The sequence below is a fragment of the Lynx rufus genome, unplaced genomic scaffold (assembly GCF_022079265.1).
Source record: "Lynx rufus isolate CCGP_SWC_20201006 ecotype Redwood Valley unplaced genomic scaffold, mLynRuf1.p SCAF_23, whole genome shotgun sequence".
Classification (NCBI taxonomy): Eukaryota; Metazoa; Chordata; class Mammalia; order Carnivora; family Felidae; genus Lynx; species Lynx rufus.
Genome location: NW_025814838.1, coordinates 21,064,664 through 21,339,239, shown reverse-complemented (window position 1 = coordinate 21,339,239; position 274,576 = coordinate 21,064,664). Strand labels below are relative to the sequence as shown.

The 274,576-nt window shown below is 51.2% G+C and overlaps 9 protein-coding genes and 1 non-coding gene across 22 annotated transcripts; 5 read left to right on the top strand and 5 right to left on the bottom strand.

The window, feature by feature from the left end:
• Positions 1–5,855: 5,855 nt before the first annotated feature.
• DNAJA3 (DnaJ heat shock protein family (Hsp40) member A3) lies at positions 5,856–36,342 on the top strand. 2 transcript variants are annotated; one of them, XM_047087688.1, is made up of 12 exons: positions 5,856–6,066; positions 12,152–12,285; positions 17,046–17,129; positions 17,864–18,058; positions 19,128–19,280; positions 22,145–22,292; positions 23,338–23,402; positions 25,357–25,485; positions 26,021–26,136; positions 27,835–27,932; positions 34,348–34,464; positions 35,121–36,342. In XM_047087688.1, exons 1-11 carry the CDS (start codon positions 5,856–5,858, stop codon positions 34,449–34,451), a joined length of 1,437 nt encoding a protein of 478 aa, XP_046943644.1. In that variant the 3' UTR covers positions 34,452–34,464; positions 35,121–36,342. The 2 variants fall into 2 exon arrangements, with proteins under 2 accessions (XP_046943644.1, XP_046943645.1); XM_047087689.1 differs by lacking the exon at positions 34,348–34,464.
• Positions 36,343–37,829: 1,487 nt separating this feature from the next.
• Positions 37,830–37,901, bottom strand: TRNAR-CCU (transfer RNA arginine (anticodon CCU)). Its single transcript has one exon. It is a non-coding gene; the product is annotated as a tRNA-Arg (tRNA).
• A 4,398-nt stretch (positions 37,902–42,299) lies between these two features.
• NMRAL1 (NmrA like redox sensor 1) lies at positions 42,300–51,775 on the bottom strand. 2 transcript variants are annotated; one of them, XM_047087740.1, is made up of 5 exons: positions 51,513–51,775; positions 48,131–48,369; positions 45,251–45,500; positions 44,012–44,202; positions 42,300–42,586 (listed from the first exon to the last, which is right to left on the bottom strand). In XM_047087740.1, exons 1-5 carry the CDS (start codon positions 51,550–51,552, stop codon positions 42,407–42,409), a joined length of 900 nt encoding a protein of 299 aa, XP_046943696.1. In that variant the 5' UTR covers positions 51,553–51,775; the 3' UTR covers positions 42,300–42,406. The 2 variants fall into 2 exon arrangements, with proteins under 2 accessions (XP_046943696.1, XP_046943697.1); XM_047087741.1 differs by lacking the exon at positions 51,513–51,775 and adding an exon at positions 48,489–48,592.
• Positions 51,776–56,396: 4,621 nt separating this feature from the next.
• On the top strand, positions 56,397–86,331 carry HMOX2 (heme oxygenase 2). The gene is made up of 6 exons (XM_047087570.1): positions 56,397–56,493; positions 82,158–82,284; positions 83,497–83,614; positions 84,029–84,520; positions 85,378–85,504; positions 85,595–86,331. Exons 2-6 carry the CDS (start codon positions 82,199–82,201, stop codon positions 85,720–85,722), a joined length of 951 nt encoding a protein of 316 aa, XP_046943526.1. The 5' UTR covers positions 56,397–56,493; positions 82,158–82,198; the 3' UTR covers positions 85,723–86,331.
• Positions 86,332–86,560: 229 nt separating this feature from the next.
• On the bottom strand, positions 86,561–112,403 carry CDIP1 (cell death inducing p53 target 1). 3 transcript variants are annotated; one of them, XM_047087572.1, is made up of 7 exons: positions 112,347–112,403; positions 90,555–90,632; positions 89,980–90,084; positions 89,723–89,878; positions 88,625–88,898; positions 88,379–88,515; positions 86,561–87,448 (listed from the first exon to the last, which is right to left on the bottom strand). In XM_047087572.1, the coding sequence occupies exons 3-6, from the start codon at positions 90,062–90,064 to the stop codon at positions 88,404–88,406; spliced, it is 627 nt and encodes a 208-aa protein (XP_046943528.1). In that variant the 5' UTR covers positions 90,065–90,084; positions 90,555–90,632; positions 112,347–112,403; the 3' UTR covers positions 86,561–87,448; positions 88,379–88,403. The 3 variants fall into 3 exon arrangements, with proteins under 3 accessions (XP_046943528.1, XP_046943529.1, XP_046943527.1); XM_047087573.1 differs by having other exon boundaries at positions 86,561–87,445; XM_047087571.1 differs by having other exon boundaries at positions 86,561–88,515.
• A 15,330-nt stretch (positions 112,404–127,733) lies between these two features.
• CUNH16orf96 (chromosome unknown C16orf96 homolog) lies at positions 127,734–166,811 on the top strand. The gene is made up of 18 exons (XM_047087823.1): positions 127,734–128,153; positions 138,936–139,040; positions 140,234–140,314; positions 140,476–140,562; positions 140,671–142,039; positions 144,465–144,550; positions 144,841–144,951; positions 148,368–148,442; positions 148,887–149,051; positions 152,520–152,638; positions 153,337–153,399; positions 155,249–155,341; positions 156,189–156,369; positions 156,495–156,597; positions 162,567–162,647; positions 163,419–163,620; positions 165,176–165,339; positions 166,657–166,811. Exons 1-18 carry the CDS (start codon positions 127,734–127,736, stop codon positions 166,809–166,811), a joined length of 3,660 nt encoding a protein of 1,219 aa, XP_046943779.1.
• A 210-nt stretch (positions 166,812–167,021) lies between these two features.
• On the bottom strand, positions 167,022–175,759 carry UBALD1 (UBA like domain containing 1). The gene is made up of 3 exons (XM_047087526.1): positions 175,495–175,759; positions 172,019–172,081; positions 167,022–171,714 (listed from the first exon to the last, which is right to left on the bottom strand). The coding sequence occupies exons 1-3, from the start codon at positions 175,612–175,614 to the stop codon at positions 171,361–171,363; spliced, it is 537 nt and encodes a 178-aa protein (XP_046943482.1). The 5' UTR covers positions 175,615–175,759; the 3' UTR covers positions 167,022–171,360.
• Positions 175,760–181,547: 5,788 nt separating this feature from the next.
• On the top strand, positions 181,548–234,473 carry MGRN1 (mahogunin ring finger 1). 5 transcript variants are annotated; one of them, XM_047087251.1, is made up of 18 exons: positions 181,549–181,768; positions 203,127–203,245; positions 205,128–205,216; positions 205,797–205,943; positions 207,922–208,039; positions 214,126–214,192; positions 214,845–214,894; positions 217,009–217,056; positions 217,656–217,724; positions 219,169–219,328; positions 221,296–221,405; positions 224,070–224,135; positions 225,712–225,938; positions 226,857–226,974; positions 227,242–227,287; positions 228,738–228,836; positions 230,920–230,964; positions 232,683–232,770. In XM_047087251.1, the coding sequence occupies exons 1-17, from the start codon at positions 181,681–181,683 to the stop codon at positions 230,958–230,960; spliced, it is 1,662 nt and encodes a 553-aa protein (XP_046943207.1). In that variant the 5' UTR covers positions 181,549–181,680; the 3' UTR covers positions 230,961–230,964; positions 232,683–232,770. The 5 variants fall into 5 exon arrangements, with proteins under 5 accessions (XP_046943210.1, XP_046943207.1, XP_046943208.1 ...); XM_047087252.1 differs by lacking the exon at positions 232,683–232,770 and adding an exon at positions 231,238–232,676; XM_047087254.1 differs by lacking the exon at positions 224,070–224,135 and having other exon boundaries at positions 181,548–181,768.
• A 2,495-nt stretch (positions 234,474–236,968) lies between these two features.
• Positions 236,969–239,776, top strand: NUDT16L1 (nudix hydrolase 16 like 1). Of its 3 annotated transcripts, none has more exons than XR_006963576.1 (4): positions 236,969–237,347; positions 237,424–237,754; positions 238,410–238,632; positions 239,489–239,776. XR_006963576.1 is itself a non-coding variant. In XM_047087451.1 (4 exons), the coding sequence occupies exons 1-3, from the start codon at positions 237,198–237,200 to the stop codon at positions 238,629–238,631; spliced, it is 633 nt and encodes a 210-aa protein (XP_046943407.1). In that variant the 5' UTR covers positions 236,974–237,197; the 3' UTR covers position 238,632; positions 239,489–239,776. The 3 variants fall into 3 exon arrangements, 2 of the variants coding, with proteins under 2 accessions (XP_046943408.1, XP_046943407.1); XM_047087451.1 differs by having other exon boundaries at positions 236,974–237,347; positions 237,424–237,684; XM_047087452.1 differs by lacking the exon at positions 237,424–237,754 and having other exon boundaries at positions 236,973–237,347.
• Positions 239,777–240,043: 267 nt separating this feature from the next.
• Positions 240,044–274,316, bottom strand: ANKS3 (ankyrin repeat and sterile alpha motif domain containing 3). Of its 3 annotated transcripts, XM_047087449.1 has the most exons (17): positions 274,177–274,316; positions 270,980–271,151; positions 268,358–268,556; positions 268,041–268,162; positions 265,913–265,994; positions 255,352–255,487; positions 249,607–249,765; positions 246,480–246,617; positions 245,819–245,928; positions 245,347–245,523; positions 243,065–243,189; positions 242,372–242,513; positions 241,735–241,907; positions 241,304–241,389; positions 240,754–240,837; positions 240,463–240,554; positions 240,044–240,390 (listed from the first exon to the last, which is right to left on the bottom strand). In XM_047087449.1, the coding sequence occupies exons 2-16, from the start codon at positions 271,147–271,149 to the stop codon at positions 240,475–240,477; spliced, it is 1,983 nt and encodes a 660-aa protein (XP_046943405.1). In that variant the 5' UTR covers positions 271,150–271,151; positions 274,177–274,316; the 3' UTR covers positions 240,044–240,390; positions 240,463–240,474. The 3 variants fall into 3 exon arrangements, with proteins under 3 accessions (XP_046943405.1, XP_046943404.1, XP_046943406.1); XM_047087448.1 differs by having other exon boundaries at positions 240,044–240,554; XM_047087450.1 differs by lacking the exons at positions 270,980–271,151; positions 274,177–274,316 and having other exon boundaries at positions 240,044–240,554; positions 268,041–268,236; positions 268,358–268,444.
• Between the last annotated feature and the right edge of the window lie 260 nt (positions 274,317–274,576).

The window sequence follows — 274,576 nt, the reverse complement described above, 5'->3', positions numbered from 1 at the left end:
AGACAGTGCAACCTGCATTATTATTTCGTTGTGTCTCAAATGGAGGTACACCCAGGTATTCTTGGAGCTCTGAAGTTTTACTATACCTAGTGATATGATTTTTTACAGTGACACGTGAAATATTTTGACAGACACAAAATTTGACTTTTGTGGTGATAATTTACAACCAAAGGGCGTTTTCATACAAAAGACTGTCATTTGCTAAGGTGATGTTTTTCACATTGGAGTCCACTGATTGCCAGAGGATTTTGGAGCTTTATTCTCCGTGTCTGTGATCTTTGTTTGTTTGTTTCCTTTAAAAGAGTCCCTTTCCGGGGGCGCCTGGGTGGCGCAGTAGGTTGAGCGTCCGACTTCAGCCAGGTCACGATCTCGCGGTCCGGGAGTTCGAGCCCCGCGTCAGGCTCTGGGCTGATGGCTCAGAGCCTGGAGCCTGTTTCCAATTCTGTGTCTCCCTCTCTCTCTGCCCCTCCCCCATTCATGCTCTGTCTCTCTCTGTCCCAAAAATAAAAATAAAAAACGTTGAAAAAAAAATAAAAAAATAAATGGGGCGCCTGGGTGGCGCAGTCGGTTAAGCGTCCGACTTCAGCCAGGTCACGATCTCGCGGTCCGGGAGTTCGAGCCCCGCGTCAGGCTCTGGGCTGATGGCTCAGAGCCTGGAGCCTGTTTCCAATTCTGTGTCTCTCTCTCTCTCTGCCCCTCCCCCATTCATGCTCTCTCTCTGTCCCAAAAATAAAAATAAAAAACGTTGAAAAAAAAAATAAAAAAATAAATGGGGCGCCTGGGTGGCGCAGTCGGTTAAGCGTCCGACTTCAGCCAGGTCACGATCTCGCGGTCCGTGAGTTCGAGCCCCGCGTCGGGCTCTGGGCTGATGGCTCAGAGCCTGGAGCCTGTTTCCGATTCTGTGTCTCCCTCTCTCTCTGCCCCTCCCCCGTTCATGCTCTGTTTCTCTCTGTCCCAAAAAAAAATAAATAAAAAAACGTTGAAAAAAAATTTAAAAAAAAAAAAATAAATAAATAAAAATAAAAGAGTCCCTTTCGGGAGCACTGAGGTGGCTCAGTCCATTAAGGAGCTGACTTCGGCTCACATCATGATCTCGTGGCTCCTGACTTCAAGCCCCACGACGGGCTCTGTGCTGACAGCTTAAGTGCCTGGAGTCTGCTTTGGATTCTGTGTCTCTGTCTCTTTCTGCCCCTCCCCTGCTCCCACTCTCTCTCTCTCTCAAAAATAAACAAACATTAAAAGGGCCCCTTTCACTTCTCAGGTTTATGAAACATTAAGTTTAAGCCTCATTTGGGCAGAATAATATTTAGCTGCGAGCCAGAGACACCTGTGGTTTATTTAAAAGGTCGTTTAGGAAATTATCAGCATGGAGGTCCCACTGGGGAACACCCAGGTGATCAAGGCGAGGACGCCCCATCCCCCATCCCAGTGTGACACACTGCACCTCGATTATTTTGTTGTCCCGTAAGGAAACTGCACCCATACGGATGTCATTCGTGCAGGGTTACACATTTGGGTTACACATTCCACACCTCCTTGGAATTGTCCTGTATCCTCTTGGAGAGGAAAGGAAATGCTACAACTAGAGAAACAGCTGCCTCTTGTTGCCTCCGAAGAGACTGGCTCAGGCCCTTCTGTCTTCCCTGGAAGGGACCCTCACTCACCAGGGGAGGAGAGCAGCCAGCTCATGGGGTAGCCATGGACTCTAGTCCCATTGTGGTTTGGATAGTCAGAGTCTGCAGGAAATCACCGACTAGACCATACTTCAAACTCCCTACCAGCTCTCACTGATCTCACTGCCTCAGGAGAGTGGCAAAGAGCCCAGTGGGACAGTGTAGCGACAAGTGCAGAGGGGGAGTGAGTCTTGTGCGCCTTTTGCAAGTAGCATTTGTTTCTCCTCAAAGCTACGGCTTTGGCTTTAGACTGGAGAAGGGGGGTGGGTGGGTGATGGACACATGACACACTCTGCCTGGGGGCCATGGGGAGGCGTGGCCCGCCCGTGTGCTCATTCTAGTTTTTGGCAACAAGCCTAGGATGGGTCATTTTGTGTCCTTTAACAGCTGAAGTCCTTGGAAGGCAGTGAAACATCCTGTAGGTGGGGTGGTAATAAATACTCGCCCTGCCCGCTTTTGTTGTGAGAAGCAGAGGAGATTCAGCATGAGGAAGTACATTGTAAACTAGTAAGGGCTTTTCTTTAAAAAAAAATTTTTTTTAACGTTTATTTATTTTTGAGACAGGGAGAGACAGAGCATGAACGGGGGAGGGTCAGAGAGAGAGGGAGACACAGAATCCGAAACAGACTCCAGGCTCCGAGCCGTCAGCACAGAGCCCGACGCGGGGCTCGAACTCACAGAGTGCGAGATCACGACCTGAGCCGAAGTCGGCCGCTCAACTGACTGAGCCAACCAGGCGTAGTAAGGGCTTTTCAACCAGAGTTATTGATCACAGTGACAAGAAGGTGCATTGTTTAAAGGGAAGAGCTCCGGGTTTTGTTAGGGGCCTGAGTGTAGATCTTGGCTCACCTATACACTGGCTCTGTGACCTTGGATGAGTTCCTCATCTTTCAGAGTTTGTTTTGTTGTGGATGTTTTTGTTTGGGCAGGGCTGGGGGGGCGGGGTTGCGCAGAGATGCGGGGGTGGGGCAGGAGTCCATATCTAAACATGGGAATATTAGTCTTTGCCTTACCTCAAAGGATTGTGATCAAAATAGAAAATATGACAAAGTTCTTTGTGAACTGAAAAGAGAATGTTCTTAAAAAAATTGTTTTTCAGGTTTATTCATTTTTTGAGAGACAGAGCATGAGTGGGTAGGGGCAGAGAGAGAGGGAGACACAGAATCCAAAGCAAGCTCCAGGCTCTGAACTAACAGCACAGAGCCCAACACGGGGCTCAAATTCACAAACTGTGGGATCACGACCTGAGCCGAAGTCAGACGCTTAACCGACTGAGCCACCCAGGCACCCCTGGAAAGAAGATGTTCTTAACACAGCTAAAGTTTTCAGATCTCTCCATAGCCACCAAGTACCTGAAATCGGTCCCACAGACATTTCAAACATGACACGTCCAAACAACAGTGACTCACCATCTTTCTCCCCAAACCAGCTCCTTTCCTGGGTTTTTCAGCTTAGCGGTGGGGGAACATAAAGACGCTTGCTTATTCACTGGCCCCCAACAACTATCAAATCAAGGTGATCCAGGTACCATGGACCAAGGACCTCTGTTGTGAAGATTTCCAGAGGCTTGTAACTTACCCATGTTTACTAACTGTATCATCTCCGGCTTCTCTATAGTGACTAGCAGTGAAGGGGACCTCGTACAGACCTAGGCTGCTCTCATCAGGGAGTCTTTCCGGAGGCCTCCCAAAAACCTGTCTTCCTCTCCTTGGGTAGCCACCAGCACCCACTCCATTTCCTTGGGGTTCTCCGCTTCCTGAGAGGGCATGTGGGTCCCCAGCAATCAGCCTTCCTGTGATCCCCTAAAATAAGAACGCACACCCCTTTTTAGTGTGGAATTTTACTGTTAATCACGATGCGGAAATAGATGGGGGGAAAACTAAAATACCAAAAATATGAGGAAGTTACAAAGCTGACAAAAGTTTTCATATTAGTGAGCTCTTCTCTGGTTCCTAACTCCCTCTGACGTGGTAAATGCAAGTCTCTTTGCCTCTTGCTGTCAGCATTTATTCCTGAAAGTTGTACTTCTCAACCAAAATCCTCCCCCACTCTTTCCCCCTAGGTTTTGGGCTCCCTGTTGGTAAGTAAAGTGCCTGAATCCTGCTTGGTATTCTCAGTGCTTACCACAGAGCCTAGTACATACAGCTAACATGTACTGAGTACTAACTATATGCCGAATACTGTATGAAGCCTTCACAAGGACTATCTCAACTCATTCCTCAGATGGTCCTTTGAGGTAGTTACCAATATGTCCCCATTTTACCGAAAGGCAACTGAGACACAGAGAGGTAAACTAAGTTGTCCAACGATACACAGCCAGTAAGTGGCAGGGCTGGGATTCAGTCCCTGGCAATCTGACTCCAGGGCCCATAATCTTTTTTTTTTTTTAATTTTAAAATTTAAGTTCATTTACTTATTTTGAGAGAGAGAGAAGAGAGCACATGAGCGAGTGCGTGCACACAAGGGAGGTAGGGGCAGAAAGGAGAGACAGAATCCCAAGAAGGCTCTGTACCATCAGCGCAGAGCCCAATGCAGAGCTTGAACTCATGAACTGTGAGATCATAACCTGAGACAAGACTGAGAGTCAGACGTTTAACCAACTGCACCACCCAGGCACCCCTCTTTTTTTTTTTTTTTTTAGAAGTTTATTTAAGCAAACTCTACACCCAATGTGTGGCTTGAACTCATGACCCAGAGATCAAGTGCCACATGCAGGGCACCCCCAAGGCCCATATTCTTAATCACTATGCTGAAAACATTTAAGTATCGATTGAATATATTCAATGAACTCATGACAAGCTTTGCCTTCTCTAAAAGGCCTCCCTGCTAGCTTCCCTAGCCCAAACTCTCAACTTCTCCTTATATTTTACAATAGCCTTGTAACTTTTTCACTACACAGGTGGTTTTTAAACCTTTTTGAATCTCAGAGCCTGTGGGGAATTTGATCAAGGAAAGCTATGGCTATCTATGCAGATTAACATCCACCTCCACAAAAATTTGGGTACAATGGGTAGAAGTGGCAAAGAGCACACTTCATCTTATACCCATCAGTGAATCCTCAGGTTTCCTTCTTATTGTTTGGGGTGGTGGTCGGGGGTGTGTAAGCTGAAACTCCTTAGTAACGCTTACTGGGCCAGATTCCCGCCTCATCTCCAGTCACACACCCTAAATTTAGGGTTTAGGCAAACAGGGAAACCACTTTCACACCTCTGAGGCATGCTTTTGAAGTGTCTGCTGCTTGGAATACTTCTCCCCTCCACCTCTATCTGACGCACTTTTCATCAAAGTCCAACTGGAATGTTACCTCTCAGATGTCTTCCCTGACACTCTAGTCTCCGCAACTTGTTCCAGAAACCCCTCACTTCCGTGTCTCTAACACGGTTTATATCTACAACAGCACCGATCACGTTATGTCAGTTGCTAAGGAGCCGGTCTCTCTCGATTCAGAGTTTGCTCCCCTGGAGCAGGGATGACATGTCATTCACCGTTGTATCCCCAGTACTCTACAACGTGCGTGAAACACAGTAGGTGCTCACCACGTTTATTAAATTCGTTTGTGCGGGGCTCGGCTCTCCCTTGGCGACTGGCAAGTTCATCACAGGTTTGCAGGAGCCTTAACACGCTCAGGACAGAGCCGAGTGATCAAAGTCAGCCCCGCGGAGAATCAGCTAGAGAGAAAGTGAGCTTGAGGCCAGGCTTCGGAAGTAGGGCAAAGGCCCCCACGAGCTCACGCTGACACAAAGTGAGCAACACTCACGCAACACTTACAGCATCAGGTCAGGGGAAAAAGACCGCGCACTGCATGCTGGGACTGCGCGGCTGACGGCAGCATTGCACGCCGGGACATGTAGTCCGGCCCTTCGCGGGGATCCTGAGACCAGTTATACCCGAACACACTCAACCACGTCTCTACATAGATAAGGTACAATATTGGCCATCCATCACAGAATGACGAGGTCCTTCACGGCACGCATACCTAGCTGCACTCCTCAGAGGAAGCCTCATTTCGGTGTTGGCAACCAGAAAGTCGCATTGGGTGCTGCTGCGCATGCGCAACGCTTGCGCTTGTGCGTGTGCGCGCGCACGGGCCCCGCCTCCGGAAGCGCCATCGCAGCGCCGGCGCGCTGTCTTCGCGACGGCTCCTTGAGCCGGGTGGCGCAGGCGCAGTGTCCCTGGGCCAAGATGGCGGCGCGGCGCCCCACACGCTGGTTGCTGGTGGCTGTAGGGTCCCCGCGGCTGCCGGCTACAGCGGGGAGAGGAGCCCGGCCGCCCAGGCGGGACGTGGTGGGGGCTTCACTGGGCCACAAGCTGAACGTCACTGCATTCTCGCCTTCCCTGAGAGCTCGAGGCTCCGGGGCGCTGCTGACATTGAGAACTGGTGTCAGCTTCAAAGGTGAGGGCAGGCTCCAGCGCCCGAGTAGGGGCTCTAAGGCCCAGAAGGGACTGACTCGATTCGGCTACGGGGGTAGCGGGGTGGACGGTATCTTCTGACCTGTATGCAGAATTGCTTGGAGAGACCGGCGAACAGGAGGCAGAGAGGCCCAAATGGCTACTGAGAAATGGTAAACCAGGGAGAGTTGCATGGAGCCCTCGGCGGCAGTAGTGAAATGTTCTGTAGGCCTACAGTCTTCTCTTCTTTATCAACATTTCTAGAAGCCTCTTTCCAGCCTGCCACTGCTCCCTTACCCTATTCCAATCCCGTCTCCTCCTTTCACCTTATAGCCGGAAGGGAGGAGGTAACTGCCATTCAGTGAGCACCTGTTATGGTGCTAGGTACTTTGTGCCCCATCTCACTTGGTGGTAACAACCCTGCCAGAATGGAGTCGTCATCCCCATTTTAAAGAACGAGAAACTGAGGTTCTAGCAAAAAGAATTGACCCGCCCAATGTCATAAAGCTAAAAGAGTAGAGTTGTCCTTTAATAGCTTACGCTCTTTCCGTCACGTGGTTCTAATTGAAGGATACACTTAGTAGTCTTTTATAAGTTCTTAAATTGGCAACTGTAATAAAAATACAAACTAACATTTATGGAGCGCTTTTCTGTGTACCCGGCATGGGTCATTTCCATGTGATAGATGCTATTACATTTTACAGACAAAGAAGCTTAAGCCTAGATATTAAACGACTTGTAGAAAGTGACAAAGTGAAAAGCTGGTAGAGCCCTCATTCAAAACCAGCTTTCTTAATTGATGGAGGCGATACAGAAGTGATATGTATTAAGCCTTTAGGTGCTTGTCTGTGATGGTTCTTCTGCTCTGTGTTGGATGACTTCTGTTAGGAGGAAGGAGGAAACACTGAATAACCAACCATGTGTCTGAATTGTCTTATTGGTTGTGTTCCCTACAATTTGTGCAAGTGATATTTATCTATATATTTACAAAGGTAATTAATTAACAGGCCCTGACAAGATAACCCACACAAGATAATTGCCTGTTGGGGTGCAATTTTGTAATGCTTGTGTAATAAGGGAGTCATTAAAGCATCAGTAATCGTTATTCTTTTGTAAAGTGAACAAACTCACCTCTACCAGTGTGTGTGTGTGTGTGTGTGGGGGGGGGGGATCTGGGTGAGTTATTTAATCTCTTTGAACCCCTGTTTCCTTAACTGTGAAAATTTGTTCATTGACTCAGGTATTTATTGAGAGTCTGCCATATGCTGGCCACTATTCTAGTTACTGGGGATACAGCAGAGAACAGAGAGATTGGATGAGGTTTTGGTCAAGTGATCCCATTTTTTAATTCTGCTCTTGCCACCAGTATTTCCTCACGGGTAGAGCAGTAGTCTGTTCAGGTTTCTTCAGGGTTATTCGGAGCGATGTCATGTTGTATTTCTCAGTATGAGCAAAAGTGGTAAGTTTCAAGTTTTGCTAACTTTTTCTAATGTCAGTGTTGTTTTAAATAGAATTTGGTTGCATCTTTGTGTTCATTTATTCCTTAGGTAATTATTAAGCTATTTCTGTTCATAGTACATTTGTACAAGTTTGGGGAGCATTTTTGTTGATTGTGTATATATGAGAGAGATAGGCAGGCACCGAGTACTGAGCCTTTGGGGGACACTTACTAAGGAACCGCAATCAGCACATAGCCCAGAATGGGCATGTTTTGTATCACATGATGAATATTTTTGAGAGATGACATCCTTCAAGACACACTCTTGTTATTACATCTAAAGTCATCAACTCAGCTCCCAAACATGGGTCTTTGATCTTCTCTCAAATCTAGTAATACAATTAGAGGGCATAAAACAACACTTTAATTACAACTTTTCTCCCAGGGCAGAAAAAAATGTAGTTATTTGACTCTGGGTTAGTCATTCTTGGAGTGACTTGGAGGCTGATCCTATTCTGGGTTCTAAAAAGGGCAAGACATTGTTCTTGGGGGAAAGTTTGTCCATTAAATGAACTTTATTTTTTTTTTAATTTTTTTTTTAAAAATTTTTTTTTCAACGTTTATTTATTTTTGGGACAGAGAGAGACAGAGCATGAACAGGGGAGGGGCAGAGAGAGAGGGAGACACAGAATCGGAAACAGGCTCCAGGCTCCGAGCCATCAGCCCAGAGCCTGACGCGGGGCTCGAACTCACGGACCGCGAGATCGTGACCTGGCTGAAGTCGGATGCTTAACCGACTGCGCCACCCAGGCGCCCCATATTTTTTTTTTTTTAATTTTTTAAATGTTTATTTATTTTTGAAAGAGAGAGAGACAGAGTGTGAGTGGGGTAGGGGCAGAGAGGGAGAGAGACACAGAATCCGAAGCAGGCTCCAGGCTCCAAGCTGTCAGCACAGAGCCCGACGCGGGGCTCGAACTCACAAACCGCGAGATCGTGACCTGAGCCGAAGTCGGCTGTTCAACCGACTGAGCCACCCAGGCGCCCCAAATGAACTTTAATTATTGTTAACCATTGGTGCTTTTTGGATAATGTCAGAAGTCATCAAATTTGTAATAGTTAAATGTGATTTGTCTTTCTTCGCATGCAGTTTTGCACGTTACGTTGTTACATCCGAGTGTTTCTTGAGTCCAAGGTCTCTGCTCACATTCTTGGAGCTGCCACTACCAGTCTCTTCCTGGATTGGAAGGAGCCTGGGGGTGGTGGGGGCTGACAGGACCAGGGCAGCCCCTCACGCCTGAGTGAAGAGGGACTGAGTATAGGAGCGCTAGGCCGCTAGCTCTGTTTCTCTCAAATCTGACCAAAGAAAGACCTCTGTGGTCGCCTAACTCCCACTGCTTCCACGCTGTCTGCTCCTTGCGTTCTGGGGGGTCTAGGGTGCGGGACAGGAAACAGTATGGGGATACTGAAGGTCGAGATTGACTTGCTGCTTCTGATTTCTCATCATTCTGACTCTTTCCTACTCGTCTTCCTGTCTGGTTACCTTGGCCCCCTTCCTGGATATCCCTCAACACTCCTGGTTGTGTTTTGTGCTCAGATTAATTTTAAGTAGTCTCCCAGTCCTCCAGTTGTGGGTTGTTTTTGAGAGCTCTTTCTCATGCAAAGGCGTTCCCTTCCCTGTTTAACACTTGCAGTGACTCCCTGTTGCCCTCAGGATAAAACCTTGACTCCTTAGGATAGCTCAAAGGCCCTTTGCCATATTCCTAGGCCTCATTAATCAGCATCATTATCTCTAACCACATCTCTACTTGTATAAAATGTATACAAGTTACATCATGCAGTTATTAGGTGCATGTGAACTTTCATGTGAACCAAAGATGATCTATGATTTAGCAGCCAAATGAGGCACTTTTGAAAATATAAGGGGAATCTGTTGCAAATGACATAAGGACTACAGGTGTAATTCTGGGCAGATTCAAACCTTTCCTTAGCCTAGCTAATTTCTACAGTTTAACAGCTGCCTTAAAAGGCCTTTCCTGAACTTCTTCAGTTGGGTTGTCAGTGCTTCTCAACTGGGGATGATTTTGCCCTGCAAAGGACATTTGGCAATGTCTGGAGACATTGAGTTGCTCTCTTGTGACAGGGGTAGAGGGGCAGTAGAGTGTACTACTTGTAAGTTGTTGGTGCTGCTGAACATCCTTTGACATATAAGTTGTTTAGTTTGCCAGGGATGCCATAAGAGAGAACCACATTTATCCTCACGTTTCTAGAGGCTAGAAGTCCAAGATCAATGTTTTGGCAGAGTTGTTACACATCCTACCTCCAGGGGCACCTGGCTGGCTCAGTCAGAAGAGCATGAGACTCTTGATCTCAGGATTGTGAGTTCTAGCCCCATGTTGGGTGTAGAGATTACTTAAATAAATGAAAACTTAAAATTAGGATCCTACCTCGAAATAACAGTCACATTCTGAGGCACTGGGGATTAGAGCCTCAACGTATGAATTAAGAGACATAGCCCATAACAATAGGAAAGCCCCTTCACCAAGAGGAATCCAATACCATCCTCAACATTGTGAGGTTGAGAAACCCTGGTTAGGTGACCCTATGTGTGTTCTCACTGTGCATGTCGTTGTGTACTGTTTGTTTGTACACTCTCTCCCACGCTCCCATGTGGACTGTAAGCTCCTTGAGGGCGCTGGCTTTGGTCTTGTCTTCACATTGTATCCTCCCTGCCACTACAGTATTAACATCTTGAATAATGTAAGCTCTAGGAAGGCAGTGTCTGAATGGTCTGCTGCCTATTCCCAGCACAGAACTCAGTGCCTGGCAAGTAGTACATGTTCAGTGAGTGTTTACTGAATGAATGAATGGTGCATCCAGAACCTTCTCTGTAGGCTGAAGTTCGACTTAGAAACCTGGAGCTGTCGTGATCTTCATGCTCTTTCTTACTTGGCTCCCTTCCGCTCCCAGCCCCGTGTCTTCAGTTGTCATGGAATGGGTTGGAGGTTAGGCAGGGCTCAAGTTGTGGGGCAGCTCCCCCTGCTTCACTTGGTGACAGACCAGTCCAAGTTAGTTCTCTGCTCTGTGCACAGAGGGCAGTTGAGTGGATGTGTCCGCCAGTGGACGTTCCTCCTACTGCTGATGCCAGAGGCATGAAGGGGGGCAGGGCATGTGGCTCTCTGCCTTGGGCTTTGACCCCAGTTAGCTGTTAGTTTCAGGCATAGGGCCTTTTAACCCCGTGTGTCTATTTAGGTGTATTTTTTTTTTTTTTTTTTTTAGGAGAGGGGCAGCACTTTTATCAGATTCTCTTAGATCTGTGACCTTAAACGCTGAGAACCATTTTTTTCTTCTTTTCTTTTTCTTTCTTTCTTTCTTTCTTTCTTTCTTTCTTTCTTTCTTTCTTTCTTTCTTTCAGAGAGAGAGTGCGAGTGGGGAAGAGGGGCAGAGGGAGAAAGAGAATCCCAAGCCGGCTCTACACTCATCACAGAGCCGATGTAGAGCTTGATCCCATGACCCTGGGATGATGACCCCAGCCAAAATAAAGAGTCAGCGTCTCAGGGCGTCTCAGTCAGTTAAGCGTCTGACTTCGGCTCAGGTCATGATCTCGTGGTTCGTGAGTTCGAGCCCCACATCAGGTTCTGTGCTGACAGCTCAGACCTGGATCCTGCTTCAGATTCTTTGTCTCCCTCTGTCTGCCCCTCCCCCATTCACACTCTGTCTCTCTTTCTCAAAAATAAATAAACGTTAAAAAAAAAAAATAGGGCACCTGGGTGGCTCAGGGGGTAAGCATCCAACTTCGGCTCAGGTCATGATCTTGTGGTTCGTAGGTCGAGCCCCGTGTCGGGCTCTGTGCTGACAGCTCAGAGCCTGGAGTCTGCTTCGGATTCTGTGTGTCCCTCTCTCTCTGCTCTTCCCCCACTCATGCTCTGTCTCAAAAATAAATAAACGTTGAAAGAAAAAAAAATGTTTTTAATTAAAAAAAAAAGTCGGCTGCTCAACCGACTGAGCCACCCAGCACCCTGAGTACCGTTTCTTTAGTTCTTTAGTTCTCAAATTGAGCATGTGGCAGAATTGCTGGAGGGCTTATTAAACACAGCCTGCTGGACCCCACCTCCAGAGTCTCTGATTCATGTCAGGGGTGGGGCCTGAAAATGGACATTTCCAACAAGCTGATGATGCTGCTGGTCCAGGGGCCACACTCTGAGAACCACCCCAGAACCACATCCCCAAGGTTGTATGGTGGAGGCAAAGAACCTGGAGAATTGTTTAGCATTAAGGAAGACAGCATATGAAGGTACGTGGCACATGGCAGGTGCTCAGGTAGTGTGACAGTGGGGCTAGGTCCCTTTCTAGTCATCCCCCCGGTGTAGCCCCCATCCAGGGTGCAGACATGAGGGTACGACCTCATTGTGTCGTGATCCAGCAGAATTAGCGCTGCCCAGTACTCTTCATTTTATGTTCATTGTACACAGTGGCCTTGGGCATCTTTGAAGTGCAGTGAGTTTGGTCTCCAGCGGGCTTGGGGGGAAAGCTGACCCTAAGCTGTGACGTCCGTTCCTTCACAGGTGTAACCTGGCTGGGTGTTTACTCACAGCTTCCTTTTGTTGAGCACATTCCCAGAGTGATTGTCTTTCCTTTTTTTTTTCTTTTTTAGGAGTAAAAAGTTACCCTTTTGTTCGTACTGCATCCTTCCACACGAGCTCCCCTTTGGCCAAAGAGGATTATTACCAGATACTAGGAGTGCCCCGAAATGCCAGCCAGAAGGAGATCAAGAAAGCGTATTACCAGGTCTGTATGGAAGCCAGATTTTAGGGACAAGACTGTAGAAGGGATGCTGTCAGTCTAGTCTGCTCACCAGTGCAGCGTGTATGCCCATACGTGTAGGTGACATGTGGCTCACAGTGTAGAATGAGGTGATGGGCTTTGCTGGACTGTCCCTCAGGTGCATAGTGTCCCGCTGGTTAACACTTCAGAAAAAGAGGCAGAACCCAAAATTTTTAAAAATCTTTTTCCAAAGCTGTTTTCGTATTTAAAATTATTCTGTGCCTTGTAACTTGTATGAAAATTCACTACAAGATTCTTGATTTTTTTTTTAATTTTGTTTTCCTTTGTGTGTGGGGGCGGGGGAGGACGGCAAAAACTTTGAACCTAATATTTGTGAACTGATACTGATCAAGACCAGACCTAACAGCCATGGCTTGGATAGCTAATCCCTTCTCTTATGTTTTTTCAAAGCGTACAATTCACTGGTTTTTAATGTATTCATAGAGGCTTTACAACCATCCCCACAATCAGTACATTTTCAACTGCTTAAAAAACCCCATACCATCAGCATTCACTCCCCAGTTTCCTCTTTCCTCTGCCTTTGCAATTACTAACCTGTTTTCTCTTTCTATGGATTTGCCTGTTCTGGGCATTTCATAGAAGTGAAGCTGTACATCGTGTGAACTTTTGTGATGGCCTCTTTCACTCTGGAAAGAAGCTTCATCAACGTTGTGGCATGTATCGGTTCTTCATTCCTTTCAGTGGTCGAGTAATGTGTGGATAGGCTACGTTTTTATTTATCCATTTGGACATTTGGATCGTTTCCACTTTTTTTTTTTTTTTTTTTTTTTTTGTGGCTGTTATGAGTAGTGCTGCTGTGAACCCCAGGTATAGGTTTTGAGTAGACTTATGTTGTAATGGAATGAGCAAAGGCACGGGGTTAGGAAACAGAGACCCTGGCTTGGGAACAGTGAATATCATGTCCCTCCTCTTTGAACTGGAAGGTAAGGTACCTGACGTAAGGGTGGGAGAGCAGTGAAAAGATGGAGGCCGGGACCACAAGGGAACACATGAGTCCCTCTGCAAGCACTAGAAACTTAATTTAAAAAAAAAAAATTTTTTTTTAACGTTTATTTATTTTTGAGACAGAGAGAGAGAGAGAGAGCATGAACAGGGGAGGGTCAGAGAGAGGGAGACACAGAATCCAAAACAGGCTCCAGGCTCTGAGCTGTCAGCACAGAGCCCGACGCGGGGCTTGAATCCACAAACTGCGAGATCGTGACCTGAGCTGAAGTCAGACACTTAGCTGACTGAGCCACCCAGGCGCCCCTAGAAACTTAATTTAAGAGAGTAGGGAGCCATTCAAGTTTTTAGGTGTGGAAGTAAAAAGATGAGGTAAAACTGTGCAATTTAAAACTGGACATTTTTTTTTTTTAATTTTTTTTTTTTTCAACGTTTATTCATTTTTGGGACAGAGAGATACAGAGCATGAACGGGGGAGGGGCAGAGAGAGGGAGACACAGAATCGGAAACAGGCTCCAGGCTCCGAGCCATCAGCCCAGAGCCTGACGCGGGGCTCGAACTCACGGACCGCGAGATCGTGACCTGGCTGAAGTCGGACGCTTAACCGACTGCGCCACCCAGGCGCCCCTAAAACTGGACATTTTTAAAGTAGTCTTTACAACGCAATTTCTGGGGTCAGGACTTGATGAAAGCTTTGTGTGTATTGCGTCATTTCATCCTCATGGCAGAGGCTTGGAGAGGTTGTGACCTACACCCAAGGCCCCATAAGTCACTATGTGTCACACATGAGACTAAAATACTGCAAAAAGGCCTCTCTTTTCCTTAAGCTAATCTCATGAGTACACCATTGTTTCTTGCCGTGGCTTTTGGGACCAGCCTTTGTGGCCCACCGTGATGTCCTGGCTGTGCCCTGAGACCCTGATCCGGGGCTTAGCACGCAGCCTCTGGTGTGCTCCCACGAGCTGCTGTGAGGACCAGCGTCTCCGGAAGCAGGACTGAGCTCAGAGATGCCAGTGGAGCCATACTCTGCCTTTCCACTGATGGCTCTTTTCATTCTGGATGGCTGGCGCTGCCTTCCTTCTGTCGGCCTGCCTTTGGGGAGTGGGTGGCTGTTTCTGGCCACCTGCCACCATCCTCATTCCTCCCGGAAACCAGAGTTGCATGGCACATGACCAATTCTTTCTTTGCAGGCTTGGTGACGCGTATTTCTTCTTTTGCTCCTGTGGAAGATTGAGAGCTGTTTGTCTGGCTCTTAGCATAAAGAAAGGACTCTCTGCGATCATGATATCCAGCCTCAGTTATTTTCTGGGCTGTTTTGTTGAAGAGGATTAAAGTTACCCATGTAACCAAAAGCAGGGGTGGTTAGGCTTATTCTGATGAAGAGCTTTCTAACAGTGAAGGCTGTCCATCATGATACAACCCACCTTGGGTAGAAGTGAGTTCCCCATCACAAAATAATCCCATCATGTTTCTCAGATGTGGGTAATGTCCTGACACCCCTCCTTTTTTTTTTTTCTTTCTTAATTGTGATGGATGTTTAAAAATTGTGTTAAGGGGCGCCTGGGTGGCGCAGTCGGTTAAGCGTCCGACTTCAGCCAGGTCACGATCTCGCGGTCCGTGAGTTCGAGCCCCGCGTCAGGCTCTGGGCTGATGGCTCGGAGCCTGGAGCCTGTTTCCGATTCTGTGTCTCCCTCTCTCTCTGCCCCTCCCCCGTTCATGCTCTGTCTCTCTCTGTCCCAAAAATAAATAAACGTTGAAAAAAAAAATTTTTTTTTTTTAAAAATTGTGTTAAAATATGCTCAACTCCCTTTCAAGCCATATTAATCTCATGTGATCATGTTTGTCTAAAATCCGACTGTTTCATGTTGTGGTCATTGTACTTGTTTCTCCAGCATGGGTCTTTGGGAGTCGGCCTGCCCCATACAGCCCTGTGATGTCTCCTTGTACTTTTCTGAATTTGAACTCCTATGCATCCTCGTTTGGCATTATGAGCCATGACACCGTTTCATCTTGTCTTGGCTCAAATGCACTATTTACATGTGACATCTCCTTTCTTTCTTTTCACCTAAGCCATGGACGTGGTATCTCGTGTGTAAGCTCTGAGGCTCTCTGCCTCAGTGCTGTATTTTCCGGTGGTCATCCTGGTGATTTGGGGTATACTGTTACTCAGTATCAGTGATTTTTTGGCTTGTCATTGAAAATTTGAAATTCCTGCCAGATGCCCCCACCTCCTGACTACATCCTCTGCTCCCTTCTGTGTCCTAATAATGGCTGATGTCGCCGTGGGCCGTGCTCTGTGTTCATTTTAGAATATGTGGTGTCTCATCTCATCCCTGCCACAACCCTGTGGAGTAGGTACCGTTATCGTCATTTGACAGACGAGGAAGTTGTGCTTAGTGACATTCTGTCTGGGGTCTCAGGGCTACAGACAGTGGATCCGGACTCTCTGACCCGGAGGCTGTGCACCTAACTTTCTGCACCTTAACCGCAGCCAGCTGCTGGTGGCGTGGTGTCCGAGCCACATGGCTTCTCCGGTCCGTGGTTGGATTCCATGTGCCTCCTTCCCTCACGTGAGGGACCTGTAGTGACCCAGACTTGGAAGGGGTCAGCAGCCGCAGCAAACAGTGAGCCAACAGTGAGCCACCTGCAAAGCACAGCACTGCTCAGAGTGCCCGGAGGGTAACCGTAGTTTTAGAGCGGCTCGGCTCAGCTGCGGACAGCCTAGTGAGATTTTACTCTTTTTTAATATTTAAACTAGTGTTTTGAAGAGGCAATACGTTTCCTTTGTTCAGAATTAAGCAAATACAAAAGAGTATATTCGGTAGAAAGTCTCCCTCCTGTTCTCTTACATCCCTCCTTTTGCAACCAATGTTACTAGCTTGCTATATGTTTTCCAAAATAACTTGTACAGCAGATACATCTACGTATCCAGTTATTTTCTTCTCTTTTTACATAGTTGATGGTATATCAGACACACTGTTTTCCACTGCTTTCACAAAGGTGCCCAAGTTCTAAAGCATTTGCTCTTTTTGGCAGAGATTTGTTGTGGTTAAAAAATGTGTATATGTGTCAGATTTGAAGAGATGCTTTATTTTATTTTACTTTTATTTACTTTATTTTTTAAAGACATTTTAAAAATATTTATTTATTTATTTTGACAGGGAGCAATCATGAGCGAATGTGGTTGGGGGGAGGGACAGAGAGAGAGGAGAGAGGATCCCAAGCACGTTCCATGCTGCCAACGCAGAGCCCGATGCAGGACTCGATCTCACAGAGCGTGAGATCATGACCTGAGCCGAAACCAAGAGTTGGTCAGACACTTAACTGACTGAGTAACCCAGTTGCTGCAAGAGATGGTTTATTTTAAAGTCTTAGGCCTTGTTTTAAGAATTGCTGTTGGTTGATGGGGCTCCTGGGTGGCTCAGTTGGTTAAGCGTCTGACTTTCGCTCAGGTCATGATCTCACAGTTCGTGAGTTCAAGCCCTACGTCAGGCTCTGTGCTGACAGCTCAGAGCCTCGAGCCTGCTTCAGATTCTGTGTCTCCCTCTCTCTCTGCCCTTCCCCACCCCACCCTTGCACTCTGTCTTTTTCTGTCTCTCAAAAAATAAACAAACAAACATACATTAAAAAAAAAATTGCTGTTGGTTGCAAAATCTCAAAACAGACCAATGCTGTAAGGGAGGTGAGATTATGACTGTTATTTGAGGTCCAGTGTTAGTAATCATCATGTGTCCATTGTAATTTATGGTTTTCTCCCTTAGCTGGCCAAGAAATACCACCCAGACACAAACAAGGATGATCCCAAAGCCAAGGAGAAGTTCTCCCAGCTGGCAGAAGCCTATGAGGTAATGTGACCTACCTGTGTGTGCAGTCACTGTCATTCAGCTGTGTGGGTACATCACAGTGTGCTGCCCAGGGTGACCTGACATGTCATAAGGTCCATTGTGAAGACTGTCCTCATACCAGATTACCTCCTTGAAGAAAAGATTCCCAGGTCTCCTGCTAGATCTCACTTGGAATCTCAGTAGGAAACGGTCTGATAATCTGTATTAACAGAGCTCCCAGGTAATCTGATTTATAGCCAGGTCTGGGAGCTCCTGGTTGGATTAATTAATTCCACACTTATTTGTTGACCCCCCTCCTTAGGGCATCTCTGTCTAGTGGGATGGTGCGTATTGTAAAAGTAGGAGGCCGCCCGTGAGGAACTTGAAATGTAGTCAGAGGGATGAAGCGCACACTGTGGCGGGCTGCTGAGCCGTTCCAGAGTGACCTTCCCAGACTTAGAGGGTCTGTAGGGACTCAGGATATGTAGAGTATCGTGTACCTGCTGTATGAGTGTGCACATCCCCCAGCCATCTGAGAGTACGTCACAGACGCCGTATCTCTTTATTCTTCAGTACTCGAGTGTGAATTTTCTAAGACCAAGAACATTCTTTTACGTTAACCACAGTACACTTGTCAAAAGCAGGAAATTTAATGCTGATCCAGCACCCTTACCTGTACACACGGTGTGAACTTGTGCCGTGTCCTGGGCCTCGGGAGACCTGGTGGCGCCTGACCGCCGGGCCTTTTCCGGTAGGTGCTGAGTGACGAAGTGAAGAGGAGACAGTATGACACCTACGGCTCTGCGGGCTCGGATGCCGGTGCCTCCGGACAGAGCTACTGGAAAGGGGGCCCCACTGTCGACCCTGAAGAGCTCTTCAGGAAGATCTTCGGGGAATTCTCATCCTCTTCTTTTGGGGATTTCCAGAGTGTATTCAGTCAGCCTCAGGAGGTAAGCTCCTTGTTTTAAAGAATCATTCACATTTTAGCCGCTCATTGTGAGGCAAACATTTTATGTTTCTTTTTCTCAAAAAAAAAAAAAAAACAACAACAGAAAAAACACAAAAAAACCCCAAAGCATCTTCAATGGAATGATCTGGAGGCAGCCATTTTGGTAGGAAATAATTCCCATATTTAAGAAAAACCAGGTAGGTAATCCTTTTTAGCTGTACAATTGCTTAATCAGGCAGCCTGAGGCGAAGGCTTTGAGGGTCCATGATTCGGGTGCATTTTGTCTGGAGCTTGCTGCATTATTGTAGAAGAGCTTGGTGCCGGAACGGAGACACAACACCAATTCTACCTCTTGCATATTTATGTCCTAATAAGACGTTATCAGAGCTGAGAGAGGGAGCATGTTTTATGACTTAAATTATGTTTGGGGATCATTCGAGCTGTCTATAAGGACTGTGTACAAATATTATCTGTGAACAGTTTGTTGAAAAGTACATTTTCACTTAAAACAAGCATTCCCTCTTGAAAATCCTGAGATGTAGGGGAGAGTCAGTCGAGTCCCATCCATTCCTACTTGGCAGAGGACAGGTGAGTTAAAAAATAAGTAGCTGGGTGAAGAGATGAACAGGTGGGGCATGGAGGATTTTTGGTGAAATTTCACATTTAGTGAAAGTCCTTTATGATTTTGTAACGACAGACAGATTTTGTAACGTGTCATACATTTGTTCGGGCCCTTAGGAAATACACCACCAAGGGTGGACCCTAAAGTGAAAGACGAGCTTTGGGGGACTCTGATGTGTCCATGTGGGTTCATCCTTGATAAAAAGTGGACGTCCCGGGGACAGATGCTGACCCTGGTGGGGGCTGTGCATGTGTGGGGGCAGGGGGAGATCCTGATACCTCCCTCTCAATTTTATAAACGTGTAAAACCATCGTAAAGAATAAAGCTCAGTTTAAAAGAAGAGGTAACGTGAATGAAAACCGCTGACCATTGCCCTCCTTTACTTTCAAAGTGGAGGATCACTTTGGTAATTAACCAAAGATGACAGGCTGCCCTCTGACTTCTTTAGTACATCATGGAGCTGACGTTTAATCAGGCTGCCAAGGGGGTCAACAAGGAGTTCACCGTGAACATCACTGACACCTGCGAGCGGTGTGACGGCAAGGGGAACGAGCCTGGCACCAAGATGCAGAACTGCCATTACTGCGGCGGCTCCGGCATGGTGAGAGTGTGGCAGAGCCCCCCACCCCCCCCCCCCCCCCGCCTGGGATCCCCCGCCTCTGGCCCCCCCACACCCCTTGCCGGCTCTTTTTCTACGCTCCTGTGGATAGCCTTGGAGAGTTATCTGGCAGTGCTTGGTGCTTTTGAGTGTCCGTGACTAGGTGGGACTGTTTTATCTAGATCTTTCTTTTCCCAAGAGTACTCTGTCTTGGTCAGTGATCCTGTGCTGTCTTCCCTGAAAATACACTTCCCTGAAAATTTTGGTAATTTGAAACCGTTGCTGGGGGGCGGGGGGTTTAAATTTTGCTTGAAGTGTAATCATTTTTTTCTTTTGGTAAGTTTTTATATAATACAAACATACAGAACAGTATAAAGAGCCACTCCCTTATTCCTTACCCAGATTCACCAGTTGTTAACATTCTGTCCCACTTGCACTGTCATATCTGTTGTGTATTTTCAAGGAACAAGAATGTTCTTTTATGCAACCACAACACAGTTGTCACTATCAGGAAATTTAATGTTGCTAGAATACCATTTTCTGTACTCATTCTCATGTGTTCACTTGTCCTTACAATGTCCTTTTTTTCCTGATCCAGGATCCATGCTGGGATTTTGCATAGTGTTTGGTTGTCATATCTTTTGTCTCCTTTAATCTGGGAACGGTTTCTCGGCCTTTCTTTTTCTTTATGACCTTGACATTTTTTAGGAGTACAGGCCAGCTGTTTTGTAGAATGCCCTTTATTTGGGGTTCATCTGATATTTTCTCATGACCAGATTCAGATCACACATTTTTGGTGAAACGCCACAGAGGGGTAGTGCCCTTGACAGTGGATCACGTCAGGAGTCGTGAGGTGTCAGTTTGTCCCATTAGTGATGACGTGACATTGGATCATGAGTAGTTAGTTAAGATAGTGCCCACCAGGTTTCTTCACTGTAAAGTTGTTAATTTTCCCTTTGAGGTTAATGAGGAAGTTGTGGTGAGGCACATACTGACTCCTGAACTCCAGATCACCGCGTTGATTGTAGGAGACTGAAAAATGGGGTGTACTGCCTCTCTATAAGCGTTCCTGAAACCTCTGGGAGCTGAGCAGTTACCTTTTAAAGAGAGTAGTGCCCCTCTGATTACAACAGCGATTGCTGAGAAAACAAAAGAGAAACCTGACCACCCAGAGCAGCTAGTCTGGTCCCTGAGGCCACTACTGCCCTGTTCTCACTGTACCTGAGGGCCATGTGGGAAGAAAGAGGGGGGCTGGGTCCTCCCTATCTTCCCCCGGCCCCCACCACTGGTGCCCCAGGAGCAAGGAGGCAGGCAGCCCCTGTTGCTGGCGTGGTCCTCATTCTGCCCCCCCCCCCCCCCCCCCGCCGAGTGTCCTCTCCCCCATCCTCCCTGCGCACCCCCATCCTTCAGGGGCCTCTTGGCCCCCAGCCCCTCCCACAGCTGGCGGGGCCTTGTGGTCTGTGGCCACTACCCCCAGCTCCTCACTGGGTAGAAAGTGGTTACTTTTTTTGTTTAACCTAACTTCTTTGCACTGTTTGTTCATTTTGTTTTGTTTTTTTTTAGAAAGCGGGAAAGGGGGAGAGAGGGCGGGAGAGTGCGTGCATGAGTGGGCAGATGGACAGAGGGAGAGAGAATCCCAAGCAGGCTCCATACTCAGCACAGAGCCCAACAAGGGCTCCATAGGACGACCCTGGGATCATGACCTGAGCCAAAATCAAGTCAGATATTCACTTGACTGAGCCACCTAGGCGTCCCCCTGCCTGTTTTGTAAATTATCGAAAAGTACTTGTTCTGACACAACAGTCGGAGGAATACATAAAGAAAACATCAGTAATCGCCCCTTGCCTGGACTCCCAAGTTCGTAACTTGAGGTGTTCTTTCCACAACTCAGTCTTTGTCTCCATACAAAAAAATTTCTTTTTAAAGCAAAAACTTTCTAATGAGAGTATATTACACATAGTCTTTGTTGTGCAACTTGCTTTGGTCTTTGATGGATCATGCCCATTCCTCCAGGCTGATGCATGCAGATCTCATTTTCCAACTTAATACTTAGGTTTCAGTGCTACAGGAAAACCCTCTACACATATGGCTTTCCATCTGATGCCTCTACTTTCTGTGACACAGACCTCCAAAGGTGGAATTGCTGGGACAAATAATCCTTACATTTAAAATGTCTCTAATTTAAAATTTATCATGTTTAAAAATGTACATGTTTGTATTTGCACACGGTACAGAATTCTGAAGGAAAAAACGAAAGTACAGTGAAAAGTTAAGTGTTCCTCCCCAAGCCCCACCCCCTAATTGTTCCAGGCATCCTCCTTAGAGGCACAGCTCTAGTGACCTTCTTGTGTATCCTGCTTTAGACGGACACGCACATTTCAAGCCATCTGTATGGAGGTTCCAGTAACCCAAGGTAGCACTCTGTACATGGTGCTGCAGCGTTTGCTTCGGTTTTTACAACTCTGATCTCAGAAAGCATTTCTCACCCATGTGCAGTGTTCTGTTAATGTGGTTACACCATGATTTTTCAGGCAGCTCGCTCCTGGTGGCCACCCAGGCTGCAAGGGACGTACGCTGTTGCACAAGTGTAGTCTGTAGGGCACAGCCCCACAGATGCACACACAGTTCTCATAGCTGCCAGAGTGTTTTCCACAAGTCTGTGACTGCATCATCTTGCATGACGTCTGCATCCTTTGGGAGAAAGGTCTGGGTCCCTGTGTTCTTAGGCAGTATGTTTTAGTGCGTGTTCACACAGAACACGAGTCTTTGATGAAACATTTCTCTGCCGTGCATTGTGTTCCCGGAGGCTTGGCCATTAGAGTTTACCTGTGTACTTAAGGGTTCCGTCTTTTTCTTCTCTTTATCAGGAAACCATAAATACAGGCCCCTTTGTGATGCGCTCCACGTGTCGGAGGTGTGGTGGCCGAGGCTCCATCATCACGACTCCCTGCGTCATATGCAGAGGAGCCGGACAGGCCAAGCAGAAGAAGAAAGTGGTGATCCCTGTGCCTGCCGGTGGGTCCTGGGCTCCTCCACGTACCGGGGCTGGGACAGCTGGGGCCTTTGTTTCCCTGTGATCGGGCTGTTGTAAAAGCTGTGGTGAAGGATCTGGAGCCCGGATTGGAGGGGGAACTGGAATCTCTTTGCGTTTTCCTCTCTGTACTAGTTGTCCTTAAAATCTACCCTTGCATGCCGCGTGGGCAGAAGGTACCTGACACACCCGCTCTACTCCCCTGTGGAGCTCCTCTACCTTTGTTCAACGAGGCCAGCATTGTCACTGTGGCCAGCCCTGTCTGCACCACTACCCCTTCCTCCTAGCCCCCAGGGGCCGCCTGTGACTGCTCTCGCCAGCTGGGTCTTGTTCCCAGGATGGACTTTCTGCAGGGCAGTCTGATCGTGTCACTTGTCCTGAAGCCTGTGCAGTGACTCCTGGGGTGAGAAATGCTACCTGTCTCAGCCCCTTCTGGCCTCTGCAGCCTCTCCTCTTGTTGTCTGCCCTGCGGCCTTCCTGATGTTCATGCCAGCTCTTCGAACGGGCCATAATGCCTCTAGACAGAGCCTTGCCATATGTCACTCCCTGTGTCTGAAGCTCACTTTCCACCTTCTTTTCTCAGCGGGTTAACTCTTCTCCCAGAGCTGCTAGCTTGAGTGTTGCCTCCCTAGAGCAGTTTCTGGAACTCTCCCTGTTCCTTAGATGTCCTTTGTCCTTGCTTCTACGAACACATTTCTGTTTGTAATGATGCACTTGTTAGTGTTGTTATTTGGGCGATAGCTGTCTCCCCTACTAAATTCTAAACTCACCGACATGCTACACAGACCTGGTAGGAGCAGGTGTCCAGGGAACTTGTATAAACGAATAGAAGGCGCTCTTGTTTGGGTATCACTTGCTGTACTTGCTCCTTTGAGAAGTTACACCCATTGGAGGTACTGTGGATAGTTGTGTTGTTCCTCATTAATAGGAACGGGTGAGGAAGTCAGTGGTTTGTAAATGGATTTAGGGCAGGAAACTCCATGGGAGGTCCCCAAATAAATGTTCCCTTTTGAACTTTTGTTCTTACAGGAGTCGAAGATGGCCAGACGGTGCGGATGCCTGTCGGAAAAAGAGAAATTTTCATCACATTCAGGGTGGGTGCTCTGCTCGCATAGCTTCTTGGGCCCTTGCCCTTTTGCAGGGAGGTGGGCGCTCATGGGGGCGTGTCTAAGGGAAACAGTGACCACCTCGGTGGGGTTATGAAACATGTATCACGTCAAGCCTTTGTGCTACGTTTGGACAGAACAGTTTCCTCAAGATTTTTATAAGTTGGAAAACATAGGACACATAAAAATATAGAATGCATCTCTTTGTGATTTTTTAAAACATTTACTTGTTTTGAGAGAGACAGAGACCACACAAGTGGGAGAGGGGCAGAGAGACAGGGAGAGAGAATCCCAAGCAGGCTTTGCACTGCCAGCACAGGGCGCCTGATGCGGGGCTTGATCCCACGAAGCCATGAGATCATGACCTGAGCCGAAACCAAGAGTTGGATGCTCAACTGACTGAGCCACCCAGACCCCCCTCCTTGTGATTTTGAATTTATGTATCAAATTGTTCGTGGGGGTGGTAAGGGCCAAAGGTGCAGATTTTCCTACTGTGTGCAGAGACAGACCTGGTGTCTGAGACAGGAGATGGTAAAGGAGATACAGTTCTTGTCCCCACATTTCTGCCGGGTGCCCCAGGAAAGCCATGTGAGCGCAGCAGGGGAAGGCACAGGCTGTGTGCAAGATACCCTCACTCATAATAGCAAGACACTGACGACAGTCTGCTGCCCTCGGACAAGAGAGTGAATGAGAGAACCGTGCTGTGGCCAGAGTGCCTCAGAGCAGCCACGGGAAGAAACCAGAGCCATACGTTCAGCACAGCTGAGACTTCTCAGTTACTTTGAGGGAAAGAAAGCAGATTGCGAGTGGATGCAGGGAGGGAGACTGTCTGTAAACACTTTTAAAGCACGTGAGAGGGTGCTACATATTATTTGGGGACACGTACATATGTGGGAATGAGAACTGCTACATTCAGCATGGGGCCACCCTGGAGGGGGAGGAGCCAGGGGCTTCACTGCATCGCGATGTTTTATTACCTCCACTGGGTTGTGGGTGTTCTGCGTGTGTGATGTAATTTACTTTGCCTGTTCAAAAATTTTTTTCTTAGTGTTTTATTTATTTTTGAGAGAGAGAGAGACAGAATACCAGTGGGGGAGGGGCAGAGAGAGGATGTGTCCATCGTGAGACACAGAATCCCAGGCAGGCTCCAGGCTCTGAGCTGTCAGCACAGAGCCTGACACGGGTCTCGAACCCATGAACTGCAAGATCATGACCTGAGCTAAAGTCTGACGCTTAACCTACTGAGCCATCTAGGCGCCCCTACTTTTCCTGTTCATGCGTGTGTGAAATATTTTGTAATTTAAAACACAGATAAAAATACTGCAAAGCGTGAAGTGCTAGACGAGGAATCAAAGACAAAGGCAGCCAGCTGTCAGCCAGGCTCTCCAGTGGGCTTGGTGGGGGTTTCAGACCCTGCTCCCACCTGATAATAGACAAGAACAGAGAGAGGGGAAATCACTGCAAGGCAAGAAGTGTCTTTGAGGCCCCAAAAGTAGTGCTTGTGCATCAGAATCATTCCACTGCTGCCTGTCTGTCTTGAAGGTGGTTTGTACCAGATGACTGTTTGGAAAATAAACTGTGCCTTTGTAGATGTACTAATCTCTGTTTCCTTATACCTGCCAGTGGAGTAAGCTTTTTTTTTTTTTTTTTTTTAATGTTTAATAAGCCAATTTTACTTTTTTTAATTTGCCCATTGGGACGGCTTGATCTGAGACGGACACTCTTGTGTCGCTATGTAGAAATGAATCTGACCTGTAACTCCCGGAGCCTGGGGTCATGTTCTGCTTTGGCGAAAGTACATCCTCTCCCTTGATACTGTGCTCTTCCGCAAAGAAGCAGCGTAGCGCACACCGGACCCTGTGCCGAGGCTGCTGAGATGGGCTGTTGTCCAGTCTCGAGAAGGACTTCACGCATAACCACATCTCTCCTGCTTGGACCATAGGTGCAGAAAAGCCCCGTGTTCCGGAGGGACGGTGCAGACATCCACTCCGACCTCTTTATTTCCATAGCTCAGGCTCTTCTTGGGGGGACAGCCAGAGCGCAAGGCCTGTACGAGACAATTAACGTGACGGTAAGAGGCCGAGAACGTGTTTGCCACTCTTGTCCTTCGTTGCTATTTTTTTTTTTTTTCCCTCTGTGAACCGGCTGAGAGGTGGCTAGAACCTGTGACCGAGCAGCCTGTTGGAGACTCAGTGATGGGGTCTGGGGGAAGTAGAGGAATGTTAGGCCATTCCTTGGGTGTGAATCACAGACTGTAGACCCTGATGAAGGAATCACCAGTGAAGGCAGGTCCTGGGTCACATCCACGCCTCTGCTGGCACCAGGGAGCAGCCCCAGCACTGTGCCCCTGTGTTGGCTTTGCCCCCTCCCAGGTCACACTCTCTGTGCTCCCTCACTCCTGCTGTGCGCTCAGCTTCCCGAACTGCTTGCCCCCACATGCTTGTTTTGGGCTCTGCTCCAGGTGGACGCCAGTTTAGCCAGCTTCCATGTGGATGTCTGGAAACCTGAATGGGAGTTCTTTCCAAGGAGTGAGTCTTAGTGTAGTGAAATGTTTCCATTTGAGCAACTGTAGACCAAGGAAAACCACAGATTTCTTTGCTTTATAGATTCCCCCTGGGATTCAGACAGACCAGAAGATTCGGATGAGTGGGAAAGGTATCCCCCGGATTAACAGCTACGGCTATGGAGATCACTACATTCACATCAAGATAAGAGTTCCAAAGTGCGTGCCCACGTAACCATGGTGAGGTCCGCCCAATCTCTGCATTTTCCCCACCCAGCAGGACCCGGTTTTGAGGGCTTTTTACCTGCCAGGCCTTATGCCGAGCCAGACCGCCCGGCCCGTTGTGGGTCCGCTGCCGTAAGCACTGAGACTTGTGCCAGTTATTTCTACCTTACAGTCAGATGTGTCCTGCCCAGGTTCTCCATCTGCAAAGTGGGCATAATAAGGCCAACCTCATTAGTTGCTGGAAAATTGAATAATACCTAAGGAACACTTAGCCATAGCTGCTGTTGTTGATTTTATCATTACTGCTCTGAGGGCACTGGGGGTCTCGTGGGAGACACTAATCTGTAACTGGATCATAGCACATGACGTCTCCGTTCTTTGGGAGAAAGGTTTGAGTCGAGTGCTGTGGCATCCAGGATAGGCATGGCTCACCCTGTTGGGGAGGGTGAGCGAAATTTCTGGCACTACTTTTTTTTTAATTAAAATTTTTTTTTAGGGGCGCCTGGGTGGCGCAGTCGGTTAAGCGTCCGACTTCAGCCAGGTCACGATCTCGCGGTCCGTGAGTTCGAGCCCCGCGTCGGGCTCTGGGCTGATGGCTCAGAGCCTGGAGCCTGTTTCCGATTCTTTGTCTCCCTCTCTCTCTGCCCCTCCCCCGTTCATGCTCTGTCTCTCTCTGTTGCAAAAATAAATAAACGTTGGAAAAAAAAAAAAAATTTTTTTTTATTTTGAGAGAGAGAGAGAATGAGCCGGGGAGTGGCAGAGAGAAGGGGACAGAGGATCTGAAGTGGGCTCGCGCAGACAGCAGAGAGTCCAACATGGGGCTCGAACCCGTGAACCATGAGATTATGACCTGAATGGAAGTCAGATGCTTAATCTACTGAACCACCTAGATGCCCCCTGGTGCTCCTTTTAATTAGTTAACTTTCTACATACGACACTTATAAGAGCCCCTCCCCCCTCAACTTAAGGTATTTTAGGAGATTTTTGTCTTTTGTTTTTTTTTTTTTTTTTTTCAACGTTTATTTATTTTTGGGACAGAGAGAGACAGAGCATGAACGGGGGAGGGGCAGAGAGAGAGGGAGACACAGAATCTGAAACAGGCTCCAGGCTCTGAGCCATCAGCCCAGAGCCTGACGCGGGGCTCGAACTCACGGACCGCGAGATCGTGACCTGGCTGAAGTCGGACGCTTAACCGACTGCGCCACCCAGGCGCCCCTGTTTTTTGTTTTTTTATCACGGTGCTTGGGTAGCTCAGTCGGTTAACCATCCAACTCTTGATTTTGACTCACGTCATGATCTCACAGTTCATGAGATCAAGGTCCTTGTCGGGGCTCTCTCTTTCCCTCTCTCTCTGTCCTTTTGTACATGCATGCACATGTGTGCTCTCTCTCAAACTAAATAAACAAAGAATTAAACATTTTTATTATCAAAGTATAATCGACTTACAGTGTTATATTAGTTTCAGGTGTACAACATAAAGATTCAACAGTTTGATATGTTATGCAGTGCTCACCATGATCAGTGTAATTCAGGTTTTCTTTATTGAAGCTTTGAGGGGGTGGCTCTTAGGTTCGGGGTGTGTGCCTCTGCCTTATTGTGTCCTCACATTTTCCACATGCTTACGTGGAAACCAGCCCAGCCCATCATTTAAAGGGTTGCCCAGAGGAAACACTCAATTTGTTTGCTCCACAGGAGACTCACAAGCCGGCAGCAGAGCCTGATCCTGAGCTACGCCGAGGACGAGACCGACGTGGAGGGGACGGTGAATGGTGTCACCAATACAAGCACGGGTAAGGTGGCAACACGTGGAAGGCCTCTCAGTCCTTGGAGGGTGCATGGTTCAGAAACACATTGGGATCTGCCCTTGCAGGGAGCATGACAGAGGGGTGCTGGGAGCCAGGAACAGCCTCCTGCCGGCCACTCTAACTTGCCCCTGTGTGCAGAGGTCAGAGAGTGTCAGCTCGCCTCCTGCCGGAGGGCAGCTGTGTGTCTGCGAGAGCTGTTCTGAGTTCTATCCGTGGTTCTGCCGCTCGCCCTGTGACCTTGGGCACATCCCCACATGAGATTCCTTGTAACAGCTTAAGGAGGAGACAGATTGGAAGGCTTTATGCAATCCTGACCCAGAACGCCTCCCTAAGATTTCAGAGTGTCTTGTAAGTGACAGCTACCAAACCCGTAAAAAAGCCAGTCGACGGAGCGCAAACCTGCCTGTGCACAGCACGTCTAACTTTGAGTTCGTCTGGCAGCAAACAAATGCTGCGTTTACCCTGAGCTCGGATGTCAGGATGTATCTATAGAGTGCTTTTAAATACTAGCTATTTGATACCAAAATGCTGGCAGGCACAGGCTGTGGTGATGGCCGCCTCTGTTGCAGCGCCTCTTCCCGTGGGAGGTGGGGGCCCTGCGGAGGAGATGATGGTCTTCCGCTGGTGGGGACTCGGCCTGGGATGGGGCGAGCTGCGTGGTGAACTGGCCTCAGCTGCACAGGTGTTCCCCCCTTATATCATTCTGCTTGTGTGGGTCCTGGATGCCCCTCCCTTGTCCTCAGAGCCTGAATGGCACTAGGGAGTGTGTGGTCACTCGGGGCAGGCGGTGGATGTCCCCCGTGTCCTCAGAGCCTGAACGGCACTGGAGAGTGTGTGGTCCCTCAGAGCAGGTGATGGCAGCCAGGGGTGGGTTTCCAGGGAGGGAGGGCTGGTCTTGGAGCCTAGGGCTGGAGGTCCCAGCAGCAACTGCCTTTGCATGGACTTGCTGGGCTTCTGTGGAGTCCAGGGGGCCAAGTCGTCTGTGACAAAGCAGCCACCAGGAAGCCTGTCGGGAGCCTGACCAAACATGGAAAGGTTTGGTACTTGGATTTCTTACACTCTTGTTACAGCCCTTGTACTGAAAAGTGGAAATAGCCGTTCCATGTAATTGTAGTTGTGCTTCCTGAATTGCAAATGTTCCCAGTCACCTGGCCGGGGAGATTTTCCTCCTCTCCCAACCACGGGAGAACTTGAGGTCGGCCCTGTGAGTCGTGACGTGGGCCTTGTTCACTAGATTAGAACATTGGTGTTTTTGTTAAACTCTTTTCTGGTAGTTTAACTTGAGAGTTGATCATACAGTCAGCTTATGAGTATCCTTTGAACCCTCGTGACTTCTGTGGTTCCTTGTCCTCATAGCTAGTTCCCCGCCCTCATTCAGCCTGGATTTATTGGGAACCTCTGGTGTGCCAGACACTTTGTCACTTCTTCCCTTTAAATTTTTATTGACATAGTTTTGTTGAGTATAGTTTAACTTTGATGCATGAATTGAGCGCATTTCTGAAAAGTTGTTGTAAAGTGACATAGTATGCCAAATTATTTTTTCCCTACTCACTTTCATTGTCATTTCAGAGCTGTGTTCTCATGGGAAATTTGGCTCCCAGACGTAATTTTTTTTTTAATGTTTATGAGAGAGAGAGAGAGAGGCCGAGTGTAGGTGGGGGAGGAGCAGAGAGAGGAGGAGACACAGAATCTGAAGCAGACTCTAGGCTCTAAGCTGTCAGCACAGAGCCCAACTCACAAACTGCAAGATCTCGAACTCACAAACTGCAAGATCATGACCTGAGCCGAAGTCAGACGCTTAACCCACTGAGCCGCCCAGGGGCCCTGGACATAATTTTTTAAATAGCATTTAAGAATCTTAGAATTGGCTTCAAAGAATGCTGCCCAGACATGGTTAAATTTCATTATACTGTGAAGACAGTTATTTTTGCAATCTGCATGTGAAAATACGACAGTACATATAATTCTCATTTCCTGACAACCTCACTAACAGTGGGTCATATTTATTTAAGTAGAGTCTGAATCTCTTATTTCAAGCATTTAACAAAACTTAAACTGAAGTTATGTTCAGGGGCGCCTGGGTGGCTCAGTCGGTTAAGCGGCCGGCTTCGGCTCAGGTCATGATCTCGCGGTTCGTGAGTTCGAGCCCCGTGTCGGGCTCTGTGCTGACAGCTCAGAGCCTGGAGCCTGCTTCAGATTCTGTGTCTCCCTCTCTCTGACCCTCCCCCGTTCGTGCTCTGTCTCTCTCTGTCTCAAAAATAAATAAACGTTAAAAAAAAAAATTTAAAAATAAAAAAAAAGAAACAGTTATGTTCAGGTATCATTGCTTCGTGGAATAAAGTGTTACTCAGATCACTTTTTTTTTTTTTTTTTTTTTTTTTTTTGAGACAGAGACAGACCATGAGCAGGGGAGGGGCAGACAGAGAGGGAGACACAGAATCTGAAGCAGGCTCCAGGCTCTGAGCTGTCAGCACAGAGCCCGATATGGGGCTCGAACTCACGGACCATGAGATCATGACCTGAGCCGAAGTCGGACGCTCACCGACTGAGCCACCCAGGAGCCCCTCAGATCACTTTTTTAGTAGCCTCCAAATACACGTGAGTCAGGGAGCCCTCAGAACCTGACAGGAGCTGTCAGGTACAAACTGATTTCTGGGCGTCTATACTTTCATTAGGGAAAAGGGCACCTGAAGGGCATTTGGAGTAAATATAATTACATAGGAAACCGACCCAAAAGGTTTGGGGGATTTAATATCCCTTGCTTATTTTTGGTCCCTAGTACAGCTGGTGAAAACCTTAACAGCTGACCCTTGCTTCTTCCCCATTCTGTGAATCAGAAAGTCCAGAAAGACACCGTGCACTCAGGGACTCTCAGTACTCAGGGCTGAGCATAGAAGACACAGGGAGTCGGCAAAGTCTATTATTGCGAGACTGAGTTAGAGACAGTGTGGCTCAGGGTTTGTGCTTCTGGGTCCTCATTAACTCTTGGTGACAGTACACATACATTTACCTGGAGATGTAGAAAGCAGTTCCAGAGCTCACTGTCTGGGAATCCCACCTGCTGTTTCTCCTCTCCGACAGAGTTGGCAGCGTTGACCTTCACAAAGGGTGCTGGCAGGAGGAAGATGAAGGAAAAGACAAAATTTTAGTAGAACGAGAGGTACTTTGCTGGCTCAGCCTGTGTGTGTAGTCGGCTCAGGGAGTCAGGCTGTGTGTATAGACTTGCACCTCCACCTGCAGGGCGGCCCCGGTCCCCAGAAGTCAGGTCCTGGAGTCCTCTCGGTCTCTGTTTCTTCAAACATACGTTCCTTTAGCATTTGTTACGTGCTAAGAGATGACACACAGAGAGACAGAGTCCGTGCCGTCATCCAGCTTATAGATAACGGGAGAAGACAGCAAGCATTGAGCCCCAGATACGTGCTGAACCCTTCTCTTAAGAGAAGCTTGTGCCGATGGAAAAAACATTTTGGCCCAAAAAGGTAGCCCATATTCCTGGGATGATTGTTACTCTTCCCCTGGGATCACAGTATAAACAGCTATCAGGCAGCTCTAACTTGGAATCCCTGCCTAATAAGTTGGTGTGTTTCTTCTTTGAATCCCCCAACACTTTCCATGGCACCTGGCACAGGGCTGGTTCACAGGAAATGTTGACTGAGTTTATTTGAATTCGTTTTTCTCATGTCGCTGGGAGATACGCTGAGAGATGGGAGTACAAGCTCTTCCCCAGGAGAGAAGAGACCTGTGGCCTCAGGCTGGACCTCTGTGTTGGCTGAGCAGCCCCTCTGGGTGTGGTCACCTTCCGAAGGTGTAGACTAGAAATGGTCATGTAGTGCCCATTCAGCTGGAGTGGGCATTTCCTCTTTATTCTAAAGGCACAAGTGACATGCTGGCTGTATTTAAAGAAGCTTTAGAAGCACAGTGCCTTTGTTTGTATCCTGTCCTGAGACCAGAAGGCATCTGAGTGTCCGCGACATCCGTAAGGACACATCCCTCCTCCTGTCCTAGGTTAGAAAAACAGTGTGTATGTAGACTTTGTCATCTATGTGTGTAGTTTATTCCTGACATTTGGTTCAGAATTTTAAATTTAGTGCTTATAGCCTTTGATGTCCCTGCCAGTAAACCTTATTCCTGAAGGAGTCCTTTTATCCAAATTTAGAATAGAGGTAAGACCTGAGTTCCTGGTGGTAGGGGGTGATCTGGCATGTTTGCGTTTTGTTGTTTTATTTTTGTTGTTGTGAATCATTAAGCTGTTAACTGGTTGCTTATTCCGGGGCCTTTGGCCACTGTGGCTCACATACCTGTAGCCATGGGGGCATCACCGTTTCCCACCTTCCGGATGATGATGACAGCAGAGTTGCGGGGAAGAGGGTGACGGCAGTCTGAGTTTCTGTGCCCTGTTGTGACTCGTAGTTAACAGCTTGGCAACGGACGAGGCAAGGCCCCACTCTGCCCTTATCATCTGTAAAGGCTTGGGCAAATTACTTCAGCTCTGCAGGCCTCAGCTTTACCATCTGTAAGTTGGAAATGATAGCAGCCTGTATTTCATAGGGTTCTTACGTGATTAAATGAGATCACGTAAGTAAAGCATTTGACACAGTACATGGCACACATTAAAAGCTCCGTCAGCTATAACTCATAGTGATGCATGTGCACGCACAAAGGTCTGCCATTCCCAGAGCAAGGGCACGATAAAATCAGTCCGTACTCTCCTCTCCTGTGTCCAGGGAGGCCCAGGAGTGACGGGAAATTTCTGGTTTGCGGGTTGCTTTGTGTGAGGAGGCTCTTTGTTACTTAAGCCATCACGTCAGAACGGGGGATGTGAGGGACTAAGGGAAGGCACACATGGCCTTGCAACCTGTGGCGGTGGGCACCTCTCACGGGGATCTGCTCTGGTGACTCTGCAGTGCCCGGGGTCCTCTGCTGGGGAACCCTGGGAGTCGGGGATCACTCAGCCACCTTGACTTTGGTGATAGCTCACACCTTGGTTAGCACATCCTTGTTTGGGGCTATTGCTCTCTCTCAAGACGTTTCTGAGCTCTGAGAGCATGCCAGGTCCACGAGACTGCCCAGGGTGCTGTACCCAGGGGCGACTCCACCCACCCCTACTTGGAGCCTGGTGCCCAGAGCTTTGGGCCTCTTACTGATGAAGGCATCTTTTTTCTTTTTTCAATTAAAAAAAAAAATGTTTATTTATTTTTGAGAGAGAGTGCGAGGGGGAGAGGAGCAGAGAGAGAGGGAGACACACAATCCCAAGCAGGTTCTAGGCTCTGAGCTGTCAGCACAGAGCCCGATGTGGGACTTGAATCCACGAACCGTGAGATCATGACTTGAGCTGAAGTTGGACGCTTAACTGACTGAGCCACCCAGGCGCCCCTCACTAATGATGGCATTTTAGACTGAGATCTTGGGAACCGTGATCCTTTTTTACTGCGCTATGCACCGTACTTGGCATATACAACCTAGCATGTTAGAAACGTGTCCTGTGCTGAGTACAGGAGCTCATGGCAGAAGCTTGTCCTGCCTGCCTAGTGGTTGGCAGATCTCGAAAAGGACAGATTTATGCAGCAGAGTTGATCTCCATAATCTCAGCTTGGGCTCTGAAAAAACAGCCAAGTAGCTTCCCTGTTTCTAGGGCATGTAGGGTCACATGCCCTTGACGGGGAGTTTGCCCAGGGACGCATAGGGTGCCCAACTGCTGTTGTTACAGGGAAGAAGTGCACGTGTCGTGGGGTTCCACAAGGCAGCGAGTCCCTTCCCTGGGTGTCCCAGAGACCCCAGGTGCACACGTACGGAGCGTGGAAGCTGGTCATTTGGTCTTGGTACGTGTTCTTCACCTGCTTGGAGTCAGTGACTTGGTTGTTAGGAGCTTGGGCTCTGGCCCTCGCTGCTTGTGTTTGAACTCCATTCTCCCCACCGCCTACCGGCTCTGAGACCTTGGGCAAACTATCTAATATAACTCTCTCTGTGCTTTTGTGGTTTCTGTTGTTGTTGTTTTGTTTTTTAATGTGTGAAATTTGTGTGTAAAGGATTGAGTGAGCTACTGTGGGATCTGCGTGGCCTGACCTGGAAGGCATGTGGCACTTGGCAGTTGTTACAGTTGTTCAGGTGGAGTTAGCTGGTCACTGTCCTCCTCTCTGTCTTGTTTCCCTGTTGTGGGTCAGTGACTCGAGGAGCAGTTGGGATACACTAAATAAAGCACTGAGCGGCCCTTCTGCTTCAGTCATCTAACAGGCGAGGCCGTGTTGGCTGACCTGGGAGCCGCCCCCTCCCCTCTCTGGGTGGTGCTTGGTGGCTTCTTGAGTGGCAAGCCCCTGGGTGGCCAGTGTGGGTAGGCGGACCAGGGATGGGACTCCTGGAGGTGGCTCCCTTGACCCCAGTTCTTTCTGCTGTTTGTGCCCAGGTGGCAGGACCATGGATAGCTCCGCAGGAGGCAAGGCTAGGCCTGAGGCTGGGGAGGACAAGGAGGGATTCCTTTCCAAACTTAAGAAAATGTTTACCTCCTGATATCCCAGCCGAGGTAGGAAAACCCTGAGGTTTCTTCCCCCTTTGTTTCCCTCTGTGAACTAACCCTGTTTTCCTTCACCTTAACCAGTATCATACCCCCGTCTCCCTGCTCCCAGGCTTGGAAGGGTTGCCAGTGTAAGTGTGGCGTATCTGGCTCCACTCAGAGCCAGGCCTCCCGGCCCGTGGAGAGGCCTGCATCAGGGCAGGGTGGTGGCGTTGGCCGGCGGTGCTGGGCGGAACCAGACTGCAGTGGCCGGCCTTCTGCCATGTCCACTTCTGCAGAGGTTGCACGGAGGGCTGCCTCACAGTCCTCCTTCCACCAGCTTCCAGGGGGGCCACGTCCCACACTGGTGGGAAACCAGGCTGCCCACAGTCACAGAGGGCGAGTCACAGCAGAGCCAGGCCTAGAACTCAGACCCCCCTCCCCCCCCCAACCTCCTGTGGAGTCATGTTCCCTGCCTGGGAGCCACAGGGCCGTGTAAACCTCAGGGGGCTGCCACGAGTCGTGCTTGCTCACTGTGGTGTCTCGGGACTCACTCTTCTCTTGTTCTGGTCCCTGGTGTCTGGGACTCCTCGTGCAGCTCCTTCCCAGGGATGACAGAAGCTCACCCGCAGGGCGCCTTCTTCCTGCAGTGCTAGTGAACCGTGACCATTTGTGTCTTGGCTCAGGAAAACGGTCCACTGGGAACTAGGCCGGGAGCAGCAGCCCCTCCGCGTGGCCAGGGCCCTGGAAGGATTCCGGAACAGCAACACTGCGCCCTTGCCTGCAGAGGCCCTGGACCACCTTGGCGACAGCAAAACCACGTGACAACACACCTCTCCACGGACTAGTCATAGGGGACAGCCCCTGGGCAGTAGGGCGTGGCACCCATAAGGGATGGTGGAAGTTTCCCGTCCATGGGTAGGTAACTTGGCCTCTTCTAGCTCAGGCAGAGTAAAACAACTGGACATTTCTTGCAGAGCTAAAACTCTAATTTGGAATCAAAAGTGGTGGAGATATTAGTTAAAGAATTAAAGGCCATGCTTACAGCTTAAAAATGAAGCCTTAAGCTGCACTGAGTCATGAAGTGATTAATTTCCCTCTCAGCAAACCTCCGGGAGCTTCTGGAATGAGTCTTTTCTGCCAGATTGTCTTTTTGAGGAACCTGGAGCTTGCACACCCCACAGTGTCCTCCACCCCTCAGCCAGGACACCCTGTGCTCTTGTCGGAGTTTATGTCCCAAAGATCCCAAACAGCTGGAACGTAGGCGCCTTGGGGCCTGGGGACGCATGTACCAAGGGGGTCCCCAAAGATGTCATTCCTGACCATATGGGCCGAGATCTTTATCAGGACGGATAGTCCTTCCTTCCGCCCTGTGTGGGGTGGCTTCTCGTCCCTGACTGTTGAGTTCTGTTGTCCTGGGGCAGGCGTTAAGGGGGACTCTTGCCCTTCTGCTCAACCCCAGCTGGTCACAGCTACAGCCCAGGGCCGACTAACAGCCTGTCACCCCAGAGGCCTGCCCCTCTGCCTGCCAGTGGCTTGGTTCTCACCACTCACATTGCTGACATCGGTTTTTAGAAGTGTGTGTAAACTCAGTGCTGAGAACTGCTGTCGTCTCTATAAATGTTTGTTGAGAAAAGGAAAGCACAGTCTGAGAGGTTGAAGGTTTCACCGTCCAGCCAGAGCAAAACACACTGTCCCCAGTCTCAGCTTGTAGGGTGTGCAGGCTCCACATGCTTCCAGATCCTCCCACTGGTAAGACAGGCTAATGGAGAAGGCTTACAAATAGTTTCCTTTTTGTTTTCCTTCATAATTTACAAAATAAAGCATCTATTACTGTGATCTAAGAATGTAAAATGATTCTGTATCCATGTAAATAAGATTACTGCAAAAAGTTATTTAAAGCCTAAATTGTGGTCATATTCTTCTTTGAAAGAGTTCAAACTGCTTTTCACAGGGGGCTCAGCAGTGGGGTTGCTGATGTTCGTCTACACATGGGGGCCATCCCGCGTCACCTCTGGCCTTCCTGGGGCCGCCCCCATCCACTGAGTCACTCCAGCTCAAGAGCACACGCGCCATGATGGCCACATGGTGCTCTGACAAATGCTGACCCTCCAAGATCCCAGTGCAGGGGGGCTTTCCATGAGACTATGCTTATTTGATTGAATGTTCTGGAATTCTCGGCGTGTAACTTTCTTTGGGGGCCACGAGAAGATGTGCAGTGTTGGCCTACTTGGGGCCCTGCATGTCACTGTCTTCCTCACTAGATTTTTTTTTTTCTCCTCCATTATTTTCAGAGGAATGTTGTTGTTTTTTTTTTTTTGCATTGAAGTTTTTGCTGATTGTAGTTTAACTGGTTTGGGCTCCCAGCAGAGGCTGTCCCACAGAAGCCCTGATGGCTGCACAGCTGCAGTGACCCTGAGCACATAGCTCAGATCCATCCCAGGGTTCCAGGCTGTGCACATGAGGTGTGAGAGCACTTGCTGGGCCGGGTAAAGACGTTGGGGAAGACCTTGTGGGCACAAAGAGGCTGCGCGGTGACTTCGTGCCAGCATCAGATGCTTCTCCCTTCACCAGAATGGGCCCGGCACGGTCCTAGATCCCAGGTCCAGCGGTGGGACCTGGGCAGTGCCTCATGACAGCTTAAGTTTTCTTCCTGGAGAAGTCCAGCCAAATCCCATTCATGTCCTGTCTTTTGAAAGCACAAGTCTGGAGGGAGACTTTGAAAGAGAAAGGTGGTTTTCTTGCTGGCCAGACACCATCCCTGCTGCACCAGGCCGTCCTTCCCCTGCTGGCCGGAAGGGGGCAGTGCAACACCTGCCCAATCAAGTCCCACTCAAGACTCAGATTGGGCTTCTTCCCACAGGAGGGTCTCGAGGCGTTGGTCTCCAGACTTTGCAGCCTCTGAGTTGAGGCTGGAACGTGAGACGAGGTCCTCAAAAATATGAAAAAGTAACTCCGCCCCTGAGCCTTTGGGGATTGAGAGGAGTGGAAAGGTAGGTGGGTAGGGAGGATGGGGGAAGGCACGGTCACGTGTGGGTGATGAAGACCTGGGCGCCGGACCTTGGCTCTATCACACCGGCGGGTCTCTGCTCTGATATGTTTCTGACCTGGGCCATTCTCCTGAGGCCTCTGGGTTTAGGTGGACTTGAACTCTGCCTTCCTTGTCATGAAGACCCCCCTCAAAGACGAGAATCCTCTCCAGTCCCACAAGCTTCTTGGCTACCGTGTGTCCAAGGATGGCCCTGCCCTCACTCTGCTTTCCTGCCACCCTGGGGCCTGTCCCCGAATTAAGTGAACACTCGCACCTCTTGCAGAAGGCGTGTTTTAGCACTGGGAAACCCGCACTTTGTATCTTGTAATTATTTATCTACAGAAAGATTTTTAAGTAATCTCTACACCCAACATGGGGCTCGAACCCACACCCTGAGATCAGGAGTCGCTTGCTCTACCGACTGAGCCAGCCAGGCACCCCAGATCTTTTAACCAAAAGTTGTATTTATTTGGCATGATCCTCATGAAGGGTCACAGATGAGCCAGCCGGCAACTTTACATAAAGCGAGTGGGCCCTGACGTGCTTCCCAGTTATGCAGAACCCAGGAGGCGGTGGGGGTGATGGACACTGGCTGCCCTGTCTCAAGGGGGTGGCTGTTCGGCTCCACCCGAGGGGGCCATGTGGGAATTCAGACCCTGTGCTACCAGATCGTCTGGTGCTCTGCAAGAGAAGCTGGGCATCCAGATTCTTCTGTGGAGATTTTAGTTACCGCATTTTTGGGGTTACCTATATTGTACAATTCACTCATTAAAGCATACAGTTTAGTGGATTTTAAGTCCAACGTTGTGCTTCCATCACCACAGTCCATTTTATTTTTTTATTTTATTAAGAATTTTTGGGGCACCCGGGTGGCTCAGTCGGTTAAGCGTCCGACTTCAGCTCAGGTCATGATCTCACACTCCATGAGTTCAAGCCCCGCGTCGGGCTCTGTGCTGACGGCTCAGAGCCTGGAGCCTGTTTCGGATTCTGTGTCTCCCTCTCTCTCTGCTGCTTCCCTGCTCATGCTCTGTCTCTCTGTGTCTCAAAAATAAATTAAAAGAATTTTTTAGTGTTTATTATTTTTGAGAGAGAGAGAGAGGGTGGGGGGGGGGCAGAGAGAAAGATACACACACACAGAATCCAAAGCAGGCTCCAGGCTCTGAGCTGTCAGCACAGAGCCTGAAGCAGGGCTCAAACCCAGGAGTTGCGAGATCATGACCTGAGCCGAAGTTGGGTACTTAACCAACTGAGCCACGCAGATGCCCCAGTTAATATTTTTTTAAAATGGGTTTCTTATAGACATTTGATTGGATCTTGTGTTTGTTTTGAGAGAGAGGCAGAGCAAGCAGGATAGGGGCAGAGAGGCGGGGCAGAGAATCCCAAGCAGGCTCCACACTGAGTGTGGAGCCTGACTCAGGGCTCGAACTCACAAACCATGAGATCGTGACCTGAGCCCAAACCAAGAGTTAGATGCTTAGCTGACTTAGCCACCCAGGTACCCCACCACAATCCATTTTAGAACATTTTCATCACCCTGAAGAGAAACCCCAATTCCATTAGCAGTCCCTCCCCATTTCCCCGGGTCCCTCAGACTCTGGCAGCCACAAACCCACTCCCCGTCTCTAGGATTCATCTACTCTGCACATTTCATGTGAATGGGATCATACAATATGTGGTGGCTTGTTTCCTTCTGGTTTCACTTAATACGATGTCTCAGGCTTCATCCATGTTGTGGCACGGATGGGTACTTGTTCCTTTTTACGGCTGAGTCAATTCCATTCTGTGGATAGGCCACTTTTGTTTTCCAGCCATTCACTGATAGACATTTGGGTTATTTCCAGCATTTGGCTATCATCAACAACGCTATGGAGTTGTCTCATTTTAAGATGTTGGCAGCGACTATTACATAAGGTACTTGGGAGTCATCAAGCTCATAGAGACAAAGTAGAGTGGTTCGTGCTGGGGGAGGGGGAACGGGAAGCTAGTGTTTAACGGAGACAGTGTCAGTTTGGGAAGATGAAAAAGTCCTGGAGAGGGATGCTGGTGAGGGCAGCACAATACTGTGAATGTAATTAATGCCACTGAATTATATGTACACTTAACAATGACTAAAATGGTAAATTTTCTGTATAGTTTACCAGTTAAGAAAATGAAAAATGTTGGCAGCGAACTAATGTATTTCAGGTACCAAATTTCAGAAAACCAGGCACACGTGGCATCCACCCAGCTGGGGACGCCTCCACCAGCAGATGTGGTGCTAGGAGTCATCCCCTCCCTGCGGTGCTGACCCAGACTCCCCAGGGCTCTGTGAGCTGTGATCCACACATGCTTCCTTCCTGTAGTGATGCACAGGCGGGGCAGGAGCACCCTGGGCCAGGCAGGCGCCTCGACTTGAGTATCCAGGGTATGGGAAGGGCCAGTTCCTCTCCAGCCCCATTTGGGGATCGAAGGGGGCCAAGGGAAGAGGATTGACATGAATGTCTATTACAGATCAGATGGTTTAAATACTAGGACTGTTGTCTTTTAACCCTCTGGCCCCACGTGCACAGCCCCCCCTCCTCCCGTACTATCAGCACCTCCACAAGAGTGGGACATTTGTTCCAACTGATGAACGTCATTTATCTCCGAAGTCACGTTTTCATTAGGGTTTGCTCTTGGTGGTGCATATCCTATGGGTGTGGACAAATCCATTGTGACGTGTGTCCATTGTAATATCCTACAGAATAGTTCTACCACCTAGGATCTGGTTTTTGTGTGCAGTGTGGACAGCTCATAGCACATGGAGTATCCTGACTGTTGTCTATTTATTTCACTGGATTTGGGCTGTTCCCACTGAGACCCACTGCTTTGGCCACACTTGGGATGGGGGCAGGGAACAGGATGAGGGCACTGGAGGCTAGCAGGGCTTGACCATGTGTCTCAGAAGGAGGGGGAGAGTGACCCGGGGATGTCAGACGCTGCTCTGCACGAATGATCTCATGGCATCCTCAGAACAGCCTGGCCAGCTAAGCGGACTGGCGAGGCTCAGCAATGTGCCCAGCTCCTATCCCTTTGGGCGAGGCGCGCCTGGAACCCGACGCAGGCTTGCTGGTTTGCTCTGCTTCTGGGCACAGTGGACTCCTCCCAGGCTCTGTACTGACCACAGGCCACTCCAGGATCTCATCACAGTGACTCAGCCCCAAGCTGGTGAGTTTCCCAACCTCGGGTATGGGAGACTTGGGCATCACATAGGGCTGGACGCAGATGGCCTCTCACATTCTATTGCTGATGCTGCTTGCCTTCCCGCCCCGTCTAGGGGCTTGCTGCCCTCCCCTTATACCTCAGTCTGTCCCTGTCCCCCAAAAGTAGGCCCCCTCCTCCCATTATTATTTGTGCTTATTTAAAAAAAATTTTTTTTCCAACGTTTATTTATTTATTTATTTATTTTGGGACAGAGAGAGACAGAGCATGAACGGGGGAGGGGCAGAGAGAGAGGGAGACACAGAATCGGAAACAGGCTCCAGGCTCTGAGCCATCAGCCCAGAGCCCGACGCGGGGCTCGAACTCACGGACCGTGAGATCGTGACCTGGCTGAAGTCGGACCCTTAACCGACTGCGCCACCCAGGCGCCCCCCAAAAAAATTTTTTTTAATGTTTATTTCTGAGAGAGAGAGAGAGAGAGAGAGAGAGAGAGAATAAGTGGGGGAGGGACAGAGAGAGAGACACACACACAGAATCCAAAGCAGGCTCCAGGCTCTGAAATGTCAGCACAGAGCCCAATGCAGGGCTTGAACTCACACACCACGAGATCATGACCTGAGCTGAAGTTGGATGCTCAACCGACTGAGCCACCCAGGTGCTCTCGTGCTTCCTATTTTCTGCAGCCCTATGTCAATCTATAACTATTTATGCATATCTGTATCTGGTTCTCCCACCAACCAAAGCTCTTCAAGGTAAAGACCATAACCTTTTTGATTAACATTGTGCACCTGGCACAGTGGTAAGCTGTCAGATGCTTTTTCAAGTCATCAATGAATGGATCAAATGAATTTGGTGGGACTGCTGTCAGTCTTCATGACTGCAGGTACCAAGGCTAAGGCAGGGTAGTAAAGAGCTGTGACAGACGATACGCAAATCCGTACAGGAAAAACATGCCTGCCGTGGAACCTCGGGCATTTGACCTGTGTTCTCTGGGTGTTCCTCCCTCTTCTGTAAAGTGAGCAGGAGAGGGGAGGTTGAACCACCCCTACCTTCCCGGTCCTATGTGGACACTACAGGCGAGGCAGTGCTTTCCCTTCCTTGGCTTTATTCCCCAGCCTTTGCTGTAAGCAGCGTGTTACTTTTTCTCAGTGGTGTGCAATTATGGTGACCTCTGGTCCGGTCTGTCACTGCCCTCCAGATGTTTTGCCTGGCCTGTTTTGAAGATGACCTACTTAGGGCTGCTGCCACTGGGGGGAGGAGAGACAAAGGGAGAAAGGGCCGGTCTTGCCGCCTTCAAGCTTCAAGAAAGAATGTGTGGTTGCCCTCACCAGCTCTCTGGAGATGAAGGCTGTATTTGCCTCGATGTCAAAAGGCGTTGCTTATGGTTGGTATGCGGAATCCCCTCTGTCCTCAAATGTAGTACAAACAGTGGTCAGAGCCGCTCCTCTGGGCTGTGGTCACAGCACGGTCTCCCACGTGCCGGACTAAACTTACAGTTGCATTTAAGTTGTGTGTCTTCAGCCCTCGAGTCCCCTGCAAAGGGAGGGGGCTGCGTCTCCACCACTTGATGCTTCCTGTTGGGATATTCATGCCTCAGCAGCTGCCACCCCAACCCCAGTCCCTGAAACAAAGCCCTTTTCTTTTGGAAGCCATCTGTGAAAACAATGGCCTTTATTTAAAAAAATAACTTTTTGCAACACGAGAACGGATCACTGTGACTGTATCTCCTGTGCCCCCAGACGGGGCTGAGAGATGGCAGGGTCAGAGCCCAGCAAAGTCCCCTTTGTGCTGCTCCAGCCATTGGTCCAGCGTCTTGGCCTTGGGGTTGAGTCTCAGGGTCAGTTCGATGTCACGGTCAGGTTTCAGGGCATAGAAACGGAACATGTTGGCAAGGTCTCGGGCGCCAGGGAAGTCATACTTCTCGTAGTCCTCTGGGGTCGTCTGGAAGCAGAGGGGAGTCTTTTGGGTCTGTCAGCATCACTAGCACCCCGGCTGTTGGCAACTCAGTACCAGCCCAGGTCCTTTACCAGTAAGTTCATGTGAAAACCCCTTTACTAAAAAGATTAAAGTTCTAGGGGCGCCTGGGTGGCTCAGTCAGTTAAGCATCTGACTTTGGCTCAGGTCATGATCTCACGGTTTGTGAGTTCAAGCCCCACATCAGGCTCTGTGCTGTCAGCACAGAGCCCATTTTGGATCCTGTCTCCCCCTCTCTCAAAATAAATAAATAAATGTAAAAAAAAAATATTAAAGCTAAAAAACCACTGTTCTAAGTCAACTTAAACCGTTCAAGGGGTGCCTGGCTGGTTCAGTCCAAAGAATGTGTGACTCTTGATCTCAGGGTTGTAAGTTCAAGCCCCACAGTGAGTGTAGAGATTACTTTAGAAAAATCATAAATGCTGTTCTTTTGAGATCAGAAGATGGAAACTTCTCAGCCCTTTCCAAACCAGAACTCTGCAAACATCACTTTCTTGCTCAAAAACCAAAGCTGTTCCCAGTTCCTGACCAAACTGAACCTGAACTCCTCAGCTCCTGAAATCCTCCATGGCTGCCTCAGACTTTTGTTTAGATGTAATGCATGGCCATTTAGGGCACGTTTTCTAGAGCACCTCATTGCGCTAAGGAAGTGCTTACCTCGATTATTCTGTTAAATTCTGACAACCAAGGAAGGGAATTCTATTCATCCACCCGTTTTACAGATGAGGCTACTGAGGCAGAGAGGGTCAGGGATTGTGCCCCGAGGCCCGCATGCTGGTGGGCTGTAAGGGCTGGGAGCAGGACCCCATTCTGGGGGTCTGACCCAACTGAGACATGCCCTGCCATGGCCTCCCCATCACTGCTCTGCTCGTGTCTTGGAACTCTATAGGTGGTTTCTGTCTTTTAATAACGTGGGAGTTTCTCAGACCTTAATAAGTCTTACTTCCATAATGGGAAGGACAAATAAGAAACAAGGCACCTAAGGGGAAGACGGAGGGTCAGCGGGGACACAGCCAGGCCAGGAGGAGGCAGGGATGGGGCCCATCTCTCTGGCCTCCTTCCCTGCCCAACACGCCCTGTGTGTTCACTCCTTGCCTTGGCCCCTAGTGTCCCCTCTTCCTAGAAACCTTTCTTGCCACTTAGTCAATTGCCTAAGCCAAAAACTTCTCTCAGTGGCCACCCGTGGCTCCCAAGAACAGCATGACAAATGCTCACAGTGACGAATTCAGATTGACTTTGCCCAGAGAGTGGGGCAGCCCTAGATGCCATACCACTTCCCTACCAACCATAGCTCCCTCTGGGGATCAGAACGACCAGACCCGGGCTGCCGGAGCACCCTGGTGGGAGCTGGGACATCACCCAGCCCGGGCCCGGGGGGCAGCAGGGGCCCACCTTGGCACTGCGCACGGCCTTGCCGGTGTGCTTGGAGAGCAGGGCGGCATACTCTTCCGCCGTGTGCCTGCAGGTACTGAGCCCGATGTTCCGGCCGATGTATTCTTCTGGCATCTTCAGCAGGCTTAGCACCACGGGACCCAGGTCGGTCACAGATATGCCGTCCATGGGCACATCACCCATGGGCAAGCCTGGGAGGGAAGTGGGGGGAAGAGGGATGTGCTGGGGTTGTGGCTGATGTTCCCACCAGCCCATCGCCCAGACACGTGCACACGGCAGCGCCCTCCGGTGTCTGTGGCGGCAGCGAGGCAGTGCAGCTCAGTAAGGAAACGGGATCCAATCCGAGCTCTGCCACCCTGACGGTCCCCTGTTGACACCCTGAGCCCTTGTTACTCCATTTATAGAGTGGAGGGAACCCGGGACCTACGACCCCCTCAGGGCTAAGACCAGAACAGGAAGGAAATGGAGGGGCTGCTCCCAAGGCGCTGGACCCAGGGCACCTGGTCACATCTGGAATTCCTGCCGTGGAAAACCAAGTCTGCTAACAGGAGTGCTAGAGAGTCAAGGCCAGGGCCTGGACCAGAGCAGCACGTGGCAGGTGCTCCATAAATGTGCTGAATTACTAGTGATTCCACCTGCCACGGTGGTCTGGTGGGGAGCAGGGCAATGTGTAGATTAGCGCCAGGAGCACGTGGGTCCTGCCACATTCCTCGCCCAGGCGAAGGGGCCACCGCAGCTGCCCGTTCAGGTCACCCAAAGACCTTGTAGGGACAGAGCTCCAACCAGAGACAGAACACAAGAGGGATCCCCGACCAGCTTTGCAAACTATAAAGGGCGGTGCCAGTGTGCCAACACTAGGACCAGACTGCTCACCCTCCCTGTTGGGCAGGACTCAAGCGAGGGTGAGCCTGTGTTCATGCAGAGGGTGAGGGGTGGTTGCGTCAGGACACCGACCTCACTGGACCTGATCTTCCCAACTCTCTTACTTCTGAAGGAAAAGTAACAAGTGCGCTCTGTAAAGCATCGCATTGCTGCCTCTTGGCAGATTTTCTCAACGCCCCTGCAAAGGTCAGTTATGCCCATTTCACAGAGCAGGAAGCAGAGGCCCAGTGTCACAGGCCTGACACTAGAGAACCAGGGCTTGGACCCGGAACCATCTGAGGACTAGCCAGCTTTCTCCAACACCCACTGCTCCCCTCGGTGACAGCGGATGCTCGAGAAGGGAGGAAGGGCACTCACTCAGCAAGTAGCTCTTTCCATCCGGAGCTTTCTGGGGCAGGAAGTAGGAGAGCAGGTTCTCAAAATAGCAGGCCAGCCGCACGCTGGTCATGGGAACTCCGATGTCCCGGAAATATTCCTCCACCTCCCCTTTGCCGTCAAAGTGGCCCGCTGCCAGCCTCCCGGCCGTTAGCTTCCTGATGTTCTCCAAGCCACTGTAGACCACGTAGCGAAGGCCCAGGCGCTTGGCCACATCGGCCAGCAGCTTTCCCTGGTGGGCAGGAAAGGAGAAATCACAGAGCTGAGAGGGAAGAAGTGTATCCCCAGCCACAGCCCTGGCTCTCCTGCCCTGGTTGCCACCATGCCTGATGCAAAGAGGCCAACACCACTTCACCCTTGTCCCTCTCCTGGAACGATGCTCACACGTGGTTCCACACGTGGACTGTGAGCCTTCTACCTTAGCGTCCCTTCTCTAGATCATCTGGGTTGTCCTACTTCTCAATATGCTCAACTGCGGCCCACATGTGTGCATTATGACAGGAGGGGTGGAAGGTCGGGAGAGGGCCACACAGAGGTCTCCCAGCTCGGCCTACTCCGTGTAAAGCCACCGTCGATGGAAGGCCCCAGCAGTCCGCTAGGGAGGTGGTACAGCTCAGCAATTAGGCACACAGACTGCTCAGGTGCTACCCGGGGCTGTGATGCACTTAACTGTCAGTTAAACAGGGAGAGCCACACCACCTACTGCATAAGGATGTGTTGGATGGTGGCCTCCAGAAAGATGTGTCCATGTCCTAACCTCCAGAACCTGTGAACGTGACCTTACTTGGGAAAAGAAATCTGCAGATAGAACTAAGGATGATTCCAGGTGGGTTCTCAATCTGATGACAAGCATCCCTACAAGAGACCGAAGAGAACACACAGAGGAGAAGGCCCTGCGTGAAGGCAGAGATTGGGGTGAAGTGGCCATGAGGAGAGCCAGCAGCCACCAAAAGCTGGAAGAGGCAAGGAGTGGAATCACCCTTAGAGTCTCCTTCTGGAGGTTCCTGGATTTTCGACTTCTGGCCCCCAGAATGAGAGTAAATTCCTGTCGTTTGAGCCAGCTGGCTGGTTATGGCAGCTACGGGACATGAACCCAGGCCATCAGGATAATGACCTAACATTCCCTCCAGCAACCAGAGAAGCTGTCCTTCTCTACTCTATGGGAAGGAGTACTCTATGTCCTACTCTACTCTATGTAAGTGGATTCAAAGAAAATGTCAAGGCTGAAAACAACTTTAAAGGCCAGTGGGCCCGTCCAGTCTCCCTTTATTTTACAAAGGCCTTTTTTTCCCCTAATAAAGCCCAGGGCAGGGAAGGTCCATGTCTAGAGCAGAGCTGCAGCTGGTCAGGGACAAGGGAGGGCTGAAAGATGAAGTGACAGACAGCCGGGGCCTCTCCTCTGCCACCAACAATACGTCCCACAGATACCTGAGTCTATGTGACAGGCTCTGTGCGAGTGTCCCCATCCTCAGAGCGAAAGATGGCTATGTCTCATGTTCTCCGTCCCATATCCCTCCCCCTGCCACCTGGGCTCCATAACTAGAGAGAATGTGGGTGGAAAACAATAAACAGAAACATACAACATACAAAGGGGACATGGGCTTTCTGGGATGATGGAAATGTATTTTGATTAGATTGGTAATATGTGGGTTTACTTAGGAGTGCTTGGGTGGCTCAGTCAGTTAAGCATCAGGCTCTTGATTTCAGCTCAGGTCATGATCTTGCTGTTCGTGAGACGGAGCCCCATGTTGAGCTCTGCAGTGACAGCACAGAGCCTGATTGGGATTCTCACTCTCTCTCTCCCCCTCTATACCCACCCCCCCAATAAATAACTAAGCTTAAAAAAATATATATGAGTATATTGACTTTCAAATTCCATCAAACTATACAATTAAAATGTGTGCATCTTATTTCCAGGAAATTATGGGTCAACAGAGTTGTTTTTCTAGAAAGTGTAAAAAGTCAATGGATGACAAAGTAGATTATTGGTTGCCTGGGGCTGGGGGGGGAAGGAAGAATGGGGAATAACTGCTAATAGATAAAGGTTTCTTTTTGTGGTGATGAAAACATTCTAGAATTAGGTAGGTAACAGTGATGGCTGCACAATATATACATATATATATATATGTATGTGTATATATATACACATATGTATACATACACATTGAATTATACACTTTGAAAAGGCATAGTGTATAGTACTTGAATGATATCTTAAAAAAAATCAGGGGGCCTGGGTGGCTCAGTTGATTGAGCACTCAACTCTTGGTTTGACTCAGGTCATGATCTCACAGATCATGAGTTCAAACCCCGCACTGGGCTCTGTGCTGACAGCGCAGAGCCTGCTTGGGATTCTCTCTCCCTCTCTCTCCGCTCACTCTCTCTCTTTCAAAATAAATAAATACACTTTTAAAATTAAGGGGCGCCTGGGTGGCGCAGTCGGTTAAGCGTCCGACTTCAGCCAGGTCACGATCTCGCGGTCCGTGAGTTCGAGCCCCGCGTCGGGCTCTGGGCTGATGGCTCAGAGCCTGGAGCCTGTTTCCGGTCCTGTGTCTCCCTCTCTCTCTGCCCCTCCCCCATTCATGCTCTGTCTCTCTCTGTCCCAAAAATAAATAAACGTTGAAAAAAAAAATAAATAAATAAAATTAAAATAAAAACCACCAGAAAAGAAAGCAGCTGCCTCCTATCCTCATTCAAGTCCAGGTGGACTGCATGGAAGAGGAGGGGAAAGGTCTGCAGTGGTCAGTGGGTCACAGGCAGGGTCAGTCCCTTTCTAACAAGTTGGAGCTGCCTCCCAGGGAGCTCCTAGTGAGATGCCCTGCTCCTAGCCCGGCCTCCCCACGCCCTCCCCCCTGCCCTCACCTGCTTGACCTCCTGCTCCTGGCTGCAGTTTTCCCAGTAGTTGGTCACGATGAAGGTAGCATGGGCCCCGGTCAGGGCCAGCTCCATGCTGGCCTCGTCATCCTGGTCTCCCCGCACCACTTCTGCACCCTGCAGCCTCAGCTCCCTTGCTGCCCTCTGCCTAGGGTCTCGAGTGACCACTCGGACCCTGAATGTCCCATCTTCCAGGAGCGTCCGGGCCACCGAGCCTCCCTGAGCACCTGCGAAGAGTCAGAAAGGCCTGCGGGGATGGGCCTGCCTGGGAGTCCGGCTGAGGGGAAGCCCCCCAAAGCCCCTCAGGGAAGGCTCCATTACAGCCAGACGCCCAGGCCCTTTCCACCTGTGATCCTCATGAAGTGCCTTACACCGTTAAAAAAAATAACAGCTTGGGGCGCCTGGGTGGCGCAGTCGGTTAAGCGTCCGACTTCAGCCAGGTCACGATCTCGCGGTCCGTGAGTTCGAGCCCCGCGTCGGGCTCTGGGCTGATGGCTCAGAGCCTGGAGCCTGCTTCCGATTCTGTGTCTCCCTCTCTCTCTGCGCCTCCCCCGTTCATGCTCTGTCTCTCTCTGTCCCAAAAATAAATAAACGTTGAAAAAAAAAATTAAAAAAAAAAAAATAACAGCTTTATTGAGATAGAATCCGCTCACCTATTACAGGGTATACGGTTTATATTTATTTAAAAAATATTTTGGCAAATCCACACTAGTGGGCTGATTTTAGCCAGAGTAAACAGATACCTCTATGAGGCAGCTGAGACTCGTGCTGCCGTCCACACACCAGACTGGCCTGGAATTTCACCGGTAAGACTCACTGCTTCAAGTTAAATAAATAAGGAAAGTGTACAGTGCAGTGGGTTTTTGTTTTTTTGTATATTCAGAGCGTGCAACCATCATCCCCGTCAATTTTAGAATATTTCGTGCCCCCTAAAAGAAAACCCACACCCATCAGCAGTCACTCTCCATTCCCCTCCCTCTCAGCCCTGGCAGACCACTCACGTACCTTCTGTCTGTATTGATCTGTCTCTACGGATCTGACTATTCTGGACATTTCACACAAATGGAATCATATAACATGTAGCTATTGTGTCTGGCTTCTTTCACTCAGCATACGGTTTCCAAAGTTCATCAATGTTTTAGCATCAAACCTTTTGTAAAATGTTTAAAATGGGCGCTTGGGTGGCTCAGTTGGTTAAGTGTCTGACTTCGGTTCAGGTCATGATCTTAGGGTTGTGAGTTCAAGCGCCGCAGTGGGCTCGCTGCTGACAATGCAGAGCCTGCTTGGGACTCTCTCTCTCCCTCTCTCTGCCCCTCCCCTGCTCACGCTCACTCTCTTTAAAATAAATAAACATTAAAAAAAAAGATAAAAAATAAAATGTATTACAAGGGCAGCTGACCGGCTTCGTAAATAAAGCATGCAACTCAAAGTCGGGGAGTTCAAGTCCCACTTTGGGAGCAGAGTTTACTTGTAAAAAAAATAAATCTATTATAAAATATTTAGCACATACACAAAGGCATGCCAACACCCATGTACCCACTGCTTAGCTTAAGAAATAAAGTATTACCTACATCTTTTCTCTAAAAGACTGAGGGGCGCCTGGCTGGTTCAGCTGGAAGAGCATGCAACTCTTGATCTCGGGGTAGTGAGTTTGAGCCCCATGTTGGGTACACAGATTACTTAAGAGAAAATTACAAAAAGTAAAATCATCAAAAGGAAGAAAATAAAAAATCATCCATAAATACATGTACGAGAAAAGTGAATGCAGTACTACGTGCAATAGTGGAAATGTGTAGAAACAAGATGTCCTTTGGTAAGAATCTGGTTAAGGAAGTGATCAATCCACGCCAAAGTAATCACTGGTAGATTGGCAGATCTGTGCGTATGACTTGGACAGGTGAACGTGACCTATCCTGGAGTGGAAAAGGGAAGCTGCAGAACCACAACAACCTTCACACAGTACTGGTGGGAATAGAAAATGGGGCAGTCACTTTCGAAAAGAGTCTGGAAGTTTCTCAAAAACATGTTCACACAAAAACCTGTGCATGAACGTTCACTATATTGTTCACAACAGCCAAGAGCTGGAAACAAGCCAAACATCCAGCAATGGAAGAGTAGATCAACACAATGCAGTCTACCCATAAAATGGAATATTATTCAGACATAAAAAAGGAATGGAGTACTGACACCTGCTACAAAATGGATGAACCTCAAAAACACGATGCCGAGTCAAGGAAGCCAGGCATAAAAGGCCACAGAGTGTATGATTTAATTTATATGAAATGTCCAGAATGGACAAATCTACAGATCGAGAGTAGACCGATGGCTGCCAAAGGCTGAGGAAAGTTTAAGAAACCGAGAGTAAAGTAACTGCTGGTGGGTGTGAGTTTCTTTTGGGAGTGATGAGATGACCTTGTTCTAAAACTGCCAAGGATGAGCATAAAGCTCTGTGAATATACCAGAAACCAGTGAATTGCACACTTTATTTTTAAGTTTATTTTGAGGGGCGCCTGGGTGGTTCAGTTGGTTCAGCCTCCAACTTCAGCTCAGGCCATGATCTCATGGGTGGTGGGTTCGAGCCCTGCAACCGGCTGTGTCAGCACAGAGCTCAGAGCCTGGTGCCTGCTTTGGATCTGTCTGTCTGTCTGTCTCTCTCTCTCGCTGCCCCTCCCCCACTCACGCTCTGTCTCTCCCTCTCTCAAAGGTAATAAACATTAAAAATTTTTTTTGAATAAGAATATTTATAAGTATTTATTTTGAGAGAGCAAGTGGGGGAGGGGCAGAGAGAGGGAGAACAAGAGAATCCTAAGCAGGTTCTGCACTGTCAGTGCAGAGCCCCAGGTGGGGCTGGAACTCACCGACCTGGGGATCATGACCTGAGCCAAAGTCGGAGGCTTAACCGACTGAGCCAACAAGGCTCCCAAAAACCAGCGAACTGCACACTTTAAATGGGTGAATTGTATATGTGATTTAGATCTTAAGCTGGTACACATATTTAAAAACATACAGTACAAAAAAGAACAAAACATGATGGCAAGACACTTTGCCATTAAAAAAAAATCTTTGTACATATCTAATCTGGTAGAATACTCAAGAAACGATGACAGAGATGGATGGGGTTGCTGAGACAGAAGTAGGAGGGAGATTTAATTTTGGTATTATGTGCAACTGTCACTTTTTCAAGAAGTTAAAGTAATTATTATTATTTTTTTAATTCAAACAGAATGTGCTCCCAGGTCCTGCTCCAGGGTCCCTGGCCGGGTCAAGGGTCCGAGCCACAGGACCCTCCTTCCAGCCCTGCCCCCCCCAACCCCCCCCCCCCCCCCCCCCGGTCTCCCAGGCTCTGCAGGGCGGCGCTGGGCTCGCTCACCTGTGGCTCCAAACACCACCACCAGTTTCTTGTCCGCCATGCGGGCCGGAGCGGGAAGTGCGGTCCCTGAAGCCTGGGAACCGCGGGACGCTCGGGTTGGCGAAGAGGACAGGGGTCCCCGCCTGGGACCACCCCGGGAGCGCACTGCGTGGGCCCGACGGGCGGCCAGCCCGGGAGAAGTCGGGGCCCCGCGACCCCCGGCCCGCTCCGCCCCCTCTCCGCGCCGGACACCCCGGCGCGGTGGCCCGGGCCTACGGTACCTCCTCGCCTCAGACCTGGCGGGAAACTAAGGAGGAGGGAACAAGGGCCCCGGAATTTGCAGCCGAGTCCACCGCCGCGGGTGGGGGGAGGAGGGGTGGAACCTGAGAAGGCGGGTCCCGCCCGCAGCTCCAGCCTCGTCCTGGAAAAGCCACGCCCTCTAGGCCTTCCTGCGTGAGGGGACCCCAGGCCGCGCGGCTTCTGAACTCCCACCGTCCCGGCGCTGTTGGCGCGCGGAGCTGACCCACCACCCCCTTGGCGGGCGCGGATGGTTCGTTCCACCCAGGCTAGAATTCTCGCCGCGAGCAGCCCCACGGGCGTGCAGAAACCGGATTTGCGGACCTCGGGGCTCTTTTGAGTTCACGTGTGGAGCGGGTTAGCGGGATGCTGGCGCTGAAGCCTGCGGAAGCCGAAAACCAAGACCAGAAACAGAAACGCACGTCTTTATCCTGCATGAACATCTGAACTTGCAGATATAGGTGTCACCTAAGGATAATTAAATCTGCATCTGGGACTCTCAACACCCAAGGCCTGAACTCATGTTTGAGGTTGCTTCTAGTTGTACGGATTTGAATTATTTTTTTTACAGAAAAAGTGAGATTTCTTTGTGTTCAACTAAAACACTCCTCTCCTGTCGCTCCTCACCTGAAAATTTATTAATGGATAAGAGCTTTCATTTTTTTTTTCTTTCATTCACTCACTCCTTCCAAAATGTATTGACCCGTCCAGGAATGTCATCTTCATAACATCAGGCACATCTCTGTATTCACTGCTAAATTTCCAGCACTTAGCAGAGCACCTGGCACGTAGACGCTCAGTAAATATTTGTTGATTGACCTGTTGTCTAAATACCCTGGCACTGGAGTTACCGGGAAACCCAACTAAATCTGCTGCTGTTTCCCCCAATCTACTGGTGGAGATAACTAACCCACAAGGTAATGTGCATTTTAGCCTTCCTTATGTTTTATCATTTTTAATTTTTTTTTTAATGTTTATTTTTGAGACAATGCAAGAGACAGAGTGCAAGCGGCCAAGGGACAGACAGAGGGAGACACAGAATCTGAAGCAGGCTCCAGGCTCTGAGCTGTCAGCTCAGAGCCCCACGCGGGGCATGAACTCACAAACCATGAGATCATGACCTGAGCCGAAGTCAGACGCTTAACCGACTGAGCCACTCAGGTGCCCCTGTTTTATCATTTTCAAATGTTTTTGTAATGTGTAATTTATATGTAAAATATCGGTCTTTATTTATTATAAAATGCATGTATAAAGGTTTGCCTGGCTGGCTCAGTCTGTAGAGCATGTAACTCTTTATTCCCAGGTCATGAGTTCGAGCCTCACGTTGGGCTTAGAGATTACTTTAAAAAAGGAAATAAATAAATAAAATTCAAATGAGATAATGTGGGGCTTAGCTTATGCCTGAAACACAGGGGAAGCTCAGAGAAGGATTCCCACTGTTATCATTATGAGCATGTCACTGGGCTGGGTGATTTGGCAAGAGCTTTGCAGGAAGTCTTCCTCAGATATAAAGTCCCACAGGAAGCACAGAGTCTCAGCTAAGAACACCAGTCGGTAGCCAAATCTTTCCCCTCAGGCCTCAAGAGACCACTTGGTTGTGGGCTGGGTGGGGCTTCAAGAGACAAAACTTTTGCCCAGGCTACCAATAATGCCCGCTCACTTCCAGACAGACCCCTGGCACCTGCACCACTGACCAGAAGCCCAGGGGCAGAGACACCATTCTCTGCCACTCTTTCCTGCTCTGATTTCCAAGCTGTAGATTCAGCAAGGCCAAAAGGCAGTGGAGTTCCTTGTGTCCTACTGTGGCCCTGTGCTACTTAATTAAACCTGGGCACTAAGGCTGGCTTCACGGGCTTGTAACCTGAGCAGTTGCACAGGATCCCACTCTGAGAAGGACACCCATGCTTGGTTTAAGGCTCTGCTATTGCTTTCTTGAAATTCTTGATAATTTTTAAACAAGGAACCCTGAGTTTTCATTTTGCACCAGGTCGTGCAAATTCTGTAGCTGGTCCTACTGCTTGTTTGGATTTCTTTTCTTTTTAATGTTTACTTATTTATTTTGATAGAGAGCACGAGTGGGGTAAGGTCAGAGAGAGAGAGGGAGTTAGAGAATCCCAAACAGGCTTTGCACTGTCAGCTTGGAGCTTGACCTGGGACTTGACCCGGGACTTGAACCCATGAACCATGAGATCATGACCAAGAGTCTGACACTTAACCAACTGAGCCACCCAGGTGGCCCTGGGTTTATTTTCTTAAAGAAAATCATCATCTATAGGGGCGCCTGGGTGGCTCAGTCAGTTAAGCATCCAACTTCAGCTCAGGTAATGATCTCATGGTTTGAGTTTGAGCCCTGCATCGAGCCCACATAGGATCCTCTGTCTCCCTCTCTCTTTGTCCCCCGATTTCTCTTTCTCTCTCAAAAATAAACATTAAAAAACCCTCATTTATTATCACAGTAATATGCACTTGGGTTCCATTTAATAAGTATTTATTGAGCTTCTAGTAAGTGCTGGGCATTGTGCCAGGAGAAGAGAGATACAGAGAAACAAGACGTAGGCCAGCTTTCAGGAAGCTCTCCTATTATGGTAGACAATTATACCAGTGGGATGGACATGAAAGTAGAATAGGAATAGTTAGCCTAGCTTAGGGATCAGGGAGGGCTTCCTGGAGGATGTGATGGTTATGTGGAGTCATAAGGAATGAGTAGGAGTTAGCCCTAATGTGGTGAGCCCTGTCCAGGCAAACTTTATAGTCTGAGCAGAGAGGCATAACATAACAGGGCATGGAAGAGACTGCAAGAGAGTTGTGCAAAATAAACACATAGATAAAAATCTTCATTTATAAATATAAACACGAGTGAAGTATATTAAAATAAATACATGCATTTTATTATTTTTTTTATATTTTTAAAGATTTTAAGTAATCTCTACAGCCAGTGTGGAGCTGGAACCCACAATCCCCAGATCAAAAGTCTCATGCTCGCTCTACTGACTGAGTCAGCTGGGTGCCCCTTATTTTTTTTAAGATTTTATTTTTGAGTACTCTCTACACCCAACAAGCGCTCCCCCCCCCATTATCTCATTTGAACCCTCAGAGCAAGCCCTCCTTCATTCAGTGCCACTTGGTTTAATTCCATTTTTTTGTGTATGTGTTTGAGGCAGGGGACAGTACAGTGTGTACTTCCAATTTTTACTTTCTTAAAATTCATTATTTTTAAATTTTGGTTGCTTTAAAAAAATTTTTTTTAATGTTTATTTTTGAGAGACAGAGACAGAGACAGAGCATGAGTGGGGCAGGGGCAGAGAGAGCCGGAGACACAGAATGCAAAGCAGGCTCCAGACTCCCAGCTGTCAGCACAGAGCCCGACATGGGCCACCCAGGTGTCCCTTAAATTGGGTTTTGATAGCTAAGGAATGTATAATGGGTTTATGCATCTCATAAAAAAATGCAAATGGTACAGATAAACCACAAGTGACCCTCGACCTCCCTCTGTCATTCTAGTGTGTAAATCTTCCTGGCTTTTGGATGCATTTATTTTATTATTTTTTTTTTTTGGATGCATTTAGATACCTAAACGTGAACGTGTGGAGAGATCATTTTGTAGTTAAAAAAAAAAAAAAAAAACTTAAAAGAGATCATTGGATATATTTGCCCCCAATTTTATTGTGAAAATATGTAGACATATAGAAAAGCTGAAATAACTGTATAATGAACACCCATACAAATACCACCCACATTCTACAATTCTAAGCATTTTGCTAATATTTATCCATAAGACACCTATTATCCATCAACTTTCTTATTTTTTTTGATATATTTCAAGTAGATTGCAGACATCAGTGCTCCTCACCCTTAAACAGTTCACATACACAATGTATTTTTTTAGGTTAAGTTTACACACTATCAAATGTTATTTTTGTATTTTCGTACATCTGGCTTTTCCTTTCTGCTGAACATCCTAAGGTGGTCTCTGCCCTTCCCTTTTTAACGGAGGCACATCTCCGTTGAACAGATGTCCCCCTGTCAATCCCCACCCCATCTTCCTTCAAACAACGTTAAGATGGTTTCCAGATTTTCACCCAAATGGCGCATGCATCCCTTTACATGGTGCAACGATCTTCGTTGTTGCGTCTCTTTGGGTTCTTGCACGCGTTGCTCTCCAATAGCTACCGAGAAGTGGAATTGTTTGAGCACAGAGAAGACCCATTCTAAACTCTAATAGATCTCAATAAATTGTCTCCCGTTCCCCAGTAACTCCCACGAACACCGCATATTGCGCACATCTTTGTCAACAGCTGACTGCACCGGTCATTTAATCTGCAGCCAGCCCGCAAGGTAAGGAAATGACGAGAAGCCAGTGTGACTGGAACAGAAACGGCAAGGTTGGAGTCCAGAGGGAGAGGAGCCTGGAAGGCGGTGACACCGGGCATGGAAAGCTTGTACCCCGGATCATCGTCATTAACACCTGCTCTTATCAATGAACTCTCTCGGGAGGGCCCCGGTACCCTAGCAGCCGCGGGCCCCGCGAGAAGGGACGCGTGTCCGCCGCAGGGGCGTGTCCTCTGCAGGGCCCGCCCCCTCTGCGTGCGCACGTCGGGCCGCACTCGCGCCGACCGCTGGGCTGCGGCGGCCGCGGCGCCTCGGGGAGTAGGTGACGGACGCGCGGACGCTGGGACCTACCGACGGCGGAGCGGACCCGCGGCGGGTGAGTGGCTGGCGCCCTTTCCGGCTTTTTTTCGGGCTCCTCAGCGAGTCTAGCCCGCCCGGGCTTTCGGGAGCTGGGCCAGGCCGAACGCGGCACTCCGCGTCCCCGGCGCAGTCCTGAGGGAGACCCAGTGGGCCGGGGCGGGGGGCGGCCGGAAGCGGGGGGAGAGGGGAGAGGGCTGGGCTGGGGGTCCCCGCTTCCTGCGCGTCGTTTGGGAGGGCCGAGGAGGCCGAACGGCCGGTCAGCGTTGGTCCCCGTTGGGCCCAGCCCCTCGCGGCGTCACGAGTGCGTTGGGCGAGGTGACCCCAGGGGCGCCGCGTGCGGACTGGGTGTCCCCGGCGGAGGTTGCAGCCTTCGTCCGCAGTGGGCCCGCCGGGACCCGGGCCTGGCCCGGCGCCGGAGATCCGTGTCCCGCGTGGCGGCTGCTGCGGGCTCTGCCCTTCCTCCTGACTCACCTCACTCGGAAGGGCGCATTGAGTCACTGTCATGACTTCATGGGTGACCCGCGGCCGCCAAGCGATCGGGAGGGATCCACGCCCGGGGCAGCCGGTTAGTCTGGGCAGGGAGTTTACCGGTCACCTCGTCGGCGCGGTGATGTAGGTGTATTGATTGCCTGCAGTTGCCAGGAACGCCTTGCACGGTCTTTTGCAGGAGGCTGTCTGCCCGTGTGTCATGCTATTTAAATGGATTCTGAGGAGGGGCGCCTGGGTGGCTCAGTCGTTTGAGCATCTGTCTCACTCTTGATTTTGGCTCAGGTCACGGTCTGGCGGTTTGTGGGTTCCAGCCCCGCATGGGGCTCTGTGCTGGTGGTGCAGAGCCTGCTTGGGCTGCTCTCTCACCCCCTGTCTCTTTCTCTCGGAATAAATGAATAGACTTGGGGAAAAAAAAAAAAAAGGATTCTGATGAACCTGTTGTTGTGGCCGGTGGCTGTTCTTGTTCATGGCTCTGTGAACCAGACAAGGCAGGATGGGATTGGGGGACAGCCCCGTATAAGGCTCTGCTGTTTACTGTCATCCCCTTCCAAAACCTTGCGAATTGATAGGTTTTTCACTTATAAAATGGAATTAATGATGAAACTGGTTAAGTGACTTCACTTGCACCGCACAACTGACACGATGCCACACATGGGCTTGATCCTGGTCGTCTTGCCTACAAGATCTGACGCTCTTTCCTAAATAGTGTTGTAGAGGTTGGGTTATGTCATTTAAACTCTCTTCCCTCTCCCTGTTAACTGTCATTCCAAGTAGAAGGAAAGAGGAGCTTAGTGGTTTTGTGTATTTGAGTTTCTGGTATGGTGTTACTGTGTTTTTTTTTTTGTTTGTTTGTTTTGTTTTGTTCTAATATTTATTTAGTTTTGAGAGAGAGAGAGCACACCTCGAGAAAGCGTGAGAGGAGGAAGGGCAGAGAGACAGGGGGACAGAAGATCCCAAGCAGGCTCAGCACTGACAGCAGTGAGCTCCACATGTGGGGCTTGTACTCCCCAATCGTGAGATCATGACCTGAATGGAAGTCAGACACTCAAGTGACTGAGCCACTCAGACGCCCCAACCAGTGTGTTTTGATTAAAATTTTAACTCCAGTAATAAAAATGTTAGTTTTTCTTTTGCAAGGAGTGGATTAAAGAATACACATTAGTAAATCTATGCTTTATTCTTTAAAAACATTTTTTTTTAAATTTTTTAAATTTGTTTTTGAGAGAGAGACAGAGCGAGTCAGAGAGGGGCAGAGAGAGAGGGAGAGGGAGAATCCCAAGCAGGCTCTGCACTGTCAGCACAGAGCCGGATGTGGGGCCTGAACCCATGAACCGTGAGACCATGACCTGAGCCGAAACCAAGAGTCAGACACTTAACCAACTGAGCCACCCAGGCGCCCCTAAAAAAATTTTTTTTTAACATTTATTCACTTCTGAGAGACACAGAGAGAGCGCTAATGGGGGAGGGGCAGAGAGAGAGGGAGACAGAGAATCCGAAGCAGGATCCAGGCTCTGAGCTGCCAGCACAGAGCGCAACGTGGGGCTCGAACCCAGGAACCATGAGATCACAACCCTAGCTGAAGTCGGACACTGAACCGACTAAGCCACCCAGGCGCCCCAATATATGCTTTATTTAGGATCTTTCTTTCTTTTATTTATTTTTTAATTTTTTTTAATGTTTACTCTTGAGAGAGAGAGCACGCACATGCGAGCGTGAGCGGGGGAGGGGCAGAGAGAGAGAGAGAGAGAGAGAGAGAGAGAGAGAATCCGAAGCAGGCTCCAGGCTCCAGGCTCTGAGCCATCAGCACAGAGCACGATGTGGGGCTCGAATCCACAAACTGTGAGATCATGACCTGAGCCGAAACCAGACGCTTAACTGACTGAGCCACCCAGGTGTGTGTGTGTGTGTGTGTGTGTGTGTGTGTGTGTGTGTGTGTGTGTGTGTGTGTGTGTGTGCGCGCGCGCGCATGTCCTTCTTTCCTTCCTTCCTTCCTTTCTTTCTTTCTTTCTTTCTTTCTTTCTTTCTTTCTTTCTTTCTTTCTCTTTCTTTCTCTCCCTCTCCCCCTCTCTCTCTCTCCTCTCTTTCTTTCTCTCTCTCTCTCTCCCTCAAAATCATCACAAGACAAAACATCACAAGCTTTCCAGAAGCTCATAGCTCATTTGGGCATTTAAAAGTTTACGTGGTGACATTGGAAAAACTTTCAAATACAGTACCTTAAGGCGAAACACTGGTGAGGGTGTGGAAATTAGAGGGGCCTTGGAAACACTAAATAACCCCATTTAACTGGGAATGTGAGGAGGAAAATCTGTGGTTCTCTTTTTGTCTTAGTTGCTTTGCGTTTTTCTATTGCTTGGGCCAGTAAGGTGAGATGCTGTGTCACCAGAGTCAGGAGTAGGAGCTACCCTAGAAATGACATTGCCTCGGGAGAAGATGGCATTCATTGCCCTTAGCTAGCCCCTTATTAAGTCTGTTGAAATGTATAACTGGACAGCTGGGGCCTTTGGGCTACCTTGATTTTTTTGGTTTCCCTTTTTTTTTTTTTTTTAATGTTTATTTATTTTGAGGAGAGTAGGAGCAGAGAGTGAGGGAGAGAGAGAATCCCAAGCTGGGCTCCACAACGTGGAGCTCATGACCTGAGCCAAAATCCAGAGTCAAACGCTTAACCGACGGAGCCACTCAGGTGCCCCTGGTTTCCTTTTATAGCTGACTCTCTTCATAGGACAGTTGAACTCTGCATCAGTATTGTACCAAAAACTAGAATATCACTCCTTCAGGAGAAAGATACTTTTGAAAATTGGAATTGTGGGGGCACCTGGGTGGCTCAGTCGGTTGGGCGTCCGACTTCGGCTCAGGTCACAATCTCGCGGTCCATGAGTTTGAGCCCCGTGTCGGGCTCTGAGCTGATGGCTCAGAGCCTGGAGCCTGCTTCCAATTCTGTGTCTCCCTCTCTCTCTGCCCCTCCCCCGTTCATGCTCTGTCTCTCTCTGTCTCAAAAATAAACGTTAAAAAAAAAAGAAAATTGGAATTGTGTATTTATAATAAGTTTAGAATTCAGCTTGTAACTCCTTGGAGAGAAAAGAGATGAAAAATTATAAATTACCTACTGGTATGTTATTGGCCACAGTTAACTAGAAAGTTATAAATAGACATTTAATGCAATTTTTTTTTTTTTTGGTAAAGATTTTATTTTTAAGTTATCTTTACACCCATTGTCGGGCTGGAACTCACAGCCCCGAGTTAAAGAGTGCTCGCTCTTGCAACTGAGCCAGCTGGATGCCCCCCAATATTTTTTTCTTACAGTAGTCAATGAGAGAATTAAGAGCTCTGGATCACATCTTCTTTTGTGTTCAACACAGTGTGAGTTATGTGCTTTTTAACTAAATGTATTGTATCTGTTAGGTTTGTGCAAAAACATAAGATGAAAGCTTTGTCTTTTGTAATCTGAATAATTTTTCAGGATATTTTTGCAGTATTAGTGATTAGTTTTTGGGAAGGAGGGAAAAGTAGGAAGGGAGAGATGGAGGAAGGAAGAGAGGGAGAGAGAGAGAGGAGGAGGAGGAGGAGGGAAAGGAGGAAGGGAGGGGGAATTTTTAATTGGAACAGTTAATTGCTTGTACCAATGTCTTTCCTTTTTTTTTTAAATGCTGGAAGATATTTCACTCTGGTGATCACTCAGGTGCCCTGTAATATTGTTCACCGTATGGTTTACTTTTTTTTTTAAATTTTTTTAATGTTTATTTATTTTTGAGAAAGTGAAACAGAGTGCGAGTGTAGGAGGGACAGAGAGAGGGAGACACAGAATCCAAAGCAGGCTCCAGGCTCTGAGCTATCAGCACAGAGCCTGACGCAGGGCCCAAAGTCGCGAACCCCGAGATCATGACCTGAGCCGAAATCAGACGCTTAACCCACTGAGCCACCCAGGCGTCCCTGGTTTACTTCTTTATATTGACTGAGTTTATTTACCATGAGATGTCTCCCATTGTATTACACATTTTAAAGCCAACTAACAAGGCAGCTAGGTCCCTCAGAAATTTCGTTTCTAAATTTCTAATAAATTTGACACACAGTGTTGAACTACAGCAGCCCATAGCTGATGATCTGGCCTAGGAACGTTATGTGTATTTATGAATATGCGGTTACATTTATTTATATATATTGCAGGAAATCTTTTCTGAATGACCATTGTCTTTCCATTTAAGAATGACACTGGTTATTGGAGTTCACTATAGATAATTTAAAGGTGTACACCTATTGTAAAGGGAATCCATTTACAAACATCAGAGAACTACATCCAAATTGCAATCATGGAGGACTGAAATGGAGCCAACAATGCTTTCTGAGTCGTCATATCAACGCATCTGTATTCAGACCTTGCAAGGCAATATTCTAAACTCTGAACTCAGCATTTCAAAATAGCAATTAAATTCATAAGGCTCTTATCAGTGAACAGGTTTTTTCTTATTGCTTTGATATAATTTTCAAAGGCTTTTTTATCAAACATGGCTTTGTCTTTGTGATAGATTTCTTTAAGCAGATATTGTAATAGTTATCCAAGAGTTGTCTAGTCCATTTGTGGAGTAGGATTTTCATCAGAGTGCATGTATTCTTGGTGTTTAATGATGTGATGTTGAGGAAGGTTCTTTTTCAAATGTGTGCTTGAATGCCTCACTCTATGAACATACACAGATAGACTGACTTTTTGTTTGTACTTCAGAGTGGTTGAATTGTTGGCGTGCCTGGCTGGCTCAGTCAGTAGAGCACACGATTCTTGATCTTGGGGTTGTGAGCTCCAGGCCCATGTTGGGCTTAGAGCTTACTTAAAGAAAAAAAAAAAAGTGATTGAATTGTTAAGCACAAAATTAAGCTAATCAATTGGTAACAATCTTTTTCACTCACAGCTGTTCAAAATTAGACAATTTTGTTTTGTATGTACATGTATATATCCAAATACATACATATTCATTTGTATTAGAGTGAAAAATAAATGGTTTGTTTCTCCCAAAAAAGGAATTTGTGATGATATATTTTTGACCATGAGAAAAACATTTAAATCATTTGAGCTGCAGTTTTTGTGTCTGTAAAATGGGGTTAATACCTAATGAAGTTAAGGTTAATATGTTAAAGTACCTTTTGTGCCTTGAATGCTGCTTATGGAATCTAGGGCAGGGGTTTTCACACTTTGCTATTTGGGTAAGTTTGGGGGCCCGGGAATCTGTGCTTTTTAAGGTTTTTCATGTGATTCTTGTTTAGGGCCACCTGTCACAAACACAGGCTGGACAGAAGTGGGAATGGACTGGCAAGAGGGTAGAGAAGTAAGTGAATGGGGTACATGAGGAAGGGGACAGCAGAAGAGGAAAGAAAGGGCTAATTGTTGCCTGGCGATAACTGCTGTCAGCTTGTATGCCAGAGGCCAAGCAAGTAGTCTCTTCTCTCTGCTTAGGGGAAAAATTAATTTTTGTCACACGAACAGATTTGTTTCTTTCCCAGGAGTATCATAGGCCTAATTATTGTCATAGTTCTCAGTAACTTTAAAAGGGCTTTGGAGAAGAATGGCATAACAGAGACAGGTGACTCGCACCCTGCGTGCCTGACTTTTTCTAAGGACTCCCAGTGTCCTGCCTTTCTCCTGATGAGCTTTCTCAGTCTCAGATGACTCAAGTTTCACGGTCTTGTTCTGTGGGTCAATGCCACAATTACCTGAGGGCTGTGGGAAGGCACTGGCATGATTTAAACAATCTGCCATTATGTTTTTGCTAACCTGATTGATTGGCCTGCCTCATCACTTGCTATGATGGGCAGATTTTTTATGCCAAACACTGGGACCCATAGTCTGACCATACAGGTGCACTAAGGTACTAAAGGAACTGATGAGACAGGATATTTGATTTGAAGCAGAACTGTCCTGGAAAATGTGGAACATAAGGTTCAGGTTTTTTGTTTTTTGTTTTTTTTTTTTGTTTTTTTTTTTTTTTTGAGAGAGAGAGCTCAAGTTGGGGAGGAGCAGAGAGAGGGAGGGAGGGATGGAGGGAGGGAGGGAGAGAGAGCGAATTCCAAGCAGACTCAGCACTGTCAGTGCAGAGCCCAATGCTGGGCTCTAATTCATGAACCGTGAGATCATGGCGTGAGCCGAAGTCAGACACTTGACAGACTTAGCCACCCTTAGGCTCCGCCTAAGGCTCAGTCTTTAGCACTGTTGTCTGCACTGTACAATTAATGTTTATACTGTGGTACACCTTGTGTTATCTTCTTTCTCTTTCTTGATTGAAAGGTACTTAAAGTTCAAAACAGGGCCTTAAGGCCTCTTAAGGTCTTAAGTCACAGAGCCCATGAGCATTATAAATGTTTGGTGATGATGCTGTGGTGTAACTTCCTTAGTTATTGGATCTGCTCTTCTCTATAGCAGCACCACTACACACTGCTGCACAGGAGCTGTTGTCACCTGGAATTATTTCCAGGACAGGCTGGAGGAGGGTGGGCAGGTGAAGGGAAAGAATTGGTGAGCAGAATTGTGTTTGGGTTGGGAGAGGAATCTAGGTAGTATTTGAAGGCAGTTGTAGTGAGTTGTCATTGACCTTCACTCCCTTGGTTTTCCACAGGAAGGCAAGGGGAGAGTCAGGCTTTCTCTTTGTTTAGTAATAGGTATCTCACTAATTAGGAAATAACTTTTAAACATTTTTTTAGATTTTTTTTTTTTATCTTCTGAGTAATCTCTACACCCAGTGTGGGTCTCAAACTCAAAACCCCGAGATCAAGAGTCACATGCTCCACCGACTGAGCCAGCCAGGAGCCCTTGGAAAGTAACTTTTAAAACACTCCATTCCTGTACCACACACTTGTGTTTTTGACAACTTCAGCAAAATTTACAGGTGTCTGTATTCAGTGTCATATTTGTCCTGCTTTTTGTGTTTGTGGAGTCATACTAGAGGACCTGAAAGGAGAAGAGGGGTTGATCAGGTTATTCTTTCTTGCTTTTATATTTGGCTTTTCCAGGGCATATGTCCGGTTTTAAAGAAGTTAACGTTCAGGTGCAAATGCCTAAGGTAGAAGGGCAAAGAAGCAGTGGCATCCGTCTCTTTGGCAGTATGTATTGCCTCTGTGGTGTACAGAGAATTGGCACTGAGGGGGTGTGCAAAACAGTAACAAACCCAGCATAGTCCTTGTTCACATGGAGTTGGCTGTCACCTTGGGGAGACTCAAAACTGTAAAATTGTAAGGTTTATGATAGTCCCTTGCACACAGTATTTTGGGAGGTCAGGGAAGTGAAGGGCTGAGAAAGAGAAAAGACAGGAGAACTTGAACTGAACCCATTGGGGTTAGGTAAAAGAATTCGAACAGAAAAGAAGGGAACTAAAGAGAGGGGAAACCCCGTTTTAATAACTATTCAGGGCTTCCTTAAAAACATTACTCACAAAGGGAATGTCTCTCATAAAGAGACTCTACTAGAGTAGGGATTCTTAACCTGAATTCTGGGTCCATGGGTAAACTTTAGGGGCTTGTGGTTGCTCTGGAATGGCATTGACCACATTTTTTATATGCATTTGTCCTGGAGGATTTGAAGCTGTCATCTGATTCTCAAAGGGATTTGCAACCAAAAAAGTTACTGATTTTTCTATTCTGGCAAATACCCTTCCTACCCATCTTTAGAAGTACATGTCTCTGAATTTCTGTCTTCAGATGAGGAAGTAGTTGGGTGGAAGATTAGAGACAGAAACCATAGGATTCCTTTGTAAACAAACAGACATTAACTAAATACCAACTGTCATGGGACTTGCAAGAGTGCACATGGAAAGGACAGTGAGTTCTCACTGGTTCCCAGGAACAGGGCAGCTAAGCACTCTCACTTTCTAGTGTGGTTGAGACTCCAAGTCTGGCCTCAGAGACCTTACAGTCAAGTGTAGCTGATACAGAGGTACAGTTAAGTAGGAGTATTGGGGATGGAGTGAATTGAAGACACAGAAGCCACAGGTTTTTGGGAAGGTCAAAATGTTTTCAAGAAGCTGCTGGACTGCTGGAAACAAGGTGTGAAAGAGTATACGGAGCCCTGGCCCAGCAGTCAGAAAGCCGTGGGCAGCTCTGAGAACAGTGGCTAATCCAGGGCCAGTTTCCTTCTGTTGCTTGGACACACACAACCTAAGAGACTGTCCAAGAGCCACTGTCACTTAGCACATGTAGCAGGAAATGGAAGCCGTCTGTTTCAAAGCAAGTGACCTAGTTGCCCTAGACCACAGCCGGCAAACTAGGCTGAGCTCAGAATTCCTAAGGGTGATGGAGGAGCTGAGCTCCTGAGTACCTGCCACCAAAGCCGCTACCAAGGCTTTATTTTTTATTTATTTAAATTAAGTAAGCTCTGCGCCCAACGTGGGCCTTGAACTCATGACCTGGAAATCCGGAGTTGCATGGCCTACCTACCGAGCCAGCCAGGCACCCTGCACCACCACTTTAACTGTGGATGCTCCATTCACTACACAGTACTTGCTTTCCATATTGGCCTTTTGTGTAGGGTTTGGTTTCGAAAAAGGGTTGAGATACCTCTCAGAGCCGAGGAGCACACAGTCCCTGCCTTTCTTGGCCTATAAGCTGTTGAACATTTGCCCTCCCTATCTTGCCTACCTCTTTAACCTTAAAGTTATTCATTCATTATTGCCTAATCATGTCCTTGGGCAACAGTGGATGTTCTGGGCTATTTGAATTTCTTTTTGATAATGATTGATAGAGACAGTGATGTTTGACCAGTTCTTGGGAACTCTTCAGAATTATAGGTACCTACTTCATGTATCTTTAACTCATGTAGTTTTGGGGGCTGCCTCATGGAAGAGGAACTTACTCAGTTTTATAGTGGCACACTGCTGCTCTTGTTTTTTCAGTAAGTTGTGATCCCTGTAGCATTTTGCTTTATGCCCTGGCAATAATGATAACCTAATTCCTTGGTGTATTTCCTCCAAAATGTGCTTAGAAACAGGATATGGGCTTATTAGGAGGTTGTACAGCTATTGCCTTCTTTAGGTTGGCCCCTTTGCTGGAGTAACAAACATGAAGAAAATGCTCCTGTGCATCCCTTCTGTCTAAAGCCAGCTGGAGGAATAAAGCGTTTTTATATGGAGGTAGACATCAGGAAGTTTCAGGTAGTTTGTGCTTGCCTGGGGTGGTGGAGTGCTGGCAAGTGTTTGTTACCTTGACTGTTAAAATTTTGCCTATCATTTCTTTAAAAAGAAGGTGGGGGAGGGGGTGGTGCGGTAAGGCCAAGTGCTCTGCTCCCAGTCAGGCTTTCACAGTCCTTAAAACAAAATCTAAAAGGTGTGTTCTCAGTATCTGTATCCGTGGCATGTAAGGAAGCCGCTTTGAAACCAGTGCAAACCCAACATTTCTCCTTCAAACGTGAAACTATTATTATTTTTTTAATTAAAAAAAATTTTTTTTATGTTTATTCATTTTCGAAAGACGGAGAGACACAGAGCACAAGCAGGGGTGGGGCAGAGAGAGAGGGGGACACAGAATCTGAAGCAGGCTCGAGGCTCTGAGCTGTCAGCACAGAGCCCGATGCGGGGCTCAAACTCAAGAACTGTGAGATCATGACCTGAGCCGAAGTCAGATGCTCAACCGACTGAGCCACCCAGGCACCCTGAAACTATTATTTGAGCACAAAGTATTATATGCTTGGTCTCCCCACATGGCCATTCTCATCTCTCACCATCAGTAGAAATTTCTCCAGTAAAAACACTGCTCAAAAATGCTTACTCACCAGCCATTTTTCTTATTTCCGGGCTTCATTTTTAACTGTCGTATTTGTCATCCGCTCTTTGAGAATAATCTTGATTTTGAGAATACCTCAAATTCTGGAAATCACTCATTGACTCAGCAAACCCTGATTGGGTGCCCTGTGTTGGGTAGTAGGAGGGAAAGATAAATGAACTATAATCTGGAATGGAAATAAATACTGTCATGGGATACAAGTGCTATGGTAGATTGTAAAAGGCTTGCTTAGGTCGCTGTTAATATAATATCAGGCCTCCAAGATGATCAAGTTCGTTGTTTTCTAGGCCTTATTTTTAGAAGTAGCACAACCCCATTTTGGGAGGAAGTATAGCAAGGAATAGGGGAGTTGCTCCAGCTGAAACAGATGGGGGAAGCCCACAGCTTTTCCTGCTATGGCTCATGTTAAATGCCATCCTCCCTGCAGCTTCCTGAGGAATGCCTCTCATTTTATAAATGAGGATGTTGGAGTTCTAGGGAAGTCATAAAATGTAGTTAGCCCAGTGTGGGCCTGGTCGTAGAACTTTAGTTCTCCTCGTTCCTAGCTTACTTGTCAGTCACACACCAGACCGCTAAACAGTCATTAGATTTCTTCCAGTTTTTTGTTCCATTCCACAAAGAAGTCAGTAAACACATTTCTTTCAGGGGCTTCACCTCTGCCTGGCTTTGTTACAGAGCTTTAAAGGTTTTGCCTCCTAGTGATCCAAATACAAATCAGTCCTATTCCCAGGAAGGTACTGTGACCCCTTTCATTGTGATCTGTGGACAGTGCCAAGTTGCCCCATTTGGTAACAGCCTCTTCTGTTTTCTGGTTGAAATTCAGTTTCCCCAGAAATCTCTGTAAAGGATATATGTGACAAACAGTGTGAAGCATAGTGCCAGAATCTCATATGTCTCTGTAAACTACTGAAGGGACAGGAAGAGTATTAGATGCATGTCCTTTCTTGAATGACCTTAGCACTGCTTCTGAGATTCAAGCAGAGTTCCTCAGCCTTGGTGCTGTTGACATTTTGGGCTGGATAACAGTTTGTAGTGGTGGTGGGTGTGTGAGTATGTGTACACACGTGTGCATGAATGTACTTGTGTTTATGCTTTCTGTGCATTGCAGGATGTTGAGCAGCATCCCTGGCCTCTGCCCACTTGATACCAGTTGAGTGGCCAAACCCCCTCCCCCTCCCACTTGTGATAATCAAACGTGTCTCCAGACATTTCCGGATAACCCCTGGGCAGGGCAGGCGGCGGCGGGGGGAAGGGGGGGGTGTTGCCAAAATGGTCCCCAAGCTGAGAACCATTGGGTTGGGGATTGAGTGTCATAAGATATAAGTGCAAATCAAATTGATTACAGAGTCAAGTAAATTTTTCAGTTATCTAAACCTTTATTTATAGTGATGAGCTACTCTAAAGAAATAAAACAATAACATGCCCTTGGCCTCCATCCTGACCCTCCACAGCATGAAGGGGCCTTTATCTAACTCATGTTCAGAGTGTCCCTGAAAGAGTTTGAACTTAGGTGATCATCTTCTTTTAGAGCCTTTGCAAAGTTTATTTTGCTAGAAATTCCAAGATTTTTGTGTTCCTTTCTTGGTATCTAGTGTTGTCAGAATGAAAACAGAGGTTCTTCACAGTGAGCCTTCAACTCAAAGTCTGTGACCCCAGTACAGATTTGACGTTGCCTGTAAGGGTTTTCACAGACAGGGGTATTTCCATTTCTTGTGTAAAAGTATATGGGAACATGTGTTAACTTTAAGTGGCCCTTTCTTCAGTTTGTTAATCAATGCTATATGATATGTCACAGTTCTATAAGTAACTTATCATTTAATTCTCATTACATACCTTGCATAGTTATTACTATCAGATAAAGAAACTGACCCTCTGAGAAGTTAAGTACCTGGTCCAAGGCCACCCAGCTGGTATATGGCAGAACCAGGGTTTGCTCTCAGTTGTGCCTGACTAGAACCTGTGCCATTTATTTATTTATTTATTTATTTATTTATTAATTATTTTTAACGCTTATTTATTTTAGAGAGACAGAGCATGAATGCGGTAGAGTCAGAGAGAGGGAGACACAGAATCCGAAGCAGGCTCCAGGCCCCAAGCTGGCAGCACAGAGCCTGATGCGGGGCTTGAACTCACGGACCACGAGATCATGACCTAAGCCAAAATCGGACGCTTAACTGAGTGAGCCACCCAGGCGCCCCTATTTTTTTTTTAATATTTTTTAAATGTTTATTTATTTTTGAGAGACAGAGTGCATGTGGGGAGGGACAGAGAGAGAGGGAGACACAGAATGTGAAGCAAGCTCCAGGCTCTGAGCTGTCATTATAGAGCCTGATGCGGGGCTCGAACCTGCGAACCATGAGATCATGATGTAAGCTGAAGTCTGATGCTTTAACCGATTGAGCCACCCAAGCGCCCTGAGCCTGTGCCTTAACCATATCCCTACTCTACCTTTTGGCTTGTGTGCCAGTGTATTTTTTCTTGGCTGAGCTCAGTTCAGGTTAACATTTGTTAGGTGCCTGCTACAGGTCAACTCTGGAGATCATGCAATTCAGCCATTGCCTCACCTCCTTCTATGTCATGTCAGCATATTAGCATTGTGCTGTGTAGAAAGGACTTGTATGGATATGTCTGCTATTAGATGTGTTGAACCCATCTTATAGAAACTTTCAGGTGGAGGCATTCAGTCTCCATGTCATAGGATGTATACTGAGATACAGATACTTAACATTTGTGTCTAAATTAATAGTGTCAACATGGATGGGCCCAGAGGGTGTTATACTAAGTGAAATAAATCAGGCAGAGAAAGACAACGTATGATTTCACTTATATGTAGAATCTGAAAAACAAAACTAATAAAACAGAAACAGGCTTGTAAATACAGAGAACAAACTAATGATTGTAAGAGGGAAGGAGGAGAGGGGATGGGTGAAATAGGTGAAGGGGATTAAGCAGTACCAATTTCCAGTTATAAAATAAGTAAGTCATAGGAATGTACAGTATAGTTTACGAATTATAGTCAGTAACATTGTAATAACTTTGTATGGTGACAGATGGTAACTACACTTAACAAGGTGATCATTTTGTAATGTATATAAATGTTGAATCCCTGTGTTGTACCTGAAACTAACACAGTATTGTATGTCAACTATACTTGAATAAAAAGAAAAGAATTAACAGGCACATATGGCATTTATGCAGACATTGAGTTATTGCCACAACTGTTGCATGGGGAGATCGTGTCCTGGGAACTTCGTACTAATGAGGAAAAGAAACCTCATGGTTGTAGAAATTTCACAGATAAGGCAGAGTAATTAATGCATGATGATCTGTTACTTTTTCCCCTCTATGCTAAAAGGCTTTGTTGAACAGCTGGAATATGTAGAGTTTAAGGGCATTTTGCTAAGTAACACCCTGTATCACTTTGATTTTTCTGCCTTTTAAAAAAGCATGGTTTTGGGGCGCCTGGGTGGTTCAGTCGGGTAAGCGTCCGATTTCGGCTCAGGTTGTGATCTCAAGGTTCATGGGTTTGAGCCCCGTGTTCAGTTCTGTGGTGACAGCTTAGAGCCTGGAGTCTGCTTCGGATTCTGTCTACCTCTCTCTCTGCCCCTCCCTTGCCTGTGCTTTCTCTCTCAAAGATGAATAATAAACATGTTAAAAACTAAAGAAAAATAAGAGCATGGTTTTGAGGTTACAGTAAAGTTTATGACTGTCTTGCCTTTTAAGGATTATCCCTGTAAATTGGCTCTTATTCTGAGAGATTTTTTAGGATAGAAGAGAGGGCCACTGTTAGAACTAACTGTGGTAATTTCACATTGCTTACAACATGTTTTCTCCATACTCTGGCCCCTGGCTACTCTTATGGGACTTAGTCATTCGTGTACAAATGAGGCTAGGTATACTGAGAGAGGAAAATAACTAGAGCCTCCATTCCAAGGAGCCCTTGTCACCTTGTTCACTAATACAGGGAGCCAGAGTAGGCAGCAGCAGGCTGACTGGTCTGTACCCCTTACCCTTCTACCAGTGGAGGTAGGGCCTGCTGGGAAAGCTGAACTCCTTACTGTGAGAAAGTCCTAGTAGCCACTGTTGCTGGTCCCCTGCTGCCATAGACCAAGCCTTTGTAGGATGGAACCAGCCTCTTGGAGTTAGCAATTCTGAGTCTGGGCTTGCTTCCTTGCCCCCCACTCCACCCACCCACCTCTTCCCCTGCTGTCAGAATCTAGACGGTCATTGTGAAAAAGCCTGGGAATAATATTTGACTCTGTAGGCCTGTGGAAACATGTTAAAATCCCTTATAGGTCCAAAGTGAGATTATAGGAGCCACCTTGTTAGATTGACCAATACCTTGGCCTATGGAGTTGCTAATCTTATATGAAGTTTATGTTGACACAGTTCTATCCATTGCACTACTTTTTCCAAGTAGACATATATTTTCAGTAGACAAAGATGGGACTGAATAGATTTTAAACACAACACATGGAGGACACACTTATAGATTCTTGAAACCAGATCTCCTGTTTTTCTGTAGTTACCATGGCGATGGGTGCTATAGAGATGTGCAGACCTTACTGTGACCTCTTCTTGGTGCAGGGATGCCTGGCTTCATTGTCCACCTGGGCCTGGCAAGTCTGGCTGGTTCCCTCCATGCCCTGAGGGGTGGAGGTGCCGTCTTCCCCTCTGGGACCAGCTGTCTCCAGTCTTGGCCTGCCCTGCTGGTCCATTAAAAGCAGGGCTCGCCAGGGAACAATCTTCTCGGGTTGCCTGTAATCTGAGTGAGCCAAGGTAAGTGTTGTAGGATGGGCAGCAGCAGCTTCTGAAGCTTCCAGTGGGAGCCTGGGCATTTACTTCTCAGAAATCAAAGGATTGAGCTAATGTTTCATACTAAAAACAAAAACAAAAACAAAAAACAAAAACCCAAATGACAATCAGTGGTTTAGAAAACCCCTCCACTGCACACATAAATGCAGTATAGTACAGCCTCATTTTCCATGATGTTAGTAGTCTGTGGTGACATCATACTGATTTCACATGCATGTTAGCTGGGACATAGGACGAATGACCTTGCATTCAGAAGGACTCCGGCTTGGTCCCAACTCCACTATTAACTTTCTAAATGACGTTGGACATAACACTTAAATCTCTCACTCTTCATTCCTTCATGGTCAATGGGACCCTGCTTGAAAGTGACTTAGCCTGGTGTGCCCAGGTGTGTTAGACTTCAGTCTGGTGCTTTGTCTGTATCACCTCCCAGGGTGAACTCAAGGACCTTCTGTGCTTTTTGAGGTTTTGAAGCACTCAGGGGGTGCTTTTGAGGTTCTGTTGAGTCTGTTTGTAGAGAGGGACACATCTGGAAGCTAGTAGCACTTCTAGGTTCTCCAAAAGGGGGATCCAGCAGAATGCACCCTATTGAGCCACTCTCTGCCTCCACCCCCAAATGCTGTTCACAGTCCTCATCCACGAGAGAAGCCGAAGCCACATGTGACAACTGTTGCACCTGAGTGAAAGGGAATATGATGACTCTACTTAAGCCACAGGACACATGCTTTCAAGATTGTTCCAAAGTTAGAATCATTTTCACTTGATAGTACCTAGGGGTGACCCATGGTCATGTCAGCATTTCCTCTGTTAACACCAGCCCTTGTGGGATGTCTGATGCCTGGGCTTTATTCTTACAAAATGTGGTCCTACCCATTTCAGAATTCAGTCAGGGCTTCTGATCCCACCCAGATGCCTCTCATGGGAAAGAGTCTTCGTCCTCTCAGCCCTGAGGTCTGGTCTCTCATATGAGGTGAGGAGACACTCAGAACAGGGCAAGTCTTAATTTGTTTCATTTGTAGTAGGGAGTCTCTTTACCAGGACTTTGGCAGCATCAACAGTAGACGCCTGGCCCGTACTCTGAGCTCTTTTCAGTGCTTCAGGTGTCCTCCCTGGTGTCTGCTTTGAATGCTTGCTCTCTTGTATTTGGACATGCTACAGATGAGCACATCCCTGTCCTCAGTAAAAAGAAAGCCTGCCAGAGCAGTCTTGAACTTCTGAGCGATGTCAGTTGTTGGGGTTACTAAGAGGCCGGTACTCTTGGACTAATTAGTAGTTGTATTGCATTCTGGCTGCTTATTGTCCAGATGTGCAAAAAATGTGTGTTTAATAAATCTGATGCAAGAATTTTGTGTCCCGAGAGTCTCTACTTTTCCAGGATTCTTTGTCTGAAACTGCTCTTTATCAAGAGGTTAATAGTCATCCAGTCAGTGAACTGTGGGATTGAATTCACCCAGTGATTAAAGTGAAGAGGATGAAGGTTGTGTGTTAAGATTTCCTGAGCAGTGGCAGCTCCAGGGTTCAGAGGAGACCTCAGGCCATGTATTGTATAAACTCAGAAGCTGTTGACCTAGACAACCTGGTTTCCTCAGAGTTTTGGGGAGGCCCCACTTGCATTCTAGCCTCCCTGAGGTCTGGGAGCAAAGCAGAGCCCGTTAAGTGGCTGTTGACCTGAGGCAGATAGCCCTTCTCTGCCTGTCCATTTCCTGAGTGGCATGCAAAACTGGTGCTTGGTGAGGGGCTGGATTTCAAACAGTATTAAGGAAAACAAATTCTCCACACCACATCCAGGAACAGGGCTTCTTCCCCCTGTTGAGAGTTTCCTGGTGTCCTGACAAGGTTTGAAAAGCTCGCTGGGAGTGTCTCCACGCAGACCAGCTGGTAAACAGTTCTGAGTCCGTTCTCAATTCCTTTTGTAAGGCTTGTTAGGAAGTGGTTTCACGGTCATTATCTTATTTGATCCTCCAAATAGTCTTGTGGTATGGGACACTGGGCTGTAGGTGAATAATGTAGAGCTAGATTTGGAGGCTCTGAAGAGATTTGCCTTCCTGCGCCCGGTTTCTGCCCTCCATAGTAGCTCTACGGTTCTTTGTTCCCAGATCACATATAGGGTTTGTAAGGATGTTAGAATTTACTCTATTTATGTAGCACGTATCCAGAAAATAATTCCCCCCCGCCCCGAAAAGAACTTTTGGGTAAACAACCAGTTGATTTATGTCTCCTGAGGCCTGATGGGACTATGTGGAGCCATTAAGAATTGACTTGGCCTGGGGAGCCTGGGTGGCTCAGTCGGTTAAGCGTCCCACTCTTGATTTCGGCTCTGGTCATTGATCTTACAGTTTGTAGGATTGAGCCTCTCAGGGCTCCACACTGACAACACGGAGCCTGCTTGGGATTCTCTCTCCCTCGCTCTTTGCCCCTCCCCCTCTCCCTCTCAAAAAAAAAAAAAGAAAGAAAAAGAAAAAAAAGAATTAACTTGGCCTGATTATGGTGTTGTTTTTTAAAATTTTTAAATGTTTATTTACTTTTGAGAGAGAGAGACAGGGTGAGCAGGATGGGGGGGGGGGGGGCGGGCAGGAATGGCAGGGGCAGGCAGAGAGAAGGAAACACAGAATCCGAAGCAGGCTCCAGGTTCTGAGCTGTTAGCACAGAGCCCAGCATGGGGCTCAAACTCACGAACCATGAGATCATAGCCTCAATTGAAGTCCGAGGCTTAACTGACTGAGCCACCCAGGCACCCTTGATTATGGTATTGTTAAATGGAAACAGGTATTCTCCAGGTGCCTGGGTGGCTCATTTGGTTAAGTGTCTGACTTCGGCTCAGATCATGATCTCCTAGCTCATGGGTTCGAGCCCAGCATTGGGCTCTGTGCCAACAGCTCAGAGCCTGGAGCCTGCTTCAAATTCTGTCTCCCTCTCTCTCTCTCTGCCCCTCCCCCACTTATTCTCTCTCTCTCTCTCTCTCTCCCCCTCTCCCTCCCTCCTTCAAAAATAAATAAACATTAAAAAGAAAAATTAAAAAAAAAACAGGTATTCTCTCAAAGGTGAAAAGCCTTTAGGGCATATAAAGAAGGAACAGATCTTATAATCCAGGAAAGAGAGTCTGGGATTCTTGTATTCTGTGTTTATCTAAAATCATTTATGGGGCACACAATGTACATGGTTTCTGTAAGAGGTAATACATTATTTTTGAACTGTGACCCTCCTAAATGTCAAAAGATGTAAGTGGGTGAGGTGGGATCATAGACGAAGATGTATATAATTGAAAGGTATTTATTGAAACCAAAGAGTGGAAGACACACACACACACACACACACACACACACACACACAGAAAACCATGGGCTGCAGAAAAGAAGCTGCACCAATGACCAGAGGTAGACCTTTGGACAAAAGAAACTAGAGTCCTCTTTACTTCCAATGCTGGCTAAGAAAAGTAACCAGAGTCCAATGTAGTGCCTGCCCTTAGAGGCACATGGGTGAGGAGCAGCCTCCCTGGGCAAGGAGAGGATGGATGTGGAAATGGGCCTGTTTGGAGGGGTTGGAGTGGGGCAGGGAGCCAGTGCCCAGCTCTGATGTGGAGACAGCAGCCGAGGGCAGGGACTACAGGGGAGACCTGTAGGGAGGGGAGCAGCAGAGAAAACATAACACAGCCAGATAAACGCAGAAGCTAATCTCACTGGGCCCTAAGGGGTGAGAATGGTCTTGGCCAGCCTGAGGCATGGGAAATACAAACAAATCCTTAGTTAGAAAATCTAGACCCTAAGAGAGAGAGGAAGGGAAAGAAGGAGGGCAATCTGAAGAAAGATAAAACTAAATTTCATACCAGTTAGAGGCATAATACCCAAATAAAAATTTTTTTCCTGGGGCGCCTGGGTGGCTCAGTCGGTTGAGCGTCCGACTTCGGCTCAGGTCATGATCTCGCAGTCTGTGAGTTCGAGCCCCGCGTCCGGCTCTGTGCTGACAGCTCAGAGCCTGGAGCCTGCTTCGGATTCTGTGTCTCCCTCTCTCTCTGCCCCTCCCCTGCTCATGCTCTGTCTCTCTCTGTCTCAAAAATAAATAAAAACGTTAAAAAAAATTAAAAAAAATTTTTTTTCCTAATTAAAATTTTTATTGTATTTGGTATTTTATCTATTTAATTTTTAAAAGTAATCTCTAAACCCAACATGGGGCTCAAACTCAGAGCCCTAAAGTCAGGAGTTGCATGCTCTTCCAACTGAGCCAGCCAGGTGCCCCTGGTATTTAAAAAAAGTTTTTTTAATGTTTATTTTTATTTTTGAGAGAGAGAGAGAGAGACAGAATGAGAGTGGGTTGGGGCAGAGAGAGAGGGAGGCCCAGAATCTGAAGCAGGCTCCAGGCTCTGAGCTGTCAGCACAGAGCCCGATGCGGGGCTGGAACTCACGAGCTGTGAGATCATGACTTGAGCCGAAGTCGGACGCCCAGCTGACTGAGCCACCCAGGCACTCCATGCCCCTGGTATTTTAGAATTTAACCAATATTTTCTTGTCCCACACCCATTTAAGTTAGCTTTCTCAGTAGGCATTCTGTTTCTGCATCTATAACAGTTGTAGTTCAGGTTGGAGACTCCCCAGGGTGGGTTCTAAGTGATTTGGAACGTGGCATTGGACTCTGAGAAACTGAGCCTACGGGAGTCTTGATGATCTGTCTTGTAGGAAGCTTCTGGTTTACCTGGGGAAACAAGATGACAGCACTTGTGAAAGCCAAAGAATCTCTTATTAATGTGATGCTAGTTCTATACAGGAGTAAACTGAGCTGGGAACAGCCTTCTGGTAAGCAGGCAGGGACTCCCGGTGCCCAACCACAAGCTGTTTAGTGGGGAGGGGTGGGAACTGTGGCAGAGCCATACAGATGTCTGAGCAGCCGCTTTCCTTTTCCCTGTGGCTGTTTCCTTCTCTGTGCATGGGAATAACAACACTAGCTCATGTTGTGGGCATCTGTAGCTGGTAGCTGGTCACTGTCAATTCCAGAGTCGGGTGGGAGAATTGTTCTAATTCCAGGGAGCTGGTTGCAGTGCGTTTTCTTCCCCCTTCCCCCACCTTGCTCTTTAGTGCTGGCTGAGCTCAGCAGTCTGCTCCCTTCTTCCTTGGCTTTCCAGGGCAAAGAAGAATCAAAATGAAAAAGAATTGTTATAGGTTAGGTCTTTTTTGTGCCTTTTTGAATCACCAAATGGGGAATGAGTGATAATGTAGTCTGTTCTGGTATCATTGCGCTGAGCTTTCTGACTTCTGAGGTTTGCAGGATGTGTGTCCGTGGAGGAGGATTTAACATCTTTGAACACATGAGTTCTTTCAAAAGCCCTAGTGCCTTGAGCCTGCAAATTACCAGGAGCAAAGGCTTTGAACTGAGTGTTCTGGAACTCCTGGGCAGGTCCACAGGAACGAACTTTGCTGGAAGGAACATTGGTGATAAGGGACATTGTTGCTGCTTCTATCAGACCTGATATGGGAGTGAAAACCTTTATCAGTCAGGTGAATAGGTAGTACAGGAGTTATGGAGGTACGGAGGTAGATTTTATAAATAGAGGGTCACAGTTTTCTGGAATTAAAACACAGAGGGCAGGTGGACCTTTCTGAAATTTGTAAGAGCAAAGTAATGGCCCAGGTGACTTCCTGTGGACTCGTGTAGTGCAGGATCTTACCTTAGCTGGTTTGCTTGGTCCATTTCCTCTCTCTTTCTCTCTCTCTGTCTCTCTCTCTCCTTCCCTCTCCCTCCCCCTCTTCCTCTCTCCCCTGCCTTTCTTCCCCCTTTTCAAGAGAATTTGGCCACTTTATATAAAAGAAATAGCCAGTTTGCCAAAAAGTCAAATAACAAAGTTTTATACTCTTTTGTTTTTATTGATTGATTGCTTGATTGGAACTGGTACGTTGAGCTTTATTTTTTTTTCTTTTTTCTTTAATATAATTTATTGTGTGTTTTATACTCTTAAATAGATTTCCTGTTACTGTCAGTATACTTCAGTACTTTTTCTTTTTTTTACTTACATACTTTTGTGCATGGTTGTAGTCAGCGTTTTGAGTCCTTTATTTAAAACAAGTTTATGTAGACTTTTCCATAGTGGTTGCAGCCTATCAACTTGTCCCAGCTGTGCCAGGATTCTATTGTTTGCTGTTGTTTGAGCAGTCCAACCCTGTATTGTTAGGCTGTGTGACTTTTTTCTAACGTCATATTATGGCTACTTATCATTTTGGTACAGATTACTGTTAATCTTTTGGGATATTTTCTGTTGTTGTTTTTCCTGGTGGAGTGAGGCAGCTTCTCGATAATGAGAAGTTGAAGTCTAGAAAGGTTCTACATTTATGATTTAACCTCTGATTTTCTAGGGATTCCAGGGGCTCCTGCAAAGAAAAAAGGATTCAGGCATAGAGGGCCAGTCAGACCAAATTTGGACACGTAGCTTTTCAGAAGTGAATTCTTTTTCTGACATTGCAAGGTGGCTTCTGAATGCTGTACTACCCAGCCACCCCCTTGAGGAACAGTGACCAGGCCACATGATGGACACAGGCCGCCCTGCCTGGACCCTGCTCGTATGGGTTGAATGTGCTAACTGAGCCTTTCTCAGAGCATTCTTCCCATCTGTGCAGATGGTGCTTTGAGTCCACATTAAGGACTCCGTATTCTTCCTTTTTAAAAATATATTTATTTATTTTTGAGAGAGCACAAGCAGGGGAGGGGCAGAGAGGGAGACACAGAATCCGAAGCAGGCTCCAAGCTGTCAGCACAGAGCCTGACGCGGGGCTCGAACTCAGAAACCATGAGATCATGACCTGAGTCAAAGTTGGACGCTTAACTGACTGAGCCACCCAGGTGCCCCATCTGTATTCTTCCTTCTGAGTGAAGTAGGCCAGTACCTATCTTTCCTTCAAAAACGAAATTGTTAAATCATGTTTTGAGTTTAGAAAACTATTGAAGTAGTCAACAGCAGAGTACTTTTTGTTGTCCACAGGTGCCACGTTGTTGACAGGATGCATGAGATCATTGCCTGCCTGCTTTCTTTCCTTTGGATTTTTTTAAAGTTTTTATTTATGTAAGTAATCTGTACACCCAGCATGGGGCTTGGATTTACGGTCCCGAGATGAAGAGTCGCATGCTCTTCGGCCTGAGCCAGCCAGGCACACCCCCCTTCCCCCACCTTTGGATTTTTAATTTAACAAGTGTTTGTTGAGAACTTGTTATTTCCCGGGCTCTGGAGCTCCAGCAATGAAACAGACACCTGTGGCCCTGCCCCTGGGGCCAGAGTTGGACCTCCCTTGAGTTGAGGGGATTAGGGGCTCTAGGGCAGGACTGAGGTTGAAGAAGGTGGGAGGAAGGTGTGCCTGAAGACTGGCACAAAGTGCTGATGAGGAGGCATCTGTGGCAGCCTGCTTTCCCTCCCCCTGTCATATTTGTAAGAGAAGCAAAAGGTCCTGTTGGTCGAGCAAGACTACACCCTCCCAGAGTGTGCAGTTATTATCAAACAAAACAATTAATGATCAGATTGAATTACATATATAATGACTGTTGTGCAGCATGATAATTAGGTGCAGAAAGTTTACCTAAGTTACTGCAGCTGGTAACCTAGGGCAGCCCGATTGCACACTTGTTCTTGTGTTTGCCTACTTTCAGTTTCACCTGCAGGCAGCATGGGAGGTGCAGTCCTCAGGTACCTGGGGTATGTCTTCAGCATGGCCATGTGGGCCTGCCACCTGTCTAGAGGCTCTGGGACCTTTTACTCTCCCCTCTTCCCTCTACTGGGTGGCCCATCCAGCACCTTCTCTTAGCAGCCTGAGGGCCGACTGGCCTGAGATAAATCTTGGCTCTGAGGGTCCTCATGGGCATAGAGCTCAGATGTTCTTTCTTAAGTCTGTAAAAGGAGGTCAGCATGGACAAGCTGGTGTGAGGCTTATTCTGCAGCCGACAAAGTCTGCCTTGGCCCCTTGGTAAAAGGACACAGGATGCATAGCTGGGCACCCTTAGGCCATCTCTATGGTCTGTCCCATTTTACTTTGTTTACATTCTTCCTTGATCCAGAGGCCCTTCCTCTCCTCCACCCTAAATCCTGTATGGTGTTGAGGGAGCTGGGTAAGCACCCCCCCTTCTCCAGGAAGCCTTTCTGAATAGCCTTCTCTCCATGTGATGACCACCTACTTTCACATCCTGGACTTAACGTTAATGAACCATAGCCTTCATCAGCATTATTAGAGATGAAAGTATATGTGATTTGGGAGTCAAGGGAAGGTCCCATTTTCTATATATTCTGTTTTTCTTTTTCCAGCTTTATTGAGGTATAGTTGACAAGTAAAATTATAATATATTTCGTGGTGCCTGGGTGGCTCAGTTGGTTAAGCATCCGACTTCAGCTCAGGTCATGATCTTGTGGTTTGTGGGTTCAAGCCCTGTGTCAGGCTCTGTGCTGACAGCTTCAGAGCCTGGAGCCTGCTTTGGATTTTGTGTCTCCCCCTCTCTTTCTGCCCCTCCCCTGCTGGCATTCTGTCTCTCTTCCTCTCTCTCTCAAAAATAAATAAGCATTAAAAAATTTTTTTGTTGAGGGTGACTAAGTGGCTCTGTCGGTTAAACATCCATCTTTGGTCAGGTCATAATTTCACGGTTTGTGAGTTTGAGCCCAGCATCCTGCTCTGTGCTGACAGCTCAGAGCCTGGAGCCTGCTTCAGATTCTGTCTCCCTCTCTCTGCCCTTCCCCAGATCACGCTCTCTTTCTCTCTCTCAAAATTAAATAAACATGAAAATTTTTATTTAAAAAATTGAATTATAATATGTTTAAAGTATACAATGTGATTTATAATTATGGATTCTCATAATTGAATGAACATCTATCACCTCAAATATTTTTCTGTGACAACGCTTAAAAGCTACATTTCTTACCAATTTCAGTTATGCAGTAAAGTATTATTAACTCTAGTCACCATGCTGTTCACAGATCCTCAGGTCTTATTCATCTTATAACTGAAAATTTGTACCCTTTTACCAACATCTCCCTATTGCTCCCACCCTTATCCCCTGGCAACTACCATTCTACCCTCTGTTTTTATGACTTAAGCCTCTTTTTTTAGATTCCACATACAAATGATACCCTGCATGTCTTTGTCTGGCTTATTTCACTTTCTGCTATTTATTTTCTAAGCATTCTAGGACAACAGCAGTTAAGCCTCAGTCAAAATACAAAGGCAATCATATCTACTATTTAGTGAGTGCTTACCATGTGGTAGGCACTGTGCTAAAAGCCTTATCTTCCCTGTTCTCACTTAATCCTGTCAATCCCACTGTATAAATCCTAAATATAAAGGTTCAGAAAGAGCATGCTGAGCAAACCATGTATTATAATATCCCAAAAGATAAGATGTAATTACATGTCTGGAGAAAACTCAGGATACGTACTAACGTTAACAGTGGGTGTATCTGTGGAGTGAGTTAGAGGTTGATTTTTATTTTCTTCTTTAAACCTTCAAAGGACCATTACTTACACTTTTTTTGTCCCCCTTGACACCTATTTCTGGGTAGAGCATGTAGAAAATGCTCAGTAAATAGATACTGGTTGAGGTAGGAAAATAAAGACCTCTTCTTTCCTTGGCTTGATTGGGTAGTTCTGGTTTTGTGAGTTACATTAGTAACTGGTGAACTGTGCTGCTGTTCATCTGGAAAGTTTCCCAGATGGGCTGCTCTTTTGTGCTCCAGAGCAGAGGCCTCCAGGGGTGGAGGGTTAGCTTGTCTTGTGGGACCGTATCCCTGGTTTAGGAAGGTACGGAAGGTTCAGCAGCAAAGGGAGAGCGGCTGGCTTGTCTTTCTTCCTTCAGCCCCTCAAAGTCTGGAGCAGGCTGGGGACAGTCCACTTGCTTGGTGACTCTGAATACCTGATGCAGCTCGTCGAGTGCCTTTCCAGCTGCTCTTCTTAGCGTCTTCAAACGGCCTGGCTCACTGTTCCAGTTAACTGCCCTGCCCCGCGGCTCTGTGCACAAGGCCGCCCTGCCCGTGACAGCTGGGACGGGTTGCTGCCCAACTCAGAGCCGCTCCGCTCGCTGCACCACTGCTTTTGGTTTTAAGCTTTATCTATGATGTTATTTGTTATTTTGTGTTTTAGGTTAACTTCTGATTTTGATATAATTTCAAACATACAGAAAAGCTGCAAGAATGATACAAGTAACTCTTGTGTACCTTTTATCCAAATTCACTGCCAGTGTTTTGTTTCATTTGCTTTGACTTGAGTGTTCCCTCCCTCCCTCCCTCTCCCTAACAGGTATGTGCACGCACGCACACTTTCTGAACCATTTTACGTTAACTTGCAGAAGTGTGGCCTTTAATTTTGAATACTTCAGGATGTATTTCCTAAAACAAAGACATTCTCTTATATACTCACAGTACAATTATAAAAAAAAAAAAAAAAAGCAAGTTCAGTATCAGTTTGACGCTATTACCTCATCTCCTGTCCATATTCAAATTTTGTCCATATCCGGATAATGGTCCCAGTAATGGCAGAGTTTTATTTTTAAAGAAAACACTCCTGAGGCGCGTGGGTGACTCCTCCGTTATGTTGGCTCAGAGGAGAGCAGAACCAGCGGGTGTCTGGGGGAAGTGATGCTGTGGGCGCCACATCACCAGCTCCTTGTGTCTCTACAGGACCAGAAGAGTGAGAGCAGCAAGAATCTCACTCGGCAACCATGTCAGTGGAACTGGAGACCTCAGAGGGGGTGGATGAGTCGGAGAAAAAGAGCTTCGGGGCCTCAGAAAAAGAAAACCACACCAGGTGAGTGGTGGTGGCTGGCTGTGTTGATTCATGTGCCCGGGGCCTTGTACGTGGGAGGCACCAGGGTGTGGGGAGTGTCGCTGCTGTTTCCCCCGGGACCCCTGGTTGGGATTGCAGAGAGAAGTGGCATGCAGCACCCTGGGCTGCTCAGCTTTCTCCCCATTCGTTCCCGAGGAAGCAGGACAGGCACCGCTAGGAGTGCTGAGGAATAGAATTTGATGGTTTCCCTGATCCTTGTTTCTTTTGTGGTGAAAAAGGGTAATCAGGCAAAACTGGCACCTTTTCCAGTGTTTTCCACCCCTTAGGATGTGGGAGCAGCTCTGACTCCAGGGATTTTTCTTACTGGGTAGAGACACTTCATGAATTCCCAGAGCCTGTTCTTCATTGTTCTTATCTTACTGAGCCCTGTCATTGACAAAGTGCTTTTTTATATCTTGAAATAATTGCTAGTAAGAAATGATTCTCAGCATGTAGGTGATAGGAGCCCAATCTCCTAAAGAAGCCAGCAGAGGGTGGGCTGTATGGGGCCGCGTTTTTATCTCTTTGGTGGATGGACCCTGTGGACCACACGGGCTACTGCGCAGCGCCTCCCGTCTTCAGGGTCATGGGTTCTTTGTTTCCCTCGCTGGTTGCTGCCTGTGGCACCTGTCAGCACAGCTCCATCCTGTATAATTTTGTTAAGCGGTACAAGCCCAGGTACTGGCTCCAACTTCCTCAGCCTTTGTCTCCTTCTCCTCCTGCCCCTGGGCCAAGCCACATGCAGTCCTGAAGAGGCTGTGGGTCCCAGGTGGGAGGAGGGCAGCAAGGCTGCCCCGGGACATCCACAGTCAGTCCATCACAGCAGTGTGGATTCCATGAGACACGTTCCCAAAGGCTCGCTGTTCCTGCAGAAGCCAGCACACGCTGTGCTGGGATTAGAGGTGGGCTTTTTATCAGGCGCTAGGTGGTCACAGAGGCAAAGCATTGTTCATTCAGGTGGTTCAGACATGGACACTGTTAGGAAGTAGGCCACAGTCCTCCACATGTCATCCAAGTCCTGGGGGCCGACTCACATCTGCCTGTTCCGTGCTCCCTAGCAAGACCCTGTATTCAGGCTGGGGTTGAGTTTCTCAGAAGCTCCTGCGTCCATCTCAGCGAGGGGACACCCTGAAACTAGGAAGGGCTAATTCACACATGCACACGTGCGTGTGCGCACACCTTGCATCTCCACAGGATGGCTGACCTCTCCGAGCTCCTGAAGGAAGGGACCAAGGAAGCACATGACCGGGCAGAAAACACCCAATTTGTCAAGGACTTCTTGAAAGGCAACATCAGGAAGGAGCTGTTTAAGGTTTGTGCCCTTGGTCATGGATAGGGTCAGGTCGGGGGCCTCGGTCGTGTCAGGAACATCCCCTTGGAACAGTTCTTCAGTGGAAGCTGGGCCTTTTGCCACCTGCTCTCCATTCTTTTGACAGCAGACTGTGGTTTTCAGGTAGCTTAAATAGAATAACATAGTGATGATGTGAAGCAGAAGTATCCACGTTCCGTGTCATTCCTTTAAGAAACATAAAAAGTTGCCTGGGTGTGTGAAATAATCCACTGTATCAAAATGGGCCTGCGGGAATTAGAGGGGGCATGCGACTGGATGGAGCCTTCCTCTATGGCTGCTCAGACGCAAGGGCATTGGGCTCGGGAGGGGTGTTTGCTGGTCAAGGGCTGCCAGGACTGCAGCCCTCCCCGTGGTCTCCCCTGTCACCCTCAACAGCTGGCCACTACTGCACTTTACTTCACATATTCAGCCCTGGAGGAGGAGATGGAACGCAACAAGGACCACCCAGCCTTTGCCCCCTTGTACTTCCCCACGGAGCTGCACCGGAAGGAGGCACTGACCAAGGACATGGAGTATTTCTTTGGCGAGAACTGGGAGGAGCAGGTGCAGTGCTCCCAGGCTGCCCAAAAGTACGTGGAGCGGATCCACTATGTGGGGCAGAATGAGCCGGAGCTGCTGGTGGCCCATGCATACACCCGCTACATGGGGGACCTTTCAGGGGGCCAGGTGCTGAAGAAGGTGGCCCAGCGGGCCCTGAAACTCCCCAGCACGGGAGAAGGGACCCAGTTCTATAAGTTTGAGAACGTGGACAATGCTCAACAGTTCAAGCAGCTCTACCGGGCCAGGATGAATGCCTTGGACCTGAACCTGAAGACCAAAGAGAAGATCGTGGAGGAGGCCAACAAGGCCTTTGAGTACAACATGCAGGTACTGCTGAGGTCAGGCAGAAGGGGGCCCCTGACTGTGGGGGCTGATCCGGAGCTGCCGTAACAGGCACCAGTGCTTTAGGCCCGATACGGGGCAGCCTTCCAGGGAGAAAATCGTAGGACCAAATAGGCCACAGAGGGCATGAGCCCATGATGGCTTCGCTTTGATGGACAGCTTTTGTGTTTTTGTTCCGAGGAGGGCAAGGCCCTAGCACGTAGAGGGAGGTCACTCCCTCTCACCACAGGATTCTGGTCTTGAGTGGATTTCCTCCTTTTTAGCAAGGGCTGCCCCATTTGATCAGTTCAAGGAGAGAACCAAGCAGGGTGAGAACTCAGCTGACAAGTTTTTTTTAAATGGGGCTAAGCCTGGGGAGGCAGATTCTGTCCTGGAGTCCAGGTTGGCCCTCGGCACCGGGAGGGTGGCCGAGGCGGGGAAAGGAAGCACCAGCCCCGACACAGGCCCATCAGATCAGTCCCACATCAGTGAGCCTCCGTGGGCCACTTAGGATGGGTCAGCCCTGCTGGGGCCTCAGTTCTCCCACGTTCCTCTCCGTCATTCTTGCTGAAAATACCTAGCAACGGCGAATGGGGAAGGACCAATGTTAACGTGGTATTTGGGGGCAGCGCTTTTGTTCTCTCCTGTTTCTGCCCTGGTAGCTCCAGCTGTGGGCTGTGTGTCTGGTCAGTGCCCAGGGAGGAGCTCCCACAGTCAGCGGCACAGGTGTGGCCCCACCTCTGAGCTTGTGCCAGGGAGCAGCGTTGGGTCCGTGTGGCTGCCCCCGCTGCAGATTCGGGCTGCTCCTTGACTGGTTTGCACTTTGGAGTCCACTGAAAGCTGTTCATCCCCTGCTCCTGCAGATTTTCGATGAACTGGACCAGGCTGGCTTCTTGTTGGCCAAAGAGACCCTGGAGGATGGGCTCCCCATGCACGATGGGAAAGGAGATGTGCGTAAATGCCCCTACTACGCTGCTAAACAAGATGGAGGTAGGTCTTGCCTGTCCAAAACTCTCCTCCAGGGTGGGCGTGTCAGCGTTCTCCACTGATGCCCTGTCCCCTGTTGGTGCCGCCACACAGGTGCCCTGGAGGGCAGCAGCTGCCCCTTCCGAACAGCCCTGGCTGTGCTGAGTAAGCCTAGCCTCCAGTTCATTCTGGCCGCTGGTGCGGCCCTTGTTGCCGGCTTCTTGGCCTGGTACTACGTGTGAAGGACCCATCATACCGCCTTGGCGCCATCCTCCCGATTGACCACTGGCCCATCCCCACCTGTGACTAAACTACCACCTCAGGTGACTTTTTTTTTTTTAAATGCTGGGTTTGAGAAAACAAGCAACCAATAAAAGCCAGACGCTAAAGCCTCTACCTGTAGCGTCCTCTGTGTGGGCTAGATGCCGAGCAGGGTGCAGGCCCTCCATTCCTGCAGCCGTTGGGCCATGGTACCGGGAGCAGCCAGTGCAGCTCAGCAGGCCAGTCTGAGTCTCTGGAACCAGCTCTGCTCCCAGGGCACCCACAGCGCTTATCCTGAGGCTCCTTCCCTTCATCATTCCTTGTGCTGGCATTTAGGTGGGTATTTTTCCCCTAGTGGGAACAGAGCATCCAGCAAGCCCAGGTTGCTGTAGCTCTGTGGGAGGAAGGAGGCCTGTCTTTGGGGGGGGGGGGGCTTGCATCCTGTCTCCGAGGCCCCGGGAGCTCCATCCTGAGTAGCCAGTCCTCTTCCTGCTCAAGCAGAAACCCGAGAGGGGGTCTGTTTAGCCATGGCGCATCCCCTCCTTTGACCTGTGTAAATGCTACAGCACTCAATAAAGTGGACTCTGACAGCTGCCTCCCTCTTTCCTGGCACCAACATTATCCTTCGCAGCCAGTCTTGGCCTTGTGCTCTCAACACTCCTGGTCACCTCACAGCCCTCTGCCCAGAGCCAAATCTATCATCTGGTCTTGTGATTTTCTCTCAGAAGTGCTTTGAAGGTTTCCTACATTTTGAGATAGTTTGTTTATAAATAAGGATCAAGAGCATTATGTAACAATTCATGGTCTAAAATACAAATGTGAATTTAAATACTTTTATTGATAGGAATCTGTTTCCTGTTTTATATTTTGAGGATCTGCAAAACTTTTATTCAAAAAAGGATTAAATGGTGGGGAAAACTTGTCTTCAACTCGTGACCAAGCCAACCCACTTCACAGTTAAGATGAGGGGTAGGGAAGGAGCTGGCTCAACCTGGGGGCCGATTGCCTACCTCCCATTAGCCTTCAGACCAGAAGCCTCAGCCCCAGTGGCTTGCTGTCTTGCTTAAGGGAGCGAGGGTATTTGCCTGCAGGGTGGGATGACCCTGAGCTCAAGCCAGGGGGCTCCAGCCTGCAGACCGTGTGGGCAGATGCCATGGTGTGGAGACGGGTGAGACCGGGATCAGAGACAGTAAGGTGACCCTACAGTGCAGTGAAGTGGACTCCTATCCCAGCCAGGTCACAGCTAGCATCCCAGGGCTCGTCCACCTCCACACTGGATTCCCAAGTGGCTTACTGTCTTCTCTGGGCAGTCAGTGGGTCATAAGCGCTAAGACCCTGAGGACTCAAGCCCCTGCCCTTTGACCACTTCTAGCCCCACCCTCTTTCCCTTGAAGAAGGAAGCCAGGCAAGAGAGCAGAGGCCCAGGGCAGGGGAGTGAAAGGGCCAATTTAATGAGAAACTACAAACTGAGAGCAGCCATGATTCACAGTGACAGGAGGCCATGCAGTGGCAGTGCGAGACGAGGAGAGGGGCGGCGGGTACAGCGGTCCACGTGATCGAGTTCACAGACAAACCAGGAAATACAGTGTGGGCTCAGGCCCAGGGCAGGTGTCCACCAGGGCACTTCCGCCACGTGTGGCTGCTCCTTCCTCATCCCCAGCCTGTCCTAGTCCAGTGCCACAGCTCCTCCTGCTGCAGTACCTGCTGCTGAAACAAGCACAGTGACAGCAAGTCAGCCAGGAGGAGGGGCCCAGCGTTTACCGAGAAGAGGATCCATGAACGCACTGCAAATCTGAGCGTGTTTGCGAAGCGGTCCCTGTCCCCTCCAGTCCTGGCCGGGCTACGCCAGCCCCTGGGCAGAGGTCTTGCCCACACACAGCAAGGATGTGGTATAGGCAGACGAGCTAGGCTCCTGGGCGTTCCTTCTGGCACTAGCAAAGATGGGTTTGTGGAGGGGTGGCCAGAAAGGGAGCTGGGCAGGGGCCAGAGGCAAGTCCCTTCTTGGCAAGCGGGAGCCTTAACTGCTTACCCCGTTACTTGCAGGTGTGCTAACCTCTCTACCTTACCCCAGGTGACTCCTGGGCACTTGGAAAAGGTGTTGAGTTTCTGAGTTCTGAGGGCCAGAGTCATTCCTTCTAATGCTCATGCCCACCTCTGGCACCCCAAAACAGAGCCAGGCCTTATGTCCCTGTCCTGCTTGGGTCCACTCCCCCACTCTCAGCCCAGCAGATCAGAAATAACCGTGGCTACAGATACAGCCCCAGTGCAGGCCCCAGTTCTGCTCTGGCTGCTTTTGGTCCCAGGGAGAGTCGGGACCAAATCTATACTTTGTACAGAAGAGGAATGAGAGAGACCCCAGCAGGGAGACTGCGCGAGGAGACCCTTCCCACTTTATCTTCCTCATCACAAACACCAAGCAAACCAGCAACATGCGGCTCAGTGCCATCCCCCTGCCACTCGCTGACCCTTGGCCTTAAATCCAACAGAATTTTTGCCGAAGAGTCAGATGCTCAGGGAAGGGCAAGCCAAAAAGGACAGGACTTCCAGGGGACCGGTGGAACGGCTTCCATCCCCAAATGGGAGCGGGGAAGCGAGCCACTGAGCAAGGGGAGCAGAAGCACAGGGGGCCAGACTGACAGCAGGGAGTCCAGTCCCGGCTCCGTTAGCACAGGCGCTTGTACGTGTAGATGTAGGCTTTGCAGCTGGGGCACGTGTGCGTCACGTCCTTGAAATCGTTGATGAGGCAAGGGATCAAGCAGCAGCCCAGATCACACCTGAATCAGAGACCGGGAAGGCAGGGAGGTCAGAGGAGAAGGCACTGAGGGCACCCAGGGCACCCAAGCTTACTCCAGCCCCTACCCTCTAGGTGCCCACACCACCTACCCCATGAAGCAGCAGAAGAAGCCAAGCACGAAGTTCATCAGGCCAATCTCATAGGAGATCTTGGTGGTGATGGCCTGCTGGCAGTGGGGACATACCGTCTGTACAGGCGCACCTTCAAAGATCTCTCCCTGCAGCACCGTCACCGTGGTGGCGGCCCCTGAAGGAACTAGGACTGTGGCAGTGTGGCCCCCAGGGCCAGGATAGGGCCCTGGCGGATAGGGCCCTGGTGGATAGTAGCCCATGGGTGGGTGGGGGCCTGGAGGAGGGTAGAAACCTGAAATGGCACAGAAAACAGAACAAAGACGTGGCTGGCTTGCCACCTGCCCCACGTGAGAGGTAAGCACAAGGCCCCAAGGACCCCAGGACACAAAATGAGGCCTCAGGGACCAGGTCCTGGGCCAAGGTGACCATGACAGTCTCCCAGCCCTTCCTGGTCCCGACCCTGTGAGCACCAGGACAGAGCAGCTACTTGGTCCAGCCAGACGTGGCAGAGCTGGGAGAAGGCCTCATCTCTCCTTGGTCTCCACCTCATGTGTGTGCTCCCTGCCTCTGGCACAAAGGGGACGGGGCGCAGTGTCCCACAGGAGGGAAAGCCTCGCCGCACACCAGCCCAAGCCCCTCTCACGCACACAGGGCTCTCCTTCCCACCAGCGTCAGATCCTGCACTCAAATACCTGGGGCCGCCTGTGCAAGAGCCCTGGGACTTTCTCCAGCCTGAGGACTCCTTCTGGAGAACTGCTGGGTGAGCAGGAGCCCACACCTCCACCAGACTCCACGCCCTGGCAGGGAGAGGCCCCTGCAGCACCCATGAGTCAGTACCTCTCACAGGCCTGAGGAGCCTTCCCAGGAGCTAACCCTACCCCCCGCAGGGCCCAGGGCTCACATGGTTTGCCCACAATACCTGCACAGCAGCGCCTTGCTCTAGGACACTTGTGCCCCACCCCTCAACCGTCCACACTGAGAGGCAGCCCCCCCCCCCCCTTACTAGAGAACACACGGCAGGCAGACCACCTGCCTACACCAAAGGGTGGATGGCAGCCCAGATGACACACTGGGTGCTGGGCAGGGCAGACCCTGTGCTCCCCCTATCCTACTTACCTGGAGGCATGTACGTGCCGTCTGCATTCATGTGCGGGGGGATGAAGCCGGGCTGAGGCATCGCGTGACCTGGTGGCTCATAGGGTGGGGGACCGATGTCTGCGGGGGGCATCGACATGCCTGGTGGGGGCTGCATCACAGCTGGGGAGGTGCGGCCTGGACAGAGAAGGGCAGGAAGAGGGAGCTCAGAGGGCAGTGGCTGCAGAGTCAGGCACCAGCTTCTAGGAGCTGGGACCATCAGGGGCACTGAGCCCTACCTGGGGTAGGTGGGGCTCCACTCTTCTCCTCCAGAAGGGGGGCCGTGGGGCCTCCAGGATAAGGAGGGGGTGGCTCGTTGGACATCTCTGCTGCTTCTCCTGGGCCTGGAACAAAAACCCAGACGTGAACCAAGCTCCCAGCCTCTGCATGCTGGTCAGGCATCGGCCTGTGACCGTCCTCGGAGCCCAAGCACACAGCCTCCCGTGAGTGCTCCCACAGGTGTGCCCTGCCCTTGCAGCTCGAGTCTATTTTACTCCTCCACGTAAATCTCCGTGCTCTGGGTGGGGACAGGGCTTATGGACTAGGACTGATTGCTTCAGGAAAGGGGTTTGGAGTCAGTGGGCTCCCTCTAGGCCCTGGAGATGCCCCACCATTGCCAAGGATATGCCAGGCCCAAAGCCACCATCCTGCACCATCACCCATGCCCCTGCATCCGAGCCAGAGGGCAAGGGTGCCCTGTGAGGGCAGAACATGGTAAGGCAGACCCTCCCTCCCTCCCTCACGGCAGCAAGCTGCCTCCGTGCCGGAGCACTGCGTGGCTTGCCTGTGGGAGAGGATCTGGGAGACTTGTTACCTCGAATCCCAGGCAGTCAGAAGGGGAAGCAGGAGAGGCTCCTTCCACTGCCACGCAGACAGGCAGGCCTCTGGGGAGCTGTTGGGGGGTGGGCGGGGGAGAAGAGGCAGGCCTCAGCCACACTCCCTCCCCCATTCGGGGCTGGTTCCGCCCCTCCCGGCACAGCACCCTCCCACTTGCCGACCCACTCTGGTCCCCTTCCTCTCCGCTGCTGGTCCCAAGTCCCTCCCCAGCAGGCTCAGACTGGCCCCCACAGACCCGCAGCCACTGCAGGAAGAAATGAGAACAGGCGTCTCCCTACTCCCCAGCTCTCACAGCCCCTGTGCATGCGGCACAGAGGCCCTTGTGCTTGTTGAGGATGGGTAGGAAACAAGATGCAGAGTGAAACATTTCCCTTACTTCTTTCCCTCCCAAGGCTCCCTGAGCACCTGCTGCTGGGCCCTGGGGAGAAACGGGAAACCTGGGGCCTTCCCGCCCTGGGTTGGCATCCTGTCTCCTTCAGCAAGGCCCCTCCTTTTCACTGTGCCCAGCATAGAAGGCTAGAAATTAGCATTTTGAAGTAGGGCTTCATGTTTTTTTAAGTGAAATAAAATAATAGGAACTAACTCTAAACAGGACAGAGAGACACGCAGTGAAACCATCTCTGTCCTAGAGGCCCACGAGTGAAGTTCAGAGCCACATGGGGATGAAGGGCCCCAGACGACCCTACGGGGGGCAGAGGGAGCCTGGAGCCTCGTTAAATTTCACACATCAGTGGCAGGGCCTGAGAGACCAAGTCCAAGCAGCAAAAGAAATGGATATCCGTAAAATTAAAAGCTTGGGTTTCAAGAGCACCACCAAGAAAGTGGAGAGACTGCACACGGCACAGATTTTTACACATCCTCTACCTGCTAGAGAACTTGTATTTACAATATCTATATAAAGAGCTCTAACTCATTAACAAAAAAACCCAATTAAAAAATGGCAAAGGATCTGAATACACATTTCTCCAAAGATAAAAACAAATGTTCAATGAATACATGAGAAGCTGAACACCTAGCCAAAAGGAAATGCAAGTCAAAACCACAATGAGGTACCATTTCTTGTTACCACAACGAGAAAGTAACAAGTATTATGTAGACAAACTGGAACCCCCACACTGCTGGGGGTGGGGCACACGAAAGCACAGCACCTTTACACTGCCTGGTGGTTCTTCAAAAGGTTAATACAGTTAATTACCACATGACCCAGGTGATTCCCCTCCCAGGTGTGTATACAGGAGAACGGGGAAAACACACAGAAACTTGTACACAAATGTTCACAGCAACATTCTTCATAGTAGCCAAAAAACGTACGCAACTGACAGCATCCAACCACTGATAGGTCGATAGCCCAACTGTACATGTGCTGATGTGTGCCCACAGTGGAATGCTACAACCTGGATGAACCTGGAAAACAGGCCGCTCAGTGAAAGAGACCAGACACAAAAGGCTACATACGGTGTGATTCCTTACATCCAGAACCGGCCAATCCAGACACAAGAATCATATTCATGGGTGTCAGGGCTTAGGAGGTGGGGGTGGGCAGAGAGTGATGAATATGGAGTTTCCTTTTGGTTTCCTTGCCAACACTGGTAGTAATGATGGTTGCAAAATATATTAAAAACCAGTGAATTGGGGCGCCTGGGTAGCTCAGTCGGTTAAGCCTCTGACTCTGGATTTCAGCTCAGATCATGATCTCACAGTTCTAGAGTTCAAGCCCCTATCAGGCTCCACACTGACAATGCAGAGCCTGCTTAGGGTTATTTCTCTCTCCCTGTCTCTACCCCTCCCCAGCTCAAGCTTGTGCTCTCTCAAAATAAAGAAAATTTTAAAAATACAAGAGTGGGGGCGCCTGGGTGGCGCAGTCGGTTAAGCGTCCGACTTCAGCCAGGTCACGATCTCGCGGTCCGTGAGTTCGAGCCCCGCGTCAGGCTCTGGGCTGATGGCTCAGAGCCTGGAGCCTGCTTCCGATTCTGTGTCTCCCTCTCTCTCTGCCCCTCCCCGTTCATGCTCTGTCTCTCTCTGTCCCAAAATAAATAAAAAACGTTGAAAAAAAAAATTAAAAAAAAAATACAAGAGTGAACCGCACACATTAAATGGGGAAATCATATGATATTTGATTATGTCCATAAAACGTTAAAAAAAATTGCCCGATCTCACGCAGCCAGTCTCTCTGTATATCCCTGCCTGTCTTATGCATAGTCACCCATATTTTTATATAGTTGCTGGTGTGACGGTTTTAATATGTATCACGTGTATTTTCTCCATCTTACAAGACACCACGACCATCAATTTTAATATTCCCTAAAATGGGCCCATCACGGTTTACCAACCCTTATTAAGGCATTTAGAAGGCTTCTTGTTACTTCCAGGAAAAAAAAAAAAAAAAAAGAGCGAGACAGAAAACCTTTGGCTAACACTCTTTCATTTTCTTGGGTTATTTCCTTTGGTCAAACCTGCCAGAAGTGAAATTATTAGGTCCAAGGGTATGGCCACTTTGTGCTTTTTGGGAAGGATGATGGCAACTTACAGTACAAACTTTGGATACTACTGTTAATTGCTAATGTGTAATGTTAAAATGACAACTTGGTTACTTACTTCTTTGCCCACTATGAAGCAGAACATCTCCCAAGAGTTTATATATTATGACCTGTTCTTTTGAGTTGCTACTTCTAATAATCCTTTAAAGACATGGAAACCAAGAAAAGATGGGGACTTATCCAAGGTCATGTGGCATATAAGAAGAGGAGGAGACTTATCTGAGGTCACATGGCATATGAGAGGTAGAGTCGAGTCTAGGACCCTGGCACGACTCTCCCACCAACCAACCCTGCCTGCAGGAGAATTTCAATAGTGCACGGTCAAGAAAGGGAGGCCACAGAGTCTCTAAAGGGCATCACACGAGGTCTGCTTAGGCAGGACTGGAATGTGTGTGCTGGGCCTGGGGATCCTTACCAGCCCACCAGGCGCCCTCCCGACGGCAGGAAAAGGCAGCTTTCCTTAAGAGACTTGACTTGCGTCGGCGGAACACTCTGTATTACGCTAAGTCTCTCTGATATGGGCCAATACCTGCCTTAAACTCCTATCCTACAACCATCTGGGATGCCCCTGAGGTGGCACCACCGTCTATCTCCAGGTCCCAGCTCACCAGGGACCCGGCCAGGAAGAAGAGCTTCTCGGGTGCTGGGAGAGAGGAACCAGCCTGGGTCTTCCAGGCACCCCCGCGTCCCGGGGCCACATGCGCACTTGTGCCACCTCTGAAGACACAAGAGTGGCCTGCCTTTTCACCATCATCACTAGATCTAATTCCATGGTTTCTGAGAGCACGAGATTCTGCTTCTGGAATTCCACCGTCATAATGATGGCACGAGCCCGCCACACAGGGCAAGGCCCTCCCCGGTACCCACCCAACTGAGTCGACCGCTGTTCCTAGAGCAGGCACAGCTGCCAGCTACATGGACACCTGCAGTGTGCACAGGGACACTGCCACTCAGGCCACAGACCGTACCACCACCTGCCTCCATGCCTCCCTTGCACAGCAGGGCTCTATTGCTCCCGTCTCACTGCCTTACCCCTACTCCCTCCCCTCCCCTCTACATCCAAACCGAACCATCTTCCAGCTGCCTTCTGGAACTGTGACCTGTGGCAGAGACTGGGGTAGGCCCCTTCGGTATGGAAAAAGGTTTCTGAAAAACGGATCATCAACTTTTCTGGAATTCAATCTCCACCCCCCAGCACCTCCCAATATAAAACCAATGTGCATGCCACAAAACTGCATCATGTGAGGTGTAATAAAAACTGTAAAACTGCTATGATCTTAAAAAAAAAAAAAACAACCCAACCCACATGTCCAAAAGCACAAGTTTTCCAATAAAAATGCACACTGCTCAAATTAAGCTACAAATGCAAACGTGTAATCTGAGATCACACCCTGGTCGGACGGAGCATGTATCACCAGAGGCTAGGGAAGGCCATCAGACCCCGTCCCCATCGGTTTGCAGTTCCCAACAGAAGAGGGGGGTCTGGGGGCCAGGGGTCCTGGGAGCTCAGCGAAGTCAACATGCAGTCCCGGAAACCCAAGACTGGCCTCTCAGTCTCCCAGTCCGGTCCCCAGCAGCACACGGGTGTGAGGGCAGAGAGATGGGGCACCCAGGACACCAGGACTCCATACAGGAGCAGAGGTGCCCTCCGTGAGCCGAAGCACATCACACAAGAAGGATGATTCTTTTTGTTGTTAAGTTTGTTTATCTGAGAGACAGACTGAGTGAGCAGGGGAGAGGCAGAGAGGGAGAGAGAGGATCCCAAGCAGGCTCTGTGCTGTCAGCACGGAGCCAGATGCGGAGCTCAATCTCACAAACCGTGAGATCATGACCTGAGCTGAAACCAAGAGTCAGACGCTTAACCAACTGAGCCACCCAGGTGCCCCCCAAAAAGGACAACTCTTTTTTTTTTTCAACGTTTATTTATTTTTGGGACAGAGAGAGACAGAGCATGAATGGGGGAGGGGCAGAGAGAGAGGGAGACACAGAATCGGAAACAGGCTCCAGGCTCTGAGCCATCAGCCCAGAGCCTGACGCGGGGCTCGAACTCACGGACCGCGAGATCGTGACCTGGCTGAAGTCGGACGCTTAACCGACTGCGCCACCCAGGCGCCCCAAAAAAGGACAACTCTTAAACGAAGTGGTCATGTCACAGAGTCACAGTGCAGGCACCCCAGTCAGGGGCACGCCCCATGCAGGCTTCAAGGGCAGTGTACTCCAGGAACACAGACCCCCCACACCTTGCACAACCTCAGAAGTCCAAGAGATGTTCCTGAGTGAGGACCTGGTGAGGCAGTCTCTGGACACTCCCGGGGTGCTTGCTATGGGTGCTAACCTGTCCCCCTCAGTCCCACGGGGCAGCCCTCCTACCACCCCCACCTTGAGAAAGTAAGCACGCTCCTGTCACACCTAGGGTCACACATCCTTACAATCACAGTGTCAGGTGTTTTCAATGGCTTCTCTTTACCCTTCAGTTCCTGTTTCCCTGTTTTCCAGTGAAGGTCTAGGGACACTGAGGGATTTCCCACTTAGTCCTGGATGAAAGTGATGCCCCAGCCCCAACAGCTCCTACTTTACAAGCCAATGACCCTTGGGAAACAGAGCTGCTTTCCAGAGGCTGAAACTAAGCAGGATCTGGAAATGTGTGCAGGGTGGAGGTTAGGTTACTGGTTGGCACCTGGTCACAGGAGCCTCGAGTCAAAATGACAGAGGACATCAGTGTCCCCTTGACTCCATTTTCAGGATTGAGGCTGCCCTGGAAGTAACAGTCCTGACCTTTGCTGGGGGAGGGAGGCGGCTTGGGCCAGGTGGCTCATGAATTAGAAGGCTCAAGACTCCTGAGAAGGTGCTGTGGACTGTGAGATACACCCTGTGCCTGCAGCACCCCCCGCGCTGTCCACTGTGATTCTTTGCACACTCATTTCCTTGAGATCGGCAAGAAAACCCTTAGAATGGAAAGGGCCATGGCCTGCCACAGGACAGTAAGGCCCTGGGGAGCTGAGGACAGATTCAGGAGAGCCCCAAAGGACGGGGGCAGTATGCCCAGGAGAGAGGTCCCGAGTGGTCGCCGGCAAGAGATGCATGGGCAGGCCTGCACATGCTTCTTGGCCCACTGAGAGACAGGATGGGGCCACCTGAGGCCCAGCCTGGCCCCCACACCCACAATCAACATAGGCTAGGACCCACTGTGCGTCCACGTAGAATGGAATTACTCAAGTCACCCTAAACTGAGATGAAAGCCACCTCCACGTCTGTCTGTCTGTGGACCTACGGCTGGCCTGTCTCTGCCGTGATCTCACTTTCCCAAGGGCAGCAGGTGCTAAGGCTTCTGGGGGGACGGCATGGATCTCCCGGGCACAGAGCCAGGCCCCTTCTGCAAAGCTGCCCACAGCTTCCCTCAGCCCCGTGGAGTCCTGAGTGCCACCTGCTGGACCAGCAGCCACTGGAGCCTGGCCCCACTTGGCACTCGGCGCAAGCCCACTGCAGAATACAAACTTCTGCCCTGCACCCCAAGGTGGGTTCCACCCTAAGCCGTACCACAGAGAATAATCAGGCCTAATGCCCATGGACAGGTTCTTGCTTCTCCTCTGATGAGCCGGAGGGGCCAAGTGAGGCTTCCCCAGGTGTGAGGAAAGAAATGATATCCTGAGGTGCCTGCTAGGGGCTTTAGGCTGTGGGGCCATGAAACCAAGCAAAACTGTCTTACTGCCTCACCACCCCTACTCCCACCCCACCAATCCCAGGCCCTGTCTGCATCCAACACAATACTTTAAGCAGATGAGGAACGGGATAGCTCCAAGGACAGGACACGGTTCCAATGTGGGGGCAGGAAGGCAAGAACCCAAGACCCCACCCCCTTCTCCCATTCACAGCACGGCAAGGATCTGCCTCATGTCAGTCACCGGTTAACGGGAAAACAGGGCATACGTGGAGAGTGTGGAGGTCTGGAGTCAGCCCTGGCCTTGAAGCCGGTGGCCCTGAGCGAGTCACAGACCCTCTGTGAGCTTCGGTCTTCCTGGGACTAGAACCCCTGCCTCCTGACCAGGCTGCATGAACAGTGATAATGACACGTGCCTGGAAGACTCACTGTGCAGGGAAGCAGAGCCCTTTAGGGTCAAAACACACGTCTGCTGGGGGGAACAGTAAGGCTCTGGAATCAGACAGTGGTGAAGGTGGCAGAGCTCTTTCAACATACTAAAGCCACTGAACTGGGCACTTTATCTTTATTTTAGAGAGAGCCTGCAATCGGGGGAGAGTGGCAGAGGGAGAGACAGCATCTTAAGCAGACCCCACGCTCAGCATGGAGCCTGACTTGAGGCGTGATCCCACGATCCTGGGATCATGACCTGAGCTGAAATCAAGAGCTGGACATTCAACCAACTGAGCCATCCAGGCACCCCAGACTGTTTACTTTAAAAGGGTGGATTGGATGGCATGTGAATTACAATTACATCCCTCAAAAGCAAAACCCACCCAGGTGTAGCTATCTGTCTCTGTGTGTGCACCGTTATAAACCAAAGAGACAGAGAAGAAACACCCAGACCAAGATCATCGTCTCTGGGGTTGAAGTCTGGCAGTCACGGTCAAGAGAGGTGAGACTTCTTTCATTACACACATGCACAAGCACACACACATCTATTAAACAAAGAGGTATCTGTATTATTTGCTTGACTAAAATCTTGAAAAGAATACACTTTTAGGATAGAGCAGCAATGGGCAGCTTTGGTCCCTGGTGACACAGAGGAGGCATTCACATCCTGGTGCACCGATTTCAGCTGCTTTCCTCTGTCCCCTCACATCACAGGGAGGAGTTACAAGCACAAGACCTCGGGGCCCTGGGAAATGCCTCTGAGCTCCACTGTGCTCCCAACTGTTCACCCTTTGCTGCAGAAGGTGCTGCTGATCCAAGGCGGGCTTCCCACGGGAGCTGGGTCGACCGGGGCCCAGGCCCACAGGACACACTCCTGCAGACCTGAACCGTCCCCCGCACACCGCCAAGAGCTACCCAGCCCTGCCCCCACAGGACCCCAGACCCAGGGCAGGGACAGAATGCCTGGTGCAAAGACCCATCTCTGCATGAGAGGGCTCTCCTGGAGGACGGAGGAGGGGCACAGGCGGAGGACAGTGCCCAGAAGGAGGAATTTGTGACCTCAGTCTCCCCAGGGGCCTGCAAGAGCAGTTCTCTAGTGTTCTGAGTCTCCGGACTCCCTCACACTCAATTACTGAGGACTCCAAAAAGGTTTTGTTTTTGTGGTCTACCAATACTTGCCATACTAGAAATGAAAAATGAGGACTTTTTACAAGTATTTATTAATTCATTAAAAAACAATAAATGCATTACATGTCAACATAAATAGTTAAAATAACTACCTTCCCAAACAACTACCTTCCTAAACAACTGTAATGAGACAAGGGGCATTGTTTTACATGTTTGGAATCCTTTTTAATTTCTGACCTACGAGAAGTCTGCTGGGTTCTCTTGTCTGCCTCTCCCTCCAGTCGGCTGTGCTATGTTGTTTTGGTTGAAGTACTAAAGAACATCCAGCTTCCCACAGATAAGTATCTGGAATAGTCCTTTCAGATCCGTCATTGTGGACATTCTTCCATACCACAGCCAAACCTGACAAGTGGTACCTTCTCAAAGGTTAGCTACAATATGGAATCTGAATCCTTAGTGAATTTTTCCTATGCCTGGTAACAATGCATTCTTCTACTCTGCATTTCGAATGGCTCTTTTACACATGCATGGCTTCTAACGGCACGCGTGGCTCATCTGGAAAACACGGAGCCCCAACTACGTAGAGCTAACAGCGCTGACACACCTTACGATACGTAGCATTCCCCACACTCAAATCACACCGTGACACCTGCAATCTCATCAGAAGAGTCTGTAACTAATGGGAAACTGTCAAGCTCACAGTGGCAGATACAAGTTTCCCATAATTCTAACTTCCCCTTGAAAGTTCATTTTATCATTGGCCACAAATAGAAGAACAAATTTATCACTGGCGACAATTCTAAAAACAGAGGGCAATTGTTTTCCTTGAAGTAGTGGGCTCACTGTTCATTTTGAAGAAAATGCCCACTAAATCTCCAAGCCTAGGTAACCATGGTTTGTATATCAGTCGTTCTTTTAAGGAAACGTGGAGCACCACGAAAAAGCTAGTTCAGCTCACAAGTCAAATGACTATACATGTGCTTCTTCCTGGGGCATCCATCGTACTTGGTGTGTGCATTGATCTGTCACATGTTTCATCGTGTAGAATGTTAAAAAGATGTGTACTCGAGGGTCAGGATTATTTAGTAATATTAATCATTTTTACCGCTTTCTCTCGTAGGAGTCATGGGTGTGGTGAACAGAATCCCAACAGCAGTTTGGTGCCCTCGCTGCTTTTGCACCACAAAAGCAAAGCCAGCATGCTGAGAAGGGCGATACCACGTCTTAGCGTCACTGGATTTGTGACCGTCAGACTCCCGGAAGCCTCCAGGAGACCGCACACATCACCGCCTGAGTACTGCTGGGCTAGGGGAGCCCGCAGACTGGAAGGGGCTCCACGGCCAGGGAGAGCTGGGAGAGCCAGAGTGGCCCAGCCGGTGAGCCCGCCCCGCCCAGGGACGTGGGCTTTCCAGGAAGCATCTGACCAGCTCACACCAGCTGACCACTTTCCAGCTGTGTGACCTCACCGTGTCTCAGATTCCAGAGTTTGTAAATAGAGGAAAGCATGCCTACCTCGGGGGGTTGGAGCAAGGTTTAAGGTCAATGGTGTGTGCAGTAGCTCAGGACCTAGCACAGAACACCGAATAATGGCACCTGCTATTATCATCGTTCACTCTGAACAACCTGCAACAGGAAAGAAAAGGAAACAGGCACCAAGGCCTCTGCCACGCAGCTCCTGCCCCTACAACTGCGGGGGTCCCGGTGTGTGCTCCCCACAGGATCCTGGGGTGTCTCAGAATCAAACCCCCTCTGAGTAGCTCAGCCCCGCAGAGTTCCTTGGTGACAGAGCCAAGTTGAGGCCACTTGCTCCGTAGGACTCCTGAAGAGATGCTATGTACGAGGTGCTAGACGGCTGCTCCCAAAGGGCCCAACTTCACAGGCAGTGACACCCCTGGAAAGGGTGCTCAGCCCGGACACTCTGGGCATCTGCCCGAAAGCCTGGGGCAAGGTGGCTGGGCGGCAGCAGCTGCGGGACCTTTCTGAAGGCGGGCTGGCCTGAGCACTGCCCCCCTCTGGAGGAACCACCTTCCTGGCAGCAGTGGCACTAGGAAGCCAGCTGGCCCCAGAGGGGCTCCTCTGTCCCCAGGATGCATGTTCCAGGTACCTGGCTTGGAGCAGGACTTTGGGATTTGTTGGGGAAGCTCAGCTTTCCACGTTGCCTGCAGCCTCCCACGTGCTGGACAGACAGGCACCCGCTGCCCAGGAAGGTTAGAGGCCCGGGGTACACAAGCCAAACACCCTCTTGGTGTCCAAGAGCCACCCAGAAAAGAGGGAAGGAGAGCCCGCATTGCCCACACGTGAGTGCATCATCCCAACCTTACCTGCCCTCCCTGGAGGCTGTGTGAGAACTGAGACGTGGATGTGGAGAAGCCACGGAAGGACCAGGCCAACGGGAGGTGTCAATGACTGGGGGACTTACTTGCCAGGGACGGTCACAGACTTCCGGGGCAACACTATGCACCGTTCTGTTATCCCAAGCCCCCCGGGCTGGGCTTAACAGTCTGTGTGATCGCCACTTCACAGAGGTCCTTGCAGGGTGGGACGGTGCTTCTTCTGGGAGTAACCAACTGTTGGTTCACAACAGTAGTTGTGTAGCATGCAGGAAGTGACAGCACAGTCCCTGCCTTCCAGAAGCTCACAATCAACCGGGGGAAGACAGGCATTAAATAACCACACCAAACGCCAAACCTAATTACAAAGTGTGCAGTGTAGTCTAGGGGACTTTGAAAGCACAGAAAAACTGGACACATTCTGGGGGTCAGGGAATGGCTCTCCGAGCAAGCCAGGAGGAGGTGGAGTTAATGAGACCAGCAGGCCAAGGAGGGGATGGGAGCAGCGGCTGGACCGGGAGTGACAGGTGAAGGACAGAGGCCGCACCGCTGTGGGTGGCCAGGTCCCAGCCTGGAGCCCCTGTTCAAGCTGCACGGCCACAGGGGGCTGCTCTGCCGGAGCACACAGACGGTGGACCCCCATGGGGGAGCTGCACCAACAGGCAGGGTCAAGGGCCGGGAAGCCCACAGCACCTCCACAGCAGCGCCCTGGCCTCTTCTTTCCTGGCCTGTGATCCTAAATGGTGCCCCGCATCCCCAACCACTCAGTCTTCAGGAATAAAGATGTCAACTTTCTTTCTCAACCAACAATAAAGTTTTGAGAGCACAGGGTTCAATGGCATCCTGCCCACTATGACAGACTGTAGGACCTTGGACAAGTTACTGAATCTCTCTGAGCCTCAGTTTCCTTACGTGGACCACCACACTCCATTTTTATTCAGGGCAACAACGTCTTAGCTAAGATACTCCCAAGCCTTTTGTCCAGTCACCTGTGACCACACGACTACACTCTGGCCAGTGAGTCATAGAGTAGTGATGTAAGGACTGGCAGGAAGGTGCTAGAGGGGAGCTACCTTTCGTCCTCCTGCCCTCCTGTCCGCTGCCTGGAATATGGATGCAGCAGCTCCCAGAGCCATGCTTGCCCACGAGGTGACCCTGGGCATGGAAGCCACACCAAAGACACGTGACGGTGCCCAGGCCGTGGAAGACCAGAGACACCATGCAGGCACTGAGATTACCACTTCCCGTCTCTTCTGTGTGAGAAAGAAACAAACTTGCTTTAACTTGGTTTCTTTGGGTTTCCTCGTAAATGCAGCCAGACCTAATTCCAGTAATCAAAGAGAAACAGAAGTGCCAGTTTTCCAGCAATTCTCATACTACAGTCGGAAATTACTTGTGACTGGTAAATTTCAAGTTGATTATTCTCAAGGAAGGAATACGAGTGTCATTAAAAGTATACATGGGGCGCCTGGGTGGCTCAGTCGGTTAAGCGTCCGACTTCAGCCAGGTCACGATCTCGCGGTCCGTGAGTTCGAGCCCCGCGTCAGGCTCTGGGCTGATGGCTCGGAGCCTGGAGCCTGTTTCCAATTCTGTGTCTCCCTCTCTCTCTGCCCCTCCCCCGTTCATGCTCTGTATCTCTCTGTCCCAAAAATAAATAAACGTTGAAAAAAAAAAATTAAAAAAAAAAAAAAAGTATACAGTGCTGGGGTGCCTGGGTGGCTCAGTCGGTTGAGCATCCGACTTTGGCTCAGGTCATGATCTTACAGTTGATGGGTTCAAGCCCCGTGTCAGGCTCTGTGCTGACAGCTTGGAGCCTGCTTCGGATTCTGTGTCTCTCTCCCTCTCTGCCCCTCCCCTGCTCATGCTCTGTCTCTCTCTGTCTCTCAAAAATAAATAAATGTTAAAAAAATTAAAAAAAAAAGTGTACAGTGCTAGGGGCACCTGGGTGGCTCTGTCAGTTAACCATCTGACTTGGGGTCAGGTCATGATGTCACGGTTCGTGGGTTCAAGCCCCCGTCGGGCTCTGCGCTGACAGCTCAGAGCCTGGAGCCCGCTTCAGACTCTGTGTCTCCCTCTCTCTCTGCCCCTCCCTGGCTCATGCGTGCGCTCGCTCTCTCTCTCTCTCAAAAAATAAACATTAAAAATGCTTTAAAAGAAGGTACAGTGCTAGTTAGGCTGAGGTATGTCGACAAGTGGTCCATAGCTGAAAAGCTCCTATCGTGGACTTCCCATGGACTTGGCTTTCTCTAGCCTCTGCACAGGTTCACCAAGCAGGCCCTTGAGCTGCCAAGTTCTAGCCCCAGAGGGCCTGGGAAATCCTGCCTGTGGCCCATTTCCATTGTTCTTACCGATGGAGGCGCGGGATGAGAGACAATCCTTCCCTCAGATAGCATCGCTGGTGGCTGCGAACGACGTATTTTTACACGTGAATAGGGGCTTATCTGATGCCAGGGGAATTCTAAATATTCAAAACAAGCTAAAGACACGGAAAGGACCAGAAAGCAGATCTGGTTTTCCCATCTGCCTCTCTCATCCCACCCAGCCTGCACGCTCCTCCCTGATCATGATCACCGCGCCAAACAGCTAGTACATCAGCCCAAGCCAATGGCCCCACGAGCCATCACCGGTGCCCTTTCACAGGGAGGCCTGCGCCCTCAAGTCCCAGGTCGAGCTGAAAGAACAGAATCCTGACCCGATGCCCGGGCGCCAGACCCCACACCAGCCGTCTGGTCCCCCAGCTTTCTCATGTGTAACATGGCAGCAGCAGCCCCTGCCCCCGCAGACGTGTGCAGAGGCATAAATGAGGCTGGGAGGAGCACACAGCTCAGAGCCTGTCACACAGTGCTCAACGCAAATTCTTGCTCACGTCACTTGTATTTATGGAGCCGCAAGCAGAGCGTGAGAAGTCCACAATTAAAAGAGAGAAAATACACTGGTTGCTCTTAGAAGCAAAATCAAAAGGCAGACAGACAGGACTCAAAGAATGGGTCTAAACTAAAAAGCAGTAAGATCTCCAGGAGCTGTGACGATGACAACGGTAATCACTGTACAATTTACATCATGCTGAATTCTTGTCAAAGCCTCAGCAAACCACTCTGAGTCCCCGAGTGTCAGGAGCACGCGGGCCACAGCAGAGCAGGTTAGCAGGGCTTGTCTGGAGGACAATTTTGCTACCTCTTCATTCTATTTGACTAATTCCATTTCAAGGCACTTGTCCTAGAGATAAGTGAACACGTGAGCAAAGAGTCACATGCAAAGTGTCTGTATGTATCAACATCTTGTGTTCCACCAAAGGGACTGGTTACCCACGTGGTTTATCCATACAGCATAATATTTTTCGCCCCAGAATGTGATACAGACCCATTTCAGAGGTGGAAAGGTTGTCTTTTTTTTTTTTTTTTAAGTTTTTAATGTTTATTTTTGAGAGAAAGAGAAAGGGAGACAGAGTATGAGCGGGGGAGGAGCAGAGAGAGGGAGACACAGAATCCAATGCGGGCTCCAGACTCTGAGCTGTCAGCACAGAGCAGAGCTCGAACCAAGAACTGTGAGATCATGACCTGAGCCGAAGTCGGATGCTTAACCAACTGAGCCATCCAGGCTCCCTGTGATTCTACTTTAAAGATACATGTTTACATACAAATTACACACCAAATGTGAAGAATTGTTTTCTCTAGGTAATAAGATTTTGGATCACTTGTTTATATACAAACACACATACTGAAAGTTTTACCTGTAGTTTCTAATTTTTCTAGGATGAGCGGCTCCTTTGACTGGTTCCTTCCCAAAAAGGCTCATAAATGTAGGCATATTCCTCCTCAATCCTGAAAGATACCTCCAATTGTAATCGAATTTTGCCTACAGGAAAAGCAATAGTCCAAGAAGCACCCCCGAGGACTGTCGATTTCCCAGCTCTCCTCTCAGAAGCGGTGTGACGGTCTTCACGCTGGTCCCATAAGAGTCTGCTAGCAGGAGCCGGTTCTCTGGACCAGGGCACCTTGCGTCCTCCAGTAAAACTGAGGGTCCGGACCCGTAAGCTGGAACATAAAGGCTATCCAAGGGAGTTCTAACCTCAGAGACCCTGCCTGGGGAGCCAGCAGGCCACGTGGCAGAGGAGGGCAGGAAGAAGAGCCCAATGGACGCATGTAAAACCGAGACGGACAAGGTTACTGGGCTCGCCTGAGGCCAGCAGCTGGGGCAGGCGCTGGTAGTGCAGGCCAGGCCTCTGACCTGTGGTCCAGCATCTCCTCCGCCTTCGAAGGTGCCCCCCGGCAGGATGGGCCTCCGGAGCCTGACAGAGGAGGAGGAGGAAACACAGACCAGAGGAGGAGGAGGATGGAACGAGGGTGGAAAACAGAGCCGCAGCCCCCAATGAATAAACAAGTCATCTGCACCTGTCCGACAGGCAGGGCTTGTGAACTAAAGGGCCAGCTAATTTTAGAAGCAGGAAGAATCTACAGAACCATCACTTAGACAACCATGAAGCCCTGAAAAGAAAGAATCCTAACCTCTGCCTGCACTGAACTGACACAAAGCAGTCTTTGCATTGACTCCATTTTAATCAGTTATCTCAGATCAAGACATACCATTCTGATCCGTGTAAAAGCACGAGGCCCTACGTGCAACCAAGCCACATGGCCACGACAGTCACGGCCACCCGGCTGGAAGAATCTTACTTCAGACACAAATGACTACAGCGTCGTTGCTGGCCCAGCAGGGGAGCTTAACCAGACCTTATCCAGGTCTCCCTGCCCAGAGCAGTGAGGAAGTATTTGTACATCATTTACATCCTTCCTGTTCCAGGGCATTCTCCCAATTATCTTAAACAAAGCACAGCTGGGTGCAGAACAGGAGTTGCAACAACCTCACCAGTGCCAGCGTGACATGCTGCTAGAGGTCGTCTGGATGGCACCAAGTGAAAAAAGCCAAAACCAGTCTACATGTCGCAGATGAGTAATTCTTCCTGGAGACCACTGCAATGGTTGGATGTTGTCAGAGACAAGCATCTGAGGAACACACAGTAAGAAGCTATGTTGCAGGATCAATGGAAAAAGCTGAGAAACCAGAACAGTCCAGGGATACGCTCTCCAGTTGAAACGTGCCAGTCAGGCGGGGCTGGCGTCCACGACGACATGATGTCCACAAAGGTGAAAGGGAAGAGTGGGAACAAAAGTGCTCCGCACGTGAGTGAGGAATACACCTAACCCGTATTTTGAATTACCTTACAAGAAATAGTATATGGAAGGTTAACGAAATTCCTATCACTGTCAACGGACATCTGGCCCAAAGAGTTTACTCATGCCACTTGGGACAGAAGAACTATTTCCGATCTTCTCCTTGGGAAAATGGGAGCTCACACTATATCTGGAGTTGCCTTATTTATGGCCATGTGCATACTTCTCTATGAGTCACACATCTAGAGACCACCTTTCAGGCGAGAAATATCATCAGAGATCACAAAGTCCAGAGTCTCAGCTGACATTCGTTACTCTTCAAACATCGCCTAACACCCACCAGAGGCAGGGGGCAGTGCCGCAGCCAGTGACGGGCAAGGACAGGCAGCGCCCACCTCCCCCCCCCCGGCTGCTTTTGGACTGCGAGCCGGCCCAGCTTCTCGTAGAGGGGTCCGGCCTCGTGCCCGATGTGCATTCGACGCACCGGTCTCGGCCCGGTCTCTTTTCTCACACGTACTCGAAAGTATGCTCCAGCGGATCCCACACTCCCACAGAGGGCTGCGCACACGGGAATGCCACCATGAGTTTACAGGGATTTCACTTACCCAGAACTGAAGGAGAAAACGACTCAAGTGGGCTGACCAGTCCCCCTGCTTTTCCCTCAGTGAAGGCTGGGCTGGGGAGCACCAGAACGTGGGAGCACACGCGGCCTCGTCAGGAGCCCAGTTCCTGCAAGCCTCTGAGCTCACAGACAACTCAAGGCCTCTCCAGGGCAGGTGGACCATGAGGTGTCTGCTCCACCAGCTGACTTTAGAACCCAGCCACTGAATGTTCAGTTGGGAATTCAACCCGGTATTCAACAATGTATTACCTGTACTTCACAGAGCACCAGGGCACACGCAGACCATGGTCCCTACACCTCAGGACTTTACCAGCCCTTACAAAGACGGGACAGCTGAAATGCAGACACACTATGCAACTTTCTTCAATACATAAACACCCAGCACACCTATAAGCCAGGCACTACCTACGCCCTGAAGATGGGGAAAGACATGTCTAACAGACCTTACATTTGGGGGGAGATAGAACACAGAAACAGGTAAAGATTACAGTTGTCAGACAGCGATGCATGCCACGGAGGCACACAGAGCAGGGAAGGAAGTGCTACAGGGATGCAATTTTAAACAGGGAGGGTTTCTCAGAGTGGGCAGCCCTCAGGCCAAAGATGGGACAGGCCACGTGCACAGCTGTGCAAAGAAGGTCCAAGCAAAGAGGGTTAAGTGCAGAGACCTGCGGTGTGCCCACACCACGCTGGGGGCTGGGGAGCGTGGGTGCTAGGAGAGTGGGAGGAGCTGAGGGCAGAGAGACCGGCCCTCGGCAGGCCAGGTCCTCAGGCAGCTAGAGGAAATCCACTTTTATTCCAAGTGAGATGGAGGGCTTGGAAAATCAGGTTGTCCGTTTGTCCCACGGCTCTCTACTTCCTGCACGATGCCTGGTGTACTAATGTGGGTCCCCAAAGTCCTGACATCAACAGGGGGGTGCTAGAGGTTGGGAACCCTTAGCACTCAGCCCCCACCTGTAGGAGGCATGCCTTCTTTTTGGCCAGTTTGAGTGGGGCCACAGAGAAATGGGACAGGCAAAGCAGGTAAATGCACACAGAAATACACATAACCACAGCTTGTCTATACAGGACAGAAACCGAGGCCTGAGCCTCAGACAGCAGAGAATGCCCCAAGAGTCCAAGAGGTGAGAAGGGGTCCGAGGGGGCCTTCCAGCCTGGAGCAGTGCGGAACTCTCCCAGGACCGGCAAGGGCCAGCGTTACCAGCACAGCTGTCACTATCTAAGTCTGTCTTTTCTTTCTTTCAAGGGACTTAGATTCTTCACTCCTTAATTCAGCCAACATTTCATGGGCCCCTCCATGGAGGTCACTCATCTTGTGGTCCCCGCCCTCAGGGAGCTGCACATCCTGCGACCAAGCCAGCTCACACTCAGGAAGAATTTGCAAAAGATACTGAGCGAAACCCAGATGAGAACCCAGGACAGCAGGTGCTCCAGGTGAGAAGGGGCTTCTGTGGGTCAGGGCACTGGAGAGGCTTCAGGCCATGTGGGCCCTGCAGGAAGGAGGGTAGGGATTCCAGGCCTGGGACACCAGAGTCACCATGAGCAGAGGGGAAACAGAACACTAGGGTCAAGGGCTCAGCTTCCCCAGCAGAACCAGCAGCTCCCGGATAGCACGGACAGGGTCTGGGGCCAGTATCTCCACAGCTCTGGGAAGCACGTCAAATACTGGCTGACTCAGTGGATAAGTAATGCAGCCTGGCTGGTACTCTGGGCAGGGGCTCTTCCCCGTCCCATAGGCCCTATGCCATTAGCAGTGCCCCCGTCCCCAAGACGGATGTCTGAGAGGTGTTCCAGACTCTTTTCTGGCCCTGCTCTGGCAAGCCCTGCCAATGTCATGGTTCAGAAAGGTCTGAGATCCACTTTGTCACCTACTGGTCAAGGTCTAAGGGGGAAGAGTCTAGACCTGGCCCCATGTTCCCTGTCTCTCCACTGCACTCTACTGCAGCCACCCAGATTGCAATGCGCTCTTCTCCAAACAAAGCAAACCCCACCCCTACGGAAGGACCTTACCCAGAACCCTCCCTCAACCTCCACACACCTCCCCGGACCCCTTGCATTCCCTGTGACTCCCTTCACACTTTACTCACCTCCCAACCAGAGCAACTGGGGGGGCTCTCCCACTTGGGTCCCCACAGGCCTTGCCCAGCCCCTGGCATGGGTATACAAAATAAGCGAGTCCGTGAGGGTTGAGGTCAGCCTAATCAGGTTTCCTGTGCTATTCCTGGCCCAAATGCCCACCACCCACAGCCACGGGGCCAGAACACAGCCATAGCAGAGATAGAGTCCCTGATTTCCTGATGAAAGTGCCTTTGTTTATGGTCAAAAATCCAAAAGACCCCTTTTCTAGAGTCACAGGCAACGCTCTGGAGCACTTTTCACTAGGAGGCCAGGACAGCCCATGTTCCCCTCAGCATCACCCCCTTCAGCCCTGCTGTGCCACTATCTGGCCATCTTCCGAATCATTCCTCAGCTGTGAGACGCAACACAGGTGAGGACACTGCCAGGTGGGCCCAAAGCAGGTACAGAGAGAACTCCCTGCAAACACAGCTGCATTCGCTGCTGCCTCCCCAGCCTCTAAGACCTTTACCCTTAATACTGATTAGGACTGTGACAAGTTTCACTTCCTCCCGGAGGAACAGAGGGTTCGAATTCTCCCCAGACCCCACCCCGGACACACCTTCAGCCCTCTCTACCTCCTCTGCCTTCCCTGGCCTCTATTTCTCCTTCAAGGGAAAACAAAGACATTGGAAAAGATATGAATTCAGACTGAATCAACACTTATTGGACACATCATGTATCCAGCACATCCCGTTTTTACTGGACCTTCATGAGAACTGGTGGTAAGAATCAATGGTGCTGGGGCTCCCAGTGGCCAGACCACAAAGGGGACACGAAGGGGCTCATAGTACCCATGGATAAGGAGCACCAAAATGACGATGACAAACGCTTTCTGGAAAATTGATCCGACATTCCCAAAAAACATCACAACCACTTTTATGGAAGCAATCAGGTCACTGGACTTCCTGACCCTGCACTGCATGGTTCTGTGCTGGTTTTAGTTCGTCTGACATGAGGGGACACTAATCTTTTAGTGAGAACAGACACAGGACTATCTCACCTGGGTGTTGCTTTTCACCTATCACAGATGTAGCAAGTGAGGTTCTGGGAGGGCAAATGCCCGGTCACACAGCTTGGAAGCGACAGAAGTGCCCCCAGCACGGTCTGCCGAGTCTCGACAGTACTGGCCCCAGAACCCCACCATTGTCACCAGAACCTGATGACTCACAGAGCAGGAGAGGTGCTTGGTCTGCAGGCTCAAGGGCAACCAGACCTGCCTCTCCCTGGGTGGGCTGCCCTCTCCGGGGAGACGCTTTGCACAGGCCCAGGCCCAGCACCCCTCTCCTCTGCAGCACTAAATTGCAATGCAGTATTCCCATCTCCTGGGGAGACGTGCCTGGGAGAGTCCCGACTGCAAGGATGAGAAGCCGGAAGCCGTCTGTGGGGTTCTAGAAACTGGCACGCTCCCCCTCTGTACACTCCATTTCCAAGTCCCTTTGTGGAGGCATAATAAACCTCACGCCACCCCTGTGAGCCTGGCTCTCCTCTCTCCTCCCCACTGAGGGCCAACATTAGCTGCTGAGCTCCCCCTGCATGCTGCCTTCCCACCAGCGTGACCGCTTCCATTCATGTAAGGACACAGACATCAATATAAGGTGCCGTGACTCTAACCGCCACAGTCCCCTGTGTCCTACATGGATAAAAAGATGTGCATGCCCTTTGAATGGTGTTTCTGAAACTGGAGACAAATTTCCACAGGACTGGTCACTTCTCCCCCTCTCAGACAACCAGAAAGGATTAAGGGTTGGTGTTTGTGGCTACAGAACAAAGTACTCAGCCCAGGGGACTCAAAGCTTGTCAACTGGGCTATGCAGCGCTGTTCCCTTGGAGCTTTAGAAAATACACCAAACAGGCAGGCTCAAACCAAGCAAGCTTACTCTGTGAAGAGCAGAGACAGACTATTCAGGCTGACAACCTATCACTATGGCTGGCATGATATGCCGGAACAATCTATTAGGATACATTTCATTCGTGGCCCCTCAAAACAGTTTTAGTCCCTGACATATTACTCTACGTCCCACACTCCCTGTTTCTGCTCTTAGTGATTTTGGAGCCATGGGCCGCTGTTTTCCAAGTCTTTGTAAGAGCACGTGTAAAGTTCTTTCCTGGTTCCACGGGCCTATCCTATGGAAAAACCTCGAAACTCCTTCAGCTCCACAGGGGTGGGAGACAGAGAGATAAACCTTCAACACCCAGGGCTTCTGTTAGTTAAAAAACAACATGCAAGATTCTATGACTCTGTTATATACGTGTTTAACTATTTGGGAGGGACACAGACTGATGTCCACACTGACTTTGACATACATAAACAAACAAGGTGGCCTGTTGCTTAGATTTGTGATAAAATCCAATAAAATATTCTAAATTTTAGGTGGTGGCCTATGGGCATTCAGCGTAAAGTTCTCTCAACTTTTAGGTATCTTTCAAAATCTTCGTAATTAAATGTGGGAATTGAGGGCAAGGCAGAGCTGGCACACCTCCTCCCACCCAACTCCTAAGTCAGCCCGGAGATAAGAAACCAAGTGCCAAGGAGAGAGGTCACACTTATCCTGGCACTGCCCGCCTTGCAGGAGGGACCAGGTTACATACAAACCTGGTATAAATGCTCTGCCCCAGGATCTCCGTCCTTCACTTTGATAAAGCTTCTCAACCCCAAATGTGACTGAGAATTAGCCGGGGAGCTTATTAAACAGTCCTGGGCACATCCCATAACTGCTGAATCAGAACCCGGGGGAGGGGGGGGCTGCCCCCAGGAACCAACCCTTTTAACAAAGGCCCTGCCCTGGTGATTCTGAGGCAAAGGATCTCAAACCCACACAGGAGAAACTCAGAGTCGCTAGCTCCTTACCTGACACCTGTTGAGAAGCCTCCTGGGAACATTTAGAGGAAAACAGAAACGCACACCCACGAACAAGTGCCCAAAGCCGGGCTAGAAAAAGCTGTGAGAGTTCAACTACACCGAGGTCCTCGACGGCACGAAGCCGGGCTCAAAGCCAGGCCAGGTCACTGCCTCCGGCCGGGCGCGGACGCGGAGACCTACAGACGTCGGCGAGCGGGGACGGGCGGGGGAGGGAGAGGCGCGCGGGCCCCTCGGGCCTGCCAAGGTCACCGAGGAGCTCAGCAGGGGCTTCCGTCACAAGGACCCTGCCCCCGACCCCCTTTCCTCGAGGACACAGCCGCCGCGTAAAGCTGGAGACGGTATTTCCCCGACATTCCCTACTGGGGATGTGCGAGAGGTGATGAGCGAGCAGGACCCCGAAGAGCGGGCCGGCAGCCCCCAGGGCACCGGGCCCCGGCGCCCGCCCGGGCCTGGCGAAGCTGGAACCACAGCCCCACGGGGAGCCGGCCAACCCAGCGACGGTGCGACGTCAAAACCCCGAGGGCCGCTCTGGATCGCATCAGCTCCCGCTGCGCCGCCCCCGGGGACCCTTTACCTCGGGAGGCCGGGCGCCCGAGGCCGAGCGAACGCCAAAACAGGCCGGGGTCCAGGCGCTGGGAGGACGAGACCCTCAGCCCCGCGGGGCTTTGCGCGCACGCCGCCCCCCGCCCGCCCAAAGGTCTCTGGGAGATGTAGTCCGTCTGTGCGCCTGAGGCGCGCTCCGCGGGCCGGGGAGACCACAGTGCCCGACATGCACCGCGCAGGCGCCGCAGGCGGGGGCTGGGGGCTCCGCGGTCCGAGGTCATCCCCCCTCCCCCCGGGGGCCGCAAACGCCCAGCCCTGCTCCTGGGGGAGGCTCCCTGGGAAGCTGTCTCCAGTAGCCGAGGCGACTCACCGACCCCGCGGCACCCGCTGCGGCCGCAGCAGCAGGAACGGCCACCTCCGCAGCTCGCCGTCGCGCGTCTGTCAGAAGGAGGCGGGTAGGCTTTGGAGCAGGGCGTCACGGTGAGAGGCGGAGCCATGAGGTCAGCGCGGGGGCGGGGCTTCTGGCAACACGTGACGATCCCTGGTGAAGTCAGGGTGAGCAGAGGCGCTTCGGCGAAGGCTGGACACGTGGGAGGGCCGGGATAGATGTGTCCAGCGAAAGAGGAGCCGGAAGCTAAGGGAAGGACCCAATTAGCGCTCCCTCCCACCTTCCGGGCACCAGGGCATCCGTCCAAGCAAGGTGCACCTTCCTTCCATTATTTAGTCAACAAATGCTTATTGAGAGGAGGTGCTGTGAGTTCTGCGAATGTGCGCAGAATGGGAGAAGCTTTAGATTCCTGGTGTGGAGGGGCCAAGCTGAGGTCAGTTAAGGCAACATTCTGCCCTATTTTAGCTCTCATACCGTGAAGTCGTGTCTTTGTGTATGGTTAGTACCACGTCTTTTGCCTTCTTGCGCTTTTTGTTGATTTTCCTGTTTAAAATGGTGTCTGAGCATAGCCCCAAAGCACTGTCCAGTGTTCCTAAGCACAGAAAGGCTGTGATGTGCCTTCAGGAGAAAATACCTGTGTTAGAAAAACTGTTACGGTTATAAGTTATAGTGGTGTTGGCTGTTAGTTCAGTGTTACTGAATCAGCAGCATAGAGTAAATAAGATGTCTTTAGATAGAAACATTCATAAAACATGGTTATGTACTGATTGGTTAATGCAAATGTGACCGGATGCTGGCAGGAACCCTACCCTGTATTTCTCCTAGGAGTGGTAGTTCACTACTCGCTAATCCAGTGTTTACAGTGACTTCATACAATATAACTACCACTAATAACGAGACTCCACTGTTTATGATCAGTTGACATTTTAAGGAATCATTATGATTGCCATGTGGAAGATGGTTTATACCAAAAGAAGCTGAGAAACAAGCACATATGTAATTCTAAAAGTTCTAACCACATTTAAAAAAAAAGTAGAAAGTGGGGTGCCTGGGTGGCTCAGTCAGTTAAGCATCTTACTCTTGGTTTCAGCTCAGGTTGTGACCTCACAGTTTCATGGGTTCGAACCCCATGTCGGCCTGTGCTCTGACAGTGTGGACAGAGCCTGCTTGGGATTCTCTCTCTCCCTCTCTCTCTCTGTCCCTCCCCTACTCACTCTGTCTCTGACTCTCTCAAAATAAATAAATCAACTTTTTTTAAAAGTGGAAAGAAACAGGTGGTGTTAATTTTACTAATATATTTCATTTAAGCCAATATGCGTGCAAAATATTATTTTTCAGTAGTCAGTATAAAAAATTATCCATGAGATATTTTATGGGTTTTTTTCCAACCCTAAGTATTGGAAATCCAGTGTGTTTTTAGACTTGAAACAGATCTCATTTGGGATCAGCTAGATTCCCAGGGCTCAGTAGCCACATGTAGCTTGTAGATGCCATATTGAACAGTGCAGATATGGAACATTTATTCATTTGCTTGTTCAACCGTGCAAAGTTTTGGTCTCTGCCTGGAAATATACAGAATGGAATAAAGCCCAATATCCGTTCTCAAAGTGCACATAGTCCAGCTAGGGAGACGAATATAATAGTCTGTGTTGAAGACATCGAAGACATCAAAACAAGGTGCTCTGAGAGGTCAGGGAGGGAGCAATCAGATGAGGAAAGCTTCAGAGAGGAGATAGACATTTAAGATAGGACTTGAAGGATGTGTAAGAATTCCCCAGGTAAAAGAAGTTAGGAGAAGGACACTCCTAGCAGTGAGAGTTGCTTATGCAAAGTCCCAGAGAAATGACATATGGAGGTGTTTCTGGGGAAATGCAAGCAATTCTTTATGGCTGGATTGTAGGGTGTGAAAAGGGAGAGTAGTGGGTGGGAAAAGATGAGGAGGGTCTTATAGACGAGTCTATGGAAAACAGAACTTTATCCACTTCCGTAGTAATGGGGGATGTGAAGCATTGTATCTTGAGTGATATGACCAGACCTGCATTTTCTACAAATCATCTGGCAATGTGCAAGGGGTGGAAATTGTGGGCAGGAAGAGCCATTAGGAAGAGAAGGGGCTGTAGGCAGGACCCGGAGGAAAATCCAGGGACACTAAGAGGACGATCAGAGAGAAAGGAGGGCAAAGGGTGGTCCAGAGTATCCTGTGTGATACAGGTCAAGTAGAAGATGGCAGGTAAACCTCACTATGCTAGAGGCTCAGGAGAGATGCTCTGACCCTCCAGAGTCCACCCAATAGCAGAGGGGGCCAGTGAGAGCCTAAAATTGAGTAAGATCAAACTGGAGTCAAGTCTTGGACCACACCACTGCATGGCCTTGTTGAGAACACTTAATCTTCTGACCGGGAAGTGGGGATAAACATAATAGTAGCCCCCTAGGACTCTCATAAGGATGGAATGGCTTACTGTAGCTAGGTCCCTTTGCACAGTGCTTGGCACAGGCTGGCACTTGACCCAGATGGTAGCTATTATTATTTGCTCTCCTTAGAGTGCCCTGGGCCCCAGTTCCCCTGCTTACAAAATTGGAACTTCCATCTCCAACTTGCTGTTAAAGGAATCAAAGAATAAAAGAGATTATTGAACTGTATTTTTTTATGTTACTTTTTATTTTTTAAAATTTACATCCAAATTAGCATACAGTACAACAATGATTTCAGGAGTAGATTCCTTAGTGCCCCTTACCCATTTAGCCCATCCCCCCCCCCACAGCCCCTCCAGTAACCCTGTTTGTTCTCCATATTTATGAGTCTCTTCTGTTTTGTCCCCCTCCCTGTTTTTATATTATTTTTGCTTCCCTTTCCTTATGTTCATCTGTTTTGTCTCTTAAAGGCCTCATATGAGTGAAATCCTTGATATTTGTCTTTCTCTGACTAATTTCACTTAGCATAATACCCTCCAATTCCATCCACGTAGTTGCAAATGGCAACATTTCATTCTTTTTGATTGCCGAGTAATACTCCATCATAAATATATACCCCATCTTCTTTATCCATTCATCCATTGATGGACATTTGGGCTCTTTCCATACTTTGGTTGTTGATAGTGCTGCCATAAACATGGGGGTGCATGTGTCCCTTCGAAACAGCACACCTGTATCCCATGGATAAATGCCTCGTAGTGCCATTGCTGGGTCATAGGGTTGTTCTGTGTTTAGTGTTTTGTGGAACCTCCATACTGTTTTCCAGAGTGGCTGCACCAGCTTGCATTCCCATGAACTGTATTTGCACTTAAAACTAAAGGCAGGGGCACCTGGCTGGCACAGGGGGTAGAATGTGTGAGTCTTGATCTCGGGGTGTGAGTTTGAGCCTAACGTTGGGTGCAGAGTTTACATTTAAAAAAAAAACAAAAACTAAAGGTGGGGTGCCCAGGTGGCTCATTCGGTTAAGCATCGAACTTCGGCTCAGCTCATGATCTCATGGTTCATGAGTTCAAAGCCCCACATCGGGCTCTGTGCCAGCAGCTCAGAGCCTGGAGCCTGTTTCAGATTCTATGTCTCCCTCTGTCTCTGAACCTCCCCAGTTTACACTGTGTCGCTGTCTCTGTCTCTTTCTCTCTCTCTCTCTCTCAAAAATAAATACATACAAAAAAACCCCAAAAACTAAAGGCAAATATTCCTCAGAAGATTAAACTGAACCACTAACAATTCTACTCCTAGGAATATGGCCAAGAAAACATGAAAATATATGGCCACACACAAACCTGTATACAAACGTCCATAGCATTTGTTCATATGCATAGCACGAATGTTCACATTCACTAGAGCCAAAAAAGTGGGAACAACCCACCAACAAATAAATACACCGTGGCTTATCCATACAGTAGAGTATTAGTCAGCCATAAAAAGGAATGTAGTGTTGGGGTACCCGGGTGGCACAGTTGGTTAAGTGTCCAACTCTTGATTTTGGCTCAGGTCACAATATCACAGTTCGTGGGTTTAAGGCCCACTGTCAGTACAGAGCCTGCTTGGGATTCTCTGTCTCCCTCTCCCTCTGCCCCTCCACTGCTCACACGCACATGCATGCACACACACACACACACACACACACTCTCTCTCTCTCTCTCTCTCTCTCTCTCTCTCTCTCTCAAAATGCATGAATAAATTTTTTTAAAAAAAGGAATGATGTGATGACACAGGCTACACCGTGGATGAACCCTGAGAACATCATGCATAAGTGAAAGAAACCAGACAATAAGACCACGCATATTGTATGATTCCATTTGTATGAAATGTTCAGAACAGTCAGTAGAGATGGGAAGATCAGTGGTTGCCTAGGGCTGGGGGAGTGCAGGGAAAACGGCAGGGGGTGATGGCTAATGGGTGCGGATTTTCTTTTTGGGGTGATGAAAATGTTCTAAGATTGACTGTCATGATGGTTGTTGCATAACGTAGTGAAGGTACTAAAGCCACTGAGTTGTACATTTAAATGGATGAATGTGGATTATATCTTAAAGCAGTTACCAAAACAAACAAACAAACAACCAGGGAGAGACTCTACCCAAAGCAACTCAGGAAGAATCAGACACATCATAAGACACACCTCTGTGGAGAGTGATGTTATCCGCGTTATTTGCTCTCGAATCCTCATGGGGCGCATCTGAGACCAGAATCCCAGGACTGTCCCAGGAAGCGTCAGGAGCTGTCACTTGTGGCCTTGCAGCGTAACTGGTGATCTCACCTTTTCCCAGGAGTGTTTGCTTTCTGCTGACACCTGCCTTTCTCACAGATGCACACACGAGGCTGCTTCTACATCGCCTACTGCCCCCTCCTCCAGCCCCTGAGCCTCACACCTGTTCTCACACCTGTACTGCAAAGCCAGCAGCACTTTATTTTTAGTCCAGATTATACCCTAACTGGGTCAGCCGGAGCGCATAGCTTCAGTGGTCCTTCTGCTGGCCCTTGCCTCCAGATGGACACCCGTCGGCTTTCAACTGGACTGTCCTCCCCCCCCCACCCACCCAGCCCGCCGCGGCTTCCCACGTTTTACAGAATCAGCCCAAAGGTGGGGAAAGTGGGAGCTCCTCCATCCTCTCTACAACCACTGCCATCTGCTGGCCAAATGGTGGTGCAGGGGACATGGTGTCTCCTCTGCTTGCCTTTCCTTCCCGGACTTGGAGCCTGCGTTACAGACTCCTGGAGGTAATGTTCATCCTTCATAGTTCTCTTAGATCAGAGTTTAAGCCAGACCTCATTCTCACATCGAGACGCAGAAAAGTGCCCGTGTCTTACGTGTTGAGGCTGATGCGTTTTCGTGAACCTCACTCTTAGTGCAGCAGACACCAAGTGAAGACACAGAGAGTGACCATCCCCAGCAAGCTCCTCTGTGCCCCCTCCCACCACTCACTGTCCGCCCACAACGAAGTCACCAGCCCGACTCCTAAGAGTAGATTCGTTTGCATGCATTTGTATCTTCATTGCAAGTTGGAGCCGGTTGGAGCATGCAGTGTGCAGTTTTTGTCATGCAGCAAACACTCCAAGTGACCAAGGGCATTTTCAGTGCAGTTCTCTCCAATGGAGCAAAACCCAGGCATCACCAAGGGTACCTCCCTGCCCTCCTGCCACAACCCTCTGCCTCCTCCTTCACCCTCTCTCCCATCATTGGCTCAAAAGCCTCAAACAAAATCATGTGATCGTTTTGGGAGACTCAACCAACAATCACTGAGCACTTACTTGGCGCCAAGTACTGTGCTAAGCACTCTGCACGCACACCTCTCTTGACCCCACAAAGAGCCTGCACACACTTACCTAAACCTAAGTAGAGAGTTGCAACGCCGGTGGCTGGCAGACGTGACTCTAGACCGGTGGTCTCCTTACCACCCAAGCTGCTCTCCAGAGACAGCATGAGCCAGGAAACTGTCACATTTGTAAAAACCTGCCTTTATACTCAGCACAGGAAGGGAAGGGAGCGTGCCACCCCCGTGGAACCCACCTTGTGAGGTCAGTGATTTGTCTGAATGGTGGCGGCTTCTCAGACCTTTGATACAGAAAAGCGCTCTCATCGCAAGTGCACGGCACGGTGCATTTTCAGGAACGGAACACGTTGGCGTGCGTGTTTCCCAGCAGCCCGCCTCACCCTCCCTGGGTGTGAGGTCACCCCAGGGTCACCACGCTGCTGACTTCTAACAGAAAAGACCATTCCACCACGCTCCATTTTTGTGCTTTTTATAGAAAAGGATTCATACGGTATAAGCACCTTTCTATAAGGCTTCTTGTGCTCAGTTTTCTATCAGTGAGTCATCCCTGCCGGTGCACAAGGCTGCCAGTGTTCATTGTCATTGCCATATGATGGTCCATTGTGTGAATATAGCATGGTTCATCTGTTGTGCTGTTCCTGGGTATCTGGGTAATTCCAGGATGGGAATTCTTAGGGATTGTGAGATTGCTGTCACAGACATTATAGTGCATGCTATGAGTCTCTTACTTTTGGCTGCCCACTGTGGGGTAGAACGTCTGGGTCATAGGGTCTACCCGTGTCCAGCCCTGCATACCCTGTCACAGACTTTCCCAAAGTCCTTCTCCCAATCTACACTCCACCAGAGGGTGGGAGTTCTGCTCATCATAGGCTCACCAACACCTGGCATTTCCAGACCCTCCACCCAACCCTCCAACGTAAATGCTAAATAATTCTAAATTTTTTCTAATGTTTATTTATTTTTGAGAGAAAGAAAGAGACAGAGCATGGGCAGGGGAAGGGCAGAGAAAGAGGGAGACACAGAGTCCACAGTGGGTTCCAGGCTCTGAGATGTCAGCACAAAGCCCGATGCGGGGCTCGAACCCACGAACTGCAAGATCATGACCTGAGCCGAAGTCAGACGTCTGATCGACTGAGCCACCCAGGCGCCCCTAAATGCTAAATGATTCTAAATGGAAACATGAATGATTTCAGTGTTAGCTTCTGTTTTGTAATATTTCTGTCGTTGACACAGCCTGTGAGAGTGGACCGCTCCTTTGGAGCTGTCATCCACTTAGCAAACATTTACTGAGCCCCTCCTGGGTGCGGGGCTCTGTGTTCTGGTGCTAGAGAGACAGACAAAAGGAAGAAAGGTCTCTGTCCTGAAGGAACGCCAGGGACATCCTGTCTTCAGCTCAGATGTCTCTCCCGAGGCCTCCCTGAGCACCTGCCCGCGTCACCTCATGGCCCGTTTGTTGACATGTTTGCTGCTCTTGTGAGGGCAAGAATCTTGTCTGCTGGGGGTTCTCTGTCCTGGAGGGTAGTTTCTGGCCCGTAGTCAACATTCAGTAAATATTTATTGGGTGAATGAATGATTGAATACGTAAGTGATAGGTGGAGTGAGACCTGAGATCTTAGATTCAGATCCTGGCTCTGCCCCTCATTAGCTGTGTGAGGCTGTCAGTAAATTATTTAAGTTTCTGATCCTCATTCCTCATCTATAAAACAAGGGTGGTTGAACTGGCAAAAGAAAGAACAAGTGAGCTTGAAGCTAAATTGGTAGAAATTATATAATCTGAAAAACAGAGAAAATAGAATAAGGAAACATGAACAGAGCCTCAGAGAAATGTGGGACACCATGAAGTGCACCAACACATGTGTAATGGGAGTAACCAAAGGAAAGAAGAGGGAGAGAAAGGAGCAGAAAAAATAGTAAAAAAAAATTTTAAACATTTATTCATTTTTGAGAGACAGAGTGCCAGTAGGAGAGGGGCAGAGAGAGAGGGAGACACAGAATCCGAAGCGGGCTCCGGGCTCCAAGCTGTCAGCACAGAGCCTGAAACCGGGCTCAAACCCACACATCATGCGATCATGACCTAGCCAAAGTCGGACGCTTAACCGACTGAGCCACCCAGGTGCCCCAGCAGAAGAAATATTTAAAGAAATAATGCCTGAAAACTCCACAATGTAATAGAAGAAAACAAAAAGAAGAAAGAACAAACCCACATTAATCTACACATCCAAGCATCTCAGCAAACTCCCAAGTAGGAGCACTGTAAAGAAAGCCATGCCCGGATACATCATAGTTAAAAGACGAGACAAGGGAAACAAATTTTGAAAAGAGCAAGAGAAAAATGACTCATCGCCTACAAGGGAACCCAAATAAGATCAGCAGCTAACTTATCCTCGGAAACAACAGAGGCTGCAAGGCAGAGGGATGATATATCCAAAGTGCTAATAATAATAATAATAATAATAATAATAACAAAAAAAAACAAGGGTGATCTTTGTCTTGTAGTATTATTGTTTCAAGTAAAGGAACTGAAAATTCAGTGTCTGATCACAGCGGTTTCCTGAACACATTATTAAGGATCATACAATGTCGTTTCTGATTGCCTCTTTTGTGTTATTTAATCCACCCTGTGTGAGCGACAGGAGGAGTTCCCTGTGGTTGTGGCAGAAGGTAGAAATCAGCCCTTCTATACCCGTCTGGAGGTTCAGCCAAAGGAAGCAAATGCCTCCTTTGTGGTCCTTCCTCAGAAAAAGGCTTTCTGCAAATGACTCTGTTTTATTCATTCAGTCAGCAAGTATTTATGAAGTATCAACTGTGTACTTGCTAGAAGCCATCTCCCATTAGAACTCACATCTGCCTCCAGGAACTCAGAGTGATGAGGGAGAATGGCACTAACCAGATAGCCACACAAATGACCGTGGCCAACATGTGAAGGAAAGACATGGGAAGTACTAAGATCCCAGAGTATGGAATGTTTATTCCAATCAAGGAGGTAGGGAAGGCTTCCCTTGGAAAGTAATGGCTGAGCTGAAGTCTGAATGATGAGTAGGACTTTCGTTTCTCTCATAAATAGGGGCAGGAAAAATGTTTCAGCCACGTGCCAAGGACAGGGGAGGGGCTAAGGAGCCTCCAGGTGTTCGGGTCCTTTTCATGGGTCAATTGGAGGTCACATCTTTTTGATCACGTTCCTCAACAAGGACTAAAAGAAAGTTAATTGGAAAATTGTATGTCTGATAAGGGGTTAATATCTAGAATATATAAAGAACTCCTACAACTCAACAACAAAATTTTAAATGGGTAAAGGACTGGAATAAACATTTCTCCCGAGATATACGAATGGCCAGTTAGCACGTGAAACGATGCTCAGCATCACAGTGACCAGGGAAACGCAAATGAAAACCACGAGTTCTCGCCTCACACCCACTGGGGCAGCTGTTATCAGAAAATAGCAAGTTCTGGTGAGCACGTGGAGAAACTGGAGCCTGGTAGGAATGGTGCAGCCACCCCAGAAACCAGCGTGTCAGGTCCCCAGACACGCTGAATTCTACATACGGTAGAATTGCTGTATGACTCAGCAATTCCACCTGTGGGTTCAAGAACTTACAGCAGGGACTGGAACAGGCGTTTATACCGTCATGTTCACCGGCAGCATTATTCACAGGAGCCGAAATATGAACACAACCCAAAGGTCCATTGCCCATCAGCGGATGAAGGGATAAGCAAAATGTGTATATACGTGCAATGGAATATTATTCAGCCTCAAAAAGGAGGGAAACTGACACAGGCTACACCATGGATGAACCTTGAGGACACTATGTTAAGTGTGATAAGCCAGGCACAGAAGGACAAATAGTGCATGATTCCACTTATATGAGGTCCCAAGAGTAGTCAAAAACCATAGAGATGGAAAGCAGAACAGTGGTTGCCTGGGGGTGGGGGGGAAGGAGGTAGGGGGGGTTAGAGTAGAAGGAGCTGCTGGAATTAAAGCCAAAGAGGGGAGAGGTGGGTCCAGCCATGCAGCCTACAGACCACACCATGTGGTTTGGTCTTTGTCCTAGGCAAAGGATTTCAGGGCTGCTGGTGGACAAGGAAGGGTGAGTGACATTGGTCGTTATTTAGGAAGAAAACAGGGCTCAGTGAAGGGTGTGATGTGAGTGACTGGGAGAGGAAGACCCCCACCCCCACCCCGAGATCCTTGGTCATTTCCCAAGAGGTTCTGGAAACCTCTGGTCTGAGGCCTCATTAAGGAGCAATACTCTGTCCAGGTCCCTGTGCAAATGTAAACCTACATTTTATGCCCCCTGCAAGAAGAAACGTGGGCACCCACAGCCTGCACTCCCACCTGGACACACCCTCCTGGCTGGGTGGGCATCGTTCAGGCTCGGATTGGCTGTGTCCTCCCTAGACGCACGTCCCCCTGACCTTCACTGAGTTCCATTTGTGGTTTCTCACCATTTGCCAGCCTCACAAGTGAGCGCTTTGGATCAGTCGGGGCAACAGAACCTGAGTCTGGTTTCCTGAACAGAAAAGGGCTCAAATGGAAGGTCTGACTGCTCACAGAATTATGTTCCTGGCTGGGGAACAGAGCTCACGTGGGAACCAGGAAGCTGGGGCTGGTCATGAAGCCAACCCAGGACAGCCTGCCTGGAATCCCAGAGTGCACCCAGCCACTGGCCCCTCAACCCCACCGGGGCCGTCCTGAAAGCTTCCTTCCCTTTCCATCTGCTCTTTACCCTAGTGAGATTAGAGCCATTAACTTTAGACACAAGAAAGCTGAGGCCCAGGGAGGTAAGAGGCCTTCGTTAGATCAGGTGTCTTGCCTAATGTGGCAGGTGGCTGAGTCCCCCGACCCCACACGCCACCCCCACGGCCCCCCAGCTTCCAGCAGACCAGTCCACAGGTGATTTGCACTTGAAAATATTGGTCCTGAATTTCAGAACCAGGAGCAGCAGTTGCTTTGTTGATTTTTCACACCTAACCACAAATGAGACAGAGGCGAGTGGGGTGGCAGAGATCTGACTGGACAGACAGTCTCTGAGCAGGGGGCAGGTTGCCTGCACCTGTCATGAGATCCCCCCCAACCCCTAACCCTCACCCCAAGTTGGAGAATGTCCAGATACCAGGCAGCCAGAAATGGCACGCGTTGACTAACCACAAACTCCGAGCCTTCACCAGCAGTACTCGCCCTGGCGTCCAGTTCTTCCTGGAGCTTGGGAGGAAAAGGCACCTGGTTATCCTTCTTAGCCATCTATGCAGCATGAAAAATGGCTGGTCTGGGAAAAATGTATGAACGGCATTTTACAAAACAGATTTAATCATTGATGTTAACTTATTAGGGAGGGAAAAAACGCTAATGGTCATTTCCAACCATGTTAATTGGCTTCTGGCTCCGACCAGCCGCTCAGAGAATGTCCAGTGACAACTTTGTCCTGAAATTGTCTGAGCGACGGTTCTGCCGTCAGAACTCAGCGTTGCCAAATGACTGGTGATGACCGGTGACCCAAGGGCAGGGTCGCTTCCTGGGGACAGCAAATCCTCCAGGAAGCAGGGAACACCCTGTGGAGCAGCATTGTGACCTCTTCCACTCAGGCAGTCTGGTCTTTAGGTCTTTTGATTTTGTAACAAGTGTTCTATTTCCAGACCTAAAATGACATGATTTTTAAAGTTTTTGGATCTTCTCTAACACGTTGGCTTTTTTCTTTTCCTGCATTTGATCACAACTGTTTTGATTCAGCGGCATCAAATCACCTGCAACATACACAGCTTTCTCAAATCTTGCCATTCTGTGATGTGAAGTGAGTGGATGCATGTGTGTCCATAGATGCAGACTGGGAGTAAACATTCATACGTTGCATCCAGGATACACTGGGGCAGATATACAGGGTTGTTGCTGCAGTGTGGGCGGGGCCACAGAAGGGGGTCTTTGCCAGGGGAGATCTTGGGGGGGGGCGTCTTAGAGGCTGGCTACCCCACCAGCCCGCTTAAATTAGTGCCCCTCCCACACTCTCATTTTGTCCCGTCTTATTATGTTTCTAACTCCTATCCCTCCCTGACCTTAGTCTATTTCTTTCCTGTAAAATAAATGTCTCCCCCGCTAGCCAGCAAGCTCTGTGAGATCAGAGACCGCCCCCCAGACCTGCTCACTGTGGTCTCCTCCATAATTAAGCGCAGCATGTGGCGGGGTGCCCAGTAAATACTGGTTGAAGAAAAGAATGAAGAGTCATTGCCAGGCCCAGTGCTTGGTGCTGGGAAATACATCCGTGTCTCTGCAGTCGGCTTGCAGCCCTATCTTGAAGGCCTGAGACCAGACTGGGTTCTTTGAGATGAGTTTCCACCTCTCTGAACTGTTGCAACCCAGGCTCATTTACTAGCCTCACGTTCTTAGACCCCAGAGGAACATACCCCTCGGGCCCCAGAGCTGCCAAAGCCAAGCACGGGGTCATGCCCTCGCTTCAAAGCGAGCCAGGGAACCTGTGAGCTGTGGTCGCCTCCAACCAGGATTCCTAAAGTGGAGGCTTCGCCAGCCAGTACGCGGGTGGTTCCAGATGCCGGGCATCCCCTGCAAATGACAAAGCACCCTCACACCCACTTGCCCACCCTGGCCCCCCAGTGACCGAGAATTGCTTCCAATTCTGTCACTCACATTTCTTTGTAAGGCCCATGGGGAACCCCTGGTCTGGCCCCGTGCTGACCTGTCCCGTCTTGTTTCTGTGCTAACCTGCCTGTTTCCTCTTATTTTCCCTTGCCTGTTGAGGAAAGCCTTGCCCGTGGTTCCGTAATAATACAGCTCCTCAGCCCCTTGCCTGCGGTTCCCAAAGCCACGAAACTCTGCCCACTGAAAGGTTTTCCGTTAAGTTCGCAGAATGAACCCCTCCAGCCAAGAAGCCACTGTGTTAAGCAAAGTTGGTCTTGTTGACTTGTGACAAGAGAGAACCCACACAGTCCGTGTCCTGATTACCTCCCATTCACCCCTTTGGTGGGGCAGGGGGAGACATGTGCCCTCAATAGTACAACCCCCAGGGCTGGCCAGGACAGCAGTTATCAGCCACACACGCTCACTGGTGGGGGAAAAAGAACACCGCCCGCCACATGGGGCCACTCGGGGTTGCAGTCAGGAACACAGTGAACCAGCACGGAGCTCTGGGCTGCTCTTTCTAATGAGGGGGTGGGGTGCCTGCAGGAGGATGTGATTGGCTTGCAGGCTGGCAGGGAACTGAAGCCCTGCATGCTGAGAACAGGGAGGAGTGTGGCCGGTGTGGCCACTGGGGGACTGGCTGGGGGGAGCCTTGCCCGACAATGGGGGCGCACATCTGGACGAGGGCGGGGGGCTGTGTGTCTGGAAGGTTTCAGGGCGGCACTTGAATTTTTGGGTCTTGTAGCACAAGGGGGAACCCACAGGACTCTCTGGGAGGGTTAAGTTGAAGGGTTTACAGGACTTGGGTCCATGTTAGGTGACGGGGGAATGTCTTGGATCGGGTGCTGCAGTGCAGAGCCCCCACGTGGGGCTCCATTTCGTGAGCAGCGAGATCACGACCTGAGCCAAAATCAAGAGTTAGACTCTCAACCGACTGGGCCTCACATGCGCGCCAGGGACCATGGTGCCAGGCCAGGTCCCGATGTCAGGGGCCGCTTTTCTCTTCCTCCATCTCTACCCCCACGTAGCCAAAAGCACACACAGTCAGTCCTCAGAAACCTGGCCCACAGAGTCCCAAGCTTCGCTGTCCCAAGTGTTGCTGGTCAGGAGGTTGTTCAGAGAAAGCCATCGCAGCTGGGCTGTGGTTACCACCCTCCCACTGTCCTGCACAGTGAACCGTCCTGTCCCCTCATAGGACTGCCGCTGCACCGACTGCCCAGAATTCGTCAGCCACCCGCCACACAGTTCATTATCAGAAGCAAACCTGTGTCCTGGTTTGCTCTGGTACCAGGTCCTGAACTGGAGCCTTGATTGCCAACCCCAGGCTGTGAATACGTGCCCCAGACTCCAGCTGGTCTTTCCCTAGAGAGCCAGGGGGCTTTTTTTTCTTTTTCTTTTTCTTTTTCTTTTTTTTTTAGAGAGGGAGAGAGAGAGAGGATGAGAGCAGGGGTTGGGGGGAGAAGAGCGACAGAAGGAGAGAGAGAGTCAAGCAGGCTCCGCACTGGGTGTGGAGGCTTGATCTCATGGCCCCAAGACCATGACCTGAGCTGAAATCAAGAGTCAGACGCTTAACCAACTGAGCCACCCAGGCATCCCGGTGGCTTTTTCTTTTTCTTTTTCTTTTTTTTAAGAGAGAGAGGGAGGGGCAGAGAGAGAGGAAGACAGAGGATCTGAAGCAGGGTTGGTGCTGACAGCAGAGAACCGACACGGGACTCGAACTCATGAATTGTAATCATGACCTGAGTGGAAGTTGGATGCTCACCTGACTGAGCCATGATCATTGACTGGCAAGAGTGGAATATCAGGTCAGTTCTGAGGGAAAGGAATTCTTTTGAGTCATAGTGGCTGGTACTTCATATGGGTTATTGCTGCACGCGTGCACACACACACACATACACACTGCCCCTCCCCTCGACAACCTCACGTGGAAGGTTTTGTTTCCAATTAGGCGGCAGGGAAGCGGAGACTCAGAGCGGTTAAGTCATTTGCACAAGGTCCCACAGCTGTTGAGAAAGAGACATGCACACATCTCCGTGAACCCAGAGTGGACAGGTGCTCCACCCTTTGTGGGGAAGCTGGGGGAGACCGCCCCTCAGCCAACTATACCCCTGAGCAGGGCTCATGCCGTGCACTGTGCAGAAGCAGCGTGCGTTGTGGTGCCAGAGATGTGCCAGGAGTGGGGCTCCTGGGGTTAAGCCAAGGACCTTCCCTGCAGACTTCCCCAGGAGACCAGGATGAGCATTCTTGTCCAAGAATTGACACAAGCAGGGCCTGACCACATAGGAGCCCAAGTGGCAGCTGGCTCACAGCCGTGTCCTCGGGGCATGGGGGCTTCTGGAGCCCTGGCTCTAGCGGGGAGCAGAGCAAGGTTTGGCAAGGGTGTCCTCACCCTGGTGGGGATGTCCTCACCGGGGTGGGCGGGGCCATGCAGAGTTCAGACCTGTGGAAAGCCAGCTGCCTCTTGCCCTTCCCACCCCCATCCCCACTCCCCACCAGAAGCCTGAACATCTGTGGGGCCTTTGGCTCATGTCTGGAGACCAGCTTAGCTCTTCAGACTCCTTTCTACGTCCTCTTTTCTCCCAACTCCAAGAACTGTTTTCCTGTCCTAATTCTAAAGGCTTCCGAAGAGCAAGCTTCCTCCCCATCACCTTCACTGCATGCTTCTTAGAAGGGGTCATGGGTCTTACATAACTGAAGGGCTTGACATGAAAGGCTGACCGTCCTTCTGTTCACTCATCAAGTTTTCATTGAACGCCCACCCTGCCCCACTCCAGGCCCCCCGGAAGCACGCCGACCTGCCCACGTTCTTTGGTGTCCTAGCAACCAGAAGCTCTCACCTGAGCTCCGGCCAGCACAGAGGCCATTTTCTCTCTGACCGCCATGACCTGCAGCCTCCCTGGGCCTCTGAGGACCTGTCTGCACAGCTCGTGTGTCCCCTGAAAGCCACCACTTGTCCCCGTGGACACCCAGAAGCCCAGCCCAGCCTCCCCTCCTTGCAGAATGAGCTTCTCGCTCACATTCTCTGAGCTGGTCAACATCGCCATCCCGCAGTGCGGGGTGGTGAACTTCAAGGCCCTGCACCTCCTGCTCCAGGGCATCCTGGAGCACATCCACCTGGCTGAGCTCAAGAAGGTCCTCTCGGGAGACGAGGACTTTCTCCAAACCCCGCTGGCCGCGTTCATGCCCCGGGAAGCAGACGCCCAGCCCGTCCTGCACCCCATGAAGAGGCTCAGCAACGTCTTTGACCACGTGGTGAGCCGCATCGACAAGATGGAGAGCCAGCTGGCCATGCTACAGGACCTGCCATCCACTTCCCAGCTGCTGGAGGGCAGCCGGGGCAAGGGCCAGCCCGCCCAGGATCTGTGGCACCTGATAAAGCTCCGGAAGATGGTGGAAAGCAATGAAGAAGCCATCGCAAAGGTAAACCGCCTGGTCCGGAAGCTTCCTGCCCTTCCTGCTCTCCACCCAGGCGCCTTCTCCCTCTCCCTTTGTGCCCCTTGTGATGGGCTCTCCCCCACCAAACGGGGGGGGGGGGGGATGGGGCTTTGGAGTCAGGCAGAACCAAAGCGCCAAGCTTGCACCCTTTGTCAAGCATTGAGGAAAGAAGCCAGACACAGAAGGCCACCTGTGGTGTGAAACAGGCAGATCCATAGAGAAAGGAAGCCAACAGGTGGTTGGCAGGGGCTGGGGGAAGGGGGAAAGGGGAAAGATAGCCCAGTGGCTATGGGGTCTCCTTTTCGGGTGATGAAGAGAGTTCAGAAACACAGACCAGATTCTGCCATTCCCTCATCTCCTCACTGTCCCCTTTGCCCTTGAGGCTCTGTTTGGCTCCCTGCCCAGGGAAGGGAAGTTTGGCTCCCTCCCAGTAGAAGGAGCACTCCCCGGCTCCGGGTGAGTTAGAGGCTTACGTCTGTTAACCCCTTTCATTTTCTTTTTTTTTTTTTTTTTTTAATTTTTATTTTCAACGTTTATTTATTTTTGGGACAGAGAGAGACAGAGCATGAACGGGCGAGGGGCAGAGAGAGAGGGAGACACAGAATCGGAAACAGGCTCCAGGCTCTGAGCCATCAGCCCAGAGCCTGACGCGGGGCTCGAACTCACGGAACGCGAGATTGTGACCTGGCTGAAGTCGGACGCTTAACCGACTGCGCCACCCAGGCGCCCCAACCCCTTTCATTTTCATAGCACCCACAGGAGACAGGTGCAATGATCACCCCCAGCTTAGGTGAGGCATTGAGGCATTGAGAAGTTTAACCCACTTGGGGCCACACAGTGTTAGCAAATGTCCTCATTTGCCGGCGCAAACCTGAGCTGGGAGGGGCAGGTGAGGGGCATAAGAATGTGGGGGTGCTCAGCATGGTGCTGCTTACCCACTGGACCAGGGGGTGGGGGATGATCATGGTTTCCTCCTCCCAGGATTGCCTCAAGATTGGTACGAGACAAGGTAATGCGTCGGAAGTGCTTAGACAGAGCTCGAGGTATTCTGGGCGGCTAGGCAGCAGTCACTAGGAGCGTTATCCAGAGACTTGAACTGAGCAGGGAAACTGGGGTCACCGTGAGCTCAGCGAAGTCAGGCACCGGGAGCCCTGAGGGACAGGGAGAGGGTGAAGTCTGGCCAAGGTGGGCTGAGAGGCAAGGCAATGCGGACCAATGTGAAATCCCATGCTAAGTAAAGCAGCCAGATGCAAAGACCACGTAGTGCATGATTCTGTGTCTCTTTTCTTCCATCTTTTCTTTTCTTTTCTCTTTTTTCTTCTTTCTTTCTTTCTTTCTTTCTTTCTTTCTTTCTTTCTTTCTTTCTTTCTTTCTTTCTTTCTTTCTTTCTTTCTTTCTTTCTTTCCTTTCTTATCCAGGTTAGTTAACATATAGTGTAGTGTTGGTTGCAGGAGTAGAATTTAGTGATTCATCACTTACATATGACACCCAGTGCTCATTCCAACAAGTGGCCTCCTTAATGCCCATCACCCATTTAGCCCCTCCCCCTCCCCACCTCCCCTCCAGCAACCCTCAGTTTGTTCTCTGTATTTAAGAGTCTCTTACGGTTTGCCTCCCTGTTACTTTTCCCTTCTCTTCTCCTACGTTCATCTGTTTTGTTTCTCTAAAAAAATTTTTTTTAATGTTTATTTTTGAGAGAGAGACAGACAGACAGACAGAATGTGAGGGAGCGGGGCAGAGAGAGAGGTAGACACAGAATCTGAAGCAAGCTCCAGGCTCTGATCTCTCAGCACAGAGCCTGCTGGTGCGGGGCTCAAACTTGGGAATGGCGAGATCATGACCTGAGCTGAAGTTAGATACTTAACCGACTGAACCACCCAGGTGCCCCCATCTGTTTTGTTTCTTAAATTCCACCTATGAGTGAAACCATGAAACATCCAGAAAAGGCAAGTCCGTAGAGACAGAAAGTAGATTAGTGGTTGCCAGGGGCTGGGAGGTGGTGGTGACTATGGGAAGCGACTGCTGATGGGTATTGGGTTTCTCTTCCGGGTGCTGAAAATGTTCTAGAAGTAGGTCATGGTGACAGTTGCCAACCTTGTGAATGTACCAAATGCCCCATTGAATTAATTTTGTTTCAGTATCCTGTGCATTTTACCACACACACACACACACACACACACACAGCAGAGGTTGGCAGAATCACTTAAAAGAAAAAAGGCGTGATCTAACTATGCCCTGTCTACAGGAGACACATTTTAGATTCCAAGACAAATAGGTTGAAAATAAAAGTTTGGAAAAAGGTACTCCATGCAAGCAGTTATCAGAAGAGCTAGAGTGGTCACACTGCTCCTATCAGACAAGACAGACTTTAAGATGAGAATTGTTGCCAGAGACAAAGAAGGCTGAATGGGTGCCCCAGTGTAGATTACAGAGGCCTCGGAGGCTGGAGAGGTGGACACAGTGTCCAAGCAGCCTGTCCCTGACTTGCCCTAGTGGGTGGAGGTTTCTAGAATGCACAGTACCCAGAGTGACCCAGCCAGCACATGAAGGGCGCTGCTGGACAGGCTCCAGCATGGCTTCAGAGGACTATTTGTGCATCTAGGATTAGAGAACGTGCCCCTGGCCTGGCCTTGGCTGAGGTTGCTTGGGGTTACCGCAGCGACGGTCCCCACCCTACTCCCTCAAGGGGGTTGCTATGGTAACTGGTTCTGGGATGGTGCAAGCTGCTTACCTAAGTATCTGCAGCACCAGCCAGTCAGGCCCGCAGACCAAACACCATGTGGATGTCCAGGTCACGTCCCCTGCCCCTGCCTCCCCCCCACCCCTTTCTCTGGGGCTGGCCGGATTGGTGTCCTGTGCTGTCCTCTACGAGCGCCTGTCAAGGTGCAAAGGCCCAAAGTGTGGAAAGAGAAGCCTGCCGGACCTGGCACCCACCCCGGACAGAGTGAATGGTGCCCAGAAAACTAGGGTCGGCACCAAGGAGGCTTCTTGAGAGAAGGTTTGCGGGGCTCTGCAGGCATGGTTAGCGCACGCCAGATTTGGGGCTCGGGCACTGCAGGCTGAGATTGCAGCGGCCGTCACCCTCACAGATAATTCTTCCTCGTGAGGGTCAGCCTGTGCGCTGTGGGATGTTAAGCAGCGTCCTCTGGCTTCCACCCTCCAGGTGCCAGAGGTGCCCCCTCGTGGTGACAACCAAAACTGCCTGCAGACTCTGCCAAATGCCCGCTGGGAGCCAGCTCGCTCCCCGCCCCGCTCCTCCCGCCCCGCACCTTGAGGACTGCCGAGTTAGGAAAACTGTGCTCCCCATGCTCGCCCTGCGTATTGTCCCCGCAGCCCCCCGGGGAGGCTCTGACCCGGGGCCTCCTGCGCCTGCGGGAGCGCCAGCCCCACCTGCGGAGCTTTCCCAGAATTGCAGGCTCCAAGGCCCTGCGCGCATCTCCCCGGCCGCCGGCCCTGAACGTGAGTTTTAGAAAGTGTATGCTGGAATGAGCCAATGAGCCCAGCCAGATTCTAGAAAGCTGAGTCTGGAGGTCCTTGACTGTGTCCTTGAGATCTCGGTTGTCACAGTTGTGATGATAACCCCTGGCCATTAGCCTCACAGGAGAGAAGGAGAGACCGCATCAACTGTTTGTTTAGACTATTCTGGGGGCGCATGGCTGCCTCCAGTCAGTAGAGCAGGCTACTCTGGATCTCTTGGGTCATGACTTCAAGCCCCATGTTGCAGGTGGAGCCTACTGAAAAACAACAACAACCACAACAACGACGACAAAATACCGTTCTGGCTGACCCTGTTTCCATAAATAAAGTCGAGGTCCCTGTGGGGATTGCTACAACCTGTTGTTGCTTTTTCTGATTTCAAAACTCCCTTCCCATTTGACTCGCTGAAAAACTCCTGATGCAGATCCCACAAATTGAAATGATTTTAAATTTATTTATTTTTAAAAATAAAGTTGATTTATTTATTTTGAGAGAGGCAGAGACAGCGCCAGTGGGGGAGAGGCCGAGAGAGAAAGAATCCCAAGCAGGCTCCGCACAGCCAGCGCAGAGCCTGATGCAGGGCTCAAACTCACAACACTGTGACATCATGATCTGAGCCAAAACCAAGAGTCGGATGCTTAGCCCATTGAGCCAGCCAGGTGCCCCTAAAATGATTTTAAATTTAAGTTAATGTTTGAAAATTTCATAATAGGGGCGCCTGGGTGGCTCAGTCGGTTGGGCGGCCGACTTCGGCTCAGGTCATGATCTCGTGGTCCGTGAGTTCGAGCCCTGCGTCGGGCTCTGTGCTGACAGCCCAGAGCCTGGAGCCTGTTTCAGATTCTGTGTCTCCCTCTCTCTGACCCTCCCTCGTTCATGCTCTGTCTCTCTCTGTCTCAAAAAAATAAACGTTAAAAAAAAAAAAGAAAATTTCTTAATGTTTGAAAATTTCATAACAAAGCTGAAAGGTGTGAAAACACTCTGGGGTTTTAGAGAAGAGGGTCAAGGTTACTGCAATAACAGTAATGAACTTTCTATGTGGCCAGCACCTCTTCAGGGTGCTGGCAAGTACCTTTGTATTGCTGTTCCCTGGGAAGGAAAGGCAGGGAAGGAAAGGCAGGGAAGGCAGGTGTTAGCCTGCCTTCCCATTTCCCAAAGCTCTGGGGTTTGCCACCTTTTCTGGGTTTGCCCTGGACTACGTGTGTGTGTGTGTGTGTGTGTGTGTGTGTGTGTGTGTGTGTGATGGGGGTTGGGGGGGGTGACTCCTGCTCAGGTAACTTATAACTTAGGCCCCTGGTTGCCTCCAGGGAGACGGGGAGAGGGAAGCATTCCTGCACTGGTCTAAGATCTAGACTTCAGAGATTTCCCTGAAAAATGTTTTCCATCTACAGCAGATAAAGACTTGTGAAACCCTTCCTATAATACCATTACCACTCCTGACAAAATTAACAACTCCCAAATACCATCCAATAGACTGTATTGAAATTTCCCCCAGTTTTTTCTAAAACAAAAATGCTATTTTTTGCATTTTTATTGAGATATACATATGTTCATGTGCATACCAAAATATTCATCCATTTAGAGTGTATGGTTCATGGAGTGCCTGGCTGGCTCAGTTGGTAGAGCATGTGACTCTGGATCTCGGGGTTGCGAGTTTGAGCCCCATGTTGGGATCACTTAAAAATAAAAATCTTTAAAAAGTAAAGTGTACAGTTCAGGGATTTTAGTATGCTCACAGTGTTCTGCAACAATTACAATCAATTTTAGGACATTTTCTACAACCTCCCCCCAAAACCCCCTTAACCATTAGCTATCATTCTTCTTCCTGCTCCTTTTTGAGCCCCACTCTTGCACTTACCATGATGTCTTCAAGGTTGATCCATGCTGTCACATGTATCAGTACTTTATTTTTTTTTATTGCCGAATGATATTCCACTGGGTGGATAGACCACACTTTTTTCTCAATTGGTGGACATTTGGTTTTTTCCACCTGTAGGTTGTTAGGAGTAGTGGTCACTATGAACGATGGTGTATACATTGTCCTGTGAATATGTTTTCATTTGGGCATATACCTTGTGGTTTTGATTTGCATTTTTCTGGTGACTGTGCTGAGCATCTTTTTCAGGTGTCTAGCGGCCATTTATAACTCCTCCTGGGAGAAATGCCTATTCAGATTACTTGACCAATTTTAATTGGATTGTCTTTTTATTGTTGAGTTGTAAGAGTTCTTTATATATTCTGCATATATGATGCCATGTGTGTGATTTATAAATGTTGTCTATCATTCTGTGAGTTGTCTTCACTTTCTTGACAGTGTCCTTTGCTAGGCAAAGTTTTAAATTTTTCTGGAGTACAATTTATGTATCTCTTTTGTCACGCTTTTTGATGGATTGTCGCTTATGCTTTTGGTGGCATATCTAAGAAACCATGGCCTGGCCAAGGTCTTGAAGATTTAGTGCTATGTTTCCTTCTACAACATGGGAGTAAATGGTCTATAGTTTATCTCTTAAATTGAGACATAGGAGCCATTTTCAGTTAATGTTTGTATACAGTGTGAGGTAAGAGTCGTTCATTCTTTTGTATGTGGATATCCATCTGTTTAGTACTGTTTGTTGAAGACAGCTCTTCCCCTATTGATTTGTTTTGGCATTCTTATTGTAAACGTGACTATTTCTGGACTGTCATTTCTCTTCTACTGACCTATGTATCTTTTCTTATGCCAATACCACACTGTCTTGATTACTGTAGCTTTACAGAAGGTTTTGAAATCAGGAAGTGTGAGTCTTCCAGCTTTGCTCTTTTTTTTTTTTTTTTTCGAGATTGTTTGGCTATTCTGAGTCCCTTGCATTAACATAAGAATTTTAGGGGGGCGCCTGGGTGGCTCAGTTGGTTGAGTGTCCAACTTCGGCTCAGGTCATGATCTCACGGTTCGTGGGTTCGAGCCCCGCATCAGGCTTTGTGCTGACAGCTCAGAGCCTGGAGCCTGCTTCAGATTCTGTGTCTCCCTCTCTCTCTGCCCCTCCCCCACTCACGCTCTGTCTCCCTCTGTCTCAAAAATAAATAAACATTAAAAAATTAAAAAAAAAAAGAATTTTAGGATCCAGCTGTCAGTTTCTATGAAAGAGAACAAACTGGCATTTTTATAAGAATTAAGCTTAATCTGTAGATCAATTTGGGAATTAAGCCTTCTAATCCAAGAACATGGGGTGCTATTTATTTATCAGTCAGCTTTATTGTGATAAAATTCACATACCAGGGGCGCCTGGGTGGCTCAGTCAGTTAAGCGTCCCACTCTTGGTTTCAGCTCAGGTCATGATCTCATGGTTCATGAGTCGAGCCCTGCATCGGGCTCTGTGCTGCCAGTGCAGAGGCTGCTTGGGACTCTCTCTGTCTCCCTCTCTCTGCCTCTCCCTCCCTCTCTCTCTCTCTCTCTCTCAAAATAAATAAATAAACTTAAAAAAAAATCACGTACCCTTTAAGAGTGTACAATTCACGTACCCTTTAAGAGCGTACAAAATCACATACCCTTTAAAAGTGTACAATTCAGTGGTTCTAGTCTATTCATAGAATTGTACACCCATCACCACAGTCAATTTTAGAATATTTTCATCCCCCTAAAAGAAACCCTGTACGCTTTGTCACCAATCTATCCCCTCAGGCTCCACTGCAAACCACCCCACCCCCCAACCCTAAGCAACCACTAATCTGCTTTCTGTCTTGCAAATTTTTCTATTCTATATGCTTCATATAAACGGAATCATGCAATGTGCTGTCTTTTGTGTTTGGATTATTTTAGTTAGCGTCATGTTTCTGAGGTTCATTTTCCTTGGAATCAGTACTAGGTTCCTTTTTATGACTGAATGATATTCCATATTGTGAATATATCATGTTTTGTGTATCTGCCAGTTGATTGACATTTGGATTGTTTCTACTTGGAGCTGTTATGAATAATGCTGCTATAAACATTCATATACAGGTTTTCATTTCTCTTAGATATATACCTAGGAGTAGACCTGCTGGGTCATTTGGTAACTCTGTGTTCTATCTTATGAGGAACTGCCACACTGTTTCCTAAAGTGGCTGCACCGTATCACATTCCCACCAACAGTATGTGAAGGTTCCAGTTTTTGTACATCCTCACCAACGCTTACTATAGCTGACTTTTGATTGTAACCATCCTAGTGGGTATGAAGTGGTAACTCATTGTGGTTTTGATTTGTTTTTCCCTGATGACTGATGATGTTGAACATCTTTCCTCATGTGCTTAGTGGCCATTTGTATATCATCTTTGGAGAAATGCCTATTGAGATTTTTGAATAATATTGGCCTCATAGAATAAGTCTGGAATTCTTTGACTTTTTTGGAAAAGACTATAAAGAATTGGTATTAATTCTCCTTTAAATGTTTGATAGAAGTGAGTGGTGAAGCCGTCTCAGCCTGGGTCTCTTTTTTTTTTAAGTTTTTTTTTTTTTTTTTTTTGAGAGAGAGAGAGAGAGAGAGCACAGGAGGGTCAGAGAGAAGGAGAGAGAGAGAGAGAAAATCTCAAGCAGACTTTGCACTGCCAATGCAGAACCTGATGAGGGTCTCGAACTCATAAACTGTGAGATCATGACCTGAGCTGAAACCAAGAGCCGATGCTTAACTGACCGAGCCACCTAGGCATCTCTCTCTCTCTTTTTTTTAAATCACTGTTTCAAGTCTCTTCACTTGTCTTAGATCTATTCAAATTTTCTCTTCTTTCTTTCTTTCTTTCTTTTTTTTTTTATTGAGAGAGAGAGGGCTCAACTGAGTAAGGGCAGAAAAGAGAGAGGGAGAGAGAGAGAGAATCCCACGAGGGGCAGGGAGGGGGAGAGAGAGAGAGAGAGAGAGAGAGAGAGAGAGAGAAATGGGACTCACCTGAAGCAGGGCTCATGTTCCCTTGAAGTAGGGCTTGAGCTCACCTGATGTGGGACTTGAACTCATGAACCATGAGATCACGACCTGAGCCAAAGTCAACTGAGCCACCCAGGTAACTAACTTGTAGGCCTACAGTTGTTCACAGTAGTCCTTCATAATTCTTTTTATTTCTTTTAAGTTTACTTATTTATTTTGAGAGAGAAAGAGAAAGCATGAGCAAAGGAGGGGTAGAGAGAGAGGAATGCGAGAGAATCCCAAGCAGTGGGATTCTGCACTGTCTGTGTGGAGCCTGACACGGGGCTCAAACTCAAGAACCACGAGACCACGACCTGAGCTGAAATCAAGAGTCAGATGCTTAACTGAGTGAGCCACCCAGGTGCCTCTCTTTTTATTTCTGTAGGGTAATGTTCCCTCCTGCATTTCTGATTTCTTCTCCTTTTTTCTTGGTCAGTCTCGCTTAAGATCTGCTAACTTTGTTGATGTTTTCAAAGAACCAGCTTTTAGTTTCATTGATTTCCTCTCTTATTTTTCTATTCTCTATCTCATTAGTTCCCACTTTACTCTTTATTGCTTCACTTTTTCTACTTGCTTCAGGTTTTTTTGCGTTGCTTTTTTCCAGTGTCTGAAGGCTAGTTTCAGCTGCATCCCATAAGTTCTAGTGTGTTCTGTTTGTTTTAATTCATCTCAAACTGGATTTTGATTTCCCTGGTGATCTCTTCTTTGACCCATTGCTTATTCAGAAGAGTGTTGTTTGGTTTCCATTTATTGGCAAGTTTCTAATACTTTCTTCTATTATTGATGTATTTGAATCCATTGCAGTCAGAGTACACATTTTGCATGATTTCAGTCCTTTAAAAAATGTGTTGACACTTGTGTTATGGACTAGCATATGGTCTCTCCTATAGAATGTTCTGTGTATGCTTGGGAAGAATGTGTATTCTGCCATTGTTGACTGGAGTGCCCTATAGATGTCTGTTATGTCTAGTTGGTTTATAGTGTTGTGCAAATCTAATTCCTTGCTGATCCTCTTTAGTTTTATTCATTATTGAAAATGGGGTATTGAAAGCTCAACTATTCTTTTTTTATGTTTATTTATTTATTTTTGAGAGAGAGAGAGAGGGAGGGAGAGAGAGAGGGAGAGAGAGAGGTGGTGAGCAGGGGAGAGGCAGAGAGAGAGAAGGAGAGAGAGAATTCCAAGCAGGCTCCACACTGTCAGCACAGATTCTGATGCAGGCTTGAATTCACAAAGCATGAGATCATGACCTGAGTAGAAATCAAGAGTGTTCAACCAATCACTTCAACCAATCAGTTCAACCAATTGAACTGCCCAAGTGCCCCTATTTGTTTTTTCAAGTTTATTCATTTATTTTGAGAGAGAGAATCCCAAGCAGGTTTCTCTCTGTTAGTGCAGAGCCTAACATGGGGCTCATCCCACTACCATGAGATGCTGAGCTGATACCAAGAGTCAGCACTTAAGCAACTAAGCCACCCAGATGCCCCTAATGTCTGCCTTTAATTTTTTTTAATGTTTTATTTTGTTTTTTTGAGAGACAGAGTGCGAACAGGAAAGGGGCAGAGAGAGAGGGAGACACAGAATCCAAAGCAGACTCCAGGCTCTGAGCTGTCAGCACAGAGCCCGATGCAGGCCTTGAACCCACAAACGTGAGGTCATGACCTGAGCCAAAGTTGGACCCTCAACTGACTGAGCCACCCAGGTGCCCCTAATATCTGCCTTTTAAATGGGAGTTTAATCCATTTACATTTAATGTAATTACTGATAAGAAGGATTTCTGCCATTTTGCTGTTTGTTATTTTTGTTAGCTGAATGCCTAACTATGCACTGGGCTCTTTAAATACATCATCACATTTTTGTTTCACCATCACATTTTTTATATTCATTTTATGATTGAGGATCCTAAAACCTGGAAGGATGCAATAACAGCCCCAATGAGTGATGGAGCTGAGCTATGATCCCAGCACTCACTGTTCCCATCAGCTCTTGCCTGGAAGTTTCCTCACTGGTCCTGTGGCTTTCTCCCTTACCTCCGGGAGCCAATCTACACATGCAGCCAGAGGGACCCTTTTAAAATGTATATCCAATCATAACTCCCTTGCTGATGTCCCACCAAAGGGCATGAGATGCTTCCTAATGAGGGACTCCTGGTTACTGAATACATTGAAATATAGAGTTGCCTCCTTCCCACCCGGACCACCTGGGAGCTCAGCACTGTTGACTTTGGTGTCATATGCTAGCCTCTGAGTATGTTCCGGCCTGGGCCTTGGTAGAGCCAAGAGGACTTCTTAGACCATGGGCATCACCAAAGAGCTTCTGCACTTTACATACCTTTCCCCCCAGCCACACCCAACTTCACATTTTCCCCTCTTCTTCCCCTTCAGTCCATGAAGATTCTGCAGGATTTGCTCACTGACATTTATGCACTCAAAGTCTCCACTGAAACTCTCAGAAAGGATATGGACAAACTGAAGGACATACTTGAAAAGGTAGACCCTCTCTAGCATCCTCCATGCTGTCTGGCCATGCTGCTTGGACCTCAGATGGTTGGGGGGGACAAGGTAAATCTAGGGAGCCTGTTCTTAGTCAAAGAACACAGCCCTGAGAGCGGGAGAAGGGGTTTGACATTGACCAGCCACTTAGCCCATCCCACTAAACTCTTCATGGCTCCCACCTAGCCCGTGCCACTAAACTGTCCGTGGCTCCCACCACGCTCCTCGCTCTGCTGTGTTAGGAGACCGTTTGTAAGTTACAGAAACCTAGTTCATCCTGGCTTAGGCAAAATAAGAGAATGTAGTGTCTCATTTACTAAAATGTCCAGAGTTGCCTTCAGGTACAACCAGATCTAGGTGCTCATGCCACATCAACATCTGTCACTGATGCTCTCCTCTGGACTGGCTTCATTCTCAGACAGGTACTCCCTAAGTCTTAGTAACTCCAGGCTTATATTCCACCAACTTAGCAGGAAGATTACAGCTTTCCCTATTCTATAAAGCTCTGTCCACGCTGCAAAGTGGAATAAACCTAGCATAGGCATACAGTCTATCTCCCCTTGGAGTCACAAGGACATCAATCCAGGTGTATACTAACTCCTTACCATGATGTGGAAGGACACAGCATCCCTGAAGCATGAGGTCACAGCTGGTGAGTCAGAGCTGGGCTCAGAGGCCAGGTCTCCACTCCTGCAGGCTGGTATTGTGACTGAGGTTTTACGACTTGCCCCCAGATAGCATGGTTTAGTGTATTATTCCCAACTCACAGGTCACTGTACACATTTGATTGTTATGGCACCTGTGAAAACTCAGTCTGAGTAGCTCCCATCTGAGAAGAAAGGGCATCACGAAGCGCTAAAAAGGTTTCTTTGACCAATCTATGGAGAAAAATAAATGCCTCCTCAGCCTACCTCTTGGAGATTCTTAATGTACTTTTGCCCATTAAAGGCTCTGAGAAGTTCTGCAGTACAGAAACCCATTGAATCCTTTTAAGCCCAGCATTTTCCAAACTTACTTTCCCAGGGAACCCTCTTCTACCCCTTTCCCACTCCCCGGGAAGCACTTGCTTTGGGATCTGTTCTTCCTTCTCCAATTCTGTCACCTAGAGCTAAGTCCTTGTCTTTGAGCTGTGGGAGAAGCAGGGCCAGGACCAGAACCTGCAGGCCCACAGAACTTGGCTCATTTGACAGATGCACCCAGAAAGAATGGATACTTTCTTGGAGGATCTGAGAGGACAGACCCAGAAGATAAGTGTGCTGCAGCGGAAAGTGGTGAGGGCCTCGGTGCTGTCCTCCCTCCTGAGTCCCCTGACCTCCAGGCCCAGGGGGCTGGGGGGGGGAGGGGTAAGGAGGAGAACACAATCAGGAAAGGCAAGTATGGACCAAGGAGCCACCTGAGGGCCTCGCCCATCATTCCCAACCCTGTCCCCCAGGTTTCTCTCCAGAGCAAGATCCTCACCATCCCCAAAGCTGAGGACATGGTGCTCTGGAGCAGCCTCCATGAAGCCATGTTCAGCCCCGTGAGTGAAGGGGGAAACGGAGGGGCAGCAGCTGAGGGTGCAGGAGCGGGCAGGGGGACCCCTGAGCTGGCCTGGAGCAGCCCTGGCCAGCCTCACCCCTGTCCACAGGGAACTTTAACACAAGGAACCAGTTCACTACGGTTTGATGATTCGGAGCTGTTGCAGATTGTGGATCAGCCCCCAAAGACAGATCATCCCCAGACCACGGAGTACCCTGAAGCTGTTCGTCGTGTCCCGGTCTCAGGGGTCACCGAGCGCCCCAGGTTACCGGAGTCTGCCTGGCATTACGAAATCCTGGAGGAGCTACAGGAGGAGGAATCTGCCCAAGCTGTTCTACTCGCCGGGGCCCAGGGGCCGGGGCAGCCTCAAGTGCCCGAGCCTGGGTCTGCGCCCGAGCCTGAGCCTGGGCCCGAGCCTGGGTCTGCGCCCGAGCCTGAGCCTGGGCCCGAGCCTGGGTCTGCACCTGATCCTGGGCCTGGGCCTGGGCCCATACGGAGGCCACAGCCTAAGCCCACTCCTGCACCAGGGCCTGTGGTGGGGCCTAGTCTGACACCTGGATTCCCACTAGCACCTGGGCCTGCCCTCAGACCTGGGGCCGCCCTTGCCCCTGAGGCTGTCTCTGGGCCTGCACCTGCCCCAGGGTTTCAGCCCACACCACCAGCAGGCTGGCGTCTTCCCAGAGGCTGGTCCAGAGCTAGCAGTTGGCCTTCCGGGGTCTCGGGCTCCTTGCAGCTTGGCCCAGACCCATCAGGCCTCCTGCCTGCACAGTCCCAGGGATTCAGGGCCCCCCCACCAGCCACGGAGTTTGGCTCCGCTTGGCCCTGTCCTCTGTGGTCACAGTCCAGCCACGCACAGGTACATCTGCTGCCGGCTGTCTCAGAAAATCAAGAAGAATATTTATCCCACGACATGCCAGCTCCTCAGGCCAGGACCCCCAGGGCTGAGGACCCCAAAGCAGCACCCCCCAAGGCTCCCCCATCTGCCCTTCAGCGGTTGAAGACCACCGCCACCATTGCGGCTGCCGCCGCCGCCTCCTACGCAAAGGCTGCCACATTGGCAGCCCGGCAAGCTGAGGCCGCCACCAAGGCCATCAAAAATGCCCCGGCCACCAAGTTGGCCACCATAGCAACATCCGTGGCTGCATCTGGGCCCCTAGGGGTTTTCGCAGACATCCTGGGCGCGGGATCTTCCCGTGGGGCCTTGGCCTCTGTGTCCTTGGCTGAGGACACCAAGGCAGAAGACTTGCAGGGGTACAGCAAAGACTTCTATCCCCCATACTCTGCTGCCAGCATCTCCCCCGGTAGGGCCTTGTCCCAGGCCATGCTGGCTGCCCAGAATGCCGTGACCACCGAGGACAAGAAGGAGGCTGTCAGGTACTCCATGGGCCACATAGCCCAGATGCCCATTAGACACGACTCCCTGAAAGAAGATTTTGTACAGCTGTCGTCCAGCCTTCAGCAGCGCTTGACTTCTCTAGGTAGGCTCTGCCTGGCTCCGGGGGACGTGGCAGGGGCTCAGGCCCTCCCAGCGGCCTCCGAGAAGTCCCTCATCGCCTTCATTTAGCTCCCCCAGCAAAATCCGTATTAACCGTTAGCCATTCTTTCCTTTGGCTTCAGCATTAGCCTCTTATTGGTCTATTCTTTTACCATGAATGTACAGTGAGGTCTTATCATAGGGGAGAGGGGTGGTTAGGGTCTAAAGTTGGCCCCGAAGAAGGAGAATCCCACATCACAATTACTCTGGAAAACTTCCTTTCGACAGCCCATGTGATACAGCACTACTGTATGATGTGTTGATAAGTCTGGATCAGACAGAATGTCCGAGAGCACAGAACAGGCCCCGGATGAAGCGGTCGGTTTGAGGTTAGGAGCCACTGCCAGGCAAACAAATGTGTCCTTAAAGACCACGGAAGCTTTGTGGGTGGCAGTGGTACCTGTAGATTTGTGCTCCCATTTTACGCCCATGCTGGACAGAGGCTCACTGAGGGGACTGGAGGGCAGGGTAGCCTCATTTACTGCTTCTCAACCTTGTGGTTCCCTCAGCATCCCCAGGAGACTTGTTAAAGCACAGACTGCTGGGCCCCACCCCTGGGGTTTCTGACTCAGTGGTCTGAGCAGGGCCCAAGAATTTGCATTTCTGACCCATTCCAGCAGCTGATTTTTTTTTTTAATGTTTATTTGTTTTTGAGCGAGCGAGAGAGAAAGAGCACTTGTGTGCACAGCACAAGAAGCAGGGGAGGGGCAGAGAAAGGGAGGGGACTGAGGGTCCGAAGTGGGCTCTGCTCTGAGAGCAGAGAGCCCCTTATGGAATTGTGAGATCATGACCCAAGCCCAAGTTGGATGCTTAACCGACTGAGCCACCCAGGTGCCCCCCAGCATCTGATTCTGATGCTGCTGGCTCAGAGGACCCACTATGAGGCCTGTTGCCCTATCCTATTTGAAGATTTTTTTAAAAGTAATCTCTGGGGTGCCTGGGTGGCTCAGTCGGTTGAGCGTCTGACTTCGGCTCAGGTCATGATCTCACGGTTTGTGAGTTCGAGCCTCGCGTCGGGCTTTGTACTGATAGCTCAGTGTCTGTGTCTGCTTCTGTGTCTCCCTCTGCCTCCCTCTCTATCTACCCCTCAGCCACTTGCAGTCTGTCTCTGTCTCTCTCAAAAATAAATTAAAAATTTTTTTAAATTAAAAAAAAAAAAGAAGTAATCTCTATACCCAATGTGGGGCTCAAATTCATAACCCTGAGATCAAGAGTCTGACTTGATCCGCTGACTGAGCTAGCCAGGCATCCCAGCTCAGGGCCTTTTCTGAGACTGGAATAAACTCCAGAAAGGCCTCCCTAGGCCTGTGCTGTCTAATATAATACCAGGAGGCACTTGTGGCTGTTGGACACTTGAGATGGGGCAAGTTCAAGTGCAGGTGTACTCCAAGTGTGAAGTGCATGTCAGATATTGAAACCTTGATGAAAATAGGAATGTAAAACATCTCAATAATTTTGTATCATATATTCAAATGATACTTTTATATCATATATATTGAGTTAAATGTAATATCAAAATTAATTTTATCTGCTCCTTTTAATATTTTTTTTTAATGTGTTTAGGGGCACCTGGGTGACTCAGTCAGTTAAGCATCCAACTTCGGCTCAGGTCATAATCTTCAGGTTCGTGAGTTTGAGCCCCATGTTGGGCTCTGTGCTGACAATTCAGAGCCTGCTTTGGATTCTGTCTCCCTCTCTCTGCCCCTCCCCTGCTCATGCTCTGTCTCTCTCTCTCTCTCAAAAATAAACATTAAAAAAATTTTTTTTAAATACAGTTTATTTATGTTGAGAAAGAGAGAGTGGACGAGGGACAGAGAGAGGGAGAAGAGAGAGTCAGAGTCCCGAGCAGGCTCTACACTATCAGCACAGAGCCCAATTCAGGGCTCAAACTCCCAAACCATGAGATCATGACCTGAGCCTAAGTCAGACGCTTAACTGACTGAACCACCCAGGTGCCCCATTTTAAGATTTTTTTTAAAAGACTGTAGCTACTCGGGGCGCCTGGGTGGCTCAGTCGGTTAAGCATCTGACTTCGGCTCAAGTTATGATCTCATGGTTCATGAGTTCAAGCCCCACATCAGGCTTTGCACTGACAGTACAGAGCCTGCTTGGGATTCTCTCCCTCTCTCTCTCTGCCCCTCCCCCACTTGTTCATGCTCTCTCTCTCTCCCTCCCAATGAATAAACTTAAAAAGAAAAGAAAAGAATGACTACTAGAAAAGGTAAATGACCTGGAAGGCCCCAGGCTCACAGTATCTTTCTGGTAGCCAGTGCCACCTCGGACGTCTCCTGGCAGAAGCAAGTGGAGCCCTAGATGAAGGGTCTTTCCCCATCTCTGCCCCTAACAGCCACCCCCTCCTTTGCCCTCAGCTAATCTGGGAGCCTCTTCTAAGCTCGGCACGACAGTGGACGTACTGCAGGAAAAGATTGGGAACCTCCAGAGATCCAGGATGAAGGTCAGTGCCCCGGGGCAGAAAGACACTAGGGGATGGTGGCTTGAGGCAGGCTGACAGCTGAGTTGCTGACCCAGGACCAGAATTTGTTGTATAGCTAAAAGGCGGCCTGGGGGAGTGAGTGGGGCAAAGGAGACAGACCTGGCAGGTGCAGGAGTCCCAGTGGGTCGTGGCTATGTGGTCCCCCACCAATGAGGGTTCTCGGCACTGGCCTGGTACACTCTTCAAGCCCCTTCCCTGCCATGGTGACCTTCAATGCCGAGGGCTTCATGTCTGTGTCTCCCCCCTTTTAGGAGGAGGAACTTGAAAGAATTTGGGGCCACCAAATAGAGATAATAAAGGATCACCACCTCGTGCTGGACAGGGCAGTGGAAAAGCTCCAGACTCGCCTGGGTGACTTGAAGGTCTGTTTGGTTTTCTTAAATATTTTATTTTTTATTTTTGAGACAGAGAAAGAGCATGCACACAAGAGATGGGGAGGGGCAGGGAGAGAGGGGAACTGAGGATCCGAAGCAGGCTCTGCACTGACAGCAAAGAACCCGACGCAGGGCTGGAACTCATGGACTGTGAGATCATAACCTGAGCCAAAGTCAGATTCTCAACTGACTGAGCCACCCAGGCATCCCAAGTCTGGGGATTTGGGTGGGCAGGTAGGGGGAGGATTCCATACTAGGACGTTTGGACCCTCCTTTCAAGGGTTCACAGCTACACCCAAGGCAGGGGAACCAGGGACCCTGCACTGGCATTTCATCTTGCATTAATTATACTTCAATTGAAACCAACAAATCTGGGCCCCCCCCACCTCCGCCCCCAAACATATAAGCAAGAGGGCTTGGGAAACATCTGTGTTGTTGACCACTGGGTCACCCGCCCCCGGAAAGGTGCCTGGAGCACAGCCAACACTCAACATGTGCTGAAGGCATCAGCGAATGAGTGAGGGGATTTCTTGCACCAACTGTTAGGTTCATAACATTTCCCCTAACTCAGCTCAGCACCGGTGGGTCTTCCCAGAATGGCAGGTTTACTGACATGACAATTGTGCACACAGACACCAAGCACCTAGTGGGGGCCCCCTTGGACACCCTCTCCCACAGGCCTGGAGGGTCTGACTCAACTGGCCTGATGACCCTGGCCCCAAGGTCCTCAGGGCCAGTCCCATCCGTGCCTTGTCTCCAAGGTGTCCCCAGGCTTTGGAGGAGGGCCCGAAGTCCTTCCCAGCAGGAAGACAGGACCTTCCCCCAGAATGAAAGAGACAAAACCCCAAACAGAACCACCCAATATATTTTCCATGGGGGCTTCTGATCCAAGTCAGGGGGCTATTGGTGGGGTGCACTAGGATGTAGGGGGTGCAAGAAAAAGGCACATCTCCCCCCCCCACCCCCCGCCCCCATGCAGGTACCAGGCTAGGACACACACAGGGCAACTTGGTGGGGAAAAGAACTTCTGGAAAGGGAGCCAGTTCCCAGCCCGGGTGAGGGCGGTGGGTATCTGGGGTTGCAGGCTCAGACCTTTGTGAATACCGAGGTCAGGAACGACTTCATCTCCTGCCAACTCTGGACCCTTACTTATCACTGCCCTCCGGAGAGGCTGGGCCGCCACGCCCTGCGGACAAATCGATGGAGACCAGAGCCCGTCCGTTCGGCACGTCTGCTGAGTGGCCAGCACCCTGCCCTGCCCTGTGCACAGTGTCTGCCTCCAAGTAGCTGTCACTTGAGGGAAACTCCAGAGGACAAGGCCTGACCAAACGGTGCCAAATGGAACAAGGCAGCCTTTGTCCTTCCTGCCCCTGTGCCAACAGGAATTAGTTACTTATAAAAGTTAACCCTGGAAAGACCTGGAGCAGACTTAGTATACAACACATGCTTCGCTAAATATTTCCTTTTTTTTCAAGTTGTTATTTATTTATTTGCTTGTTTATTTAGGGAGAGTGAGCACGAATGGCGGAGGTGGCAGAGAGGGGGAGAGAGAATCCCAAGCGGGCTCCACACCACTGGTGCAGAGCCCCATGTGGGGCTTGAACTCCTGAACCAGGAGATCATGGCTTGAGCCGAAGTGGGACGCTTAACCGACTGAGCCACCCGGGCACCCCAAAATGCCCATGTCTTAAGTCTAAGAGCTCAGTCCACGTCTGCCTGTTCATGCAGCCACACCGCCACCACGCAAGCAGGAGGGAGATGTTTCCATCCCCTTGCTGTGCGTCTTTCCGAGAGTTTTCCCCTGAGAACCAAGCGAGAACATATGTGGGGGCAGAACTCTTTCTCACGGGCTTTGTAGAAAACGTGATTTGCCTTTTGCAAGTGGATGAGTGTCTTTTATAAGCCAGAGGCTGCATTCCAGAACCCCTCCTGGAAGAGACCCATCATATTCTGAGTTGTGGCTCGGTGCAGGAGGAGACCGAAAAGACGGCCAGTGAGTATACCACTTACTGGGTGTATTCGTTTTCTGTGGCTGCTGTAACAAATGATCGCAAACTGGGTAGCTTGAAACGCTAGGTACGTATTCTGTCACAGCCCTGGAGGCCAAAAGCCAGAACGCAAGGTGTTGGCAGGGCCTTGCTCAGACTGAGGATCCTTGCCTCGACCAGTTTCTGGTGGCTCCAGGGATTCCTTGTCTTGTAGCCACATCACTCCAGTCTCTGCCTCTGTTGTCACATGGCCTCTTCCCTCTATGTGTCTGTCTTCACGTCACGTCTTTATAAGGACACCAGTCAATGGATTTAGGGCCTGCCGTGATCCAGTATCATCTCATCTTTTTTTTTTTTTTTTATGTTTTATTATTTTATCTTTGAGAGAGAAAGAGAGACAGAGTGTGAGCACGGGAGGGGCCGAGAGGGAGGGAGACACAGAATCTGAAGCAGGCTCCAGGTTCTCAGCTGTCAGCACAGAGCCTGATGGGGGCTTGAACTCACAAGCAGTGAGATCATGACCTGAGCTGAAGTCGGACACTCAACCATCAGAGCCACCCAGGCACCCCAGGTATCACCTCATCTTAACCAATTACATCTGCAAAGACCCTATTTCCAAACAAGGCCACGTTCAGGGGTTCTGGGCAGGCACGAATTTTGGGGAGGACATTAATCAACTCAGTACACAGGTGATCCTAGCAGTAGAAGTTAGAAGGTCCCAGCTAATCACTCCTCTTTATTCCCAGATTTTAATTAGAAAGAGCCAAGTGGAGATCTAAATATTAACATCAGGCCTGATGACTCCAGAAGGTCAGGGATCCCTGCTGATGTGGGGTTAGAGGAAGCAATGACTTGAGGCCGAAACAGGACCTTCCTTCCACACCTGCATTTCCCATTCTAGACTTTGGGACCCATCTTTGGGGAAGGTGGACATGGTGGAACTTGGCATTTATTAGAATTAGGTTCAGGGTTGGGGCGCCTGGGTGGCGCAGTCGGTTAAGCGTCCGACTTCAGCCAGGTCACGATCTCGCGGTCCGTGAGTTCGAGCCCCGCGTCGGGCTCTGGGCTGATGGCTCAGAGCCTGGAGCCTGTTTCCGATTCTGTGTCTCCCTCTCTCTCTGCCCTCCCCCGTTCATGCTCTGTCTCTCTCTGTCCCAAAAATAAATAAACGTTGAAAAAAAAAAAAAAGAATTAGGTTCAGGGCACCCCGATAGCTCAGTTGGTTAAGCATCCAACTTTGGCTCAGGTCAAGATCTCACAGTTCATGAGTTTGAGCCCCATGTCAGGCTCTGTGCGGACGGCTCAGAGCCTGGAGCCTGCTTTGATTCTGTGTCTCCTTCTCTCTCTGCCCCTCCCCCACTGTGCTCTGTCTCTTTCTCTCAAAAATAAATAAATGTAAAAAAAAATTTTTTTTAGATTGTCCATGCTCAAATTAAAAACCTCGAAATGCACAAGGTGGACAAAAGCGTGATGGAGCAGGAGCTGAAAGAGGTGAGTGAGCAGAGACTCCTCTCCCCTCCCGCCCCTGCATCCTGAACCCAGCTCTCCCACCCAGGGCAATGGAGTCATCTAGACAAGACGAGACCAGGCAGAGAGCTTCCCAGGTTCCTTCCACCTGTATCGTATAGAAGGGCTGGGGAAGCTTCCCCAAAGTTGTCCCATCAACTCCTATTTTCAGTGACTCAGGGTGAATGACGGTTTGTTACTTGCACTTAAAAATCAGGCAGCAGCTTCTCCATCACGGGAAAACATTGGCTTACACCTGATAGCTGTGTCTGAGCCAATTAGACCCCGAGGTTGAATTTCAGCCAAGGCCAGGCGTTCAGGGTCCCAAACTCGAAAACACGGACCAGAGTGGTCTGATCCCGCCCCCCTCCAGCTTTCTTCTTCTGCCACCCCAGCATCGCTGCCGCTCTGAGTCCCCTCTGTCCCCAGAAAGCCGACAGGAGCACCCTGGCAGGCAAGGCGAGCCGAGCTGACCTGGAGACGGTGGCGATGGAGCTGAATGAGATGATTCAGAGCATGCTTTTCAGGGTCGTGACCCACGAGAATGACTGGAAGAAGACTGCGGAACAGCTGAGCAAGGACCTGAGCACCAAGGTGAGTACCCCTTAGCAGTCGTCTCCTGCTGTGTAACAAGTGACCCTGAAACGTGACAGCTTGAAACGACAAACGCTCTACAGTTGCCGAGGGTCAGGAATTGGGGAGCGGCTTAACTGAGTGACTCGGGCTCTCCCATGAGGCTGCAGTCGAGATGCTGTTGGCGAGACACCTCACTCCCTCACCACACGGACTTCTCACAGAGTGGCAGCCAACGTCCCCAGGGCGGGTGGCCCAGGAGAGCGCAATGGAAGCTCTGTCAGCTTCTATGACTTAGCCACGGCGCATCATCTCTGTAGTGGCCTCGTTCCACAGGCCAGCCCTACCCCTTGTGAAAGGGTGTGAGCAGGGACGATCTTGGAGACTGACTGCCATACTCTCATGCCTGGGCAAGCAAGAGGGCAGGGTGGGATGGGGTGGGGTGTCTGCTGATAATTTATTTATCCATGCATCCTTTACTGACCACCTGTGATAAATGTTGCTAACGAGTCACAGCCCCTGCCTTGATTTGTACCATCCAGTGGAGAGACAGGCACAGTCAGACCAACAGTTATACTTCTGTGTGGTTCCTGCAGCAGGGGCTCAGAATCAGGCAGCCCCTCTGAGCAGCAGTGTGCCCCGAGTGCTACGACCTCACTGAGCCTCAGATTTCTCATCTACAAAACAAGGATTTGTTCATTCATCAGCTATGCGCTGGGCACGTATGACGCTCGTCACTGGGGATATAACAACAATCAAAACAGATATGGGATGTGTTTCTCATGGAGATGCCCTTGTCTTTCTTTGTTTTCCAAATGTTTATTTATTTGTTTTTGAGAGAGAGAGAGAGCGCGAGCAGGGCAGTGGCAGAGAGAGAGAGAGAGAGAGAGAGAGAGAGAGAGAGAGAGACAGACATAGAATCCGAAGCAGGCTCCGGGTTCCAGGCTGACAGCACAGAGCCTGATACAGGGCTCGAACTCACGGACCGTGAGATCATGACCAGAGCCAAAGTCGGATGCTTAACCGACTGAGCCACCCAGGCGCCCCTGGAAACACATTTGTCTTAAAAATCACACAAATCAATGCAGAATTGCAGCCGGAGGAACTATGGTCATCTACAGAACAACTGACCTATTTTTCTTCAGTAATTCAATGATAGGGTGGGAAAAAAAGTGGAGACAGAGAGACTGTTCTAGATGAAAAGTGTCTCCAGAGACAAAACAACCCAGTGCAGTCCATGAGGAGTCCTGGCTTGTGTCCTGGTTCAATTGAGCCAAGTCTACAAAAGGGCTGGGAATGAGAACAGTCAGGAATTACTGTTCATGCATTGGGTATCACGTAGGAAAATGTCCTCACGAGTACGGCAGTATTCATGAGTGAGGTGTCATGGTCTTTGTAAGTTTTCAAAAGATACCCCATCAAAAGAATAAGGCAGATGTAGCAATCTGTTAAGAATGATGAACTCCGGATGGTGGGTGTATGGGGGTTAATGATTCTGGTCTTTTCACTTTTCTGGGTGTTTCGATTTCTTCCTAATAGAACGCTTTGTAAATTTTTGTTTTAAGTGCTTTTTCTTTTCTTCCTGTATTTTTAATTGTGGCAGAACTCACACAACCTAAAATTAACCATTTGAAGTGACTAAATCCGTGGCATTCAGTACATTTATAGTGTTGTGCAAACACCTCCCCTATTTCAGATATTTCCATCCCCCACAAAGAAGCCTGTGCCCATTTATACAGACACTTTCCAGCCCGCCCTGCCCCCAGTCCCTGCCAACCCCTGGGCTACTTTCTGTCTCTGTGGCTTTGCCTATTCTGGACATTTCATGTAAGTGGAATCATACATCCTGTGACCTTTTGTGACTGGCTTCTTGACCTCAGCATCATGGTTTCAAGGTTCATTTATGGATCAGACTCCCCATTCTTTATCATGGTTGAACAATATTCCATCAGCCGGATAGACCACATTCTATTTATTCATTCATCTGTTGATGGACACTCGGGTTGTCTCTACCTTTGACTATTATGAATAATGCTTCTGTGAACATACACGTACAAGTTTTTAAATCTTTTTTCAGAAAGTTTATTTATTTTGAGAGAGAGAGAGTGTGTGAGCATGTGAGCAGGGAAGAGGCAGAGAGAGAGAGAGAGAGAGAGAGAGAGAGAGAGAGAGAGAAAGGATCCCAAGTGGTTTCACACTGTCAATGCAGAGCCTGATGTGGGGCTAGAACTCAAACTGTGAGATCATGACCTGAGCTGAAATCAAGGGTTGGACACTCTACTGACTGAGCCAGCCAGTCAGCTGCCCCTGGAACGAACACCTTAAAAATTCAAAAGTCCCCCTATGGAAAGCAGTCTGGCAATTTCTCAGAAAGTTAGATATAGAGTCCTATACAACCCAGCACTTCCTACCCCTGTTGCCAACAGAAATGAAAACAGGTCCACGCAAAAGCTCGTACAGAAATGTTCAAAGAAGCATTACTCATAATAGCCAGCGGGTGAATGGATAAACAAATTGTGGTCTCTCTGTACAGTGGGCACAATGAGATATTATTCAGCCATAAAAAGAAATGAAGCCCTGATTCATGGTATAACCCATGAACCTTGAAAACATGGTGCTGAGTGAAAGCCAAACACCAAAGGCAACAGAGGATGTGACTCCATTTATACGAAGTATCCTAAACAGGCAAATCCACAGACATGAACGGGATCAGTGGTTGCCTACACCTGAGGGTTTGGGGGAAACAAGGGGCCATCGCTAATGGGTACAGGGTTTCTTTGGGGAGTAATTAGGATGTTCCAGAACTGGTCGCACTCATGGTCACACAACTCTGTAGATACACTAAAAGCCGTTGTAAGTATACTTCATACTCAGTGAATATGTGTCGCATGTGTGAATCTCAGGTCTGGGGACCGCTGGGAGAAATGTGTCTTGGGCCTGAGGGCCTCAGTTGAGCAGTAGTGCTGATTTTATCTTTTGGAGGCAGTAACTGGCAATATTTCTTTGCCTTGGCTACTGGGGAGCTCACTTTGCAGCTCCATTCCGGCAACGGTGTGCGTTAGGGGTATGAACCGTAACCTAAGCTTGATCGTGTCCCCTTTGCTTGACCCCCTCGCTTTTGCTGTTCACTTATTTATTATTTTTTTTTTATTAAATTTTTTTTAACATTTTATTTATTTTTGAGACAGGGAGAGACAGAGCACGAACAGGGGAGGGTCAGAGAGAGGGAGACATAGAATCCGAAACAGGCTCCAGGCCCTGAGCTGTCAGCACAGAGCCCGACGCGGGGCTCGAACTCACAGACCACGAGATCATGACCTGAGCCGAAGTCGGCCACTTAACCGACTGAGCCACCCAGGCGCCCCTCGCTTTTGCTGTTTAATCTTGTTACCCAACATTGGGTAACTTTGCTGCAGATCCTTTTCTTGAGCAAGGTGGGGTGTGAATTAGTTGACTAAACCCTCTTTTCTTCCCTTTGGCCGTGTGCAGCTGGCCCACAGTGATTTGGATGACCTGAAGAAAGACGTGGATGAGGTCTGGAAAATAGTCAGGAAGCTGCTGACTGAAGGCCTCCGATTTGATCCTGACAGTGCTGCTGGCTTTAGGAAGTGAGCTCCTCCTGGGTGGGGGTGCACCTCCCAGAGGCTGGGGACAATACTCTCTCTCCAGAGAGGAAATGAGATGGGTATCCCAGAGGATTCTGGAAGGAAGGATTCCAGACCTGTGGACCCAGGGAGAAGGAGTGGGGCTTCCCAGCTTGGGGGTTGAGGGTGGGATGGGGCTGAGGGCACCCCCGAGGGGGGCATCTCTGGTCTTGGCTGGCAGAGGGGCTCCAGGAATGTATCTGCTCCAAAGCCCTTTTGCTGTGAATGAGGAAACTGAAGCTCACGGACGGTAGGGGCCATGCAGGGCCTCACAGGGAGCCTGGGTGGATCTGGGACTGGAGCCTGTCACTATTTCCCCCACCCCATCTAGAGAGAGTCCTAAGCAGAGGAAATCAATGTTGGGGGGGGGGTCTCCTGTCCTAAGATGACCCCTCATCCTTCCAAATATCCCCTGTGAAGGGCAGCTTTCCAGAAGGACCCTGGTTTTAAAGACCTCCATTATGTTTGGGCCAGACACATAAGCTGCACACACTTTGTCCCCCACTGCTGCAGGTGGCCACAGGTGGGGATCCACAGGGGCCAGCAGGGCAGACTTGAGCTGGGCCAGGCCAGCGGGAGTGGGTTGTGGAGGGAAGTCCTGACCCTGTGGTACAGACAGGCCTTCCCCACGGGGCAGCAGCTGATAGCCGGCTGTCTTCCAGGAAACTGTTTGAGCGGGTGAAATGCATCTCCTGCGACCGGCCCGTGGAGATGATGACCGGCCCGTGAGTACCGCCACCAGGGGGCGTCTGTGCCCAACCCCTCTCTTCTGGATTCCCCAGAATCGCCCAGCCCTACCTGCTCTGGGGGGGTGGTAGGTACATGATTTAGATGTTCATCTGGCCCTATACACCATTCTGTACACATCATGTCCTTTGCTCCCTGTCCTGGGCAGGAGCACCGGCATCCCCTCCTTTGCCAGCCCTGCCTGGTGTCCCGTGTGTGCCAGGGTCAAGGTCAGCTCCAAAAGCAAAAGGATGGAAGGAAAGTGGGGAAAAGCTGAACTTTGTGGGACTTCGTTGCATGTATTTTTAGAGTCTAAAACTTTTGTTTATTGAGGTGAGATTCACATAACATAAACCATCTTCAAGTGAACAATTCAGGGGGTGTCTGGATGACTCAGTTGGCTAAGCATCCAACTTTGGCTCAGGTCATGATCTCATGGTTTGTGGGATCAAGCCCTGTGTTGGGCTGACAGTGTGGAGCCTGCTTGGAATTCTCTCTCTCCCTCTCTGTTTCTCTCTGCCCCTCCCCCTCTCCCATTCTCTCTCTATTTAAATAAATAAACATTTCTTTAAAAAGATACCTTAGGGGGCGCCTGGGTGGCTCAGTTGGTTGGGCGGCCGACTTTGGCTCAGGTCATGATCTCGCAGTCCATGAGTTCGAGCCCCGCATCGGGCTCTGTGCTGACAGCTCAGAGCCTGGAGCCTGTTTCAGATTCTGTGTCTCCCTCTCTCTCTGACCCTCCCCCGTTCATGCTCTGTCTCTCTCTGTCTCAAAAATAAATAAACGTAAAAAATAAAAAATAAAAATAATAAAAATTAAAAAAAAATAAAAAGATACCTTAGGGGCACCTGGGTGGCTCAGTTGGTTAGGCATCCGACTTCGGCTCGGGTCATGATCTCACAGTCCGTGAGTTCGAGCCCTGCGTCGGGCTCTGTGCTGACAGCTCAGAACCTGGAGCCTGCTTCGGTTTCTGTGTCCCTCTCTCTCTGCCCCTCCCCCACTCGCCTCTGTCTCTCTCTCTCTCTCTCTCTCTATCTCTCAAAAATAAAACATTAAAAAAAATTTTTTTTAAGATTTTTTTTTAAAAGATACCTTATAAAATATAAGATGTTATTGTGGCTTAAATAATATGGTAAAGTATATGAATGGTTTCGGTGCAACCTGGTGAATTTGTATGTGTGTATACACCTTTATAACCACCTCTCAGATCAAAGTGTACAACAGTTCCCACTGCCCAGAAAGCTGATATTTTACTTTGTTTTCATTTTTGTTGTTGTTTAGGTAAAATACACATAGCGCAAATCAATCATTTTAGAGAGAACAGGCCAGTGGCATTTAGTGCATTGACAATATTGTGTAACCACCACTCCGGTGGGCATTTCCACCAACTTCTCTGTTTCAAGGATTTACCTATTCTGGTTTTTAGTTTTATAATCAGAACGGTTGTTCTTTATGACATTTCAAAGATCACTGGGGCTCTTCAGAGCCCTTGTGCAGTGGCCCCATGCTGCAGATGTCTCTAGAAAGTAGGCTGGGTTTGAGGTGCCTGGGTGGCTCAGGGTGGTAAAGCATCCGGCTCTTGGTCTCAGCTCAGGTCACGATCTCACAGTTTGTAGGTTCAAGCCCTGCGTCAGGCTCTGCGTTGACATCATGGAGCCTGCGTGAGATCCTCTGTCTCCCTCACTGCCCCTCCCCTGTTTATACATGCTCACGCTCTCTCTCTCTCTCTCTCTCAAAGTCAATAAATAAACTTGATGGCTGGGTTTAAGGGAGGGCTTCCTGGAGGAGGGAGCCCGGGGCCATCTGCTGGCCACTTGCACCTCCCACTTAACTCTTGTCCCCCAACAGGCAACTCATCACCATCCGCAAAGCCCACCTCCTCTCGCGGCTGCGCCCCGCCAGTGCCAACAGCTATGAGTACCTGCAGCGGCAACGGATGAGGTGAGTGGGCTGGGGGTCTGTCCCATAGAGGGGGTCCTCAGGGGCCCGGGAGCCCTGCAGACACGTCAGCTCCAGTCCCGGGATCCAAAGGCGGTCCCAGGGCATTGTCAGCCATCTGCAAGGGAGCCGTTTTGGGACAGCCGTGGCTGGGGCAGCAGATGGCCTGGGAGAGAATCGCAGAGAGGGATGGGCTTATTTACTGGGCATCTATTATGGGCCGAGACGACTGGGGAAGGGTTCTCATTTAAGTGTCATGACTCTTATGAGCTAGGATTGAGGTGCCTGCTTCCAGCTGGAGGAAATAAGCGAGGACCGTGGCCTCAGGCTTGGTGTGGCCAGGCGGGCACTGCGCTGAGCGCTTGGGCATACCTGACCTCAGTGAATCCTCAAGCCTTCCCTTTGAGGTGTATTCTGTCATCACCCCACTTCATAGTTGAAGAAACTGAGGCTCAGATAACTTAGCCACCTGCCCAGGTGGGGAAATGATGGCTGAACAACTATCATAGCCACGTAAAGGGGAGGGCCATGGGGGGGCCTGTGCCTGACACCCCCCACCTTCCCGTGCCTGATTCCTTCTTGAGATCAAAGGTTCAAAGCCTTCCATTGGCAGGCCAGACTGGGGTCCCAGGGGTAGGTGGGGTCTGGGGGAGCACAGGACTCGATTTTTCCCCTCTGCCCCAACTGTGCCTGTCCATATCCACTCGCCAGCCCATAGTGGCCCCTCAAACTCAAGCTGGAAGAAATTCCAATCTTGTCTTGCTATTGGTCAGGCCCTTGGGCCCACCCTGCTGCTCCTCTGGGCCAGAGGGGTCTCCCAGCAGCTGCTGTCCTACCTGTCCTACCCCAGGGAACACCAGCAGCTACAGCAGCTTCAGGATCTTGAAGACCAGGACAGGAGTCTGGATGTGTTGGGACCCCAGCAGGACTGGGGCGACGGCCCCGGCCATGATGCTAACCTCAAGTTCAAGTCCTATGACTTGTCAACATTCTACCCCTACGGGGACCCTGAGGTGTTGGACTATGACACAGTGAGTGCGGTAGAAGCCCGGGGCATGGGCGACCCCCGGGGGAGGCTGTGCTCTGCCTGGCCTCTGTGTGTCCTGGAGAGGCAGGCAAGGACTCTCCCTGACCTGGGGCCCGGGCCATCTAACAGGCCGAGGTGGACATTCTGGGAGTGGACGGGATCCTGTACAAGGGCCGAATGATCAACCAGGATGGGGCACGGCCTTCGACGGGCATGGAGAAGGAGCTGGCAGGTGAGGGGTATCAGGCCTTCCGGGGAGCCCCCACCCTCAATGTCCTGGCTTTGCTGGGCAGCATGAGGAGGTGCAGGTGGGGCTCAGAGCTGGCCCCATCCCTGACTTGGGGATCTTCAAGTGGCAGGAGGCCTTCACACGGCTACTTGAAAAAACGGAGCCCTACTATATGCCAGGTGCTGCACCGGGCACCGGAGAGGCAGTGGGGAGCAAAGAAAGATGGGCTGCCCGGGGTCTCCACATGAGTGGGAGAAACAGAATGTAAGCAAATAACCTGAAGGGGAGGATCCATTGTTAGCCATAGCAATGAATAGCTGACCAGAGGGGAGCGCCCTGGTGACGAAGGATGCTGGCCTAGGGAGGGGTGCCAGATGGCCTCCCCAAGAAGGATGCTGGGCTGGGGATGGGAGGGTTGTAAGGAGAATGCCAGTCCAAGGAGAGGCATCTGATGAGGGAATAGGGTAAGCTGGATGAAGGGGTCGGGTGGGAAGAAAGTGGTCCAGGTGGGGGGGAATAGCAGGTGCAAAGGCCCGCGGTGGGGAGAAGCCAGGCACAATTGGAGTCAGGAAGGTGAGTCTCCCTGCGGTATGGAGACTGGGAAGGGGTTGGGTATGATGAAGAGATACGCATAGACCCTGGAGGCCTGTGTCCTAACGTCCCAGGTAGGTGAGGATTGGGTTAGGTGGGGACACATGGATCAGTCACTCTGATTGCTGCAGCATCAAAGCCCCTGCTCCAGCTGGCTCCTACCCGGGACTCCAGGCCTCAGCTCCAGCCATGGGCCGGCAGTGCTAGAAGGGGTACCTCCTCTGCACCACTCTTCAGGGTTTTCTCCTTCCGGAAGAGCCATACACTTCTCCATTGTAGAGGGACCCTGGAGTCCCAAAGTGGCTGGAGGGTTAAATTCTGCCCATGGTTTTCTTCCTCACCCCGCTTTGTCCCCATTGACTTGAGGACTAAATACCAGGTATGCAAGAAAAGGAAATGGGACTGTTTTATTGGGAATGCTGGGCAAAGAAGAGCCCGCATTAGTGTCCTGGGACACATGCAACAGATGGCCGCAAACTGGGGGGCTTAAGACAAAAGAAGTTCTCAGAGTTCAGGAGCCTGGAAGTCCAAAATCAAGCTGTCACAGTGCTGTGTTCACAACCAGGGCTCCGGGACAGGCTTCTACCTGCGTCTTCCAGCTCCTAGTGGCTCCACACGTAACTTCGCTCATGGCCGTGTCCCTCCAGCGTCTGCCTCCGTCTTCTTGTAGCCTAATCCCTGTGTTTTCTCCTTTTCTCCTGGAAGGACATTTGTCATCGGGTTTAGGGCCCACCTTAACCTGGGATGAGCTCATGTCGAGATCCTTAATTACATCCGCGAAGACCCTTTCTCCGAATAAGGTTACATTCCTAGGTTCTGGGGAGCGTATCTCTTTGGGGACCACCATTCAACACACTACAGGTCCCTGCGCTGGCCCAGGAGGTCAGGACACCATCTGAGCCCTGCATTCCCCCGGCATGGGTCCGGCTCCCCCTGGACAAGCCTCAACCCCCCAGCAGTGGCTGCTGTTGGGAGGGGACTCAGGCTAAGCTTCAGGGGTCACCGGGCAGGGTAATAACCATGGTGGCTAATATTTAATGAGCCCCGAGTTCTTGCCAGGCCTGCACCGTCTCCTTTCAGCCGGCAACAACCCAGTGAGGCATTGCACCAACGAGCAGGTGAGGGCCGCTTGCTGGAAGGTGGGGGAGCCCTTATCTCCACTCAGGCACTAGACAGGGCCCCTCTCCACCTACCTCCCCTGGGCTGTCACCCAGAGGGTAGGGCTTCTCTCCCCATGGCTCAGTCATTCTTGAGACCCACGCAGCAAAGTAGGACTGAATCAAAGGACACCTCAACTGCTTTGTTCTGCTTGGGGACAACAAAGTCTAACTACTTTTAGAAGCTGGTTCGAAACCCGCCTGTGGCCAGATCTTTTGACCAGATTGCTCTTATCACTCATTTATTTACTCAAAAGAACATTCTAATCCAAAACGGACTCAGTATCTAAACCTAAATGAGCCAGTGTGAGCCCTGCCCAGGCCCAGCCTGGCCCCAGATGCATTAGTCTGTTCATATCACTGTCCAGCGTGCCCTGCCATTTACTCAGTTCTTTGCCAGCTGGGGGCCACTGAAGGGCATCTGGCCGGCCTGTGCCCTCCAGGTGCTTGCACTGAGTCAGGAGCTCAGGCCGGGGCAGAGGAACACCCAGTCAGTCCCCAGTGAGCCGTGTCCCCATAGGAGGGTGGTGGACGTGCCGAGGCTAGTGGTTCTCAGGCTTGACTTTTGAAGAAGTGCCCTGGAAGGAAGGCTAAGTTCAGGCAGGACTCAGGACGTAGGAGGAGGCAGGCAGGGGGGCGTCACCAGCCTCAGCCCTCCTCACCAGCTTTGGGTGAACTGCCTAAAACACACACAGTGACCGGGCCCCTCCCCAGCTCAGAACCTGTTGGTAGGAGTTTCCTATGGATGCTGTAACAAATTACCCCAACCGAGTGGCTTAAAACAACCCACATTTATTTTATCTTAGTTCAGGAGATCAGCAATCTGAAATGAGTATCACAGGGCTAAAATCAAGGGATCAGCAGGTCTAGTTCCTTCTGAGGCTCTAGGGGAGACCATTTCCTTACCGTTTCCACCTCATTCCTTGTCTTGTAGCCCCTTCCTCCAGCTCAAAATGTGTCTCTCCGTCCTTACCTCCCCTTCTCTGAGTCTGACCCTCCAGCCTTCCTCTTTAGAACCTCGTGATTCCATTGGGTCACCTGGATCATTCAGAACACTCTCTGTCTTGAGATCCTTAACTTGATCACATCTGCCAAGTCCCCCTCTGCCAAGTCAGGTGACAGTCACAGGTTTTGGGGATTGGAACAGGGACATCTCAGGGGCATTGCCCCCAGAGTCAGGCTCCTTGGCTGATCTGTGTGTGTGTGGGGGGGCTTGTCCCCTGTATGCCCCTCCCTTCAGCATCTCAGAACTGTTTGCTTGTCTCTCAGTGAGCCCAGCTGTCTCCCACCTCTGCCCAGGCTGTGCATCTGCCTCCAAGCCCTGGAGAAATCTGTCTCATCTGCCAGAGCTCAGGGTCCCCTCCTGTTGAGAGCCTCATGGCTCCTCAGCTTCTGGCTTATGCAGAGGTGGAAAAGCCACAGAAGAGGGCCCAGAAGGAGCAGGTGTTGGGGTCAGATGGCGAGTTTGAATTCTGACCTACAGAATCCAGGGCATCAGTAAGACCTCAGGGAGAGTGCTGGGTCAGAACCCTGTTTCCAAGCCTCGCTGAGTCTCGATTTCGAACCTGTGCCCTGGGCCCACGTCCCTCACCTTGGAGGGAAGCAATATGACAGTCTCACTGGTTGGCTGGTTGGCTGGTCCAGCCTGAGACCTGGGGATGGATCCAGGTGCCACCAGGTGATCAGAACGGGGGCCTGAGAGCGCCCCTTGATTGGGCATCTGCTTTTATGCAGAACCCACAAAACACATTGGAGTTAGTTCTTAGTACAGGCTCAAGGAACAGTAGATACAGACCTTAAGACATAGTTAGGAATGCAAGAGGTTTGGGGGTGGGGTGGTTAACAAAGAGGAGGGAGGAAAGGGAGGAGGCAAGCAGAGACCCCCAGTGGCCAGGCCCTGTGCTCCCGTCTTTGGCCTGAGGTGCTAACAGCCCCTGAGGTGCTAACAGCTGGAGGCTCTTGGCTCCCTGTACCCCTGCAGCTGAACAGTGAGTTGTTTTTTTTTCCTTCCTTCCTTCCTTCCTTCCTTCCTTCCTTCCTTCCTTCCTTGTCTGTCTGTCTTTCTTTCCTTCCTTCCTTCCTTCCTTCCTTCCTTCCTTCCTTCCTTCCTTCTCTCTCTCTCTCTTCCTTCCTTCTTTCATATAATTTATCGTCAAGTTGGCTAACATACAGTGTGTATAGCATGCTCTTGGTTTCCAGAGTAGGTTCCCATGATTCATTGCTTTACGTACAATACCCAGTGTTCATCCCAACAAGTGCCCTCCTCAATGCCCATCACCCATTTTCCCCTTTCTCCTGCCACCCCCTCCCATCAACTCTCAGTTTGTTCTCTGTATTTAAGAGTCTCTTATGAGTTTGCCTCCCTCCCTGTTTGAAACTATTTTTCCCCTTCCCTTCCCCCATGGTTTTCTGGTAAGTTTCTCAGGTTCCACATATGAGTAAAAACGTATGGTATCTGTCTTTCTCTGACTGACTTAATTTCACTCAGCATAAGACCCTCCAGTTCCATCCACATTGCTGCAAATGGAAGGATTTCATTCTTTCTCATTGCCAAGTAGTATTCCATTGTATAGAAAAACCACATCTTCTTTACCAATTCATCAGTTGATGGACATTTGGGCTCTTTCCATGGTTTGGCTGTTGTTGAAAGCCTGCTATAAAGTGAGTCCTTTCTTTTCTTTTCTTTTCTTTTCTTTTCTTTTCTTTTCTTTTCTTTTCTTTTCTTTTCTTTTCTTTTCTTTTCTTTTTTTTGACCTGGGTTATTTCTTATTTATTTATTTATTTTAATAATAAATTTATTGTCAAATTGTTTTCATACAACACCCAGTGCTCATCCCAGCAGGTGCCCTCCTCAATGCCCATCACCCACTTTCCCCTCCCTCCCACCCCCCCATCAGCCCTCAGTTTATTCTCAGTTTTTAAGAGTCTCTTATGGTTTGCCTCCTTCCCTCTCTGTAACTTTTTTCTTCCCTTCCCCTCCCCCATGGTCTTCTGTTAAGTTTCTCAGGATCCACATAAGAGTGAAAACATGTGGTATAAAGTGAATTCTTTCTGAAAAGGGAGGTCCACAGAGCACATCCTGCTGCCACACGGCCCTGGTCATTCATTTGGTCATTCCTGCATCCTTCTTGGTGTCAGGCATATTTTAGATACCACTGGGGAGACCCAATGTGGTCAAAATACAGTTACTGCCCCCTTAGAGTTCTTACCCCATGAAGGACCATAGGATATAAATAAATAAAAAGTTCACTGAGTAAGATGAAACACGGAAGTTGGGGAGAGAATGGCCAGGGAGGAGTCCCTGGTGAGCTCACGAAGCAGGAATTGTCAGGACAGCCAGGAAGGACCCAGGTGTCCAGGCAGAAGGAACAATCTGGTGTCCATTGTGGGAAGGAGCTTGGTGCCTGTAACTCGTCCTGAGAGCCAGGCCCGGGCCCTCCCCTCACCCGCATCCTCACCCTGAGGGTCCCTCTTCTTGTGCAGCCTTTGGTCTGGGTGGCCAGTCATGGGGATTCTTGGCTGGATAGGGAGAAGGAGATGTGTTGGGTTCAAAGGTGAAGGACGGAGCCAGATCCTAGAGGCCAAATGTTGTACAATCCCTGGTCTGTGAAAGGTCCAGAACAGGAATATCCCAGAGACAAGAAGTGGATTCGTGCCTGCCAGCGGTTGGGGGAGGGAGGAAGGGAAATGAATATTTCATGGGCACAGGGTTTCCTTCTGGTGGGATGAAATGTTCTGGAACTAGCTAGAGGTGGTTGTCGCACACCATTGTGAATGAGCGTTAATGTCACTGAAGTGTTGGCTTTAAATGGTTAATTTTGTGGGACGCCTGGCTGGCTCAGTCAGTGGAGCGTGTGACTCTTGATCTCGGGGTTGTGATTTTGAGCTCCACATTGGGCACAGAGGTTACTTACTGTGTGTTGTGTGAATTTTATCTCGAAAAAAAAAAAATTCACACACACAAGGTGAGGGATGAGAGGGTGGGGGTGGGGGCATGATGGCCGTGGTCTGGCCCCAGGGAGAACATCTACGCCTCGAGAAACTCTGGGTGGGAGGAGGGATCTTCCACGAAAGAGAGGCTGAGGGGCAGGTGTGTGCAGAAGGCGGGCAGGTCTGGGAAACGGTGAAAGGGCCTTTGCAGGACAAGTGGGGAGTCTGGGGTCAGGCGGAACTCTGCAAGAGTCCTCACCCATTCCTCTGTCTTCTCCTTTCTTTTCCTCTAAGCTGTGAAGGTTCCGCATCCCCCAACTCGAAGCCTGTATGATCGTGAACGCCCGAGTGCCTTGTTTGGTGCCATCTACCCCCGTGAGTACCTGCCCTCCGAACACCCTGGCCCAGCTGGGGTCCTGGCAGGGTCTCTGGGGCCCACCCGTCCCAGCCTGGGGTGCTCCTGACCCACCTCATCCGTCTCTCACCTGCTCTGTGTATGCCAGGTCCAAGAAGTCCCCTCAGGTGTCCCTTCCCCCTGCCAAGCACCCCGCTCCCTGGCCATGGCTTCAAGCCATCCTGGGCTCCTGGTTTACCCTTCAGCAGGGCTTCCTGGCGAAGCACCATCCAGGGGGCCGAGACCAGGTGTCTATCCCCTAGCTGCAGGGGTGGGATGAGGGGCCCATTCACCATCCTGGGCCTCTCTGCCTGGGGCCCCATGAGCTGGGCTGGGGGAATTCCTCTGATTGCCATCACCACGTACCAGGTACCTGCGGATGCTTTACAGCCGGTGCTGCGCACTCTCCCTTCTCATCCACGCCGTCCTCGGCCCAGTTGGGTGGGTGTGCACTACTCTCCCAGCTCACAGTGCGGAGCTGAGGCACCGCAACCCTGACCCTGGATTCCACGTTCATGGGCACTTGAGCATCTGACTGTGGCGTCATTTATCCGGAGTCATCCCCGTGGGAACTTTAGGGTGTGTCTGGGACGGGGTGAGCCATGGGAAAGCACTTCCGGTCTTGTCTACTTAATGGGTATGACCCATCAGGCCAGCCGCCCCCCTCCCCACCCCATCCCCCCACCCCCCCACCCCCCGCCTGCCCCATGATTGTTGCTGGGACACAGCATCGTCTCTCCTGCCTCTCTCAGGCCTGCACCCCCGCAAGAGTGTGTGCTCAGCCACCTCGGGCTCCCAGCCTCCGATGCCAGCTCGGCCTCCATCGCTGCCGCCCCTGCCCCTGCTGCCACCACTGATGCCATCCCAGGGGGACCCCCAGCAGGTCCCGCGGCCTGCCCGGCACACACGACCTCTGCGCCTCAAGTCCCGAGCCAGCACGCAGCCTGCCAACCCGTGAGCCCTGCGTCCCTCAACCCTCCCTTCATCCCTTCTCTCCCCCTGCTGGCAGAGACTGGGCCCTGAGCTCAGCCTGAGGAGGGTGCAGGGGACCTGGACATGGGTGAAAGGCCTCCATAAGGGACTGATTTTGACTCAGTGGCTGTTTTTGTTTGTGTTTTTTTTTAAGTTTATTTATTTGAGAGAGAGACAGAGAGTGAGCGAGGAAGCGGGGCAGAGAGAGAGAATCCCAAGCAGGCTCCACGGTCAGCTCAGAGCCTGACGCGGGACTTGATCTCATGACCGCGAGATCATGACCTGAGCTGAAATCAAGACTCGGACGCCCCTTAACTTTATACATACACACACAACACAATCCTTTTTTATCCTGCACTTCGTGGAGAACACAGCTCTCTAGATTGAATTTTCCACTGAGCCAACATAATTCCTTGACCAGTCTTCAATACAACAGCTAACATGCTTTTAAAAACAATCACTTTCCTTTTTTATTTTGCTGAAATGATTCTATCAGAATCAGTTCCTAGTACAGCTACTGCCGACGTATGTTTTCTTTGGGGGCCGTTATTTCTGACCAGACCACTTTTCTCATGGGAGCCAAATATTACTGTGTGCCTCCTTTTGTATTTCATGCTGATCCTTCCCACCAGTCATTGTAGTCATGCATTGGATATTTTTAAAACCTGATTGTTGATGTTTACGTTTTGGCCAGTCCTCGAGGAATTGGGAGCAGAGGCCCCTGGAACGCCCTGGGCTGCCCTTTCCCCAGGGCCAGAATCCCGCTCGCCTGTTTGACGTCCTTCTGTTTCTTCCGGGGGGTGACTGCCCATACTCTTGGTGGAGCGAGGAGCAGACTGGGAGGTCATGATGACCTGATCTGGCAATTTAGTGGGCAGCCCAGGACCGCAGAGGGCGCATACCTGCCTTCCGGCATTGTACACGCCCGGCTTGCTTGCCCTCCTTGCCTCTCCCCTTCTCTTCCTCTCCCTGTCCACTCCATGGCTCTGGCTAGTTGTGCCCACTATGCTTTTCATACTTCTGACACGTCTTCCACATTTCACAATCTCTCCCTGTATGGTTTTGGGGCATGACTCCCCCACCCCACCCCACCATGCACTGGAGGCCCTGGGGAGGGCGGCTGAGTGGGCAAGGGAGTGGGGGGAGGGAGCTGCCCAGGGGTCTGCTGTGGGGGAGCCAGAGTGCTGGCATGGAGTGGGAGCCCTGGACCTGGAGGCCATCAGAGTCTGGGAATGCTGCCTGCCTACCCCCTTCGTGACGGTCTCCCGGCCGTGTCCCCAGCTCCTCACCTGTGACCACTCCCAGCCCCTGACTTCTCTTTTCTTTCTCCAAGGACTGTGTCTAAATGAGGCCAAGCTTTTCCTGACCCGGGTGACTTACCTGTCCCAGACACCTTGGGGGGCACCGGCTGGTGCAGTCCTGGACCCTGCACCCACCCCCGTATCACAGATGAGTATTTTTGGCACGTCCTCCCCATAATAAAATCTTTCACTTTTTTGACCGTGGATGAGGGTGACTGGCCTGGCACCCCCTGCAGAGGGGGCCTTGTCTGCCCCACGTGGGTGGGTGGACCTGCTGGTCCCTACTCAGGCCCCCACCCCAAGGTCAACCTCCCAGAGCCGCTGGCCAGAACCACCCTGGCTGAGTCCCAGCAGAGAATCAACAGCAAAGCTTCTCGCCTCTGCCACATTTCCCACCACGGCAAAGTGTCCTGAGCCTGCCCTAGCCCTGTGTTCTGGGAAGATCGGAGGTCTGGGGGCAGGGGTAGTGATGTGATTGGCCCGGGTTTGCTCAGGGAGGCCTCAGCTCTCCAGCGCCCGGCCAGGAGCTGTCCTCTTTGGGTGTTGCTCACGGGTAGGAGGTCCCCAACTTCCATCACCTCCCACGTCAGGAAAGAGAGGTGCAGCCCGGACTCAGGCAAAGCGTCCCATGCCAGGCTTGTCCCCTGCAGCCCTGACCCTCAGGCACCCACACAGGCAGGATTCTCAGACCCTCCTCTCCATCCCCGCTGGCCCCCGCAAGGCTGTCTTCCCAGCCATTTCTCAGATTTACAGAGGGAATCGTGCCTGAGTTGGTTCCTGTAGCTCAGGCATTGAGGAGTGAGGCCCAAGGAGGTCACGGTGTACCCATTTGCCCCCGACAGGCTCCTTGGTGTTTTGGAAGGTGGGGATACCCAACAGCAGCCAGCCGGGAGCGATGCCAGAGGATGACAGTCCTGTCCCCCATAGGGGTTGTGGGGGAACAAGCCAGCTTTTGGTCTGGTCCCAGATGGGAGCTGCAGGCAGAATCCTTGCCCCTCCCCTCTTCCAACCCCAGAGGGTGGGGCCTGCAGGGAACTGGGAGGGAGGTGCTCAGGAAGTAGCCACCCCAGGCCAGCAGGGAAAGGTGCCTGGGGAGCAGACAGAACCAAGATGGGGGTCAGCAGAGTGGGAATCTCAGGAGGTCCTGGGTTTAGCCTCCTCCTCTGCCAGGGGGACATGGTTCCTGGCCTGGGATGCAGCGGCCGTGCCGGGCTGGACCAGGAGGAAGGGAACCAACCGTGCCAGTCATGCGGGCTGGCCTGGTGTGGGGCTGCAAAATGAGTTGGGCAGGAGGGGGAGAGAGAGGCCTCTTGCCAAGCGGAGGGTCCTGCTTTGAGGGGCTGCTGGAAAGGAGATGCTGACTGACGACCACCCTGCACCCCCAACACGGCCCACAGCCCACCGCTGCAGGTGAAAGGGTCACTGAACATTTCTACCTTCCAAAGACGACGAACTCCGTAACTCTAAGGTATAAACAACCAACGAGAGCCGGTTCCCAAGGCAAGTCGCCAACAGCGGAGAGCTGAGGTGCTGGAAGGGCAGGCCTTCTGTGCCGGGACCTCCTCCACTAAAATCAGCGCACACTGGTGTCCCTGGCTTGACCCCCGACTCGCTGCGGTTCTAGGGGCTGTAGGCAGAGAACCACCAAACCAACACACAACCGCCAGAGAAAGGCTTCTTTTCGCAGTCCCCCTCATCTTGCTCGTGGCTTCCCCAGGATCCACGGAAAACGACCCCACCAACACGTGCAGCTCTTATCCCCCAGAAGAGGAGAAACGGCCCCCGAGAGCAGAGCAGATCGCTGCCATCGGGTTCCCAGCACCTCGTGCTGTGCCCCTGACACGCCCTCGGCCAGCCTGGGAGTGGGTCTGAGAGGACCCAGCGCCCCCCTCCCCTAAAGGAGCTGAGTTCTCCTAAGGCTCCTATGAAACACATATCGCCCAAACATAAGCTGTGGCTAAGCAACCAGAGACCTTCCCAAAGGCAGGAATTGCAAAGAACCTCGCGTCAAGAGATCTCCTTTTGTCCGGCACAGGCGGCCTCCCCAGCACTGGCCCCGGGAAGTAACCAGCCTCAAAGCACTCATCTGTCCTCAGAGGAGTCCTGACGTAAAAGCCCCTCAGAGACCTCCAGGGCCGTGGCAGCCCTGCCCACTGCCGGGCTCGGGGGCCGGCCTTGGGGACAGCATGCTTTCCTGCGGCCGGCCACGTGTTCTTAGAGAACCCCGGGAAGACCCCGGGAACATCCCTTTCATCCGAGAGAATCCGAAGAACAAGCCCCTTTTTTCAGCTGTCTCAAGGAGGAGCCCTGCCTGCCCACAGAAAGCGTTTTAGCGTCTCCATCTACCAGGTGCCCCCCTCCGTCCCCGCGGAGCAGGGCTTTTACTTCTGAAGCTCTTCCTGGTGAAAAACAAGATCCCCTCCAGATCCCGATTTGGAGACAGGAACTGGACACACGTCTGTGGCCAGTGGAGGGGGCTGACTGATGACAGGCAGGCTGGCTGGGTCCCCCCTGATGGTCAGCTTCAGCCCGTTGTGACCTCGCGGGAACCCGGGCCAGCTGTTTATTTCCAAGATCGGCCAGAAGTGGGACTTTTTGTGCAGACTCCAGTGATTAAATGTCGGCAGGCCATCCTGAGAGAGATGGAGCATCGTTTGAGCCAAGCTGCACATGTCAGGGGACTATGGGTTTGCAAAGCCCCAAATTAGCACGCCCAGGCGCTTTAACGGCAGACCGGAAAGATGCACCCACTGCTCATCACCTGGGGAGGCTAGACCATCCCACGTGCTGCCACGTCCACTCTTCAGGAATGAGATACTCGGAGCTCAAGTTGTCCTTTCAAGCAACTTCAAGGATGCAGACAGGGTTTTTTAGAGCAGAACTTTGGAAACAGTCATTTGAGCTCAAGTCTGGCAGGCAGGTAGGGGGTGACCATGCCCAGAAGACGCTGGGCTTTTAGGTGACAAGGCCAGGTCCAAGGAGGTGCCAAGGTGGACAGCCAAGGATGGCCGTGTCTGTTCCCTTCCACTCATGCACCCAGTACCTTTGCTTTTCAGCCAACTTACACTTTGAACATGTTAACAGACGGTTACGGACTCGTTCGACTTTGCTTCTGAGCTTCCAGGCTTGGGAAAGTTGAAGAAGGTTCCAGGTTCTCTGTTCCCACCTCTGGCTTCCCTTTGAGTTTGGCCCACTTTTACAGCCTTTCCCTTGCCCGGGGGGATGTTCAGACCAGGGGATCCTGGCACACCTGGCAGGGCCTCTGCATTGCTGGAAAGTACTAGAGCCCCCGGCCCTAGCTCCAACCCTGCTCTCTGCCCCCTCCTGTCCAGGTACCCACCTTGGCTGAGGCACTTAGGGAGAATCAAATTCCTGGGATCTCCTCCAGAACAGTTGTCTCAAGCACCCAGGGGACCTTCACGCCCCACAAACTTGGGGGTCACAAGGCTGGTGGCTCCCAGTTGCTGTGAGGGGGGGGGGGGGGCGCGCTGAGGCTCCGCATCCCAATCACCTGAGAGCTGTTTTAGTAACAGCTGTGACGCTCTGTTAAGTTCACCCTTTCAACATGTACGATTAAGTAATTTTTATTCCCAAGCCGATCAACCAATAGCCTGGGGAACGTTTAAAATTATACCGTCGAGCCTTCCCCCCCGAGACTCTGATGCCGTGGGGTCTGGGAGTCTATGGTTTGTCTTTTTACGGAGCTCCCAGGAGGCTCTACTGTGCAGCCAACCATGGGAACCACAGGTCTAGGAGACATTCTGCCATGTCTACAGACGTTTTTGGTTGTCACAACTGGGAGATGCTGCTGGCGTCTAGCGGGTAGAGGCCAAAATGCTGGTCAATATCCCACAGGGCACAAGACACCCCCAGCAGACAGTGAGCCAGCCCCAAATGTCCACAGTGCCCAGGTTGGAAAGCCACGGCCTACAGGAACTCCCAGTCCTTTCTGGCCTGAGGTGACCACCTGCGACCTCCAGGCACAGCCCATGGCAGTCCCCCAGGAACAGAAAAATGCACCTCACCTCCAATAGATCAGCACTGAGTAGAGATGTCGTGGAGGAACATTTCTCAACGTGGAGCTCGAGGTCCTGCACCTCTAACAATCTCCCAGGTGGTGCTGCTGGTCTGGGGACCAGACTGTGTAGCCGCCCAGGGTAGAGCCTCCTATGTCTCCAGGAGTGCGAATTCTAGATGGAGCCCTGGCTCTCTGGTGCCTCTGACACAGTCATCATTCCCTGGGGCAGCCCAGGCGCACTCACCCCTCCGCAGCAGGTAACCCACAAACACATACTTGTCTCTGCATTTCTCCCACCACTTGAGGGGGGTGTGGCAGTTATCTGAGAATTTTCCCTCATCAAAAAGAACGGAGCAGCAGCGGTAGCGAAGATTCAGGAGGGCCCAAGATGTCCTCACTCTTATCCATCCTGCCCCTCCCTACCCTCCCCACACGCACCCCAGAAACAGCTGTGCCCCCGCCTCTGGACTTCAAGAGGAAGGCCCTTAGAAGGGTGGGTTTCAAGATGAGGACACAACTCCAAGACCTAAGCAACAGCTTGGGCGGGGGCCCAGTGGTCAGTCTTCAGTGACACCCAGAGGGTACAGTCAACCAGGAGCCTGTCCAGGGTCCAGCAGGGTGGAGACAAAGCTGGGGAGGCCAGGGAGCAGCAGTGGCGACACCAGCACAGGAGCATCCTCGTCCCTGGGCGCAAGGGCAGGACTGCGGTGAGGAGTGCAGAGACATCAAACAGGAGACCTTCTGCAACAGAAGACACTCTCCAACCCAGTCATCATCCGCAGAAGGGGGCACCTGAGGGGCTGGGCGCCAGGTGGGCCATCCTAGGTTAGGGAGTGAGATCTGCCTCTACTGAGGATTGGGCAGAGACCGTGGCCTCCCTCCTTCCCCAAAGCCCAGTCCCTCACAAGGGGTGCGAGGCTGAGGCTGCCCTGGGAACCGTATCCCCCAGCGTGGGCAGCTGTGGGGGGAGGGGGAGGGGACAGAGTGGGGCATCCCTGGCTTCTCCCTTGGGGTGAGAGCAGGTGTCTGTCCCAGCCCAGCTCAGGAGCAGCCCGGGATCCCATCTGCTCTCCCTGGTTTGTCGGTCTCCTTAGTGACAAAAGGTCTGAGTTGCAGGTTGGACTCTGCCCTGGGCTTGTCCTGTTCCTGTCACGAGCCCCCACTGGCTCTGCGCAGAAGCCTGCTATCTGACCACGGGCGCTGTGGTCTGCGGCTCCCCAGGGGAGGGCCCTGCCCTACCAGGCATGTTTGCTGGAGGTTGGGCTTGGAGTGTCCAGCCTGCAGCCTGCAGCCAGCCATTGGGGCCCTAAAGACACACAAAAAAAGGTCCTTATGTGAAACCCAAGCAGACTGGAAGGAGTTGTTAGCCCTGGAGGTCAGGATCAGTCCAGCCGGACAGGGGAAGGATGGGCAGGAGGGCTGGGATTCTGGGAACACTGGCCAGAAATGAACTTCCTGGGAAGAACCTTGGATGGGCAGGAAGATTCCAGAGCCACGTTATGGTTGAAAAGACAGCAAGAGACAGCAGCAGTGTGGAGCCAGGCAGGACTGGGGGGGGGGGTGGGGGTGGGGTCTGGGCTCTGTCAGTGCCCTGCCTCTCCACACGGAGCCAGCTGGCAGCAAAGCTTAGGATACGAGGCAAGACCACAAAGCCTGGTGGTAGTTTGAACTCTTTTCTTCTCTTTTGTTAAAAGGGGGAAGGGAAAGGGTGTGAGGAACCCCCGGGCTCTGGGGGAGGCATGCAGGCAGCCCCAGCAGGCAAGCGCTGGGGAATGGGTGGGAAGAGTCCTGGAGTTTCCCACAATTCTTTTCTCTGCAGGGAACAGCAAGGCTGGCTGACAAGGGGGTGGCAGAGAGGGGCGGGGCCCTGGGGAGAGGGGTGGCGGGCAAGGGGTTTGGGGGCTCACTCTAACATGCAAAGTCCAGCTGCCCCGTAAACTAGGTTGCGTCTTGAGGAGCGACATACATATAAATACATACACAGCTACACACACACATGCGGAGAAGGCTCTGCATTCCCGAGGGTGGGGATCTAGGCCTGCTGGCCCCCAAGGAGCTCCAAGGCAGGAGCCAGCCAAGTCTCCGCTGCTGTGGCGATTCTCCGCAGCCCCCTGGGGTGGGGCAGGGCGAGCGAGTCCTCTGGGGAAGGCTGCTTGTTCTCTGAAGTTCCGTCCACCAGCACCAAGACGACTCTGAACCACATCCATGCAAGCTGGGTGCCGCGGGCCTGCGCCTCCGTGTTCGCGCGCGGGCGGCCTGTGTGCTGGCACCAGGGTCCGGTCTCTCCCCTCCAGGGCTCCGGGGAACGGGGGTGCAGACAGAGGAGGGTGAAGGGGGCCCGCGGAGACATCCTCTCCCCCGCCCCACAGGGTCCTGGCCTCCGGGAGGGGGGAGGGGCCTCCCTTATCTCTCGGCCTCCATGGCGGGGTGGGCCCTCGGTTCTGAGGCGGCCTGTTGGGGGGCCAAGGGCGGCCAGTCTGACGCTGGGGAAGGGGGTGCCGGAGTCCACAGGGGCGGCTGCTGTGGCTGGTGGTGCTGTGGCCCCCCTGGGGGCGAGGCCGCGGTCGGCCAGCTGGGTGCCGCGAAGCTGCCGGTGGCGGCGTGGGGGAAGTGCGGCGGGGGGGACGTGGCCGTGGCGGCCATTGGGCTGCCACTGCCGCCACCGTGGAAACTCTCGGAAGCCTTGAGACGGGAGAACATGGTGAGGGCATCGGGGAAGTTGGGGGGCGTGGCGGGGGTGTTGGCAGGAGTGCACATCTGTTGGGGGGAAGAACAGAGTGGGGGGTGAGCACCCCTTTCCAGGAGCCCCCGGCCTCCCACTGCCTCCTGGGGCAGACACACACCCAGCCACCGTTGGGAGCTTCTGTGCCTCTTCCCTGGATGCATCTGGCTCCGTAGGACAGGCCCCTAGCTGGGGGCTCCAGACCCACGGGCCATGTCCCCGGAGGACCCTCTCGTGTGATCCAGCGGCCTCTCCACGGCGGAGAGCCACGGCGGCTTCCTTCCCCTGCCCCGTACCAGGAGCACCCCCTAGCACCCCGGGGACTGGAGGGACACTTACCATCTGGTGGTGGTGGTGGCTATAGGGGATGTTGGTCTCCTGGAAAAAGGCGCTGAGGGCCGTCTGTGGGAAGAAAGGGCCCAAGCTTAATTACCCTCCGGCCCCCCACCCCCACCCCCTCCATGGACCTGCGCCGCCCTCGTTCCCAGGATCTCTGGGGCTTGGAGTGGCCCTGAGCCTGGCTACCGACGGAGAGAAGTGAGTGTAAGCAGTGTGTCTGTCACAACTCAACGCCTGCCACCTCCCAAGGAGGCGCCACAGGCTCCCAGGCAGGTCTGGCAGGCGGTGAAGACCCTCACACGGCCTGCCTCCCTCCAGCTTGCACTGTGACCTCGGGAGGGGAGCAGGCAGCACGCCTTCCTGGTGTCACAGGGAAAGGCCTTTAGCAGAGATCAGCTGTTGATTTGGGAGATTCGAGCCAGACACTCACCAACTCCATGGGTGGCAGCTCCCTAATCTGAGCCTCAATCTCCTCATCTAGGAGCCAGGGAACAGCAAAAGTTCCCAGATGTTAAGTCTGTGACCCACCTGTCCCTCTCCTCGGCTGGCCACAGGAGCCTGCCATGACCTGGGCCTCAGTGTTTCCAACTGCACCCCAAGGAGACCTGACCAGGTGGCTTCCACATTCCCGTCCCTTGCCGCAGTAACCTCTTAAGACCCCAGTTCCAGCTGAGAGAGCCAGAATTAAGTAGGATGGCCTGGGTTTTGCACTCGCTGGCCCCCTCACCCAAGCCTCTCTCAGAATGTTCTGAAGGTGTCAGAGCAAGGGGATGGCAGACATGCGGTCGGGCACCTGGGGTGGTGCGAAGGGCAGAGTGTCAGACAAAGGCCCGGGGAGAGGGGGCTCCAGGAGCCCTGAGGGAGGTGCTGCATTTGGTCTGTCCTGGCTGGGGCCCTGCAGGAGGGGCACTGAGGAGAATAAGGGAACCAGCTGCTCTTGCGAAAGTGCTGGGTGAGGGAGTGTGTGAAGGGTCTGCCGGGCCCTGCCCAGGCCCAGGCCCAGCCCCAGCTGCCCTCCATCACCAGCCCCCCCCCCCCCTCCCGGCTCACCACCCTCCCCAGCCCAGCCCGGACCCAATCCCTTCCCCCGCCTCCAACACAGCCAGAAACCCAAGCTGGCTCCCGGGGCTTGCCCTGGGGTTTTGTTATTTTTTTACATTCAAATGAATTTTTCTGGGAATTTCCTGCTGTAGATGCCCTACCCCAGTGTCCCCAGACAGGGTGTGGGAACAGGCTGGGGTGGGTGCTGGTCTCTAAGCGCCTCCTCAGGACTCCTTCCCACCCAGGAGCCCCAGGGGACACACCCCAACTACTCCTTCCCAACAGCAAATCCAAAGGCCATTTGAGTGAGGATTCCAGCACCGCTGCAGCCTTAAAGCACCACCACTTAAACACACAGGTCCCCTCCCCCAGCAGCCTCCTGTCCTCATTAACACCTGAATCACTGAGATGTGACCCAAAAACACTGTGAGCCTGCGGGGGAGGGTGCAGAAAGAGTAGCCCCGGGGAGCCCCTCACTCACTCTCACGCAAGGACCTAAGGTTTGGGGGTTCACAACCCATTTTCACCTTAAGTAAACCTCCCTAGTATCCATATCCCCCACTTTACAGATGTGAAACGGAAACTCCGCGAGCCCGAAGCATATGGCTCCTACCTCAGGAGGCCACCAAATCTGCAGGCAGCTCCGGCCCCTCTTGGGGACAGGGTCTCCCCCAGGCATCTCAATCCTCAAAGCAACACTTTTAATTCGTGTGGTGGAGCGACACCAACCCGTGCTGAGTGACAGCCCAGCTGGTGCCAGGCTCCCTGCGCTGGGCTGAGAGTCCAGACAGGCCAGGCCCTTCCACCACACACCTGCCCGCCCAGCCCCAAGCAGGGAGGGAGCCATGTGTGCAGATGTGGGACTCAAGCAAACTGCCGTGAATGTGGTTTTGCAAGTTTTGCCACATCTAGCCCTTGAGACAAACAGGCTGTTTAGGGAGCTTCCTGCAGGGTGGGGCTGCAGGCCCTGGGGGCGGTGGGCACAAGGGAGTGGCCACTGGCTCTAGAGATCAACTCCCACGCTGGAGGTAGGGAGGAAACTGAGGCCAGAGGAGGAAAGGGAATTGCCCAGAAAGAGCAACCTCCCACATCGTGTGAAGACCACACAGGGTCGGCGGTCCCTGCTGAGAGCGCGGGTAGAAAGGTGTGAGCAAAGATTCCCCCGGCTGGATCGGCCACTGCTTCCCCAGGCTGTCCAAACCTTTGGGCTGGAATTCTGATCCCCCATCCCATTCTTAAGAAGCTGAGTCCTAGAGTCCTCAGTGTATCCCCTGCAGGCCCGAACACCTTTCCTGGGATGGCTCCCCATCAGGAAACCAGGCTCCCGGCAGGCAGGGCACAGACACCGTCTGAGCTGTGACCTTACACCTGTGAGGGGTGGAGCTCAAGGACTCTGGCCTCTTCCCTAGATACCACCCTGGGTTATTTCTGGGGCAGTTGAGCTAGGCAAAGCCAGGTGGCCTCTTGGCAGCACAAGCTGTGGGCACTAGTGTTCTGTGGGTCAGGGAGGCCTGGTGGGTGGGGTCCTGACTGGGGCAGCCCCACCTCCTACCCAGCTGACCGAAAAGCCACCGAACCGTGTAAACCACGCCGTGCACTGTGCAGGTAAATTCATCTGCCAGCACAGAGGAGGCCACCCGAACACGCCTCTAGGGCGGGGTGCACAGAGGCACACTCGTAGCTGTAGTGTGGGGCTCCCAGCACAGCACCCGTACACTCGTGTGTGTACACGCGTGGGCACCATCTGCAAAACGGCGACGTGTGTGTACACGGAGCACACAGCCCGCACCCGCGCGCCGGGTGGACTGCGTGTTTACACACACGCCGACATGCCCACACGTAGCGTGGCGCGTGCGTAAATACAAATGCACATGTACGTGGACACACGCGCCGCCGAGCTGCCCACTGGGCACGCAGACCCTCAAACCCACTCGTGCGGGGCGGCTCTGCCCACGGGCCCCAGAGCTCCCCGTCCCACCAGGCGGCTCCCGAGGTGGGGGCGGCGCGCGCCCAACTCGGCCCCAGCCCGGGGCGTCCTCCTTCCGGCCGCCCGCCGACTGTCCGTCCGGGCCGCGGCGACGCCCCGCCCTGGCCGTTACCCGAACAAAAGAGGGGGGACCCCGCATCCCGACCGCCGGGGGACTCGGGGGGGCGGGGATCTCGGGGCCCGGTGGGGGCGGGCCGCCCCTCCCGCCCACCCCGCGCGGGCGGCGTTTCCGGGGACCGCGTAGACGCGGCCGCACCGCCCGGCCGGACCCGCACGCCGCGTGTGCGCGCTGCGGCCCGGCCAACGGGGCGCGCGGACGCCAGGACACCGGGCCGAGTGCGCGGCCCCGGCCCGGGCGGAGCGCGCACCAGCACGTGTCCACACCGACCCAAACACGCGTGGCTGGCGGGACGGACCCCCGGCCCCCGGTCCCGGCCCGGCCGCGCACCTCGAACTGCCAGTGGGCCGCCTGCAGCAGCTGCTTCGCCTGGTCGGCCGCGCAGCCCGCCGTCAGCACGAACTGGTTGATCATGACCTGGTGCTTGAGCTCGTCCATGTTCACGGACATGGCGCCGCCGCCGTGCTGCCCGCTGCCTCCCGCCGCCGCTCTCCTCCGCCTCACGCGTCCACCATTAGCGAGCCGGCTCCGGCTAATACAAATATTTACTGTGCGGCTGTGACTCACCGAGCCTCGCCTGGCTCGGGGCCGCGGGGGCATGCTGGGAGATGTAGTCCCGCGCCGCCTGGCCGGCCGGGGGGCGCGAAGAGGTGTGTCTGGACTCTGCCCCTGCTGTGTGCGGAAGCAGGCGGCCGTGTCTGCGGGCCGTCACGCTCTCAGGGGTCCAGCAGGCGGGCCCGCTGGCGTCTTTGCCCGGTATGCCTGGCATCCCTCTGTTGAGTGGGCGCACACTTGGGGGTGGGGGTCCCCTAGCAATTTTGGCACAAATCGGCAGCTCTAGGACACACAGACCCGAAAGCCTGGCACACAATAGGCGCCAAAAAATACTCCTTCCTTGGATGAATGAATCTGCCCTTAAGGGCTCTGCAGAAAGTCACCGCCTCCAGGAAGCCTTCCAGTCCCCCACCCCAACACCCAGAGCAACAAGTTCACGTCGCCCACTCCTGATGCGGGTCCCTCCCCGGCTTGGCGCTCAGCCACACACACACTACGTCTGGGGATGGGATGGCGCGGACAAAACACGAGGTGGACAGACCCTGGTGCCTCCGGGTTCCCTCCCCGCGGGGCTCCCACTTTCCCACGCAAAATCTCGTGCGCTCTGCCGGAAATCTCGGCTTTGGAAAGCGGGCGCAAGGACCCGGCGGAGCCAGTTCCGGGGCGGCCCCGAACTTCTATTCCCAGAATGCCCCGGTTTATTTGCATCGTTTTGTCCCGAATGACGTCAAGTGAGTGAGGCCGCGCCTTGGCCAATGGGCGGCCTCAGAGTGTTAGGACCTGGCCATATAAGGTAAACAAAGCTGGCCACCCAATGAGGCTGCAGCGGGGGCGGGCGCTGGGCCGGGGCCGGCGGGGGCGCGTCACGTGGCGGGCGGGGGCGGGACTGGAGCGAGCGGGAGAAGGGGGGAGTTGCGGGTAGTGTTTACAGTTCCGCACGCGCCGCTTCCGGGTGACGTCTAGGATCGGGCGTGTGGGACCAGGGCGTGCTCGCAAAGGGATCCCGGGCGGGGAGGCGAGGAGGAGTCTGGCGCGGTTACCCCCCGCTCTGACTGACCTTGGCCCGGTTCCTAGAGCTTCCTGGGCTCCAATTTCATCCGTTGGGCAACCGTTGTTTGGGCCCTTACTCTGCCCTGCCCTGAGCCAGCCGGGGTTACAGTGGAGACCAAACCCGAGAAGGGTCTCCTGGTGGCGAGGGTGGGTTGCGGCTGTGTGTCAAAAATCCCAAGGAACGGATGTACAATTGTGGAAATGTAGAAGTGTGAAAAGTGCCTTCTGGAAGCTGATACAGGCCCTGGGGTGTTAGGGTTGAAAGTCATTGAGAGGTTTTACTAGATCTGATCAGTTGTCCAGTTTAGGCTCAGTGTGGCGTCCAGATGGTGGCCGAAGGGTCCAGTCTGGATCAGGAAATGTTTTGGATGCGTCTGGTTCTAAGGGAGCACCCCGCCCTCCCTACCCAGCGCTTCACTGTTAGAATTGCACTGGATGGAGGGAGCTATCCCACACCGGAGGGGTGGGGGGAACCCCTTCCTGGATCCTTTCATCTTTCCAGAGGTTCTGTCTTTAGCTGGTGGGAGGAGGATAATGGGAGCCTGGTGGACAGGGCCTGAAGGGATCCAGGGTTGTGGGGGCCTGGGGAGTGCTGGGGCACCAGGATAGCTCCAGGGAGACCTGCACAATGAGAGTGCTAAGCGGCCTCCAAGGGCTCGGTTCCCTGGCCTAGCCTACAGGCAGGGGGTGGACTCTCAGTGTCCTCTGCCAGGTGAGCACCTCAGCCTGGTAGAGGTATCCTGTCCTCATGGGAAATCAGATTTTGGTGTCTCTTCTGCTACGTGGGGATCACTCCGGCTCTGCCATCTTTTGCAAACCCTGATAGTGCCAGGAGATTCCTGGTCTTGTTAAGAATGGCCCCTCACCTTAACAAAGCATCATAAGCATGAATTAACGTGGGTAAAGCGCTCAGCAGAAGGTAGTGGGCTTTGGATGTGGTTTCTGCCATCACTATTCCACTGAGACAGAGCGTGATGGACGGTGAGATGGTTCTGGAGCCAGATAGATCTGGTTGTCAGTCTTGACTCCACTGCTTAGTGACTGATGTTGGATACAAGTAGCGCAGCCCTGAGCTTCATTTCATTTGTGGAACCCAAGGTAGGAGTGTGGAGCTCTCCCAGGACTGCTGAAGGTAGATTAATAGCTGTGAAGTGCTCAGCACTATTTCTGGTACTCACCTCTTTGCCTCCATCTGGACCACTCTAGGGAGCCCAAGCCTCATTTTACAGATGAGGAAACTTTTAAGGCTGGAATCCAAACCTCCTTACACTCTTGCCTGTGTTCAGAGCCAGTGGAGAAGAATAGGCACCCATTAGCCCACAAGGGTGTATGTCTGGCAAGTGAGAACGGGCAGTGTCCTGGCAGGGCCTGCTAGGGGATTTTCTTGTTCAAGGAAACGGGAAGTACCTTCACCTTTCCCCCTACCCTTATCCAGCAACACTCAGTTACCTGCCCAGGCTTGTCCAGCTCAGAAGGAGCTGTTCTGGCTGGGGTGGGGCAGATGAGGCTAGCAGGAGCAAAGGTCACTCTTTTGGTCCCCATGGCCCCGCTAGCTTGCTAGTTTTCCCAAGGGCAGCAGGGGAGGAAAAAACAACCTTGTTTTCAGCCAGGATCAGCCTGGCTAAAGAATGGACTTTGGATTTCTTAGCAGGCGCCTGACAGCTGGGACCAGTAGATGGGGGCAGGGGAATAAAAGGTATTTCTAGCAGTACCATCTTACCTGAAGTTCAGGGAATTGGAGGCTCTGCCAGAGCCTCCCCAGCATGCCCTGGCCTCCTCCTTCCCACCTCCATTTTTTATTTTTTCAAGATTTAATATTTAAGCAATCTCCACACCCAATGTGGGGTTTGAACCTACAACCCTGTAATCAAGAGTCATATGCTCTGCTGACTGAGCCAGCTGCTTCTATTCTTTCAAACACTCCATAGATCATTGGGTGCCTGACTCTGGGAGCACAGGAATGAATAGACAAGGATCCTGCCCCCTCAGAAGGCTCAGAAAGCTAGACTCAAGGGACTCACCGCAGGTGCCCATAAACGGTGCCCAGTGTCTTTCAAAAGACCCAATGCTATCGCTTTTAGGTCATTTGGCTAAAATGAAGTGTAAAAGACCCAATATCTTTTTGGGACTCAAGTCCCAAAGAGGGGACTTGAGATCTGGCCACTGACTCACTCTTGACGTCTGTTCTTATACTCTACCCCCCACCTTGATTTTAGCTACGCTGGCCTTTGAGCTCCTGGATCATACTCAGCTCCTTATAGCCTCAGGGCCTTTGCACCTGGTGTTTTCTCTGCTTGGAACCTGGATTGGCTTACTTCCTCAGAATTGCCCCCCCACCTTTGCTCTTACTTGTATTTCAAGTCCTGGCTTAAATGTCACCTCTTCAGAGAAGCCTTCCCTGACACCCCTATCAATAAGTAGGTGTCTCTTATTATCTTTTTAACTTTATTTATTTTGAGAAAGAGCGCACACATGAGCAAGTGGGGGAGGGGTAGAGAGAGAGGGAGGGAGAGAATGAGAATCCCAGGCAGGCTCCACATGATCAGTGCAGAACCTGATGCAGGGCTCGAACTCACCAACTCACGAGATCATGACGTGAGCCGAAGTCAGATGCTTAACCAAATGAGCCACCCAGGCGCCCCTCTCTTATCATTTATTTGCACCTCTATTCTCCTATAGCACCCACCACATTTTGTTGACCTTTTTAGTGTCTTTCTACGCTAGCCTGTGTGGTCCACATCTAGCATTCTCGCAGTTGATCCCTGTTGCCTGTCTCATAATCTGGCTCATTGCCCATCACGTAGTACCTGAGTAATAAATATTTGTTGAATAAATAAATGAATCAGCACAGATGTTGACAGGAGAACCAATAACAAATCAAAAAAAGGCCTGTCTCCCAGCGGGGCATGGATAAGCACAGAACAAGTCCAAAGCTCTATTAAGAAGGATGTTTAATCAAACATCCAGCCCATGGAAATGGCTGTCCTGGCCCAGGATGTATAGGAAGGACATGCTCCTAGGATTGTTTTTCAATGAGAACGTCAGGGTCTATGCTATACCCCCAACAGGAAGGCCAGTAAATTGAATTCAGTTTTGGTGTATGTGTGTGTGTATACACACAAGCGTTATGTGATTTAACAGAAGGAAAGATAGGGGAAGAAAGATCACAAAGAGTGGAGGCGTCTTCAGGCCCATCCGGTGGCAAGAGCCATGAAACATCGTACATCTGAATGTTCCTGCCTCTGGAGTAGTAGGGGAGTGTGGCAGTAAAAGGAGAGGCTTTGTTCAAGTTCCAGCTTTATTACCATGTATCTACAATGAAGCCTGAGTTGGGTACCTCACGTCTCCCAGCTTCACTCTCCTCTTCTGTGAATTGGGAATTAAAAGCCACATCAGAGGGGCACCTGGGCGGCTCAGTCGGTTAAGTGTCCAATTTGGGCTCAGGTCATGATCTCACGGTTTGTGAGTTTGAGCCCCAGCGTTGGGCTCTGTGTTGACAGCTCAGAGCCTGGAGCCTGCTTCAGATTCTGTGTCTTCCTCTGTCTCTGCCCCTCCCCCACTCATCTTCTCCCTCTCTCTCTCTCTTAACAATAAACATTTAAAAAATAAAATAAAAGCTACATCAGAAAATTCAATGACTCTGTATAAAGTCCTCAACGTGATGCCTGGCACACAGTAGGTGTTCGGTAAATGGGGATCTTGATTGTGAAGCACAGATTTTATCCGGCTCTTCCAAGATCTGGAACTCTACTCATAATCACATAAGTCTTTCACCTCTTCTATTAACTTTGGCTTCCCAGGTTCCCTGACAATAGAAGGTTGTATTCTGGACTCTAGCCACCGGAAATGTGTAGGACGCACTTTAACGTGGAATGTGGTGCATTTACCATTTGAGACCCTTCAGCAGCTGCTGCTCTCCCAGCTTTCTTGATACAGCAGACTTGACTTAGAAAGTCACTTTCTTCTTGAAACCCATTTCTCAACGGAAAAGTAGGCCAAACAGACCTCCACTTGGCCTGCTTACAGAATTTTATGTGACTCAAAAGCCAGGAAAGTACATTGCAATCGGCAAGCCTTGAATCCTGACCGGTTTTTTAAACTTGCCTTCCACACCTCATATGCAGCCGTCTCTTCTCTATATGTAAAATGAGAAGAGGTCTACTGCCTCGGTGTGGGGCTGTAAAATTATGTTTTCAGAGTGATTGTTCTGGACGTGGAGCCAAAGAGAAGCTTTGAGTTTTGGAAAGGGGCTGAAGGAAGCCCTTGGCTTCGCCAGGGAGCCCCACTCCTGACGGCCTTGGGTTCCACCCCAGCTATTGCCGGGCGGCAGGTAGAGGTATGCCCTCTTCTGGCCGGGGCCGGAGATAAACCCTGGGAAGTGGGGAGAACCATGGTGGCTCAGGGAGATATTTCAGACAGGGGGTAAATGGAAGGCGCTGGATTCCTATGAGGATCTGTATATGAACAGATGATTAGGAGGCTAAAGAGTTACGATGCTAGTACCGTGCTTGGAATGTAGAGGGAAGGTCAGTTTGCCGTGATGAATCCTCCCCTCTGGATTCAGGTCCATTTGGTTTGTTCCTGAACGCTGGTCAACAGCTTCACGATGCCGTGGCGAAGGGCATCCTGGGACATGTAGTTCTTAGGCAGGGTGCCCGTGCCGCAGCCCGTCGCCCTGGGCGGCGAAGGGAAGTGAAGGGACTCCATTTCCCGAAGTGCCTCATGCCCGGGGGGCGGAGGGCCGCCGTGGCGTCGGGCCCCCAGCGGAGCTGAGGGTTGGGGCTCGGAGGCCGAGGCGCCCGCGGCCGTGGGCTAGTGTCCGTGTGGCCTGGTCCGGGCCATGTCCGCTTGAGGACGCCGCCGCCGCCCGCGTCCCGGCCCCGGCCGGCCCGGCCCGGCTCGCCGTGCACCATGGGCTCCATCCTGAGCCGCCGCATCGCGGGCGTGGAGGACATCGACATCCAGGCGAACTCGGCCTATCGCTACCCCCCGAAGTCCGGTGAGCGGCCGCTGGGCTCCGGGAGCGGAGGGCGAGACCTGGGCCGGAACCCGGGTGGGCAGGGCGCGCCCGCGCGAGGCTCTCCGCAGAGGGTGCGGTGGGGGCTCTGCCCGGCCCGCTGCCCTCCCTGCGCCTCCCGGCCCGGGGCTCCGCGCGACCTCCACTCGGGCCGTGGGTGGGGCCCCGGGCTGCCTGCCCCGTCCCGGCTGGGTGACCTTGGGTCAGTCACTTCGCCTCTGGGCGCCTCACTTTTCTCGTCTGCACACAGGGGAGACTCAGCGGAAAGCCTTAGGGCTGGGATGAGGTTCGGGGCGCGATGCTGGTGAGGGGTTAGCACGGTGTTCGGCGCTTAGCTTGCGCTTACAAAGTGGTCATTGTCAAAGGGATTGACATCACACCATCGTCAGTTTGGGCTTTCTTTGGTGGCTTGGTGTGAAGACTGGGCCAGTAGTTCTGAACACTGCCCATGCCATCTGGACAGAGGCTTAGCTCTCCTGTGTGTACGTGAATGGGGGGTGGGTGGGAGGAGAGGGGCTGGGCCCAAGGAGATTATTTGATGGGGTAAGGCTTGGAGCCCTTGCTGGAGAACAGGAGACTGGTTGGAGGAGACCTGTCTGGTTCTCTGGTCTCCTTTTCCGTGGCAGGGAGACCTGAGCCTGCAGCAAGGAAGTGACTTTCCCAAGGTCTTAGACCTGGGTGGAAGCACATCTAGGCACAGGACCACAAATCCGACCACTGTGGACTTGTTTACACTCTGTTCTGCTGCCTCTAAAGAGTGTGGACTGACCCAGGACTTTAGCTTGGGTTCTTTCCTCTCCATCTCCTCGTGGGGTCATTTGCCTTGGAAAGAAGAAAAGGAACAGAGAATTTGGACCTCAGGGGGTCTTTCGGTTGGATCACCTGATCCTGGCTTCTGAAGAATCTGATCTGCTATCGGGGTCTTGTAGGCCTCACAGGTGGCCTTCACGCACCCACCAGGCCAGGTTTCCTTTGAGTGTAGCCGCGGACCACCCACTCCCACTGGTAGGGAAGCTTGTTAAGCATGCATTTCCCAGGCCCTGCCTCAGACCTGCTGGGGCCTAGCAACCTGCGTTTAAACTCATTTGTCAAATGAGTCTGATGTCCACTCAGATTTAAGAACTGCTCTGTGCTGATTTTGGAAGCCCCAAAAGGGGGAGTGTCTGGGAGAATAGAGGGGTGGAGACTAGCACAGCGTTTTGGGGCAGTCAGAAGGGGATGAGGCCGAAGTGGGCAGAAGCCACTGTTGCCTGCTTGTGTCCCAGGCATAAGTGCAGGGCAGCCCAGCTTGGTGTGGGGATCCCTGGAGGCCTGCGGGCTGACATCCCCACATCTCATGAAGCAGTTGTTTGAATTCATTCTCTTTCATCTCCGATGTTCTTCCAGCCTGTCTTTGGCTGAGTGATTGGAGGCAAGTTGCGTAGCCCCCTGGGTCACAGTTTCCTCATCTGTAAAATGGGTTGAGCCCTGTACAGTGTTTAGAACAGTGACTGGCACTGAAAGTGCTCCTAAAACGTTAATTGCTGTAAAGGTTTAGAGAGGAAATTAGGTGGACATTTCAGACCCTAATAGCAGTTAGCAGTAGCATGGCAGAGATATCAGAGTTTAATGTGGCATTTCCTATGTTAATCCAGGACGAGGGCCACATACTTGATGTTCCTTCATTTGGGTGTTTGGACGAAACCACAAGTACAAGGCCTTTATAACACAACTTTCAGATTCTGTGTGGTAGACCTGGCTAATCATTCAGGACACTCTTTGTCACCAAGCCTGGACTTGGTTTCAGAAGCCATTAATGAACACGCCAGTCGGCCACAACTAATCGAATGTCATGGGCTACCTTAGAGCACCATAGCAGTGCTTGCCTGGACCTGTCCAGTCCAAAACCTGTCCCCTGGGCTTCCTTGTCCCTCGGGCCACCTTGCTCAGGGAGGGTCAGTCTGAGGCAGAAATGACCTTAGCAGGACCTTAGTATGTTTCTCCAAGGGTGGACAAGGTCCCCAGGGGTATTTCAGATGATTTTTAGGGGTTGGCCCTGAGGACCATTCAATCGCTTTATGAGAAAGTTATCTTCTCAGGTCTCTGTTAATTTCATCGATAATATTGAGGAGAGAAAAATTGGATGCTAATATATTTTTTTTAAATTTTAACGTTTATTTATTTTTGAGACAGAGAGACAGAGCATGAACGGGGGAGGGTCAGAGAGAGGGAGACACAGAATCTGAAACAGGCTCCAGGCTCTGAGCTGTCAGCACAGAGCCCGACGTGGGGCTCGAACTCACGGACCGTGAGATCATGACCTGAGACGAAGTCGGCCGCTTAACCGACTGAGCCACCCAGGCGCCCCTGGATGCTAATATTTTTTAACATATCTGTAGCACTGATCCCTCCCAGCTTTATTGAGACTTAATTGACATATAACATTATGTAAGTGTAAGATGTGCAGTCTAATGATTTCATACATGTACATGTCAGGAAATAAGGTGAGTTAGCATCCTCATCACTTTTTTTTTTTTTTTTTTGTGGTGAGAACTTTTAACATCTGTCCAATTTTCTTTTGTTTGTGGAACTTTCAGCATGTACTCCAACAGTACCTAGCTGAAATTTCATTACATTTGCTTTGTTTTCGTTGTATTTATTTATTCATTTTACTTTTTAAGCAACTTTATCGAGTTGTATGTCGTATGACTCATCCATTGTAAACGTGTGATTTGTTGACTTCCAGTAAATTTATACAACTGTGCAAATCAGTTTTAGACATTTCCATCACCTTCCAGAGTTTCATTGTGCCTGTTTGCAGTCCATCTCTGTTTCCACCTGATCTGGCTTCTGTCTTTAAAATATGCCCTCTCTGGACACTTCATATAAAAGGAATCATACAGGAGCACTTGGTGGCTCAGTTGGTTAAATGTCTGACTCTTGGTTTCGGCTCAAGTCACTATCTCATGGCTTTGTGAGTTCGAGCCCCGTGTTGGGCTCTGCGCTGACAGTGCGGAGCATTCTTGGAATTCTCTCTCTCCCCCCTCTCCCTCGCTCTCCCTCTCTCTTTGTCCCTCCCCTCCTCATGCCTGCTTGGGATTCTTTCTCTGCCTCTCTCTCCCCCTCTCTCTCTGTCCCTTCCCTGCTCATGTGCACATGTGTGCACTCCCTTTCAAAGATAAAAAAGAAAAGGAATCATACAACTTGTAGTTTCTTTTTTTTTAATTAAAACAAATTTATTTCAATGTTTATTTATTTTTGAGAGACAGAGAGAGACAGAGTGTGAGTAGGGAAGGGCAGAGAGACAGGGAGACACAGAATTCAAAGCAGGCTCCAGGCTCCGAGCTGTCAGCACAGAGCCTGACGCGGGGCTCGAACCCACACAGGGTGAGATCATGACCTGAGCCGAAGTCAAATGCCCAACTGACTGAGCCACCCAGGTGCCCCTTAAGTTTTTTATTTTTTTAACATTTTATTTATTCTTGAGAGAGAGAGAGACAGAGCACGAGCAGGGGACGGGCCGAGCGAGAGAGGGACACAGAATCGGAAGCACGCTCTAGACTCTGAGCTGTCAGCACAGAGGCTGATGCGGGGCTCGAACTCACAAGCTTGTGAGATCATGACCTGAGCCGAAGTAGGACCCTTCACCGACTGAGCCACCCAGGTGCCCCACAACATGTAGTTTCGTGTGTGGCTTTTTGCACTTAAAACAAGGTCTTTGGAGTTCTGCCACGTGGTAACAGGTGTCTGTACCTTTGTGTACAGATATAGTACATGTTGTTTATCTACCAGTTAACATTTGGGTTGTTTCCGGTTTTTGGCTATTATGAATAACGCTGCTATGAACACTGAACATTTGTGTGGCCCTTTTTAATTGTCTATAGTATACACGTTGGAGTGGAATTGCTGGGTCACATGGTGATTCTGTGTTTAACCTTCTGATGAAGTGCCAGACTGTTTTCCACAGCAGCTGCTTCATTTTATATTCCCGCCAGCGGTGTGTGAAGGTTCCAATTCTCCACATCCTTGCTAACACTTATTATTATCTACCTTTTTTTTTTAAACTGGGCTCTTCGCCCACAGGTAGGTTCTCTGCCCATCTTGGAGCTGAGCTTCAACTCCAGACCCTGAGATCAAGAGTCACATGCTCTACAGACTGAGCCAGCCAGGCACCCTGTTGGCCTACCTTTTTAATTGTAGCCATCCTTGTGGGCATGAAGTGGTATCCCATTGTGGTTTTGATTTACATCTCCCCGATGACTGAAGACGTGGAGCATCTTTTCATGTGCTTATTAGCCATTTGTATACTCTGTGTGTGTGTGTGTGTGAGAGACAGAGAGAGGCGCACATGGCAGAAGTCTGTTTTTGTCCTTTGTTCATTTTTTAAATTATTATTTTTGAAAATTTTTAATGTTTATTTTTGAGAGAGAGATACAGCGATCGTGAGCAGGGGGAGGGGCAGAGAGAGAGAGAGAGAAGGAGGCACAGAATCAGAAGCAGGCTTCAGGCTCTGAGCTGTGAGCACAGAGCCCAACGCGGGGAACGAACCCACGAACCATGAGATCATGACCTGAGCCAGAGTCCCAACACTCAACCGACTGAGTCACCCAGGCGCCCCTGTTCATTTTTTTAAAAAAGTGGATTGTTAATCTTACTGAGTAGTAGTTCCATTATTCTGGATACAGTAATACAGTTCGTTTATCAGCTCTGTGATTTAAAGTTTATTTATTTATTTTGAGAGGGAAGGAGTGAGAGAGAGCACATGCGCGAGTAGGAGAGGGATAGAGAGGGAGAAAGAAAATCCCATGCAGGCTCCGAACTGTCAGCAAAGAGTTGGAACTCACAAACCATGGGATCATGACCCAGGCTGAAACCAAGAAGTCAGATGCTTAACCAACTTAACCCAGGTGCCCCAATTTATCGATTTTTTTTTTAATGGTTAATATTTTTGGAGTTATAGCTGGGAGATCTTTACCTTGTTCAAGGTTACAAAGATTTTCTGTTTTTTCCATACAAGTTTTAGAAAAGTTTCAGCTCATGCATTTAGGTCTATGATCCATTTTGAGTTAATGTTTTCTTGTGTGTATGGTCTCAGGTAAAACTACGAGGTCTTTTCTTTGCATGTGGGATTCAGTTATTTAATTATCATTTGTTGAGAAGACTGTCCTTTTTCCATCAGGCCGCCTTTGCACTTTTACAAAAAGTCAGCTCCGTAACTGTGAGGGTTTGTGTCTGGCCTCCCTTGCCGTGACCACACAGCCGGCCGGTCTCCAGTTGCGGGTCAGAGCAGGACTTAGGACACCACGGCAAACTCCTAAAGAGAAGGTGCGGACATGCGGAAGCGAGCGCAGGCTGCGGCCACAGAGGACGTGGCCGTGGGCAGCTGCTGCCGCGGTCTGTCCTCCCGCTGTTCTCATTACTGTTAATTGTGTGTCTCAGAGCGCTGCTGGCTGCCCTGCCCTGGTGTCTGAGGGAGGTCGTGCTGGGACCAGGTCACCCATGAGAAGGGTCAGAAGGAGGGACGATCAGACATGTGACCTACCAGCCCAGGCGGGGGGGGGGGGGGAGATATGCCCGAGATGTAAACCTTTTGTTTGTGCGTGTGCTCTCACAGTGTTTTCACCTCCTTTATCTTGCCGGAACCTTGCCATGTCCTGTGACCCTAGACTTTTGTCCTCTAGTGGAGGAACTGGAAATCAGCCTGGCATCTGAGTCTCGTCACCCAGCATCTGAGTCTCGTGTACAGTAGGCGTTTGACAGATGCTCGTGCAACAGGCCTTGAAAGAAACGAACCTCACCTCCTCGGTGTACGGACTGCTCACAGCGGGCTTCCTCATATCCCTTGGGGTGTCTGGCAGGGGTCTGAGGACTCCTGGGTCTGCTGCCAGGTGGTGGAGGGGCCCAGGGCATGTGCAAGACGTTTGCTGTGAGCCTAGGTCTTGCTGGCAGTGTAGAAACATCCCGAACACTCGTGTCAGGGTCTCCCATTTCCAGGGTGGGGCCTTGCTGACTGATTTATTTGGCAACTGAAGAAACGAACTGAGGCCGAAGTTTGAGATGAAGGCGGACGTTCTCTATCATTAGGGGCAGTCTGGGTCCCTGGGCCATCATGTCCCAAGGGAGTGAGCTGGTGCTCTGAGCCCCGTGTGTCCGTGACGGTAGGATAGTGGATGGGGAGAAGGAGACTCTACCTGTCCAGGGCCAGGTTCACCTTCTTGCTCAGAGACCTTGCACCATCGTCACCAGCGTCGTGTGGTTCAGCTGGATTCAGATTCATCTTCCCCGTGTCACCTGTGCCGTGCTCATAAGAGAACTAGTTCTGTGTTTCTTCTGCTCATGTGAACTTGGTTTGGGTTTTATCGTTGTAAGAGCTGCATAAACAGGCTGTATTTTCTGAGCTTCCGTTATGCTTTAGGTAAAAAACAGTAAAAAAACCAACAGCAACAGGAAACAATTTGAACGGGCCATGGTGGGTGGGCATCTGAGCACCCGTTTCCCTGCAGCAGCGACCCTGGGATACTGGGGTTCAGGAGCCGGCCACTGGGGCCCGGGAGCTGAGGTGTGGTGGGTCCCCCGGTGGGAGTGCCGCCTGCCCTCAGGGTTCTGAGAGGCTTGGAGCTCTGTGTTTGTTTCTGAGGTCCCTGCATCGTGTATTCAGTTCAGGGCATGCGTCAGGGCACAATGACTCTGGGGACTTGTCATAGTTTCTCTGGGAATTGTTAACACACCATCACTTTTTGTTGACTTGAAAATAACAAGACCGTCAGCTCCTGCTAACCTCGTTGCCAGCCTCGCCGCCCTGGGCTTCGTTGGACTCTCACGTCCGTGAGCCGGCTCCACGTGCCCGTGCAGCCTGGCACTCGGGGAAGAAAACCCAGGCCTGTGCCGGTCTGGCCGCTCGGCCACTGGGCTTTTGATCCTATGCCAGGGAGGTGGCTGCTGCCATTCCAGTCAGCCGTGGCACTGAGGGCCCAGTAGCCCAAGATAAAAGGGGTGTGGGTTTGTACTGGTTGGTGTGTGAGCGCATGCGTGTGTTTTCTTCCTCACAGTTGGGGCGGCCTCTATTGTGTTTGTAACACACCCATCCGCAAACACGGAAAGTCACGGAAGATCAGTTTAGCACATGAGATCGAGCCTGTGTGGTGGGAGGAGCACTGGATTCAGAGTCCTGAGGCCTGAGTCTGTCCTCGATCTGTGGCCTTGAGCCAGGCGCTTGCTCTCTGGCCCCATTTCCCTGACTCACTGGGGTTAACCTCTGGTTCCCCAGGCCTCTTCCAGTTCTGACTCTGAGAGTCCACGTGAGCTGGCAGGGTGGGACCGTACCCTGCCCTGCTGAACTTTTGTTTTTCAGCGGGCCCAGAAGTTTCCTGGAGGCCGGCCTCCACTTCCTGGATGGCCCCCGTGGACAGTGACCACTGCCGCCTGCCTCGCTTCCCAAGCCTAGTGCTGTCCGGACCAGTCGTTCTCATGGGGTCGTGTTCCATTTGGCATTTCCTGTGTGCGTTTCTGTGTGGCTGTGTACAGTCACTCACCCTCAGGATTCTGTGTCGCTCCATAAAATGGTGTCCCATAAAAGGGCAGATGGTGTCACATGCACCACCCATGCGGCGCCTGATTCGGCCTCCGTAAATAACAGGGGAATTGTTCAGTTCCGCTCACTGCCCCTGCGTGTGCCCAGCTCCTCAGAGATGGGAGAAGCAGGCTCAGCCCCTGCCCGTGCCTTAGGGGGTGGCCGCCCCTCCAGGATGGGAGTGGGAAGGAGGAAGAGTGAGGCCCACACCCTCTGCTGTTTGCAGAAAAGCTGATGGCATGGAACCGCGTGGGAGAGGGGCCCTCGCTGCCTAACACGAGACCAGTTGGTTTGCTTAGTCATGGAGCCAGGTGAGGAGGCGCAAGCCTCGAGGAATGACTGATGGAACGTCTCCCCACCTCTGTGTCTAAAAGAAGTCCCGGAGCCACTTTCCCTGCCCTTTCATCCTGCCTGATCCTGAGTCGTGCCCTCTCGCTTGGTCCTGGGTGCCCGACCCCCGCAAGTGGGCAGACCGCTGTGCTGGCTCCCTCCAGGCGGCCCTGGCATCCACCGTTGTGACAACTGCAGCCTTCTGTGATCCACACCTGACCCACAGGACATCCCTGAGTGACCAGACTCCCTGGGGGCCTTTCGGGGTTGTGTTCGGTTGGGCATTGTTTAAAAAATGTGTGCGTATATCCACAATACACAGATCTTCCTCAACTTATGATGGGGTTGTGTCCCCATCGAAAATGCATTGAATACATCGAACCTGCCGAACCTAGCCTCATCTCCCTTAAATGCGCTCAGAGCACTTTCGTGAGCCTACGGGTGGGCACAATCACCAACACGAAGCTGGTTTGGTGATAGTGTTTGACGTCTCATGTTTGTTGAATACCATACTTACAGCGAAAACCAAAATGGTTCTCTGGGCTCAGAATGGTCGCAAGCATGAGTGCTGACCTTGTGACCGCATGGCTGCCTGGACCTGGGGCTCCTGCCCTGCCCAGCATCCCCAGGGGAGGGTCCTACCTCAGATCGTTATCTGGGGAAAAGATACACATTCACAATTTGAAATGTGGGTTCTGATGAACACATATTGCTTTTGCACCATTGTAAAGTCTAAAACTCATAAGACAAACCATTAAGTGCGGGACTGTCTGCATGTGTTTGTTTAACATCAAAGTAAATAACTTAAAAAAAGTGAAGAGTAACATGCATTTAGAAAACGTGTAAATCGTAAGTTTGATGAATGATGACACAGTGAACATGTTGAAGAAATGGAACAGTAGCAGCCCCCAAACCCCCTTGGTGCCCCCTCCCAATCTTTGCCTCCCTCCTCCCTGGGAAACTCCCTTCCGAGTCCACCAGAGGTGATTTTGCCTGTTTTGAGTGTGACAGATGGAACTGGCCGCTCTTTGCTCCTCTGCAGTGATGAGGCCCTCATTCCGTTCATGGGGACAGTAGTCAGCTTGGCCTCTGCTGTGTTAGAGTCCAGTGTCTGTGGATGCCACCACATCTTCATCCATGGGGAGGGGCGTTGGGGGAATTTCCAGTTTGAGCCCTTATGAAAAGCGCTGCTGTGCACACTTCTGTGGCTGCATTGGTGCCTGTGATCAGATTTCTTTGGGTCCATTTTTTCCCTAATTGTGGTAAAGTACACATAACAGTGCCCATCTTTTTTTTTTTTTAATTTTTTTTTAATGTTTATTTATTTTTGAGACATAGAGAGACAGAGCATGAACGGGGGAGGGTCAGAGTGAGAGGGAGACACACAGGATCCAAAACAGGCTCCAGGCTCCGAGCAGTCAGCACAGAGCCAGACGCGGGGCTCGAACCCACATACCGCGAGATCGTGACGTGAGCCGAAGTCGGACGCTTACCGACTGAGCTACCCAGGCGCCCCGAGATTTTTGTTTAATATGGTCCAGCTGTGGTAAGGCTTTCATGCTTGGGAGGGGGGTGGGAGGGGCTGGGAATAGAATGTTTCTCAGATGCCTTTTCACATGTGCATTATTGGCTCCTTTGCATTATTGGCTCCTTTTATCCTGAGGACATCCTGAGCTGTCCTCATCAGTCTGCTCCCAGTGTTTTTTACTGAGGCCTGCATGTTACTGATGGGGACACAGGCCAGGCCACACTAGGTCACCTAGGCTGCATGTGGCCAGCAGAGAAGCGCTCTTGTCTGTACGTGCATGATTTTGGCTCAGGGGGAATCGGCAGGGTGTTTCACGATCCTGAAGATGCTTTCCTGAGATCACTCGGGGACTGTGATGTTCTCATCTCGCATTGGTCAGGCCCAGTTGGGGCCTAGTGACAGCGGATTCGGGAAGCTGGTAACCGGGAACATCTGTCCCGTTAGGGAATGAGAGGAATTTATGGCCTGTGGAATCAGTGAACTGTTCCCAGCCCCTGCCCATGCCTGCTCAGCGGCGCCCCCTGCCCTGCCTCTCCGAACCCCACTGGAGTAGGGGAGACTGGGGCGGCATGAGACGCACGCCCTGTGTCCCGGGGCCCAGCACCAGGTGTGTTTCTTAGCAGTGGGTTGTGCAGGGTGTCTAAAGTCCTGCTTTACCCGGGGGGTAGACAGGGGACATTGTGATGTGTTTTCTCTGTTCCTGCCACAGAGCTTCTAAAAAACTCTTGGAATTTGGTATTGATACTCATAACAAGCCCCTTTCAACCACACCCGAGTTTATGCTGATGAGATTCGGGGAAGCACCTAAGGATGGGGCCTGGCTGCGTTTGGAGCCAACTTTGTGGTTAGAGGCTGGACATCGAGAGGGTCGCCAGCAGCCAGTGATTGAATCAGCCGAGCCCACGTAAGACGAAGCCTCCACAAAGACCCTGAAGGGCCGGGTTCAGGGGGCTTCTGGGTTGGTGAGCACAGCGAGAGGCTGGGAGGGTGGAGCGCTCAGAGGGGGCATGGAAGCCCCGCGCCTTTCCCACCATCCTTGCGCTGGACATCTCTTCCATGTGGCCGTTCCTGAAGCGTGTCCTTTTATATTAAGCTGGTGACCTAGTAATCTGGTAAGTGAGCTGTTTTCCTGAGTTTTGTGAGCAGCTTGAGCAAATTAGTTGGGGGTCGTGGGAATGTCCAGCTTATAGCCGGTTGACAGGTGACCACCCGGACTGGGGATTGGCATCTGAAGGGAGGGGGCAGTGGTGTGGGGCTGAGCCCTTCATCTGTGGGATCTGATGCTGTCTCCAGGTGGATGGTGTCAGGATAGAGCTGAATTTGTAGGTCATCAGTCGGTGTCCACTGAAGACTGGAGAACTGGATGGCGGTGTGGGAAGAGCACACAGTGGGCTGGAGTAGTTGAGTGTGCAGCATGCAGCTCTGGGGTCCACACAGGTCTTCAGTGAGGACGCCACCTCTGGCTCGTGCTGTGCCTTGAGCGGGTCCTGTGACCGCTCTGTGCCTCCTATTTCCTTTGCTGTCAAATCGTAGTAACTGTGTCATCCACCTTCCTCCGTTCATTCAACTGGTTTTTACCAGGCTCCTGTGTGCAAGCCAGGGTGGTGGTCACTGGGATACAGGACAGTGAACATGCATGTGACCCCTGGTCGTGGGCAGAAGAGGACAGAGTGTGAACCAACCAACAAATAAAGAAAAACAGTGATGATCCTACTGTGAAGACTGTTGGGGCAGGAGGATTTGCTATGGAGCGGGCTTGCAGGGAGTTCGTAAGAGGCCTTACTGCTGAGTAGCAGGGTGGGGGCAGCCTCTTGGGTCACAGGGAATGGAGAAAGTGCCTGAATCCCAGAGGATGGCCCAGGAAGGTGGTGCAAGGTGAGGTAGGCAGCACAGAGGGCAGAGCAGAATCACTGGTTCGTGGCCCTGTAGGTTGAGGCATGGGGATGTTGGCTGCTGGGTTTAGCATCACTGTCTCTGGTCTGGAACGTCTGGAGTGCAAGGAGGGAGCCTGTGGTACCTAGAACCGAGTTTGCGTGTCCTGCGTTACCTAGAACCACACAGAGACTTGAGGCCAGGAGGTGCGGGTGTGTTGGAAGGGTGGGGAAGGAAGGTGGGCCGCTGCTGGGAATCGCAGGAGGTGGGGGCTTCCCCCGGCCTGAGTCCCCACGAGAAGCCAGGGTGCGGGCAGGGGCTCTGAAGGAGTCCAGGCTCCCAGGTGTAGCCTCTAGGGGGCTCCCTTCACCAAAGCCCACAGGTGTTGCTTCTTCCTGAGACCGTCAGCTTGCTAGAACATGGCACTAGTCACTTCATTCTCCACATCATTCCATTCTCATCCTCAATGAAGAACTCTGGCCCTAGAGTTCCCAAGGTCCCTTGGGACATCCCAGGCTCCCTCCAGCAGTGCAGAGGCCCCTCGGGGACGACTGGAACAGATGCCTAGGAGGAGGAGCCCTCGCTGCTTCACCTAGTGAGGGCTTTTTGCTGAGGTCTTGGGTGACGCCAAGAGTTGATGAAGCCCTGGCGGTGATGGTGGTGGCTGTCCCCAGGTGATCCTGGGTGGCTGGAGCCCCCCCAGCTTCTTTCTGTTGTGGGGATCCCATAGGTTGGTGGGTTTGCTGCACATGCTTCTCAGGGGTCCAGACTTGGGACCTTAGACCCAGTGGGTATGTCCAAGTCTGTCTGCACTGCTGTGTCTACACCACAGTCTGGGTGACTTATAAACAACAGACACTTATTTCTCACAGTTCTGGAGGCTGGGAAGTCCAAGATCAAGGTGCAAGCACGTTCGGTGTCTGGTGATTCATAGACAGCTGTCTACTCGCTGTGCTCACACGGCTGGGTTAGGGGATTCTGGAGGGCCTCTTGTAACGGTACTAATCCCATGCATCACAGCACCTCCTCGGGACCTAGTCACTTCCCCAAAGCCCCAGCTCCCAGTACCATCACATTGGGGGTCAGATTTCAACATGTGAATTTGAGGGGGGTGGGAAGTAAACATTCGCTCTGTAGCAGGGTCCCAAACTCTGGTCTCTTGATGAAACTTGGGTTTTGTGAATGTGTAGCTAAGAAGGGTTAGAATGGAGCGAGTGTTTTGGGGAGAATGTTAGGATCCCACTTTTTCTCACTCCACTCCTCACCCTGCCTGCTGGGGGGCCCTGACAGTTTTGGTGTGGAATGTTCCGGGCTTTGACCTTTACTCTGATCCCAGGGACAGTTTGAGTGTCCTGGTGCCTCGCTCCTTAGCAGGGTTATTAGTTCATTTAAGTAATTTAGAGTGTTGCCTTTTTGGGGTTGTAAATGGTGATCCTGGTACACCATGTGTATATACCACCAGTTATTTGAGAGTGACCAGACAAAACAGCCCCAGGAGCCCTCCTGGCTTGCTCTGTGGCCTGTGAGGAAGGGACAGCACCTTCCCACCTGCACCAGCCATCACTGAAACAGCCTCTAACAGGTGCCTCGTGGTTTTGATTTTCCTCATCTGTAAAAGATGATGAGCACATGTGTCCTTCCACGTGTAAAGGACAACAGAGCCGTGTGTGGGAATGCTGGGAGGCCCCCAGGGGAGGGGGTCTCCCTTGGTCTTAATGTTGTGGCTGGTCACCTGTTGGTTATCCAGGTCACCTGGCCACCTGTAAGTAGGGCAGAGTGTGAATCCCTCCGGCGCACAGGAGGTGAAGCGTCTGGGTTCCCCTGTGGCCCTGAGGTCCTGGAGCGTGTCAGTGCCCCATAGCCAGGGCTTCTGGGCCCAAATCGCCTCTAGCAGGCCTTCTGCGTGGCCATAGGATTTTCAGCCCTTCTGATGGGGACGGTCTTCCCACGCGGCTCTTTCCTTGTGTGCGAACAGCCGCCCTTTGCAGCCTGCAGTGAGATCAGTGAGATGACCCCATTCACTGGCTGCTGTCCCTGTGTGTGTTGGGGGTGGACGTGGGGGTGGCCTCAGCATGGGGCTAAGTCACGGGGCTTTGAGGGGACCTCTGATATCGTCCTGCATGCAGAGGAGGGGCAGGATCTGTCCCCTCCGTGGGTTCCGTATCAGGGGGCATGGAGGAAAGAGCCCGGTGGCTGAGGTGGTGGTTTGTCTTCTTCATCTTCCTGTCTGTCTGCCTTTCCATTTCTCCCCTTCATGGTGTTTTCTTGCTCTTTTCCCTCCCTCATCTTTAGAGCTCGGTCTGCTCCTCTTGGTCCTAAACCGTGTCAACACACACACACACACACACCACGCACGCCCAGACACACACACATGCACGGCACACCCCTGCAGCTGGGTACACCACACACCTGTATGCACGCGCAGACACGCACGAACACACACTCCTTCCCTGGTCCTCTGCGCACACATTCTTCCTTTAAAAGTTCCCTTTAAAAAAAAATTTTTTTTTTTTAATGTTTATTTTTGAGACAGAGAGAGACAGAGCATGAACAGGGGAGGGTCAGAGAGGGAGACAGAATCTGAAGGAGGTTCCAGGCTCCGAGCTGTCAGCACAGAGCCCGACGCGAGGCTCAAGCTCACAGACCGTGAGATCATGACCTGAGCCGGAGTCGGAAGCTCAACCGACTGAGCCACCCAGGGGCCCCTAAAAGTTCCTTTTTAAAAACGTGAACTTTTGGGGTGCCTGGGTGGCACAGTCGGTTAAGCGTCCGACTTCAGCCAGGTCACGATCTCGCGGTCCGTCAGTTCGAGCCCCGTGTCAGGCTCTGGGCTGATGGCTCAGAGCCTGGAGCCTGTTTCCGATTCTGTGTCTCCCTCTCTCTCTGCCCCTCCCCCGTTCATGCTCTGTCTCTCTCTGTCCCCCAAAAAATAAATAAACGTTGAAAAAAAAAATTAAAAAAAAAAAACGTGAACTTTTGAAAAACCTAGCAAAACACAGAGAATAACACAGCGAACGCCCTTCCTTCAGAACCCATGCTTCCCATTCCTCACGTTGCATATGTCTTTCCACAGCACCTCCCCTGAGGTTACAGTTTTTATAGATAGTAAACCTAAATACGCATCGAACATAAAATACATCAAAAAGGTGTCTCTTAGGTGAGTGGGCTCCTTTCATCCCTGATTGGTTCCTGTGGTCACGGTTGAACATAACCCACGGCTAGAGTGAGACCAGGTCAGCACAAGCTCTGGTTCTGGTTTTCATTTGAAGTTGAGAACCCATGTCATGTAAATAAGTAGATGGGAATTAACAGGGTTTTGATAAAGAATAGCATCTAATTCCAAGTTTTGTGCCCCCCAAAAAAATCACGTTAAAGATTAATATCAAAAAACTTACTGATGAACTCCTAGCTTGTGACAACTCAGGTTCCCCCAATCCCTAAGAATAGCTTTATTGAGGTATAATTCACACACCCTTAAGTCTACTAGTGGACAATTCATTGGTCTTTCCAGAACATGCTTCCAGTTTTGTGATACTACCACAGCTTGTACCATGTCTTTTTTTTTTTTCAAGTTTATTTATTTCTTTTGAGAGACAGAGAGAGGAAGTGGGGGAGGGGCAGAGAGAGGAAGAGAGAGAATCCCGAGCAGGCTTCACACTGTCAGCGCACAGCCCGATGTGGGGCTGGAACTCAGGAACTTGAGCCGAAACCAAGAGTCAGTCGCTTAACCAACTGGGCCACCTAGGTGTCCCTCATATTTTTTTTTAAATAATTTTTCTTGGACTGTGTGCCTGGCTGTCTCAGAGCAGGAGGCTCTTGATCTCCGGGTTGTGAACTCAGACCCCACGTTGGGCGTGGAGCCTTCTTTAAAAAAAAAAAAAAATCTTAAAAAATTTTTTTTTCTTCTTTTAAAAGTAATGTTAATTATGTTAATTGGGGCATCTGGAGGCTCAGTTGGTAGGGCGTGAGACTCTTGATCCCAGGGTTGTAAATTCAAGCGCCACTTTGGATGTAGGGATTACTTACAAATAAAATATTAAAAAAAAAAGTAATGTTAATTGTAGAAAATGTAAACAATATAGGGAAAACCAAAAAAAAAAAAAATCGTCTGTTGCCTCTTCATCAGGAGGTTTTAGATTGTAGCATTTATACCTCCAGTCACAAAAGCTTAAAACTGGACTAAGATGTTGGGGCCTCCTGTGCACAGTTCCATCGGGTCATGCACAGTGCTGTGGGGGAGAGTAAAGAGAGAGGGAAAATGGAGGCAGTTTGGTCGGCAAGCAGGGTAGCGGGGGTGGGCCAAAGGCCAAGCAAGGTTAAAGCCCAGGTCCAGGGTCAGGTGCAGTGACAGGCTGCGTGCCAGGCCTTGGGTGCCTTGTTCCCTGCCCCTACAGGGCCGTTGTGGGGACGATGTCAGAGAAATTACTGCTTGTGCTTTCTTCTAGGATTTTTATGGTTTCAGGTCTCACATTTATTAAAAAAGTCTGCACCTTAAAGTGCACTGATAGTTCCAGTACGTAGGACCCAGTGCAGATCCTAGGTGATTTTGGAAGGGTCCTCGTGCTGCCCCATGTCTCAGTCCTTTAGTTAGGAGCACTGCATGGTTCATGTTCCATGGAAAGACCTAACAGTAAGCAGAATGTCTGCACTTTTGCCCCTGCCGCGTCCAGTCCCGACTGCCGCCTTTTGTTCGTTTTGTTTCTTCAGTTCCACATATGAGTGAACTCATATGGTAGTTGTCTTTCTGTGACTCACTTATTTCCCTTAGCATAATACTTTCTAGATCCATCTGTGTCATTGCAAGTGGCAAGATTTCATTCTTTATTTTATGGTTGTGTAACATTCCTCTGGCTGTGTGTACACATATGTATACCACGTCTTCTTCTTTATCCTTTATCAGTCGATGGATGCTTAGGCTACTTCCATAATTTGGCTGTTGTAGATAATGCTGCAGTAAACATCAGGGTGCATGTATCCCTCTGAATTAGCGTTCTTCTATTCTTTGGGTAAAGATCCAGTAGTGAGATTACTGGATCGTAGGGTAGTTCTATTTTTAACTTTTTTTTCTTTTTAATTTTAGAGAGAGATCGCATGTGAGCAGGGGAAAGGGGCAGAGAAAATCTTAAGCAGGCTCCGTTCTCAGTGCAGATCCTGACACGGGGCTTGATCCTATGGCCCTTGGGTCATTATCTGAGCTGAAATCAAGAGTCAGATGCTAAACCAACTGAGCCACCCAGGCTCCCCTCTGCTTTTAATTTTTTGAAGAATTTTCTTTTTTTTTTTAATGTTTATTTATTTTTGAGAGAGAGCACAGGCAGAGGAAGGGCAGAGAGAGAAGGAGACACAGAACCTGAAGTAGGCTCCAGGCTTCAGGCTCCGAGCTGTCAGCATGAACCTGACGCGGGGCTCGAACCCACGAACCGGGAGATCATGGCCTGAGCCGAAGTCGGACACTTAACTGACTGAACCAACCAGGCGCCCTTGAAGAATTTTCATACTGTTTTCCAGGTGGCTACACCAGTTTGCATTCCCACCAACAGTGCACTGAGGGTTCCTGTTTCTCCACATGCTTGCCAACACCTGTTGTTTCTTGTGTTGTTGATTTTAGCCATTCTGATGGGTATGAGGTGATATCTCATTGTAGTTTTGATTTGCATGTCCCTGATGGTGGGTGATGTTGTGCCTCTTTTCATGTGTCTGTCAGCCATCTGTATGTTTTCTCTAGAGAAATATCTGTTCGTGTCTTCTATTTTTAATTGGATTATTTGGTTTTGTTTGGTGTTGAGTTGTATAAGTTGTTTTTATATTCTGGATACTAACCCCTTATCAGATATGTCATTTACAAATTCTTTCATTCAGTAGGTTGTTGTTTAGCTTTGATCGTAATTTCCTTTGCTGTATGGAAGCTTTTTATTTTGGTGTAGTCCCAATAGTTTATTTTTGCTTTTGTTCCCTTGCCTCAGGAGACGGATCTAAAAAACTGTTGCTACAGCCGATGTCAGAGAAATTACTGCTTGTGCTTTCTTCTAGGATTTTTATGGTTTCAGGTCTCACATTTATTAAAAATTTTTTTAATGTTTATTTATTTTTGAGAGGGAGAGAGAGAGAGAGAGAGAGAGAGAGAGAGATAGGCAGAGGGCAAGCGGGGGAGGGGCATAGAGAGACAGGGAGACCCAGAAACCGAAGCAGGCTCCAGGCTCCGAGCTGTCAGCACAGAGCCTGACGTGGGGCTCGAACTCATGAGCTGTGAGATCATGACCTGAGCCAAAGTCAGACACCCAACCGACTGAGCCACCGAGATGCCACTCAGGTCTCACCACATTAGAAACTTAATCCAGTTTATTTTTGTGTCTAGTGTAAGAAAGTGGTCCAGTTTCATTCTTTTGCATGTCACTGTCCAGTTTTCCCAGAGCCATTTGTTGAAGAGACTGTCCCTTTGCCATGACATATTCTTGCCTCTTTTGCTAAAGATTAGTTGACCATATAGTTGTGGATTTGTTTTTGGGCCTTGTGTTAGGGTTCCGTTCATCTACGTTGTCTATTCTGTGCCCCTACCAGATGTTTTGATCACGACAGCTTTGTCATGTATCTTCAGATCTGGAATTGTGATGCTTTCAGCTTTGTTTCTCTTTTTCAAGATTGTTCTGGCTATTTGGGGTCTCTAGATGGTTCCGTACCAATTTTAGGATTCTTTGTTCTAGTTGTGTGAAAAATGCCATTGGTATTTGATAGGGATTGCGTTAAATCTGTAGTTTGCTTTGAGTCGTATGGACATTTTAACAATATTTGTTCTTCTAATCCATGAGCATGGAATGTTTTCCCTTTTGTTTATGTCATCTTCAGTTTCTTTCATTAGTATTGTACAGTTTTCAGACTACAGGTCTTTCACCTCCTTGGTTAAATTTATTCCTAGGTGTTTTATTATTTTGGTGTACTTGTAAGTGGGATTGTTTTCTCAATTTCTCTTTCTGTTGCTTCATTATTAGTGTATAGAAAGCAGTGGATTTCTGTACATTGATTTTGTATCCTGTAGCCTTCCTGAATTCATTTATGAGTTCTAGTAGCTGTTTTGGTGGAGTCTTTAGGGTTTTTAGATATAGTATCATGTCGTCTGCAAATAGTGAGAGTTTTACTTCTTCCTTAATGATTTGGCTGCCTTTTGTTCCCTTCTCTTGTCTGATTGCTTGGGTAGGACTTCCAGTACTATCCTGAGTAAAAATGGTGAGAGTGGACATCTTGCCTTGTTCCTGATCTTAGGGGAAAGCTCTCAGTTTTTTCCCATTGAGGATGATGTTGGTTGTGGGTTTTTCATAGATGGACTTTATTATGTTGACGTTTGTTCTTTCTAAACCTACCTTATTGAGGGTTTTCATCATGAATGGATGTTGTACTTTGTCACATGTTGTATCTGCATCTTTTCAAATGATCTTACGGTTTTTATCCTTTCTTTTTTTGATGTGATGTATCACATGGATTGACTTGTGAATACTGAACGACCTTTACATCCTGGGAATAAATTCCACTTGATTGTGGTGAATGATTATTTTCATGTATTGTTGGAGTCTTTTAATTTTTTTTTAATGTTTATTTATTTTTGAAGGAGAGAGAGAGACAGAATGTGAGTAGGGGATGGACAGAGAGAGAGGAAGACACAGAATCCGAAGGAGGCTCCAGGTTCTGAGCTGTCAACACAGAGCCTGACAATGTATTGTTGGATTCTGTTTGCTAATATTTTTGGAAGATTTTTGCATCCGTGTTCATTGGAAATATTGGCCTGTAGTTCTCTTTTTTGTAGTGTCTTTATCTGGTTTTGATATCAGGGCAATTCTGGCCCCATAGAATGAATTTGGAAGCTTTCCTTCTATTTTTTGTAGTAGTTTGAGAAGAATAAGTATTAACTGTTTTTTAAATGTTTGTTAGAATTCCTCTGTGAAGCCATCTGGTCCTGGACTTTTGTTGGGAGTTTTTTGATTACTGATTCAATTTCATTTCTGGTAATTGGTCTGTTCAAATTTTCTGTTTCTTCCTGATTCAGTTTTGGGAGGTTGTATGTTTCTAGGAGTTTATCCATTTCTTCCATGTTGTCCAGTTTGTTGGCATGTAATTGTTCATAATATTCTCTTATAATCCTTCATGTTTCTTTGGTACTGGTTGATGCTTCTCCTCTTTCATTTCTGATTAATTTGAGTCCTCTCTCTCTATCTCTCTCTCTCTTTTGGATGAGTCTTGCTAAAGATTTCTCAATTTTGTTGATCATTTCAAAGAACTGGTGCCTTGGTTTCATTGATTTGTTCTACTTTTTTTTTTTTTTTTTTTAGTTTCTATTTTCTTTATTTCTGCTCTGACATTTATTATTTCCTTGCTTCTGCTGGCTTGGGGTTTTGTTCTTCTTTTCCTTGCTCCTTTAGGTGTAACATTAGGTTGCTTATTTGAGATTTTTCTTGCTTCATGAGGTAGGACTGTGTTGCTACAGACTTCCCTCTTAGAACTGCTTTTGCTGCATAGATTTCGGACCATTGTGTTTTCCACTTTCATTTGTCTACATGTATTTTTAAGGTTCTTCTTTGATTTATTGGTTGACCCATTCATTGTTTAGTAGCATGTTGTTTAACCTCCATGTATTTGTGGTCTTTCCAGATTTTTTCTTGTTGACTTCTAGTGTCATAGTGTTGTGGTCAGAAAAGATGTGTGGAATGACTTTGATCTTTCTGAATTTGTTGAGACTTGTTTTGTGGCCTAACGTGATCTAATCTGGAGAATGTTCCATGTGCACTTGAAAAGAATGTGTATTCTGCTGTTTTAGGATGGAATGTTCTGAATATATCTGTGAGATTCATCTGGTCCAGTGTGTCATTCAGAGCCACTGTTTCCTTGTTGATTTTCTGTTTGGATGATCTATCCATTGATGTAGGTGGGTTATTAATGTTCTCTACAATTATTGTATTACTGTCCATTATTTCCTTTATATTTGTTATTAACTTGTGTATTTGGTTGCCAGATATTTACTTCTTGTTAGTTTGTCCCCTTTCTGGTTATATAGTGCCCTTCTTTGTCTCTCGTTACACTCTTTGTTTTAAAGTCTATCTTGTCCCATGTAAGTATTGCTGCCCCAGATTGCTTTTCACACCATTAGCATGATGAATGCTCATCCATCCCCTCGCTTTCCATTTGCAGGTGTCTTTAGGTCTGAAATGAGTCTCTTATAGGCAGCATACAGATTGGCCTTGTTTTCTTACCCATTCTGTCACCCTTTGACTTTTGATTGGAGTGTTCAGTCCATTTATATTCAAAGTAATTGTTGATAAGTATGTATGTATTACCATTTTTGTTACTTGTTCTGTGATTGTTTTTGTAGTTGTTTTTCTCCATTCCTCTCCTCTCCTGCACTTTTCTGTCATGGTTAGTTGGCTTTCTTTATGATATACTTGGGTTCCTTCCTCTTTATTTTTTTCATGTCTTTACAGGTTTTAGATTTGTGGTTACCATTTGGTTTGTATGTCACCTCTTCTGCATATAGCAGTCTGTATGAAGTTGCTGGTCGCTTAAGTTTGAACCCATTCTTTAGCCCTCTCCTCCCCATGTTTTAGGTAAATGGTGTCATACTTTATAGCCTTTTATTTTGTGAGTCCCTTGACTGAGTTCTACAGGTACACTTATTTTTACTGCTTTTGTGCTTCAGTGTGACCTCCTCTTGATTACATCTGTAAAGACCCTATTTCCAACTAAGGTCGCATGCACAGGTGTAGGTGTGGAACTGAGACATATCCTTGAGGAGCACACAACTCCGACTGCCACAGAAGGAAAGGTTAATGGAGCAGAAGACCTGATACGCCCCTGAGCAGGGAGGAGAGGTCTGGGAGCACAAAGGGTGTTGGGGTGCAGACGTTGAATGGGCCGGGTTGAAGGGCTGAGGCTGGGGCTAGAGCCGAGTGGTAAGGACAGCCTGCGAGGCTTCTCTCCAAATGGAGCCGTTCTCAGGGCTGAGCCTGTTAACCATCACCGGCTTCCCCTGGGCTGTGTCGAGCCTTATAATCTACAATTGTGTTTCCTTTTCTAACCAGGAAACTACTTTGCCTCTCACTTTTTCATGGGAGGTGAGAAATTCGACACCCCTCACCCTGAAGGTTACCTCTTTGGAGAGAACATGGATCTGAATTTCCTGGGCAATCGCCCGGTCCAGGTGGGTCACAGTGGGGTAGGCACGTGGGCAGTGGCAGCGAGGTCCTCCCCTCCGCTATCCATAGCTGGCTTTGAGGATAAGCAGACACTGAGTCACCTCACATGGGCAGAGCTACTGGCTGGATGTGTGTATGTCTGTGCAGGGGTCATGTCCTGGCACTGTCCCCTTAGAGGTTGGATGGCTGCAGATAGCTCACTGGGGGACAGGGTAGCCACTGCTGAGCCCAATGCAGCCAGGCTATGGGGCTTATGGATAGTTATGGATTTGATCCCAGGCCTCTTGGATGACTTTCTTTAAAAAAGAAAAAACAAAAGCCACACTCTGTACGAACAGTGGGTGAGAGTTGTGACCCAAAAGAGACATGCACATGGCCAGTGAGCATTTTTACAAATGCACTTTCGTTAGTCATCAGGGAAGCACACGTTTACATGCTGCTGTCCATTTGTCCAGCACACATTTGGTACCTGCTGGGTGCCTAGGACTCCTCCAGGGGCTGGGGATGGAGGACATATCCTACCCTCTTCCCTCCTGGGGTGCAGGCAGTGAAGAAAAGATTCACGAATGGAGACAAAAGAGACCGAGAGGGACTAGTGAGGGCCTCTGGGGAGGGGGTGCTGACCAGGGGATTGGGTCTTGTACTTTTTTTTTTTTTTTTCAACATTTATTTATTTTTGGGACAGAGAGAGACAGAGCATGAACGGGGGAGGGGCAGAGAGAGAGGGAGACACAGAATCGGAAACAGGCTCCAGGCTCTGAGCCATCAGCCCAGAGCCTGACGCGGGGCTCGAACTCCCGGACCGCGAGATCGTGACCTGGCTGGAGTCGGACGCTTAACCGACTGCGCCACCCAGGCGCCCCATGGGTCTTGTACTTTAAAATGGTGGGCCTCAGTGTGGGTGAGGAGCCAGGCAGGAGACCGTCTCTTTCAGGAGATGCTGGACTCCATTTCCCAAGGCTGCTGAGTCCTGGGGTGTCCCTGGTCCTGGCAGGGGATGAGGTGTCCACTGGCCCGGGGGTCTTTAGGCTGTTTTAGCAGTGGAACAGCTGGTTGACATGAAATCTTGATCCTTTAGTGTGTGGGAGGCGAGGAGCTTTGGCCTCGAGTGCTGCCCTCCCCGACCCATGGGACCACTGGGGCTTCCAGGTTGTGCTGAGTCCCCTGCCCTCCTGAATCTGTGAGAGCAAGAGTAGCAACCTCACCTTCCGTCTTCGAAGCCTCAGCTCGCAGGCAGGGCCTGGCTCTTACAGACCTCCCGTAAATCTGTTATTGTTTAAACTTTTCTTTTGAGGCCATCGTAGACTCCCCTGCAGTGGCGGGAAGGGGTTCCAGTCCTCTGTGCCTCCCTCCCTCGGCTTCCACAAGGACAGAATCTTCCAGAGCTGTGCTGCACTGTCATGGGCAGGAGCTGATGCCGCTGCAGCACATTTCCCAGAGATCTCCCATTTTCCATTGCTCCCCTGTGTGTGTGTGTGTGTGTGTGTGTGTGTGTGTGCGTGTTTGCGTGCGAGTCCCTTCCAGAGTCTTTCCTGAACATCATCCTTACCTTGCAGGCCCACTTTATTCAGGACAGCAGTGGGCACCAGGTCCCGCCTCTGGGAACACGGCCTCAGAGCCCCAGGGTCCCTCGGGCCGGGTTATGCTTACTGAGAGTCCCCCTGGAATTGGAGGACCATGGCTGGATCTATGTGGCCAGAATCCTTAAGGGTTCTGGTCCCTGTTGTTTGTCCCTTGTGGCGGCTGCTGGGCCTGTGCTTTACTTCTGTACGAATGAGCGCAAGGGCTGGGGTGTACAGAGTCGTGCCTGTGCTCCGATTATCCCTGTTTTCTATCCCTGTCACATCCTGGGGATCACCGGGATGGCTTTGGGTTTTTCCCTTCTAGTTTCCTTACGTCACCCCCGCCCCCCATGAGCCGGTGAAGACACTGAGGAGCCTGGTGAACATCCGGAAAGACTCTCTCCGACTGGTGAGGTGAGCCTTCGCCCTGCCTCATGCTGTGGTCACAGATGCCTGCGAGGGGAGGCAGCAGCTAGTGGCCCCAGTCCCTGCTCCCTCAGCTGTGGAGCCAGAAGGTCACGGACAGGTCTCGAGTCCAGAGGGGCTCCTAGGGTGTGAGTACAGAGGGCTCTGCTCACGGGATTCCAGTCTTCAAACCGGCCGTGCCCCCAGGGATGTCGGTCCGCGTCCGCAGACGCTTTCACTCGGGGGATTGGGTGCCCCTGGCCTGTGGGGGCAGAGACCAGGGATGCTCCTGAGCACCCCACGGTGCACGGGACGGCCCCACGAGCAACAGCGATCCGGCCTCGCACGTCAGCGGGCTGAGAGCCACGTTACACCTGGAAGACGTCTGGGGCTGCGTCTAAACCCGGAGGACCCCTCTCTTTCTGTGGGCGGGACACAAGGGAGGGAGGGCTCTGCAGTGTCCGGCCTTATTGCCCAAACAGGGAGTGGGCCTCCACGCGTCTGGCAGCCGCCTCTGGGGGGCCCCGTGGGGGGCGCACCTGCTGTGCTGGGTGGAGGCCGCCACCTCTGTCCCTCTGCTCCCCGGCAGGTACAAAGATGGTGCCGACAGCCCCTCCGAGGACAGCGAGAAGCCGCGCGTCCTCTACAGCCTGGAGTTCACCTTTGATGCCGACGCCCGCGTGGCCATCACCATCTACTGCCAGGCGGTGGAGGAGTTCCTGAACGGGACGGCTGTGTGAGTGTCTGCGGCCTGGGTGGCGGCTGGCCCGGCAGCTGTGCTCCTGTTGTCCGTGCTGTGCGTTTGAGATTTTGGAGGTTTTCTTTGCAATAAGGGTCTCGCTGGCCCCGAAAGTTTGAAATCTGTAACTTCAGCGTGACATTAGACTCAGACAGACGGGCAGAAACGTACCCGCTTGTGTCCTGTTGGAGAAAAACACCTGAAGGCCAGACTGGCTCTGGTGCTGGAGCTTAGGCGTCAAGGGTTGGGACTGCTGGTACCTCAGTTTCCTCAGCTGGGGGTGGGGGTGGCTGGAGCCGCCCCCTCGTGGTCGGTATAAGGACCTTGGTGCTGCTGTTGGAGAAAACCCGTAGCTGGGGTTTGTGGGGTGCACTCCCTGCAGGGAGTGAACGCTTTGTCCGTCGGGTCACTGGGCTCGGGGCTCCCTCTCTCGCACCCTCCCTTGCATCAACAAGAGGACGAGGTGCGCGGCTCGGCTTTGGTCTGTGTCATATTTGGACCTGGAAGACGTGCCCCCAGAAGGATAGTGGATGCGTGAGCAAACAGCTTAGCCGTCCCTGGAGCTTTTGTTCTGAACCCCCGGGGGGCTCCACCACTGGGGACAGAGGACAGAAATGCTGCTCTGTCCCCTCTCTCCCCTTCCTGAGACCTGGTGGGAGTGGCTGGGAGCCTGCTTCCCTTCTCAGTTTGCTGGAGTTGAGTGGGGTGAACATAGAAGTCAACGGAACAAAGACCGTCTCTAGGACCCAGAAGGCTGTGCCCAAGCACCTTTATCCGAGCCTGGAAATTCTGTTTCCACTTGAGCTGCAGTGTGCGTGACCCTCCTGCTCCTTCCCTGGTCTCCTCCCTGCTTCTTGACAAGTGAGAAAAGGGGGCAGATCTGAGGTCCCAGAGAAAATCCCAGGTCTGCTTGGGAGCAGAGTCCTAGCCTGTGGCTTTATCACAGGCTCAGGGCTGGGATGTCACAGGGAAGAAAGGCCCTGTGGCCTCCAGGGGGTGGAGGGGCCCCCTCTCTTTGTGCATACAAGAGCAGCCCCGCCCCCCACCAGTCTGTCAGGCTCTCCAGAGTGTCTTTTGTCCAAGAGGCTGAGGGAAGCCCCAAGAGTGGCTGCTGTGGGGCGGGTGGAGGAAGCAGGTCAGCGCCGTTGGATTCCTGAATGGGGAGAAGCCCGAGTTGGTCAGAATTGAAAATGCATGTACCCTTTCTGGGAACGTACCTTGGGAACGTGCTCGTATACGTGGCTAAGATGTATGTAGAGAGGGTCCTGGAAGCACCGTTGGGAATAGCGAGATACTGGAGTCTGGTCTTCACCAGCGGGTCGCCTGGTCGGATCAGAGTTAGTGACCGCACAGTGGAGCCCATGCAATGTTTGCAGAACCCCGCACCCCTGCGTGTGGCGGTTAGGGGACAGCGCTGGGGGCCATCAGTAGTGAGGGAGCCGGTGTAGGCGGGCCGCCGTGTGAATACTCAAGAACAGACGCCGTGCACGTGGGCGTGAACATGCCCTGCTCTTCTGGGAGTGCTTAGTGGGTTGTGGCTGGGACAGAGAAGCCCATGGCAGGGAGCGAGTGTGAGGATGGGCTGTGGGGACACGGCATGCCGGGCACATGTTTGTACCATGTTTGTTCACTGAAGTAAACGCACCTCAAAAGCCAAATGGAAAGGCGCAGCCAGATCTGGAAAGGCAGTTGTGGGGCAGGTGTGGGCCCCAGAGGACTTGTAAGCAGGTGAGTTACCAGGCAGGGCTGGAGGCAAATAGACTGAGGGCCCTGCCTCGCCGGGGGAGGGTGAGGACTCACAGGTGAAGAAGGGGGTCCTCACGTCTGATTTCTGCTCGGTCCCCACAGACCGGTGGCTGCCAGCCCCTGCCTCACAGGTCCTGGGCTGGCAGGGGACTGAGACTGAGGACCGGGCACAGCAGACCATTTGCTCTGGGCACAGTCTCAGCGGCCTTTCTCTTGGCTGCCCCTTCAGGTACAGCCCCAGGAGCCCTGCCCTGCAGTCCGAGACCGTCCACTACAAGAGAGGGGTGAGCCAGCAGTTTTCCCTGCCCTCCTTCAAGATCGACTTCTCCGAGTGGAAGGATGATGAGGTAACCTGGCCCCCGTCACCAGCCCTCTCCCGAGCATCGTCCGATCGCCACAGGCCTGTCTGCTCACATTCCTCGAGTGGCTGATAAGCCTCAGGAGTGTATGTGTGCTCAGTCGGGCGTGCGCTGGACCAGGGAGCGGGGTGTGATTTGAGTGTTGGCTAGACTGGATGATTGAGGACGGACAGAGCGCCAGCAGTTAGAGGCTCCAGTTAGCGGCTTGGGTGGTGCCTTGTCGGTGCTGTGGGACTGCAGTCTGGCAGGGTCCCTTCCACCTTCTGGTTCTCGGCTGGGGCTGGCAGTTTATATCACATGAAGGATGGCAATGGGAGCTTTGTCTGTAACAGCAAAATTTGGACATAACCTGTCTGTCCGTGACGAAGGGATTGCTTATTCACTGATGTTATGGGAACCATATGATCGTATGGGCACCGTGGTTCGTTTCCGTAACGGGATGCCGTGCAGCCCCACCAGGTGGAAGGGATCTGTGTGTACCGTACACACCGGTGCCGAAAGCCCCTCCTGGGTCTGGAGAAGAGTCTGTTGCAGACAGAGGTGCAGTATAATTTCATGCACGCGACAAGAGAGATGCACAAAGCCATTTCCGCAGGTGTCCGTTTGTGTGTATAAAGCTCAAGGAGAAACTGGAGAAGACGCCCATGAACTACATGGTGGTTATTTCTGTGCAGGGTCTTGATATAAGGCAAAGAGTCCTGCATTACACACGCACGAGCCCATTCTGCACGTGAACAGTGTGAGTGCCAGCAGTATATATGTGTCTGAGTTGTTTGAACGGGTCTTTTAAGGTAGAATTTGCATACCATAAAACTCACCCCTTTTAAGTGTATAATCCAGCGATTTTTAGTAAATTCATGAATTATGTTGTGGTCACCACAGTCCAGTTCTAGAATGTTTCCGTCCTCCCAGTAGGGTCCCTCATGCCCATTCTTAGTTAATCCTAGTTTGTAGTCCCAGCCCCTGGTAAGTACTCATGTACTTTCTGGATGTTTTATATAAATGGAATCATATGATAGGTGGCCTTTTGTATCAGGCTGCTCTCACTTGGCTGAATTCTCTAGTTTTTTAAAGAAGGTAGTCATGTATTACTGAAGTACATTATGGGGAAGGAGTGGAGGCAGCGGGGCGTGGGATGGTGTAGGAGCTGGGCAGGTGGGTTCTGGGTCATGAGCTGTGTCAGAAGGTGAAGGCCACACCGTGGTGTTTGCTCTCGTTCGTCAGGGTGCTTTGGCGGCCAGCAGCAGAAGCTGCCTCTACTGCTCATGTGAGGAAGTCTTCTGAAAGAAGGATGGGGCTTTTGGAGCCCCAGGAAGAGCTGGACAGCCAGGCCTTGGGACAGCCCCGCCCCCGGCCTCATTCCAGCACATGGCTTCATCTCAGTGTCCACACACTGCTGGCTGGGATACCCAGCGGCTGCACGCAGTCCTGCCCGCCCTCCTGTGAATGCGGGAGAGCTGCTCCTTAAAGAGAGGGGGGCTGAGAGGGCAGCAAGGAGCTAGACAGACACGTGGGTGCCCTCACCCTGCGGTTGTTGTGGGGAGGACCGGGTTGAGCCCGCATCTGTTTGGTGACCTCCGTGTGTAGTGTGTCCCTTGGTATTTTGGCCGCAGAACAGGTCCTTGTGCATTTGTAGGTGTGCTGAGTCAGCCAGCACTTTGGGTGCTAGCCCCCAGTGAGGCCAGTTGTCCTGGGGGCACACCTGGCTCGTAAACCAGTCTGAAGTGCCACACACGGGCACCCCCTTTCCTCCCTTAGAGCTTCAGGAGGCCCACATCCCAGGTCATCAGCATGTGGCAACGCGGCCATGGCTGGGGTGGTGGTAGGCGCCACGTGGAGTGGTGGTGGCCGCTCCGGGCCTGTCCAGTGTGGAGTCATCCCAGGACCTTTCCTTGCCTTTGCCTTCTCTGGTGATCACCGCAGCTAGTGTGTTTTTGAAATCAACTCACTTCGTTTGTGTATTTTTTTTTTTTTTTTTTTTGGCGATAGAATACACAGAACAAAGTTTACCATTATGACATTTAGTACAGTCCTGTATGCGTACCTCTGTGCAGTCCCAGAACATTTTCATCACCCCAGCGGGAAACTCTGCACCCATTAAGTGGTCATTTCCATTCTCCCCTCTATTACGTGTATTTATATTTTTTCTTCAAAAAATTTTGTGTAATGTTTATTTATTTTTGAGAGGGAGAGAGAGACAGAGCGCCAGCAGGGGAAGGGCAGAGAGAAAGGGAGGCACAGAATCCGAAGCAGGCTCCAGGCAGTCAGCGCAGAGCCAGATGCAGGACTTGAACCACCACATTCTGTGAGATCATGACCTGACCCAAGTCAGACGCTCAACTGACTGAGCCACCCTGGTGCCCCTCTTCTTCTTCTTCTTTTTTTTTTATTTAAACGTTTATTTATTCTTGAGAGGGAGAAAGAGACGGAGTATGAGCAGGGGAGGGGCAGAGAGAGAGAGAGAGAGAGAGGGAGACACAGAATCCGAAGCAGGCTCCAGGCTCCAAGCTGTCAGCACAAAGCCGAATGCGGGGCCCGAACCCACAAACCTCGAGATCATGACCCAAGCTAAAGTCAGACACTCAACTGACTGAGCCACCCATGTGCCCCTACATGTGTTTTTAAAAGGAAACTGTATCAGTTATTACCATAGTTGGGAAACTGCTTAAACTTGCCATAGGTAGAAGGTTCTGGAAGTTAAGCTGTATGGAGAGCCAGCTGTTATGATGTCCTGTCACTGTGTCATTGACTGCCGAAGGTGCTGAAGCGGACATTGGCAGGTGTTAGAAGCCTGACAGATACTCGGGTACCAAACCCAGATTTTTTCCTCAACGAGGGCTTCTCAGTCTCAGTGCTGTTGAGCCCTGGGGCCCAGATCATTCTCTGTGGTGAGGGCTGTCCTGGGCACTGTGGGATGTTGATCCTTGGCCTCCACCCGCCAGGAGCCCCCCCCTAGTGGTGATAACCAGGGATGTCTCCAGACACCGCTAACTGCCCTCTCGCCATCCTCCTTTCTAGCCATTTTCCTGGATTCGCCTATTTAAAGATTACAACAGTAATGTATGCTTATTGTAAAATGTGCAAATTATACAGAATTTGTAAGGCAAAACGCGCTCCAGTTGAATCTTCTCCAGAGGCAACCGCTTCTGACCATTTAGGGGGTGTATTCCAGACTTTTCTCCCATGTGCATTTGTTTGTTGTAAAGATGCAGTCATGCGTAGAAATATTATTCTGTAGCTTGTTTTTCTCCCCCACAATCATTGAAAGTCATTTTCTGATACATCATTACACATAATGAGTTATCTAAATTCAAAAACCTATGTTTTCCCTTTGAAGTACATACTCCTTGAAGGCAAAGCTCTTATCTGAGCATGAATGCAGTGAACAGTGTGTGTGGATACATTTCCAGAGGATAAGTACTCTTGTCTCCACTGCGTTGTTGCCTGCTGGCTTTACCTTTCTGCTTTAATTCCCAGAGCCACTTCCTCTGGCCTTCTCCTTTCTATGTATGTATGTATGTATTTAAATTTACATCCATGTTAGCATATAGTGCAACAATGATTTCAGGAGTAGATTCCTTAGTGCCCCTTCCCCATTTAGCCCATCCCCCCTCCCACAGCCCCTCCAGTAACCCTCTGTATGTTCTCCAAATTTAAGAGTCTTCTGTTCTGTCCCCCTCCCTGTTTTTATATTATTTTTGCTTCCCTTCCCTATGTTCATCTGTTGTGCATCTTAAAGTCCTCATATGATGTCTCTTGTTTTTTTAAACAGCTTATTGAGGTCTAATTTTCACCCCTTTAAAGTGTACAGTTTGGTGATATTTACCGTAGAGATAGTCCCTGACTTCAGATGGTTCAACCTAAGAGTTTTCGACTTTACGATGGTACAGAAGCAACGCACATTGGATAGAAACTGCACTTCGAAGTCTGAATTTTCCCCTTTCCCTGGGCTAGCAATGGAGTCCTCGCTCAGGACTCCAGGCGGCGGGAGTCATGGCTTCTGGTCAGCCACATGGTCACGAGTGTAAATGACCACAAACCGGTGGCCATTCTGTTTTCCTCCTTCACTACAGTGTTGAGTACATCATGTGAGATACTCAGCACTAAATTATGAGATCGGCTTTGTGTTAGGTGGTTTTACCCGCTGTAGGCTGATGTTTTTGAGCGTGTTCAAGTTCTGCGAGGTGTATTATTAAGTGCGTTTTTGACTTCTCATACTTTGAACTTCTGAGGGGTTTCTCGAGATGTGACCCCACCGTAGAAGGTCTGTCTGTATTCATAGAGTTGTGCAGCCATCACCACCATGTAACCCCAGTCCACTTCTGTCACCCCCAGAAGAAACGCTCTGCCTGTCCGCATTCCTTCCCCAGCCTCCCCCTCAGCCCCTGGCAACCACTCATCTACTTCCATCACTGTGGATGTGCTTGTTCTGGAAGTTTCAAATAAACAGTCATACACTGTGCGACCTTTTGTGACTGGCTTCTGTCACTGAGCGCGTGTCTCACGCAGGTGGTAGCAGTTGTCAGCACGTCGTTCCTTTCCACGGCTCACGATACTCCGCTGTGTGGTTGGACCATGCCCGGTTCATCTGTTCACCGGCTGACGGGCGCTTAAGTTGTCTCCACCTTTGGGTTCTTAGGAGTAATGCCATTCTGAACGTCGCTATACAAATTTTGGTGTGGGTGTGTGTTTTTATTTCTCTTGGTTATGGTTTGCTTTTTAATTTTATTTTTTAAGGCTAGTTTTCATAGTAGTTTCAGGTTCACAGCACAGTTGAGAAGAAGGCATAGAGATTTCCCATAGAGCCCCATCCCCACGTAAGCATAACTTGTTTTACTGCATTGTAGTGTGGGCGTCTTTTGAGATGTCCTAGTGGTTGGAGTGGCTTCTTTGCTGGTTTTCAGGCTCCCTGTACCCTGAGGCTGCCGTGAGCCTGCGGCCTGGCTGGGTCCTGTCCTGAACACGTTCTTCACCGCCCCGCGTGCAGCTGGTGTGCACATGGCTTCCTGTAGTCCTGCGTTCCTGGGAATCCATGGCCTGTGTCTCTGTGAGGCCTTCCCAGGCCACTGGCCTCCTCAGCTCCTGCTGCCTGAACATGCCGAGCTTTGCATGGCTGGTGTTCATGGCATGTTTTGTCGACCACCATGGTCACCGGGCATAGCTTTTATCCCTCTTTTACAGACAGGGAAACTGAGGCTTGGGTGGTGGAGCCAGACTCCATCCTAACACCCGGCCCCTCCCAGTCCCGCCTCCCACCGGCAGCCTGAGACCCACAGGCACCTTCTGGGCCTCCCCTTGCAGCCCTGCTTCGGGTGACCGCAGTGGTCACCTCTGTCCTGTGGCCCTGCTGGTGAGCCGATGTGGACTACGCCCAGGGAGACACATGTGGGGAGGAGAGCGGTCTTTGGCCAGGGGGCAGCTGGGAGCCACGGAGGAGAAGGAAAAGTGAGAGTGGGTTTCTCCTCGAGCTCATCCGCCTGCCACGGTGTCGCCGCTCCCTTCTCCTCTGGTGCCCATGGTTCAGATGGATGCTGTCCTTCGGTGCTCGTGGCACCCAAAGGGGAACAGCCCAGGTGTCCCTTAGCTGGGAGTGGTCGAGTGTGGTCTGGCCGTGTGGTGGGAGTGTCACTCAGCCTTAGGGAGGGAGCACTGGCACGCGTGTGGCATGGGTGAACCTTGAAAACATAGTGCTCACTGAAGGAGGCCAGACAGAAAAAATCGATGCCCAGACCGGACGTACCTATGGACACAGTGGGGCTTAGCAGGTGGGGAGGGCTGGGGAGCGAGTGGTGATGGGGACAGGGTTCCTGTGGGGACATGAAGAGTGTTCTGGAAATGGATGGTGGAGGTGGTGAACGTGGCCTTACAAATGTACTTAATGCCACCGAGTTACACGTGTTTGCCACGTCAGTCATTTTTATCTTTTTCGCCGAAATGGGAAAAGTGCAGCCTGACGTCTGTCTTCCCTCGCCATTTTGTCTGTGTCCGCATGAGCTCTGCCGCGACGCCATCCTGCTCACCGCGCCTCCTCCCTCCAGCTCAGTCTGACTGTTCTCTCTTCGTTTTCTCCTCAGTTGAACTTTGACCTGGACCGGGGCGTGTTTCCAGTGGTCATCCAGGCCGTGGTAGATGAAGGAGATGGTGAGCGGCCTTTCCTTGTGCATCCCCCTTCCAGGCCGTGGACGCTTCTCTCCTCAATCAGCCGAGGAGTTGATTCCAGATGTGATGAAAGATGTTGGCTCAGCCCACTTAGCACTTTTAAGGCCGTAGGGTTCAAGCCCCAAGCTGTCCGTCTGTCGGGCCCCCTCCTGGGCTGTGGGGCCCTCCCTTCAGTTCCTTCTCTCGACTCAGGAATTGCCGGCTGCCTGGCTTCCACTGTGGTAGCAGCCGCTAGACAGGCCTCAGGTTTTGTGTCCGCCCCCAGCGGGTCGATGGAAGACCAGAGAGCGGGGCGGCCACGCTCATTGGCTGACCGGTCCTGTGTCCTCCTGCCGGGCTTGCCACTGCTGTGGGCTGCAGCCCCCCAGCCCCCAGCGTGGGAGCCCTGCCAGCCGAGTCCCAGCTCCTCGGCCCTGCGGAAATGTCCCTCCGTGCAGAGCCAGCCGTGGAGATGTGGCCAGAGGGAGCAGTGGGCCCCCAGGCAGAGGAAGGCAAGATGAGGACGGTCCTCCCTAGGTTTTGGGGTCTCTGGCAGAGAGCCTGGGAAAGCACCAGCTAGGAAGAAGTTCAGGGTGGGGGGCAGAGGAGGGACTGAGGCCAGCTCTGACCACCCGTTCCTCTCTTCCCCGGGCAGTTGTGGAGGTGACCGGCCACGCCCACGTGCTCTTGGCTGCCTTTGAAAAGGTGAGTGCCACCCTGCCCCTTAACTCTGGCTGTGACTTGGGAGCGCTGGGCAGAGGGGTGCTGTTTTGAAACTAGAAGTTTGAACTTGGGGTCTGGGCCTTGGCCAAATGGGCTTAGTGCCCTGACGTTCAGGGCAGGTGGGAGGCTCTCCACATATGCTGGGCTCCAGGAGGCTGGGCTTCGAAGCAGCATCCCCTGCGGGAGGGTTTTCAAAGGGTGTCTGGTGTGTGGTAAGGGGGCATCTCCTGTAGAACCCCCTGTAACCTGCCAGCATAGGGGCGCAGACACCCCCGTGGAGGACTCTGCTCACAGACCAGCTTCTCTCTGGGATGTGGAGGGGTCACCCAGGGTTGTCACCACCCAGGACCCCCGCCTTTCCCACTAGGGCCATGGGAACCTGTTAGCCTGGCCTGGTCCTTGCATGCCTGCTGTGCCGTCCCTCCAGGTGGCTGTGTCACCCTGGTCCCATGGAGCTGGGTTGACCTCACATCCCACTGCGGCCTTTCAGACTTCTGGGGCAGATATTTGTTGTACTTACTTCTGGTGTCTGTGAGGACAGAACTGGGCCCATTGTTTGTCGTGTCCTTGGGTCACATCTAGGCCCTCCTGGGGTCCCTGAGTTGGGGATGCCTCACATATAAGAGGCCATTTACGTCCAAGGATTCACTTAATGCTACCTTCGGCCTGATGTGTATTTGAACTTAGATGTTCGTTCGTCTGTGTGGACCTGAGTTCCCAGTCTCCCCTGCTGTTCGTGTGTCGTGGCCACAGTACTTAGGGTGCGGTGGGTGTGTTGGCTGTGGTGGTGGGGATTGTCAGCCTACCCATTGTCTCCGTGTTAGGATGTCATGGGGTCACTGCTATTCATGGGGGCCAGCAGTTGTGTGTGTGTTCATGCAGCAAGCACGTGCGTGGCTGTGTTGGGAGCAGATCCCTGCTCACCGAGACCCTTGCTGGAGGTGGTGGGGTGAGTCCCTGTTGGAGAAGGCCATGGCTGACAGCCCCACGTCCCCAGAACATTGGCCTGCACTTTGAGATTGTAAAGTGTTTTCAGCACCGGCCTGTGGCCTGGGTGGACGAGGATCAGGGACCCCATGAGGAAAGCAGACTCAGGCTGCTTCTTCTGGGCTTTGCACTGCACATGGGCATCTGCTGACCCCCAGCCTTCTCAGCCCGGTGTGTGTCTGCATCCTTGAGAGCATTAAGGGCCCAACTCCTCCCTGTGATCTGGGTCTTTCCAGACACCCCAGGGATTAGTGCAGCTGGGCCTGAGGCCCCTTTTTAAATTATCTGTCTTGTGCCCCCTGCCTCCCCCTGCCCAGCCCCAGGGGCTGGTGACACAGAGCGCCCAGGGCAGAGGTTGGGCCTCTCCCTCACCAGCTACGCTCCCCAAGCCCGGCCTTGTCAGAAGGGATGGTGTTTCCTGTGCGTTGGTTGCTCTGGCGGAGTTAGGGGCCGTCAATGGCAAACATGCCGTTGGCCTTTCCAGTCTAGAGCCCAATGAGAAACTGCTTTATTTTTGGAGTCCGTCATCCTGAAAATGCCTAGTGTTGGTCTCCGTTGACTCGGAGGGGCAACTGGTGTTGTTGCAAGATCTCAGGTCTTGTCCCTTAATTAACCTCCTCCATCTCCTGGTAGTGTGCCTCCCCAGATACCACCAAACACATCTATCCTCTTTAGTTCTTGGCCTGTTTAGACTTGGGGCTTTCCTGTGTACGTGTGTGTGCCTCGTCTCGTGTGCGTGTGCATGCTTTATCTTCCTGGCTGGGCCGTGCCCTTTCGGGGTTAGAACTCGGTTGTCTTCGTTCTTGCCATCCAGGTGCTGCTTCTTGCTATTGGGAGGCTCTAAGAACTCCAGCCGATGGTCATAAACCTGAATGTGCTTAAGAGGACTGCCCAGAGAAAGTGGGTTACTTGCGTCAGGACGGACCCAGGAGGTGGTCCTCTAGGTAGTTTCGAGGCCCAGTCAGAGGGCCACATTTGGAGACACTGGCTGGGCTCCGTCCTTCAGCTGTGGGTGTAGAACGGCTGGGGAACGGCCTGCAGCTTGCCAAGCAGAGTGCTAAGTGGTACCCGCTTGACTGAGTTGATCTCTGCGTCTTTCTCCCCTGCAGCACGTCGACGGTAGCTTCTCTGTGAAACCTTTAAAGCAGAAGCAAATTGTAAGTCTGGTAGAAGAAACATCAAGATCCCTTTTGACTCCAGGGTCATCATCTGGGCCCTGGGAAGTCTGGATCTGCCTCCTCGGGTGTGTGCATGTGCCCGTGTCCCAGCATTGACTCCTAGCCCCGAGTCTCGTCTAGCTGCACAGGGCGTGTTTGTGGTCCATAGACCTGTGTGGGAAACACAGCAGCTCAGGCCGCTTCTGAACTCGGTCAGCGTAAGGGCTGACTGGTCAGTCTTGTGCAGCTCGTGACTGGTGGGTTCTAAGTAGTTTTTCTCTGGGGAGGGGGATGGTAAGGTGGGCAGAGGGTATGGTTGCCTGGCCCATATAGAGGCTGGCACCATGCCCCCCAGGGGGCAGAACCACTGGGCCTCCCGTCCTATTGCCTGTGCTACTGGTTGGGCTGGGCAGGTAGCAGATTCTCTGCCCTTCTCCTGGCATGGGGCCCATTCCCTGAGGTGCGGGTGGACAGAATTTCAAACCACGACTGCCCTGGGAACCAGGTCCGGCCCCCGGGAAGTGGTGTTGGGCCAGGTGGGTGCAGAGGAGCCCTTGAGTGGGGGCAGGCAAGTGCCCGGCTACCTCTCTGCTCTCCAGGTGGACCGGGTCAGCTACCTGCTGCAGGAGATCTATGGCATCGAGAACAAGAACAACCAGGAGACAAAGGTATGTGCTTGTAGTGACACCCGCCAGACTTCAGATGGACCTCCCTCCCTAGCTTTCCTTCCACCCATATAGGAGCAGGTTCCTGGAGGGACGTGCCTGGATCTCCCAGTCTGGCCAGGGCCCGTGGGCTGGTGGTGGATGAGCTAGTCCCCTTGTGTGCCTTCTCCTGGAGGCCCTGGGACCCCAGGCTCCATTTTTCCTTACCTTTTTAACAGAGACGGGTGCCTGGCTGGCTCAGCCAGTACAGCGTGTGACTCTTGATCTGGAGGTTGTAGGTTGGAGCCCGATGTTGGGCATAGAGATTACTTAAAAATAATAATAAATCAGTAAGTGAATAGGATCTATGGGATATTTTGTCCTTTTTCCAGCAAATTCACTGGCTTGTTAACATCATTGGGTGGCCACCCGTCAGGTTAGCAGAGATAGCCTGGGGCTGTGGGACCCCGTGCTACCCTCCGCCAGCCGGCTCACCTCCCAGCCACGAGTGCCTGCACACTTGTAACTGAAACGTGTGTCTGACAGGGCCGTGGTCCGGCGCAGCCAGGGAAGGGTAGCAGAGAATCAACCTGTGCCTTTGTCATCGTTTTAAAGGCACAAGTGAAAGTGCCATCTCTTAAAAACGTCTGGAAGTCTTGCACCCCAGCTTATGTGATCTCTGGAACCCACTAGAGGCTGGAAGTCAGGGCAGCTTGGTGCTTGATCAGGCCCTTAGCCTCAAGTGAGTGCCCTGTGTGTGTCTCACATGCTAACACTGGAGGCTGGCCGACTTTCTGTTAAGGGCCCAGAAGTATATATTTTAACTGTACTGGCTGTACCGTGTCTGTCGTGTCCGTTCAGTGCCCTGATTTTACGTGTAGCGCGCAAGTAGCCGTAGCCGTCTGGAAACCAGGGGGCAAGACTGTAAACTTCCAGTAAAACTTTATTTATGGAAACGGGTGGTGGGGCCACAGCTTGCTGTTGTGCAGTGTTGCCGTCTTCTGATCCAGACACTCATTTCGATTAGGCGGGTTGGGCATGTCAGTCCTTTTCTGCTTTAACCCAGGAAGTGGGTACCCTGTGCAAGACTTGCTCCATAGCGTTGGGTCCTTTCCACGTTTTCTTTTTGGTTCTGAGGAATAGAAGGAGACCAGAACTTTCGGGGTTTGGTATGTGTGTGGGTGGGAGTCCCAGGCTCTCCTCTGTGCTGGGCCGCGCACAGGCCGGGACTGAGCTTGGTGCCCTGTGAGTGCGGCTCTGGGCCACGTGTCCCGAGGGAGTCCTGCTCCGGGGTGACCTTCTTCTGCTCTCTCGGGCTCCCCTCTGCCACAGCAGCCCCCAGGGGAAGTGGGGGACGGCCGGGGGGATGGCCAGGGACGGAAACGCCTGCCCGCCTCCCTCCCCGCCCCGGCCCCTTCCTCTGGCCCGTGGGAGCCCACCGACCCCGGGGCCCTTCGTGTCCCTGCAGCCGTCGGACGAGGAGAACAGCGACAACAGCAACGAGTGTGTGGTGTGCCTGTCGGACCTGCGGGACACGCTGATCCTGCCCTGCCGGCACCTGTGCCTGTGCAACTCGTGCGCCGACACGCTGCGCTACCAGGCCAGCAACTGCCCCATCTGCCGGCTGCGTGAGTGGGGCCTCCCGCCCAGGGCACAGCGAATGGGACGTGGAGGTGGCGCGGGTGGTCAGCAGCCACGGCGACCCCGCTCGCGCCTGCGTGGCTCCCCTCCTCAGAAAATTAGACTCGGGGAGTTAATGGCCGGGGAGGGTGCGCCAAGGAGGTTCTTGCAATGAAATTGCAGCTGGACAGAAATCGACTAGTGAATCAAATCTTTGTTTATTTTTAAAAATACTTTGATTTCATTTGTTTTGAGAGAGTGTGCGTGTGCAGGGGGCGGGGCGGTCAGAGCAAGAGAGAGAGAATCCCAAGCAGGCTCTGCGATGTCAGCACAGAGCCCAGCGAACTGTGAGATCGTGACCTGAGTCCAAATCAAGAGTCGGACACTTCACCGACTGAGCCACCCCGGTGCCCCTCAAATCTTTAAATGTTACATGGAAAATATTTTGATTTAAAAAACCATCCCGGTGAGGTGGAAAGTGAGCTAGGTGGAAGGTGATTGAGGGATTGGTTTCCTGGAGCCCTTCAGACATTTTCTCCAAGTTACCGCATGGAGTGTGATTCTGAATGGTGTTTGTCTTCCAGTGGAGGAATTTAAACATTCTCAGGGCAGAAAATCCCACGGATCAAAATGACCATCAGGCTGGTGGGTGGGTCCCAGCAGGGAGGGACCAGGGTGTGGGTGAGGAGAGAGCCCGCTCACCGGAGCTGCAGGTGTCATCATTTAGTAGGTAGATGATGGCTTTTTGGAGAAAGCCTTCCTGCCGTTTCACACCTGGGTGTGCTGGTCACAGCGTCCTTGGGGCTGGGGGCGGGGGAGGGGGTACTCCTGCTTCACCCCGCGCTCCCGAGCCAGAATGCAGCTGTGTGACCGGAACTGCCATGCTTGTCTTATCATCACTCTCCGGGGCTCAGAGGAAACCTGTGCAAGGTCACAGCTAGTAAGGGGCGGGGGTGGGTCTCCACTGGTTGTCCCCTGAGACGGACAGGTGTGTGCACGGACCACAGGGCAGGCTGAGCACGTGGAGGTAGAGGATGAGGCCGTGGGGGGTGTGGGGTCCGGAGCCCAGCCCTGATGAGGTGTTGGGGGTTGGGAGGGGAGGCTGCAGGGGGGCCGTGTGCTGGCCCTGGAGGGACAGGCAGCGGAGCGGGGCCCCCAGCCTGTGCATGGAGGGCCGGTAGCCTCTGCTGTCTGAGCCCCGACCTCCCCCACGTGCCTCGCCTCCTGGGCATTTTCAGGGGTGTGGGGTGCATATGATCTGGAGGCTCAGGGTCTAGACAGCCTAGAGCGAGGGTCCCTGGCAGATGTATGTAGCACTTGGGCCGGACGAGCTGGACCAGGACCCTTGTCTCTGGGGCCCGCAACCTGGGGTGACTGCTGCTCACACTGAGGATGTGGTTGTCTCTGGTCTTGTTGCAGCGAGTGCTGATGCAGTTTGTGACTGTGTGTTGTGTGTGTGCACTTCTCGTAAACGTTACACTCTTGTTAGTGGGCCTGACGTTATACCATCAATAGTCTGCCTCCTAACTTATTCCCAACTCTGCTGCTTCTCGTTTCCCGGGATAGAGAAGGTGCCGTCGGCGACGTTCACATACATACGTCTGCCTGCCCTTGGTATAACTTCCAGGAAGACACTGGCCAGTGTCCAGGCCCACTCGGCTTTTAGCTGGTCACCAGGTGTGACCCAGCCACGCTCACCGTGAGTGCATAGTGGGGGCTTTGGCATGTGAGAGGCTGCCATGCCCTGCCTGCTGCTCTAGCAGCTCTGCCTGAGCTGGGGACAGTGCAGGACCCGGGGGAGAAAGCTCTCTTCTGGGCTGTTTCATTATGACTCTGTTTTGCTTCGGATTCGGAAACGTGGCTTGACCCAGGACCACTGTAGGGTGGGTGGCCGGCATCCCCGGAGCCTGGGGAGCCGCAGTGGTGCTGGAACTGGCTGTCCCTTACCTGATGGGCGCCCTTCCCTCTGCCATAGCTTTCCGGGCCCTCCTGCAGATCCGGGCGGTGAGGAAGAAGCCAGGAGCCCTGTCTCCGGTCTCCTTCAGCCCTGTTCTGGCCCAGAGCATGGACCACGATGAGCATTCCGTAAGTGCCTCTTTCTTCTTTGTTGAGGGGTGTGCGGCAGAGTCAGGAGGGGGTCTGCAGGAAGCCCCTGACCACTTGCAGAGACCCTCAGGCGTCCAGATGCCCTCAGGGCTTACCTTTGTGTTAGTGGCTTCAGGTTCCCAGTGGGGCCTTGCTGGTCAGGGACTCTGAAAGTGTGGCTGGAAGGAAGGGCGGGGCCAGACTGCCTGCCTCCCTCTGTGTCTTCCGCCTCTCTGAGCCTCTGCCCTCATCTGCCTGCCACAAGTGGTGGTGAGGTTGACCAGGGTGATCCAGGCCGGGCCCAGTGAGCCCCGGCTCCGGGGCGTGTTGTTGTTTGCCGAGAGCAAGGGACACCCGATGGCAGGTAACCTTGGAGCGTCTGTCACCATCATTCTACCAGCCGTGGGCCACTCTGTGGGTCCTGGGAAGTGAGGTGTCGTCCAGAGGACGGCTGCAACATGTCCGCCACGTGTTCTCTGCCCCTGAAAAGGGGTGTCCGGTCTGGACACACAGGAGGGCACGTTGGCAGGTGTCCACCTTGCTTCCGGGAAACCATAAGGTAGAGCTTGTGCTGGCAGATGAGGGGAGTCGGAGTCAGGCTTTGGGGAGAGAGATGGCTCTCTGGCTCAAGAGATAGGCAGAAGGCAGGGAGAGATGTAGAGACACAGAAAGATAGGCAGAGAGATGAGCAGAGACACAGAATCACAGAGGCACGGAGAGAGACACCAGGAGAGATGAAGAGAGACAGGAATGAGGGCAGGAAGGTAGGTATTGAGACATGGGCAGAGAGGCACATCGGAGACAGGGATAGGGTGGGAAGGGGAGGCTGGCAGGGCAGGCAGGGCAGAAAGGGGCCAGGAGCAGGCCAGGGAGCAGGCAGAGGTCTTGAGCTCCTGGGTCCCAGACGGCCACAGCAGTTGTCAGCCAGTGGGTCTATGTTCTTGGCTCTCGGCTGAGGTTGTTGGGATTCATTGATTCTTAGAGGCCCTGCCAACTGTCTACATGGGACAAAGGACCCAAACCCTGTGGTTTGCACACCCACAAGATGGGTTCCTGCATTGGGCCGGTGGGCGTAATGTTTGGCCCATATGGTGTTTCTGAATATTGGGCCAAAGTTTGCTTGTTTATTTAAATTTTTTTTTTGTTTTAGAGGGAGAGAGAGCGTGAGTGGGAGGAGGGACAGCGGGGAGACAGAATCTTAAGCAGGCTCCACGCTCAGCATGCAGCCCACCACAGGATTTGATCCCACGACCCTGGGATCGTGACCTGAGCCAAAACCAAGAGTCAGGTGTTCAGCCAACTGAGCCACCCAGGAGCCCCTTGCTCCAATGTTTAAAAGTCTGTAGGGGCTCCTGGGTGACACAGTCGGTTAAGTGTCTGACTCTTGAACTTGACGCAGATCATGGTCTTGTGGTTTGTGAGTTTGAGCCCTGTGTCAGGCTCTGCGCTGATGTACGGAGCCTGCTTGGGATTCTGTCTCTCCTCTCTGCCCCTCCCCACCTTGTGCGTGTGTGGGGACTCTCTCTCTCTCTCTCTCTCTCTCCCCCTCTCAAAAATAAATAAACATAAGAAAAAAGAAAGTCTGGAAATTTTCCTTAAGACTCAGATTTCTGGCTTCTCTTTCAAAATATGAACCTGTGGTCTCACAGCTGGAGCAGACACAAGGCCGCCCTAAGGTGGGGTCCCATCACTCCCACTCATCCCGGACCAGCGACACTATGTGTTTTGCCTGCTGGGCCCCTGTTGGCACCAGGGCTTACTACTCCCAGAACAGCCCTCCAGCAAATTTCATGTTGGGCTCGAGGAACATCACATACTTCCTCCAGCAGTATACTTCCGGTAGAGAGAGGAGCAGCGCTGAGGTGTGATTGGTTCCTGATGGAGGAGTCACTGTTTTGGAGGGACGGACACCCAGGGGTGGATGGCGGGTTTTTTGTTGCTTGTCTGTGCCACTCCAGGCTCTGCCCTGGCGTCTGAGCATCAGGCCTGACCTTCCATGTTTGCCCCTCTTATCCCAAGGATAAGTACAGGGCACACTGAGGCTTGGGTTGTAAGCTTCACCTGCCCCGGAGGGCCAGTGCCTTCCCCTCCAGAGGGTTAAGGTAGGGTACGTGGGTTCTTGTTCTCTGCCACGTGTCCCGTCTAAGCAGTTTCCACGAAGCGCCACAGAGAAGCCAAATTTTCTTCAGTGGGTCTGTTAATGTTATCAATGGGTAGGGGTGATTTGGGACCAATTTTTCTCCCCAGCTTCCTCGAGGAGTTGGACATTGGTAATAAGTTTATACAGAGCCTCAAAAACGTGCAGGAGCCTGTCCCTTCCCTGTGCCTCGCTGGGCCCACTTGTGGGGAGCGCGTGGCCACTCTCCTGCCTGTGCTGGCCAGGACCGGCTTCTTGGGGTGACCCAGACCACGGGTGGGCAGTGGGACAGGGATGGGCTCCACCGATGGCATGGCCTCCTGGGAGTTGCATAAATGTCCAGGCCCAGGCCCCTGGGGCAGAATCTGCACTTGGTCAGGTCCCCGAACTTCATGTGCAGGTGCGGTTTGCCAGGCACAGGCTCACGGCTCACCTGGAGGCCGGCAAAGCTGAGAGACCCCAGCCAGCCAGCTCCAGCGCCGTTCGGGGGGTGGCAGTCGTAAAACGTATGATTTTTATCTTGACAGTGTCCCTTTAAAAAATCAAAGGCGCACCCCGCCTCACTGGCCAGCAAGAAACCTAAAAGGGAAACAGTAAGTGTGTTTGGCCCTATGGCTACGTCTTTGCCCCGCACCCTAATGATTAAACCAATGACAAGTATGGGAAGTCATTTTCACCCCAGGCTAATGTGTTTGGTTAATTTAATCTGTCAAATCCACTCTCCCCAGTCCCGGCGTCCCTGCCCAGGAAGGGAGTTTTGTGGAACAAGCAAAGCTCAAGGTCTGTCGGCAAAAAGCCAGTGTCTCGGATCCCCGCTGCCAGGCGGCAACGGCGCCCGCCTCAGGCTGCCCCTTCTCGCCAGCTCTGCTTCTGCCCGTGGTCCCCAGTGGCCTCGTTTCCCTTTTTTTTCTTGCTGGCAGTGGAATGATGTCGGAGGTGGAACTCACGTTGCTGCTAGTTTTGCAAACAGTCTTCCTCGCGCTTGCCTGTTGTCCTGCATCCTCTGCCTCTCCCCCTGGATGTGAGCTCTTTGGGCCGAGGACTTGGTTTTCTTGCATTTTCCCTGCATCTCAGGGAGCAGGCGGGCGGCCTCTGCCTGGAGCCTTCACTGACGCCTGTGGCCCCTTGGCAGAACTTAGAGAGGTGGAAATCCCTGGAGGGCCATCCCAGGGATGGAGGTAGAGGTTTTTCCCATTTGGAGGGTGAGGAGGTTCAGGTTGGGAGCAAATGCAGGGCACCACAGGCCCAGGTGACCAGGGGACTCAGGAGGCTGTGTGCTGAGGGCAGGGAGCCCCCACCCCAGCCTTTCTGCCTTCCCTTGGTCTCCAGGGTTGATCCGTCGCTGCCCTGAAAGGCGGCTCTCCCTCCCTTCCTTCTGGGGAGCGGTCAGGTGGGCGGGGCTTTACCTGGGGCGCGCAGCTGGGCGATTGCCCTTCACCTTGTTTAGTGTGGCCTGGGGGCCTGACATTTCCCAGCACCTGGGCATCTCCCCACCTTTAACCCTAAAGCAAGTCTCAGTCTGTTGATGTGCTCCTCTCCCAGCACTGGAGGAGACTGGTTCTGAACCAGGGGTGCCCGTTAGAACCACCTGGAACACGCATCAGCCCCTGTGGACGCTTGCTTCAGGCCCACTGAGGATCTCGAGTTGGGCCAGATGCCTGTGTTGGGCAGAGCTCCTTGCGGGGCCAGGCCCTCCCTGGTCTAGAACACACGCGGCTCCACTGGGCTCTCCCGCCTTTGGCATGGCTTTGCTCTACACCCGCTCCTGAGCCCTCCTCTCTCTCTCTGACCCCTCACTCTCCACATGTGCCAGGCAGGAACAGAAAGCCAGGTAGGGGCTGGCCGAGACCAGGGGTGGGGAGGCTCTGCTGGGCGCCCTCTCTTCCTTCGTCACGGGCACCGAGCGGGCCATGTGGGTGTCCAGGGCTGCAGCTGATGACTAAGGGGGCCCTCAGAGGGTGTCTTAGGCTGCTCTGGTGTTCTTGGCGTCCCTCTGAGGGAGGTAGATATAGGTCTCTGGAAGGTAGAGTGGACAGGAGATGGTCAGAAGGCAGGTTCTGGGGAGTAGAGCATCCCTGGGGCACAAGGCCAGTGTCTGGGGCTTTGTGGCCCAGGGCAGTGGGCAGGGAGCCTGGCCAGCCCGTCCCTCACCTGCTCTTGTCCCCACAGAGCTCTGACAGCATCCCACCCGGCTATGAGCCCATCTCCCTGCTTGAGGCGCTCAACGGCCTTCGGGCCATCTCCCCGGCCGTCCCTTCAGCCCCCCTTTACGAAGAGATCACCTACTCAGGCGTCTCAGATGGCCTGTCCCAGGCCGGTTGTCCCCTTGCTGGGATCGATCGAATCCTGGAAAGCAGCCACCAGAAGGGCAAGCCGAGGAGCAAATCCCCCGACAGGTGAGGCTGGCGCTAGGATCCCCTTGGGGGTTGGCATGTGGGAACCCAGCCAGGTGCTCTGTGGCAGGTGGCGGGGGGTCTGCGGTGTCCGGGAAGAAGTGCAGACACTTGAGTTTTACAGTGCTCTGTTGGGGAATTCACCAGAATGACCCCGGGAACCAAGAACCAGTAGCAGGTTAGGTTTATGGCTAAGGCTGGTTACGACAGACGAGACGGCAAAGCAGCAGAAAAGATGCACTGGTGGGGGTGCATCCTTCCCCGTCCCAGGCCACGCGGGAGCAACAAACCACAGGATGTAGGAGGGAGCCCCGTGAGTGGCAGGGTTCCGGGACTTTCTGGGGTCTTGTCACATGAGCACGTCCTGCTGTGTGAGCACCAGTGGCAGCCAGACCCGGGCCCCGCCAAACCTTGCTCACGACGTTGCCCTTGTTACGCCCGCCAAGCAGAGGGTCCCGTCACGGTTTACCTGGACGCGTGTGAAATGCGGGCGACCGGCCTTCTGTGTTAAGTGTCTCCACGCATGGGTGCTCTTCTTTTTTAAGAAAAGTTTAGGCAGAAGTTCTGTAAAACCGGCCACAGCCCCCACGACTTGCACGTGTGACAGGACCACTCCACAGAGCAGCGTGGGGCTCTCTCCTGCTGCTCACCCACACCCCGCACCCCTGCTCCAGGGGTGGACCGTTACGACGCCCTCTCCTCCCGGAGATACGGAGATACGGAGCCCGTGCAGGCCTGCGCCAGCTCGCACCGCGCCAGCCCCTCTCCGGCCGCTGGGCCTGCGGGCGTTCTGCGTCTGCACCCGCCTCCCCCGGGGGCGTCTGTGTGGCAGCCCCCGGCCACACCCACGGGTGACGTTGGCTTTAGTGGGTTGGTGTTTATCAGCCACTTGTCCTTTACCCCCGTCTTCTCTTTTGCCAGCACCCTGCGGTCTCCGTCGTCTCCCATCCACGAGGAGGATGAGGAGAAGCTCTCCCAGGACTCGGACGCCCCTCCCCCGCTGAGTGGGGCGGGGCTGGCGCTAAGCAGCTCCCCCGAGGTGAGGCCCCCTCCCCGCCTCGCCGAGACCCATCTGTCACCCTGTCCCCACTGCCCGTCTGTTGGCCTCCCAGACCTGTGGCAAAGCGTGCCCTGGGCCGCCTCCACCGCTGCTCACGCGGTGAGCTCAGCTGGTTTCCCCATCTGTGGGGTGGGTCCTGTTTGGGGGGGCCGGCGTCAGCTCGCCCTGCTGTCCCCCGACGGCCTGCAGCCCCGTCCCCCGGTGGCGGCAGCAGAGCTGCGGACACACTTTGTCCTCGTTTCCTAGAGCTTTGTGACGGAGGACGTGGACGAGGCGTCGGCACTAAAGCAAGGTAAGCCCTCCATTTTGAGGAGCGTGTTCGGGGCCTCGCTGCCGGGAGGTCGAGGTGTGTGGAGAGCGTGTGCCGGCTCCCCCGCTGGGAGTCACGGGCTCCTCTCTGCTGGCTGTCCCAGGGGACAGCCTCCGGCCATTTTTTCCCTCCGTGCCCAGCCGGCATTTCCCAGTGGCAGTCATCTTCTTTCCTGCCTGGGTCTCTGCACATGGTCAGCTCTTCCTGCTTGTCCTGTACGGGGTCCTCAGGTGCCACCTGGAGAGGCCCAGGGTCCCCAGTGCGGGTGCACAGCTCAGCCGGGCCGCTCCTCTGTGTGCCCCTGTGTCCCGTGGAGAGTGTAGCATACAGCGGCCTGCTGGGACTTGAGTCCCAGCCGCCACCGATGGGCCCTGGGCTCCTCGTGGGGGGATGACCCCCAGCTGACCTCCCAGTGGCTGCAGGATGTGACCAGGTGCTTCCCAAGCCTCCCTCTAGCAGCTGGGAGATGCTGCCACTCCTTTGTCTCGGTCATTCCTCCCTACTGTTGGACAGGTGAGGAAACAGAGGCTCCAGGTTGGGGTGGTTGGAGGCCCCAGGCCATTTAATGTGGAGGTGACAGAGCCCGGAAGTGGCCCTGGCAAGCTGGCTGGCTCCCAGGCCTACAGCATGGTGAAGACCCCAAAATAAGCTGCAGCTGCTCAGTTGCTGTGACCCCCCCCCCCTCCTTGCCAGGAGGTTCCCAGCCGGCACTGCACTGGGTGACCCACGTCTCTCCCCAGCGTGACTCCCCACCCACCGTGTGTGGGGCCCGCCTGTGGGTTGCTGGGCCTGGGGCCTTGGGTTTGGGTGTGAGTGTTGGCGCCTGGGGCAGGGGGCCCATCAGGGGTGTCGTCACTTCTGCCTCCCAGGCTGGCCTCCTGGGTGGGCCTCACCCTCTCTCGACCTCCGTTCCTTCCTGCCTGTGCAGAGCATGTGCCCGACCAGGTGGCTCTCTTCTGTGCCCATCACAGGGCCCAGGCCCCTCGTCTGCGGAGGGGCCCTCCCCCTCGAGAGCTCCCTGGGCAGCACCGGGAGCTGCTGTTGAGAGGGAGGGTGGCCACATGCAGGCCCGCTCACTCCCCGCTGTGGGGCACGGGGCCAGCGGGAAAGGTACGGGTAAGCCGGAGATGTTAAATCTATCGCTATTCCTTCTTGTTTTTTTTTTTAAAGGGGTACATAATGATTTTATAATAAAAGTCAAAACAAAAGCCCTGAGGTAGAGTTGAGAGAGAAGGGAAGTAAAGAAAAGCAAACCTTTGCCTCTCAGGCCTAGAGGGCAGAGGAGGGAGTCAGAGCAGAGTCTTGGGCTGGGACTGGACTCACGGTGGCTGTAGAGCCCTCAGGGAGGAAAGAGGCTCCCGGGGATCCTGACCAGAAGAGGGACGGTGGCCACCTTCGCCTGTAGACCTCTGACCTGCCCCCTCCTCTGCAGGGAGCCGAGTGCCATCCATCGAGAACGTCCTGCAGGACGGCAGCCCTGAGCCCTGCAGCCGCGGCCAGCCCCGCCTGCCGGCCGATATCTACCTGCCAGGTAACGGCATTTGAGCTCAGCCGGGGTGGGCGGGAGTGGGGGGCGCGGGCAGTGCTGTCACTGCCACACGGAGCTGGGGGCTGATCTGCCTGCTCAGGGAGCGGCTGGCCTGTCAGGAGCCTAGGTCTCCCTCCCTGGCTCTGCCCACACTCCTTCTGTCAACCCCAAAGCACAGCCAGGCCCCGGCTCCGCAGTCACCCCTCCTGCAGCCCCTTGCTCTTTGGGGCAGAGCCTGTGCGTGAGGCCCCTTCACACTCCAGAAACAGCTCAGCATCAGGAAGGCAGGAAAGGCCCCTTGTTTAAGGAAGGTTGTGGCCCTTCTCTCTATCTCCTGCTTGGGGCCAGGCAAGCACAGCTAGTCCCGCTGGAATCCCTGACTTTTCATCCATGGGCCTGGCAGCCCCTGTTCGGGTGCCCAGCAGCAGGGCCTCTGCCCCAGGGAGCTACCAGCAGAAAATTACCTGCGTGCCCCGGGCCTGATGCTGGCATCAGCCCCCTACCACGAGCACCCACAGGGCCCAGGCCAGGGATGGAAGGATAGGCTGGGGTGCCAGGCGCCTGTAAGGCCCGAGCACAGTTGGGGAGGGGTCTTGCTTCTGCCCCCCTTTTCTAAAAGCCTCTGCCTGGAGCCTCCTGTCCCCAGCTCCTCTGGGTCAAGATCCTCAGCTTTAAGTTCTGGGCTCCAAAGATGGGGGGCAGGAGTCAGGGTTTCTCAGAGACTTCTGCCTGCTGCGTGCTAAGATGCCATCTGAGGATCTGAGATCAACGTCAACAGCCACGATGTCCTCGGAGAGTCTGGCTCCTGCCACATGTCTGGGAAGCACCTTTGCCACCCGCCTATCCCAGGACCCACCGCTGCTCAGTTCCCAGTGACCTGACCTGTGCATCTGGCCTACCTGTGATGTGCTTGGTTTGAAAGGGTCTCTTGTCCCGCCCCAGCATAGGGACAGGCAGTAGCCTGTGCAGACAGGGGGTCCCGTTAGCCCAGAGGGGCCACAGTCAGCAGGTGCAAGAAAGCAGGGGAGTGTGTTTCATCAGCACCCCGGGGCCTACCCGAAGAGAAGCCCGAGGGTGAAAGCCTTGTCGGGGACCAGTGTTCCTTAGAGTAACATAGAATTCCAGTAAGTTCTTTCAAGGAACTTCAATGATTTCGTTGTAATTAAAAGCTTGGGGTGCGGGGAGGGTCCAGAGAGGGACTTACAAGCACAAGTGTAGTTGTGATCCTTTGGGTGAAGGGGCACCTTGACCCCACCTGGCGGTGCCACCCCGTGCCCCACGCCAGAGTCTGCAGGTCAGGACAGGCTGGGCTCCACCCACAGGGGACACCAGGCCCCGTGGTGTGGCGTTCTCACCTCTGCCCCAGGCCGGTGGCAGGAGGGACTCTGCTGTGGAGGCGGTGGAGAGGCTGAAGTCAGCGGAAGGCCAAACCCAGCCCAGGGGCAGGATAGCCAGCAGGGTGGGGCAACACCGAGGCTCTTGGTCCCGTGCCCCACGGGTGTGGGGGAGGCAGCACTGTCAGGAGTTGGGCAGGTCCTCACCGAAGTGCCCGCCTTCATAAGCACGTGTACCTACCTGTCTTCCTTTACTTCTAAGCCGCACCTTCTGTTCCCATCTGGTGTGTGTGTGTGTGTGTGTGTGTGTGTGTGTGTGTGTGTGTGTGAGAGAGAGAGAGAGAGAGAGAGAGCGCGTGCGCACGAGAGAGAACCGGACGTGCACACACCGGCACAGCTCTCCCGTGGAGGCACGGGCATAGTTTTTTGAACCTTAGTGTCCCCTGTTGATTGCAGAGTTAGGAGGTGGGGAAAACCCATAAACTTAACTGGTGAACACCTAGCTGCCGGGCGGGGCCCTTCCTGGCCCCGCCCCGCCACCCCTGCCCAGGCCTGTCCTGGCTGAAAGCCTCTGCGTTGGACTGCGGCCCGGTGCTCTGTTCTCCTGTTTCAGCACATCAGTGTGCCCCCCCCCCCCCCATCCCGAGTGCCCCCGGGGACTCTTGTCCTAAAGCAGTGCGTTTGCTGCGGAACGTGCTGGTCTGTCTAGCGCTTTGCTAACTGAGCTTCCATGTCTCTCCTCCTCTGCACAGCCCTGGGGCCTGACTCCTGCTCTGTTGGTATAGAGGAGTAAGCTGGTACGTGATCGCCTTCCTACGCGTTGTGGGGTGGCTCTGAGGGGCATCCTTGACAATGTTGGAGAGAGGACCTCGCCAGCTGGCTCTCCTGCTCCCTCCCTGGGGGGTTCCTTCCCCTTCTCTGGGCTTCCTCCGCATCCGTGTCTTCCCTGGGGTCCTGGATTCTGAATCCAGAGCTCCCCAAATGTGCTACACCTTTGCTCTTGAGAGGTGGTCCTGGGAGGTCTGGCCTTGGCTGACTTCCGGAGCCAGAACTTTTTCTGTCTGGACTAGATAGCCCAGGCAAGCTCTTCCAGGGCCTCAGGAATGGTGACAGCCCTTGCTGAGACCCCACTGTTGCTGCTCACTAACCTGTCCCCCAGCCTACCTGTGGAACCTTCTGGAACACCAGCACATGCTGAAATCGGTCTGTCAGGAGGCCATATGAGGTTGACCCCACGTCATCGCCCACCCCCCCACCCTGCCAGGGAGTTGCCCTCTACCTGGGTGACTTTGCCAAATGATTGTTTCATGGAAGGCTGTTCCAAGAGCACCACCAGCACATAGGCAAGTGCTTTGAGGACCGTCTTCCCTTCCTTTGCCTGATGTTAGCGGCTCTGGAAACCTGGTGCCTCCGGTGGCCCAAGTTTTCCCAGACCTGTGTTGGGTGGAGCGCGCCAGCAGGAGGCCCGGCCCGGCCCGGCAGCTCCGGCTGGCGTGCGGCCGTCCCCCAGGCAGCTGTCCTGAGCTTCGGTGTTTGTCCACTTGTTTTGACGGCTGCTCTTATGTTCCCACGCGAGCCTTTCTTGCTCTCCTTGAATGTTTCTTCTGACAAATCTTACCCACTGTTGAAATAGGGCCCAACCCTTGCATAAAGTTGGCCCTGTCCTCCGTGTCATTGCTGAGTGCTGTGATGGAGGTGAAACTTCCAGAAGTAGAAAATACACACAGGTCAGGCTGAGCTATGGAGAACTGGATGTTGCCTGCAGGCTGCATAGCAGAGCTGAGTCCCTGCGTGAAGCCACAGCCCCTAATAGTTCCCGCACCTCAGGCTGTGTCATGGGTGACATGTGGCAGAAGCACTCCTTGGTTTGCTGTTGGAGGAGTGTCCTGGGGAGCCCGTCCTCAGCAGGCGGGTGGCTGGCAGCTGGTGTTGTGCGGCCCTGAGCGTGGTGCCGGTCACTCGTTGCCGTAGGCCTGGGTCACAGCTCCAGCACCAGCACCCCGGGGGGCAGACTTGGTCCAGGGACAGAGCGCCTCGTGGCATCGGGAGGCAACAGTGTGGAAATGGCCAAGAAGGCTGGGTGGGGTCCTGGGGCTGCTCTGAGCACGGGATGTGCACCCCGGTCCACGTCCACTCCCCTCCGGCTGGGTGTGACTGAGTTCCGGCCTAATCAGTAGTAAAGCCCTGAAGGACGGCGGCTGGTCAGATCCCGAGAAGCGCGGACCGGGCAAGGGAGGAGGCCCGGGGGGCCACGAGCCCACGGCACCCGTTGCGTTCTGTTCTGGGGCATCGGCTGGTGCCACTGCCTGGCATCTGCTCCCAGAGGGACGGACCCCTCTTTCTCTGTTAGGACCTGGAACTCCAGGTCTTTGTGTGGTCCTGCCACAGACACACAGTAGGGGGTGCTGGGTGGCCCTGTCCTCGGTGGGGGACTCCTGGTTGGTAGATACCCCCTGATGGGTGAGGTGGGGTCTTGCCCGGGCATGACCCCTTCTCCCTCTGCTCCTGCCTGCAGGATGGTCCACCTCCGTGGAGATGCCCCGCAGCCTCCGTACCACTGGCCCACCCCGGCCTGTGCTTGGTGGCCCCAGTCCTGATTCTGGGGCCACCGAGCTGACCCCACTCTGAGAGCCTGGCCAGGCTGGCAGCATGGAGCCCTCAGCTCCCCAGACTTTGCCGAGGGGCCACCGGATTCCAGCGTGACCCCTGGCCTCTCCTGTCTTGCACGCTCTGCGTGGCCACTGGCTCCGAGGGGCCGGACGACCCTTGATTGAAGAGCACAGTGGACAGTCTCCTCTGACAAATTCCTTTTTCTATAGTTGATGTATTTGTAAATGGTACAGATGAAGGACAGCAGCTTTCTGTCCTGGGCTGTGAGCTCTGGGGTTTCCCCCAAATGCCCCATTGGCTGAGTGGCCAGGACCGGGGCTTGACCACCCACCTGCGGCCTGGATTGGCTTCTCCCGGCACCCCAGCCACTGGGGACTCAACAGCCTGAACACTCAGCACAGACTCGCAGAAGAACGGTGTACTGGTGGGTGAGGTGCTGTCTTCACAAGAGGTGTTGTAGGGGCCTTGTCGCCAGAGGAGGAAGGGAAGGGGGGTCTGAGTCCCGGTCAGTGAAGGAAACCGTGCCTGTCCCCTGTCCCTCGTGCTCCCGTGTCCTCGGCAGCCTGGCTGTTGCTGCTGCTTCCCCTTCCTGCTCCGGCCCTGGAGGCGGTTGCCTCCCACAGCCGACCTTCCCCGCGGCCCGGCTCAGCCCTGGGCAGGGGGGTGGTGGCCACGCAAGGCTGCCGTGTGGGTCTGATCCAGGGGCAGAGGCACAGGGGCACAGGCCATCTGCAGCACTTGGTGACCGGCGGCCCCTCTGCCGGCCCTGCACCTTCTCCGAAGTGGCTCTGATCACACGGCAGGGCCCTCCAGGTGAAGGGGCTTCCGCTGGGCTAGTGGGGCTGCCGTCCACTCACCCCGGGGAGGGCTCTGAGCAGCTTCCCTGCTTCCTCTGCACCATCATAATGTCACTAGTTTCTCTTGGATTTGACCTGTCTGGGGTCCCTGAGGTGGACCTGCCTGGGGGAGGAACATCCCATCCGAGGTGACCTTGTTCTTTTTTTTGTTGTTGGTTTTTTTTTTGTTTTGTTTTTGTTTTGTTTTTTTGAGCAAAACTCTCTGGGCAACAGAGGCAGAGGGGGCATCGAGCCCTGGTGCGCCAAGGTGAGAACCGCCTGGGGGGACCTTGAGCCAGGTGGTTGGGTCTGTGCGGCTCCCTGGGGCACAGACACGTTCCTGGCCTGGGGTGTGGCACGCAGAGGGGCCCACTTCCTGGGGATCTGCCCTGGGAAGGATGGTTCTGGGGCAGCCAGCAGCAGTCCGCAGAGCCCCGGGCCTCACTGGCACCCCTCCCGAGGCTCGTCCTGCAGGGCGCTCAGGAGAGAAACCAGCAGTGTGGGATTCGCTTTCTGTGCAGTCGAGCCCGTGAGCAGAGCGCTGCCTTACACACAGCCCTCCGCCAGGCTCAGGCCAACCTGTCCCAGTCGCCTGACTCCCCGGCCCCCGCCCCCCCCGCGCGCACGCCTGCACATACGCCAGGGTGCGCACGCGTGAGTGCCGCACACATGCTCGCAGGCTGCCTGCCCCCCGACCCACACCCCGGCCTCGCCATTGGTATTGGTGCCAGTACTCTGTCTGAAGGCCGGGATGCAGACTGGCCTGTCTCGGACTTAACACGTGCTCTCATTTGACGTACTCTGGCTGGTTTTTGTTCGTTTTTACTGTATATTTATAGTAATAAAATCATGCAGCAATATCTCGTCCATTCCTTCCTCTGCGCATAGCACCGAGGGACCTCCGCTGTCTCCCGGTCTGGAGGCAGGACAGCTGAGGGGCTCATGGCCGCTCACACGCCCCGGCAGCGCGAGCCGGGGCTGTGTGGCCGCAGCCTCCGTTTCCTCGTGTGTGAGGTGTCTGTGACACAGGACTTTAAGAGGGGTGAGGGTGCAGGAGGTGGTGTGTGAGGCACGTGGGATCCTGTTGATGGCAGCTCCGGTCGTCGTGCCGATTCTGGGTTGGAGCGGGGCCGTTACGAGCCGTGGAGGAGGAGCCAGCACGTCCAGGTGTGCAGGTCGCTGCTGCAGGTGCCGTCGGTATCGCCGATCCGTCCCGGATACTCGGCACCTCCCTGTGTGCCGGGCTGGAGAGGGCCGAGACACGCGAGGTTCAGGCTCCTGGGAGTTAGTGTTCTAGGCCGTGAGGCCCTGCGCGGTTTTGGTTACTGTTGGGAAGAGCGTCGGCTGGTGGTGACAGGATGGAGTCGCATGGGGTCCTTGATTTAACCCGTGGTTGAGGAGGGCTTCTCTGAGGAGGAATTTCGGCTGAGCAGTGCAGGATGGGAAAGAGCTGGTCCTGGAAGAGAGCCCAGGCAGCCAGCACAGCGAGTGCAAAGGCCCTGAGGCCAGAGTGAGCCTGGTGTGACCGCTGAGCAGAAAGAAGCCCGAAGTGTCTCCAGTTGCTGGAGTGTCAGATTCGAGGAGTGTCGGGGTGCAGATGCTACAGGACCTCATAGGGACAGCAAGAGTTTTATTCTGAGAGCAGTCAGAGGCTTTTCCACAGGCAGCAACTCTCTCCAGCTGTCACGTGGGATGGATTAGAGGGCCAGCTGTGGCTGCCAGCTTCCCTGCCCAGCAAGCAGCCTCCCAGGAGGGAGAGGCTGTGGTGGCCTGGAACACCCACGAAGCACAGCCACCACACCGCCACCCGCCAGCAGCTCCTTTGCAAACGTGGTTCCAAGCTGCCTCCCCAGGTCCCCTCTTTGACTCAGGCGCTTAATGGTGGAACCAGTGTTCTCAGCCATCTAGTCCATGCCCCAGGGAAGGCCTGTCACCCTCGGCCCTGCAGCTGCTCGGTCGTGTTTGGGGCGACGTCTGGGTCGGACGTCTCGCAAGGGGGTGCACTGGATGTCCCTCCGCTTTCCGCCAACAGACGAGGAACTTTGTTAACATCTTGTTTCAGGGAGGGGTTGGGGTGTGGGGCACCTTTCCTCTGTGCCCCCTGCCAGCCCTGGGTTTGGGTTGTGCACTGTGGCCTGGAGACACGGTCCTCTCTGGAGGGCCCTTCCCCGCACCAACATCTCTTCAGACACGGTCACTTGCCTTAGGGATCTGGCTTCTCCAACTGTGGTGGCCCGTTTGAATCGGTAGAGGCCATGGATGCGGAGAGAGAGAGCCTCCCTCTTTAGATCCTTACTCCCCTGTGTGTGACACGATACCGGCACGACCCGACGTGTGAATGAGCTCCCAGTGGGTCCTTACCAACACTTGCCTGCCCTCTGACCCCGCTGTCTTCTGCTCAGGGCAACCTTCTGTGCCCCAGAGCTTGCCCTGGCTCACTGCATGGTGAGTGCACATGGTGGTTCGTTCACTCAGCAAATCTGTACCCACCGTGGGAGGAAAACGGAGTGTGGGCCAACTAGTGGTCGAGTGGCATCGTTGCTCTCCCCTGGACAATGTTCCCCGTGCTCCTGAGCCCCAGCGATGATTCCCTTCAGCAGCAGACACAGGTATGTACCTCAGGGCCTCTTCCGTGAAAGTTGGGAGGTTTTCTGTTGTGGACACTGGTCAGGAGACAGGGTGGAAGTCTGGGGTGAGATCCTGGCTCTGGCACCAGCTGCTGGGTGCCCTTAAGGCCAGTCCTGTTCCTCTCTGCCCCAGGTTCCTCCTTGGTAAATTGGGGAGAGCCCATTTCCTCCAACCGTCCCTGGCATATGGTGTCTGACTGGGAGGATGCTTGGCAGGCTGCGCCAGGAGGGATTTAAGGTACTTCCCAGCACGCTGGCTGAGTAGCAGCCCCAGGGCTGTGCGTGGACACGGACGGTGGGGGCAGCTCGAACTATGCCAGGCCCGGCTTTCCTTGCTCTTCTGGAGTCGACCAGCAGTGACTTTGGACCGGAGTGCTTGGCTGGCGCGCGTGCAGGGAAAGGTCTTGCCCACTGGTCGCCAGGCTCCCGTAAGCCCTCCTGGGGGAGTCGCCGGCAGGGAGCGAGAGGCGAGGGCTGGTAGTGGGCAGCCTGCGGGGCGGCGCCCCCAGGGAGGCGCTGGGGGAAGGCCCGGGGCTCGGCGGCTCCTGCTAGTGACGGGCAGTCGGAGCCCCAGCCCTGCAGGCAGCGTTTGCCCGAGGCCCCCCCACGACAGCGCTCGGCTGGGCTGGGCTGGGCTGGGCTGGGCTGGGCTCGGCAGGGCTCGGCTGAGCTCGACTGAACTCGGCTGAGCTCGCTTGGCGCGGAGCCCCCTGGGCGTTGTGGTTCTCGGGGCCGGTGGGCGGGAGCGCGTGCCGGCCCTGCCTCTGCACACGCCCCTTCCGCGCCTCAACGACGCGTCGGGGCGCCGGGAGGGGCTCGGCCCCGACGGGCATCAGCAATTGGTGGGGGGGAGGGGCCCAGGGACGCGACTGCCTGCGGATTGGCCGGACCTGGCGGGGGCGGGCCCGCGCATGCACTTAAGGAGAGGCGCCCCAGTCGAGCCGGGGTAGTGCCAAGATGTCGGCGGCAGTGCCGGAGCTGAAGCAGATCAGCCGTGTGGAAGCTATGCGCCTGGGGCCGGGCTGGAGCCACTCGTGCCACGCCATGCTGTACGCCGCCAACCCCGGGCAGCTTTTCGGCCGCATCCCTATGCGCTTCTCGGTGCTGGTGAGGACGCGGGTGGACGGGCGGGGATCAGGGCGCCGCTCGCACCCCGCGCCCGTGACCCGGCGCTCCCTTGCAGATGCAGATGCGCTTCGACGGGCTGCTGGGTTTCCCCGGGGGCTTCGTGGACCGGCGCTTTTGGTCTCTGGAGGACGGTCTGAACCGGGTGCTGGGCCTGGGCCTGGGCTGCCTGCGCCTCACGGAGGCCGACTACCTGAGCTCGCACCTGACCGAGGGCCCGCACCGCGTCGTGGCGCACCTGTACGCACGGCAGCTGACGCTGGAGCAGCTGCACGCCGTGGAAATCAGCGCGGTGCATTCGCGCGACCACGGCCTGGAGGTGGGGCCGCCGCCCGGGCCCCGCCCCCCGCCCCGGGGTTTGGCTCTGGCCCCGTGGAAGGCACCGATGGGTAACACGTCCCCCTGAGGGTCCCCTGGCCGGGCTGGGTGGGGTGTCGCTGTTTCCAGCATCAGGGTGGGGAGAGGGACCTGGGGGCAGGGGTGGGAGAGGGGGGCCCGGGGTTCCCTCGGGGCTGTGTTCCATCTGCCTTGCTGCCTGCCATTGCCAATCCTGGGAGTGGGGAGTGGGATTGGTGGGGGGATGGGAGAGGGTGGTGGCTCCTGGGGAGGTGGGAAACTAGGGCTGCGTTCAAGGGCCGGGACCTCATGGTTGGGGTGATGAAGGCTCTTAACAGTTTGTGGGTTTTATTTATAGTCTGGAGAACTGGGAGTCACACTTGGGGTGTTTGGGATTCACGAGTGGAAGAGGGAGCATGGGGTGTGAACTGGGGGGGGCTTCCTGCCAGCGGATGGGGGCTGGGATTAGAGGATGCAGAGGGCGGAAGATGCATGGGGACAGCTTTGAAACTTGCTTGGGGAGTAAAGGGGCTGCACTGCTCCAAGGGTGCCGCTGGCTTGCGCCTCACTGGACCCCGCCTGGGTCTCCCATTACGTCCTTCGCAACCTGGCTGGCCTTGTCCTGGCCCGGCAGCTCACAGGCCCCTCCTGCTAGGGCTGCACCGTTGGCGTGGGGCCTGGTCCCACTCTGGTGTCCTCTCCATGCAGGTGCTGGGGCTTGTGCGGGTTCCACTTTACACCCAAAAGGACCGAGTCGGTGGCTTTCCCAACTTCCTGAGCAACGCCTTTACCAGCACTGCCAAGTACCAGCTGCTCTTCGCCCTCAAGGTGCTCAACATGATGCCCGAGGAGAAGCTGGCTGAGGCTTTGGCTGCTGCCACAGAGAAGCAGAAGAAAGCCCTGGAAAAGCTCCTCCCATCTTCCTCCTGAGGTTGATTCTCTGCTGCCTGTCTCCTGCCCTCCCCTGGCCCTATCTGTGCCCTGAACTCTTGGGGGAATGACTGCATGGGGTGAGGGGGCATCTTGTCCTCTCCACCACCCCACCACCCCGAACAGCTACTGGGTGGTGGCCAGGTTAGTGGGAGCCCAGCCCACCCCAATCAGGAGGTGGCTTGTTTGCACTGGACCTGGCTCTCCAGGCTCAGGACATTCTCTCCTACCCCAAGGCTCTAACCCTCCTCCACATGAGACACACGGGCTGGTGGAGGGACCACCCAGTTACCCAGGTGGGTAGGTGCACACACACCCTTAAATCCGTTTATTCTTGTGGAGGGATGCCTTTGAGTCCTGTCACCAGCCAGCCCCAGGGCCTAGAGAAGAGCTGGCCCAGTACTGTGAACTTTGGTGGCGGTCATTAGCTTTGTTTTCTGAGGTGTGCCAACTGAGCGGTGAGGCTTCAAAGCCCCTTTACCCCATTGGGGCCCGGTCCCCCAGGTCAGTTGGGGCCACGAAGCCCAGCTGTAGACGGAGTTGGTGAAAGAAAGCAAAGTCTGGTCTTGGCTGCTCTCCGTGTCCTCTGGTTCTGGCCCCAGGCCCAGGGCTGGGTGCATGAGGGGTCCCCCTTCCCCACTGCCACGGACTTCAGGGTGGGAGCCAGGCCTGAGTGCTGGGCTCCATTCAGCACGGAGCTGATGATATAGGTCTCCCGTCCCTCTGGTCACTGTGGCACTGCCCCCTCAGACCTCGCTGGGCCCTGTGCCTGGTCTGGGGTTCCTGGCTACACCTAGGCTGAGCTCGCTGCCCTTTCCTTGGCTTTGAAAGCCTCCCTTTCTCCATTCCCATCACAGTCCACAGGCCGCTCCAGGACCTGGTATGGAAGCACTGGCCGAGTGTGCAGAATGACAACAGCAGAGCCACCACAGATGGGAAGGTCACCACTGGCCGTCTCCTACGGCCCTATGTCTGCAAAGACTCCTCAGTGAAGCTAAACCAGTTTGCACGGCACCTGCTTGGCCTGGTAAGGAGAGCTGTGCTCCGGCCCAGCCTGAGCGTCTGTTCCACCTTAAAGCCTCAGTGAAGCGGTCAGCACGTGTGGGCAAAGGCACTTCGTTCTGTAAATAAAATACCTGTACCTCGTTCCTCTCTCATTTCCTGGGGCACCGGGGCCACGCGCGCGTCACCCTTCAGATTGCTCTGGTGGAACCGAGGGGGCTCTGAGTGCACGTAGCTCTAGCCCCAGGGGAGGGACAGAACAGGAGAGGGCAACCAGTCCGCCCTGCTCTGAGCGTGGTGGTCTCTGTCCTGGCAGAGGGGGCTGGGTCCCAGTGAGTTGCCGAAGGGGGGAGGGTTGCCCCTTGCTTTGTCAGCCAGTACTGCATGTCGCATGACCAGAACAGAGTCCCTCACCAGCAGATCTTAAATTTTATTTTCCAGCAATGACATCCGCTACCCAGGCGCCCGGTCCTTTCAGTGTGGCGCCTGTGGTGTATGGGGGCCCGCTGTCTCCCCATGGCCCTGCCTGCTCTGGGCCTGGCCCCCCGCTTCTGGGCGAGAGGCCCTCGTCCTGCCTCTGCGTGGGCCTCACTGCCCTGTCCTGCCTCTGCCAGCTGCTCCGGGGGCCTGATCCTCTGGCCCCCGCTCGGGCCCGGCCTGCTGCAGCCGCTTGCTCACTGCCCTCCTGTCTTCCAGGCACACAGCTTCAGGGTGGATCAGTCACCCAACGTCAGATTCTGAGAAGGGACAGGGAAGACTGAAGTGGGCACTCGCTGCTGCCCGGTACACCCTGCTCTCCGGCCTGGGTCCTGGGCTGGCGGACACTCACCGTCCCTCCCAGCTAAGGCTCCCGCCAGTTCTCCTTCCCGTTCAGCACTTGCAGCTTCTCCAAGCTCTGGGTCACTGAGCATAGCACTCGCCCTGAGGATGGGAGCAGTTAGTTGCTGCTTCATGAGTGTGGGAGGGTGGGGGAGGTGCCTAAGAATGTGTGACCTTGTGGACAGTGGGCTATGGTAGGGCTGTCTTGGGGGTCTGAGCTGACTAGGATTCCCCGTTTACCCACTTCTGGCCCCAGGATGGGGATGAGGCCACCGGCTGTCGGACACTTTGGGAGACTCACCCATTTCCTGGACTCGATCCTCCAGTGCTCCGGAAAGCTCGGGGAGGCTCAGAGCCTGCAGGGAAGCCTGCCAGCCTTTGGAATCTGTGGGGCAGAGAGCCAGGTGGGCCTAGGGCTTGTGTGGTCACCACAGGCCCCGCCGCTTTGTCCTGGGCTGCTGACACCAGGGGACCCACCCACTGTCAGTACCTGCTTGACACTGTTCTATCACAATGTGTTCGCCTGCTTATTTTTCCAAAGCACTGACTGGAGGGTCAATCAGGGTTGCAGCCCCAGGAATGAAAGTGTGAGGGTCCCTGGCTGACAGTCAGGCTTGACCCTGGGTAGCTCCGACTGCAGGCTGAAGAAGTCACAACATTGTGGAGGACGTTAAGTCCCACCCCAGGGAGGCACGGTAAGGAAATGGGCAATGGGCGGGGATAGGAAGCCCTCACCCTGGATCTCTTGCAGGGAGGGAGTGGGAGGGTCAGTGTGGTAACTGCTGGAACGGGTGGTAAAACCTGGCCTGGGGCAGCATCCATGCGACCCGGGACCAGGACAGCGTTCTTACCAGCCGTGGGGAGGGCCGGGCCCTGGGGGAGCCCTCGGGTGGACTCTTCCTGCTTCACTCTGGCTGACAACTCGGCTTGACAAGCTCTGCCAGACACAAGGCCAAGTGCTGGTGAGGGGGAGGGTGTCCTCCCTGGCCCCAGCAGGGCAGCACGTACCCCCACCTCCCTGAGAGGCCAGTGGGGCTCTGCCTTCAGGGCAAGCACACCAGGCACCTTCGGGGACAAGCCCTGAGGGCCCGAGCGCTTCGTTGCAGATGCTTGGGGCCCCATTTGCTGCCTGGGTCTGCCCTGCGGAAAGGAACAGCCACAATGAAACGGATGATGGTGGCGAGTACTCCAAGAGGCCTTTAAGAACAACCACCTGGTTGAAGAATCTGGAGGTATCAGCGACTCAGGGTCTGGCCTGGGAGCAGCTCAGATGCCCACTCACCGCAGCTGGTCCAAGACGAGCGCAGCGTCCCGGGCCAGGGCCCAGGTCTCCTGCAGCTGGGCGTGCACGTCCTTCCGGGCACCGTCCTGCTCCAGGAGGCAGCTCTCCACCACCGCCCGCAGCTCCTGCTCCTGCGACACCTGGCCTCGCATGGCCTCCACCTCCTCACAGCGCTGCAGACGGAGAGGCGGGGAGGGGGGGTGGCAAATGACCAGGGCCGCTCAGGCTGGGTCCCCCTCAACCTCTCTGTGCCATACCCACTCGCTCTCAACTCCCACTCTCCTGGGCTGGAGGAAGGGAGCGCCTGTCTCCACCTTGGAGCACCCCTTGCTTTGGATCCCTACTCTTAAGCCCAGTGACATCCATGCCAGCTGCTTGTGCTCTGACCTCACCCTTTCTCTCCTATGTCCAGTTGACCTCCTGTCCAACGTCCCCTGCCTTTCTGAGCCGTCTTCCTGGAGGCCTGCCTGTGCATCTCCAGATTTACACACAAGCAGTAATGCTTTCTGTCCCACCGCCCGCCCTGGCTGCTTCTCCCTGCTCCCCCTGGGTATTTGTCCCCACCACTCGGTCTCCACAAATGTGTCGTCCCTCACTGTAGGTGGGTGTCCAGGTCCCTGCCCCGCTCACCACATACTTTGTGCAGCTGGATGGCCAGCTCCTGCATCTCAGCTTCTAGCCGGTCGGCATACGCCAGCTCCAGAGCATCGCTGGGTGGCCGGGCACTGCTGTGCCAGCGGGCAATGGCAGAAGTCATCTTCCTCTTAGGCCCAAACAAGCTGCAAGGGTGAATGAGAGAATGAGGATCTGCTGTGTGTGGAGTTGCCACGGAGGCCAGCCTTCCACCAAGACAGCCCCCTAGGAAAGATTCCAATTTTGGAAGGGCACAGTGGTCCCGGATCCTGGGACAGATGACAGAAACAAAGGGTCTTAACAAGTGACCACAGCAGGGGCTGGCCTGCCCTGCCTGTTTCCTTCCCCAGCCTGGCTGCTGCTCTCCCTGAACAGGGAGCTCAGGCCGGCCGGGGCTAGGCTGTGACTGGCCTCCTACCAATCGGGAAGCTCTCCAAAGTGAATGGTAGAAAACGTCTGGGTGCCCTTATCACAGCACTGGCAGCCAGGCCAGCCGGGGGACCAGACCCAGGCCTTCGGCACCTCAGCTATCTGCAGCCGGAAGACCAGAGAGAGGACAGCTGGCTGCAGAGAGCAAGGGGACGCCCAGACAGGACAGGTGGTTCCATCGGAGCGTTGGGCAGTTGGGAGCTAAGCGACCCCCTCATGTTTGGCTGAAGCGAGGGGGGCGTGGCCACAGAGGCCCCTCTGCACTCACGTGATGCCGATTTCCTTCAGGTCGCTCTCGGTGAGGGTCAGGAAAATGCGGAGGTCCACGTCCTGCTCCTCAAACACCTGCAGGTACTTGAGACACCCGATCTGCTCCAGCAGTGTGGCTAGGTCCTGGAGAGCAAAGGAGCCGGGGTGGGTCAGAGGATGGGCGGGCCACCAAGACACGGGGGCCAGAGAAGACACTGCTTTGGTGCAGATCCTGTCACTGCATCCACCTAAGCCGGGTCAGCCCTGTGGACCCCCCCCAAGTTCTGCGGTGGGTCACCTCTGACTGCAGCCCCCTCCTCTCTGCAGCCTCAGGCAGGGCAGGTGGTCCAGAGATACTTCCCACCTGCCTGTGTCCCTGCAGCCAGTGTCCTTTCATTACAGCCTGGACACCGTTCGTGTTCACATAGGGCAGGTCTGCAGGCAACAAACTCTTAGTCTTTTTTTTTTACCTGCGGCCTTCTTAATTTCTCCTTCACTCCTGAAGGACAGTTTCTGCTTGGCTATAGCATTCTTGGTTGGTTTGTTTCTTCCATTAATCTGACTCTGTCATCAAATGCCCTCTATACCCCATGGTTTCTAATGGGAAATTAGCAGTTAATCTCATGGGGGTTCCTTGTATAAAGACTCCCTTCTCTCACTCCCTTCAAGATTCTTTTGGTTTTGGACTAATTATGATAGATCTAGGCGTAGATCTGAGTCTAACCTACTTAAGAGTTCACACAGCTTCTTGGATGTGCAGATTCATGTTTCTGATCAAATCTGGGAAGGCTTGGCTGTTTTGAAACATTTTTTTATGCTCCCGACCTCATTCTGGAACCCCATTATGTGTACGCTGGCTGCTTGATGGTGTCTCCTAGGCTTCTGTCCATCCTTTCCTCTCTTTTCTGACACGATAATCTCAATGGATCTAGATCATGCTTGTGGGTCCTTCTGTGCACTCCAATCTGCTCTTGAGCCCTCTCTTGGAGCTTTCATTTCAGTGATTCTACTTTCCATCTACAGATTTTCTGTTTTTATTTCTATCCTTTTGTTGATATTCTCTATCCAGATACGGTTCCCTTTAGCTCACTGAACATATTTTAAGAAGCTGATCTAAAGTATTTGTCTTGGGGTGCCTGGTGGCTCAGTCGGTTAGGCATCCAATTCCTGGTTTCAGCTCAGGTCATCACTGCACGGTTTGAGAGGTCTGTGTTTTCGAGCCCTGGGTCAGGCTCTGCCCTGACAGTGCAGAGCAGGCTTAGATTTCTCTCTCTCTGCCCCTCCCTGGCTCTCACACGCATGCTCACTCTCAAAATAGAGAATGAAACCTTGAAAGAGCCCAGCTTCATTTTGCCCCCTGTGGTGGCTGTCACAGCTACCTTGGTACTGGGGGTGAGGATGGGAACAGGGCAGGTTAAAGCGCTACAAAGCTTTCCGTTCTTCCGGACAGTCGGCCACTTCTCGCAAATAAAAATGTTCAAGTTGCTCAAAGCCTTTGGTTGATTCGGTTTTGCTACTCTGACTACTTCTGCCAGTTTTTTGTTGCCTTTAATGGAGGAGTAAATTTTCAAATGTTGTCACTCTGCCAATTTCCTCAACCTACTTTCTAAAACATCCTTAAGAACCTATCGCCCACTCTCCCATCAAGACGCGTTTAAGAAACTGAAAGGTATAGCCCCTCGGTGAGCCTGGGAACACAGGCGCTGGAGACGGCTCCCGGGAGGCGTCACAAGGAGAAGCCAACAAGATCACCAGCTTGTAGTGAACAGCAGAGCTGTGACGTGAACAAATGGCAAAAAATGCATTCTTTCATCTTTGTACCGCTTATGCTCCCAGAAAGCAAGAGAACCCGATGAACAGACGTGGGCGGCTGTGCCATACCAGTAACCCCTAAGAAGCTGGGTGAGCCACAGCAACCCACGAGGGAGGCAGAGATGGCAGTTTTCATCAAATGCCATTTCATCTCCGCTTCACGTGCATCTCCTGACTCCCGACAGCACCTCTAGGTCAGTCCACTTTTTCTCCTCTCCAGGCTCAGGGAGGCCGAGGAGAGTACGGAAACCAAGGAGAGAGACAGATCCCTCCTATGGAAAGGGATGGAACAGAAACCCTGCACTGGCACTCGTGGCCATGAGGAATCTTCTCGGCCTGAGCAGCCTCACAGATCATCCGGGGGAAACCATCTCCACACTCTCTCTCGACGGGGCCCAGCCCATCCTCAGTGCACAGTAAGGGCCTTGTGAAGCACTACACGTGCCACGTTTCTAACTGCGTGACTGCCAGTTTCACAGACGATCTCACCTGGGGTCCTGAACAGAGGGACCTCTCCGTCTGGGAAACAGATCCTGGGGAGCAGGCTGCACCAGCCGGCCCAGTGCTGGCGGGCCACTGGCCGTCACTGTTGCTGTAACGATTCTTGGTCTTCATGTAACTTTTAGTTTGCTTGCGAACCGAGCTTTGACACGCATGATCCGAATCCTGTGGTGAGAAGGGTGTGTCCAGAGTTAACACCGAGGGGCTCCCGGCTGACGTGGCCGCATCCACTCTACTCTCCGCCCCACGATCCCAGTTGTGAAACGCCCCCAGCAGCCAGAGAGGCTTCACTGGTGACCCGCACCATGGTCTGCATGGCCCAGATCCATGGAGGGCAGCCAGGACTTTGCGTGTCTGACGTGCACAAAGTACCAGTCTCCAGACTCGCCCTCTCCAAGGAGGCAGCCCCTGCAGCACCAGCAAAGGGGAGGGAGGCAGATCAAGAAAGGAGAAGCTTCACCTCGTTGCTCTCCAGAGATGCCTCGCTGCTGACTCCTGGGGCTCTCGCCAGGCCCTCGCTGCTGCTGCTGCGCCTCGCGACCCCCAGGTTGGCACAGAAGGCGTGCTCCTCTGAAAACAGTGAAGACGGGAGAGCCTGACCACAGGTCTCACTTGCGGGGACTCCCCAGAGCCCAGCGTCCACTGCATTCACCAGCTCCTGAAACAGCTCACTGGTGTCTTCTGTTTCACGCGGCTGCCTGGCCCAAGCCCTCGCACCTAACGCGACGGGGGGTTTGCCTATTTCGTTCACTGATAAAGCCAAGCATCTAGAACGGCGCTTGGCGCACTTGGCACTCAGTAAACGGCTACTGAACAAACGACAGGTAACACAGCAGACGTTTCCCTGATGGCTCACCAGTCAAGGAGCTAACCTTGTCTGGGACAACTCCCCCAGACGCCGCGTGGAGAGACACTGGGCCAGAAGCTGCACCCTACCTGTCCCCTGCCGGCTTCTGGGTCCTCACAAGAGCCAGGGCCCTTCTGTACCCTTCACCCCACCGTTCTCTACCAGCTGGACCCACCACAGTCCCATGCCCCCGGGGGGGAAGGGGGGGCACCGCACAAGAGCTCCTAACTCCAAGTGAGCCCTCGGCCGGGGTGGGTGTATAGGGTGCACGTACCCCGACTGCTGCTGCTGCTGCTCTCCACATCCCGGTCATTGATTGGGGAGGTGACGTCCCTGTAGCAGAGGCCGCCCGCCTCCAGGGGGTTCTCATCACTGCTGTTGAAGGTGACATAGCCCCGCGGAGGCACCTGCTCTGTGGACACGAGGGGGGGGCCATAAGCCCACATGAGCACAAAAGAGACAAACTCAACCACCCGAGAGGACCTGCAGCATGGGGGAAGGGCCAGGATCCAGGCAAAAGCTGAAAGAAAATTCCTAGCTGGCCTTTCTCCCCCCGTTAGCTCACCACAGTAACCTGGACACAACCATGCAGTCTGCAGGAGGGGAAACGAACTCTGAAGGTCTGGAGACCAATGTGTGTCCCCGGACAAGCGCGTGTGGGTCAGGGCCGGCACCCGCTCCACCACACCGTGCTGTTGCTTTCCCAAGTGGACCAAGCAGGAAACGGACAGCTGTGTTTACAGATTCCTGAGCCAAAGGGAAACCACAGCACTGGCGGGAAATGTCATCTCACGGGCACCAGCCTTCACACTCCCTGTGACTTTCCAACACAGACATCCAGGGGCTCCTCCTTGGGTCGATCAACCCCAACCAGCAAGATCTGGCTGAGCAGGAAGGTGGCAGGCCCTGGGCTAAAAATTAACAGCAGTAACACCAAGTTACATAACCTCCGAGTGCATCTGCCAGGAAGAAAATGGGAGAAAAGACAATACAAACCAGAGGGTTTAATTCTGACTTTGCCCCTGCCTCTTCCCCAAAGAAAGTATACTTAATTGCAGAGAAGCGACTGGCTGGTGGCGACATGGGTAACTTCCTTCTTTACACCTTTCTGAAGCGATCAAGATTTATAATCAGAAGAAAGGGAAGGAAGGGAGGGAGGGAGGAAGGAAGATCAGCACATGCTATTTATCATTCAAAAGTGTTTTTTCAGGGCTCCTGGGTGGCTCAGTCAGGTAAGCCTCCCGACTCCTTATGTCAGCTCAGGTTGCAATCTTGCAGTTCTGGGACTGAACCTTGTGTCAGACTCTGCCCTGAGCCTGGAGCCTGCTTGGGATTCTTTTTCTGCCCCTCACCTGCTCGCTCGCTCTCTCTCTCTCTCTCTCAGAAAATAAGTAAATAAACATTTTTAAAGAAGTGTTTTTCCACTGCTCGTAAAAAGAATAATATGCACTTGTAGAAAATTTAAAAAGCACAAAGTGTGGGGCGCCTGGGTGGCTCAGTCGGTTAAGCGTCCGACTTGGGCTCAGGTCATGATCTTGAGGTTCGTGAGTTCGAGCCCCGCGTCGGACTCTGCACTGACAGCTCAGAGCCTAGAGCCTGCTTTGGATTCTGTCTCCCTCTTTCTCTGCCCCTCCCCTGCTCACGCTCTGTCTCTGTCTCAAAAATAAACAATTAAAAAAAAAAAAAAAGGACAAAGTGTAAGAGGTAAACCAAAACTAGGAAATGGCATAACCAAGGGACAACTAGCATTGCTCTTTGGTGAAGGTTTTTCTGCCTCTCTGGGTGCATAAAAAAAGACCTGTGTATAAATGGGCTCTGGCCAGATTATTCTGGTATCTGGAACAAATTCCATTTTAAAAAGCATGTGTTATATGGCAACACAGATTAACTGCCACCCCCCACCTGAGATAAGACCTGTCCTTCCTATGTCCCCACCATACCTCAGGTGGGACAGGTAGCACGGACTCCTCAGAAGACACACACTCTGCCACTCAAGGACAACGGCCCAGCCAAATGCCCCAGAGCTCTGTGCTTGTAAAAGCACCGCTCTAGGAGAGAGGAGGCGTGCTCTCATCCTGCAGCAACCTGTCCACAGCTGGGGGGTGGCTTCCCTAGTGGCCCAGTCAGCTTACCCCTCCGTGGGTAACAGGAGAAGGTGGGCCTGGAGCTCCCAGACCAGCGCCAAGACTCCTCTCTAAGGGGCAGAGAAGGGAATCAAGCTACTGTATACTCTTCACTGAAACATGGTCTCCTGTGACTGGAAAAGTTTGTCTCCAAGCCTGGGGGTTATCACTCGTGAGAGGAGCCCATCCACCCAGGCTGATGGATCAGCAGGCTTGGCCTGGCCACTGCGGGTGACAGATGCCAAAGAAGATGGAACACACCAGGGTGCCTGGATGGCTCAGCAGGTTAAGCGGCTAACGCTTTGTTCCGGCTCAGGTCATGATCTCACAGTTTGTGGGACTGAGCCCTGAGCCAGGCTCCAGCTGACAACTCAGAGACTGCTTGCGATTCTCACTCTCTCTTCCCCTCTCTGCTCCTCCCCTGCTCGCATGTGCTCTCTCTCTCTCTCAAAATAAATAAAACAAACTTTATTTTATTTTATTTTTTTTAATTTTTTTTTCAACGTTTATTTATTTTTGGGACAGAGAGAGACAGAGCATGAACGGGGCAGGGGCAGAGAGAGAGGGAGACACAGAATCGGAAACAGGCTCCAGGCTCTGAGCCATCAGCCCAGAGCCTGACGCGGGGCTCGAACTCACGGACCGCGAGATCGTGACCTGGCTGAAGTCGGACGCTCAACCGACTGCGCCACCCAGGTGCCCCTAAAACAAACTTTAAAAAAAAGGAAGATGTAACTAGAAGATGTCACTTACACGAAGTCTGATCACTGGGGCCAGAACAAGAGCACGAGCACCCCCTGCATTCCTCGAGAGCACTGAGCTCAACCTGAGGAGCTGACAATTCGTGAATAAACTCAGGGCTCGGGTTCTAGCCCACCAGGTGCACCATCCGACAATTCTCAAATCCAGCACTCTGAGAAAAGAGAGCAAGAGCCGGTCCAGCTCTGGCTGGCGATGGGGCAGAGACTGGACTTGAACATTTTCCTGGTACTAGCTGTCCCACCACGTGATGAATGAAATCCCAGCTCTGCTATATTTCCACTGCTGAAGAGAAAGTTCTATTTGTAATTGTAACCAGTGGAAAGGAAAATCAAAGGATGAACCAAAACCCAGAAACTAGCTAGAGATTAATGTCTATCACTGTAATCAATCTTGAGTCCTGGAGCTGCAGCGCCCACCGGTGGCCCACATCTCAGAAGGCTGAGAACGGTCCCTTCCGGTCAGGCCGGCCTCTCAGAAGGCACCGCCACAGAGCCATCAGGAAGTGGGAGCGCTCACCACAGCAAGCCTGCTGCATCTTGCCTCCGAGGCCGATGGCTGTGATCCTGGCCAAGGCTCGCGGCCCCTCATGGATGCTGAGGCCCTTCTTCCGACAGGGCCTCTGTCTCTGGGGAACAGGGCAGGATTCATCTGAAGAGCTTAGATCTTCAAATTTTTCTGTGGGTCAAACACCAGAATTAAGACATTTTGTTCAGTGATGGACTAACTGATGAATCCTCATGGTACACACTGGAAGAAAATCATCGTTATTGATCTTCACAAATTAAGAAGAAAAAAAAGTGTGTTTCCCACGATGTCCCTTGAAAGAAATACCACAATGGGCCAGTCCACTGCTCAGATGGGCCACGGGGACATCTGGGCAGAAAGCAAGCTTGCTAAAGCAAGAGTCTGAACTGAACAAGTTTGTCACGATGAGGGAGTCTTAGTTCTTATTCCTTTTTGTCCAGGTTTCCAGAATTTCTTAACAAGCGTCTCTTCACAGACCTATGGCAAAATCACTCACAACTTCACAACTGTATATTCTCAACCTGCACTTTGGGGAAGCAAGTGGCACATGGCAGCCGTGTGTGCCAGGTGTGGGGAAGGACCGCGCATCACTGCCCGTCAGAGCTCGAGGGCTCGGTGCGCTCACAGCCATCTTACAGCTCTCCAGTTTTCCGGATCTCATCACACCTGCAAGGCAAAACTCATGAATGTATCAGCATAAGGTTGCCATCTGCGAAGACTTCACTCTTGGGCTGGTATGCTGGGGCTCAGCTGCTGCAGGAACCCCCCACCCCCACCCCCCGCAACCGCCCCGGGAGCTGGAGTTCATCACAAATGATCCGAGGCCAGGAAGGGAGCCAGACCGAGCCAGGCGGTGGGAGGGGAGCAGTGCAGTCTGGCATGAACGGGGCAGCGATGGCCTTCAAGCAAGGGAGTTACTGACTCAGGATCCAAACGTGACCAGGGACCCCAGGCGGGCCATCGTCTCTCTCCCCGACTCAGCTCACTCCCTGCCTTCTGGGTTCGATGCCACCTGGAGACTATGGTCCCACCCAGTCAGTAGATGGAGGAGTCAGAAGGAATAAAAGGACGAGAGAGGAGGGACAAGCAAGGCCAAGGGCGGATCTGTGAATCTGCACCTGCCCCCAACACGTCCTCTCAAAGCTGACAAATCACCAAGGACTACAGACAGAGCCAAGCGATCCCCACGCTGCCACAGAATAGGACGGCAGGTAGCACCGCTGACCCCTTTTCCTTGCTCCGGCCCAGAGGAGACACACCCACTTCTCTTCCCACAGAGACTTCCTGCTCATGCAGACCTGGTCTCCGCAGGGAGCAAGTAGATCTAGAAGAATACCACATATAAGAGAGAGAAGTGCCAACGCTGCCCCCAGAAAAAGTCCATTCTGTGGCAGGAATACTGAAGAGTCCCGGCGGAGGGGAAGCACAGCCCTGGAGAACCAACTTGAAAATGCACGTGGGACATGAGGGGGCAGAACGGCCCCACTCCTGGAAGGCACCTTTTGGAAACTGAACAGTGAACAGAAAAAGCGAGCAGGTGAAGTTCAGGATCTGACAAGACAAAAACGTATCAAGGACACACAGGCTTGGCCTAACTACATCCCTGTCCAAAGAAAACCCACAAGAAACAAACCAAACCCATCCAGCAAGGACTCCTCTCGAGACACCCCGAAGCAGGGCCCTCACTGCAGCCGGGCCGCCAAGCCCTGTAGGTGAAGTGCTCCAGCGATCCATGAACACAACTACTCCAGGGAGGAGGCAGAGACAGGCTGGACACCAGCGATTGAAGACGCTAGTTCCCCAAACCACCGACATAAAGGAGGAGGTAAGAAAACTCTAACACTTTCTGTGACACTCTGAGTGGATAATTTGTTTAAGTAGGCTCTCCACACAACACGGGGCAACCCTGGGATCAAGAGTTGGATGCTCTATAGACTGAGCCACCCAGGTGCCCCAGAGGCGGATACCTCCTTAAACAAGCATCAGAGGATAGGAAAAAGCACCCTGACTTAGAAATCCAAAACTGAGACCAAAAAGACACAGGCATGTGCACACAACTATGAGAAAGGAAAACTGAACCCAGGAAGTGAGTGGAAAACTAAGGTCAGTGGGGCACCTGGCTGGCCTGAGGTGGTAGAGCATGTAACAGTCGATCTCAGAGTTGTGAGTTTGAGCCCCACGTTGGGCACAGAGATTACTTAAAAATAAAATCTTAAAAAAAACAAACATCCAAACACCAAAGGTCAAAATATTAAAATGAAGACTCAGTTACTAGGTGCCCAAGGAAGAAGAGATTTGGATGCAAAAGAAGTACTTCAAGAAGAAAATCACCAAAGAATGAATGAGATAAAAAACGTAAGACAGGACTGACACAGAAGACAGGCAAGATGGGAAAATGACAGGGGAAAATAACCACTGGAACTTTTTAGAAGGATGCAGACAAAAACAATTTTGCAGACCTAAGTAAGTTTGAAATCCTGAAATGAACGGATTTCCTAGGAAAGTGCAGTTTACCAAACTTGGCCCTGTGAAATGAGAAAGCTTAAGCAGATCAATTTCTGCAGAAGAAACAGAAAAACTTAGCAGGAGCCACCTCACAAAGAGAGACCAGGCCCAGATGGTTTCACAGGAGAATCCTTCCAAACCTTCCCCAACCACAGGCTACCAAGACACCTGGGTGGCTCAGCTGGTTGAGCTTCCAGCTTCAGCTGAGGTGATGACCTCACGGTTTGTGAGTTTGGGCCCCAGATATCCAGCTCTCTGCTGTCAGGGCAGAGCCCACTTCAGATCCTCTTTCCCCCTCTGTCTGTCCCTCCCCTGCTCACACTCTCTCTCAAAAATAAAGTTTAACAAAAATGAACTACTGGGACCTCATCAAAATAAAAAGCTTCTGCCCAGTGAAGGAAACAATCAGCAAAACTAAAAGGTAACCGACAGAATGGGAGAAGATATTTGCAAATGACATATCAGATAAAGGGTTGGCATCCAAAATCTATAAAGAAGTTATCAAACTCAACACCCAAAAAACAAATAATCCAGTGAAGAAATGGGCAAAAGACATGAGTAGACACTTTTCCAATGAAGACATCCAGATGGCCAACTGACACATGAAAAAATGTGCAACATCACTCATCATCAGGGAAATACAAATCAAAACCACAATGAGATACCACCTTAACACCTGTCAGAATGGCTAACGTTAACAACTCAGGCAACAACAGATGTTGGCGAGGATCCTGAGAAAGAGGATCTCTTTTGCATTGTTGGAGGGAATGCAAGCTGGTGCAGCCACTCTGGCAAACAGTATGGAGGTTCCTCAAAAAAAACAGAACTACCCTATGACCCAGCAATGGCACTACTAGGCATTTATCCAAGGGATATAGGTGTGCTGTTTCGAAGGGACACATGCACCCCAATGTTTACAGCAGCACTATCAACAATAGCTGAAGTATGGAAAGAACCCAAATGTCCATCGATGGATGAATGGATAAAGAAGATGGGGTATATATATTATGATGGAGTATTACTTGGCAATCAAAAAGAATGAAATCTTGCCATTTGCAATGACATGGATGGAAATGGAGGGTATTATGCTAAGTAAAATCAGAAAAAGACAAAAATCGTATGACTTCACTCATATGAGGACTTTAAGAGACAAACCAGATGAACATAAGGGAAGGGAAACAAAAATAATATAATATCGGGAGGGGAACAAAACAAAAGAGACTCATAAATATGGAGAACAAACTGAGGGTTACGGGAGGGGTTGTGGGGGTGATGGGCTAAATGGGTAAGGGGCACTAAGGAATCTACTCCTGAAATCATTGTTGCACTATATCCTAACTAATTTGGATGTAAATGTAAAAAAAAAAAAAAAAAAAAAAAAAAAAAAAAGTAAATAAATTCTTCATCAAAAAATAAGATAAAATAAAATAAAATTTTAAAAACTTAAAAAAAAAAAAAACCACCACCACAGGGTACCAATACTGCATAAACTGTCCCAGAGCACAAAAAGGAAAACTTTCAAATTCTTTGTATGAAGTACAATACTGATACCTACACCTGATAAAGACAAAACAGAGAATCACAGACCAATACCATTTATAAATGAACAGCCATACAGAAACACTAAATAAAATACTAGCAAACAAAATCCAATATTGCATTCAGAAAATAATATACCACATAGGATTTCTACACAGCAAGTAAAGTTGGTTCGTTATTAGGAAATTCATTAATATACTCTATTACTAGATTTAAGGAGAAAATTAATAATCATCTCCACAGATGCTAAAAAAGCCTTTGACAAAATTCAACACTGATGGCTGTAAACAACACTCAGGAATATAGAAAATGACAAACTCTTTCTCAACATGATAAAATATATGCACACCTTACTCTTAAAATCAGCGTCTTACCTAAGGTGGCATTTCTGCTAAGGTCAGGACCTGGTGAATGCCCACTATCCCCACTCTGTTCAACACCTAACCAAAAGTAGGAGCCAATGTAAATGAATGAAAGAAACCAGATGTACAAAAATCAGAAAGAAGTAGTAAATCTATCTCTATGTACAGATTATATGGTAGCATACCTAGAAGACCCTACAGAATCAATAAATTCAAATGAAAGAATTCAGCGGAATATAAAACTGGTGTACAGACATCAACAGCCTTCATAGTCACAGACAATAAGCAGAGGGTAAAATGGCAGTGAAACCCAACCCACAGCAGCAACAAAGAAAATCAGACACTTGGGAATAAAAAGTTCTATGCAAAATGTCTACGAGGAAAGATTTTAAACCCTCCAATAGACACAAAAGATGTCCCTTGTCTAGAGAGTCCGACTCAACAGCATGAAAGGGTAGTTCATTTATAAATCTGCCACAATCTCAATAACCTGCTGTTTTTAAGCAGCTAGACAAGCTGGTGTTCAAGTTCACACACACAAAACAGCAATAGCTATGGGAACACTGAAAAGGAAAGGCTGCAGGGGGGAGTGGCCGGACGAGAGGCAAAAAGCCTCTGCATATTTACAACAGCGGAGGTCTGCTGTATGAACAGACAGACCTGGGGAACAGAACAGAGGTCCAGAAACAGACCTGGACACAAAAAGAAATTCAGAATATAGTACAAAGATAGCTTCTCAGATCACCAGGTCAAAGATGGACTGTTGAATAATTTCATGAAGCCAAGACAATGGGGAAGCCATCTGAAAAAAACCACACGTCACACCATGCATGACAATAAAGTATAAATGGATCAGAGAGCTGAATATAAAAAATGAAACCATGGAAGTACCAGAAGAAAACGGACAAATTCATACACAACCAAGGCACAAAGACCTTCTGTGACCCCAAATCTAAAGGCAGTACAAGACTGAACTTGACTACATAAAATTAAAACATTTCACATGGCAATAAGCACCACAAGCAAAGTCAAGAAACTGTAAGCAATCCCCTTCGTGTGGTCGCCGTGCCACCTCTCCCTGGGCACCCCGGCATCCTGTGCACACCTTCAGCCTGGCAGGAACCACTCTACATTCTAACGTCTCTCCTATCAGACCAGCAAGCCTCAACCTCGACTGTACAGTGGAGTCACAGGGAAAGCAGAGGTCTCCTGTCAAGGCTGCGAGAGCCAAATCTCTGGAGGAGAGGTGGGAGCTGGGGCCAGGGGCGGGTCTTCCTCCCTCTCCCATCCCGCCCTGCGGAACTCCAGCAGAGGGCACAGAAGCAGATACCTGGGCTCCGATAGAGGTTCTTGGGCAGAGTAGGAGAGTGAGCGTCTATCAACCCCACGATCTTCATGTGTCCATACTGCTTGGCCAGCATCCGGGCTGTGGCTCCACTGTGGTCTCTCGTGTCCACTCTGACTCCCTGTGAAATTCATGAAAGAACAAGTACTAGGAACCTGCCCCGTAAAGCACCCTCACTTCCCTGGATGCAGACTCTGGACTCCAACCAAAAAGTACACTGAATTCTCACCACCCTGGAAAGGTCTTGCCCTGGGCCCTTAACAGCCCCACATCTGCATAAGAAAAAGGCGAAGGCTCCTTAAGGACAAGGTGGGGGGCGCTGGGGAGGGGCTTGCTAGCAGCAGTCTCCCCACCAGAGAGCCGTGGCAGCTCTCCAACCTCATTCTTGGGCTTTCCAAGCCAGGCAGACAGGTGCTTAAGGGAGAGGCAGGCACTTGCCCCAGGTGGGGAAGGGCACACTGCAGGCAATGAGGCCAGAGCCTGACCTTCACCCTTTGAATCTGGGCATGCCCAACTCGCTCCACTTCTCTTCACACAGAGAAAACCGTAGACAACAGCTTCACCAGGGAAGCAACTTTTAAAAGTCACAACCACAATGACAGCACCATCCTTCTGAAGAAGAGTCTGGGAGTTTTTATCCAAAGGCCTAAAATGTACTTCTGGTCTTCAGCACAAATGTTTCCAATCCTAGGACTCTCTCCTAAGGAAATTACCCCAAATAACAGAGAAAGCTTGTATGACATAGGTGTTTGGTAGAACATATTTGCAGTAACAGAAACCTGGAGACAGTGTAAATGGGGGAGGAGTCAGCTATGTTATGGCCATAAACGCTGGTATTTACAAATAATTGGTATAGCCGAATTTTTGAAAGGACCATAGTATGTCTTTACAACATATAAGATATAAGGTATCCTTATGACGAAGAGAAGAAGACAGGGACACACTGGGGACACAGCCATGTGAAGACAGAGGCAGGGACTGAATGATGCGTCTACGAGCCAAGAAACACCAGGAGCCACCAGAAGTTCAGAGAGAAAAGGAACCATTCCTCCCCAAAGCCTTTGGAGGGGATGTGGCCCTGTTGACACCTTGACCCTGGACTTTTGGCATCCAGAACTGTGAGAAAATCAATTTCTGTGTTTTAAGCCCCCCAAGTTTATAGTAAATTGTTAACAGCAGCCACAGGAAACAAATACACCCATTAATGTGTGAAGGGTTAAATGGATTAAGGCATATCACTACTATCAAGTACTGGATCAGAAAGAATGAGGCAGGTTTCTCTACTGATGTGGAAGTTTGTGATATTTTGCTAACATTTAAAAACACACTGCAGAAGTCTATGTATCCCAGTTTACATAGCAGGATTTCACTTATGTAGAAATCTGTTCAGAGTTATTAACACTCTGGGATGGGGAAGTATGAGAAAACCTACAGAAGTTTTTTAATGCTTATTCCTAAAATGTCTATTAATTTTCCTGTAAGTTTTATTGTTTGGCTGTTTTTAAGCCTATAGGTTATATTATTTTCATTTATATGTTTTTTTATTCTTTGAGAGAGAAAGAGAGGGAGAGCATGAGCTTGAGCGCACAAGTGGGGCAGGGGCAGAGAGAGAGGGAGACACAGAATCCGAAGCAGGGTCCAGGCTCTGAGCTGTCAGCACAGAGCCCGGCCTAGGGCTCGAACCCACAAACCGTGAGATCATGACGTGAGCCGAAGTTGGAGGCCCAACCAACTGAGCCACCCAGGCGCCCCACAGATTATTTATTTTTTAATTTTTTAACGTTTATTTATTTTTCAGACAGAGAGAGACAGAGCATGAATGGGGAGGGACAGAGAGAGGGAGACACAGAATCTGAAACAGGCTCCAGGCTCTGAGCTGTCAGCACAGAGCCCGACGCGGGGCTGGAACTCACGGACCACAAAATCATGACCTGAGCCGAAGTCGGCGGCTTAACCGACTGAGCCACCCAGGCGCCCCCATAGATTTTTTAACATCATGAAAATATGGGGGTACCTAAGTGGCTCCATCAGTTGAGTGTCTGACTCTTGACTTTCTCCCTCTCTCTCTGCCCCTTCCCTGCTTGCTCTCTCTCAAAATAAATAACTTAAGAAAAAAAATCATGACAATATATACATTATACAGGCACACCTCAGAGATACCACAGGTGCAGTTCCAGACTGCTGCGGGAAAGGATCGCAACAAACCAAGTCAAGTGAATTTTTTCGTTTCCCAGTGCATATAAAAGTTGTATTTACACTATACGGTGGTCTATATTAAGTGTGCATTATGTCTAAAAAAACCAACATGGGGGCACCTGGGCGGCTCAGTTGGTTAAGAGTTGGACTCTTGATCTTGGTTCAGGTCATGATCTCACAGTTTTGACACTGAGCCCGAAGTTGGGCTCTGCACTGGGAGTGGAGCCTGCTTAAGATTCTCTCTCTCCCGCTCCCTCTGCTCCTCCCCCAGTGCTCGCTCTCTCTCTGAAAACAAAACAAAACAAAACAAAACAAAAGGTAAAAACAATATATATACCTAAATTAAAAAATACTTTATTGGGAGGGGCGCCTGGGTGGCTCAGTCGGTTAAGCGTCCTACTTCAGCTCAGGTCATGATCTCGCAGTTTGTGGGTTCGAGCCCCACACTGGGCTCTGTGCTGACGGTTCGGAGCCTGGAGCCTGCTTCAGAATCTGTGTCTCCCTTTCTCTCTGCTCGCCACCTCCCCTCACCTCCCAGCTGGCAGTCTGTCTGTCTCTCTCTCAAAAGTAAATAAACATTTAAAACATTAAAAAAAAAAAAAAAAAAACTTTATCGGGGTACCTGCTTGCTTCAGTTTAGCATGATCTCAGGGTTGTGAGTTCAACCCCCATGTTGAGCATAGAGCTTATTTAAACAAACAAACAAAAATTTTCTGCTAAAAAAAAAGGTATCAACTGGCTTTCCAGCAAGTCATAATCACTAACTATAGATAACCATAACAAGTATGACAGTAATGAAAAAATTCGAAATACTGTGAGAACTACTAAAATGTGACCCAAGGGGCACCTGGGTGGTGCAGTTGGTTAAGCGTCCCACTCTTGATCTCAGCTCAGGTCATGATTTCACAGTTTGTGAGTTTGAGCCCCACATTGGGCTCTCTGCTGGTGGCATAGAACCTGCTTGGGACTCTGTCTCTCCTTCTCTCTGCCCCTCCCCAGCTTGTATATTCTCTCTCTCAAAATAAATAAATAAATAAAAACTAAAAATGTGACCCAGAGACACAAAGTGAGCAAATGCTGTTACAAAAATGGCATCAACGGATTTGCTTGAAGCAGAGTCTCCACAAACCTTCAATCTGTAAAAAAAAAATGCAGCATTTGCGAAATTCAATACAGTAAAACAATAAAATGAGGTGTCCCTGCACATTCATAAGTTATAGGAGGATTTCCACACCATATTGCTATTATTGAGGATTTAAGACAAGTTTTATATTTTAAAATATTTTTCAGACCTTATTTGTTTATGCACTTTTACAGGTTCATGGAAAGGCACAAAGAAGTTATTAAATCATTGATAAAAAGCTATTTAAGAGCACCTGTGGGGCTCAGTCATTTAAGTGTCCGACTCTTGATTTCCACTCAGGTCACGATCTCATGGGTCATGAGATAGAGCCCCATGTCGAGCTCTGCACTGACAACACAGGGACTACCTGGGATTCTCTCTGCTCCTCCCCTGCTTGTGTTCAATCTCTCTCTCTCTCTCTCTCAAATAAACAAACAAAAAAAAAGCTATTTAACAAGGAAAAAGTTTGTAACTATGAGAGGTGATAGATGTTAATTTACTGTGGTATTACACACAATATACACATAATTCAAATCATTATGTAGCACACCTTAAACTTACATAATGTTATATGTCAATTTTATCTCAAGAAGAATGGAAAAAATATTTTAAAGATAAAAGATAAAGCAAAAAGGAACATGATTAGGGGTGCCTGGGGGGCTCAGCCAGTTAAGTGCCCAACTCTTGATTTCCACTCAGGTCATGATCTCATGGTTCATGGGTTCAAGCCCCGTGTCAGGCTCTGTGCTGCCAGCTCAGAGCCTGGAGCCTGCTTCAGATTCTGTGTCTCCCTCTCTCTCTGCCCCTCCCCTGCTCATGCTCTGTCCCTCTCTCTCTCTCAAAAATAATCTTCCATCTTCCTAATCTTCCTTCGTTTCTAAATTCACTACTCATGAGCACGCTTACTTTAAAAGTATAAAAAAACGAGCTTTCCATTTTAAAAGCTTCAACCCAGCAGTCTGGTGTCTGAGGGCAGAACCATTGGGGCTCAGTGCTCTGGAGGACAAACCAGCAAACATTAAACGTGTACACACCTCTCACCCAGCAATTCCACTTCCAGGAATTTGGCCTCAGGAAATAATTAAGGACATACACTAACATTTGGGATGTTCCCATCAGCATTTAGCATGGTCAAAACCATGAAGACCCTAAAATGAGAAATCAGTGAACTAAGTGAGATCTGTAAAGTGGAACACCAGTCCCCCATTTATATGACAGGTCCAAGTATATACGTATTAATATGGATGGGGTGCCCAAGACATCGTGAAGAGGAAAAAAAAAAGCATATTACAAAACATTTTGTATAACAGGACTCCACTTTAACTTAAAATATTTATTAAAAAAAAAAAAACAGGAGGGAGCACCCAGGAGGCTCAGTCAGTTACATGTCCAAACTTGAGCTTAGGTCATGATCTCAGAGTTTTCATGAGTTCGAGCCCCGTATCGGCTCTGTGCTGACAGTGCAGAGCCTGCCTGGGATTCTCTCTTTCAAAATAAATAAATAAACTTACAAAAAAAATCAGGATACTCAATGAGTTATTAACATGTGTGATATCTGGGTGATGAGATTAGGAATAGTTTTGGATTTCTTTTTGCTTCACTGTACTTTCTAATTCTTTTATAGCAGGCATATACCACTGTACAATAAACATTCATTTATGTACTCCTCTGCTTTATTTTGAAAACCCATGACCAACTGACAAGCTTGGTTGAGCCTAATATAAAAGGTGATTATCACAGGTCCCCTAGTAGGACAAAACTGCATTTTTACAAGACCTTAACTGAGTTTTACTTTCTATAATCCCCCACTTTCAAGAGCTCTAGTTAGAAATCAGCTATGAAACCTTCAGCCTTCAAAGATCATTTCTAGACGGGTCTAGAAGGGGAAATGGAACGAAGGTAGTCAAAAGGCACAAATTTCCAGTTATAAGAAATTTACGATGACTGCAGTGAACATTGCCATTTGACATATATTGAAGTTGTGGAGAGTAAATCCTGAGTTCTCGTCACAAGGAAACAATCTGTGTGTGTGTCTACGTAAGATGTGGACGCTCGCCGAATACGTGGTCATCACTTGACAATCCATGGAAGTGAAATCACAACACTGTACACCCTACACTTACAACAGGGATGTTTGTCAGTTCTAGCTCAGTAAAACTGGGGGAGGGAAAGAGGGAAAATTTCTAGTTTCAATTTGATAGAAAGAACCCAAACGTTTCAACCAAAACAAACAACACCATCTTTACTGCAGGGTTTCAACTATCATCTGTTTTTAAGCTTGGAAGACTTCAACCTCAGACTATAGGAAAGGGAAAAAAGCAGTAATGTTATTCCTTAGTGACTAAATGAGGAAGAAAATAGAACCGAGGACAAGGTCCCTGAGGTGAGGGAAGAAAATATGATTTTTTTATCCATCCTTTACAACGTTTTGGTTTTTCTTCCTCTTTTATAATGTACGTAACATATTACTAGAGAAGGACATGACTGGTGGAGCTGTGAGGGCCTGGCCCTCCCAGAAGGAAGGGGAACGGAGTACAAGGGAGGCAGCTACAGCCCTCTCCTGTCCTTGCAGAGCACAGAGTGTCCATCCTCATGCAGTTCTCTGTCTCCAGGACCGGGGACTGGCTCTGGAGGGCCCGCCCCTCTGGCTCCCTGAGATCTAACCATGACTGAGCAGGAGGAAATCTACAGGGAATGAGGAGCAAAGGAGCATCTATGCAGGCCTAGCCACATGGCCTCGCCAGCAGAGGAACAACCTGGCCATCAGCCACAGGCTCCCAGCAGTGCCCACCACCATCAGCCAGAAAGGAATCATGCTGAATCGACCAACACCTTCTACTCCCGATTAGTGCTCTAGAGGGAGAACTCAGAGTTGATTTCCAGAGTTTGATTGCTGTATGTGATTATGAAAGACAAAACTGTTTTTAGGAAATACATACTAAAGTACTGAGGGGGAAAAAGGGCATTATGTCAGCAACTTACTTTCAAATGGTTCTAAAAAGATAATATGTATATAAAGAGAGACTAAATAAAGAAAACGAGATGAAATGTTAATATATGGGGAATCTAATGAAGGCACAGAAACTTTTTGCATTCTTTTGACATTTAAGCCTGAAATTATTTCAAAATTTCAAAAAATTTTCAAAAGAAATCCAATTCAATTTGTTGCTCCTCAAAACAAGTTGCCTACAACAGACAATCTCACACCCAGCTGGGGAATAAAGGTACCAAATGAGGGGCATAATCTGCATGGTAGATAAATTACCTAAAGTCTCTGACTTTCCCATGTGTTTTCCACTTAAAAAACTATGTGAATGTCTCATGACTTCCAGTTCTACCTTACTTGAAATCAAACTCTCAACTCAGAAGCAGAGGTTATGCTTTTTACAGGTTTGAGCTCATACTCATCTATTCTTCACCTTATGCTAGGTCTTAAGAGTGCAATTACCTTCAGAGAACAATTATTTGCAAAAAGAAAGCCCAAATGGCTGATAAATATGCGAAACAATGCTCAACCTCACCAGAAATCAGAGAAAGGCAAAAACAGGAGACAGCTCATCTGACAGTGTACCAAGTGTTATTGAGGGCATACAGGATGAGAGCTACAACAATCAGAACATCAATCAGGAAAGTCAGTTAACACTGTCTGGTAAAGATTCACCCACCCTACACACAAAAAAATTCTACTTGAAGAATATATTCTGATTTCTTTAAAATCCTTCCACACATGCTTGAGAAGACAAGTAAAAAACGAGAACCACAGCCCTGTCAACAATAGCAAAGTGGAAACAACTTAAATGTCCACTAAGAAAGGATGAATAAAATGTAAAATACTCTTATGTTCAACATACACAGAGCTGTCAAAATGAATGAACTGTATCTCCAAGTACCAGAACTCTGTTGAATGACACGTAACAGTCTGACATGTTATTTACACGTATCTTTAAAATACATAAAACAGGGGCGCCTAGGTGGTTCAGTCGGTTAAGCGTCCGACTTCGGCTCAGGTCGTGATCTCGCGGTCCGTGAGTTCGAGCCCCGCGTCGGGCTCTGGGCTGACTGCTCAGAGCCTGGAGCCTGTTTCAGATTCTGTGTCTCCTTCTCTCTCTGACCCTCCCCCATTCATGCTCTGTCTCTCTCTGTCTCAAAAATAAATAAACGTTAAAAAAAAATAATAAATAAAATAAAAAAATAAATAAATAAAATAAAATAAAATAAAATAAAATATATAAAACAATCTGTGCATTCCTTGAGGTCACACAGTGTGTGATGAAAGTATAAACTCAGGGACAGGAAAGGTACAGACCAACATCTGCAGAGAGGTCACCCTGGGATCATGTGGGTGGTATTAGATTTATCTTCTGTACTTTTCTGTATGTTGACAGTACTTCAAGGGGGGCGCCTGGGTGGCTCAGTCGGTTAAGCATATGACTCTTGATTTCAGCTCAGGCCTTGATCTCACAATTGTGGGATCAAACTCTGCGGCAGGCTCTGTGCTGAGCGTGGAGCCTGATTAGGATTCTCTGCCCCACCCCCACTCACATGCACTCTCTCTCAAAATAAATAAACATTAAAAAAAAAAAAAAAAAAAAAGGAAAGAGGGGATCCTGGGTGGCTGGCTCAGTTGGCTAAGCATCCGACTTCAGCTCAGGTCATGATCTCACGGTTCATGGGTTCAAGCCCTGCGTGTCTGGCTCCGCGCTGTCAGTGCAGAGCCTGGAGCCTGCTTCAGATTCTGTCTCTCTCTCTCTCTCTCTCTGCTCCACCCCCACTTGCATCCTGTCTGTCTGTCTCTCTCAAAAATAAGTAATCAAAATTTAAGGTTCATAATTCTTGCTACTGTGGAGAGAATGGAAGCTTGTACAGTTTGTTCTTCAGATGGCAAGTGAGCAACACCTATGTTAAGACTGTACTTACACTCCACGCAAAATTCTACCTTCATTACTCAACCAGACAGATGTGGTCACACACGTGTGCAGAGATGTATGTGCAGAAAGTCTCCACGGCACTGTGTGTGACAGCAAATGGCTGGCAACGACCTAATTTCATCCACAGACCACTGTCAAATCTCTGATCCATCCCTACAAGGGAGTGCTGTGCCGCCATGAAAAGAGAGAGAGAAGAGAGCTTAACATACACTAATATAGAACAATCTCCCCAACAGACAGTTAAAAAAAAAAAAAAAAATCAAGCTTAGAAGCAGGTTGCAGCAAAGGGGGCAGGCAGGCTCCCTGTACCCCTGTCTCATGTAAGTGTACTATCCCCAAATTCTTTTTCAAAGAAAAACAGCCTATTAACATTGTATTATGTTCAAGTTTCTACCAATGAGTTAAGTAAAACACAAACTATCCAATAAAGTGGGCCCCAAAACAGAGAAAACTCATAAAAAAAATACAAATTGGCCAATAAATGTATCCTTAAATGTTCAACTTCACTGATAAGTACAAACCCAAACGAGATACCACATTTCTGTCACCACATTGGCGGAAACTTAACACGAGTAAGTTCCTGAGCTGGTGAAGACATGAGAAAATGGGCCCCTTCACATACTACTGGTGGGGAAGCAAGAGACCACCCTTCAGTGGGAATTTGTTAGGACTTCTATTTCTCCTGAACTTTTTCAACAACTTTATTAAGATATAATTCACGTACCATGCAATTCACCCACTTACAATGTATAACTCAGAGGCATGCAGCCATCACCACAATCAATTTCAGAACATTTCTCTCACCCTGAAAAGAGATCCTGTACCCCTTAAATACTACCCTCTCTCCAATACTCCCATCTCTCATCATCCCTTCCCACCCGCTGCTGCTGGCCCTAGGCCACCATTAATCTACTTTCTATCTCTACAGATTTGCTCATTCAGGACATTTCAAATATAAAGAATCATACAGTATGTGGTCCTTTGTGCCTGGCTCTTATCACTCAGTAGTATTTTCAAGGTCCATGTTGTAATAGATGTCAGAACTTTACTCCTTTTTATGGCTCAATAACATTCCATTGTGTGGAAAGACCACATTTTACTTATCCATTTATCAGTTGATGGACATGTGGATTTCCACCTTTTGGTTATGGCGAAAAAACACTGCTGTGGACATTGTGTGTTAAGTGTTTGTGTGGACCTGTTTTCAATTCTCTGGGGGTAGATACGGAGGAGAGTGGCTTTATGTTTAATTGTTTGAGAAACTGCCAGACGGTTTTCCCAACAGGCTGCATCATTTTACATTCCTGTCAGCAGTGTGTGAGGCTTCCAACTGTCCACATCCTCACCCACTTATTACTGTCTGTCTTTTTATGTTACAGACGTCCCAGTAGTTTTGATTTACAATTCAACATGTGAGTTGGGGCGGCATGGGTGGCTCAGTCCGTTGAGTGTCCGACTTTGGATCAGATCATGATCTCACGGTTTGTGGATTCAAGTCCCACATCGGGCTTGCTGCTGTCAGCGTGGAGCCTGCTTTAGATCCTCTGTCCCCCTCTCTCTCTACCTCTCCCCGACTTGCACTCTCTCAAAAATCAATTAAAAAAAAAAAATTAAAAAAATTAACATGTGAACGCCAGCAACCCCTCCTACAGAAATACGATATACAGAAATACCTGCACGCAAGCCAAAGTTCCCTGTACAGAGAGGGTCTCTAGAGCACTGTTTATAACTGTAAAATGTAAGAAACCTAAATCTCAACTACTATGGAACTGATTAATTACACCCATATATACTGTAGAAGGAAAAAAAGATCTATTGCATATTAAGTGATCTTCTAAAAGCTGCAGAATAAATACACAGTAGAATCCCACTCCGCTCAAAATGGAAAGCACTGTGTTTATAGTTGTCTACAGGTACACCTTCCTAAGCAGAAGAGTCTGGGGCTGCCTCAAACCACGTGGGCACCTTGGGGAGAAGCAGGGGGTGGCTGAAAAGGGAGGAAGATCTTAGCATTCTTACTCTAATGTTTTTAAGTAATGGGATAAGTTATTTACTTTCTAAAACATATTTTCCACAGTTCTGAAATGATAGCATTACAGGAACAGGTGTCTATTTTTACTCACCACTGTACCTGAGTGCCACACAACACTTGGCATCCACAGATACGATGAAAACGTGCTCAATAAATAGAAAGCGGCTACTTCCGTGCAGCAGAAAACTCTGTGATAGCTCATACTTCAAGGAGAAGATTCCTCACCTGCTGTGACTAAAGTGTAAGCTAACAAACAGGGTCACTTACATGATTGAGAAAATACTGCACAATTATTTCATGGCCAGAGGCAGCTGCTTCCATCAAAGGAGTAAATCCATATACTGGTTCCCTACAAGACAGAGGCCATGGTCAGACAATTATTGGAGAGAAGTTTGCCACGCAGAAGCTTCCCTGCTGCAGGCAAGACCAAGCTGGTACAAAGTCACCCTTCCCTAAGCACAGAGGTCTCCCTCTCCCCAGAACCAACAGAGAGATGTGAAAAAGTTCACATTAACACATCAGCCTCATAAATTCTTCTGGTTCTACCCTTTTTTTAAGTTTATTTATTTGAGAGAGACAGAGAGAGAGAAAGAGGGGGCACTCAGGTGGCTCAGTCGGTTAAGCATCCAACTCTTAGTTTCAGCTCAGGTCATGATTTCATGGTTTAGTGAGTTCAATCCTGCTTGGCATTCTCTGTCTCCCTCTCTCTCTGCCCCTCTGCCACTCACGCTCTCAAAGTAAATAAATAAACTTTAAAAATTAAAAAAAAAAAAAAAAGAGGGAGACAGAGAGCAGGAGAGGGGCAGAGAGACAGGGAGGGAGAGAATCCCAAGCAAGCTCGACGTTGTCAGCACAGAGGCCAACATGGGTCTCAATCTCATGACCGCGAGATCATGACCTGAGCCAACAACAAGAGTAGGACGCTTAACTGAATGAGCCACCCAGGTGCTCCCGATAATCACTCCTAAGCTGCTTCCACTTGCCACCTCTTAAATTTCCATTTTAATTACAAGCCGAAAGCAACCGTTGCCCTTCACTGCACACAGAAAACCGCGTCTCCCTTCCACCTATCCAGATCCTATGCCTCGAGCTCAACATCTTCCAGAAACCCTCCCAAAAGCTCCAGGACCAACCATCTACCTTGTCCTTAGTTTGCCTAGTATCTGATGCTTATTTTGGGGTTTGCTTACAATTTGCTCAGCACTGCCTACAGCTGCCTTCTGACCCTCACTTCCCTTCAGACTGGTCTAGAAGACAGGAACCAAGCTAAATCCTGGGTTTCATCCATTGTAAGATACACCATTTTTGCATTTTAACATCTCCCAAGCCAGAATTTATCTTAAAATCAACAGGCAAGTGGCATTTTGATCAGTGGCACTTCTTCCTCAGTGGCATATGAAACGGTGGCATGTATCTTATAAGAGATGGCTTCAGCCAGGGGCGTGCACAGTGTCAGGTGGATGCGGGGTTGGTACTTGCTGTGCTGAAAGGGGATTATCACTGTGACATGCTTTGGACGACAACACCCCTTCCGGCTTACAAAACTCATGACTACTTTCAAAGCATCACCTCACCCAACACAGACAAAGGCAAGAAGGAGAAAGGAGTTAGCATTTAATGCATGTAAATGGAGTGCCATTCACAATGCCAGGCCCAGGCCCCTGATGTGTGACAGAACATGTAATTTTTCTAACAACTCCATGACACCGGTACTGCCATCCCCAGTTTTCAGGCTCAGTGGCACCTGGGTGACTTAGTCAGTTAAGTGACTTCGGCTCAGGTCAAGATCTCGCGGTTCACAAGTTTGAGCCCCATCTGACTCCCTGCTGTTAGCACAGAGACCGTTTAAGAGTCTCTGTCCTCCTCTCTCTGCCCCTCACCTGCTTGTGCTCTCTCTCAAATATAAATAAACATTAAAAAAAAAAAAAAAAAAGAGGGACACCTGAGAGGCTCAGTCGGTTAAGCGTCCGACTGTGGCTCAGGTCATGATCTCGCAGTTCGTGGGTTGGGACTCTGTGTTGACAGCCGGGAGCCTGGAGCCTGCTTCGGATTATGTGTCTCCCCCTCTCTCTCTGCCCTTGTCCTGCTCACACTGTCTCTGTCTCTCAAAAATAAATAAATATTTTAAAAAGTTAATAAAAAAAGAGAAAGGAAGGAAGGAAGGAAGGAAGGAAGGAAGGAAGGAAGGAAGGAAGGAAGAAAATGAGACTCAGAGCACTTAAAGTGCTGTACCCAATGTCCCCTGACAGATGCAGGAAAAAGCTCAGCCTATCCTCAAGCTCCCCATGCCTGGACAGGACTGTCCCCTCTGCCCAAGGCAGGGGCTACTCTGCACTCTAGCCTCCCCAGCTGCCCTCCTCAGAGTCAGAGCGACCACCAAAGACCTGGTAATCACCTCACGTTGGCATTCGCTCCACTGTCCAAAAGGAACTTGACCATCTGCTGGTGCCCAGCGCTGGTGCAGTGGAAGAGGGCAGTCCAGCCTTGAATGTCCTTCATTTCCAGCTCGGCACCTTGCTTCAAGAGAACACAGAATGCTCGTTACAGCCTCAGCTCCTCTGTGTGGGGCGGGCGCCCTCCAGGCCGTCACACTGCAAGAATCAAAGTGATTACACGAACACGCACACGCACACCATGGTCTGCGGTGGTTCACGTCTCTGCCAGAGCCGGGAGCCCCGCACATTTCTGAGCCTGAGTCCCCTCGTAGCTCACCTGGAGGAGAAAGTAGGCGATGCTCTCGTTGCCACAGCTGGAAGCCAGCATCAGTGGAGTCTGCCCTTCCGGGGTCGGCACATTCACACTCACCCCCGCCTCAAGCAGCAGGTGCACGATGGTATCGTGTCCAATGTAGGAAGCATACATCAGCGGGGTCCAGCCACCACCATTCTTCTTATTCAAATCTAACTCTCTCCTAAACAAATGCAAAATATGCTAGACATGTCCCGCCATCTCACGTGTGAGGTTTGCCAAAGCCGGCGGCAAGGCCAGGCCAAGACAAAGAGGGGGAAGTACAGCCAGGAAGCAGAAGTTATCTGCCACGCTGGACATCATAGGGGAGGGGAGAAAGACAGGGGAACAGTTAGGTTTGCTGTACAGCTGCCTCTGCAAAGTCCACAGGGCTATCTTCCTCCTCCAACTGCACATTCTCACTGGCCCCTCCTCCTACCCCAAGGCCAGCAATTCTCTTCTTTCCTACCCCCAGCAACACAGATGGTTCTCAACCGGGGGATTCTGCCCCCCAGGAGACATTTGGCAAAGTCTGGACACATTACTGGTTCACAAGTGCATAAGGAAAAGCTACTGGCATCTAGGGGGTGGAGGCCAGGGATGCCGCTAAATATCCTGCATGCACAAGTCAGCCTCCCAACAGAGAATGATCTGGCTTAGATTGTCAGGAGTGCCAAGGTCAAGAAACTGTGACCCGGAGCCTTGATTGCCTTCCAACAGACCAGGATCTGCTAGTCCGGTGCTGGGTGGAAAGGAAAGGGGAAGGGACTCAGACAATGGGTAAGATTTCTCCCTCGTCACCTCATCCTACAAAAACATTCTTGGAAAATCAGTACCCAGAGGATCCTATCTTCTTCATTGATTTCCACCAAAATTCGAAAGAAGCGTTTCCCCCAGGAAAAAAAATTATGGGCTTCCTACCCCAGAGTTTGGGCCTGGGGCATGGAAATAGCATCTACTTCCAGAACACCCTGCATGGTTCATGCCCCACAGCTTTCCTCTTGCACAATCCCAGCCTCCAGTGGAGGTAGGCGATGCTCTCATTGCCACAGCTGGAAGCCAGCATCTGGCAGTCCAGTCTGACAGTCAACCCACAGTCTGTGCCTCTCAGAGGTTTGGACACAAGAAGCCACGCCAGACAATTATGTTCCATTTGCTAGCAACTTCTATTCACTCCGGGATACCCACGCAGCCATTCCAGAAGGTCCTGATCCCAGGAATGCAATGGTAGCCACTGGCTGGGAGAGCGCACAGAGACCAGTCCATCCTGGCCAGATGACCTTCGCTGGTGGCTCAATTCCATGTGGAGAAGAGCCCAGCCCTCCACAGAGTGTCTCTGAGGCTCTGACATGTCCAGTTGGGCCCAAGCCTCCCTTCTGATGCCTCTACTCGCTTCAGGTCCCAGTCTGCTTACTGTCAGCAGCCTTGGTGTCAGTTAGGGCTACAGTCCCAACCAGAGCACAAACACTTCCCCTCTCCCCTGTGGAGCCATTCCAGACTGTGGATTTATTAATTTTTGTAATGTTCTATTTATTTTTGAGAGACGCAGAGTGAGAGCGGGGGAGGGGCAGAGAGAGAGGGAGACACAGAATCCGAAGTAGGCTCCAGGCTCCGAGCTGTCAGCACAGAGCCTGATGCGGGGCTCAAACCCACAAACTGTGAGATCATGATCTGAGCCGAAGTCGGACGTCCAACCGACTGAGCCACCCAGGCGCCTTCCTGGACTATGCATTTAAACAGTACACCCAAAGGCTTAAAAACCCAAGAACGCCAAAGGGGCAAAGTTGTAACTGGGGTCTCAGTGACCCTGTGAGGGAATGTGCTGCCTGTGTATCCAGCTAACATTCCAAAAGCCACCTGGTACAGGAGTACAAAACATTATGTCTTACCACAGTGCTATACTTGTGCTTAACTGGCCACATATTTATAAGTGGCAGTTATGACTTAGGAACCAGAAACCCAGGGCTTATACAAGGCTTTGCTCTGGCTCCCCAGGAACTGAAACAGGCACACGTAGATATAGACATAGATGGTTTCTCCTAGTTGTCAGTGAGAAACAGAAACAATGAGGTGGATGTAAGGGGGTGGAGGCAAGGAGATTGGTCCTTTTCCAAAAACTAAATTAACGCATGTGTAAGACTGCAGGTGGCAATCAGGTGGCGATCCCCAGAGAGGAAGATGAATCCCACCTCCTCCTCCTCTATGGTAGAAGCCAGAGTGACAGGAAGGCACAAGGGATAAAAATGAATCTCCTGGGGAAAGGAGGCCACAGGGCATCACTTTCTAACTTTTTGTTTTGTCTGAGCACTTCTGCAATTAGTAAAAACCATAAAATGACTGTAGTTAACAAAAGTCTGAAATGATTCATAAGCTTATGAAAAAAGCCCAAACTGTCGTTTTCTTCTTAGGAATAAAAACGGACTTATTCGTGTCCAGCCTAAATCATTAGTGACAGCTGTCCGACAGACACAGGGATATATCTCGGTGTGTTCCATGTCTGCGACTGTGTGCAAGGCCCCATAAGCTCACTGACAGCCCTACCTGGGATCTGAAGCCACAGAGACGGTACTCAAAATCTGAGCAGGAACATTTCCCAAGGTCTCTTACCGCTGCACACATTCCTTCACCACTTCATATTGGCCAATGGAAGCAGCTGTGTGAAGATCCAAGGGGACGGCCAGCTCCTCCCGGCCGACCTGAGCACCCAGCCCATGCCACATGGACAAGCTGCAGTTCAGGAGTTCTGGCTCACTGGCTTCATCGCTGAGCTCCGACATCACTGTGGAGGGAGATCGAGGGGTTAGAGCGTTCCTTCCTGGTTGTTCCAGGGAACAGAACAGGATGGTCACACTCCCACCTGCAGTAGGCGGCTGGTCACTATCCTAGCAGACTGCCACTCAATGCAGCCAACTCCTGGGACAGACTTAGAAGATTATCATTAAGTGCTATATGGTTTGGGCAGCTCCATCCTTCTAATACCGGTGAGCTTGTCACCAGACACAAAGAAAGGAGCATATATGGTGAGTCACACATTGCAGTGGACACTTTCCTTCATCAACCCTCAGGCCCCAGATCTACAAAGGGAATTCTCCAGGAACTCAGGAAGCCTGACAACCTCTTGGATGGGCAGTTAAGAAACGTTAATTGGGTCACTGGACCTAATCAACTCTCGGGTGTGGTTGGAAAGAAGCCTGGACTTGGGAGTTATATCAAAATTTAGCTCTGCTATTTACCATCTCCAGTCTTTACTTCTGCCCTAATGGGGGCATAGCTCAAGGGGCTGTTGTTAAACACACATGGACGAAAGGATAAGTAAACAGTGGCACAGCCGTACATTGGAACGCTACTAATAAGCAGAAGGTACAAAGAGTTGACACACACAGTAATAGACACAACATATGAATGAACATCAAACTCACTGTGCTAAAGAAGTCAGACTCAAAGGCTACCTACTTTATGATTCCATTTACAGGACATTCTAGAAAAAACAAAATGGAAGGGCTGGAGGACAGATCAGCGGGACTGGGGTTAGGAATGGGGGGACCACAAAGGGACAGCAAGAGGGAATTTGGGGGGAATGTTCTATATACTGGTTGGTAGATATGTTGACTCTATACGTTAATCAAAACTCATAGACCCAAACACCAAATGAGTGAATTTTAATGTAAACATTTTTTTTTAATTAAAAAAAATTTTTTTTTAATCCTTGTTTATTTTTGGGAGAGAGAGAGAGACAGAATGTGAGTGGGGGAGGAGCAGAGAGAGAGGGAAACAGAAATTGAAGCAGGCTCCAGGCTGTGAGCTCTCGGCACAGAGCCCAACACAGGGCTGAAACCCAAGAACGGTGAGTTCGTGACCTGAGCCGAAGTCAGACACTTAACCGACTGAGCCACCCAGGAGCACCCTGATGTAAAAATTTTAAACAAATCTTTAAAAAGAAAAGACAAGTAAGTCCCAGCACAGAAACTATGATGTGATTGGTGTTTGGCAAAGGTTGACTGAGTAGGAATCCACCCATACATTCCTTGAAAACAGGAAGGATGGGAGAGTGATACACTGGAAAATTTGTGGGGTGATGGAACGTTCCTGGAGAGCCACTATACCAGGATGAGGAGTCCATGAAAGTCCTTTATTCTGGGAATCCTAACCAAATCAATGCCAGGCCATTAGCTTCCTATTAGAACCTTTAGGTCCCCAAGTAACTTTTGTCTCCTACCTACTATGGGTGGGAGAGAACAAGGAAACAACTATAGCAAAGAGAGAAAAGGAGGGTCATGTCCATTCAGATGACCTAAAGGTACTCCAGCAGTTCACAGATGCATTAGGACCTCAGTCTCTACTAAAGAATGCTTCCACACTCCAGGTAACAGCTGAGATGGCCAAACAACTAACAAGCCACCAATCTGAGGGACAAAGAATCTTGTAAGCCCTTGGCCAGAATATGTGTACATATGATGGGGCCTGTAGGTAACCAAGTTCAGAGCAAAGCCCAATGTTCTGGTACCACCACCTCCTCACACTGGCAGGGCCTGAGATCAACCAGCTTTCTCACTCTGCAGGCAAGAAACCCCAACCTGAATAGTCCAAGCCAACAAATACTGGATAAGAACCCAAATAAGCCAAGTGCCAGTTAAGGGCCCCTTTCCACACATCCCTCAAGCCTCCTATAGGTGGGTCTCTTTTACTCCAAATGCCTCCTCCAGAGTAGAGTCCATGCAGTCTCTCATATATTTTTTAAAGTTTATTTATTTACAGGAGTGCCTGGGTGGCTCAGTAGGTTAAGAGTCCCACTTCGGCTCAGGTCATGATCTCCTGGTTTGTGGGTTAGAGCCCCGGGTCAGGCTCTGTGCTGACAGCTCAGAGCCTGGAGCCTCCTTCGGATTCTGTGTCTCCCTTTCTTTCTGCCCCTCTCCCACTCGCAGTCTGTCTCTCTCCCCTTCAAAAATAAATAGACATTAAAAAAAATTAAGTTTATTTATATATTTATTTTGAGAGTACAAGTGGGGGAAGGCCAGAGAAAGGAGAGAGAGAATCTCAAGCAGGCTCCGCAGCCACAGCACGGAGCCCCACGCGGGGCTCGAACTCACAAACCATGAGATCATGACCTCAGTCGGTCATGAGCCGAGACCAAGAGTCGGAAGCTTAACTGCCTGAGCCAGCCAGGTGCCCCTATGTGGTCTCTCTTATTATTAGAGGCTCAGGTGTCTCTCACCCTGCAAGGCAGCAATCACAACCAGGCCCGGCTCTAGGAGCCTATGGAGGGAGAACTCGGATGCCACGGGGCCGTAAAGCTACTGGTACTTCTTTTATCACCATGCCACATGTCACACACTCTACAATGATGGGGTATTTGTTATGAATAAAACGATTACGTTCATCCATACATTTGTAGACTTGCTTAGTATCCATTACCTTTTCAATAACCCAAAAACCTTAACTAAAAAATAACGACGCTGATAGTCGGCCGCCACGCCCACAGGGAGGAAGTCTGCAAAAGCCCAAAGGCAGCCCGTCTCGTCCTGACGCGTGAGCCGTTCGCGCAGACTGGGGTACCCACCCTGGTTGTCAGGCCCCGGGGTGGGTCCTTCGAGAACACCGCCAGGCCAGACCGCACAGACATCCCCTGACATCTCCTCCTGGTAACCCCACATGGCACGTGGCTCTGCCGTCGCCTCTACAAGGATGCAAAAGCGGAAGCGTAGCCAGAAACTCACGCGGCTACCAAGCGGCGGGCCGGGCCTGGCCGCAGACAGGCCGGCGGCAAATGCCGGCCCCAGGCGGTGTCGGGCCGCCACCGAGCGTACCTGCGCTGAGTCCCGGTGCGCCGCCGCACTCTCTCAGCCCGGCGCGCTCGCCGCCACGCACGCCCGGGCTCCCTCCGCGCGGGCTGCCGCCGCAGCGCCCGGACACCGCGGCCCCACTCCCGCCCCGGAAGTGGTTGCGGGAGGCGCGGAGCACGCCGGGACTCTCGCCGGGCCGCGGGGCGCTCCCGGCGCTGTGGAATTTGTCCGTCCCGCACCCGAGCCTTCCGGTCAGCTCGCCCGGCTCGCTGTGTGACCCCCGCGGCAGCCAATCAACAGGAGGAGTTCGCCTTGCCCCTCCCCTCCGCTAGCCAGGGAAACCAATCCTATTTCAAGAGAGGCAGGACGCGCCAAGTCCCGAAAGAGGAGCGGGGGGAAAAAGTGCGGTTGGCAGTCCAGTAAT

What these genes read in the sequence shown, in the direction of transcription:
- DNAJA3 (XM_047087688.1), top strand. Translation starts at nt 5,856, where the DNA reads ATGGCGGCGCGGCGCCCCACACGCTGGTTGCTGGTGGCTGTAGGGTCC. An exon ending in TATTCAGTCAGCCTCAGGAG is followed by an intron (nt 18,059 to 19,127) that starts GTAAGCTCCTTG and finishes TGACTTCTTTAG; the next exon opens with TACATCATGGAGCTGACGTT. An exon ending in ACGAGACAATTAACGTGACG is followed by an intron (nt 25,486 to 26,020) that starts GTAAGAGGCCGA and finishes TTTGCTTTATAG; the next exon opens with ATTCCCCCTGGGATTCAGAC.
- NMRAL1 (XM_047087740.1), bottom strand. Translation starts at nt 51,552, where the DNA reads ATGGCGGACAAGAAACTGGTGGTGGTGTTTGGAGCCACAG. An exon ending in TGGAAAGAGCTACTTGCTGA is followed by an intron (nt 44,203 to 45,250) that starts GTGAGTGCCCTT and finishes CTTCCCTCCCAG; the next exon opens with GCTTGCCCATGGGTGATGTG. An exon ending in AGGCCGTGCGCAGTGCCAAG is followed by an intron (nt 42,587 to 44,011) that starts GTGGGCCCCTGC and finishes CTCTGCTTCCAG; the next exon opens with ACGACCCCAGAGGACTACGA.
- HMOX2 (XM_047087570.1), top strand. Translation starts at nt 82,199, where the DNA reads ATGTCAGTGGAACTGGAGACCTCAGAGGGGGTGGATGAGTCGGAGAAA. An exon ending in CCTTTGAGTACAACATGCAG is followed by an intron (nt 84,521 to 85,377) that starts GTACTGCTGAGG and finishes CTGCTCCTGCAG; the next exon opens with ATTTTCGATGAACTGGACCA. An exon ending in CGCTGCTAAACAAGATGGAG is followed by an intron (nt 85,505 to 85,594) that starts GTAGGTCTTGCC and finishes GCCGCCACACAG; the next exon opens with GTGCCCTGGAGGGCAGCAGC.
- CDIP1 (XM_047087571.1), bottom strand. Translation starts at nt 90,064, where the DNA reads ATGTCCAACGAGCCACCCCCTCCTTATCCTGGAGGCCCCACGGCCCCC. An exon ending in TGGAGCCCCACCTACCCCAG is followed by an intron (nt 89,879 to 89,979) that starts GTAGGGCTCAGT and finishes TTCTCTGTCCAG; the next exon opens with GCCGCACCTCCCCAGCTGTG. An exon ending in TTCTTCTGCTGCTTCATGGG is followed by an intron (nt 88,516 to 88,624) that starts GTAGGTGGTGTG and finishes TCTCTGATTCAG; the next exon opens with GTGTGATCTGGGCTGCTGCT.
- CUNH16orf96 (XM_047087823.1), top strand. Translation starts at nt 127,734, where the DNA reads ATGAGCTTCTCGCTCACATTCTCTGAGCTGGTCAACATCGCCATCCCG. An exon ending in ATGAAGAAGCCATCGCAAAG is followed by an intron (nt 128,154 to 138,935) that starts GTAAACCGCCTG and finishes CTTCCCCTTCAG; the next exon opens with TCCATGAAGATTCTGCAGGA. An exon ending in GCAGCGCTTGACTTCTCTAG is followed by an intron (nt 142,040 to 144,464) that starts GTAGGCTCTGCC and finishes CTTTGCCCTCAG; the next exon opens with CTAATCTGGGAGCCTCTTCT.
- UBALD1 (XM_047087526.1), bottom strand. Translation starts at nt 175,614, where the DNA reads ATGTCCGTGAACATGGACGAGCTCAAGCACCAGGTCATGATCAACCAG. An exon ending in CGGCCCACTGGCAGTTCGAG is followed by an intron (nt 172,082 to 175,494) that starts GTGCGCGGCCGG and finishes TTCTTCCCACAG; the next exon opens with ACGGCCCTCAGCGCCTTTTT. An exon ending in GCCACCACCACCACCAGATG is followed by an intron (nt 171,715 to 172,018) that starts GTAAGTGTCCCT and finishes TCCCCCCAACAG; the next exon opens with ATGTGCACTCCTGCCAACAC.
- MGRN1 (XM_047087249.1), top strand. Translation starts at nt 181,681, where the DNA reads ATGGGCTCCATCCTGAGCCGCCGCATCGCGGGCGTGGAGGACATCGAC. An exon ending in AGGAGCAAATCCCCCGACAG is followed by an intron (nt 225,939 to 226,856) that starts GTGAGGCTGGCG and finishes CTCTTTTGCCAG; the next exon opens with CACCCTGCGGTCTCCGTCGT. An exon ending in CGCTAAGCAGCTCCCCCGAG is followed by an intron (nt 226,975 to 227,241) that starts GTGAGGCCCCCT and finishes CTCGTTTCCTAG; the next exon opens with AGCTTTGTGACGGAGGACGT.
- NUDT16L1 (XM_047087451.1), top strand. Translation starts at nt 237,198, where the DNA reads ATGTCGGCGGCAGTGCCGGAGCTGAAGCAGATCAGCCGTGTGGAAGCT. An exon ending in CTATGCGCTTCTCGGTGCTG is followed by an intron (nt 237,348 to 237,423) that starts GTGAGGACGCGG and finishes GCTCCCTTGCAG; the next exon opens with ATGCAGATGCGCTTCGACGG. An exon ending in CGCGCGACCACGGCCTGGAG is followed by an intron (nt 237,685 to 238,409) that starts GTGGGGCCGCCG and finishes CTCTCCATGCAG; the next exon opens with GTGCTGGGGCTTGTGCGGGT.
- ANKS3 (XM_047087448.1), bottom strand. Translation starts at nt 271,149, where the DNA reads ATGTCGGAGCTCAGCGATGAAGCCAGTGAGCCAGAACTCCTGAACTGC. An exon ending in GGAGCGAATGCCAACGTGAG is followed by an intron (nt 265,995 to 268,040) that starts GTGATTACCAGG and finishes TCTGTCTTGTAG; the next exon opens with GGAACCAGTATATGGATTTA. An exon ending in CATCTCTGGAGAGCAACGAG is followed by an intron (nt 245,524 to 245,818) that starts GTGAAGCTTCTC and finishes TTCTCACCACAG; the next exon opens with GATTCGGATCATGCGTGTCA.